The 288,358-nt window shown below is 38.6% G+C and overlaps 2 protein-coding genes across 5 annotated transcripts; one reads left to right on the top strand and one right to left on the bottom strand.

Annotated features, from left to right (window-relative positions):
• Positions 1–110,306: 110,306 nt before the first annotated feature.
• RALGAPA2 (Ral GTPase activating protein catalytic subunit alpha 2) lies at positions 110,307–268,590 on the top strand. Of its 4 annotated transcripts, XM_060774082.2 has the most exons (41): positions 110,307–110,761; positions 125,416–125,526; positions 128,023–128,072; positions 132,597–132,654; positions 133,933–133,976; positions 139,832–140,009; positions 141,857–141,972; positions 142,564–142,702; positions 143,579–143,775; positions 144,530–144,754; positions 146,563–146,736; positions 149,759–149,896; positions 151,053–151,201; positions 157,522–157,633; positions 159,101–159,338; positions 163,481–163,645; positions 164,784–164,924; positions 166,677–166,841; positions 167,299–167,393; positions 168,690–168,768; positions 168,920–169,096; positions 173,949–174,142; positions 174,405–174,503; positions 175,134–175,289; positions 189,660–189,788; positions 192,763–192,888; positions 195,293–195,351; positions 195,842–195,950; positions 198,305–198,415; positions 199,901–199,969; positions 200,319–200,456; positions 201,741–201,924; positions 204,099–204,870; positions 206,793–206,864; positions 209,471–209,594; positions 210,525–210,680; positions 214,950–215,108; positions 222,544–222,671; positions 245,321–245,442; positions 257,881–257,920; positions 265,174–265,261. In XM_060774082.2, exons 1-40 carry the CDS (start codon positions 110,656–110,658, stop codon positions 257,883–257,885), a joined length of 5,769 nt encoding a protein of 1,922 aa, XP_060630065.2. In that variant the 5' UTR covers positions 110,307–110,655; the 3' UTR covers positions 257,886–257,920; positions 265,174–265,261. The 4 variants fall into 4 exon arrangements, with proteins under 4 accessions (XP_060630065.2, XP_060630063.2, XP_060630064.2 ...); XM_060774080.2 differs by lacking the exon at positions 257,881–257,920 and having other exon boundaries at positions 265,174–268,590; XM_060774081.2 differs by lacking the exons at positions 164,784–164,924; positions 257,881–257,920 and having other exon boundaries at positions 265,174–268,590.
• Positions 268,591–281,904: 13,314 nt separating this feature from the next.
• INSM1 (INSM transcriptional repressor 1) lies at positions 281,905–283,598 on the bottom strand. The gene has a single exon (XM_060774085.2). It carries the CDS (start codon positions 283,363–283,365, stop codon positions 282,223–282,225), a length of 1,143 nt encoding a protein of 380 aa, XP_060630068.2. The 5' UTR covers positions 283,366–283,598; the 3' UTR covers positions 281,905–282,222.
• Between the last annotated feature and the right edge of the window lie 4,760 nt (positions 283,599–288,358).

The raw sequence follows: 288,358 nt of genomic DNA, 5'->3' as shown, positions 1-288,358 counted from the left end.
ATATTTCAAACCATGGTTGGTTGAGTCTGTGGGGGCCAAATCCATGCATAGTGATACAGAAGACCAGTTGTATTTGATCTCACTTGTAACTGGAATCCTTCATAAAGAAAGAAGAGCCAATCCCTGTTGGCCGTATGTACAGTATGTGTGTGTTTCCATGTGGGCACACAGAAATTGATGTCTATCAGATATTGTCATTCCAAATGAGAAACTGAATTAGAACCAGTTCACAACCCCCTGCCCATAGTATGGATGTCAAGAATGTACATGTTACCCATGAGCCTTAATATCACTTACCCTGTCATCTAGAGATACTCTTATTTCAGAGGCATTCTAGCTATTTCCTCGTCATTCAACATCAGTTGTTACAGATACTGCTATCCAGAAATTGCAGAATTAAACATATCTAACTTGTTACCATTACTATTATTGTACCTTTGAAAAATACAGGAAAATGCTCTCTTATTTCCTCCATCCCTGACCATCATAATTTCCAACCAACTATTCTGCCCAGATTTTCCTCCCTCACCTGCACAGGCAGACATATCACACAGCTGCCATGCACACTGCACACAAATTCTTCAGATAGGTGTGCAGAAATATTAACCCAATCCCCTTTCCTCTCCTATCTATCCCTTCCCCAAACAATTGTTGTAAATTGCATGCTTGAGCCTGCCTCAGTGTGCATGGAAATACCTCCTCCTCTAAATTACCTTTCTTATAGTTCCCACTTATCCAGCAAATCCAAGTGCATGCCCTGTGCTCTCATTGGGAGCAGCCAGTCAAGAAAGCCAGATTTCCCTCCTCACATGCCTGCCTCTCTCTCTCTCTTTTGGTCACAGCAGCATTTTTGTTTAGACTGGAAGGATGGGTAGTAAAGGCAAAGTAACTTTTTTATATATTTTAAAATATTTCAATATATCCAAACTTGTAGTGCAGCTGGCATTTCCTGTGTGTCATCAGCAGTTTACCTCCTCTTCCCTCCACACCTCTGTTACTGGTTGCTCTACTTCTCGAAAGGTTGCTGGTTTGAAAGTTTGCAAATCAAAAGGTTGCCAGTTCGAAGCCCCAGGTCAGCATGAGCACCCAACTGTCAGCCCAGCTCACTGTTTACCAAAGCTGTTTGAAAACAGCTTGAGCAGTATGTAGCGAAATTAGGTACTTCTAAAACAAGCAGGGGAGGTATTTTACAACACCATAAAGAAAAGATCAGAGAATGCCTATTGACCAAAAGGAAGGAGGAAGTCCTGATGGCTCTTCGTCATAGAGGATGGAGCAACAGCATCCCCCTGTGGCTGGATTGGAGCACAACCTCCAAGGTGCCAAAAAGCTAGAAGTTGACACAACATACCTCCTTTCTGTTCTGTCTGTCTCTGTCCTGTCTGTCCAAAATGATACTGAGTGTTTGACGTGTATGTGTACTGTGATCCACCCTGAGTCCCCTTGGGGAGATAGGGCGGAATATAAATAAGGTGTTGTTGTTATTATTATTATTTGAAAAACAACAAGATGAGTCCACAGCAGACACTCTGCTGGTTGGACACTTCCCAAGTGTCTAGGACTGTGTGATGTATCGGCGAATAATGTGTGCAGACCCCAGCAAGATGGCTTTTTCCAGCTGGTAATTTTGTCAGTGCCGATTGTGTTTAAGTGCAGGCCAAGGTCTTTAGGCACTGCACCCAGTGTGCCGATCACCACTGGGATCACCTTGACGGGCTTGTGCCAGTCTTTGCAGTTCGATCTTTAAATCCTCATATCGTGTCAGCTTTTCCAGTTGTTTCTCTTCAATCCTGCTGTCACCTGGGATTGCAACATTGACAATCCATACTTTGTTTTTTAACACGATCGTGAGGTCAGGATTATTATTATTATTATTATTCTCATTATTTGCATACAGCCACACATGTGACCCTTCCTACTCCCCCTCCATTATTATATTTTGAAAAGAAGTGAATTACACTCCTGGTCCTTACAGGTAAAAGTAACATTTTTCCAGCTGGTTACTGCCAAAAGTAACTAATTGCCAAAGTACTCATTTCAAGTAACACACAACTTCCAGGTTCTTGATACAGGAAAGATTGAGATGATGTGAAGAGAAGACACTTCAGTAATGATGCCTTAAAACAATTAGCTTGTCCTTCAGTGAGGATTCTTTATTAATCTGCTTGTAAGTGAAGGTTTGCACTTAGAAATAAGGGCTCACTAAGGACCTCATCACATTGACATTCGAAGACATCGGGCAGAGGAGGATTTGCCACACATCATGGCGAATCCATGGGGCAGCAGGGGAAAACCATTCCCCCACGCCCTCCATCGCCCACTGCATTCCTTACCATATTCCACAGCGGAAAGCATCATTGCCCGGCTTCCCCCATTCTTCTCTATGGAACATGTTCTCGGGGAAATGTCCTAACACACTACCTGGATGTTTCCTCTATGGAACATGCTGGAAGTAACCTTACATTATGTGATGGCGTCTGGCCTGCTCTGTCGAGGAAATGTCCTGGCAGCATGCTAGGATGCTTCCTTCTCTTCAAGGGATGAGGTGGTAACAATGAAACAAGAGAGCTAGAAAATGTATGTTTGGACAGCTACTTGTAATAGGTCTGGAATATGGGAGGATGTAATTGGAAGAGATGTACAGAGTTAGAATAAACCCTTTCATTACAAATGAGACCATTGACGTGGTCATCTATTCCTTTTCTTTGAAGTACCTTTGCTCTTTTGAATTTAACATAAATCAGGACAGCTTTCCCTGTTTACAATTACGGTCTTTCTTAAACCTCATTTTGAGGCTGGCTATGGATGTTGTCATCTTAGCATTTTTTTTAAAAAAAAACTCATTTTACAAAAGACTGTGTGTGTCTGTGTACACACCATTACATTAAAAATTGATGTATCCTCCCCTCTCTCTAATTGCGGGAATTTTTTTTACACACATTTTCAAAAAATGCCCTTTACATGCTGTTCAATACAATATCTGCTTTTCAAATTTAATCAATTGTTGTGCTTTCTGAGTCCCAAAGGATGCAAAGTCTTTTGATTTTTCACCCCCACACGTAAACGATTTCCCAAACCTGCAGGAGAGTCATTTCAATTAGTGCAAAGCTGATCATTAGCTAACTAATAAGGACTAATTTTCTATCACAATTATTTCCTAATTAAATCCCAAACTGAGATTTCTAACCCAGATGGTCAGCGATGCTACAGATTTGTTTAAATTTCTTAGACAGTAACAAACTGCTAATTAGGTTTTGTAAATACATTAATTCCCTTGTGATTGAGTTAATAGTATTGCATGCTGCCAGTTTATTAGCACATTAATTGTGACAGGCTTTACTTGGCCTGACATATAATCCACTTATCACACACTGGTGCTAAAGAGATTATAAATGAAATCATAACTGAAGCTGTCCCTTTAATTCAGAAGTGCTGATATCGACATTTGACGTCACACTAGGAAATATCCCATCTCTGAATGGGTTAAGACTCTCAAACATTGTAATATCTGAGTACCTTGGAAACATACACACAGGGAGAGAATAATACACCTTTTTTCAATGTTACATGGTCCAAAAAAAGGAGCCTTCTGAGTGTGGTGGGATGGACGGTGTCTATTAGGCCTGGGTAACAACGCAAACATTTGTTTCTAAAATCGATTTGTAATTGGGGTTTTTTTTTGTTTCGATATTTAAAATAATTACAAAATTTCGTAAATATTTACAAAACATTTTGTAAAGATGGCGCCCTTTTTTTTTCCAATATTTTTTAAATATTTTTTAAATTTAATTATTAATTTAGTAGAATAGGGAGGAGAAATTAAAATTATTATTAAGGAGGGAAGGCAGGCACTCACTCTGGCGGGCCCTCTCGCTCGCCGCTCGCTCGCCCCTTTCGCTCGCCGCTCGCTCGCCCCTCTCACTCGCCGCTCGCTCGCCCCTCTCCCTTCCAAGGAAAAGTAAAAGCTCGCCCTCTCAGCAAGCATCGGCAGGCGGCCATCTTACGTATTTCCGAAATGGACGGAAATACAAAAATTTTTGGCGCCTGCCGTTTCGATATTTAAAAACACTTCCAGGTTAAAAAAAAAGTTTTGTAATCGTTTCGTAATTCAAAAATTAACGAATTTTTTAACGAATTACGAATTAACGAAACGAATTGCCCAGTCCTAGTGTCTATGTTTTTTTGCCAGAAAACTCATGTGATGCTCCCTGCTTTTGAGAAGTGGAGATAGCCTGAAGGACAGCATTTTCCAGGGACAGGTGTGAAAGGACACATACTGGAGGCTTGGGACGTGATTGTCACATATGTTTTACCTGCATAGAGATAAACAAGTTGAATAGATGAACGGAAGCAATACAAGGAGTATAGCCATGAAGGAGACTCTAGACCTCATCACATTGATGAGGTCCTGCAGAATGATTCGCCAGCCTTTGTAGCGAATCAGCAGGACAGTGTGCCCTACCTCGCCAGCAGCGATGCCCAGATTCCCACTGGGCTGGCCCAGTTGTTTTCAGTGGAACACAGAACGCCTCCCATATTCTGGGCGCAGCATTGTAGGATGCCAGTTGAGCTCCGGAGCCCCAGCGAAACTGAGCCTGCATTGTATGATGAGCAGTGTAATGACTCTTACCTAATAGGCCAGAGTAGAAGCCTGGGAAGACAGTATGGCAAACCTCCATTTTGAGAGGGTCTGCCAGTAAAGCAGCCATCTTGAGAGAGGAAAATTAGAAGATGGGAGGAGCTGGAGGTCTCCTGGGATTGGCTAGAGCAGAGGAGGAGGTGCCAAGTCTTGGGAGGGAAAGAAATTTTTCAGCTTCTGAGAGAGAAGAGAGTGAGTTGAGATTTGGGGAACGAAGGAAGAAGAAGTGGGTTTTGAGACTGGGTATTTCTGAGAGTGTGTGTGTGTGTGTGTGTATGTCAGGGAGGGCTGATTAGCTGACAGGAAGGGTCAGAATAGCTACCTGATTTCTTGTGTGAGACAGCACAAGGGCTCTGCTCTCTAGTTTGAGTAAGTTAGCTGTGCGGACTCTGGGGAGAGTTGGCTAATTACTCTAAGACAGCCTGGGTTAGTTAAGCCAGGAACTCATTGCTTAGAGTGAGGGATTTTGGTTTGTAACCAAGTCAAGAAACTCTTTTTAAGCAACCATTAAGATATTGTGCTATAGTAACAAGTCAAGCGTTTGTGCCTCTCAAAAGAAGAAGTCAGTTGTCTGTTTGTTTTTATAAATAACATTTTTCTCTGTTTGACTTTGAAGAAGCCTCTATCGTTACTCATTCCATCGGTAATTCTGGAGTAGAATTTCCAGTCAGTTTAATATCCTAATACCACAGAAAGGTCTCTTATCCAAACAGTCATTTTGGGAGCTAAGGGGAGAGCTGTGTTGGCAGAGAAGGGAAAAGGTTACCTCAGAAACTCAATTTTAAAATTCCTAAGACAGCTTGGGTGGTGGCATCATTAAACCAAAAGAAGACTGAAGCAGTGTTCACTCTACCATTACACACATCTAACATCATATCGCTACCACAATATAGATCAGCTGGGGCTTGATTTTCCCACTCTATTGTCCAGTAGTGTGATATTACATATGATCCTTTATATTGGTGTCCAGTGGCGTGAAATACATTGATATTTGATGTTAGATCATAAGGGGGATTCCTTGATCCTTTACAGGCAGCATGAGGCTTCGTGGCTCAACTGGTGCAAAAGCATCCTATGATGCTGTTGAAGACTTTTCTGATAAAGTCCTAAGTCCCAAGATCTTTCACTGCCCAGTGTAGCATTCAGTTTCTGTAATAGGAACTCAACAAATGTTTCCACATTTACCACCCACATGACTCATTATTTTACTATGATAGTCCTCCTTGAACAGCAATCCTGGGGCTAGTGAAAAGTGTAGAGAGGTAGAGGAAATATTTGATTAGTCCCATGTTGACCAATAATTTCCGAGGGTTTTCAATGGGAATTTTTTTCAATTTCTCAGAGCCCCCACCCTTCAGGAATGGGATTGCAATGACCAGAAAAAGACATACATTGGCATAAGGTGGCCTTGTGCCTGTGTAGATTATTTTATTTATTTATTTATTTATTTATTTACAATATTTCTACCCTGTCTTTCTCAACCCCAGAGGGGACTCAAAGCGGCTTTACACATAGGCAGCTGTTCGATGCCATTAACAACAATATACAATTAAAATGAACATTTTAAGATAAAATAATAAAATACATATAAACATTTAAAAACACTCAAACCAACATCACCACTGTTAAACCACACTATCCATAATCGTAATAAGGGCTGTTCCAATAGTCCTTACCCATAATTCTATATCTGTCTATTGCTCAAGTTCTCCAAAGGCTTGATCAAAGAGCCACATTTTTACTCTCTTATGGAAGGTCAGGATGGAGGGGGCTGATCTAATATCCATGGGATGTCAGTCTGAGTCCTTTAAAGCAACACTGTATGTCCATTTGCTCCTCTTGGCTGCTTCTCCACCATCAGTTTGCTGCCATCATCCCCTGCCAGAAATCAGCCAGTGTCTAAACTGACTGAATTTCCTCTCTGGAGAGGGTACTAAATACAAAAAAAGGCCACTGCTGCTGTATAACTCCCCAAACCCAAATGTGTTGCTGTGTGGTGTCTTTTGGGTTCCATTTTCTTTCTCCAGCTAAATTCAAAATTCATATGTGGTTTTTCGCTAGGAGATAAGCCTCTTTCGGGATGCCCTGAACAAGTGCTTGAAGCTCCAGCAGCCCCTTCCTCCCATCAAGGTCTGTATGCCAGCCACCATGGCAAGGCACAGTGCCATTAGAACACTTGATGATATTTAGAAAAACTCATTTTCCTGCATTGTAACAATTACAATGACCTTGTGAAGTTTTGTGGAGCCATTCAAAAGCAGTACGTTAGAATAGCATGAGTAATATTCTGAACAATAAACTTTTGGTAGAGCAGGGATGCTTTCAGCAGTCAAACTGGGACTTGAACCTGAGAGAGGAAGTCATGTGGTTTCCTATGTGACAATCCTCCTAAAAACCTACCAGTGGTTGAATGTCTGGTGCAGTGGTTCCCAACCTGTGGTCCATGGACCACCACTGGTCTGCAAGAACGAAAATATGGTCCATGGCCTACCATTACTACAGCATTGCCTCAAAACTACATGGCAACGAGAGCAACTGGTCTTGCGAAACCCTCTTACAGTGCAGAGATGACAGGGATGTCAGGAGGAGGCTGACTACCCACAGAAGAGAGGCTGACTACCCACAAAAGATTATTACTACCACATCAGCTCTAGATTATTAAATATGGTTTTCTGTGGGCAAGCAAATTGTGACTACAGGATGGCATATGTTCTGTATCAGAAATTAGAGCTGATGTGGTCTATCCAATGCAAGTTTCTGAATCAACACCCCAAACAACCAAACCGAATCTAAAGTTGACCAAAAACTGATTCGTAACCCTTTTGGTACTAATGTTGGAGAGTAATCCCTGGTCAAAGTGGTCCCTGGTCAAAGAAAAGTTGGGAACCACTGGTCTAATGCATAAAAGGAAGAGGCAGCTAGTGGGAGGGACGAAGCATAAAAACATCATAAACATGGATCCAAGGGATAGTCGGATCCAGTGATGCTGGTAACATGCCCAGTTGACATGCATCAACTATCCCATCTTGTGCAACTATAAATACAGATTTATTCTGCTTGTTGTGAAGAGCTTGCACAGAGCAAAAAAAATAAGCTAACAGACACCAATCAAATTAGTTTTTGTAGAACTCCTGGAGAGCTGGTAGTATATGTTGGATGGTACTTACATGATCAACGAATGACCTATAGTGCTGTTTTTCACTGTACCTCCAAAATGATCCTTAAGCCCCTGACACATTTTTTAAAAGCCAGTTACATTTAATTCTATCGCTGAACTTTTTCATGTGCCCTTTCTCTATTCTTTTTATTAAAGGGTTTTGTTTTTAAAAATTACATTACAAACTTTAATTAATTATTCAATGTATCTATTTCATGACACATTTTTATTCCTGATATATTGGAAAGCCAGTTTCCATTTTATATGCATTACAGGACTAAAGCGTAAGTGTGTCTTCTACGCCACTCCATCTGGCAATGGCTAACTAATCAGAAACTAAGTGTTTCATGAAATTATTCTTCCTGCACCATGAATGTGGTACCAGACAAAGGCAAACTTCCCTAAAGTGACAAGAAGCTGCCTCATTAATTGTGTGTTGAAATTCCACTCCTTCCGCACAGTAGGTAATAAATTCTTAGCAAAGCAGATGTTCTAATTTTTAAAACCATTAAGTTGCGCGTCTGGGATGCAAGGGGGAGGAGCTGTCTAGGGTGCACATAAGGCACTCCTTGAGATATGAAACATTTCCTCTCTTGTACATCTGGGTCAGGCTCACATCTCCTCTCTTGGAAGATATTTTATGAACCTGGTGAATAGCAATTTGTATAAATATACATGTAGAACATAAACACACACAGTACATATGGAGAGTATAAATAACAGTTAACTGTGAATTAAACACATCAAATTAGTTTGTTAATGTTATAATAAACCATGAGAGCAATGTCTGAGTGTGCTGGGTTGCTGCCGGACATGTCAGGTTCTAGTGGAGTCTCTCCACCCAAGGCATATTTGTGAGAGAGCATGCCCATGCTCTCTTTCCATGTTCTACAGACCCATCTTTCAATGTACACAAAGAGGCATTAAGTTGAAAAACTAATGAACATTTACTCAAAAGTAAATTTTGGACTGTGGCATACACATTGCTATCAAAAAAAGGTGGACTTCTCCCTAATTCTACAGGCCATCAACACCACACAATTAAAGTGCTATTACTCAACTTGAAGTGTTATGGTTGTATCTATGGAATCCTGGGGTTTGCAATATGATGGCTGGGGCTCTGCAAAAAAATTGCAGATCCCAGGGTTCCACTGGATAAACCCATGGTAATTAAAAAAGAATCATAGTATTATAATTATATAGCATGAAGAGATATCTCTAGTTTTTCCCTGAGTAACATTGAGGGAGATGCAGTTTGACAGCATGGCTGCCATTAGGGACCTCATCAAATGGAGGTCCAGAAGTTGGGGGACAGTCGGGGAAACTGTGGCATAGTGTAATGAACTCATACCTTTGCTTGCTAGGCCACAGCCTGGGAGTCAGTGAGTCGACCTCCATGTTGGGAAGGCTGCTCAGGATAGCTGACATGTTGGTAAAGGCAGAGAGGCAAGGGGAGGAGTCAGCCAACTCCTGATTGGTTCAGACCCCAAGGGGAGGAGTTAAAGGAGAGTGTAAATAGGCTGTCATTTCTGACAGAAGGGAGAGAGATGGATGTGATCTAAGAGAGAGAAGATTAGGATTTATAACAGGGAGAAGAGAGTTTCTGAGTGAGCCATGAATTAGACTGTTAGGGAATAATAAAGAGCAAGGGCTTCTGTGTAGTTTGACTAGGGCAGTCAAAGTGAAGACTTGTTAACTTGTATTATGATAGAATACAAGTGGGTTTATTTCCCTACAGTTCAGAGTAGTCTAGAGGAAACCTAGATACTCTGAAGGGCAGCCAGGGCGGCTGATCTAAGAAAAGCACTGTTACATGTTACTGGATAGTGTGAGGAAAGAAGCTCACGTTAAGGAAAAGTTACTCCTTCTAAAGAAAGCTTCTGCTTTATAAGTCTGTGCCTCGGTAACAAACTACGCATATGTACCTCTCAGTAATGAGATGTCTGTTTAAAATATTTCAATAAACCCGTTCTCTAGTTTACAGTTAATCCGCCTCAGCCTTGTTTTGTCATATAAGTTTAAACCCAGTAAGCTCAATATCTCTTCAGTTCATTCACAAGAAAGGGAGCCAAAAAGGAAGAACCGGTGTATAGGGACATTTTACCTCAGATACAAGAACAAGTCAATTCCTCAAACAGTAATTTGAGGTGGTGGCAGCAAACCTACCATATACACACACCATTCTCTCTCATCACCTGTAATTCCCTCGTATATTATTTTACAGTGGTGGCAGCGGTGGGATTGAAAATTAAGGTTCCCCCCTGTCACATGCGATAAAAGACCCTTATCTCCTTTACACATAGCATTTCATTTTGTCCTCTTACCATCATGGGTCATGGCTTGCCATCACACAACATTTTCCAGCTTCCTTCCGTGTTGTCCCTGGCTTCTTCTATGAGGAGTTGTGTAATCAACCAACTCCTCAGGACTCCATCTCGGTGCACTGCCGGCACACTGCTGGCATGGAGCCCCACCAGAAGTAGCCCTGCATCATTTGATGGGCTCCAGTAGTTTCTGTCCCAGCAGCAGGACGGCAGTGCACAGAGATGAGGAAAACCACCCATCTGATGTGGTCCATAATCTTGTTTTGGAATCCAGATTAACTAAAATAAACTCGATTATATGAGTCTACACTGCTATATGCAGGCAGTCCACAAGTTAGATACATCGAACTTACAAATGAATAGAACGGGATGAGGCAACAGAAAGTGAGAGACATCTACCCCCAGGAAAAGTTCTCATGGGGAAAAGGTATCTCTACTGTAGCTTTCCAACCAATACTTGTGTCCACAACAAGCCAAATTTTTCAAAATCCAATTATCACATAGACGGAAATGAGGTGAAATCCTCCAAACAGGGCCACAGACGTCAAAAGAAACACAATTGGATGTTAACCTTCCCTTTGCTATCCAAAACGTGTGTGAGTGTATGACTGGAGTTACATTTAAAAATGTATCTATTGCAACTTACATACATATTCAACTTATGAACAAACCTATAGATCTTATCTTGTTCATAACTTGGGGACTGCCTGTATTCTGGTTCAATGCAGTTAGTCCTGAAACTGCATTATATGGCAGTGTAGATCCAGCCCTAGTTAAGTGCCATGGCTCAATACTATGGAATTGTGGGAGTTGTACTATAGTGAGGCATTAGTACTCTTTGGCAGAGATGGCTAAAGACCTTGCAAAACTACAGCTTCACAGCATTGACCCATGGCAGTTAAAGAGATGTCAAATTGCATTACTTCTACAGTTGGATGCATCCTTAGTAAAACCCATAGGATTATTATGCTGCATGTTTTCCCATCAATCCAGTGGCACCTAAAGTTCAGTCAACACACAGAAAACTCACATCATTAAAACCAAAGTTTACAGAAACTACTGTATTCAATACAATAATTTCAACTGATCATTGAAGACTGAGTCTAGAAAGGCCACTGCCATCCAAACTACAAACTGTGAGGAGTACAGCTAAAATTGGACTTTCTTGCCTTCTAATTCAGAGCCAAAATGCAATTTTCTGACTTGGGAGGTGGGCCAAGTCACTATTTGATTTATGCTGCATCAGCCCAGTCTGGATCTTTAAAGCACTTCTTTGACATTCAGTCAAAAACATTATCTTCCTAGTAGCAAATCAAATACAAATTTAAGAGTGTACTGAAAGATGCTGCAATCAGAGCTACCCTGTGGCTTTGTGATATCTCACAGAGGCCACAACTTGCCTTTAAGGACACTGCTATAAAATGCCCTTGAATCAAACATGCTCAGATGGCCCAACTAACTAGCTGGATTCCCAAGGCACAAACCGATGTGCATTAGAGATTATGTTTAATTACTTTCCAGTTAGTTCCATCCTTCCTGCCAAAAAAGGGGTGCAAGAAGATCCAAAAAGTCTGTTGTGAAGGCATCACTGAGACATTTGTTACATAGGTGTTCAAGAAGATGATTACTGTTTATGTCCCAGGGTTCCCAAGGGTTGGTTGCTATATTAAATTCATAAATCTGAAAAATGTAAAATGAGAGTTTAAAAATAGTCATAAGAGTAGCAATAATTCCTGTGTCTAGTTGGATAAAGTACCAGTGGATTGAGCCTATCCCCTTGCTTATTTTGAAATGCTGGTCTTTTCAAATGTTGGTTTTTGGATGATATTGTGGTCCTGGGGGCAGGGGGGCAGGGATGCTTGTGGCCTTAGTCCTCACCTCACTAATAGAAATGTTTTAAAAGCCTAACTTTTATACCAAAACTAGTCACTGGGGTGCTATTTTGTTGGTAACATGCTATTTTCCCCCTATCAAACAGCAAAATGAGCAAAAGTGATGTATTGTTTCCTTCCTGAAAATGTCACCTCTAGCTACCAGTTGAGGGTTGGGTATATTGAAAATGGTCATTTGTGCATAAAGGTAAAGGTAAAGGTTTCCCCCTAACATGAAGTCCAGTCATGTCTGACTCTGGGGTGTGGTGCTCATCTCAATTTCCAAGCCGAAGAGTCGGCGCTGTTCGTAGACACCTCCAAGGTCATATGGCCAGCATGACTGCATGGACTGCCATTACCTTTCCATTGGAGCAGTACCTATTGATCTACTCACATTTGCATGTTTTTGAATTGCTAGTTTGGCAGAAGCTGGGGCTGACAGTGGAAGCTCACGCCACTCTCCAGATTTGAACCTGCAACCTTTCGGTCAACAAGCTCACAGATGAAAACTGGGAAAGCCAACTAGTTGGCACTTGAGACAGAAAATCTTGCAAGTTGTGCTCTTCCCCACTGCTGTTTATTAAAAATACAACAGAACAAATCACATTGGCCACACTGATTGCAGGAGTCCAAAATATAACATTTCCAAAGTCTAGAGCAATCTTAACTGGTGAAAATGGCCAATGGCCAGCTGAGCTATTAACTGTGCAGTTGAAGATGTGCTAAATCTAAATCCCTCTCAGTTTAGAAGTGTTGGGAATTATTTAGGAATACCCTCAACCTTGCCAAACATTGTGCCAACATTGCAGCTGTGTCCCTGGGCAGCAGAAGATTTGGATCTGTCTTAGCTTGGCTCATTTCATCTTTTTTGTTAGCTCTTCTGCAGACAGATCTTACCAGCAAAACAGTCCTGCTTGATATCACCTAAACAAAAGGCCATTGCAGAGCTGAAAGTCACATCACACATCAATTCTGAAATTCTAAAAAAGAGGCTTCTTGAGTCATCCAAATATAAGTTATATTGAGTCACTTTATATTACCAAGGAGCACATGTAGACTACTACCATGCTTGTAAAAGAAAAGATTGCATATAGGTTCAGATCCAAATCCATAATGTGCCAAAAGGTACTTTCCAGTAATAGCAATGAAGAGACTTTATTTTTCTTGTAGGAACTGTGCATACTTTTAAACATATAATTATAAATTCAGCCATGGGATTCTCTTTGAAGGAAAGAGGCAATGGCAGATCATTAATTTTAATTACTCTTAAATTCTTCAGAACACTCCTTTTGCAAACATGAATGGGATATAGCTACCCAGATATTCTAGAAGAGGCTTTCCTTAAAAAAGCAAATTATTCTCAAGGAATATAAATGTTGCAATGTTATTTTCTCAAGTAGATGTTTTGAAATCCATAAGCAAATATTCTGTAAAGCATTGTCAGGGATCCAGTTACTAATATTAATAGCAGATTATGCCATAAATGACATTTCATTTTCAAAAGAAGATTTAGCCAAGGAAGTCCACACAGTAAGTTTCCTATAAAAGGATACCAGGCAAGTGTAGAAGAAAATAATTATCCTGTATCTGTACAATGGAAGAATTCATTAGTCAGAGTCATGATTTTAAAAAAATTAAGAAAATAAGATAGAAAGTAAGAATCTGTATTTAGAGTAAATTGGAGAGGCTGCCTGTTCTGGACATTATTATTTATGTCTTCTACAGGATCTTCTGATTCTTAAATCATAATAATAATTTAACAACAACAACAACACTTTGTTTATATTCTGCCCTATCTCCCCAAGGAGACTCAGGGTGGATCACAGTACACATTCAATGTCGTTTTGGACAGACAGAACAGAAAGGAGGTATGTTTTGTCGACATCTAGCTTTTTGGCACCTTGAAGGTTGCGCTCGAATCCAGCCACAGGGGGGTGCTCTTGCTTCATTCTCTATGACGAAGAGCCATCCAGACTTCCTCCTTCCTTTTGGTTGCTAGGCATTTTCTGATCTTTTTCTTTATGGTGTCATAAAATACCTCCCCTGCTGGTTTAGCAGTATCTAGTTTCTCTACTTACAGCTCAACTGCTTAGATAAACAGTAAGCTGGGCTGGCGGTCAGGTGCTCACACTGACCTGTGGCTTCGAACTGGCAACCTTTCGGATTGTAAGATTTGGCTATATGAAATTATCCTCCAAAAATGAGCTGCTATGCTTACCACTTTCATGCTTACCACTTGCTATAAATATATCACCGGGCTGTAGCAGTTAGCCTCATCATTCAACAATTCTGAAAAAACATGTATTTGATGAAATGCAAAATAACTGATAGCTGCAGATGCATAGCTGATATTCAATAATGACATTCCATTGCTAGGTCTTAGAGCCCTATTATAGTATTTATTTATTTACTATATTTATATATCGCCCCTCTCAGCCCGCAGACAACTCTTCAAATATACCAATTGCACCGAAATATCTGTATTTTTAATGACAATGTTGCATCAGAATATGCCAAAGTGTCCATAGGAGTAACGTCTCATGAGAAAATCCTCAAGTATTCTTTTCAAAAGCAGCAATAAGGAAGAAAGACACCTGAATTAATGATTACCCAATATTTTTCTATGGAATCATAGGATTTGTAGTTTGGGGATGACTATTTAGAATTTTCAGCCAAAGAGGCCTCACTTCACTACAAACTACAAAATTTCACAGAATGTTGACAAAGTGGAAGAATAGCACAATAACAATGCAGTGTGATAGAGAGAAAGATTGCTGATCTGTCCACTCTTCATTTACTACATTCAAACCAAGCTCCTTCTGGTTTTGGATTAAAGCTGAACTGACCCAATGGATGTAGGTTAAAATTATACAGTAACAACAAGAACAGTTGTATTCTTCCATACAAGTTTAGCTGGCCCTTGAGTGATTTTGGTCCTGTCATCCTTAAGGGAATATTTTTGGAGACATGAAAGAGGGCTTACTTGAGATCAGTTCCTCAGCTATGGAATAGCTTGTCGTTGCGTTACTTGTATAAACTACCCCTCCGTAAGACAAGTCAAATCGCCCTCACAGAATACTTACTTACTTGCTTGCTTACTTACTTAGGCAATTCCTCATTGTCCGAGTAAGATTGTCCTCCAAGTGCAGTGTCCTGGCGGTGGATACATAGGTGACTGTGGAGCCCTATTCTTGACCCGCATGTTCTCCTGCAGTGAGGGCATCGGTTTCCAGGTGGAAGGCGGTCCCGGTCAGGGTTGGCTTGATGAACCTTCCTCTTGGCACGTTTCTCTCTTTCGCCCTCCATTTGTGCCTCTTCAAATTCTACAGAACTACTGGTCACAGCTGACCTCCAGCTAGAGTGCTCAAGGGCCAGGACTTCCCAGTTCTCGGTGTCCAAGGTTGGCTTTGAGCCCATCTCGCAAAATATTGCAATATTCAGTAAAAAGGAAACATGCTATAATTCAATATGCATGTGTTCAATTGACATCCTTCTCTGGGGGCCCTTCCACAAAACTGAATAAAACCCCATATTATCTGCTTTGAACTGGAATATATGGCAGTGTGGACTCAGATAACCCAGTTTAAAACAGATATTGTGGGATTTTCCACCTTGATATTCTGTGTGGAAGAGCCCAGAAAGGGAATGCAGGGCCCATTTGCACTACATATAGTGTTTTAATTGCCATGGCAACTTCTGATGGAATCCCAGGATTGGCAGTGTAGACAAGAACATTTCAGCTTCTCAAACAAAGGGCTCCTCTCATGCCTGACCAAACTACAACCTCCAGTATTCAACAGAATGCAGACATGACACTAAAGTGGAATCAGAGTGCTGTAATTGTGTAGTGTGAAAGAGCGCAAAGTTTTAGCTGTATATGCCACAAGGTGGCACTAAGCAAAAGGCACTGGCTGAAAGAGGGGGAAGAATAAATTCTCTCCCTTTTCTACCTCAACATGGTGAAAAGGCCCTTCCTTGATCCATACACCCCTGTTAAGACAAGTGAAGCTAGCAAAATCCTACCACTGCCTCTATTGTCCCTCCACTGGCAAGCAAATATCTTTTTTTATTGACAAAGGATTTTGGAAGTTGGATTCTGGCCAAGGAAGTCTTTTATTGCATGAGTTACAGTTCTTTTAATGTCACATTTAGATAATACTTGTGTTTTCCATTGTAGCTGTTTGTGCTTTGATTGCATTATTGTAATCGTGCTGTCATCAAACTCATTTTGGGAAGAATAGATGGATACAAATCCAATAATTAATAACTCACCAAAGAGTCAATCTGGCAAGCAGCAGTGTCGAACATTTAGAAGCATTTCATCATTAATATGTCACATTATTGATTTAGATAAGAGTCTTAGAACAGCTTACAGATCAGTTAGAAAACAAGTTAGTCCCTGCCATTAAGATTACATTTTTTTCAGTGTTGCTATATTGTGATAACTAGAATCCAATAATGTCTAGCTATCCAAGGGAATATTTTTAACCCTTAAAATGCATTTCAATGATAATTTGGTGGATAATGGTGAGAAAACATTGCTAATTACACCAGAAGTGAACAAGAATAATATTTGTTCTCAGTCTTTGCATTACTTTTGAAATGCAGCTCCTTTACCTCACTCTCCTTTTCCAACTCCATAGCTGCTACACCATCGCATTGTATAAGTTGTTGCTATGTAATTCTCCCAGCTTCTTATTTCATTTATTTGTTTATTTAATTATTTACAGTATTTATATATCGCTTTTCTCACCCTTGGAGGGAACTCAAAGCAGTTTACACAAAAATATTTCCAAATTTCCAAATAATTTTCAAAATAATTTCCAAATTCTTGATAGTTATAAAAGGAGTTGTAAGAGAACTACTGCACATAGGTAAAGGTAAAGGTTTTCCCCTGACATTACGTCCAGTCGTGTCCGACTCTGGGATGTGGTGCTCATCTCCATTTCTAACCCGAAGAGCCAGAGTTGCCCGTAGACACCTCCAAGGTCATGTGGTTGGCATGACTGCATGGAGTGCTGTTACCTTCCCACCAGAGTGGTACCTACTGATCTACTCACATGTGCATGTTTTCAAACTACTAGGTTGGCAGAAGCTGGGGCTGGCAGCAGAAGCTCATGCCACTCTCCAGATTCGAACCTGCGACCTTTCGGTCAACAAGCTCAGCAGCTCAGTGGTTTAACCCACTGCACCACTCCATGCACATAGTGGATTCTATCTCTATCTTGTTTGTTTTTGAGTACCTCTTTTTAACCATTGTCTCCTCAAATTAAATAATAATGATGATAATGATGATGATGATGATAACGACGTCATGTTACAGAGATGAGCAATATGCCAATTTTATTTGCCCATCTCTTTCCTTTTATGTATCCTAAGACTGGAATCAATTCTTATTGTTCTTTGTACAACACTGACAACCATTTCCCCTCTTCTTTTTGCTAGAAATAAATAAATAAGATATACTATATTGTGAATCTAATGATCAGTCAGTTTGGCTATACTGTATTTTCCAACCACATTGCCACTCATTCCATCTCCTGGAGCAATATATCAGGACAGTGAATATGTTTTCTGGGGTCCACATCTGGATAGCAATTACTAGAGGCATTATTATGCAACCCACTGAGCAGAGAAGTTGATGACTTTCAGATTTCTGCTTCACAGCAACTTGATTCATCCCATTGTGATTTAGACCCAGAAGTCTCTGCTCTGACACCAAGAAGGTTTCCCTGGTACAGGCTCCAAAAATGTCTACCTATGTAAGGCTATCTTCCGCTCTCAATTGTCCGGTAAATCTTTACAATCAAAACATATTATCTGTTTTCGTATTGAATTTTATATTGATGAATTTGAAATTTTCACAAATATTTGTTTGGCTTTTAAAATGAATGACTGGGAAAGCACGATGAGTTCAATTAAATTCCAGTTTTAGAGTGAACACTTATTTGACCAACCACATTTTTCTTTAGACACAGAAAACCACATTCCCTTACAAATTCTATTCAGTGTTCAAAAATAAAGTTTCACACACGGGGAAATATTCACATAGGTGTATATACAGTATGACTCCCATGTTCATAGGGATATGTTCCTGGACTTCACATGGATATGTGAAATGCAAAAAATAATGAACACTATTATTTTCAACAGAACAAAGTGGTACTAATAAGAGAGTATAACTTGTACAGGAGACCCAAACCATGGATAAGTAAAACCATGGATAAGTGAACGGTGTTATTGGAACTGAATATATATTCATATGATTGATTTTTAAAAGTAAAATCAAAGATTTAAAACTGCAAGTTAAATGAAATGAGAATAAAATGATTGGTTTAATTGTTAGGAAAATAAAGGGCAAGGGATGTTAACAAGTTAGTGATTTTATTAGTGTATGGCCACATCATGAGGAGACAGCAAAGCCTGGAGAAGACAATTATGCTGGAGAAGGTGGAAGGTAAAAGGAAGAGGGGCCGACCAAGGGCAAGATGGATGGATGGCATCCTTGAAGTGACTGGACTGACCTTGAAGGAGCTGGGGGTTCAAGAGCTCCGACAGGGAGCTCTGGCGTGGGCTGGTCCATGAGGTCACGAAGAGTCGGAGACGACTGAACGAATGAACAACAACATGGGCAGAATGGGCACATAATTATGGAAGATAAGCTCTTCTTACCTGTAATATATAATTAATAATAAAAGGAAAATTTAAATGGGAATGGTGTTCCATGTCACAGTGATTCTGATTTGTTGACAATTGTGAACTGCTCCGAGTCACCTCTGGGAGGGGCGGTATGTAAATGTGGTAAATAAATACATAAATAAATATTTTTGTAAACTTATGGTGTTTTGACAATTTAAGTGGTGGTACCTTGTTTAGTCATTCAGTTCTCTGTGATTTTTGTGTTTTTAGATCATCTTGAGATTTAGAGACAATTAAACGGCAATGACATGAGCATGCAGATGAGTAGCCATTTTCAAAATCATATATCAGGCAAATGTCATTGGTGTTATACTGTCCAAAATAAACTTTGTTCTAAATGTTGCTCCACATTAGCCCTGAAAAAAAATCCTAGTTAACAAAAAGCTGACTTACAAGAAAAGCATTCTAGGAGGCAATGTCTTTAATTTTTTATTATTTCTGCATTGATTGATTGTTGTGAGGAAACATGGGACTAGGGAATAAGCAGGCAGACAAGTGTGTACCTGCTAAAAATACACGTTTGTTATCACGCAGGTACCCTCATTCAAATCCAAGGTGGCTTGGGGAAGTGAAGGAAATCATTGAAGTCTTTTCCCCACACAGCCTGACATTCCCTGAAAAGACGCACAGTAACCTTGTATGGATATCTGTCAAAGAAACATCCTTGCTAAATAAAGCTGTCACTCATTCTTGTTGGACAAAACATAGGACATAAAGGATTACATCAGTAAAAGTCTAATAAATGACTAGGAGAAGACAAGTGGTGCTCTTGCCATCAGCAAATACCACAGGCTATGTCCTTTTCTCACGCTCACTCCTTTTTCTGCTTCCCATCAGATTTTTAAAGGAACCTTTGAGATCCTCTAAGTCTAACCCCAAGGTTATGGTTCCAGGACGGTATTCCTTGCTGGTCCAGACACTGTTTAAAAACATGTGAGATGTTTTATCTCAACAAAAACAGCAACAAAAAGTCTAGTGATGTCTTTGAGATTCAAAAGTATTATTTGGCACATACTTCATGGACTGCAAGCCCACTTCATCAATCCTTGTTCTACATATTATGCACAAGCAAGTATTTTTTTGAAAAAAAAGTTTTAATATTGTGAATATTTTAATTAGATTTTAATGTGTACCCTCGCTGTATTGTACTTAATTTAAATTGTAAATCACTTAGAGTCCCAATATTGGGGAGAAAGGCAGGCTATAGAGATGATGGTGATGGCAGTGGTGATGATGATGACGATAATAATAATAATAATAATAATAATAATAATAATTTTATTCTTGTATCCCACCTCCATCACTGCCCCAAAGGCGGCTTACACTTGACACAAAGTGCCTAAAAAAAGAATATAAAATAAGACACAACATAAAATACAATAGAATAAACAGATAGGCATATAAAACAACAACTTAAGACTCAATAAAACAGCATTCAATAACCGATGGTGATAATCTACTGTTAACGTAGTGATGATGATGTGTCAAAGATGTTGGATACTTTGTCATAGCAGATGTGACAAATTAATATCAAACTACAATATAAATTGTATTGTCAAAGGCTTTCATGGCCGGAATCACTGGGTTGTTCTAGGTTTTTCAGGCTATATGAGGTCACAACCTCTGAGGATGCCTGCCATAGATGCAGGCGAAATGTCAGGAGAGAATGCTTCTAGAACATGGCCATATAGCCTGAAAAACCTTCAACCTTATAATAGAAATTCTTTCAATTACTACTACTTCAGGTTTTCAGATCACCTCCTGGGAACCCAAGGACCGTGTTTAACACCCTACTTTATCCTGGCCATGATTCAGACCAGATATGTTTACTCCTAAGAAACTTTGATAGTTCATGCTAATTCACAGCTAGCCTACACTTATTTCTCAAGGTGTGAAATTTGTACAACTTGTTTGAAATTGTCATCTCAATATGGCATATTTTGGAAGGGTACACTCCACCATAAAATTCTCCGGCAAGTGAAATAAGAAGCAGTTGTGCAATGGTTCTCATGCTCAGCTTTGCTTCATTTAGTGGGTAAGCTGCTCTTATCCAGCTCCTATTCACAAAGCAAGAGAAACTCCTGCCTATTGTTCTGATTTGCATTCCTTGTTTTCCAGTGAGAATAACATAGGCATGCATAACATTTGATTCTGACTTGGAGAACAATTAAATGTTGAATGAGTACATTTTACAAAATATATTTCTCTCACTCACATTTGTTTGACAAAGCAATTGTAATATCAGTTTTGTGCACTTTGCTCAGGTCAGGAACGATATCAGAACAGTATGAAACCTGCGTACACGCACAGTTCAGCCAAGACTTGCTTAGATTCCTGGCAAAGTGGTCATTCCTTATATTTTAATCTTATTTGCCACCAAACCCATGATGCCTCTAGTAAATTATCTTTGAAGTACCACTTCTACAAGGTCACTAATAATGAACTACGAGGCTCTCATTTTGCACAGTAGACCAAGAGATACAAACACATGAAGTAACTTCAAGTTTTACCCCTGAGCCTAAAGTTAATCTAAATTCAAGAACAAAAGTATTCATATTTGTCCTTGTATGTCAAGGATTACTACTATTGAAAGTGGTTTCCATTATCTGCTTGTCACTTTCTGAGCTTCTTAATCTCTTTCTTTCTCTTATTCAATGGTTGCCTCTTACTTGCTTTCCCACTGCAGAAGTAGTCCTTTTTTTCACTTCCTTGCTTCTCTCTGTGTGTGTGTATGTGCACAACCCCCCTTCCCTGTCTCTCTGGCGCACACACACACTGCTTCAAAAGGACTAGACTCAGCCTGACCACCTGGGCATAGCAATGGAGTTTACACTCTAGTCTGGCTCCCAGCCAGTTGCCAGCTGTGACATTGTATGCAAGCATCTTACTTAATTCCATGCACTTGGATTGCACTGGTTCTGTTTACAACAACCTCTTGTCCCCACTGTGTCCAATCTCAATTGTCCCCAACGTTCCTTGTTTAATACTGTTTTGCAAATTATTAAGCACTGGAAGTCTATTAATCACAGTTCATGCCCTGTGCAAGCCCACACAACGAAGGGAGAGGACGGTGAAGGCAGGGTACGCTCAGATCCCTGAAAGAGCTTGGACGGTGGTCCATTCAGATCCCTAACGAGATCATTAATGCTAACTAAATACAAACCTGACCTCATGACCCCCTGGGAAATTATTTGGGCCCAGTGCAAGACATTAATATGTATCCAAGCCCCCCTCCCTTGAATCCCTTGATAGGCTGAAAGCTAAACCTGTGATCAAAAGAGGCCTAATCACTGCTCTGATTGTCGTAAACCAAGCCGGACACAGAGTTGTCTGAATCCTCAATAGCGATTGCAGTGCCACCCCCATAGCCTTCTGCCTCCGCCAGCAAAGAGCCCCCGTCTTTTCAGTTTATTTGACACACTGTGTCTACTTTCTGGGACCACCTGGTAGGCTAATTTTAACATGACACCGGCTCAGCACTCCCACTTAGTCCTCTGCTCTCCCACACAGCCAAAAGGAACGAAATTCCTAGATTTGGTCACTCACTAGAAGAGTTCAAACTAAACAAGAAAACCAGCATAACATAAGCAATGAAATACTGGGTTATTTACTTTTGTGGGAACACCTGGGACATGAGCATGGTGCAGTGGCAAGAAAACCAGATTATAATTCTGTCATATAAAATGCCCAACTTTTTAATATATTACTAGCGGTCCCCTGCCATGCTGTGGCCCAGTCTGGTGCTCTGGAAAATAAAGTAATGAGAAAGTGTTGGTTTCTAATATATGTAATTTCTCTATCCTCATGGGTAAACACAGTATTTCTTGTTGTTTCTTTGTCAGTGCTGATGTAAAGATTGCCTGGTTTGCCTACTCTGGAACATGCAACATTGTCCTTCTTTAGGGGTCCCTTTCAAATTTATGGTACTATATCCGTCATAAACGTGTGTGTGTGTGCGCGCGCGTGTGCGAGAATCATATATATTTATCTATATCTATGGCTGGATGGCTCTTTGTCAGGAGGACTTTTTGTTTTCTTGCCCTGCTGAAGGCAGTTGGACTGGAAAGCCTTAAAGCAACATTTCTCAACCCGAGGTTTGGGACCCCTGGGGGGGGGGGGGGTTGCAAGGGGATGTCAGAAGGGTTGCCAAAGACCACCAGAAAAGACAGTACTTTCCATGTCATGAGGGTTGTGTGTGGGAAGTCAGCCCCAATTCTGTCATTGGTGGGGTTCAGAATGCTCCTTGATTGTAGGTGAACTATAAATCTCAGTAACTACAACTCCCAAGTGTCAAGATCTATTTTCACCAAACTTCCTGGTTTGTAGCGAAATAATTCAGGACTGTCCAAAACATTGTCTGGACAGCCCCTCCTTTATTGCGAGAGTTCCCGCAATAAAGGCCCTGTCTGGACGTGCCCAGAATTAACTGTTGACCCAGAATTAACTGTTGACCCACATCCAGAGAGCACTGTGAGCCCAAATAATGATTGATCTGGACCAAACATGGCACACATACCCACCATGACCAACATTAAACTCTGGCTGGGTTTGGGGAAAATTGACCCACAAAACATGATCACATTTACAAATTCTAATGATGAAACCTTTCCAAAGCTCTGTAGCCACACAATACAAATTTGAGCACTCCTCAGCTAAAAAGATATTCTGGCCAACTCACATATAGTTTGCAAAAATGAAATATTTCCAGCTCAAAGCTGTACAGTTAAGTGAGGCACTGAAAGAGAGAGTCAGGCAATGGAAAGGAGAAAAAAAATGGCAAAACTCAAGGAGCAACATGTAAATTGAAGTGGCAGTTCTTGTAGAGGCCAATTAGAAATAACTGACAAAACAAGCCCAAGTTCAGTAGAGCTGATGAAATGCATACGGTTCCCAGCTGTTTGCCCTCTGCTGCAGCCGGATGGAATTGCTTCAGCCTGGTGAGTGTTGAGGAGGCACCTTCAGGGTGTATGTGGTTTTTCCACAGAGCTGGTGGAACATAATGTTTCTAGTTTTGCAAGAGAACTTCCCATGGCATCAGATTTGCCATTGTTAGAGATGGCATTTATTTATTTATTTATTTACTATATTTATACTCCGCCTTTCTCACCCCAAAGGGGACTACAAATACGCAGCAATTCAATGCCGCATATACAGACATACAATAAAATAACATATGCATGAAAAGGATAAAATTAAACCACAAATTCATGTGAGGATACATTCGCCACCCCCAGCTTTCCTGATGTAGCAACAGTCTCAGCACATCACTGAGCTCTGAGCTCTGGACAAGCATGATCTATATGGTAGATAGATCATGCTTGTCCAGATCCAGATCCAAAAAAATATTTCTTTTTTGTTCTTACATATAGACTCCTAAAAAGTGCACACATCTGAAAAGTTTGGAACCATAACAATATAGAAATCTTAAACCAATGTCACACTGTGTGTGTATATGTGTGTGTGTGTATTCCCTAACCACAAGTGTTTAGTTAAGAACACTGTATATACACACATATACACTGACAAAAATACAAGTTGAGGACATGTTGCTGGTTTCATACAGATCTTTTTACCCTATCTTTTTACCCTAAATATGTGTATATTTTTAAGTATCAGAAAATCAAAAAAATTAAATCAAGAAATAGTTTTCTAAGATCTACAGAGACACTCGCTGGAACACCTCAGCAAGCGAGAATCCAAAAGTGGCAGGCTCAAACCCAGAACTTCAATCAATGTCTGATACCAAATGAGAGACTCCCCCCTGGGCACACAGAAGACTGGGTGACTTGGAAGGCTCTGAACAGACTGCGCTCTGGCACCACGAGATGCAGAGCCAATCTTAAGAAATGGGGCTACAAAATGGAATCCACGACATGTGAGTGTGAAGAAGAGCAAACCACTGATCACCTGCTGCAATGCAACCTGAGCCCTTCTACATACACAATGGAGGACCTCCTTGCGGCAACACCAGAGGCACTCCAAGTGGCCAGATACTGGTCAAAGGACATTTAATCAACTACCAAGCTTGCAAACTTTGTGTTTTTTCTGTTTGTTTGTTTGTTTTGTTCTGTTAGAAATGTAATACAATTGTCTGGTTGCCCCTGATACGATAAATAAATAAATACCCTATCTGGTTTTGTAGGCACTCTTTCTAGCTGGATGGGGAGGAGAGATTAAAAAGCAGCTCCCACTACCCAATGAACAGAAAAGCAGCAACAAAGCAAAATTTTAAAAAAAATCTACACAAGTTTTGAAAAATTAGCATAGGTTGCTCCTGCCTTATCTGAAAATCCCAAACCCTCCAACGGCTTAAAAAAATTGTTCCCAGCCACTTGCTTTCAAGGTGGCAGCTGCAGCACTCCTGCTGGTTCATCTTGCAGATCCTCAGCCTTTATTTGCTGCCAGCCACTCTCTTCTGCTTTCTAGGTTGGCAGCTGTGGTACTCCTGCTCATTTGTTTCTTAGGTCCTTAGTCTTTCACCAGCCTCATATCTGGAGACAACATGAAACTGGAGAGAGACTGAAGATCAGAGAATTACATAGTGAACAAATAAGACATGAGGCTGCAAAGAGAGTGGTGATCAAAGAGATGAATGAGAAGGAGTGCCTTGAAAGCTGACAAAGTTTTGTTTTCCCACCATTTCACAATTCCCCAATCCCTCCCCATCTTGCCCAGCAGGTTTGGGAATTTGCGCCTCTTCAGAGCAGAGCATCGATTTCTACTGGCAGGCTGGACAGAAGATGTTGAGTACCAGATTTGGTTACTTTTAATATTGCTATTACCTCTCAAGTAGTGGTGCTTGTAGAAATATCGTACTCAGATGCCAACATAACTTGGCGCCTCTTGAATACTAGTCAAGTTGATGGAAGTGATACTTTTCTTATTCTGCCTCAGCCAGAAAAAGATTGGTTAACTCTACTGTCTATGCCAGTGTTTCTCAAACTCTGCTCCTCCAGGTGTTTTGGACTTCAGCTCCCCAAAATCCCAGCTATTTTACTAGCTGTTAGGAATTGTAGGAGCTGAAGTCCAAAACATCTGGAGTAGCACAGTTTGGGAAACTCTGGTCTATGCTAAAGATCCAGGTGAAGACTTCATCCCTTCATTATACTGAACAAAGAACTCCATTTGCACATAACTATCTTGTGTGCATGTGACCTCTGGATACGTTTGTCCCCCTCTTTAGTTGAATTCATCAAACCAAAAGCACATCTTATATGCATCCCCTCTAAATGAGTTTTCCACAGCTCTTTAAATCTAGTCATCTAACCAAGGGCCCTTCCACACAGGCATATAACCCAGAATATCAAGGCAGAAAATTCCACAATCTCTGCTTTGAACTGGGTTATCTGAGTCCACGCTGCCATATATTCCAGTTCAAAGCATATAATGTGGGATTTTATTTAGCTATGTCAAAGGGGCCCAAAAATATTACACATGTGAAGTTGGCAACATAATTCCTGCAATCTCCTGATCTTGCTCAGTTCCTCCATGTGCATATAAATGCTATGAATTCTGTATTGTTTGGATAGCAAAATTTTATACACATATTTGCAGATGTAAAATTATTTTTAAATCAACCATTTGCTATATGTATTTGGAAAATTTGACCTACACAAAGAGGCTTCAAGCTTCAATTCCATCATTGGTGGAGTTCAGAATGCTCTTTGATTTTAGGTGAACTATACATCCCAGCAACTACAACTCGCATATGTCAAGGTCTATTTTCCCCCAAGAGCACCTCAAGAGCGCCCCTGGGCAAAATCAACCATACTGCGAATACTTACTTTGCGCAATGGGTTGAGCCACCCCTGCCCCCGGTGATGCAGTGGGTTAAACCCTTATGCCAGCAGGAATGAATACCAGCAGATTGGAGATTCAAATCCAGGGAGAGCGCAGATGAACTCCCTCTGTTAGCTCCAGCTCCCCATGTGGGGACATGGTTGAGGAGTGAGGGAGAGGGAGGGAGGTGAAAAATATAATTTACATCAGTGTAAACATAGTGCCATAAATATTTGTTAAATTACTTGGGATTTATGCTTGTAACACTTGGAATATGGTTTGCTGATTTGTGTTTATGCCATAATAAAATATGTAAAAAAAAAAAAAAGAGAGAAGCCTCCCACAAGGATGGTCAAACATCAAAACATCCCCTGGGCAATGTCCTTGAAGACAGCAAATTCACTCACACCAGAAGTGACTTGCAGTTTCTCAAGTCACTCCTGACACCAAAAAAAATGTAGAAAAATTGAACAAAAATCAATATCCATGTACATTTCTGTGACATAAACTGTACATTGTATTTTAAAGACTTTTCATCCAACAGGAAGAAAGTCTGCCCAAACTATGACATTGGGAAACAAAAGGTGTTTCAATTATTTACTCCTTCAGCAAATGAATACAACCATTTCTTTGTCTCCAAGCTACAGCCTGCAACAAGTACTTTCTGGTACATTTCATCCAGTACATAGTGTGATTTTTCTTGCATTCACCTCTCCCTCACCTATACTTTAAGCACAGAGTGTAACACAATCCACTACAACTAAAGACTCAGCTGAGAGTCAGATTAAAATTATCCCCGGCTGCCCTGACCTCTTTTCTCTGCAGGTGAGAGTGTCCCCCTTCACAAGCTAAATGAAGCAGAAATGATGAAGTGTTTGTTTTCCCTGACTTTTCCTCAGCCTGTCAGTAAATTTACAGGCACGAATATGGAGTGTTAATTTAATGTTCCCACTGAGCATCTCATTGTCAACAAAGGCTTCAAACCATAGCAGAGGAAAAGGTTAGCTCATGCAGAAAATGACCCTTATGGCTTGATTGCCTCGTGGTCCAAACTAACAGCCAGCAAAAAGCAGAGGGCTTTCACCGCCAGCGCCATGCATTTGATGGTCGTAAATGAAAGCTCTCTACCTTCCTTCAAATAAAGAGGCATCTGTAATGCTCACTTATTATCTTTGCAGGTAATCTACGCAACCTGAAAGGGGAGATGTGCCCGGCTTTGCCCACTGATTGCTAATGTGACTTAACTAAAAATGTAAACCCTTTATTATTCTCACTTTAAACAAAATCATTTGGGTCTCAAAACAAACTTTACAAAGCAGAGTTGAATGTTGGCACAGCTCAGGAAATTACTTCTTCGTCTAGGGGTTTACGCCTTTGAGATCTTTGTTGCGAAGTGGCACAGAAAATCCCATAAGACAGTGTACAATTGTTCTTGAATGGTTTTAAATAAACTGGAATTTTGGGGATGCTTTTCATGGTAAAAAAAATTCCAGCAGCATTTTATCCACTGTTTACTCAGACATTTAAAATGTGAGTGTGTGTATATATTTGAGCTTTCTAAAATAACAGTTTTATTTGTTGTTATTTTTTTTCAACAACTAAAGCATAATAAAGTTACTTCTCAACCTTTTGCAGTATATTTGTAACATATAGTTGTTCTTATAACTTTGTTGTTTGGGAGACAAAAAATGAACCATGTGATATCTCACAACCTGTCATAGATGCAGGCGAAATTTCAGGAGAGAATGCTTCCGGAACATGGCCATACTTATGGAAAACAACCCATGTGATAACTGTTATACCTTGTGCTTATGCCTCATGTTCTGTTGTGACAATGTGGGATTTTGTATCGTAGGCCAGTAGCTTGTCAATGAAAGTATCTGGGTTACTTTTTGTGAATCAAATAAACAATTCTTTTCTGAAATTATAATTATCACTGTCAACCATTACTTCTAAAAGTAACTTCTGAAATCCTTGATTTATAAAAGGCCGACAAATAAATGTAACAAAGGAAAAGATACTCAATGAGGGATATTACTTACTTACTTATTTAGGTGATCCCTCGTTGTCCGAGTAGGATAGTCTTCCAGGATCACTGGCGGTGGGTCCGTAGGTGACTGTGGAGCTCTATTCTTGATCTGCATCTTCTCCTGCAGTGAGGACATTGATTTCCAGGTGGAAGGTGGTCCCGGTGGGGTTGGCTTGATGGGCCTTCCTCTTGGCACGTTTCTCTCTTTTGCCCTCCATTGTATCTCTTCAAATTCTACAGCAGTGCTGGTCACAGCTGACCTCCAACTGGAGCGCTCAAGGGCCAGGGATTCCCAGTTCTCAATGTCTATGCCAGAGTTTTCAAGGTAGGCTTTAAGACCATCTTTAAATCTCTTTTCCAGATTAAATTGGCATGAGAGTGTGATTAAGACTGGAGGTATACTTTCATTTGCATTTAATGGGCCCTTGGTATCAACAGGGGTTTGGTTCCAGGATACCCATAGATACTAAAATCTGTGGATGCTCAAGTCCTGTTATATACAATGGCATAGTAAAATGGCATCCTTTATATACTATGTCAAAAACAAGGTTTGCTTTTTGAATTTTTTAAAAATTGCAAATGGTGGTATCCATGGATCTGTGGATACAAAGAGCTGACTGTAGTTATTGGATACAAAGAGCTGACTGTAGTTTAATGTAATGTTTAGGATTACATAAATAACACTGAGCTAGAATCATGCCCTTCCCTATTCATTGCTGGTGCAACTAAGAAAACACTTAAAGTATATGCTTCCTTATGTAAACTAGCCACATTTTATCATTACATCTGAACTGAGTTTAAGTGTGGTTACTGTGAAGTAAGTGTTCTTGAGGTGAATCAACATCAAAATACTGTTCTCTGAATAATATCATCAGAATAGCCCTCCCTCACCACATGCAGCTAATGCCAAGTAAAGGAAAGTCCCATCTGCTATATAAAATCTAGATTATCTGCTTTGAGCTAGATTATATGACAATGTAGACTCAGGCTGGATCTACGCTGCCATATAATCCAGATTATAAATGTAGATAATCCAGATTATCTGCTTTGGATTATATGGGTCTACACTGCCATATAATCCAGTTCAAAGCAGATATTCTGGACCTTATACGGCAGTATAAGTGTGGCCTCATATAATCCAATTCAAAGCAGATAACCTGGATTATCTGATTTGATGATCTGGATTATGTAGCAGAGCAGATCCAACCTAAATTGAGTGGCAAGTTTCGATTATGGCAATACTATAGTGTCAAAATCAGGATTAAGTAGTGTTTGTGGTATGAAACAATTATTATTAGGTAACTGTTTTGCACTCATGATCTCTAGTCCCTCAGTCTTCTATATTGGCTATCATGCGGAGAAGTAAAGCCATGTTGCTAGTGTTCGGAGGACAAAGGAATGAATGAATGATTATTCTGTCAATAAAACTTTGATTTATTTATTTAACTTTTTTATAACCTGCTTTTTTCTCTCCCAAAAATGTCTTACAGGAAAATTGATACAATACAGGCAGGTTCACACCAGGAGATGCAATTGGTCAAATAATCTGGACCTTAGCTGTATAATGCTTTAAAGGTCATAACCAGTACTTTCAATCGTGTGCAGAAACAATCTGGTAGCCAGCAGAGTTGCTGCAACAGTAGAGCAATAGGGAGGAGGCCATGGAAGTTGCTTAGTGAAGTATACTTAACTAGGGACTTCATGAGATGGGCAAGAACAAAGTGGACAAAAGCATTGGGAAGAATGGGGAAACTATCTTGCCCGGTTCTCTCCCAGCAGGGTCCTTCTTCAGGGATGGCCAGCTATCCCACAACCTTTCCCTGTCTTTTCCCCCCACTATCGCTTCCCCCTCCCCCTGCTTTTTGGAATTAGGAGTCAGGTAACACCTGACTCCTGAGAATGGAGCCTTCTCTCCCTTGTAGCACTCTGGCAAGATGGAGTCCCATAGGTGGCAACCAGAAGTGGCCATGCATCATGAGATGGTCTATGTGGAACTCCATTTCCTCAGCATGCAAAAACAAGGGAAATATCCATGTGATGAGGTCCTAAGTAGCTGATCCAGAATTCCGGTCCAGATATCACCTTTTATTTTCCAAGTATTTATTGTAGGTTTGTTGCAGGTTGTCAAATATCCTGAGGTTGACCCAGAAGCTCAAATAAGGAACCCAGCAGCTGGTACAGTAGAAGTAAAGTGTATTGGCCAACTGGTTGCTCACAGAAAGAGAGCATGAATGTAATGTAAGGAGGGTAAGATGATCTCATGCCATAAATAAATTTTCTGTCCCCTTAGCATTCCTTATACCTAGTAGACTCCCAAAGCAAGATTATAATCTTAGATTATTTTTAGTGTGTCAACCATATGCCATAATCCAGGGGTTATCAGGATTTTTCAGCCATGGAGCCTTTTTTTGAAGCAAAGTTTCTCATGGCTCCCCAAGAAATGTTGAGATATATGGTGTGTGTGTGTGTTTGTGTGTGTAAAATTTGGCATGGGCTGGGACAGTGGCAGATAGATGAAGAGTGTTTTGTGAATGAATTCACACAGTGCAAATAAATAAATCAACAAATCAATAAAATATTTAAAATGAAGAACAATTTTAACCAACATAAACTTAACAATATTTCAGTGCAGGGACATCCAGTCCAAACCTCTTCTGCCATGCAGGAAAAAAAACCGCAATCAAACACCCTCAACAAATGACCATCCAGCCTTTGTAAATAGTAATAATAATAATAATAATAATAATAATAATAATAAAAGCAGAAACCCCGGAGGAGAGGAGGCATCTCTCACAGAGACCCAAGGGCTCCCCGGAGCACAGTTTGAGAACCACTGCCATAATCTATCATAATTTTAAACCTAAAATAATTAAAATCTGTGGGTTTAAGCATACCCGACTCTCTCTTCCAGTAAAATCATAGTATTTAATATTCCATGGAAGAAAAGAATGACTCCTATACTTAACCACGATTGATTATTGTCATTGCACTTCAAAATGATCACCCACTCCTTATAAAATGGGGTGCATTTATATACCCATGGTGCAAGTGACAAACATTTTACACAAATACATCTTCCTGTCTTTGGTAATCATTTGCTAGTTACATTGTCAGTGAACAGGACTCATTTTGAAAGCAGCAATTCATTCTCTATGGATCCTTTCTTAACACAATTTTCAGCCTGCAATTTAGATGATAGGAAAATTACAACCTTTGTGAGCTATATTTTGCAATATAAATGTTATTTCAATTAAGCCAATGAGAAAGTCCCATAGAAAACACAGTGTTGTCTTCCCTCGTATATTTTCTTAAAATTCATCTGGTTATAATGTGGATAACAAGAAAATAAATAAATCTAAATTTGAAGGGTGTGCTTTCTATATATATAATATGGAAATCAAAATCAAGGGGAAACACAGTTGGCAGACTTATAATTTGGGAATTTCAGAACAAAGCAAACAAGCTATTTTCTTGCGGTATACACAAATGAGGACACAGACATTGGCTGATTTTTAAAAAATGACTTGAAAGACTACATGGTTCTGGCCCAGACTACCTGTCTGAACGTATCTCCTGGTACGAACCATCACGAAACTTAAGATCATCTGAGTAGGCCCTGCTCTCGATCCCACCGACATCAAACGCGACTGGTGGGAATAAGGGTCAGGGCCTTCTCATCAGTGGCCCTCCGCCTATGGAATGCTCTCCCCAGAGACATCAGAGTGGCCACCTCTCTCCTGTTGTTGGCTATGGGACCAAGCGTTCAATCACTTAGCAGCAAGTGAAATAAGAGTTTAATAGGGCTGGGCGGTTTCGTTTCGTTAATTCGTAATTCGTTAATAATTCGTTAATTTTTTCAATTACAAAACGATAACGAACCATTCTGGAGCAATTATTAAAAAAACGAATTTTCAAAAACGTTTTGTAAATGCTTCGTATTTCGATATTGTATTCGTTTCGTTATTGTTTTGAGGTCGTTTCGTTATTATTTCCGCATGTCTGGGCCAGTTTTATGGTTTAATTAGTGAAAAAAAATTATAATATCACACCAACAGTCAACAACAGAGGGAGAGGGAAGCTTCAGAAGGTTTTGGAGGTTTTTTAGCGTATTTCGCGGTCGCGTCCGCCATTAACGAATCGATTCGTTATTGTTTCGGAAATCGATTCGTTAATTTTTTACCATTTACAAAATTTCGTAAATATCGAACTTTTTAAAAGGAAAATGTTGTAATTATTTTAAATATCGAAACAAAAAAAAACCCCAAATACAAATCGATTTTAGAAACAAATTTTTCCGTTGTTACCCAGGCCTAGAGTTTAATACTTATGGCAATGATTTGGCCCAGCTTGGATTTAGGATTCCCATTTTTAATATGCATGTTTTAATCAATTGTTTTTTAACAATTGTTTTAATATTTTTAAATATTTTTAATGTACTGTTGATTGTTTTATGATGATAACACAGTATGGTGCTTTTGTGAGGCTGCCCTGAGTCCGCCCTCGGGGGTAAAAAGGGTGGGATATAAATATGGGAAATAAATAAATAAATAAATAAATACACAGAGAGAAAAATTCGGGCAGCAGATAATAAAAACTGTCTCTGCTCTCACTTCCAGTTTAGGGTGCTTTAGTTCTGCTTCATTTGCCTCCTTGCTAATGTCCATGATAACCAAATCTCATTACAGTTATGCATTTGACTTACTTAAATCAATGGTGAATTCGTAGTTTTCTTTCACACAGTCAAGTTGAGGAGCAATTTGAGACAAGACCAATGCTTGTGTTCTATGGTTTACATTCAAATAAAGATACCATAATAATCTAGCCAATTTAATTGTTAGTTTTTTGTCACAAGGACCAATGTTCTTCCTAGGGACATCTGATTCACTCAGATTTTCTTGTAGCAGAGCGACATCCTTTGCTGTGGCACAGAAAATTGACAACTTTCATTACTATCTGTCACAAGGTGGCCAGCAGGGAAATAGAGAATGACACTGAAGATCTACTGTACTTATCATAGCAAAATGTAGAAGTGGGGAAGCTTTCCTGGGTTCTTATATGGGTAGATCTTTGCAACTTAAATTCCTTTCTCCCCAACTTTAATGAAAAGCAGCTGTGTGTGTATTTGGAGGACGGGTGGCTCCTGAGCTGCTGGGCGAAGTGGCAGAATGATTTTTCAAGGGAGCAAAAGTAACTTTACTCCAACAGACCCAAAGCCAATTTATCCTTGGTCCTCCAATACCCATTCTGGATCTCAACACAAGATACTCCACTGGCTTTCCATCTGTGGAGGTTTCCATACCATCGTGCTCCTCATCATCACCATAGGCAGCATTCTTGTCCAACAGAATTCTAGTCTATAAGTTAGTCCACAAAAAAAGTATACTTTTGTAAACTTGACCCCTCTGAAAGTAGCAAAATCAATTTCTTTTCTTTGTTCATGATATTATTTTCTTTGTTCATGATATTATTATTTTCTTTGTTCATGATCTTATCATGTCCACCAGAATTATAATCCACAAGCAAGTATACCTCTGTCAAGCCCTAAACCCTCTGAAGGTAGCAACATCAGTGGAAAGGATTTCTTTGTTAATGGTATTATCATGTTTTCTCCTTTCTGGTTCCATCTGCCTTCCTTCAGTTTTAACCCCCACATAAGTTGCTTCAACTAGTTCACACCTGATTGTTTGTATATGAGGGGATTATTCTCCCCAGGCAAGGACATTTTGTAGATTTTTAAAATAGATGCATTGTGTTACAAGATTGTCCCTTCCCTCTCCATTGCATTCTTCATGCATCCCAGCTCCCACCTTCAACCAACTAGGGGTTACAAAAGAAATAAGTAATTGCCATAGCACACAGTTCACAGAAGTTCTGTAACAATGGAAACAAAGAAGTGTCTGAAGACATGTAGTACTCCAGCAGAAGCAATTTCAGCAATATTCAGAGGTATGGCTGTGTAAGGATGGGAAATAGACTACCTGACATTCTTGAAATGGAAATAAAATGGATGCCCTGCTGCCCTAGAGATTTTAGCAAGAACAACATAAATAGGAAGATGCCATGCCATTATGCTTCTTCTATTTGTATCCAAGAATATCACACAAACCCTTGTATCTTTGCCATAACAATGCTTTTTAATGCCCACATGACGTTTGATGGCATTCTGTATATCACTCACTTGGAGCATATCTCCAATTTAGTGCATAAAAAATCTAACACTGGATGAATCTGAAAACTAGTCTTATCATATATTATTTTTCACACATCTTCTAATTGTGATCAAAACTTTGTAAAGACAGGACAGCTGCTGGCACAGGATTACTAATGAGTTAGAGCCTGCATTGTCCTAAATCTCGGCCTCTGACACAACCAGATACAATACAACTCAGTGCCTCTCTTGTTCAGATGTATCATATCTCAAATCTGTTTCATCCTAAGTTCAGTTACTGATGAGAAATCCCAGAGTTACACTGGCCCAGCCACCATAACTTAAAATTTTATTTATTTATTTATTTGTAGTATTTGTATACCACTCTTTTCAACCGCGAGGGGACTCAGGGCGGCTCACAGTGTTGGCAACAATTCATTGCCGTCAATAAAAAAACAGTACAAAACATCAACATTGACCCTCCCCTGATAAAACATTAATCATTATGAAACACATCACATAAAATAACATCACATATCCCACAAAGACATAGCCATTGTTTGTGAACAGTTGATGTTTTTAACGTGTTTTTAACTTAATATTTTATTTACTCTTTTAAACTGTTGCTATTTGTGTTTATATTTGTATTATATTGAGGCTTCTAATTGTGGCTGGTTTGTAATCTGCCCTGAGTCCCCCCCCCCCCTCGGGGGTTGAGATGGGTGGGATAGAGATATTAGAAATAAATAAATAATCAAACAGTCCATTTAACCAAATAACTTTACAGAACATGGCAATTTCATCTATTTTTTCTGATACTTATTTATTTATTTATTGTGTCAGAAGTGAACCAAAACAGTTGTATTGCATTAAAAACAAACAAACGAACAAAACACAAAGTTTGCAGACTTGGTATTCTATTAAATGTCCTTTGACCAGTATCTGGCCACTTGGAATGCCTCTGGTGTTGCTGCAAGAAAGTCCTCCATTGTGCATGTGGCAGGGCTCAGGTAGCATTGCAGCAGGTGGTCTGTGGTTTGCTCTTCTTCACACTTGCATGTCGTGGACTCCACTTTGTAGCCCCATTTCTTAAGGTTGGCTCTGCATCTCGTGGTGCCAGAGCGCAGCATGTTCAGCACCTTCCAAGTTGCCCAGTTTTCTGTGTGCCCAGGAGGGAGTCTCTCATTTGGTATCACACACTGATTGAGGTTCTGGGTTTGAGCCTGCCACTTTTGGACTCTCGCTTGTTGAGGTGTTCCAGCGAGTGTCTCTGTAGATCTTAGAAAACTATTTCTTGATTTAAGTTTCTTGATTTTCTGATACTTTCTGATACTTAAAAATATACACATATTTATTCTTGCAATGTTAAACTGTGATTGCTTTAAGTTATCAACAGGTATTAATGAACAATTAACCACAAGTTGGATACAAATAGAGATGCATAGTTGAGGGAGCTAGAATATGTAAAAGGTGATAGCAAGAGGATCAATACATTTGAAATGTGATACCGGAGGAGAATTCTATGGCTACAATCAACTAAGATAAATAAATAGGACTCGGAGCAAATCATGCCTGAACTCACCATAGAAATCAAGATGACTAAGCTGAAGCTGTTGTACTCTGGACATACAATGAGAAGACATGACTTATTAGAAAACACAATAATGTGCGTTAAGGTGGAAGACTTGAAGAAAAACTACATTACATAGACTCCGCTCTGAGTTTTCAAGGCCTGAGCACAGCTGTTAATAATCAAGTAGCTTGGAGATATTTCATTCATAGTTGCAGTCTCTCTCTCTACAGTCTTGTTGGTTTAGAAAAGGCCTAGATCAATGCTTTTGTAAAAAGTAAGAACTTTTGCATTTTTTGAACCAGCTACATAGCTTTTGCTCGAGATACTTGCCAACCATGATGACACCATGGGAAAACAAAGAAAAATGGCTCTCTCTCTGAAGAAAAATCTTGAAAAATAAAACAACAGCTGATATAACTCATAGTCCTTTGCCGGCACTATAGATAATCACAAAATAGCTCTTATGCACAAATTGAGTGCTGACAGAAAAGCATATGGTGATTTGATAGGGAGCATCTGTAGTTAGGTCTTGAAGACCATCAATGAACACCAAAAGAATTTGTATTATCTTTGAAGTATGCAATGATAATAGCAATTTCAAAAAAGAAAAGCAGCAGCAAAGAGAAACAAAGGGGCATTCTCCATAATTCTTTTAAGCACGTTTCTTTCTTGGCAAAGTCCAAAAAAAAAATCTTTGATATTCTATCAACAAAATTTCTTTCATTCTGTTCCGATGGAAAAAGAAGGTGGGAAACTCAGAAATTGGAAAGGACAAACTGGTGACAAAAATATTCAAGTTACCCCTCAGGTTGGAAATAAAGTCAGATTTTCAGCATGCATTTTCTAGGCAATTGGGTTTAGGAAGTGGCACATACTTGTTTAGCATTACACAAAATTTCACAAATAGCCTTAGACTCCAAGCACTGTCAATTTAAACATGTAAGCTTAAATGAGGGCCATTTGGGCCCCTTCCAGGATCTGATCCCAGATTATCTTATTTAAACTGGATTATATGTATCTCCACTGCCAGATAATCCAGGATAATAAAATAATGTGAGATCAGATTCTGGGATATAGGGACTGTGGAAGAGACCTCAGCTTCTCAGCAGTCTTACTGTCATGACAATATGTTGATGTATTTTGCTATACATTTCTAACAGCAACACAAATAGATAAAACACAGTGGGTTAAATTTGCACACTTTGTACAGATTCATTAAACCAACACAACTCAACGCCCCTTCTACACTGACATATAATCCAGGTTATCAAAGCAGATAATCCACGGGATTATATGAGTCTACACTGACATATAAACCGGTTCAAAGCAGATAATCTGGATGTTATATGGCAGTGTAGATGGGGCCTAATTTAAGTCCCATAGATTCAGCAGGCTTACATTAATATTTATATTACGTATGTATAATTCAAAAGTACAGTTTGGCTCAATAGAATTAATATTGGCACAAACTTTCTGCCCTACTAAAAGAAGATATGTTGTCACAGTGATCAGCAGAACAGTAGTGTAAAGCATTAGAAAGGAAAATCCTTACATAGGATGTATGTACTGTCCTTCTCTAATGCCACTCCCAGGTACACCAAAATCAAATGCATCCCCAACCAGCTATATATGTATGATCTTTTGGTAACACATACCATAATTCAAAACTTATCAAAACCATCAACAGCAACTATTAATTCTGTATTGGGAATTATCACATAGAGCAACAGCAACAATAACAACAACAACAATCCCTTTGCAGTACAAGAGCTTTTGGGCAGTGGACTCTTGAACTGAAACACTTAAAATATGAACTTTAGTGAACCAAATTATATAGTAAACATCAACTGCTCTTATATCCGGACTATAATAAACTCAAATTGTATGTAATAGGACCTTCTCCTGCTATTGTTTTCATTGCTGATAATTGCTGTGAAGTCATTTTTAAAAGACGATTGTTCCTGCTGTTATTTGCTGCCAAGTCAGGTTTTACTTATGATAACACTATGAATGAGACCTCCAAGTCACCCTATCAACAGGCTTTGAAGACTCAAAGCTGTGGTGTCCTTGAATCTATGTACCTGTAATATAGTTTTCTTCTTTTCTTATGACCTTATTTCTTACCAAGCATTATTGTGTTTCTAGTGTGTCATGCCTCCTTCTGATATGGCTAAAATACTATGCTATTGGGTTAGTCATCTTACCCTCTAGGGGAAGTTCAAGGTTGATTTGCTCATGGACCCATTTTAAGTGTTTTTAAAAGTCCCTGGTATCTGTAGAACTCTTCTCCAATACTACATCTCATGTGAATTGATTTCCTTCCTATCAGATTTCTTCACTTTGCTGCTTTCATACCTATACAAAGAAATAGGAAGTATGATATCATGAACAATTCAAACTTTAGTATTAAATTTATATCTTTATATTCAAGATTATTTCTAGTTCCTTCATTGCTGCACTTCAAAGTGCTACTCTCTTGATTTCTTGACTGCAGCCTCCATTCTGACTATGTTTCAAAACATTGAAACTCAGTGAAAATACATACAGAGAGAAGGCAAGAAAGTCTGCTCATGGTTCCATGAGAAAGGATCGTATTGGCACCAATAGAACTTCCCTCCTGTGGCTAAAAGTGCCCGAGGAATTTTTATTGTGACTAATGCAGTGGATAAAAGGATTAAACTCTGTCCCCGCATCCCATGGTCCCAGTAAAATTATTTCCCTTCTATACCTTTTTTCTCCTTTCCCCCCAAAGCTGTAATAGCAAATGATATATTTCATATCATATCTAATCTGGCCTCTACTTTTCCATTTTGGCCTCAATATATATATCTATTTTAACACTTTCTCTTTATTGTGCTCTCATGTGTATGTTCAGATTTCATACTGTTTGTGAAAAAAACATACATGACAAAAGAATCATTCTGGGAGCTATGCTGATGCCCTAGCTCTGTGAACTACAGACAGTTTAATCAGTTGATTAAATAGGTTATCATTAATGGTGTAATAAGAACTGAATCATTTCATAATTAATTACTGTAGTGTAGTAAGAGGCTGGAGTAACATAGTGCCAATAATAAAAACCTAAAGGAGTAAGCACAATTGAACACAATGGAATTTATTTTTGAATAAATAAACCGCTAGGATTGCACTGAAAGAAACTGAGCTAAGGGTCAGTACTAGACTTGTGTGCGGACCTGTTTTCCTTCAGTACCTTAGGGAGCATGTAAAGGTAAGGGCCCTCCCAGTACGAAAACCCACCCAACACAAAAGCAAGTGGGAGCCGATCTTGGCTCCTCCTCTGCTTTTTGGCATCACATTTGAATCTTTTTTTTTATAATTTCCAGCAAACAAAAAGAAAACCCTCATTCACTGAAAACTACTACCAGTTACCTCTCCTCTAGAGTAAAGAGTAAAAACAGCTGTAAGGAAGCACTAAACCCAAAACAGAAAGGAGATTGAAGTGTGCCCGGAAAAAAAGAGGTTTTTTTTAAAGGATAGCCCAGGGAGGATAGTTCCAGGAGGAGGTCATCGCTCTTCCTTACCTGGTAGTGGGGATTGGAGAAGCCTCCTTAAAATGCCCTGGAAAGTGTGTGTGGCATGGTGCAGGTCTGGGAGAGAAAGCACACCCACCAGTGCCTGCAGTGCCTCTTCTCTAGAGTAGAAACAGCTTTAAAGCCTCCTTTAAATGCCTTGGAAAGAGTGTGTGGCATGGTTTAGGTCTGGGAGAGAAAGCACGTGTGCAAGTGCCTGCAGTGCCTCTCCTAGAAACAACTTTAAAGCCTCCTTAAAGTGTGTACGCCTGCCTGCAGCGCCTCTCCTCTAGAGTAGCAACAACTTAAATGCCTAAAATGATGGGAAGGGGAGCCTGGGAATCCCCCTCCCCAATAATAGACTGAATTGGAAATGAATCATTTGGCACCCCAGAGTTAAAACAGATATCTGCCCTCCTGAATTTGGGAGGCTCCCAAAAATGGATCAGGATCCTCCTCAAAATTCGGGACACCAAAATGGATTGCGGTTTACCCGGAATACACAAGCCTAGTCAGTGCAATTCAAGCTTGAATTTTGTCTCTATCATGGCCTTAGGCAAGATGCACTGGTGATCTCAGCTTCTCACTTCCCAATTTACAATATGAATTAATGCATGTGAAATGTTTTAGACATTATAAAGTAAACATTAGTAATAACAAAGTCTAAACCAAGAACAGCCACACCATGCTCTATTCTATGCAAATTTATTCATATATTAGTCAGAGGCTGGATATACACTGCCAAATAATGCAGTGTAGATCCAGCCATAGTCTGTGCAGTAGAATTTAATCCAATTGCATGTTCTTGGAATATGAGTTAAATTTATTAAATTGATAAGAACTGGTTTTCTTCATCAGATTTGAAATTTATGACGGAAAATATCTGATATCTTTAACTGGCCTGCCATATACTGGGAAATGGCAAAGCACTAGGGAATAACAAATAAAAATATCAAAGATAGCCCTTCTTTCTGACAGAAAGTACAATAATTGTATTCAATTGTAAAAAATGTTATTATTATACCACAATGATAATAATTAAACAGACCTGAACTGAAATTGTTAAAAGACTACTCAGCATTAAGAACGATATACCACAGGGGTCCACAAACTAAGGCCCGAGGGCCGGATGCAGCCCTCCAAGGTCATTTACCCGGCCCTTGCTTTGTGTCAACCTAAGTCTGAAACAACATAAAAGCACACAACAACAACAACAATCCTATCTCATCAGCTAAAAGCAGACCCACACTTCCCATTGAAATACTAATAAGTTTATATTTGTTAAAGTTCTTCTTCATTTTAATTATGGTATTGTTTTTAAGTGTTTTGCACTACAAATAAGGTATGTGCAGTGTGCATAGGAATACATTCATGTTTTTTTCAAATTATAATCCGGCCCTCCTACAGTTTGAGGGACTGAGACCTGGCCCTCTGTTTAAAAAGTTTGAGGACCCCTGATATACCACAATGGCAAATAAGACCAACAGTGAAATTATTAAAGCAGCAGCAGTTTAAAGCATGCACAATGGGAGACCTCCTTATAGCAACACCAGAGGCACTCCAAGAGGCCAGCTACTGGTCAAAGGGCATTTTAATATAATGTCAAGTTTTTAAACGTTGTGTTTTTTAATACATTACAACTGTACCCTTGGTTTGCTTCTGATGCAATAAATAAAAATAAATTTTAAAGCATTATAACTAAAGTACCATTTAATTGAAAGCATACTAGACTTTAACAGTGTACCCAACAGGTAACAGTTGGGTGAAATGTACCTCTGGAGAGACTGTTTTATACTTCCTCTTGTCCACCGGTGACCCGTCTTTTGAGAGAACAGCACAGAACACAGATGATAACAACACTCCCGTCTTTCAGAAAATATATATCTGTGCTGAGGCTATACCTACAATTATTAAAATGTGATTGATTGATCAACACTTTAGTTGAATGGGAAATAATTACCCAGCTAGATGGGATGGCAGCCATAACAACAGAGAAATGGGAAGCTTTATATGTCTGAAAATGATCAGGAATCCATACTTCTGCCTTTGCTGTATAATCAATAACTATAATCTTAGGACAAAGATAGTGCATATTTATATTGCTACTAGCATTCTTAAAACAATTTCATTTTTATTATTTCTGAAAAGTATTCCAACTTGAAAATTTAATGCCCGTTTTCTATATTTGTTTTATTTTGTGGATTGGGGGATTCTATACTGGACTCTATGCATATTTTGTTCTTCCAATTATTTGAAATTTTCATTATGGAGCTTATTTGCAGTGGTTTCAAGTGAGTGCACTCTATTTAACTGCTGTTCTGCTTGACATTCCTTAACAAATTATTATATTATTTGTCAAAACATGTTTTTGTAGAGCATGAATGTCTGTTCCCCAGCAGGGCATAATCGCAAGGTTGCAGACTCAGCAAAGGCTCACAGATGTAGAAAATTAACAAGGGTAAGGGAGGGGCTGTTAATGATCAAAACAGCAGTGATTGCAGGTTCAACAACAAAGTCTGAAGCAGATAAGTCTACATGGATGCCACTATACAAAAAGTGATTATTCAGCTATTCATGGGAACACAGTTATTGATTCCAATAACAAAGACCTCTGTCTACACTTCACTGTTTTCCAGGCAGGAAAAACTGTTTTCCTTACGTGTTCCCTTATGTGCTTATATGAGGATCTGAAGGCAGAAGATCTGAAGATTTTTTTAAAAAATTAAAAACAAGCATGCATCTTACTTATTGTTACCTTCTGATTTTTAGCAAAAGGCGAAAGACAATTGCATTTTCTTTCTTCTGATACAGTTCATTAAAGAAAATGTTCCTTTTTTGAATAGAGAGATTTCAAAACAAATATTGCCCATAAATAAGAAGTTTTGTGGAAAATAACAGTTTAAAATCACACACTGAAAAGATAGTACAAGGGGAAATTGTAGGTCGGGCTCATATTGGATTTGGACCTTTTACTGCAATTCGTTACTTTTGAGAAGTAACAGTGTAAACTCCGATTAAATTCCATATGTCTAAATAAACCTCATAAGCCTAAGAGAATTATGAAATGAAAACTAAAGAGTCAGAATCAATTCAACAAGAGCAGGAGCAGAGTTTTGGATCATTAAATATGGTTCAGGCTCAGCCTATTTGCAAAACCACATCTTCGTATACAAACCAGCTTGAACTTTGCATTCTGCGGAGGAGGCCCTGCTCTCAGTCCCACCCCCGTCTCAAGCACAGCTGGTGGGAATGAAAGACAGAGCCTTCTCCAATTAAAATCCGGCAGTCAAGGAAGAATAGAGCCAGCTAGTACAAGTCAAGATTTCATACTAGCAGAAAATTGGAATTATAGTCTTTTAATTACAGTCTTTTAATTATAATCATGAATGTTACTCCCTCCTCAATCTGACTGGACTTCCTTTCCCTGTGCTACATGAGCACCCCAAACCCCTCCCTTCAGACTCCCTCCCTTTTAAATCAATTAATTTTGATATACTCTTGTCTTGATGTTCTGGAAATGATGCACTTGTTTTAAGATTTTAGAATTTAAAGTTTTAAAGTATTAAAGTTTTAAATCTCTCAACCCTTAGACCTGATGTGTTTGTGCGGGATTGTGTCCCTCTTCTCATGAGCTGGTCATTGAAAATAATAAAATGATCTTGAACTTCTCAATGATTGCTTCCCACCTCTGAAACTCTCTCTCAAAAAAATTAAAAACTGTTCCCTCTCTCCTTGATTTTTAAAAAAACTGCTGAAAACCCACTTAAGTACTGTGGCATATAGAGAGGAGGAAAACTAACAGGCCCAACATAAACTCTACCCTAGACATGCTAAACCTGTCTATAGACTGGAACTGATTTCAGCCCGCTGGTTGTTACATAACATGTCAACTTTTTACAATGTTTTACCTATTGCTCCTAGTTGTTTTATCTAGTGTCTAATTTATATTAATTGTTATATTCATACAGATTATTTAAGTTTAAGTGTTGGTTGTATTGTCGAAGGCTTTGCATGGCTGGAATCACTGGGTTGTTGTAGGTTTTTCGGGTTGTATCGCCATGTTCTAGAACATGGCCACACAACCCAAATAACCTTAATTTTTGGTTATTTGTTTTTTATTAAGTTGAGTTAGGTAGCTGTTATTATTGTCTAATTTGTTTGTTTTGATGTTAATTTGTCTGAATTTTCTTCCTCCTGGCACTGATTTTTTGTCATATATGTTGAAAATCACCCCGAGTCCCTTTAGGGAGATAGGGCAGTATATAAATAAAGATTTATTATTATTATTATTATTATTATTATTATTATTATTAAAATATACAAAGAATATGTAATAGATTCTCCTTTCTACCCTAATAAAACATGCTCCAATGTATTGATTTGAGTGGTCTGAAGATAAGGAGATTTTTCCCTATAGATCAAGCAAACATGCCTAGATTCTTTAAAATGATGTTTCTTCACATTTAATCTTTCTCAAAACATTCAATCCAAATAGATAAAATAATTAAATCTCTCTTGGGATGGGGAAGATTCCTAGCTGAGCCACTCTTCTTCACTCTTCTTCTATGACCCTGCTTTACGATTAATATATTAACTTCCCACTTAATGTCCCCTCAGTGTCTTCTGATATTATAGATGATTTAATGAAACTAATAAAATACACCAAAAAGTTGTAAGCTGTAATAACACACTGAAAGACATTTTGTCAGGCAGGAGGGAGAAAGAACAAGGAAGATAGCTTCTATAAGTATGGGCAATACGTAGAATTGTTCTCATGCTGCCAAAGACTTCATTTCTATTTTTTGCTTTACCTTATAAAAATGTTTCATTGTTTCCTCTGGCTAGTTCAGTGTTGAGAATGCTTCATTTAAAATCACAGGTCACATTTGTTTCTGGCATTATCCCTATTGTATAGTGGAGATCAGACTTGTTTGCATCCATGCTGCTTTTATCCTGGTTCTTTGGACCTGCTTATAAACAGGGTCATCACAGCCATTTACAACTGACAGTTCATGTTGGTTGTGCAGAGCAGCTGCTACAGCTGTATTTGCACACCTGCACTCTCAGTGTCAATGCACTGAAGAAAAACCTTGGTTGCAACACTATAATGCCTCCATATGAGTTAGCATCTTCTATTAAAGCAGTGTCCCGTCCCCCCAAAACAGCAGGGGTACCAGATGAATTGGTGTGGTCCTGAGTTTCCCCACTGCTACAGAAAAAGGGGGGTAGGGTGGGCAAACGTTCACAATCAACATACATATGAGGGATACAAGAGGCAGAAATATATTCTTTACATAATTGTAATATGCAGATTTAGATGAGATGCAACAGATTAAGTACCACCATTGTTTATTATGAACCCTCCAGTAACTTACCCAAAATTCAGAGCTTGGAAAACTAACCTTTTATGGGTCTAACAGAATCTCCCAACCAGGATGTTAGTGCTGTTGGACATTGGCTGCAAGATGCTGGAAGTTGAAGTTTGAACAATAACTTTACTAAGCTCTCCCAAGAATCTGTGATGAATCAGATGTGACATAACAGTGTTGTGACTTAAAACACACCCCAAATGTGCCATGAATGTAGAATCATCTCTTCCTTGTAAGTTTCCTCTTCCATGGCCTGTTCCAAGTTTTAACCTTATGAGGGACCTCAGCTAGTTGGATATTGCATGGGAGAAGGGCATTGCTTGGAAATAATATGTTCCTAAAATCCAGATTGTGGGAACTGTGATCACAAAAAGTAAGTGTTCCAAGCCCTGGGAGAAGGACCATTAAAAGGCATGATGCAAACATGAGGATAATTCAATATCCCTCACTCATGTTGTGAAAGGTAGTCACCCCCACAGAAGTTGTGTATGACTGGCTGTGTTCTACACTTAAATACAAAGAACTATGAGACCCATCTACTTTAACCTACTGGTTATAGTTAAGTATACAATTGACTGTCTATCTGGTTGTCTCTATGGGTTTTATTGGATAACTTATAACAGGAGAATCATTTATCCACCATGGAAAACTTGCACAAATCTGGGCCATACATGACACAATTGAACCCCCTCCAAGCACCCCTATTATCCATTCCAACTGTTCAAGCAATCGGTCCACCTAATCCTCTTCATTATTACCCATCAGCAGGAGGAAGCTTGGGGCCCATCTACTCTGCCATTAAAATGCAAATTAAACGGCATTATATGGTCAGTGTAGATTTATTTAATCCGATTCAATGCAGTGCACTAACTATATAATACAATTCCATCTACATTTGTAATGGCAATGTAGACAGGGCCTCAGATGATGGAACAGAAATCTGATAGTGAACCACATGAAGTTGCTTTCATCCTGATAACCTCTTAATTTGGGAGACCTCGTGCTCTATACAACCAAACCTAATGAGTATCAGCTGGTACTCCTCCATAGGTAGGCATTCTGTTTATATGGGGAGAACGGAGTGACACCATAATAGTAACTGTACCCTGATTTACCCAAGGTTATTTGAATAACAAAAGAGCATGTATATTTGTTATGGTTATTCCCATAACATGTATATTTTGGTGGAAGTCATGCACATTCCACCAAAATACAATTTCCTATAACAGATGTTAATTCTACCTGAACACATCTATAACAGGCATGGGCAAACTTTGGCCCTCCAGGTGTTTTGGACTTCAACTCCCACAATTCCCAACAGCCAGTAAGCTGTAGGAGTTGAAATCCAAAACACCTGGAGGGCCGAAATTTGCCTGTGCCCTATCTATAGGAAGCTACTGTCTTCACAATTTGTACTTGTGCTGGTATACACTTCCAAAGTATGGTAGCTTTGGATTGAAAGAATTCCAAAGGAAACTGACAAGAATTTCAGTACAGATAGCAACTTCATTCCAGTAGGTTGGACACCTGTATGTGGATATCACCAAAAATATCAATACAGGTCAAGCTGTACATGGAATGCTTGCCTTTCACTGAATGTCTTGTTGGAAATCTGACAACTGGTGACATGATGGGAACGATAAAAAAAATATGTAAATTACAAGTCATCCCAATTTAATTCAAAATGAAATTGTGGTATGATTTGGACATTCTTCTTGCAAATAAATAAATAAATAAATAAATAAATAAATAAAGATGGCTGTGAAGTTCCCTGCTGTGGTAAAATTCCTACAGAAAATAAAATGTGTTTTGACAAAATGAAGGAAATTCATTGACCAGGGGTATGAGTGTGCATATCTTAAATGACTCTTCTCTTGTTTCCATGTATGGTCCTTGCTGAAAGCTTCCTAAAAATACATGTATTCAGGCATTGCAGCATAAGCACACACAAAGAAGGAAATCACCTTTGATTGATCCCCTCCATGCATTTCTCCATTACTCTTGGCATGTAGAAATCAATATTTGGACAAGGGGATCCTTGTCTGTTTCCCTCACAATTCACAAAACTCATTTTCCAATAGCATAGAGTACTTCCCTTGAATACATCATGGTATAACTGGGTGCACTGTCATCCCAACTATCTATCTATCTATCTATCTATCTATCTATCTATCTAAATGCACTGTGCGTAATGACAAACAAAAGAACCAATGAACGAAATCACACCAAATTTGGCAAAAAATGTCTCACAACACAAGGAGTGACCATCATTCAAAAATTATGATTTTGTCATTTGGGAGTTGTAGTTGCTGGGATTTATAGTTCACCTATAATCAAAGAGCATTCTGAACTCCACCAACGATGGAATTGAACCAAACTTGGCACACAGGACTCCCCTAACCAACAGAAAACACTAGAAGGGTTTGGTGGACACCAACCTTGAGTTTTGGATTTGTAGTTCACCTACATCTAGAGAGCACTGTGGACTCAAACAATGATAGATCTGGACCAAACTTGGCACGAATATTCAATATGTCCAAATATGAGCACTGATGGAGTTTGGGGAAAATAGACCTTGACATTTGTGAGTTGTAGTTACTGGGATTTATATTCACCTACAATCAGAGCATCCTGAACCCCACCAACGACAGAATTGGGGCAAACTTCCCACACAGAACTCCCATGACCATCAGAAAATACTTAAGGCCATCCAGTCCAACTCCCTTTACCAGGGCAAGAAAACGTAATCAAAGCCCTCCTGACAAAGAGCCATCCAGCCATAGATATAGATAGATAGATAGATAGATAGATAGATAGATATGATTTACACACACAGAGATATAGTATCATAGATTTGAAAGGGACTCCTAAAGAAGGACAATTATGTGTTGCGTGTTCCAGAGTAGGCAAAGCAGACACTCTCCACAACAACACTGACAAAGAAACAGCAAGAAATACTGTTTACCCACAAGCATAAAGAAATTGCATACATTAGAAACCAACATTTTCTCATTACTTTATATCCCAGATCACCAGACTGGGCCACACCAACACGTGGCAGGGGGACAACTAGTCATTTATAAAGGAATATCACAATCAACATTTAGTTCATGAAATGATGTTACTTGTCATAAAGCAATCAATAGCCAAATATTTAAAATTCTATAGCCAGTATTGTGCACTAGGTTAGGTTTTAATGATCCTGAAATAATTGTCACCAAGAGTTTCTGTTTATCACAACAGCAGAGAAATGTTAAGCAATACCTATAGTTTGTGTGTGAAAAATCAGCACGTTGCAGGTCTGTGATCTACCAGCTGACTTCACAACAGCAGATGTCAGCTCACTGTGGGAATGCAGTTGCCTTGTTAACAAAGAGACAGGTGCTTGAATCAGGTAGGCTTATTAGCAACTCCGAAACATCTTAGAAGAAATTAAGCAATTAAATAGATTTCTATATTGGGGTAGGAGAGCATTTCTGAAATATAAAAACTGTTCAATTTTGTCAAAGCACTAAGATTTTTCTTATCATGCACATAGACACATAAACTTTATTCTCATTGCAATAAAGATGATGCTTATTTATCAAACCAACTTCTATGGTTTGTGCAAATATTCAAGTCCCACAAAATGGTTCATTAACATTTAATAGCTCTAATAAGCCCTGCTTGAAAACCTCACTTGGTAGAGGTCAGGACTGTGCTGTATAAGGTTGTTCTCTATCTGCAAATAGCTTGCAAAATTTTGAATGGGAATGGAAGCTGGATGGCTGCCAACTGGAACACCTACCAAACTCCACCCCTAACATTTTATCTGATAAGAGATGCTGAGATCAGGAGAACAATCGCTGTGGGCATAATCCACCAAGTCCTGCTCCAGTAAAAAGCTCAGCCATTGCAGCCAGATTTGTGTGGCACTGGGGCTAATAGACAATGTCTTAAGGCTCTTAAATCCTGGTCTAGAAACAAATAAAGGGATTAATATTCTATTTTTAGAGAATATTTGCCAGAGTAGTCCTGTGAAAGCGTTCACAAAGGTTATAGGAATGGACAAGACTCCAAGCTAAACTTACTTCCTCCTGTAGTGGTAAATAAAAATCCTTTTTTAAAGAAATGTAGTTTTGTTAACCTGGACATAGCATATTATTTAAGAACACAGAAATGCTGGACCACGATAACAAGTACCATGTCAGGCTACACAGAGAAGCCATTGAAATCCACAAGCATGTAGACAATTTCAACAGAAAGGAAGAAACCATGAAAATGAATAAAATCTGGCTACCAGTATTTAAAAAAACTCTATAAAATTATAACAGTAGATAAAGGACAACTCTCAAACATAGGGGAACTCCAGACAAGAAATAATCAGGGACAGTTAATAGCCTCTCAACAAAGGATTCCCCCAGGCAGGAACAAGCCACACCTGAAAATTGTCAGACTATCAAATGCTAATCAAGGTGGACAATTGAAACATTCACAACTAGCTCCAACAAACAAGAGTTCTTTCTCCCACCCTGAACTTTACACTGATATATTAACCCAATGTTCCTAGTTTCCAACAGACCTCACAACCTCTGAGGAAGCCTGCCATAGATGCAGGCGAAACGTCAGGAGAGAATGCTTCTAGAACATGGCCATACAGCCCGAAAAACCTACAACAACCCAGTTTTGTGAAGGCTGGTGGCTAGGGGCAGTTCTACACAGGCACTATAATGCAGTTTGAAGCTGGCTAAAGAGTGGGGTATCTAAAAAACGTATACCCCTAAGGTCAGTGCATTAAAACACTCACCAAAATCTCTGGAATAAGTTAGAAAATCCACTGCAGCCAATCAGGTTGTATCTTATACAGGGCTCAAATCCAAGACTGAAAAAGGGGGCACTTGTCAGGACAGCCCTAACACTGGCACAGTTTTTAAAATGCCAAAACACAATTGGCTGGAAGGTATACAAGGACCCCCAAGAAAGGACACATCATTCCCACGGGGACTCCTGCTTTCCATCCTTTTGTTCTCATTTCTTGTGCCCTGCCACACTCTAGCATTGATCCTGAATGGACATGGTGATGTGCACCAGTGAATCTCAGCAGACTGGAAATGAAAAAAAAATCCTGGATATGGATCAGATTTGCAATCAGCAGATACTGTGGCCACTATCCCAGCCTCAAACCGATTCCTGGAGCGATTGGGGAGGTGCTCTGCAGTTCCTAACTTAGATTTGGTGTCTGTGTAGAACTGCCCTAAGACACTCTATGCATCTAATCAAACCATAGTTCCAAGGACTGCGTAGGTAAGGAAAACACAATTAAAACAGCAGAGCAGTCATAATAATAATAATAATAATAATAATAATAATAATAATAATAATAATAAACCACTTTATTTATACCTCGCCACCATCTCCCCAAGGGACTCGGAGCGGCTTACATGAGGCTAAGCCCAACAACACATCAATAAAAAAACAACCAATAAGTAAATATACAATTAATATAACTATTGACAAAACACATAGAGTCATGTAGATGCTTTTAGTGTAGACAGTGCCAATTCTAAGACATGTTGACAACAAGTCATTAAAATGTAGTGGATCATGGGTTTATATCTTGGTCTGTGAACAAACATTGCTTTGCACAAATCAGTTTTCCAAATCTCAAGAAACAGAGAACTATGATTTCTTCCCAACAGTGATTAGACCTTTCTCCCTTCACACACAAAAGAGAAAGGAAGAGACAGAAGAACTGCACACTCTGAAGACTCACATCTGTTTATTCTTGAAAGCAGATGGTGTGAAAATTCACACATGCACAAAACTCCTCAAGACAAGCATCATAACTTTATTTTCATGTTGTCTGAAGACAGAGGATGCTCTTTACAAGCTGGTAGCCACCCAGAAACATGAGTGAGGGTAGAAATAATAAGTGTTTTGTCCTCTGTATGTATTTCTTTGGGAAAGTGAAATCAACAGAAATTTCAAAACTGTAAAGCAAAAATACCAGAACTAGCTCTGGACTAGACTCTATAGGGATGCTATGTTTGTTCAACTGCCATTTTTGATGTTTTATGTAAGGAGCACACTGAAACGGATGTACACAAAAGATTACCCAAACATCTGCAACACTTTCTACACTGCCATGTAATCCAGATTCTCAAAGCAAATAATCCATATTATCTGCTTTGAAGTGGATTATATGAGTCTACACAGTTATATAATCCACTTCAAAGCAAATAATCTGGATTTTATATGGCAGTGTAGAAGAGGCCCCAGTTTATGTTTAGACACAGCTCTAAACCAGTAGAGGCAACTGAGGTATATACATCATACCCTCTGTTGCTCTGAGGTAGACTTCTAAATTAGCTGCTCCATTTATAGTCCCAAAAAAACTATTATATAGGCTACACTAGTATCTTAAAAGTTAGTAATTGGCAAATACCGTTCATCAATTATTTTTGCAATGACCTGTCCCCATATACCTACTGGTATCTGACTACAATTCCTCAGGATCCAGCCATAGATACCTGCCACACACTCATTATTCTTTCCTTTAAAAAAAGGAAAGACAATCAAGAAAAGTCAATCAATCTTTACAAAATCACCAGTCTTCAGACAATCGTTCATAAAAGTTGATATCCTAACAGTACACCATGGGTGAATCTACAATGAAGAATAAGTGCAATTTGATGCTATTTTAACTGCCAGGCCTCAATCCTTTGGAATCATAACAGTTGTAGTTTTACAACATTTTAGCCTTCTCTGTCAAATAGTGCTAGTTCCTCACCAAATTACAACTCCCATGATTCCATGGCATTGAATAGCAATTAGGCTCCCAACCTTATTTTGACCAGGGACCACGCTCCAACATTAGTACCAAAAGGGTTACGAATCAGTTTTTGGTCAACTTTAGAATCGGTTTTGTTATCTGAGGCGCTGATTCAGAAAATTGCATTGGATAGACCACATCAGGTCTAGAACATATGCCATCCAGTAGTCGCCATCTGCTCACCCACAAAAAATCATATTTAATAATCTAGAGCTGATGTCGTAGTAGTAATTTTTCTTGGGTAGTCAGCCTCTTCCCCTCCCGACATCACTGTTGCCTCAGCACTATAAGAGAGTTTCGCAAGACCAGTTGCTCTAGTTGCCATGTAGTTTCGAAGCAACTGTAATTGTGAGGACCATATTTTTGTTCTTGCGGACCACTGGTGGTCTATTAGACCACAGGTTGGGAACCACTGATTTAAAGTTATGTCAAATTGCCTTAAATCTACTGTACAAATGCATCCCAGTTTAATATTAATAACTTTGGCACAAGAGAAAACTACTTAGAGTTGGAGATAACCTTCATGCAGAAGATTCTTGTTGTTTTTGTGATATGCCAGTTTCTACTCAACCTGTGAATTTGTCAGGCTTTGCTCTTAATGACCAGGTTGCCCCTCTGCTTAGTTCTGCATCCTTGTCTTCCTAGGGACTAATATTTATTTATGTTTTTGAAATCAAAAAATGTCAGATCTACTCCTGAGACTCGTTTAGAGTAAAACCAGTTTTTTGATTATGCCCTGACTTCAACATAAATCACTTTCCATAGGGACTGAGGTTTTTTTTTTTTAGATCTCGTACCTGAAACTGAAATATCAGATCACTCAACTGGAGGAAAGTGGTAGCTCTGTTTGTTGCTTTGCAGATGCAAGTATCAATCCAACTTTATTCTTTTCCCCAAATTGCTGTTCTCTGACCTTACAAATAATCATCAAAGAGCTGATATCACAACGTGGTACCAAAGACCAGGTCTTGTACATGGCATTATCATTCTCCTACAGTTTCAAGCTCAAGGTTAGGTATAAAGGGGATACATTAACAAATTATTTGCTTGTCCTCAAACAACAAAATGCAAACAAGGCAGTTTTCCTTCCTTCCTTCCTTCCTTCCTTCCTTCCTTCCTTCCTTCCTTCCTTCCTTGCTTCCTTCCTTCCTTGTGTGTATGTCTGTATGTGTGTAAAATATATAGACAACATCTGAGTAATTGTTCCCGTGGTTCTTTACACAGCTTTATCTATATGATTGTAAACCACAGGTGGGTCAGATGTAGCTGGACTACAATTCCTATCGTACCTGCCATTTCCAGTAAGAACAGACTAGTGTGATTTGGAATAAACAACATCTGGAGGGCCACAGTTTCTGTCTTCACAGTTTAAAGTGTTGGTGGTACTATTCACTGATTTGTTCCAGCTGTGAGTCAATGAAGACAGCAGTTATATTCAGTAACATCACCTTCATTCAATGATGCATATATTTGTAAGGGAGGGAAATGAAAGCACGTGGTATAACTCTAATAGATTATACAATGTGTTTTAAAAGATAAGTTCCCCTCCCTTTCACTTCAATGCAATCTTAGTCTCAAACATTTAATTTTAGCAAATATTCAGTATCATATTACACAATATTTTGTGTCCTACATGATTCCAAATATTAAGTATTACAGAGAATTTGAATAAAGAATGTGAAAAGTTTTCTTGATGTGTTTGCACTAATTGTAAAGACTGATGATAATACTGCATTAGGTCATGGCTGAATACCTCAGTACAAAATAAGCCAAATTTTCTTTGTTTATATTGACATCCCATCCTTTATTTAAATAATATCAGGGTAAACATTAACAAAGTTAAAACAACAGTCAGGAAACACAGTGAATAAACATCTAAATAGGCAACGTAATAAAATATCTGATAATGTAGTATTTCACACAATCATCTTTCTTTATTAACATGATTTCAAATTACTTTTAATTCAGTTGTGATTTAGCATTGTGATTTGTTTAATTCCGATTCCATATTTTAACTTTCCACTTCTGTGTGCATTTTTGAAATTTAACTTGTTGTGAAATGACTTCAGTCATAGTTTTTTTTTCCAAAAAGGATGGAACGAATAAATAAATATGCTGATGGTACTCTGATTTATTTCTCCTTGCCACTGAATGCCTTTAAACAATCTAATATCTAATATTAGATTAATATCTAATATAATATTCTTGAATGTTGCCTCAGTTCAAGCTGAGGCTGAATTCAAACGAGATGGAGACTTGATTTGTCCAGTGAAATCCAACCTTTTCTGGAAGGGCTTAGGGTTGCTCTGGAAGACTCAGAATATAGTTTGGGAATAACAACTGATGCATTTCTTTTCTATGGTGGCAGGAGTAAGGAGTGAATTTCCACAATTATCTCTCATGTGTTGTTCTCTGCAGTTTTTTTTAATTTATTTACATTATTTAGATTGCACCAAAGTGCTCTACATAGCAGTGTCCAGGAGCAATGCCACTACCTGATGTATAGTGTCAAAGTCACATTACACGAAGGCCCCTTCCACACAGCTGAATAAAATCCCACAATTTCTGCCTTGAATTGGAATATATAGTAGTGTGGAGTCAGATAACCCAGTTCAAAGCCATTTTCTGCCTTGATATTCTGGGTTATATGGCTGTGTGGAAGGGTCCTTAGATGGATTCTGCTCGGTCTTTTCAGCACACACTATATGCACTGATTTTAAAGAGTTCAGAAAAACTATTTGTTTCAAGTTCTTCAATGCAGGTAATTTGACAAGTTTAGTGAGAAAAGAAAGGAACTGGTTAAAGAAGGAATCTGAAAGAAGCAGGTAGAATGAACATTGGGAAAGGATGCTAAGGGGACACGGAACCATGTTAAGAAAGAAAGTCGAGGAGTTTTGTTTCCCTCGCTACCTGCTGTTTTTTCTCTCTCCACAATGTGAACTGTCTACAGACATCATACGCAACTCCTGGAATGATTCCATCAGCACTGCCTCCGAAAAATCTTGCAAATTTCTTGGGAAGACATGTGGACAAAGCAATGCGCCTCTACCATCAACTCCGCTGGACTGGCCACGTTGTCCAAATGCCCAATCACTGTCTCCCAAAGCAGTTACTATACTCCCAATTCAAGAATGGGAAATGGAATGTTGGTGGACATTAAAAGAGATTTAAAGGTGGGCTTAAAGCCAACCTCAAAAAATGTGGCATAGACACTGAGAACTGGGAAGCCCTGTCCCTTGAGCATTCTAACTGGAGGTCAGCTGTGACCAGCAGTGCTGCAGAATTCAAAGAGTCACGAATGGAGGGTGAAAGGGAGAAACGGGCCAAGAGAAAGGTACGGCTAGCCAACCCTGACCGGGACCGCCTTCCATCTGGAAATCAATGTCCTCACTGTGGGAGAACATGCAGATCAAGAATAGAGCTCCACAGCCACCTACAGACCCACCACCAAGACACTACATCTGGAAGACAATCATCCTCAAGCGATGAGGGATCACCTAAGTAAGTAAGTTTGTTTATTTATTGTGTCATCAGCAACCAGACATTTGTATGACATTTTTAACAAAAACAAACAGACAGACAGACAAAACACAGAATTTGCAAGCTTGGTAGTTGATTAAATGTCCTTTGACCAGTAGCTGGCCACTTGGAGTGCCTCTGGTGTTGCCGCAAGAAGATCCTCCATTGTGCATGTGGCAGGGCTCAGGTTGCATTGCAGCAGGTGGTCTGTAGTTTGCTCTTCTCCACACTCGCATGTCGTGGATTCCACTTTGTAACCCCATTTCTTAAGATTGGCTCTGCATCTCGTGGTGCCAGAGTGCAGTCTGTTCAGCGCCTTCCAAGTCGCCCAGTTTTCTGTGTGCCCAGGGGGGAGTCTCTCATTTGGTATCAGTCATTGATTGAGCTTCTGGGTTTGAGCCTGCCACTTTTGGACTTTCGCTTGCTGGGGTGTTCCAGCGAGTGTCTCTGTAGATCTTAGAAAACTATTTCTTGAAATCAAGAAATAGTAAGTAAGATCATCTGGGATGAAAATAAACTGCTTCAGAATAAATATTTTGTTCATGTGCAAATTTGTTCAGATTTGATTAATTAATTGAGTAAGTAAGTGAAGTAAGGTAGGTGGCCATAAAGTTAACTGCATTTCCTGATGAGGAAGTTGACCTATGTCCTTACAGACTATGGGGCTGTAAGCTATTGAGGGTGTGGAGCTGTTCAGATTGATGAGGAGGACTACATCCAAGAACCTCATCAGACAGAGGTCCATAAACCATCGGGTAGTGCTCTGCATCTCCCCCTTACCATCACTCAGTGTTTCCATCTGCCCTCGACTTCATCCTGCCCTGTCCCCAGCTCTGAGGACAGATCAGCAGCATGCCTCTGAGCATGCTGCTGATCACAAAGCCAGGGCAGAACCTTGGTGGGAGTAGCCCTGCATCATGTGATGGGCCCAGCAGGCTCCGTCCTAGCTGTGTCTCGGCAGCATCCTAGGATGGGGGGAAAGCCCCATGTGATGAGGTCACAAGTAAGCAAAGCAGTTGTACTTAAATGTTCTGTGCCGAAGGAATGAACTGACAATGATCCTAAAACTATGTTCCATAAACTGAGAAAATGTGCTTGCTTGTCACACAACAGTCTTCAATGATGATTAAAAGCAAATAGAAACTTCATCCTGTATTTTAGTTCAAGAGGAATATTTGAAGGCTTTCACTTTTACAGCAGATGGGGAAGCAGGGGTGTCATATTGCATTCCCAGCATGTATTCCTGTACGCTGGAAGACAAGCAGCAGGACTTGTGTGAAAAGAAACCTTTTCCTTTCTTTGAAGCAATAGCCTTGCCCTTCCACTGACAGGCAGCCAGAATATATTTCTCCCATAGAAGGAATAATATCAAGCCCATCAATTTCTCAAAAATGTCACTTGCATTCACTGAAATCAAACTAGCATTGCTGACTTATGGTTTGCAGACCATAAAATGGGCTCATTCCCATCTTTAGCTAGATTTTGTCATTTGCTTTTTTCCCCCAAACACTATTACCAAATTCCCTAGTAAATCAGTAAATGTTAACAATCGAGAAAAGTTTGATCATTCCAGAGGGATTGGATTAAGAGCCTGACACTTTTTCCCATGCCAGAATTTGTGCAGTAACTTAATAAGACAGAATGTAGCCAACTTCTCCCAGCTGTTACTATTAAAAAATATAATAAAACTGACCAGTTTATTAGTGACTTTCCTATTAGCAAACCTGAATCTGTTGGTACTGTTTTTCTAGTCATGTTTTCTAATTAACTTTAGTTTCTTTTTAATTAACTTTACTTAATTGCATGGACTATAGTCATCTGTCAAAAACATATAATCTTCTATTACAGCAGCACAATATTTACAGCTTAACAGCTGTATTTCCCCACCGCAGAAGCGCTACCTGGCAGACAGAGACTAGATCCAGAGCACAGAAATGAGTGACTACTTGAGTGCAAAAGAGCCCTATTTGGGAAGACTAATTAAGGCAGTGATTTGTTTTTGCTGAAAAGTTCATTAATGGCTTGCTCTTGTTTTGTTATACCTCAATCATTCTATTCAAACCGGAGCCTCGGCCTCTTTCTATCTTGGTTAGACAAAGAAAGGGTAGGCTTTTTTTTTTTTACTTAGAACCTGGAGAAATTACTTTTTGAATTAGGATTCCGGAATCTCACAGCTACCTTGTGGAATTGTAAACTACACAGTAACAATTCAGATTTGAAATTAAGTCTAAAACAGTAAAAAAAAAATCCAGTTATGTGTTGCATAACATTAAATGCACACTGCAGCACTCATTGCAGTGTGTGTTTTGTGGATGCTGCAGCTTTGAGTCATTTTGAAGACACATCATAGTGTCAGTGTAGGCAGGCCAGTCTGCTGAAAGAGTGTAACTTACCCAAAGTCACCCAGTAGGTTTCTGTGACCAAGGTGGTATTGAATCCTGGGATCAAGCCATTGCACAACACTAGCTGTGTCCAACTTGATATCCATCCTCTACACTGAAGCAATGGATCATTTGGCAAACAGTTCATCTTTCACACAGCTAAGAAGAATAATAGAATCATAGGGTTGGAACACACCTCATGGGCCATCCAGTCCAACCCCCTGCCAAGAAGCAGGAAAATTGCATTCAAAACACCCCCCGACAGATGGCCATCCAGCCTCTGTTTAAGAGCCTCCAAAGAAGGAGCTTCCACCACACTTCAGGGCAGAGAGTTCCACTGCTGAACAGCTCTCACAGTCAGGAAGTTTTTCCTAATGTTCAGATGGAATCTCCTTTCTTGTAGTTTGAAGCCATTGTTCCACATCCTAGTCTCCAGGGAAGCAGAAAACAAGCTTGCTCCCCCCCCCCCCCCCCGACTTCCTCTCACATATTTTATACATGACTATCATATCTCCTCTCAGCCTTCTCTTCTTCAGGCTAAACATGCCCAGCTCTTTAAGCGGCTCCTCATAGGGCTTGTTCTCCAGACCCTTGATCATTTTAGTCGGCCTCCTCTGGACACATTCCAGCTTGTCAATATCTCTCTTCAATTGTGTTGCCCAGAATTGGACACAATATTCCAGGTGTGGTCTAACCAAGGCAGAATAGAGGGGTAGCATGACTTCCCTGGATCTGGACACTAGACTCCTATTGATGCAGACCAAAATCCCATTGGCTTTTTTTGCTGCCGCATTACATTGTTGGCTCATGTTTAACTTGTCCACAAGGATTCCAAGATCTTTTTCACATGTACTGCTCTCGAGCCAGGCACCCCCCATTCTGCATCTTTGCATTTCATTCCCCCATTCTGTATCTTTGCATTTCATAACAACATTCTACCTAAATACCTATATAGCCAAGAACATCTTGACTATAAAAGCTGTTCAATAGTGGAACAGGTTGCCTCAAAGGGTGGTGGATTACTTGGATTCTCCTTCTTTGGAGATCTTTAAACAGAAATTTGATAGCCATCTTTTCAGAGTGCTTTAGTTATGTGTTCCTATGTGGCAGGAGGTGGACTAGATGGCCCTTGCAGTCCCTCCAAGAACTGTAATGAAGTGTGACAGTGGCTATGAAAAGGCCTGGCTTCACAAAGGGCCATGGCTCATCTCTTTCACATTTTATCTCTAAGAGGTGAAAATAGCTGGCTTTTCAGTGGAGAAGCAAACACGTACAGACACAGAGCCAAAGTCCACATTACAAGGCAAGCACAGGATTTTCAGCCCATGTGGGGCAACTTGAACTGCCAACCCTTCTGCAGCTGATGGTTAACCCGCTGTGCTAACCGCAGCCCCTAGATGAAGGCTTAATTGTTAACTCTGCATTTTTGTATGTTCCTTGTAAATTTTCTTGAAGACATCCTGCCATTTGAAGGTGAGCTCACCTGTCCATCCAGTTCACACCTGCTTCCTCATTGATAATACAGTGTTCCCTCGCTACTCCGCAGTTCGCTTTTAGCGGACTCGCTGTTTCATGGGTTTTTGAAAATATTAATATAAAATACAAATATTTATGTCCAGTGGAGGCCAGGGATTCCGGAAGTGTGGCGGCCTGAAGCACGGTGGTGAAGGCCTACCTCCCTGGCCTCCACAGACCCCGGAAGTGTAGCAGCCTGAGGCGCAGTGGGGAAGGCCTTCCTCCCTGGCCTGCTACTGCCTGCATGGCACTATAGGCTTTGCGGAGGCCAGGGAGGCATACAGGTGCCTTTGGGATGGGCCAGGAGGCGGATAAGGAAGCACGGGTAAGAAAATAATATATATAAAAATATATAATAATGTATAAATATTAAAATTAATATGGCATCCCTACTTTGCGGATTTTCACTTATCATGGGTGGTGCTGGAACAGAACCCTCACAATAAGTGAGGGAACACTGTACTGTGCCATTGTAAGCAGGTGAAATAGCCTTGTTAAAGCTTGTCGGGTGTTATAAATAAAAGTTCACATTAGTAAAGTTATCAAGAAGAAGTAGTGCCTTGTAGAGAGAGCCATCACATAGCCATTGACTTGGGGGGTTCAACCCACTGCTGAGCCACCCACCAACCTAAAAGAAAACACTGGGGAAAGTGTGAGGAATGCCAAGGCAAAATGCCAGGGAAGAATCACAGAACATGGCCTCCTTGAGCCCGATGCTTAACTCCATCAAATACTTGCCCTCTCTGTAAGCTTAGGAAAGAGAAGAACAACAGTGAGAGGAAACCACTCTTTTGTCAAGGGTTGGATCAAGCAATATCTTAAATTCAATGGTGTGACTTCTACTCCCCCTGCTGGATAAAATGCTGTGCATCTCTCAAGATTTAGCTCATGAAAAGAGTGATGTTTTAAAACTCAGGGCCTTTCCACAAAGCCATATATCCCAGAATATCAAGCCAGGAAATCCCACAGTACCTGCTTGAGCTGGGTTATTAGAGTCCACGCTGCCATATATTCCAGTTCAAAGCAGACAATGTGGGGTTTTATTCAGATGTGTGGAAGGGGTCTCAGGAATCCTTCAGATGGGACAAATATTTCAGGGGGTTGCTGAAGATTGCTATATTTGTTAATATGGTTCTTGAGAGGTTTTTTCTTAAAATCTAGAGTTTATGTTATTCTAGACAATTTTGCAGCTATAACTGCAACATTATACAGGGTTAGTCAAAATGAATAGGCCAATAAGAAAATTAATTTTAGACGAATGTATGTTTATTGTAACCAAACTACAGCTACGTATCGACAGATAAATTATCAAAGTTTTGTCTCACCTTCAGAGATGTTCGATATGGGCGCCCCGTGTGACACGGCAGACATTCGGGTACAATTAATTTTCTTATTGGCCTATTCATTTTGACTAACCCTGTATTTTTATCTTCCAACAAATTCTTTTAAATTAGTCGCCTGAGTCGCCTTCGGGCTGATATGGGCGGGATAGAAATAATGTAAATAAATAAATAGTAGACATAGCAGAAAAAATATGCATCCTTGTCTTCCTGACTCTCCTTCCTTTTTCAAAAAGAAAAATTAAATAGTGCATCAGTGTAATGGCATGTTTGTTCTACAACACAACATTAAAAACAAACATTGTGGAGAAAATTTGCCTTTCAAGTTACAGGGTTGTGCAGTGGGTTAAACTACTGAGCTGCTGAACTTGTTGACCGAAAGGGCGCAGGTTTGAATCCGGGGAGCAGCGTGAGCTCCCGCTGTTAGCCCCAGCTTCTGTCAACCTAGCAATTCGAAAACATGCAAATACGAGTAGATCAATAGCAGGAAGTTAATGGCACTCCATGCAATCATGCCAGCCACATGGCCTTGCAGGTGTCTATGGACAACGACAGCTCTTCGGCTTAGAAATGTGGATGAGCACCAACTCCCAGAGTTGGACACGACTTGACTTAATGTCAGGAGAAAGCCTTTACCTTTTCCTTACTAAACCATGCTTCTAGGTTGCTGTGAGTTTTCCGGGCTTTATAGCCATGTTCCAGAAGCAGTCTCTCTTGACATTTCACCCACATCTATGGCAGGCATCCTCAGAGGTTGTGAGGTTTGTTGGAAACAAGGCAAGTAGGGTTTATATATCTGTGGAATGTCCAAGGTGGGAGAAAGAACTCTTGTGCGCTTGGGGCAAAGGTGAATGTTGCAATTAATCACCTTTAATAGTTTTGCAGCTTTAAGGCTTGGCTGCTTCCTGCCTGGGAGAATCCTTTGTTGGGAGGTGATTAACTGGCCTTGATTGATTTGTGTCTGGAATTCCTGGATTATTTTTTTTTTAGTGTTGCTCTGTATTTACTGTCCTGATTTTAGATGTTTTTAAAACATTGGTAGCCACATTTTGTTCATTTTCATGGTTTCCTCCTTTCTGTTGAGATTCCCCACATGCTTGTGGATTTCAATGGCTTCTCTATGTAGTCTGACATGGTGGTTGTTCGAGTGGTCCAGCATTTCTCTGTTCTCAAATACTATGGTGTGTCCAGGTTGGTTCATCAAGTGCTCTGCTATGGCTGATTTCTCTGGTTAAATTAGTCTGCAGTGCCTTTCGTGTTCTTTGATTCGTGTTTGAGTATTGCTGCATTTGGTGGTCCCTATGTCCCATGTTCCTAGGGTTTTAAAAAACTTTTTTAATGTATCCTAGTGCAGAGATCCAAGAAATGTCTACAACAGATTCCAAAATGAAGGGAATAAGGGGACAAAGAAGTGGCAACAACTAGTAACACCCAGGGGTCTGTATCATAAGAATGCACATTTCTTTGTGCCCATCTGGAAGAGCCCATACAACACATTTCCTCTGCACTGTTGCAACTTACTTATGTATGAAGACTGACTTTCCAATGTTATACTGGCTTAAAATAAACCAACTTGGGGGAGGGGGGAGCCGACATAAAAATATCTTGCTACATTCTGAAATTGTCCATCCTGCACTGTTTTTGATGTAAGAAATATGTTTCTTCTTTGTACTGAAATAAATTAAGTAGCTAACCATTCTAAACTGTATTTGTAAGCTGCAAATAGTGGGAGCTATGTATATTCATTTCATCACATAGGCATTTTTATGCATCTGCATGGCTTCTCAGATAGTTATTGTGCCATTAAAAAAAAACCAGGATGAAATCTGTAATTCTTACACATGACATTTTAGAAAACCACCTCCCAAACTTCCAGTGGGAGTACTCTAAGAAGACAACATTCCAGATGATGCGGTCTCCAAAACCGTATCTTAATGAGATGTTGACATCTGGTGGTGAAGTGTTTTAATGTTTTACTAAGCTGAACAATCAGAGATTTATTTTTTAAAATTATTTTGCAAAAAAAAAGTGTCACTTTAATATTTTTTACAGAAATTCAAAATTTCTTATAATAGACCTGATCAAGAACACAAGCAATAACATTCTAAATGGCATGGGATCTCAGTATGCGAGGGAGTAAACCTCCCTGCATATATTTTCATGTGTGTTACAATCTATGGAAGAGGCTTTCCTCCACCCCCACAATGTGGAGGTTTCTCAGTTTTGGCAGCCCAATTATTGTTTAGCGTCTCTCTGAGAACTGGCTGATGTTGACATTTTGGTGCCAAGTTAAGACTAGGCTGTTTATGCAAACTTTTGGGTGTTGATGAATCAGTTCAGATTTACTGTTGCAGATTTTACATTCTGGATTGTTGGTTATTATTGAATGGTTTATATGTCATCCTAACTTGTGCATTGATATTGGATGTGTTAAAATATTTAAATAGAAATAAGTCAGATAAGCATCAAAGCAAAAATGGCATGATTCTGAAACAGTCAACCACATAGGATTTATCTTTACTCAAAACAGGTAGGAACAGACAGTCGCCAGCCTCTTGCAAAGGCCTCCTTTAAAAAAATCACATTTTGGTATGATAATAAATAAATGAGTAATTTGATGATATCACAACAGAAACAGCCCATTTACCTATTGAACCTCAATTGGTGAGGGAAGGTAATATAGAGACATATCTGTTTAATGGAAGGTGGATACAAAGGCCATCCCAAGTTACAAAATAGGTTCTGTAGGCTTGTTCTTAAGTTGAATTTGTATGTAAGTTGGAACAGGTGCATTTTAAGTGTAACTCCATATATATGACTTTGTATATCATAGGAAGGGTTAACACCCCTGTGGTGTTTGTTTTACTGGCTGTGCCCCTCCTCAGAATATTTCACCTTACTTTCTGTCCCTGCGATAATTGCATTTTGAAAAATATAGCTTGCGTGGAAACAAGGATTGGTGGTAAAGTTGAGACACTTTTCCCATGAGAACTCTTTCCAAGGGGTAGATTACTCTCACTTTCTGTTGTCTCAACCCCATTCTTAACTGTGAGTTGTTTAGAAGTCAGATGTTTAGAAGTCGAGGGCTGCCTGTATCCTTAAAACAGCCTGATCCTCCAACATTAGTGCTTTAAAAGTGAAGATGAGAACCTTGAACAAAATGAAAATCAAAGAGGTACAGAGTAATATTGTAAAAATTGTAAAGGTAAAGGTTTCCCCATGACATTAAGTCTAGTCAAGTTTGATTCTGGGGGTGGTACTTATGTCCATTTCTAAGCCAAAGAGCCGGCGTTGTCCGTAGACACCTCTTAGGTCATGTGGCTGGCATGATTGCATGACTGTTACCTTCCCGCCGAAGCAGTACCTATTTATCTACTGACATTTGCATGTTTTTGAGCTGCTAGGTTGGCAGAAGCTGAGGCTAACAATGGGAGCTCTCCCTGTCCAGCAGATTTGAACTGCCGACCTTCCAGTCAGAAAATTCTGCAGCTTAGTGGTTTAACCCACTATGCCACTGTGGCCTCCGAGTAATATGCTACCTTCAGACAAATCTCAGGCAGTGTCATTTTGTACCCAAAGAGTCCCTCTATAGAATTAGAGGGATTACCTGTATAAAGGAAATTATGAAAAAGGAGGGAAGGATAATTAAATTGTCCTGCATTTTAAGAGGAAGGGAAATCCTATTCAGTACCAGGTGTATGCCAACTGCAGCTGGATTCCAGACCAACAGTTCTTCCATTTCAAGTAGCAATACGTTTAAATCCTGTCTCCTTTGCCACCAGATATTGTTTCGGGGTTTTTCCATTTCCCTCATGCCTGATTTCTGATTAAAATTTGAAATAATATTGAATGCCAGGATACTTAACATACCAGGATCTATATTTCCAGAGATCATCCCATGATTTTATGTACATTATTTAAAAGCAGAAGGAAAAGGTGGTGTGTGGCACCCCCAAGCCAATGATGCCACCTGGTGGCTGACTATCTTACTAGAAACCAGATCATTCCCAAGCTGAAACAACAAAGCATGCAATACAATAAACTAGAAATATGGTCTTTCACAGCAGGATAAGACTACTGCAGAACTTCTAGTTTCCAAAGAATATTCATTGATCATGTATAGCTTACTTCCATAGACAACCTCCTTTTGGGAAAAGCAGTATGTTACAAGTATATAACATACAAGTATGTGTAATGTGTTATTTTAGGGGTAACAAGGCTGTAAATATAGAGCTTTTATAAAATAACATAATGACTACTAACATTGTTATTTTATTATTTCAAAATAAACAGCATTTGGAGTCATTTGGGGGTGTTTTTCTATTTTTTTTCCTTTTCTATATTTATTTATAATATATTTTAAATGCTGTGGTTTATTTTGCCATTTCTAGCTGACTAATTTACTTGCCCCAGATTAAACACTTAAGGTTGCTATTAGGCTTCACATAATTCATATTTAATTAATCTGCTTGCTAAGTCAAACTACTAAAATAGATTTAGATCAATCCATCCTGAAGTTAATAAAGAAATACTTGTTGAAATTGGTTGTAAAGTGAAAGCTGTGCAATATGGTTGATGTTTCATCTCCAAAGTTACAGTGCTTGAAAATCAAACATGTGGAGGAATCCTATTCATATCCTCAGCCTTGGAAACTTACCCCTGCAGACCTTATTCTTAGTCCAGAGGATGGTTATTATTGTGTCCTATCCATTTGGTTTACACAAATGCACTCTGTATTGCTTCACTTTTATGTTGAGCCTTGACTTTAATTCATGCTCCATCACAAACCTGTGAAGCCCAGCACAAATTAAGTACTCCTCTCTGCATTAGGACAGATCCAATGCTGCTAAATCCCTCCAGCAGAGTGAAATGTGTATTTGAACTCCGGGTTCTTTCATAAAAGCAATATTATTTATCATAGATATAACACATTTCCAACACTGAATCACAGTAATATTTTTGACTTCGTGCTGAAGGTTGAGTCAATATCATTATCCACCTTTTGTGGACTGGAGCCTGAGCCCAATACTGGATCTGTATTGCCATATAATGCAGTTTGAATCTGCCCTACAGGGTCAGTGTAGACCTACATAATGCAGTTTGACTGCATTGGATTATATGGATATAGAAGATGAGTAACAGAAAGAACAGGGTGTCTGAACACAATCTACTTACTAGGAAGAGAAATGTTGTGTTTCTAATTAAGGAAGCATCAACACTGTAGAGTTAATGTAGTTTGGCACCACTTTAACTGCCACGGCTCAATGCTATGGAAGCATGGGAGCTGTAGTTTGGTGACATACCCGCACTCTTTGGCAGAAAAGGCTAAAGACTTTATAAGTCTATCATTCCCATGATTAGCATGGCAGTTAAAGTTGTGTCAAACCACATTAAGTATAAAGTGTAGATGCAATCTTGGCTGCACTGACTATTACTTATGCACATAAAACCTTCCTAAAAAGGCAGGAAATGCAGTTCCTCCTTCATTCCTTGAAAATGTGATCCCAGCAGAACAAAGAGGATAGAGCAGGGAGTGATGCAGGGACTTACTGGCAGCTTTAGGATGGCTCCAGCAGCCCAACAAGAGATGGCCTCACTGTGTCTTGTCAGGATCCATGCCTATGCTCTCCTCCATGGCCTTGCTCAGTAGGAGATTATAATACTACCCGCATCTGATAAAATGTGTCTTCTCTAGGAATTTTCCAGATTCTTAGGGAGGATTTAAAGTGGAAGCAGCAGTAGCCAGTATCAGAAAGCACATCTTCAATTGAGCCACTATTTCTCTTCTGGAAATGGCTGCCTCTTGATCCATATTTTCAAAAAGCCCATATTCAGTCGAGGCCCTACTGGACATTGGTGGAGCTCCCCCATTGAGATCATCCAAGGGTAACTGAGCAAAGCATGCACACACACACACACACACACACACACACACGAACGTGCAACAGGATTAGGTGGGTGCCAGGGCATATCCCATGCCAAAGAGTGCCTATCTGTGTGGGCAACAGGGCCAGATGCTATTGCAAAGACAAGCAAACAGTCTAATGCAAGGAGGCTCAGAATACTTTTGGGGTCAGGAAGGAATTTTCCTCCAGGGGAAATTGGCCAGAGATCCTGGAGGTTTTTTACCTTCCTTTGGACATCTGGCAGTGGCCACCGGTTAGGAATTAAATGAATCATATAACTTGCTAAATAGATCGTGTCAAATTAATAAAAATCACAATCATACAAACAGTTCTGTTTATTGTCCCCTTTTCTTTCATTATTGTGTTGAAAAATTATTTTAGCTGTAGTGGTCTTGGAGTATCAGCCACTGAGAGAAGTAAACATTTAATCTCCCCTTAGAAGACACCTCATTCTGCTTCAGAAATCCAAGGCTAGTTTCTGAATTCAGAGTAACTTTTATGTTGGAGAAAGAGCAGGTTGCAGCTTTTGCATCTTCTTTGTGCACTTTGCACAAAGTCTTTGCTTATTTTTCCTAGAAAGAGCTGGTACTCTTCAACACTATTATGACTGGTGGCCAAAACCACTTGGCTATTTAGCCAAGATGTTCACAGATATCAAACCAATTCTGCTTGTTACAAAAAGGAAATAGAATCATTGTCAAAAAATTATCTCTACTAAGCTGAAAAGATGGAAACGTGAAAGATTGTGGAATATAGGTAACTCTGTATTGGTAGAATACTTTTGAGGGTTTTTCCCTTTTTATGACTGTTGTGAGGGCAGAGTTCTTTTGTGTTTTAGTTTATTGGTGTAGAGCTGGATTGGTCTTTTGGTAATAGATTAGTGCTTTACCAGGCATTATGATGTTTGATTTAGCTTGGTGTGATGCACTTCAGTTTTAGTTCTAATTCCACATGTATATTATGTATGTATTGTCCTTTCTTCTTTTTCTATTTAATGTTGTTTAAATATTTTCTTCCTCTTCAAATTTTTTATATCTTGTTGTTAGGAACCAATTGTAAACCATAGAAATCCTAGGATTTCCTTCAGGTTCTGGCATATTTTGGGATTTGACTGGAGTTACTTACCTCATGATCTTTCAGTGGCAAAACACTATTGTCAGCTAATGTTCTGGACTAAAAATGCAAAGTTCTGAGTTCTTATTCCTATTCACCCACAGGAGTCTGATATGCTGCAAGGAAAGCAATGCATTATGTGTAGTTGATAGTGCCTGAAAAGAAAAGGGTGAAATCGCCAAATCTTTTGCTTCATTTTGTATCATGCAATAGGATGCTGTGTTCAGATATTCCCAGGTATCTTACATATGGCCATTATCCAACTTCTCCTTATACTTGAGAGGACCTGATTAAACTTGAAGGAAACTGGCTGGATCCCAAAGTGATGTAGGGAATACTTACCTGGCATCCTGAGTTCATATTATCTGCTTTGACCTGGATTATATGGCAGTGTAGACTCAGATTTTCTACTTTGATAATCTGGATTATGTGACAGTATAGAAGGGGGCTTCCTCTTTTGCAATATTTTGATATTCCTCTACTTCAGTATCAGGTGTTAAATTCTATGGACTTCATCCAGATGTGCAGTAATTTCATTCCTAGTTGTTGGAAATCGCTGGAAGTGGAATAATTAGGCCTTGGTTCAAAAAACATCCCTGAGTAATGTCTTCACATTTTGCATCATAGTGTATATCAAATACGCCGGTTGCAACAGAAAATATATAAACATCACCTGAAGTTTGCAATCTAAAAAACCAGAAAGGGAAGTTATATGGAAAGAGAGAAGGATGTGCATACCTTTGTAAATGTGATCCAGGTGAGTCCCAGTTACTAATTTCTTTTGCTTTTTGCCTCATTGAAATCTTCAACACAAGTAATGCAACACCAGCTTTAGTTCATATTCCTCCAGGTGAAGATCTGGGGCTTCTGAGGCGTATCAGTAGCATTTAAACACTCTGTGTTCAAGAAACAAATTCCAGCAAATCCCTTACCTGGTGGTTGCAAATCATATCTATGAATATTCTACTTCATGCACAGACTCTTGAATGCCATTTGTTCAAGAAGCTCATTCTGCAAATCCCTTATTGGGTGGTTGCAAATCATTCCTTTGAATCTTCCACTTGGTGCTTAGATACTTAGATGTTGTGTGTTCAGATGCGCATTCCTGTAAATCTCCTATCTGGTGATTATATATAATGCTTCCAAGTTTTCTTCTTCATGCCCACACTTTTGGATGTTAAGTTTTGTATTATTTATCATTTATTTACAACATTTCTACCCCACCCTTCTCAACCCCCCCCCCCCCGGGGGGGGACTTACATTGGCAACAATTCGATGACAACTATAACAGCAATATAAACACTAAATAAAATAGATAAAAACAGTTAAAACATCATTACCATAATCATATAGCCATTTCCATCATTATCACAATCATGTAGTCCAGTTCGATATCCAAGGTGCTGTTCGACATCTAAGGTGCTGTCACGCCTGCTGGCCAAAAGCCTGGTTCCAAAACTATAATTTTAATTTCTTCCTAAATGCATCATACTTACCTCATATTGGCCATCATTTTTTTCAAGAGATCAACCACAGCTGAATTTTTAATTTTAATTTGTGGCTGATGTATATTAAAGGAATGCGTATGCAGATATAATCATATGTATCAACATACATGCACTTCTGCATAACAGGATGGCTAAAGAGGACCTAGCCAGAAATACATATATCCACATATATAATGGTAAGAAGAGTTATAATGTGAAGAATGTAAGAAAAGATGTGGCAGATACAAAGATATTTTCAAGCTTACCAGGATGTTTTATTGCCTCCCTTGATGGTGGCACAGATTCACCATTAATAAGTTGAGCTCAGGAATATGGTAGACCCCAAACTACCAGCCATGGCTCCAGCTGGGATCTACAAACCAGTCCTGCCAGTTGACCAGTGAACAACCTTCAAGATTTAAATAGCCAGGCAAAAATATGCTTCCTGAAATTGGCTTCTCCAGCTCATGAAGTCTGAGCAGCTTCACCACTATCCACCTTTTCTTCTCATCTTCTTTTTACCAAAATGTTCTTGTTAATGTCTACTGTCTCCATTAATTCTTCTCTTTCCTCTAACCTATTTTGATTTTATTCTTTCTAACCTTAATTCTGATTACCTTATTCATTTTGCTAGCAGTTTTCTTTCTTTCCCCAACATTATTTCCTCCCTCCCTCCCTCCCAATTTCTCTTTTCGATATTATTCCTTATCTTTTCCCCCTCTTTATTTATATTCTTCATTATGTGTTGGTAGGATAAGGCTCCTTTGCATTTCTACCTTTTTACCAAAAATTTACTTACCTCAAAGCTCCACTTGACACCCTCACATTATGACCCGGAGAGGCATTTGGAGAAGCAACCTTTTTATGGGCATGTATCGAACACTGGGAAATGGCTGGATCCTCCAACCATTATGCCAAACACATAAGATGTATTTCCATTAAACTTACCCTTCATCTTTAGGACCAAACAGACTAACCCAAATAGGGCAAGAGCTCAGAAACAGTGATATATATATATCCAGTGCGCAGAAGCCCTTTTGTTTTTTTCCTTGTGGAGTCCACTTCTTCCACCAAGAATTCAAAATCCTCCCAAGCGCCAGCATTACCTTCCTCATCCTTTCTGTTTTGACCTGTTTTCTTCCATGTACCCAACACTCTTGACTCTTCACTCCTTGAAGTGAAAAAGAAACTAGCAAAGACATTTGGGTTCCTGGGGCAGAAAATCTCATGGGAAAGGCATCTCTCTCTCCTTTCCTGAAAGGAAATCAGAATCAATGAGAGAAAATTAAGAGAAATAACCCACCTTTTCCTGCCCTTTTGTGATCCTTACTGCCCAACTGATGAAGCCAACTGCTTCACTCTGGGCCCTTTACTCCTGCCTTAACTGCCATGGAATCTTTGTTGCATCACAATGGGAAACTTAATGCATCATCCATACCCTGTTAAAGCCATGGGTATCCTGCCTGGAGAATATGGCTGCTTTGAAAGATGTTCCTAGTTGCTCTATGAAATGATAAGAGCAAATTAATATATTTTCTTTAATGTCCGAGTTTCTCACAATAGGGTTTGTTTAGAGTGTGGTCAGTAGAGCCTCAAGAAATGTTTATTATATTATATTATTGTATATAATGTATATATATCAGACATGAGCAATCATTTTGATGCATTGTGATTTAAAACTTGACAGGCAGGCCAGGCCAGTGGCAGATGGATGGAGAGTGTTTATGTGAGCTAATTGAAAAAAAAAAAACGAAATAAATTCCTATGCACACTGCACATATCTCATTTGTAGTGCAAGAAAAGAAAGAACAATACAATATTTAAAATGAAGAACAATTTTAACCAACATAAACTTAACAATATTTCAGTGGAAGACCCCAGGAGCCATCCAATCCAACACCCTTCTGCCATTCAGAAAAAGCACAATCAAAGCACCCCAAAAGATGGCCACCCAGCCTTTGAAATAATAATAATAATAATAATAATAATAATAATAAAGTAATAGTAATAGCAACTTCAGGGGCTATCCAATCCAACCAACTTTTGCCATGCAGGACATGCACAATCAAAGCACCCTATAAGCGGTGGGAGAGGAGTAGGATTTTGGAAGCAAGGAATGCAAGGAGGAAAGGAACTGGCTGGCGAGGGGAAAAGGCTTTTGGGGACGAGGAAGGAAAGAGAAGGAAAAGCTTGGAAGAGAAGGGTAATGCGGAGTCCCTCAGTATGCTTCATGGAGCCACAAGGGTTTCACGGAGCACACTTTGAGAACCACTGGTGTAGAGCGTAGGAGACTCTGACTGATTGTATAGAGCCCCAACCTGGAATGTGATGTCCGTTGCCAGGATTTTGATTTGGGGGGGGGGGGGGGGCTGAGTTTGATTTGGGGGGGGGGCTCTGGATCTACCCTAGCAAACCTTTTGTATCATTATCCCAATACCCCCATGCATATGGGATATATTGAGCATGGTGATCAGAACATGACATGAATAAACATGTTTAAATAATGTACCAGTAAGGCTTTCTCACGGACCATCCTAAGAATTCCAGAGGGGGGGCTGAAGCCCCTCAAGCCCCCCCCCCCCCCCCCCCCCGCAGCTACGGGCCTGCCAGTATGTATTACTTGATAGAACATTATTCCAATGAGAAAGTAAATTGCAGCATTGTCACATCATATTTGGAGTCCTCCTTGTATTGTTCTCTACACTCTCTCCTGAAACTCACAGACTTTATAAGCACAACAGTCATCTGTTTTATGGCTAGTTAAACATGTTAGACTTTGACCGGTTAAACAAGAGGCCTTAAAAAAGGAAAACATTATTAGAGAACAGTAAAGCATCATCTGTCAACAAAATGAAGGAAAGAAGGGAGAAATAAAAGAAAAAAAATTAGATTTGAAACAAATCATTCAGAGAGAAAAGGGTAGAATAGGAAACCAGTAGTTATCATTTTCACAGGTTGGCTGATATAAATGATGAGTGATTCCACAGCATGATTTAGCACCCTAGATGTGAAATGCCCTCCCTATGGAAGTACCAATACTTGCTTTATTCTGGCATGAAATTAAAGTTTTTGTGCATATTTGTGCTCAATGCTTTGTGAGTTTAATCATTTTGACCAAATCTATATAGAGTGGCTTTAAAATATTTTAATGAATAATTAATTTAATTTGTTCCTGGGTTCTTGAATTGTTTCTTGTCATTTTAAATCTTTAAACTGTTAAGTTTGGTCTATAATTTGTCCTACAATATTGTGATAGAGTGATATAGCCCAACCCAAAAAAATGTCTTGGTGTCTTGTTTTTTAGGCCTGTCCTTGGGGTTAGTTGGAGCACTAGTCTGAAATTTGCATTGAACAGACCGCATCAGCTCTAGCTTCTTAGATATGGTTATCATAATTTTCTATGGGCAAGCAGATGGCAACTGGCAGATGGTATATGTTCTGTCTGTGTGCTGGCCAGTGTAATTATTTGAATAAGTAAATACAGTAATATACCCTAATATCTGAAAGTTTTTTGACTTATAAAACAATCGGGTAGTTGATGAAATAAGCATATTGGATTATGAAATACTACTGCATATACTCGAGTATAAGCCGACCCAAATATAAGCCAAAGCACCTAATTTTACCAGAAAAAAACTGGGAAATGGATTGACTCGAGAATAAGCCGAGGGTGGGAAATGCAGCAGCTACTGGTAAATTTCAAAATAAAGAAGTAGATAGCAAAAAATTACATTAATTGAGGCATCAGTAGGTTAAATGTTTTTGAATAGTTACATAAATTTATAATTTGGGATAAGACCGTCTAACTCTGATTGAACTATTATTCTAACCTTCTTTATTGTAAATGTGCCTATGTATCCTTCCAATAATGATGATAATAATAATAATAATAATGTAAAAAGTAATAATAACAATAATAGAGTAAAATAATAAATGTAATAATAATAGAATAAAATGATAAATGTAATAATAATAATAATAATAATAATAATAATAATAAATAACCTTGACTTAATTATAAGCCGAGGGGACATTTTTAGCCTTAAAAAAGGGCTGAAAACGTAGGCTTATACTCAAGTATATACAGTATTTGCATTAGGCTATATTGTTAATGAGGCTCACAGATAGTACTTGCAGATTCTAGGAAGGTAGTCCATTCATTCAACCATGATTTAGTTAGGGGAGTGGAGGGATATCACAGTGCGATTTTCTTCTCAATGCATGTGGGCTTCATTGTGTCACTTCATGTGATAAAGCTATTTATCTCATCTAAGGTAAATCAAAGCATAATATAAAAAAAACACCAGCTCCTGTCTTTTCTTGGAAACTGAGCAGGATCACCCTGGTTAGTACTTGGACAGAAGACCACCAATCAATACCAAATCAATACCAAATGCTGTAGACCAAGCATTTCTCAACCTTGGGGTCGGGACCCCTGGTGGGGTGGCAAGGGGGTGTCAGAGAGGTTGCCAAAGACCACAATATTTTCTGTTGGTCATGGGGTTTCTGTGTGGGAAATTTAGCCCAATTCTGTCGTCGGTGGTGTTCAAGGGGCTCTTTGCTTGTGGGTGAACTATAAATCCCAACAACTACAACTCCCAAATGTCAAGGTCTATTTTCCCCAAATTCCACCAGTGTTCACATTTGGGCATACTGAGTATCGGTGCCAAGTTTGGTCCAGATCCATCATTGTTTAACTCCACAGTGCTCTCTGGATGTAGGTGAATCACAACTCACAAACTCAAGATCAATGCCCATCAAACCCTGCCAGTATTTTCTATTGGTCATGGAAGTTCTGTGTGCCAAGTTTGGTTCAATTCCACCAACAATGGAATTCAGAATGCTTTTTGATTGTTGGTGAACTATAAATCCCAGCAACTACAACTCCCAAATGACAAAATCAATTCCCCCCAACCCCACCAGTATTCAAATTTGGGTGTATCAGGTATTTGTGGCAAATCTGGTCCAGTGAATGAAAATACATCCTACATATCAGATATTTACATTATGATTCCTAACAGTAGAAAAATTAATGTTATGAAGTAGCAATGAAAATAATTTTATGGTTGGGGGACACCACAACATTAAGGAGTCGTGGCATTAGGAAGGTTGAGAACCACTGTAGTAGACTATATTTCAGAGGAGAGAAAAAATTGGCAAAACCACCTTTGAGGATTCCTTGTCTAAGAAAACCCTAATAAATTCATGGAATTGCCATAAGTCGACAGACAACTTGGGGGCACATGACACAGGGCAAATAATGTTAATATTACAATAGAGGAAGATGGAGATGGCAAATAATTTCTCTATTGTCACAGAGATATGGAATTTGTGGTTTCATCTATACTGCCATATATTGTACTATATGGCAGTGTAGATACCATATACACCCATAAAACAGGGATGGGAATTGTGTAGCCCTCTAAATGAATTGTAACTTGCAGCATTTTATTTTTCTAAAATGTGCATCTAAAACTACCTGCAGGACTGCACAATTCCCACTCTCCCTTAAGTAATCAAGGGTGAACTTTTCCCTGCATGGGGAAAACATTTTATTGAAATAGTAAATCAGTTGATGATCCTGAATTACTACCTGAAGTGCCACCTAATTCACTATATGCCCTTGACTTATAGATCAGTAACACATTGTTTTTAATATGATTTAATACTACTGAAATGACACTTCTTCATTCTGCCATTCATCTTGGGAATTTAACTCCCAATACATAAAATCTTTTATTAATAGACTATCTTTCAACTATATTGAGTGATTATCCAATTGTAATGGGGGTGAAGGCCAATGGGCACAAGCTTTTATCCCGAAGTGTTTCAATTTTGAATCACGCTCCTTCTAATCCACTTAGAAATGTAGAGTTATCACAAGATTGTACAATACTGGCAAACTTCTCCATGGTCAAGTGGAGTTTTGCATGCAAATTCTCATTGTCATGGGCGATGTGTTGCTTTGTTTCCTTCTAGTTGCTCTAATTTCTATTAGGGATTCCATTGATAATAATACAAAACACTGTGTTTTAAAAGTACTTTCTGTTCGCTGCCACCTCGTGGTTTCAAAACAGTGGCTAAAAATGCATATAATCTATGTACTCTTGCAAATGGCTCACAAAGCTTATTTTAAAGAACTTCTAAGAATATGTTTTTAAACAAGCATTCCTTCTTGCATACACGCATACAGACATAAGATAGTATAGATGAATTGTTATTATTGGGTATTGTGTTATATTATATTATTATAGACAAATGTAGAGTTTTGGGTCGGGCTTTAGCACAGCAGGTTAAAAAAACCTACCAGTTGCATTAAATCTTGTTCAGCCAAGATTGACAGTTCAAAGCCCAGGCCAAGGTGAGCTCCTGGCCTTTAGCCAAGCTTTCTCCAACCTAGCAGTTCCAAAGCAAAAAATATGAGTAAATAAATAGATACCACTTAAAAGCAGGGGAGGTATTTTAAGGCAATCTGATCAAAAAAAGGAAGGAGTTTATGAATGTTCAGTAAAGGAGATGGAGCAACAGCACCCCCTTGTGTCTGGAACCGAGCACAAGCCTCCAAGATATCAAGGATTGGAAAAAGCCTATATATATGTACAATTTGTATGTACAATTGTCTGTCTTGTCTGTGGATTAAAATGGCATTGAATGTTTGTCGTATATGTATGTTCTGTGATCCGCTCTGAGTCCCCTTTGGGGTGAAAATGACGGACTATAAATATTGTAAATAAATAAATAATATAGAGTTGCCATATCTCCAGAGATCTGGCCTAATTTGTAGGCTTGCGCATTTCAGCTGAACCTCAATCCGTTTCTGCTGGCCAGGTACCAGTAGACCCCCGTAACCATTTTCACATGTCTCCTGAAAACAGGAGGGTAGCCGAACAGCCATTTTTGTACCACAGCCAGAAAAGATGGCCAGATCCAGACCATTGGCAGCAATGCGGGGGGGGGGGGGGAGCTCACTCATCTCCCCTTCCTATCATTTTAGGCATTGACATTGTTTGTTCTTTAAATCCTTCATTGAGTCCTGGTTTTCAAAGCATCAGGGTTAAGATACCACTCTTTCTGTGAACCTTTTCCCTTCGGTCTGTAGAGGACACCTGGATTTAAAGAAAGGGCTTAGGATACCACTTTTTCAGTGATCCTTTCCCTTTAGTCTGTAGATGAGACCTGGGTTTAATGCTTCATTGAAGCTGTTTCTACTCTAGAGAAGCCAGGTGTTATAGGTGCTACAGGCGCCTATGGTCCCTCCCTGCACAGAGCTTTCCAAGGCATTTTTAGGAAGATTCCCACTTCCCAGGGAAGGAAGAACAATGACCTGGAGCTATCCTACCCTGGGCTTATCATTCTCCCCCCAACAAGTATTTTTTTAAATGTATGTCTTCATCTATTTTGATGCGGCCCAAAATCCTATTGGCTTTTTTCACAGCAGCTAAAAAAGCCAATGGGATTTTGGGCTGCATCAAAAGGAGTATAGTGTCTAGATCACCTAGAATATTGTGTCCAATTCTGGGCACCATACTTTAAAAGAGATATTGACAAGCTGGAAGGTGTCCAGAGAAGGGCAGCTAAAATGATCAAAGATCTGGAGACCATGAATCCCCAAGAGGAGTGACTTAAAGAGCTGGTTATGTTTAGCCTGAAGAAGTGAAGGCTCAGAGTAAACATGATAGTCATGTATAAATATGTAAAAGGATGTCATAAGGAGGAGGGAGCAAGCTTGTTTTCTCCTGCCCTGGAGACAAGGACTCAGAGCAATGGGTTCAAATTACAGGAAAGGAGACTTCACCTGAACATTAGGAAGAACTTCCTGACTGTAACAGCTGTTCAGCAGAACTATCTGCATTGGAGTGTTGTCAAAATGCAGGTTGTGTATTAGCAATGCAGGTTGAGCATCCCTTCTTCAGAATGCAGAAATCCACGATTATCCACATGTGTGGCTGAGATAATGATACATTGGCTTTTCCCGATGGTTCGGTATATACAAACTTTGTTTCAGGCTCAACATTATTTTTAAAATATGTACAAAATTACATCTATGTGTATATGAAGCTCTGAGAAAGAATATTCAACTCACTTTGCATAAGTTCTTTATATAATTGTGCAGTTTCTAAGTAGTTTGATCTGGCAGTTTCCGAATAACTTCATGTTGTTAAAAACTTCATGTGGTCTTCTGTCCTTATGCTTGTACATTGAGAGGGTGTGAGTACTGGCACATAAATCCATGTGTGCTCCATTAATACACAGCCATCCCCCATATTAGAATGTGGTTCAGCCTCTCCTGTCCTGGTACCCTCCAGGTGTGTTGAACCCCAATTCTACAGCACATCTGGAGGGCACAGTGTTGGGGGAGGCTGCCTTATTGCTTGATAAGACTAACAGAAGGAGCAACTCCCTTAAAATTTATCTTGATCCGTAACAGTGTGAATTAGATCTTGCAATCATCTGTTCTGCTTCTACTGGAAGACACTGTGGTGAGCAAGTGTTCTCTTTAATTGGGAACACTTTGATATAAAAGCAGCACGTGTTCTTTTTTGTTTTAAACTCAGGGTGCTTTTGAAGTTAAACAAGATAAGACCTTATACATGAAAGCATGCTTGGACTGTGTGTATTTGTGATATCGATTCCTTGAGGATACCTGCTGTGCCTCTGAACTTGTACATCCTAATTCATGCTGTACAAGAAAATGACTACAGTTGCTTTAACTAGGAAAGTTTCTAGGGCACTGCTGCGCTTAGTAAAACCAGGTGCTTTGAAGCCAAAGGGTTTCTGATTCATGTGGTAGGCTAGACCCAAAAAGTATGTCCAATTGACAAACTGGTTCAGTTTTCTCCTCTTCCAGAAAAAACCTATGTACAGGAATCCAGATCCAATAACTTTTCCCATACAAGTGTTCTATATCCACTCCAGCCAAAGGTTAGCATGCTTAAATCCCATGGAAAGTAATTAATGATGCACTTTGATCCTATTTGATTTCATTAGAATTAGTGTTGTGTGCCTTCAATCTACTTCTAACTTATGGCAACCCTAAGAAGAACTTATCACAGGGTTTTCTTGACAAGATTTGTTCAGTGGGGATTTGCCTTTGCTTTCCTCTTTGCTGGGAGAATGTGGCATTCAATGAGATTCATACCATAACCTCCAGAGCCATAGTCCAGTCTACAGACCATTACACCAAGCTGGCTCACCAATAGCAGTTAGGCATGCTTGATTGGAAAGAAGTCAGTGGTAACATTTTAAAAAACTCTGTAAACCTTTGATTGTCTCTTTGTAGAAAAAAGAGAATAATATATTAGCTGTACATTTTGATCATTAATAAGTTTTGTTAAGCTAAAGAAATATATGAATAGTAATATAATTGAAAAAGCTATTTTATATACTATGATGAATAATTATCATTAGGGAAGTCAGAAGTCAGATGTAAATTTCTTTCTTTCCTTCTGTTACTTTTTTCTCTTCATTTCTTTTGTTTTTTATTTCTTATTATTACTGTATTTTATTGTATTGGAATTCTTTATTTAAAAAGAAGTTAGATATGCTTCAATTACACACACACACTACCCTTAACAAGGAGACACTATCAGTGTTGAGCTGTTAACAAAATGAGCAGATCCAAGTTCAAAACAAGAAGATGAATAAATAAATGTAATTTCCAACAATCCTACAGTTGGATAATGGATGAATATCAAAATACAAATGAAGACGACTCTCCCAATCTCCTAGCAGTTGCAGGATTTTGAAAAGTCTTAGGGCACTTCCAGACAGCGTCACAATGCGGGTTTTAAAAGTGGGACCTGACAGCAAGTCCAAACACAGGCCTGTCAGTCCTAGGAAATTGTCCCCTGCTTTCCTCACACCTTCCTTTGAGGCAGATCAAGATGGAGGGTGGATAGGGAACATCTGGTGGAAGTTTAGGGGTTTTAATTCTCTCAAAGATGTGTTGGACCTCATATGCGCACATGCGGAGATCCCAATGTACACACAATCAGATTTCTTATCTCTCCCTTTGCCCAACTGTTAATTCAAACTCTGTTTATTATTATAAGAAAGAAAGGAATGGTTTCAGAGAGTTCTAATTGCTTTCCAATTGTGCTTCCCTTTAGTCACCTGTGTGTCCGTTTTGGAGGAAGCAACCTTCTCAAGCCTCCTCTATTTGATGTTTGTCTGTTTTATTAGCATGTTGTTTTATATCCTCAAGTATATGTATTACTTGTAGTTTGCAGTTACCTCATCTCTATATACCTAAAGCATTGGGAGTAGCTGCAGATCTTCTGACTGCCCAGTGACGGTTCAGAATATTCAGGCTTGAAAGGGTGACAGAAACATCGGTTGAGCCTTGAGTCTGTTAGAAGTCAGTGTTGAGCCTTGAGTAAGCTGAGTGTAGAAGTCTGTTAAAGTGCAGAAGCTATTCTTAGGAAGTTAGTAAACTGTTGAGGTTTGTGTTTTATTTGAAAGTAAACTGTTATTAAAGACAGCTGTATAAAGCAATATAGTTTATGAAGAAACTGCTAAAGATTATAAATTTAAGATGCAAACTCCTGAAACGTTCTTGAAGTTTTAACCCTTGACAAGAAATGTGCCTGTATCTTTAAATACATGAAGTTATCAGTAAACAAACTTACTTTTAAAAGAAGTCTGCTTGTATCACTGTCTGTTGAAAGCATTACTTGGAAACAAAATATCTATGTGCCCAGCGGTCATCCATTACTAAATAAACTCTGCTACCCTGATTAAATTATGAGCCTAGCCATTCATAATCTATACCCCGCTGGATTGTGATCCTAACAAGTTGTGATCCGCATCCAATCTCCAATAGTCCATGGCTCCATGGCTGTTTTGGACTTTTAAAACCCATGCGCTGCACTGAAGCAGTCCACATAGGGGACTGCTTCAGTGCAGCAGGGATATACAGTTATGCAAAGGTGCACATTTTGGTGGTGGAATCAGGTTTTAAACACATCTTTTAAACATGTGCTTTTCAGCTGTTCCCCCATTCCATTCAGCTGTTCCCCCATTCCGCACTTTCCCCAAACGTCATTTAGCCACTCACTCCTACCCCCTTTTATCCCAGTTACTTCTGTGTTTTACTGCATGTGTAAAATGGCTCCCAGTTATAATCTATGTCATACACTTTCTTATCAGGTGTTTTTTATTGCGCTATTATCTCTATCTATTTGATTTTTGTATATAAGAGGGCTATCTGTTTGTAGCACTATGGCAGCATTTTAAAAAAATGTTTAGAGTTTACTGGTTGTAAAAAAAAGGGGGGAGGAGAAGGTTTTTGGAAACCCTTCACATGTTTTTACAAGAAGAACAAGCTTTCCAGGTAGGAGAATTTAATAGTGATCAATGGCAGGAAACAGCAGAAACGCAGGAATGTGAAAGTAGCCAGAACTGACGCCTTGCTCTCTTCCCAGCTAAGGATGATGCCATCTATGTCTGTGTATCTATCTATGGAGGAGAACTAAGAAGAGTCACATGGAATCAATTCCCTTGCTCTAGAAAGCAAGGGGAAATGGTTGTTGGGTTACATTTCTGTGAAGCACTCAGTAATGTATTTACTGCCTCAATCTATGCTCCTCCTGGACTGTTACAAAATATCACAGAATATGATGCATCTGCAGCAATCTATCTCTCGCAATCATAGGGAATATCTCCTCTTGACAACTGGCAAGTCTCTCTTCCGTTCCATTATATGCAATGACGTAGTAAAATTGTGTCCCTTATATAAAATAGTAAAATAAAGCTTACTTTTTGGAATAGATAGATAGATAGATAGATAGATAGATAGATTCATTCAAACCATGAGCTGTTGGATGCAAAATCCATGGATATCTGCCATGAGTCCCTTCGGGGAGATAGAGTGGAATATAAATAACGTTATTATTATTATTATTATTATTATTATTATTATTATTATTAACACAACAAGATGAGTCCACAGCAAACAAGATCACTCTGCTGGCTGTTGTATTGGATCACACGTCAGACACTCCCTTTAAAAAATAATTATTGTTTCATAGTGTATGTAAAAACAAAACAAATAAACAAAAGTAAAAAATGAACAAAGAAAACATATGCAAAATATTTACAAAAGAGTCAATATTCAGTGCTCATTAAACATATGTACAATCAGATTTGGTTGTACAATCCATAGCAAACAAGATCATTCTGCTGGTTGTTGTATTGGATCACACGTCAGACACTTCCCAAGCATCTAGGACTGTGTGATGTATAGGCGAATAATGCATGCAGATCCCAGTAAGGTGGCCTTTTGCAGCTGGTAATTTTGGCAGCACCGATTGTGTTTAAGTGCAGGCCAAGGTCTTTAGGCACTGCACCCAGTGTACCGATCACCACTGGGACTACTTTTACTGGCTTATGCCAGAGTCTTTGCAGTTCTATCTTTAAATCCTCATATTGTGTCAGCTTTTCCAGTTGTTCCTCTTTAATCCTGCTGTCACCTGGGATTGCAACATCAACAATGAGGTCAGGAGTATTATGCTCCAAAACTCCGTCTGTCTAAATTCAGAAGTTCCAGAGTAGTTTGACGTGTTCATTTTCTGTAACTTTTTCAGGCTTGTGATCCCACCAGTTCTTTGTTGCAGGTGGCACAAGTTCCAGTGAATCATCTGAGCAACAGTGTTATGCCTCTGCTTGTAGTCTGTCTGTGCAATCTTCTTGCAGCAACTGAGGATATTGTTTCATCTGCTTCCTTACAGAATCTACATTTGGGATCTGACATCGACTTTTCAATTCTGGTTTTGATGGCATTTGTTATAATGGCTTGTTCTTGGGCTGCCAAAATCAGGCCCTCCGTCTCCTTTTTCAAGTTCCATTTGTGAGCCACATCCATGTTTTTTCTTTGTCAATTTGGCTTTCAGTTTTTCCCAGGAACTGTCCATGGAGAGCCTTCTTTCGCCAGTTTTCTCTTCTGATCTCGGTTGTGTCTTTATGGTATTCACTCTTTGTCTTTTGCACTTAAAGCACTTTACTACTATTGACTTCCCTCAATGTTGGTTCTTGACTGCCTTTCACATAATCTGCCAGTGAATGTTTCTCTTCTTCTACCATTTGTTTCACTTGCAGAAGCCCCCTGCCTCCTGATTTTCTGGGCAGGTAAAGTCTGTCAACATTACTACTACTACTACTACTAATCTATATATATATATAAATGCTCTCTGCGTAATGAGTACCTTAAAAACAAAAGAACCAATGAACGAAATCACACCAAATTTGGCAACAAAACACCACACATCACAAGGAGTGACCATCACTCAAAAATTATGATTTTGTCATTTGGGAGTTGTAGTTGCTGGGATTTATAGTTCACCTATAATCAAAGAGCATTCTGAACACCAATGATGGAATTGAACCAAACTTGGCACACAGGACTCCCATGACCAACAGAAAGCACTAGAAGGGTTTGGTGGGCATTGACCTTGAATTTTGGAGTTGTAGTTCACCTACATCTAGAGAGCACTGTGGACTCAAACAATGATGGATGTGGACCAAACTTGGCACGAATACTCAATATGCCCAAATATAAACACAGATGGACTTTGGGGGAAATAGACTTTGACATTTGTGTGTTGTAGTTACTGGGATTTATTGTTCACCTACAATCAAGAAGCATTCCAAACCTAACCAATGATGGAATTGGGCCAAACTTCCCACACAGAACCCCCATGACCAACTGAAAATACTGTCTTTTCTGGTGGTCTTTGGTGACCCTTCTGACACCCCCCTGGTGACACCCCCCCCCCCCTGGTGTCTTGACTTCCCAGGTTGAGAAATGCTGCCTTAAGACCATCCAGTCCAACTCCCTTCACCAGGGCAAGAAAACATAATCAAAGCCCTCATGACAAAGGGCCATCTAGCCATTCACACACACACACACACGCATATGACAGATATAGTATTATAGATTTGAAAGGGACCCCTAAAGAAGGACAATGATACGTTGCATGTTCCAGAGTAGGCAAACCAGACAATCTCCACATCAACACTGACAAAGAAACAGCAAGAAATACTGTTTACCCACAAGCATAAAGACATTACACATATTAGAAGCCAGCACTTTCTCATTACGTTATTTTCCAGATCACCAGACTGGGCCACAGCAACGCGTGGCAGGGGACTGATAATAATAATAATAATAATAATAATAATAATAATAATAATACATGGGGGACCAACTGTAGTTGCTTGGGCACTAGGCAATTTAGATCAGGAAAATGGGAGGGCAGAAGGCAAAGGGGAGAAAAACAAGCTGCTAGCAGCAGTGTTTTGAATAAAACTAGAATCCCTCCAACAAGTTATCAATTAAAAAGTAAACGCCTGAGCTCAGATCATGTCCTCCCACTTAACCTGTAGTTTCATACTGTATTTTGGAAAATGCTAGAAAAAGGAGAACAGATAATCCCATTTGCATGGTAACAGCTCCCTCTTCTGGTAAAAAGCAATTATGTATTATCACCATCTAAATAAGCACTTGTAAACAGCGAAATGTTAAAACTTTTTTCATATATATACCATTGATATTCAGGAAATCTCGCAAGATTTTAATTGCTTTGTTCTTGAGACTACAATAAACAATAGTACTACCCTTGTCCACAAAAACAAAGTTTCTGAAGTATTACAACTACTTTCACAGTAACTACAGGAACAGAATTTTTTTTAAAAAATATTGTTACATAGTGTAATCACCATGAGGTTTTTTTAGGTTCATAATTTCAGGTGTGTGTCTGAGTGCTTGTTTTTTTTTTTTAAGAACAGTGAGGTAGGAGATTAAACTCTGTAAACAGACTAAACAACAAAGGCTCTTGCAGCCTCTTAAATAGTAATAGATTTGTTATAGTATAAATGAAATCTAGCACATGAAAGAAATGCCACAATAAGTACATTAATCTTACAGACCCTCTATAATTTTTGCTGTAATATGGCTACCTCTCAGGAAGTTTTCAAGAGATAGTTAAAATCCAGTCTCAAGATTATTTCTTATTTATTTTTATTTATTTATTGTTATTTATAGAAGTTTTACCTTGCTCCTTGGCCACAAAGGCACTCAAAGAGGCTTTTAAAATGTTTATTTGTCCTCAGGCTTACAATGTACATAAGATCAATAATAATTGCATAAATATTACATGAGACATGATGTTGCTGTGTTTTGCTGGCTGACTCCCTCCCACACAATAGCCAGCGGAATGGTAGCTGAACATTATTGGAGAAGTTATATCAATTGACAGACAGTTGGTTGTGTTCATAGAACTTTAAATGTCACTGGCAGAAGGGTAAGCCCTCTAGTTTTGGGACTACAAAAGATAACACCTGCCTATAGCATCCTTGAAATGTTTGGCTTTTTGCCATGCTGTCTGTGAGTTATGGGAATTGTAATCCAAAACCCTATTGGTTAGCCCTGCACAAGGAGAAGTCCTCGAATATAGGCAGAAATCCTGTGAAAAGGACACCAGAACAATTCGCCAATGAACCCATTCCTCTCTCAAAGGTAGGAAATGATGTGATGATGTTGTTGGGATGCTGGCATCTTAGATCACTGGTTCTCAACTTGTGGGTCCTCAGATGTTTTGGCATACACCTCCCAGAAATCCCAGCCAGTTTACCAGCTGTTAGGATTTCTGGGAGTTGAAGGCTGTAACATCTGGGGACCCACAGGTTGAGAACCACTGTCTTAGATTTTAAACCCTTTAACTGCAGTGAAGCCCCAGTATATTTGCAAAACAGATCGTTTTGCAAGAGATGGAGACACTCTTCACATGGAGCAGTTCACAGAAGTGCTCCAGTTCCCTTGAGGTATTTCAAACCCCTGTCACAGATATAGACAGGACTTGGTCAACAGCACCTGACTGCAACAAATTCAGACCACGATTAAAGGGCACACGTAAGTCCCTCTCTCCCTCAAGAGGGTGATAGCCAAGGGATGAATACATCCATATCACCTGCTCACTCTGTGGGAAGGACCAGAAAACAATGTGCTTCTGCACAGGCTTTGGGACATGGGAGAAATGCTCCACCTGCTCGAAGGCCCACATCTCAGCCACCCACTGGGCAATCAGGTCCAGCAATGTCTCCACCACAACAATGAAGGTGGAGGAGGACAACGACAAGGATGTGGAGGAGGTGGCAGAGACACCATGGGGGACTGAGTGGGAACTCTACACATGTTTATTTTCATGGTCACCTTCTACCCAGATGTTAGTTATTCCCAAGCACACATTTCTCATAGTGCCCCAACATGATGTGTGGTTCTGCCAGTTTATGGACAAATCAAAGAAGGTAGGAACAAGGAGTACTGCCATTATCCTAACCAGCAGACCAGGTGGATTTTAAAGTCATTTCTAGCTGAGATGAAACACAGCCGCCAATTGAGTGGGGTTATTGTATATGCACGTTGAGATACTGCCTGTGCATTTGGAATACAACTCTTTTGGAGTCATCATCCCCAACAAATCTACTGAACCATAATAAAAGATGAGCATATCAAGCTCAAATTATGTTGCACAATAATCTTTAGCTTTTTTGTTATTGAATTAAGAACACGATAATGTAGATTTTGCACCATAAATGCAACACACAGTAGGGAAAAGAATACTTCTTCCCCACCTCAGTGAAAATGAAAAATAATCCTCCTATGTGGCTATGGGTTTTAGGGAGAGAAACTCTCTCCGTGTATGAAACCTTATTCCACATTTTGTGCAGTTTACAAATCTCTGTCAGATTCCACCAGAGCTTTCCCTGCATGAACGAAGAGAGAAAAGAGAAAACTGCTCAGCAGTCTGCTATGAAGTCTTTGCAGAACACTTTGCACGTAAAATGACTCACTCGGCTGCAATTTGGATGCTGTGGCTGATACAGATCCAGTGGATGTAATCTTGATAACAGTTTGTCCTGTATTATTGGATATATTTCATTTTGTGCAGCCTGAGGATGTAGTCAGGATCCTTGGAGAAATGAGAGCCACCACACGTATACTGGATCTTTATCCATCCTGAGTAGTAAAGTAGATAGAGGAAACCTTGCTGACTGGCTAAGTAAAAGGAAAAAGGCCTCTGTAACAAAGCAGAGTTCCAACCTGCCTAAAGGAAGCTGGGATTAGACCTTTCCTTTTAAAAAAATCTCCATGAATCTTGTCTCATTAAAAAATTATTAGTCTGCCTCCAATGTCCCTCTTGGGGCAAAATGCTAGAGTTTGTTGTGGCGCCTCAACCCCAGACCTTCCTAAATGAAAGAGATTATCTAGATCCCTTTTATTCTGACTCTAGACACAGAAAAAAACCCTGTGCTGGTTGAAATTACACTCACCCTGAAATCTTAGGATGCTTCCAGACAGGCCCCAAAATGTGAGGCCTGTTGGACTTGGTTTAATTATTTACATTCCGCCCTTCTCACCTCGCAGGGGACTCAGAGCGGATTACAATGTACATATACATGGCAAACATTCAATGCCATAGACACGCAACATATATAAACAGACACAAGGAGGCTATTTAAAACTCCAGCTTTCATGAGGGTATTCTGGCCACCAGGGGAGCTATTGCTTCACCGTCCATTTGTAACACTGATGGAATACTTCCTCATTTTCTTTGCATGCTTGCTGGAGATTTTATGGCATCATAAATTAGTTAAATTAGCCTCCCCGCATAAGCGGTACCTAAATTTCCTACTTGACAGATGCAACTGTCTTTCAGGCTGCAAAAGTCGACAGCAAGCTACACAAATGGTCGGAAGCTCACTCTGACCCAGGCTGGCTTCAAACTCATTACCTTTTGGTCAGTAGTGATCTTAATGCAGCTGACTCCCAGCCAGCTGAACCACAGTCCCGGTGTCATTTGGTGCCATTTGGATATCGGAGGCATCCAAATGACGCCTCTGGTAAAATAGTATTCATTTGGGACAAAGCAGGTAAACCCTGCTTTGTTCTGAATTAATTAAATACCCCGTTAGACCTGGGCCTTCCTAAAAGGCCCAGGTCTAATGAGGAATGGGCCTATGGCACCTGACTCTCTGGTAGTCCCAGGGATCAGTCCCCACAGTCCTCTTGGGTTTGCATGTGCAATATTAGGAGAGAATAATGATGCAAGATGGCCATATATCTTGAAAAGCTCACAGCAACCCAGTACACCAGCTGTGTTTGTTTCTTGAGAAGCCAGATCTATCAGTAGGGCTGCCTTTGAAAACTGTTAAGAAACTTTACCAGTTTCAAAAATAATATGGTTAGACTGCTGCTGGGACTGCTTATAATTAACTTGCTGACAGCTTCATTGGCTCTCAGTCCATTTCTTGGCTGTGGGACCAAGCTTTTGGGACAGGGCAATGAAGCGGCAGTGGGAAAGATGACAGGGCCAATTGGATTTGATGTGGATGGCTAGGATGGTTTAAAATTGTGTATTTTAATATTTTGACAAATGTTTTTTAATGTTTATGTATTGTATGTGAATCTGTGTCCCGGCATTGAATGTTTGCCATGTATATGCTGTGCTCCACCCTGAGTCCCCTTCGGGGCGAGAAGGGCGGGATATAAATGTTTTAAATAAATAATAAATAAATTTCTGGGCACAATTCAAAGTTCTGGTTGTCACCTATAAAACCCTATACAGTTTAGATCCAGACTATTTGAATGCCTATATCTCTCCATACAAGCCTGTCCAAGATTTTTACAATCTTCACAGAGTGGGCTTTGTCTTTCTTTTCTTTTCTTGCCATTCTCTGGGGCTTATAATGATGTTCTCTATATAAAATGGAAATATTCAAAAGCTTTCATTGCTTGAAGTAAATGTGTCCAGTCCACTCCATACAGTCAAAAATGTTATCACCACCACCCCTGCTAAAATGGAGAGCTGGTAGTCTTTTAATTATTGATAATCTGTAGTGCTCTTCTGACATTATGAACCAATCTTCTTTCTTCCATAAATGAGGTCATACAATAAAAATTTTAAATGCCAGACTGAATATTTATTAAGGAAGGTAATCAATATTTTATTACACATTCAGCATGGGATTGATATGAAGGCTGCTCTTAAGACTGATATTAGGTTAGTGAGGATTTCTTTCCATAGGGTTAGAAGTCACGTAGAGGCATTATCTATATGAAGCCCCCTTCCTATAGCTGTTCATGCTATATGTGTGAATGCCAGGATGGGTTTACATCATGCGGTCCCATTTCCTGTTCCTGCCTGACTATATGAGAATTACAACACCTAATAAAGCTTCTGTCTCTTGTGGTTGTTGCAACAGATAAAGCCACAAAAAAGAGTGCAAATAAATACAGGAGGAAACAATGGGGAATGTCGTCTCTTTCCTTTTTATATGTCTCATGGTAATGTGAACTCACCATTAATCCATATTTGTGCCTTTTGTGTATTATGCGTTGCTTTTATCCATTTAATAATATTATCACTGAAACCCATCTCTTTTAATATTTAAATACAAAACATTCAGATTATCAAAAGCCTTTTCTTCATCAAAACAAGTTAATGTGCTTACTTCTCATTATGCCATTCGAAATATTCCAAAATATCTAGGATGCTTCTCATGTTCTCTCTCAGTTGTCTCTTTGGTAGAATCAAAACAAAACATTGATCTTTGTGAAAAAAGTCCTGTAAGATTATTTCTAATCTTTCAACCAAAATCATTTTAAGAATTTTATAAGTGTCATTTAGCACTGAAATAGGCCTGTAATTCTTTGTCACTGTCATAGCCTGACCTTCCTTCAGAATTAATACAATAGTCACCTCCATTTATGTCTCAGGGATCAATCTATTCCAAAGAATGGAATTCAATGTCTGCTACAAAAGTACTAATAAAGGATCTTACAAAGAACTTCTATAAAGTGATGCATCAGTGGTACATGACTCCTCCCAAAATGTTTAGAATATATAAATAAAATTCACTGGTGACATTTTTAAAAGAATAGAAACCCTTGATCATATTTTTGCAGGGAAAAAAGAACTATACAATAATTATGGTTTTGATCATTAGTAGGTTTGAATTGGTGGTAGAAATGTTTGAGTACTTCTTTTAATTGAGGAAATTTGATTTTATATATTAAAACATAGAACTACCATAAAGACTGTTGAAAGACTGCAATTTTTTAATTTGTCTTTGTGTTTTTCTTTCTTTCTTATCATTTGCTTTCTTTCTTATGCAAGACTTCTAATGCATTTATATAGCTTGAATAAGATAGATAAATAAGGCAAAGGTAAAGGTTTCCCCTTGACATTAACTCTAGTTGTGTCCGACTCTGGGGGGTGCTGCTCATCTCCATTTCTAAGCCAAAGAGCCAGAGTCGTCCGTAGATACCTCCAAGGTCATGTGGCCGGCATGACTGTATGGAGCACCGTTACCTTTCCGCCAAAGCAGTACCTATTGATCTATTAACATTTGCATGTTTTCAAACTGCTAGGTTGGCAGAAGCTATGGCTAACAGCAGGAGCTCACCCCGCTTCCCAGATTAGAACCGCCAACCTTTCGGTCAGCAAGTTCAGCAGCTCAGCAGTTTAACCCACTGCACCACAGGGGGCTTCAGATAAATAGATAGCCATAAAATTCCTAAAAATTACTTTTTAATTTAATAATTTTCTCAGTTTCTTTTTTAAAAAATTCTTGATTTGTGGGAACATAAAAGGCACTGCAGATAAATTCAACCAGAGAAATCAGCCATAGCAGAGCACCTATAGCAGAGCACCTGATGAACCTTCCTGAACCTACCTGGACACAGCATATTATTTGAGAACACAGAAATATTAGAGTACTCTAACAACTACTATGCCAGACTGCACAGAGAAGCCACTGAAATCCACAAGCAAATGGAGAATTTCAACAGAAGGGAGGAAACCATGGAAATGAACAAAATCTGGCTTCCAGTATTTAAAAATTAGGACAGTAAATAAAGAGCAGCACTAAAAAAAAACCAGGGGAATTCCAGGCAAGCATCAATCAGGACTTGCTAACACTCCCAAACAAAGGATTCCCCCAGGTAGCAACCAACCAGGCTTTGAAGCTGCGAGGCCATTAAAAGCTAATCAAGGTGGTCAATTGCAACATTCACATGCTTCAGGCGGACAAGAGTTCTTTCTACAGATATATAAACCTCACTTGCCTAGTTTCTGACAGCTCTCAACCTCTAAGAATGCCTGCCATAGATGTGGGTGAAATGTCAGGAGAGAGTGCTTCTGGAACATAGCCATACAGCCCAGAAAACTCACAGCAACCCTATTATTATTGTTGTTGTTATTGTTATTATTATTATTATTATTATTATTATTATTATTATTATTATATTTCTTACCCACTTATCCTCATAGCTCAAGGCATGTTACAATGTAGTTGAAAACACAGAATCACTGTAAACATCTTATACAATACTCCAAGACCACCATGCAAATGGATGGACTTACTTAAGATAGCCACAGCCCTGAGTTTACAAGACCTGAATGAGGCTATTGATGATTCTGTTACTTGGATTCTGTTCACAGATTCATCATAAATTACAGTTTAATTGCAGGCACACAACAACAAACAAACAAACAAACAAGCAAACAAACAATAAGAGAAAATCAAGGCCTAACCCTCATTAGACGTCAAAATGACCAAACTGAGTCTATTGTACTTTGGTTGAGCTACTGTAACTCATTCGAAATGACAATAATGCTTGGTAAAGGGAGTGGCAATAAGAAAAGACCACATTACAGGCTGCCCTGTAATTGGAGCTACAAAGCCATCTAATCCATTTTCAGAATGCGGATTAACAGCATTGAACTGGAATATATGTGTCCACACAACCATATAATCCAGTTCAATGCAGTTAATCTGCATTTGGAAGCTGGATTATATGGCCATGTAGATCCGGTCTTAGTTTTCAAGACTTGAGCAGGACTTTGAATGATAACAAAGAGAGTTCACACCAATAAAATATTCCTGGGATAATTTGTTTTCTCACCATCTGCACGGGAGACTATAGACAAATGTAAAGGAATTCTAAGCCGCTTCTACATAATCCAGATTAATAATGCAGATAATACACATTATCTGCTCTGAAGTGGATTATAAGAGTCTACACTGCCATGTAATCCAGTTCAAACCAGATAATCTGGGCTTTATATGGCAATATAGAAGGAGCGTAAGAAGTTTGGGTGCCATTATTCCTACTAATTCAAAAGCGCTGGGGCTCCAGTGTAGCACTAAAGATATATGAAAAAAATAAATAAGTACTGCTTCCTAAAGGCTCCTAGAAAATTGAAATAAGCAGTTTGTGATTTGATAGCATCCCTCCATATTTCTGTCCTACCTCAGATTTCATACCAGAAATCTGTGGTGTGGTGAACTTGCTTGGCATTGCCTACTTTTTGGTCCAAAGGCCAGTTTTAAACTAGCACTCCCTTGATACGAATAATGAACCCCCAAGAGGTATATACCATATAAGACACTGTATGTCTACAGTTACTCTGAATTATTATTTCATTCAAGGGATATATCATATTTTCAAGACTTTCCAAGAGAACTGCAGAGCTGATATGGCAAAAAATGAATGTCCCATTTCTTCTGAATCTCAGCGCAAATGTACTTTAGCACCAGCTAAACCCTGAATCTTACCTCAGCATTAATGGAGCATCAATAGTTTGAGCTTTAATACCAGTAAGTATTGCCACTGCAGAAAGTCAATTTAGCATCCTTTGGAGGGTAAACTCTTGGGTGATGAAAAGAATAAATGAGATGTCTCCGTTGTACGTGGGGAGCTCTATAAAACACCTCAGTGGCCTGCAACAGAGGAGTATACTGTTATAAAAGCTAAATTCTCATATATTAATTAATATCCAACAGCTGCGCTACTTTTATTTATGCTTAATGTGCAATGTAATGCTGAAAAACATAAGAAATAAGAATTTTGTTCATATTGCGAAGGAATATGGTTAAGAACTAAAAGTCTTAAGATAGAGATTACTAGGAATTCTATTGGTTCTACTTTTTGTTCCTTTACATATAACTCACATAAAACTATTAGGTAAAGTGTGTATATTTTTAAAATGGGGTGTAATCATAATCTAATTTGGAGTGTTATTTTTTTGTTATTTCATCTATATGATTGTGAATGGCGGGATTTTAATAGTGATGATAATGTTTATATGTTTTAGGTTCTTGTGGGTTTTTTCGGGCTATAGAGCCATGTTTTAGAGGCATTTCTCCTGACGTTTCACCTGCATCTATGGCAAGCATCCTCAGAGGAAGTGAGGTGCTTGCCATAGATGCAGGCGAAACGTCAGGAGAAATGTCTCTAGAACATGGCTCTATAGCCCGAAAAAACCCACAAGAACCTAGTGATTCCAGCCATGAAAGCCTTCGACAATACTTTATATGTTTTAATGTGCATTTTAACTCCCATTTTAAATTTTAACTTTAAGGTATTTGGGTTGTTGTAGGTTTTTTTGAGCTATATGGCCGTGTTCTAAAGGCATTCTCTTCTAATGTTTCGCCTGCATCTATGGGAAGCATCCTCAGAAGTAGTGAGGTCCTAGTACTACCTCTGAGGATGCTTGCCATAGATGCAGGCGAAACGTCAGGAGAGAATGCCTCTAGAACATGGCCATATAGCCCAAAAAAACCTACAACAACCCAGTGAATCTGGCCATGAAAGACTTCGACAATACATTAAATGTATTTAATTGTCTGTTGTCTAAAGGCATCAAATAGTTGCCATATGTAAAGTTGTTTTGAGTCCCCTTTGGGGTAGAGAAAGGCGGGATATAAACAGAGTAAATAAATAAGTACTGTGTTTCTACCAAACTCAAAAGAGCCCAGTATAAGTTTTTAATAAGATGTGATAAAGTCAGATGCAGATAAAAAGCTACAATTTTAAAACACAGCTAAACAATAATATATTGTTGCTGCTGATTTTGTGTTTTCAAACCGCTTATGACATATGCCAACCCCAAGATTTTTTATGATTTATGCCAACCCTATAACAGCTGCTTTTTTGTTGTTAAATTTTTTCAGGGTGGGGTTGTATTTGTTTGCCGAGAGAATGTTGCCTCCTATGGTCCCCCGACACCCAGTGAGTTTCCATGGCCAACCAACACTCAGACTATGCAGACTCTCAATGTTTAAGCACTATCAAAGTAAAAGGTGGTTTTTGAATACATACATTAAATGGTATAGCACAACTATTTCTTTTACCAGTCATTGTATGGAGTTAATACATAACATGCTTGTCGCCTGCCATTAGACCATTAAAAAAGGACAGAGACCAGACTTAGTTGTATGTACAGTGTGTGTTTGGTAGGGCTTTTGTTCATCATCCTTTGGTCCACCAAGACTTCGGTGAAATTGAGGACCCCTGTCAAATTCGTGGTATTGATATTGTTCTCTTTATTTAGTGTTTTGTAAAAACATATATCCAAGAACACAACATTCATAATAGCTTCCCATTCTTGAAACAGCTTCAGGGTCTGTGTGCCTCCACTACCTGTAATAAAACACATTATGGCAGGTGGTGTCTCTAATGTCAGCAGGGCAGTACCACCCACTATGGATGTTAAAGGAACTATCCAAGGTCCTGAAAAATGTTTTGGAGATAGGACTCTGTATCCCAAACAATCCCTTAAGATTCAGAGACTAAATCCTTGAATGGATTCACCATCCCATTGGCAACAAAGCTGACAGTTACCATTGTTTCTAAGCAGAATGAGCAAACTCGACAATCAAGAAAAAAAGGTGTCACACTTTATCTGAAACTACCACTTTGGGAGTAAGGCAATTGATATATGAAGGCGTTGCTGTGAGTTTTCCAGGCTATAAGGCAGAAGCATTCCCTCCTGACATTTCGCCCACATCTATGCCAGGCATTCTCAGAATTTGTGAGGTCTGTTGGAAACTAGGCAAGTGGGGTTTATATATCTATGGAATGTCTCACAGCAACACAGTGATTCCAGCCACATATCAGGGAAAATAGTAAGATCAACTTAGCATATTATATTTTTATGGGTTGGAGATTTGTGATATCACTCAATGTGGATTTTTATTTAGTTCCCAGGTCTATGTACTAGCAGATCAACCAAGTCCGTTTTTAAACAGAGATTTTAAAATGTATGTTCTATTAGCATTGTATTTTAATCTTTGTACTATGTATTTTAATACATATAGTTAACAGTATTGCATTTTATCTGGATGTTTTAACTGTGTTGTACCACACATCAAGCCATGAGGAGAGATGGATAACAAATAATAATAATAATAATAATAATAATTATTATTATTATTATTATTATACTGGCCAACACACATTTTGCTGCTCCAAATGTTACACCTGTATCTGGGTATATTTGGCCTGCTAATTGAAAAAATAGCACCGCTTTTCCCCTATCAGCTCTAGTTTTTGAGATACAGAACATATGGCATCTAGCAATAGTCATCTGCTTGCCATGATAGCCATATCTAAGAAACAAGAGTTGATGTGATCTATCTAATGCAATTTTATGAGTCAGCATCCCAAATAACTTCAAAAATAGGCCTCAAAACCAAGACATTAAGAATGTTTTTATTGGGGCATTTTGTTGTTGTTGTTTTCATTATTATTTTCATTATTATTTAGTTCTGTAATCTATAAGGCTGAAAAATCCAGCTGTTGTACACATAAATGGCACTGTAATGTACTTTGTACATTGACTTTGTACTTTGACGAAAGCCTGCTTATAAGTCCCAAATTGAGTAGCAACAATCAATTTATTATTTATTAACCATATTTATATACCGCCTTTCTCAGCCCAAAGGCGACTCAAGGCGGTTTACAGTTGGCACAATTCGATGCCAACAACATAAAATATAATTTAAAACATTTAACATATAATATAAAGCCATACAAAACCAATAAAATCAATCCATTGGAATCAATTGTTTATGGGTACGTGAATACTGCTTCAATTTAGTCCTATATGTAACAACATCATTCAAATGACTTTCTTCATTAGCTCTGCTTAGGCACTTCATTCCATTTTATTTTAATTCTTGATATTTGTTCTCTTCTTTTTTCCTGCAAATCCCAGCAAAACATCTCCTTCCTGCTCTCAATCTGTCCCCTGCCTCCATTCGGTTTCTCCCCCCCCCCCCCATCCCTCTTGTTCTAGTCTTTTTCCTCCTCTACAACCACAACTCCTGCCTAAATGTCTCCCTCCCTCCCTCCCTCCTCCACCTGTACACATATAACTCCTAGCCAAATGTTTCCTTCTTTCTCATTCTCTGTGTCTCTCTTTCACCTTTCTCTTTTTCCCTTCTCAATTCCTGCCTATATGCATTTCCACTGTCCTTTTCTCTCCTTCTTTCTTCCCACCCTATGTCCCTGGATAAACATCTTCCCTTTCTCCTTCTCTTTATTGTTCTCTTCGGTTCACCTTTGATTACACTGCAGCATCTATGTATATTCATCTTCTTCCTCATTCCCCTGCAGCTCCTTCTTCCTTTTTCTCTTCCCTCCAGCTAAATAGATCCTTTTTTTCTTTCTGTTCCCTTATCTTCTTTTCTCCCCACTCTTCCAGTTATAATTTTATTCTATTTTCTTCATTAGTCCCCATCCCTCCTGTAAAGAAGCGCTAATCCCACTAGATGCCACCAAAAATGCAAAGAAGTCTTTATCCCACCGAATGTCACCAAAAATGTAAGGAAGTTCCTAGACTGCTATTAAATTAAACTGCCACCAATATGTTTAGAGACGCTGGTCTTTAAGTCTCTATTTATCCCTATTTGCGTTGTGAGGTAACTTTGGTAGAGTGGAAAGCACTAAACGTAAAATCAATGGAGGAGGCAGGTTTAAAATACAAAGAGAACAAGTTTATTGTTGAACAAAGCGTAAATTGTTGCAATATTGAGAGATTGAGCTTGGCATATGTTTGATGGTTACAATATGGCTTGGTTGAGATACATTCAGGCTTTAGATGTTACAATCTTATAAACTTCTTCTTCAGTGAAGTGCTTTATTATTTCAGTGTTCCTTATTGTGAATATTCACACTGTTTGTCCTATACCGGATCAAACCACTGATCTCCAGTCTTACACTACTGGCGATCCTAAAACCCCCTCTGTTAGATTCTTTTTCCTCAAAGCAATCTAACTAGGTTTCCCTTCAGCTCCCTTGCTGAAGAAATATTCACAAACACTAAAACTAACTGAATCTACACTGCTTCACAGCACAGAGCCCTAACTGACTCTGCCCTCTTCTCAGGGTCTCATCCTCCTGACTAAACTACTTTCCCAGAGTCCTTTCTTGACTCTGCTATTCTCCCAGAGTCCTATCTGACTCTGCCAGAGTCCTATCTGACTCTGCCAGAGTCCTATCTGACTCTGCCCTCTTCTCAGGGTCTCTTCCTCCTGACTGAAAATTAACTGACACTTTCAAACCTTTTTCTCCTTAAGCTCCGCCCACCTCCTCTGCTTTGTCTTGTCACCATGGCAACCTATCCCTCACAGCTAGGCCATGGCAACAAATGTAAACCACAAATACAGTTTAAACACAGTATAATAAACACTTTATACACTTTATAATAAACATTTCTCTACACCTCCCTCTTGTCCTTCTTCCTCATCTCCAATTCTCTAGGCTACATGTGCTTCTGTCTTATGTCATTCCTCATTTTCTCTTCTCCTGCAATCTCAACTTCTCCTAGCCATGCTTATTCTTTTTCCTGCCACTATCTCTTTTCCTTTGCTCCCTCTACAAAGGAAACCATCAAATCATGACTAAAAATTGCCTGGGCCCTAGGATCCTCAGGGGAGGTCCTTCTCCACCTCACCACCATTGCAAGCACAGTTGAGAGGGCCTTCTCGGTGGCCGCCCTTCCGACTCTGGAACTCCCTGCCTAGGGAGGCTAAAATAACCCCCTCCTTATTGTCCTTCTGAGGGCAAGTAAATATATTTTCATTTAGTCATGCTATTAAAGAAGAAAGGTTTTAAGAATGAGACATAGGATGCTTTATAGTGTTTTACTTCTTTTCACAGTTGCTAAATTTTATTTATTTATTTATTTATTTATTTGATGCACTTATTAACCGCCATTCTCAGCCCTTACGGGCGACTCATGGCGGTGTACAGTACACATAAAAAGACAGTTACAAAGACCAGTATCAACAACATATAACTATACGACAAATACAAACTACATAAAAATCCGCTTCGTCTCTTAGTAGAATCATAGCCAGTCTCATCTTCCTTATACCATTCCAGTTCTCATTACCGTAATGTTGTTGCTTAGCACTTAATTAAATGCCCTCTCGAACAGCCAGGTCTTAAGGCTTTTTCGAAAGGACATGAGGGAGGGCGCCTGTCTGATGTGTGCCGGGAGAGTGTTCCACAGCCGGGGGGCCACCACCGAGAAGGCCCTCTCCCTCGTCCCCGCCAGCCGTTTTAATGATTTTAACTGACTTGCAGGATTAATTCTGTTTTAATAATTCTATGCTGTAGATTTTAATTGTATTGTTTTTTCTTAATATTGTGAATTACACTGGGTCTCAATCAAGAGATAAAAGTAAAAATAAACATTATTGTTGTTGGCAGTAGTGGTGATTGTAATTTCTCAGCATTTTAGTGTCTTGTTATGCTCAAGGGGGCTTGCTTCTGAATATCCATGCATAGGTAGGATTATCCTTTTGGTCTATATTGTTCTTTGGAACCATTATCACCATATCCCATGCCCAGAAATAGTTGGCAATCTTGGGGAGCTAAGGGTGAATTCCACAACTTAACTGTAAAAAGAAGGCAGAAAGAGGAACATGGCCAGGTATGGGCATCGGTTAACAAGAGAAAACTATTGAAAGAAGAGGGGCACTGCTTCTACCAGTCAAGTTCTTCAGTTTGCAGAACTTACTTTTGTGGACAAGAATGTCAAAAATTCTCAAGTCCAGAACATTTTTCTGTCTCCTTAAAAGACTGTCTGTGAGTTGAAGACTTCCAGTCTTGATTCCTGCTGCAGCTCACATTGGTAGCATGCATTTTGTAGCTGCCCTTTTCAAGTCAGCCTGACGCTGCATTAAACAGGCCCCCACACTGTCCTCCTTTCATAGGGACTTGAAGATGTGGCTCTTCAATCAAGGCCTTGAGAATATTTCAACACTACTTATCCTACATAGTAGTTGAACATCCTGCACTTTATCCTGTGCCCTTTCTCCATTACTGCAGCTGGCTCTTATTTTATTCCAATGTTTAAAGCCTGGCCACGGTGCCAGTAATTTACCACCACGGTTAGAGGATCACAGCTTAATTGAGCTTGAATTGATGTTTTTATATGTGCATGTGTTTTATTTTATTTTATATTGAATTCGCTTTTATGTTTGTTTTTAGGCACTTTGTGCCATCTGTAAGCTGTCCCGAGTCCCTTCGGGGAGATGGTGGTGGGATATAAGAATATAGTTATTTAAAGTTATAGTTTAGCTAGGACCTCAGACAATTGAAAAACTGAAGACCAAAGCATTACCAGATCCTTTCACCCAATGAAAATCTTAAATATAGAACATAAATATTCTATCTCATCTGGCAACATACTCACATCAATAGAGCATGTACCTCAGTTCCATACAATTTACCCTGCATTTTTTGCTGATTTTTCAGTTAATAGCAGAAAACAGCATAAATGTTGCACCACAAAGTCTTACTTGGCAGATTGTGCCTTATTAGCATAGTTACTGAGGAAGTGGAGCTCAAAGCATGAAATATCAATATCTCACAGGAAGTGGTGCAATATAGCCCCCTCTTCACTCCAAACACTGACAGGAGATGATAAAAATTTCTGTTCAAGATGCATCCGGAGAATCTTTTTTGGCTGATAGGCTAAAGCAGATAGGAAAAACATTTCCGTGAACTTAACTGCAGCTGGGAGATGGTTCCAGAAATTAAGCCCTGCCATCCCATAATTTTGTTCAGTAGAGCCATTAATATAAATGACTACCCAAATATCTTTAGTGTACCCTTCCTTGGACCTGGTAAAGCTTTTTCATTGAGGATTTTATTTTTAAGATATCTTTGCTAATCTCTAATTATCCATTTATGTATGATTTGGGGGGTTGACTGTACAATGCCCTGAAATCTTAATAGCTGAAATATTAAATACATGTTTTAAATATGTATACATATACATAAAATAAGAAAATGGAACTATCACAGAGGAAGTCAGAACATTGACATTATAACTTCTTGAAACAGAATATAACAAAACTGCAGTGAATAAATAATTAATAAGCCTGGTTGAGTAGTTCTTTTTCACTAGGTAGTTAGAACTGAGAAAAGTATGCACTGGACCTATGGGCTGTTGATACAGTAGATCTGGGAGCTTTATTTTTTACTGAACTGATTTCAATTTCGTTTGTCAACATCAGTTTTTAGGAGAATCTCTTTCATTTGACACAGCCCTTTATGCTTAGTTGCTATTTTGTATTGCCAAACTTTTGGATTTTAATTTGAACCTACCAGCATTGCATTTTATGTTTCTATGCTGCACTTTTTCAAAACTTTGTTTTCCTCTTTGTGAACCCATTTTTAAAAAAACAAATTGTATGTGGTCTAATATGAATTTTAATAAACAAAGCAAATCCGGTGGAGGTAACATGATCTAAGTGCATCAGGAACAACCTTGGCTGAGTTTATTTTGTTCTCCTTGAATTTCCAGTTACACAAGAACAACAGGTGAATTCTTCCTAACGCTTATGTGTTTGGTTTGTGAAATATTGTTTTGCTAAGACAGACAATCCATGCTTAGTCACAAGGAGACAGTTGGAGTGTCAGTGCCAAATGACCTCTTCTTGAACTGGGTGGATTCTGCTGTGGTTACTAAACACCTTTGCAAGATCTGAAGTTTGTGGTCTGTCGCTGACTGTAGTATGCTGAAAATCATAAGTAAAGTGATCTTAGAAGCTTTCTGTAAAAGCATACCCAAGCCAACTTTTTAAATCTTTCAAACTGAAGAGATTAGCTTTAAACTATAGAAAGAATACTATAATTATTTGGATTATTTTGTTTTTTTAATGCATAGACTTGTCATTATATTACAGTAAAACCAATTTATACTTACATTTATAAATAACTAGCCGCCCCCTGCCACGCGTTGCTGTGGCCCAACCTGGTGATCTGGAAAAAAAGTAACGAGAAAGTGTTGGTTTCTAATATATGTAATTTATTTATGCTTGTGGGTAAACAGTATTTCTTGTTGTTTCTTTGTCAGCGTTGATGTGGAGATTGTCTGGTTTGCCCACCCTGGAACATGCAACGTATAATTGTCCGCCTTTAGGGGTCCCTTTCAAATCTATGATACTATAAGAGTGTGTGTGTGAATCCTATCTATCTATATCTATGGCTGGATGGCTCTTTGTCAGGAGGGCTTTGATTACGTTTTCTTGCCCTGGTGAAGGGAGTTGGACTGAATGGCCTTAAATATTTTCTGTTAGTCGTGGGGGTTCTGTGTGGGAAGTTTGCCCCAATTCTGTCATTGGTGGGGTTCAGAATGCCCTTTGATTGTAGGTGAACTATACATCCCAGTAACTACAACTCCCAAATGCCAAGGTCTATTTCCCCCAAACCCCATCTGTGTTCATATTTGGGCATATTGAGTATTCGTGCCAAGTTTGGTCCAGATCCATCATTGTTTGAATCCACAGGGTTCTATGGATGTAGGTGAACTACAACTCCCAAACTCAAGGTCAACTCACAAGCTCTTCTAGTGTTTTCTCTTGGCCATGGGAGAACTGTGTGCTGAGTTTGGGTCAATTCCATCATTGGTGTTCAGAATGCTCTTTGATTGTAGGTGAACTATTAATCCCAGCAACTACAACTCCCAAATGACAAAATCATAATTTTTGAATGATGGTCACTCCTTGTGTTGTGAGACGTTTTGTTGCCAAATTTGGTGTGATTTCGTTCATTGGTTTTTAAGTTATGTTAATCCCACAAATGAACATTACATTTTTATTTATATAGATGTTATGCAAGCTTAAAAAACACTGTCCATATTTATTAACCTTACTATTGACTGAAATGAATCATGTGAAACACTTAAAATGAACCTTGCCTTGTCCACATTGGTTGCCTAATCATTTTGGGCTTAATTTAAAGTCCTAAACAGCTTAGGGGTGGTTATCTGAAACTGATTATACCCATAGGATTATAACCACATGCACTAACTGCCTATGGACTCAGTGCAAATTACACAACAGGTGGTTAAAGTTCTTTTTTTCAAGGCTGAAAAGATGTTCTGATTGAGATTGTTGTGCTTGGGTCAAAGCCTTAATCCTTTATTCACCCCCATATAATTTCTGTTGTGAAAATGACTTGGTAGGAAAGAGTTCAAAGTCCCATTTGATACTGCTGATACAAATCATCCTCCCACCGCTTTGAGCTTTTGGTCTGACAAAACACAGAGCATCCACTTACAGACCTCCCATAATCTCCTTTAATTCAGTCCTTAGATAAGAACTGAGCCTCTGCTCTGTTACTTGTTGGTATCATAAACCAACAGGTGGTCACAAAATACAGGGTCTTTTCAGTCAGGACATCTAGACTGTGGAATGTTATCCTTCAGAATGTCCAAAATCTGCTTGCTAGCAAACTTTTAAGAGCTGGCATTCTGGACATTGATATTATGATGGATTTTGTATGTTTTTCAAAAGGGACTTTGAATGGAATGTAGGAAAAGTTTGGAATGCACAGTCCTGGTCCCATGGCCAAAGCCAGACAAATACTCTAATCTTAATTCAAGTCCTGGACTTGTAGTTTCTCAAGTTGCTCCTGACATGGAAAAAATAATAATATCCTGGACAGTTTTCCTCATCAGTTGATGTTTTCAATGCTTGAACTTGCATTCAAGCATTGAAAACATCCTTTCTCTTCTACTGTAGAAGTTTTTTTTTGTGACTAGCTAGTGGGAGAAGAATTATTTATTTATTTATTTATTTATTTACTATGCTTCTATACCGCCATTCTCAGCCCGAGGGTGACTCATGGCGGTTTACAAAGTGGCACAATTCGATGCCCACAGCAGTACAAAGATAATTTAAACACTAAAAACATTTAACATGGATAAAAATTCATTACAAATAACATCAATAAACATAATAAAAAACCATAAGTCCTCCACATTTCATTACCAATCATTATCCAATTGCGTTGTCCAACTGTTCTGAGATCAGAGTTTAAGAAGGCATTCTTGCCTACTTCTCTACCCTCCCTCTACTACCGGGATTCCTATAACAGCATATAGGAAAGCATATGCCCTTTCCAATGCCAGAGATACAGCTTAATGGTGTAACATTAGAAAATGTTGACCATTTCCACTACCTTGGCAACCACCTCTCCACCAAAGTCAACATCAACGCCGAAATACAACACCGCCTGAGCTCTGCGAGTGCAGCATTTTTCTGAATGAAGCATCATTATCATCTTTAATTACTTATTAATCGCCCTCCATCCGAGATGCTCCAGGTGATTTACATAGCAGAAATTATACAGGATAAAACACATACGTATAAATATTAAAATTAACATGAGTCAAATGCTCTAGTAAAAAGCCAGGGCTTAAGTGCTAGGATAAAATGCCCTAAGTCACGCATGGCTCTCAAATAGGGAGGCAGGGGCAGAAATGGAGAAGGCCCTGCGTCTGGTGCTTTCCAAGTGCACTTCCCTAGGGCCCGGTATATAGAGCAAATCGCATTGGGATGGTCGTGGCGACCTCTGATGATGGTAGGAGAGAAGCAGAGAGTGTTTGAGGACCGGGACATCCGTAGACATACCAAGGTGCTTGTTTATAAAGCTATTGTCCGCCCAACCCTGATATACGCCTGCGAGACGTGGACTGTCTACAGACATCACATGCAACTCCTGGAACAATTCCATCAGTGCTGCCTCCGGAAAATCCTACAAATCTCTTGGGAAGACAGACGGACAAACGTCAGCGTGCTGGAAGAAGCAAAGACCACCAGCATTGAAGGTGGTCTTTCCGCCATCAGCTCCGCTGGACTGGCCACGTTGTCTGGATGCCCAACCACTGTCTCCCAAAGCAGTTGCTCTACTCCAAACTCAAGAATGGAAAACGGAATGTTGGTGGACATGAAAAGAGATTTAAAGATGGGCTCAAAGCCAACCTTTAAAACTCTGGCATAGTCAATGAGAACTGGGAAGCCCTGGCCCGTGAGCGCTCCAGCTGGAGGTCAGCTGTGACCAGGAGTGCTGCAGAATTTGAAGAGGCACGAATGGAAGGCGAAAGAGAGAAACGTGCCAAGAGGAAGGCTCGTCAAGCCAACCCCAACCGGGACCGCCTTCTACCTGGAAACCAATGACCTCACTGTGGGAGAAGATGCAGATCAAGAATAGGGCTCCACAGTCACCTACAGACTCACTAGAATACTGATCCTGGAAGACTATCCTACTCGGCCAACGAGGAATCGTCTAAGAACAGCATATCTGGGCAATCATGCGGGATCATAGAATCGCAAGAGTGCTTAGAGTGCTGGTATTTTGATTATGGTTTTATGCTTCCTCAGGATTTTATGGCACTGAAAAGTAGATTCTCTTGAAATAAATAATTCAATATTTGCAAGGTGGAATTTGTGAGGATAAATGCTGTCTAGCATATGTTTTGCCTTCAAAGAGAATAATGCAGTGGCTATTGACCTATGGTCTGCCGTCTTCTGGGGGGCGGGTGGCAAGATGCCCTCACAGGGGATCTGCAAAGGCTTAAAGAGATGTCATGAGCTTTTACAGTCAAAATACAAAAAGAGAGAGAGAGAGAGGGAGGGAGGGAGGGAGGGGAGGATAGACAGAAGGACAGTTACATATCAATCTCAGAGAGTAGGAATCTTTTGCTGGTGACAGACATAATTTGTACAAAGTTTTGTTACAATACCTCAAACATTTCAGAGGTTATGAAAATAACTGCTTGTTTGCAAAAATGTACCATGCACTTGCTACATCTGCACATGGGGAGAATATGCAAGAGAATAATGCTGAGTGGCTGAGAGAAAGCATATGATGTTTTTTGGTACCGCGCATAAGTTGCCCTCATAGCTGCACCAAACTTTAACATTGTCCACATTTTGGCACCTGATCCCAATTGAGTCTCAGATTTCTGTAGCTTTGCAAATAATGTTCTTGCAGAAATTCATGTATAAAAGAAAAACCGTGTTCGTGAAAATAATCAGATTTAATCAGTGTGAGTGAGTGTTTGGGCAGACCTCAGAGTAACTGTGGATTATTGAAAATGATCATGTTTCTTCTTTGACTTCTGTCAATAAAGGCATTTGAATATTGTCAGGTAAAGTAATGTTATGATTTCGTCATGAGCCTCAGCATGCACAGCTGGCTGAATTTAAAATGTATAAGGACTTACATTAAACCATGCCTGAGTGTTTAGATATTGTTGTTTTTATAAATTTGCTTTCTACAGTTTCAGTGACCCGCTGTCACCACTATGAAGAAAACAGACATACGTATGAACTTCTCTTGAACCTTCAGGGTGTTTCTATGATATGCTTGGGCTGAATGTCGACCTCCCACTTTCTACTTGCTGTGCAAGCTTCTCTTGAGGAAGTAATGAGAGGAAAGTTGGAAGCAGCTTAGTTTCCCTGCACTTTGCAGAGCATCAGACAGTTGTGTTGAGGAGTCCTCCCGATCTTGGAACATTGTATTTCCAAGTCTGCTTTTAATTTTGTGGTAGTGGGTTAAGTTTTTGTAGTCAATTGCAGTCCAAAATACAGAGTCCAGTACTAGCCATAGTTTCACACATCAATTCCACTAAATTCCTAAACCTGTTATTACTAGTGTAAGCTTTACTCAATGAAGCAAAACTTACTTCTGAAAACACATCTGCTGTTCAATGTCAGGGATGCCAGTTTATTTATTTCCGACATTTGTATCCTGTCCCATTTCAACCTCTGCAGAGGGACTCAGAGCAGCTAACAGGTCAGGCTTGAATTACATGTCAGTTTAAAACAGCCCCTAGTCTTCTGATTTCCAAATTGAAAACCCACGTTAAAAACAAAAACAACTCCTCTCTGCTCTTGGATTACATTTCTAGTGGGCAAAAGTGGCTCTTCAGGTATTACCAGACTGCAACTTTCATAATCTTTGAACATTAGCTCTACTAACTAGAGTTGCTGGGTATTGTGGAACAATATGATCTGGAGGCCACAACTGGACATCCCTGCTTCCCTGAAAGTACTGTCAGCCCTCTGTATCTATGGAATCTGCATCCACAAAGTCAACCACCAATTTCCCAAAAATGCCAAAACAAACCTTAATTTCTCCATTTTATATTAAGGACACAATTTTTCTACATCTTCCGAGGCCTAGTTGAATAGTATACCAAGCTGGCTTCCTGTTACTGATAGAAGAGTCTAATTATGTTTTGCAGAGCCAGTGTTGAAGAGGAGAGGCTACTGAGGCACAAATCAGGAGGAAGGAAAGAAAGAAAGCAGGAAGGAAGGATGGAGCATGAGAACGAATTAATGAGTGTAAATGGGAGCAGCTCTAGGCATATTCACTTTTGACTCTTCATGTTGTCATGAAGCTTCCCGGTTTCTAAGAGGAAAGATGACCCACAGGCTCTCCATTCTTGATCTGGACATGGTAACCATCCTGTTTAGCTAATCTGCCTCTTTCTTCCTGTTTTCCCCTTTGACTCTCCATGACATTTAGCCCCTCCAGACCTAGATTTCCCCATCTCCTCTGCCACTTCCCCTCAAGCTTCAATCTCAATTTCCTGTTTCTTTTTTCTCCGTTCACTCTCTACTAGCCACTGTTCAATTCAGTGTTAAACAGTTTGCTTGTTCCTTTCCTTGGGAAAGAGAGAATCACATGAGGCACAGACACTTGATATAGCAAGTAAATTTCCACCATGTTGGCCGCTTTCCCAATATCACTGTGTACTTGCAAGAAAAATATGTGTGTCAGGTAAGTACAATTCATTTTCTAACTATACCCGCCCTTGGGCAATTTAGATCATAACTCAGCGGCATTTATATTGTCCTTTAGGACAATCATCAGATGAAGTTAACCACTTCTACTCAGCCTCATCCCAAGTAGCTCCTAGTGATCCTGATGTTGCTATTGATATGCCACTCAAGGACATCTTAAACATTTTGGCAGATTAATAACAAGGTGATCTAGTTCTGTTTACCCTGCCTCCTTGGTCTTGCCACCTTTAAAAATGTGTTCCTATAGCTACAAAGTCAAACTTTATTCCTGAACTATATTTAGTGATCAGTGGACTTCTTTTACTTCTACCTCCTTCAAAAAATATACAACACCTTCTGCATTTAAAAAAATATCAGCATCCGTACAGCTGGCCTTAAACCTCCTTATATTAATCCTCCAGCATAGTCCATAGATTATATTTGCCAAGGAAAATCTACAATCTTGTTTATTTCATAAAACATCCCCACAGTTTAGAGTGTAACAGTCCAGTAACCGTTAAACTATCAAGCTATCATAGACAAATAAAGATGTCTTGGTCCAGAAAGCCTTGTGTCACAGTAAGTCAGCAAAAAGAACTGTGGGAATGTCAGGGACTTTATCAGTGCATAAAATGGTTCCTTTTAATGAAGCGGATCATAGCCCTGCCAACTGTACTAAAACACTGAATTAGATATGATTGTCCAGCATCTTGTCATATATGAATGATTTTAAAAAATGCTAGCTACACTAGACAATACTGAGATGTGAGCAATTTCCTGAAAATGTGATTGTTGCAGACAGCTAAGTGAATACAAACAAGAATTAAGGAAAGGAAAGGACCTATGCATGAATTAGTAATCATATAAAGTCATTCATGCAGTGTGAACCCATTACAAAGCCTGAAGGGCCACAGCACTGATTTTTTCAACTCTTGGACAGCCTGTCATGGCCAAAATGTTGGTCAACTGCAAGTGATGCTGAATCCTTCGGGCACAACCACACTGAACACTTAGGTTGGTTTGGAACTGGTTTAAGAGAAAATGGTTTCACTGTGTGGTTAAATTGGTATTTCTGGAGCAGGTTCAAAGCCAGAAAGGTGATTACATTAACCATAGAAGGTGAACTCAACCCACTTCCAGAAGCTGCACTACTCCAGAGGCTTAAGAGGCAGGAAAAAATTTAAAATGTCCAGCAGTCTTTCCCCACATGCTCAATTTTTTTCAACATGCTTCAGAGTTGGTGGATGTCTATAAAGCACTTTGCATTCTGCATAGCAGAATTTTGCTGTGCAACGTGGTTTAGATTTTGCTGTGCAATGTGGTTTAGATTTAGGGTTCACTGAAGTGCATTAAGGGACTTAACTCAGTCTTTCTTGCAACTTTACGTAATGCCCTGTAAACCCTTCATGCTGTGTTTTCTAGCCACCACAGGTTCGAGTGGACTTCAAGCTGCATTAGATGGTCAGCGTCGATGTGCCTCTAGTCACCAGTGGGTCTTGTTTTGGAGCATATTTTGAGAGACTCCTCCAAAACAGAAATGTTTAAGACAACTGATTTTTTTTAAAATGTGGAAATGCTTTACAGTTTTGTCTTATCATGTTTTAGATGCTGGCATGTTTTAAATTCAGTTCTGTTTTTAATTATGAAATATTATTTTAAAGTGGTTTTTAACAACATGATCTGTCTTAGTTGTATTTTGTCTTAATCCATGCTACAAGGCACTTTGGGTCCACACTTTTCTGAGTTCAACCAGCTTTAGGGATAGATCCAGTGCATCTTGGTGACATTCTCAGTTTATGGGGCTTCCATCCAAAGGGGATTAGGTGAGCTTCCTAGGCATCAACTTCAGCGTGCTTTTGTGAGCAGAGAATTGATTGTTTGAGGTTTTTAAGTTGATGTGCTCTCTTTAATATTTTACTACTTTTTATTATCAATGGCATTTTAAATTGTTTAAATTGGTTTTTTAATTGAATGGTTTATGTTATTTAAATTAAAATATGCAATTTATTGTGTTTCATCAGAACTGTGCTAGGAGTCATCTTGTATCACAACCACAGAAAAGGCAGGATATAATTCAGGTAGATACTGAACACAATTAGAGTAGCCACTAGGAAGGCTGAAAAACAAAATTTGACCAAGATTAGTTTATTATGTTTGCATGTGAATCATTAAAAGCTCCTTCTGTAAAAATACAACAGATACCATGACATTCAGCTGTTAATACAGGTTCAGCATCTCTTATTTGGAATCCCAAAATGAAGTTGAGTTTAGGTCAAGGACCATGGCTACGGAGGGTCCTGCTTGGCGAGCTTTTACAACTCCTCTTCAAGAGCGCTCACTGATGTTCTAAAATCTGTGGGTTGTTTCCATGATGGGGACATGAGTGAATAATAGGGGGGGAAAGGGGGGGGGTGTTTTCCTTCTTCGACCCACCCTCCACCCTCATAAAATAGACTGTCATTTTCTCTCTAGCACCCCCTTTTGGCTTATTGTTCTATTTTATAGTATTGAATGTTTGCCTTTTGTGTTATGAATTGCCTTGAGTCCCCATGAGATAGGATGGTGAAGAAATAAAGTTTTACTGTGGGCCCTTCCACACAGCCATATAACCCAGGGCCCTTCCACACAGCCCTATATCACAGAATATCAAGGCAGAACATCCCACAATATCTGCTTTTAACTGGGTTATCTGAGTCCACACTTAGATAATGTGGGACTTTCTGCCTTGATATTCTGTGACATAGGACTGTGTGAAAGGGACCCCAGAGGCCCCTTTCACACAACAGAATAAAATCCCACAATATCTGCCCTGTGGCCCCTTCCACACAGCTAAATAAAACCCCACATTATCAGCTTTGAACTGGGATAGATGGCAGTGTGGACTCAGATAACCCAGTTCAAAGCAGATATTGTGGGGGGGGGGGGGGGGGTTGCCTAGATGTTCTGGGTTATATGGCTGTGTGGAAGGGCCCAGAACATCAAGGCAGAAAATCCCACAATATCTGCTTTGAACTGGGTTATCAGAGTCCACAATGGGGACTTACATATTCCAGTTTGAAGCAGAAAACCTAGAATCTGATCCTGGGATACAGGTCCTGTCTGGGGACCTTCCACACAGCCCTATATCCCAGAATATCAAGGCAGAAAACCCCACAATATCTGCTTTGAACTGGGTTATCAGAGTCCACAATGGGGACTGTCTGGGGGCCCTTTCACACAGCCCTATATCCCAGAGGGAGCAAGTTTGTTTTCTGCTTCCCTGGAGACTAGGACGGGGAACAATGGCTTCAAACTACAAGAGAGGAGATTCCATCTGAACATGAGGAAGAACTTCCTGACTGTGAGAGCTGTTCAGCAGTGGAACTCTCTGTCCCGGAGTGTGGTGGAGGCTCCTTCTTTGGAAGCTTTTAAACAGAGGCTGGATGGCCATCTGTCAGGGATGATCTGAATGCAATATTCCTGCTTCTTGGCAGGGGGTTGGACTCTTCCAACTCTTTGATTCTATGATTCTATGAATATCAAGGTAGAAATATCTGCTTTGAACTGGTTTATCAGATAGTGTTGGATTTCCTGCCTTGATACTCTGGGATATAGGGCTGTGTGGAAGGCCTCTAGAAGAGCCCTGTAGCCCCTTCCACACACAGTTAAATAAAACCCCACATTAGGTTCTTGTAGGTTTTTTCGGGCTATAGGGCCATGTTCTAGAGGCATTTCTCCTGACGTTTCGCCTGCATCTATGGCAAGCATCCTCAGAGGTAGTGAGGTCTGTTGGAAATAGGAAAATGGGTTTATATATCTGTGGAATGACTGGGGTGGGGCAAAGAGCTCTCTGCTGAAGCTAGGTGTGAATGTTTCAGCTGACCACCTTCATTAGCATTTGAAGGCCTAACTGAGCCTGGGAAAATGTTCTGTTGAGAGGTGTTAAGATGTGCCTGGTTGTTTCCTCTCTGCTGTTGAACTGGGATATATGACAGTGCGGACTCAGCAAATCCAGCTCAAAGCAGATCTTGTGGGGATATTCTGGGTTCTGTGCCTGTCTGGAAGAGCCCTCAGCCGGCTACCTAGCCTTGCTGCACATGCGCAAAGGAGGCCACCGCCAGGTAGTAGTGGCGCGCGAGGAGGGGGGAAGTGCGCGCGAGGGGCCAGGGCGCCGAGGGGGAAGGAGCAGAAGACTACACCTCCCAGCATGCCTCGCGCCAGTTAGCCGCCCGCCCGCCCTTTGCAGCACCTTGGCCATGGTAGTTCCGAGATCATTCCAGAGGCGGGCGCTCAGGTAGAGGGAGGCCTCCTGCCTTGGTGGAGCGGGGCTTCGAAGCCTGGAGACGAGGAGGGAGGCTTAGAGAGAGAGAGAGAAGGGGAGAACAAAGAGGCGGCGGTGCTTCTGCCTTCCTTCCTTCCGCCTCTGCGCCTCGGCCTCTAGAGGGCGCTGCCTCAGGGAGCCCGCCCTTTTCCCTCACAGAAGCCGAGCCTGGCTCAGGAGGAGGAGGAGGAGGAGGAGGAGGGCGACGGTGCAGAAGGAGCCCCTCAGGATGTTCTCGCGGAGGGGCCACGCCGATGTCAAGAAGTCCGCCCAGAAGGCGCTGGACCCACGGAAGGATGTCCTCACGCGCCTCAAGCACCTCAGGGCGCTCATGGGTGAGTGAGTGAGAGAGTGAGTGAGTGGCAGGGAGAGAGGAAGGAAAGCAGAATCCTCTTAAGGCAGGCATGGGCCAACTTGGGCCCCTCTGGTGTTTTGGACTTCAACTCCCATAATTCCTAACAGCCTCAGGCCCCTTCCCTTTCCCCCTCAGCCGCTTAAGCCTGAGGCTGTTAGGAATTATGGGAGTTGAAGTCCAAAACACCAGAGGGGCCCAAGTTTGGCCCTACCTGACCTACACTATACTGACCTACACATTTGACAGCCTATTATGTTCTGGACTCCCTTCTGCAGCTCCCACCTCTGTATTATAGGAATAATTATGACTGGCTTCCCTTCATAGAAATCATACCACATGGAGGACTTTCTTTCAGCACTCAACAGCTCTCTGTTTTATGTTATTACTGCCTCATCTGCTGGTAGAAAGGTTCTCCTTTCAGGTTTACGCTGGCTCCACAGCCCATGGAGTTCTTCTTCCAGACTCCAAATGCCAGCATTGTGTGAATGTTTTGCCTATTCTTCCTCGCCTTCCTTCATTTCAAAATCTGTCCTCTATGAGAGATTCCCGTTCCTTTGCAAAGCTGATAGGAGGGTAAGACATGTCTTCATGAAGGAAGGAAGCTCTACCTCAAACAGGCGGAAAGGGCTGCAGGAGCAGGTGTCAGAGGATCAAGGAAGAAAATAGTATTATTATTATATTATTATATTTGGATTGCTGTGAGTTTTCCGAGCTCTCTGGCCACGTTCCAGAAGCATTCTCTCTTGACGTTTTCCCCACATCTATTTATTTATTTACAACATTTATATTCTGCCCTTCTCACCCCAAAAGGGACTCAAAGCGGCTTACAAGATATATATACATACAATATACTATATTATTAGTATAGTACAATATCAGAATTAAATATTACTATATTGTACTATACTATTAGGAACCTCCGGTGGCACAGTGGGTTAAACCCCTGTGCCGGCAGGACTGAAGACCGAAAGGTCGCAGGTTCAAATCCGGGGAGAGGCGGATGAGCTCCCTCTATTGACTCCAGCTCCTCGTATGGGGACATGAGAGAAGCCTCCCACAAGGATGATAAAAACATCAAATCATCCGAGCGTCCCCTGGGCAACGTCCTTGCAGATGGCCAATTCTCTCACACCAGAAGCGACTTGCAGTTTCTCAAGTCGCTCCTGACACGACAAAAAAAACAACTACACTATTATATTGTAATATTATTAGTAATATTACATGTAATATAAATATATAATTATAACATCATATTAATATTATTAGTATTATATTGCATTACATTATAATATTATTAATATTCTATGTATGTACAATATATTATATTACATTATATTATATCTATGGCAGGCAGCCTCATAGGTGTGGGTGAAACGTCAGGAGAGAAGATAGGACGTGTCTTAGGAAGGTCTACCTCAAACAGGAGGAAAGGGCTGAAGGAGCAAGTGTCAGAGATCAAGGAAGAAAATTATATTATAATCATCATTATTATATTTGGGTTGCTGTGAGTTTTCCGGGCTGTCTGGCCATGTTCCAGAAGCATTTTCTCCTGACATTTCACCTACATCTATGGCAGGCAGCCTCATAGGTGTGGGTGAAACGTCAGGAGAGAATGCTTCTGGAACATGGCCAGACAGCTTGGAAAACTCACAGCAACCCAGTGATTCCGGCCGTAAAAGCCTTCAACAACACATTATTATATTTATTTATACCCCGAAGGGGACTGAAAACATCTTAACATAAAAGCATTAGTATACAATTGAAAATGTAGAAAAATGCAAACATTAAAATAGAATTGAATTCATAGGTAGGTAAAGGTAAAGGTTTGTCCTTGACATTAAGTCTAGTGGGTGGCACTCATATTCATTTCTTAGCTGAAGAGCTGGCATTGTCCATAGATACCTCCTAGGTTACATGGCCGGCATAACTGCATGGAGCACCGTTATCTTCCCACCAAAGCAGTACCTATTGATCTATTCACATTTGCATGTTTTTGTACTGCTAGATTGGCAGAAGCTGGAACTAACAGTGGGAGCTCACTCTGCTCCCCGGATTCGAACTAATGACTTTTTGGTCAGCAGGTTCAGCATCTTAGTGGTTTAACCCGCTGCGCAAGCAGCACTTAAAAAATTCACAGGTGTTTTTTTTTTTGTTTTTTTGTCGTGTTAGGAGCAACTTGAGAAAACTGCGAGTCACTTCTGGTGTGAGAGAATTGGCCGTCTGCAAGGACGTTGCTCAGGGGATGCTCGGAAGGGCAGCGGGGAGGGGGCCATTCTGGTTTCCCTGGGAAGAAGGGAGTCTCAGACTTCTGGAGTAGCCACTGAGAAGGCCCACTATCTCGTTCCTACCAACTGAGCTTGAGATGAAAGTGGGACCAAGAGAAAGGTGTTCAACATCACAAAAGGACAGTTACCAGTGCCAAGGGGAAAAGGGAGAGGTGTCTTTCCAAATGCCAAAGTGAACAACAGTTCACTGTAACATAATATATCTAGATTGTGAAAAAAAGACTGGTTCCTCTAGTTCAGCTGTTTGAACTTTTATTTGGTAAACACAAGGCAAAAGTGTTTTGCAGAAATGTCAGCATAAAGTCACACTCAAGCAGGAAGCTATTGTGCAGACATAGTCCCTCGAAAAAAGGTTTCTTTTGCTCAGAGAAAATAACCTTTCATGCACCACAAGGGTGTTTGTGTTGCACAGTATCTTGCAGTAGTCATTGAGGACCTTTCCACCCAGCCAAATGATTCAGAATATCAAGGTAGATAATCCAAAATATTGGTTTTGATCTGGATTTTCTGAGTCCTCACTGCCATATCATCCAGTTCAATGTGGATTTTATACAGCTGTGTGGAAGGGGCCCGACTGTTGAACCAGTGTCTAGGACAGCCTATGCTATGGGAGGAACCATTGAGGAGACTTTTGTGTAGTGTTGCAGACTCTGAAACTAAAGTTGACTTGTCCTTATCAAGCCCAGCTAGAAAGAGAATGGCGAGTAAAATATTAGGGATTTTAAAAAAAACCAAACTCAACATATACAGAATATGCTTTTCCTAGAAGAATAAAAACATATAATTCAAAGGTTAAGATCACACAAAACTGTAAGAGGTTTGTTGATTTTTAAAGGGGACTGATAATGTAAATAATCCTGTGCCTCATTGAGATTATAAATGTCCCTCCCTCCTGCCTGTAGGGCAGGTGTCATAGTATCAAGAAAGAAAATGGTATTATTATTATTATTATTATTATTATTATTATTATTTATACTACAAAGGGGACTCAAAGCAGGTTGACATAAAAGCATTAGTATAAGGTTTATTAGTATACACTTCCCATTTCTTTTATAAGAAATCACGTGATGCCAATATTTTACCTGATTCATATGTATCTTGTTGGGGAAAACTATGTGAAACATTTGTATCTGAAAGTATCGTGGTTATACAGCAGTTTGTAAAATGTGAAACTTGTATATAACATCATCACCACCTTATGCTTTCACATTTTCTCAACCTTTAATAAGCATATAAATGTCACAGAACATGACTAAACAATAAAAACTTTGTAATTTTCCATTAAAAAATCAACCTCAGCCTCTGTTTCACCTCCTTTATCACTCTCCTTTCAGTAAACAGATCTTTTCAGGAAGTTTCTCATGATTATTCTCAGAGAGGGGATAAGCTATGCTGCTCCAGACTGCAAGTAGAGCTCACCTAACTAAGAACATTTTAAAAAACAAAATCCCACATGTGGAAAATTAAGGCCACTTCCACACTGTATTATTTGACAGTGGAGACTCATATAATCCAGTTTAAATCAGATAACCTGGGATCAGATCCTGGGATATAGGGCAGTGTAGAAGGGGCCTTAGCATCGGAGGGAAAGCAAGAATACTGCTCCAGAAAATCTATAAATTAAGAGGGTATTTTGTGTATAGAATTGTTTTGGTGACTCTTAACAGTTGAAGGAATGCAGCCCCAATATGTTTACTGCAACTAGGTCAATCTCCAGCTGATATTATTGAGGCTTGTTTACATTAGCTTATTTTAGTTACACGTTTTCATTGTACATGTTTATGGTGAGTAACAGTTTATATTTTGAGGTTCCCTTTGTAAATATAAAAATACTCTTTGTGGTGTATGAATCTTAGGCCTTGATAAAAGACGTATTTTCAAATACATATTTTCTGTGCCTTTGACAGAAGCGTAGATGACTTCATTGTTCTAATATGCACGTTTTTGCTGAAATTTACAGTATGTAATCTATTTTTAAAGTAAGATTATCAAACAAAATAAACTACACTTGATGAAGATAATTAACCTGTTTAATAGGTTAATTGGCTGTTTAATAGGACTGAGGGAACAACAAGGAATTCACAAGGAGGTTTTTGATCGTAAGTTTATATTACTCTCAATATAGTTATGCACAATGTTTTGGTGCACGGTTTATTTCCAAAGTAGATGACAATTACAATTGAATGCCCCTAAAAGAGATCTAATCTAATAGGTTTGTTTTAGGGATATTTAGAGATAATTTCATCAGTTTCATCTTCTGGGCATGGATTATATAATCCAGGTCTTTCTCTGTTCTCTCTCTTGAGAACAGAACTGCAGATGAAGATGTTAGTCCACAAAAATGTTGATCTTCTATTCTCTCTTGGAAATAGAACTGCAGGTAAAGATGTTAATCCACAAAAAATGTTGATCTTCTGCAGTGTGTGTCTGTATACTTCTAACAGTCTAATGCTGTCAGTTGAAGAAAACAAATGAAAACAAGGGAAGATAATTTATGGCCTTCCCATATCCTTAACAGTGTATGGAAAATAACCTAGAGGTGAGGAATTATATGCCATGACAAACTATACAAGTATCGTGTGTGCTGGTGTATAAGACTACTTTTAAACCCAAGAACATTTTCTCAAAAGTCAGGGGTCATCTTATACGCAGGAGTAGTCTTATACACGGGGTAGTCTTATGCACAGGAGTAGTCTTATACATGGGAGTAGTCTTATACACGGGAGTCGTCTTATAGAGCGGGTGCTAAAACTTCCAATCGAATTGGAGAATCTGTGGTTGCCGCATATGGTGGGGGAAGCTCAAAAATGGCAGTGGCCATGTCCCTGCCATATGCAGCGACTGTATGAAAGCATTAAGGGCGACGCTGTACAAGTATGGTAGAAGAAAATCCATTCATCAGGATTCGTGGACTTAATGCGGTCCCGATGGTGAGGTGAAGGGGCGCCTCACCTGGAAGGTGTAAGTGAAGGGCAGAACAAGCTGCAGGCTTCCGGGGAAAAAAGAGATAGAGTGCCTCTGGGCCCAGACAAACACACCTCTTTTACCTGTCTGGCCCACCCTTGTATCCTATTACCTTACCTCCCCCTCTGCCTCTCAGATCTCGCTCCTGAAGACTGCAGTGAAGCGGTGCAGGTGCGCATGTGCGAGATCTGAGAGACAGAGAAGGAAGTACAGTAATAGGAAAATTACCATATTGAAATCAAATCTGATGCTTTTTAAATTTTTATTTGGTGTGCATTGGAAGAGGGGTAGTCTTATACGGAGAATATATCCCAAACTCTATATTTTAACTGGAAAAGTTGTGGGTCGTCTTATACGCCCAGTCATCTTATATGCCAGAATATACGGTAGCTTCTAGGAAGGACAGAAAAGGCAGGAGTAGGGGAGGTTACCTTTCTTTTCCTTTTCTAAAACAAACCTGCTCCTTCACAGCATTATATAGCAAATGTTTGCTGAGGTTTGTAGTCTACCCTCAACCTGAGCCATTTAATGTTCTAGGAAGGAAGGTTTCAAGGAAAGTGGGACAGAAAAAATAAAGAAACTTGTTGCCTTTAACAATGCTTCAAGACTTCTATTCTATATTGATTGGAACCCTGATAAGCAAAACTCTTGTGGCTGGCTGGAGGATAGAGATTACATTGCGATTTTATGACTAATTATGTTTCTTTGTTGCCCAGGTGACATATTTGGGTTGACTGTATTGGAAATACAGCAGGATCATAATGAAATAAAATGAAGTAGAAATAAAACTGCCAAAATTAAATAAAAATGCTGTGACTTTTCTTTTAATGCATAGTTAGCAGGAAACAAATTTTAACAACACTAAGAATGAATTCAGATGTTGGAAAGTTAAGAAACCAAAAACATGTGACACAGTTTATCTCAATTTTTATGTCATGCAAAGCAAAGGCATGTGGATTCATCACGTGGTTTGGTCTAGGAGATATTTTTGACTTGTTGATGCCAGTATTATTGAAGTCTATGAATCTACACTTCGTATGTTAAAGTAGACTATTGCTCATGTATGACGTAGTTTTAAAACTTTATTCTTAGATTAGCTTACATAAATCATTTTGATGACTCTGATGACAGATTGTTCCTTATATATTAGGAAATGAATTCTTACTGTTATCAGTGATTTTCCTTTTTCTTGAATAAGTGAAAATCTTGGATTTATTTTGATTTCAGTCTTGCCTTCAAGTTAGGCTTCCTAGTTGAAAGCAGTTAATGCAAATAACATTTAGCGAATGTTACAGTGCCACATCTCACTTTACGATGGACACTGAAAGCCGGTAAAAATGTAGTATTATTGTGTTTGGATATATCCACAAAACACTCCATCCCTCCACAAAATGTTTGGATACTTTTTACAAGTTTTTCTGAGATAGGAGTTCTATAGCTGAGTGAGAACTAGAGAGAATTTAGTTGTATGTTGATATAAATCTTTTGCAAAAACTTTACTTATGGTGTTGTTATGATTTCTAACAATTTTTATATGAGAAATCCACAGTATTTCCTAACACGTTTAGCTTCTCCAGATTTACCAAGATTCACATTATGCTCAGATCATAATCTCATAATAAAATGAAGCATCCACTTAAACCATAAAGAGAATAAATACTTTGTAACTTATTTGGATGCATACAGAGGACAAGTGACGGAAAATATGCAGAAGATGTGTGTGATACTACCATGAAAATAGTTTGCATTTGTTTTAGCGATGGTTTAGCGTTACATTGATGAGTCTAGTTTTCACAGATTCTGCACTCTTTCCTTCCCTGGCATGATTGCAAGGGGAAAATATGAAGCACAAGGAATGCAGTTTGATGTGAGCAGGAAATCATATTCATACTGTAAAGGCGAATCTTTCCAAGTCTAAGATTAAGTGCTTCCAAATTTATTTCAGAAACTTGTACCTCACATATTGTATGTTTGAGCAACACTGATAAAACCAGTGGTATTTTTAAACAAATTAGATAAACAGAATATAGCATTAAATTTTTAGCCCAGTTAGTTAGACTAATTGTATGCATACGCACTGTATGCTGCCAAGACAAATTCCAGTAGTTTATCTGAGAAGTGCCATCATGGGATGAAAGTAATAGTTAATAAGGACTCAAAAGATTTTGGCATCTTCACTGATGGGAAGCTATATTCTTGACCAGCCCATTAACATCTTTCTTAAAATCTTTAATATGTGCAGTAACTGCCTTTAAATACTTTTCTCCTAAAAAATAAAGTTGAAACCATATTCATCAATCTTATTCATTAACTATGAAAAGCCCTGGTGAATCTACATAGTTGGAACAAATTTTAAATCCTTCTTAGACATCTGGAAATCCTGTTGCATCTCAAAAACTAACATATTACAGCACGAGATTTATGGAGCATATTACTCTTCATCAGGAAAACAGTCAGGAAAAAAATGACTGTTTCAGTTAGCTTTCCGGGGAAGACAATTGTACTAAACCAGACAAACCTGTTTCTTCACAGACTTGCCAAGTTTGAAAGGAAAAGAGAATGTTGTTGTATCTGTTTTCCTACAAAATATTTGACTACTCTGGTTTGATTCTAAAAATGGCAGAATTAGCTACCACCATCACTTATGTCGTCAGCAGGGTTCAGTTTATTTATTTATTTTGCTTTGGAAGTGTTTGTACAACCTCCCTTTCTCCAATTTTAAAGAAGTTTGTTTAGTGGACCAACATATTTATATTCATTTCACTTAAACATGAAAATTTGCCCCTTAATGACCTCCTCTGAGTTTTACTTCCCATGTTCTTTTTTGTTTATTTTCTTTTCACTTTCCTAAACAGCTATAAATATCCACCATTTACATTGCTTACAATATGACAGATATATTTAGAATAAAAGCAATATAACTGTTCAGAAATAAGTTGCACAGGGTTTGTTATGGCTTGCTCCCTATAGTCTTTAAAATTGCAACTTTAGTCTTATAATTACAGTGGGAGAGTTTTAACGATATGTTTATCTCTTCCATTTGTCAACTGAATTCAAAACAGTGTATCCAGACTTAATTATCCTATATACTCATGTAGAAGTCTAGAAATGTTAGTCAAAAGATCACACACCCCAAAAAAAAAACCTGGGTTGACTTATCCATGGGTCAGCCTAAGTACTGTAACTTAAGCTCTTATCAAAAAAAAAATCATCCCCTTCTCTAGGAAGAGTGATGAAAGGCAAGAGCTTAGTTCATCCTGTGGGAACATAAAAGAAGCATTGACCTTCTCTATTTTTTCTGCCATAACACTGTTAGAGTTCATTTCTGAAGTAACAAGTAGTAACTCCTTCTTGCTGTGGGCTGTTGGAGGTGGTTGCTGGAGCTAGATTGTTGAAGAGATGCATTTGGAGGAGTTCGCTGGAAGGAGTTTGGAGTTCTACAAGACTTGTGTCTCAAAGAGAAAATTTGGACTCGGAATGTATATATGTTCTTTTATAAACTCTGCAAAGAAAACAACTGAGTTTGTTTCTTGGTCAAAGGCAAAATACTTCTGCGTTTGTGAGTGTCTGCATTCATCTTCATCGCGATAGGCACCACTCCTGGATGCTTTGAATGCCTGGAAAGAGAAAGTGTGGTCCCAAAATCTACCCTTGAGTTTTACATGTGGTTGACTTATACATGAGCATGTGTGGTACATGAGCACAATCATTGAACTTGCTTTGCTTATTATTTCATTGTAAAACTTGGTTTATTTGCTGTGGTTGTTGAAATTTCTTTTGCAGTCTTCATGTTTCTTTGTTTGTTCCGCAAGAAACCAGATCTAAAGGGGAACAACAAAATACATAGGTACATAGTTCGTGTCACCATCTATTATTAAGTGATGTAACAAATTTGCAGTTATTATGAAACTGATTACCCAAGGGACAGTACAGCATGAATTAGTATCTCCCTAGCTAACTAATCAATAAGTGCTTTGTAGACCCAAACATTCATTGCTTAATACAAAACAACATTGTTTTTGTATTTTGAATTGTTGCAGTGACAGAAGGTATTATATAGTGTGAATTGTCCTTTTCTACTCTTAATATCATTTCTAAGGTTTTGGTGTTTTTTTAAATAGGAAAACCAATTGAAGAATTTATATAGAAGTGCCACAAGTAGTCATGGCAGAAAATGAAGGAACAACTGAAAGAGTACAGAGAAATAGGGACAATGAGATATAGATAGGGATAATGTTGTTAGACGTGCTGTTTATTCTAACAGAATGTACTAGATTTATAAATCACAAGTACAGATCACCACAGAAGTGGTAAGAGAGGAAAGTGGTGACAGGCAAGGAAAAGAACAGAGCAACGTTAACTGGACATGTTTCTAGAATACCGTTCTATATATTATGAAATAAAAGTCTACAGTATAGATTCAATCGTGTTTGTAATATTAATTATAGTTGGGAATATAGTTTAGTAGACCTGGAATTACTGTATGTGTGTGCATCTACTTAGAAGTAAGCCAAGGCAGTGTAATATGTACTTAGATGAAAATATATGTGATTTAAGAAGAAAATAAACCAAAAGTGAAAAAAATAGTTTTGAATGTTAGTTTCAAACACATATCTTCTTTTGCTATTTTTCATTTTATCGGATTGTTTTATGAACCCTTCATCTGATGATATTATTTAACTAAAAGGGTTTCCACAAAGAAATAAATAGAGCAAGCGGAGGGACGGGGGATCGGTCCTCCATTTCATTCAGATTATGACAATTGCATACTTAACCTACTTTCTTAATGTGTTTTCTGTCTTACCTGTATTATCTGAGTCACTGATGCACATTAATGTAGTTTCTCAGGAAAATCTCTTAGTCTTCCCAGCTCTGTTCTAAACCTAGTGATGGAGCTGGGTGTAAGCAGAAACTTTAACTCCATCACTTTGTTTTAGAGCTGTGTTAACCGAGAGGAAGTTCTATGGGTCTCCATTTATATTAAAGAGATAAATTATTGAGTCTATTCGTAGGTTCATATGAGAACATTGAGTCTATTGGCAAGGCTTCTTCTAATGGCCAGGACAAATTTGTAGCATTTTCAGAAGTCCTCTCTTTCACTAACTGATATTCTCGCTTATTATCAGGATCTATCTATTTCCTTTTTTTCCTTATTATCCTTGTGCTTGGTGCAATATTGAACTAAAACAGAATACTAGAAGTATAATATGTTAATAATAATGTGCACATTACTGACATAAATGTTTCCTTAGGTTGCAGTAACTTCCAGTTCACTTTAATCCTATTGCTCATCCTATGTAGGAGCTCCCGGTGGCGCAGTGGGTTAAACCCCTGTGCCGGCAGGACTGAAGACCGACAGGTCGCAGGTTCGAATCCGGGGAGAGGCGGATGAGCTCCCTTTGTCAGCTCCAGCTCCCCAAGTGGGGACATGAGAGAAGCCTCCCACAAGGATGATAAAAACATCAAATCATCCGGGCGTCCCCTGGGCAACGTCCTTGCAGATGGTCAATTCTCTCACACCAGAAGCGACTTGCAGTTTCTCAAGTCGCTCCTGACAAGACAAAAAAAAATCCTATGTATGACTGGTTCCTAGTGCTTTGATCTGGGAATTTTCTGATTTTCCCAAAAGTATGATGACATTTCCAAGTGGTTTGTGAAGCACTACAGAATTCATTTGAAACCAGATAACCTGTTGCCTTAGTAAAATTCACCGATAACTTTGTAAACTCAATGAATAGCAGATGAAACATCCCACTGTGCAGCACACATAAATTATCTAAGTGGGTTTGATTTATTCTGTCAGATGTTAACTAAACCAATTTTTAGACTTGGTGTAAGATTTTGTAAAAATGATTTTGAGAACAAGTGAAGGTTATTTATGTGGGCATTTGCTTAGGTTTCTTGATAAAAAATTTTCCCCTCTCTGGAAGTTGCTGTTTGTCGTGGGTTTCCAAAATAGACAGAACATCAAATGTCAGATCTTCATTTTTTGCCTGTCACTTATTTTTGCAATCATGGCTCTGAATGCTTTGCTATCTTCAGCTTATAAAGTAAAATTATTCAGTGCAGTTGGTTTTTAATCAGGTCATTCTGTCTGAACCTGAGCAGTTACCTTACTTATAAAGGTGAGGCAAGTTTTAGTATGAAGTCATTGCAGATACATACTGTCTCTACTTTGTCAGACTCAGGTTGAACAGGTAACTAAATAAATATGTCTCCCTTTCTAGATCAAGTGCCATATGTGAGCAAATGTTCCCAGAATATAGACACACAGTTTATAAATATCAGAGAACTTCTAAGTCAGAGTTCTACTTCTTTTACTTGTGAAATGTCTATTATAAAATAAAATTTAACACAAAGTTTAAAAGATAGAATTTGATCATAACACAACAAAATTATCAGAATTATAAGTTTAGCTTACTTTCATACACTATATATATTTGCATATGAATCTATACATTTTAGTTTAAAAAATCAATCCAGAAACCTGGGTTGACATATACACAGGTCAAAGTACTCTACCTTGACTCTTTAAAAAAAAACAAAATCAAACACGCAAGTATCTTTGAATAGAATGGGAAAAAGTGAGAGATTAGTCAGTCCCAGGAGAACCCAAAATAAGCACCAGTTCCCTCTATCCTCTCCAGTGTTGCACTACTTCTGGCCTTTTTGAATGTTTGGGCAGGAAAATGGCAGTACCCAGGACCACCTGGCCCCCTGAGGCTGTGCTAGTGCTTATCCATGGGTCATATAAAAACCCATTGTTATTTTGTGCTAGTGCTTACCCATGGTTCATATAAAAACCCATAATTTTTGCCTCCAGACCTCCCCTCAGCTTACGCCTGACGTCAACTTACACATGAGTATATACAGTAATTACAATTAAATTCTTTTACCGGATCTAATAGCATAGGTCCTTGGAGTTTACCAGTTAGGAAAACTGATTTTGTCTCCTTTTGTAAATCTTTATATATGATTTTTTTTTTAAAAAAAAGCCTATCCCATGTCACATTTTTAAGGGTGCTAATTTCTTTTTGACAGTCTTTTAAATTATAATTATTAATAATGTTCCTTTGGTTGACACAATGTAAAGTTCAAGAATGCATCATTCAAATGTTCTATTAAACCCTGATCCTGGACCTTGGCTTTGTGCCTCATCTGGCAATTCCTGCTTAGCTGGTGTTATGTGGTGATTTTGCTGACTTAGGGTTCATTAGTTTCTTTTTAAAATCCCTTCGTAGTTTTCATGTTTTGATCCTTTTCTATGACTTCTGTATTAATGTTTATGCTAGGGTCACAGAAAAGTAGTTGTTTTGCAGCCAGTAGGTTTAGCAAAACTACCTTTTGCCTTGGCACCATTTAACAGCTTTTTAATTGAATAAGTTTTGGGGGTCATTTAGGGCTCTTGCATAAGACCTTTGAGGTATTTGTAGACTAAGTTTAATACCTGAGCTTTCAGTTCTGGTGTTAGTTATTAAATAATGTGATGACATCGAGCACGTGAACAAAGAACATCTCTCTCTCTGTAATGTTTTGGGAAGTTGCTTATGAAATTCATATGGCTAAAAGATAATAGCCTTAACATGAGCACCGATGTTATCAAAAGGAAAGATACAGTAATTTGGTGAAGTACAGTTGTTAGAAGCATGAAACAATAAATAATGTTTATCTGGCATTTCTGCAGTGCTCAGTGTGGGGTTTTTAAATAAGAGAATGGTTTGATGTATTTTAAACTGGATTTTTAAAAAAGTAATAACTGCTTTTGTTGTTGCCAAAATATTACTAGATTTTAGGAGATGCAATTGTAGTGAAATGTAATACTATTGTGCATGTTGTAATAAAATATAAAGTGCATTATCTCGAATGGACCATAGGATTACCTATGAACTTGAATCCTGTTATGCGATTAATGTGATATTATTAAGAAGATGCTATTGATAGGTTGTATATAAAGACCAGCTGAGTGAACACACTGTTTCAAGAGGGCTGATCTAGAGAAGTTTAAATTCACCAAGTTTTTCATTTAATGCTTTGCATCTCTCAGTGGATGAGTACTAATGGTACACGCAGTGAAGTTTCTCCTTCAGTTTTCTGGACTGTATGAAAAAAATAGTATGAATATGAGAACAGTCTTTCCCAAAACCTTAACAATGAAGGCACTCAAAGACAGTGGGGGAATGATTTTTACTAGCTGAAGTGAACCCTGGAGGCTTTTGGTGTGACATAAAAAAGGCTGAAACTATTTTAGGAAAAATTATATCTTGTCGAGATCCCTCAATGGGAAGTGTTACATATGTGACACTTGGCTTTTAAGTCCTGATTCTTCCCCTCAAAAACGGCCCATTCCCCCGGGTCTTCTCTTTTAAGATACAATACAAAAGAGGCAATTTTCACAAAAGCCCTAGCTAGCTTGTCCACTGGTAAGAAATTCTTAGAACTGCAGTCCAAAACACCTGGAGGACCAAAGGTTGTGCTTGCTTCACTACTGTGCATCTGGTCACTTCATTAGAAGAAAATACCTCTGAAATTGGGTCAGTTCAAATTAACTTTGGCACAAAAGGTATCAAAATAGGAATGGCAGTAAAAGTAGCGATCCAGAAATCCATGATAATTGAGAGAAAGTAAGAAAATTGCCTGTTATGTAAAAAGCTGTTTCATTTTAAAAAATATATTCAGAAATAGAAATCCAAGATCACAGGGATAGGTATGTGGCAACAGTGGTGACAGCTATGTGAAAACTATGGTGAAGGGATGCATGAAAAGCCATGTGGGATGGGAGGAGATGTATGCCAGCTTCAAATAACTTGTTGCTTCAGAACATGGCCTATTGAACAGCCTCCCAGATCACTATGCTTCTGAAAAATACCCCACCCACCCGATAAGAGGAGGTCATAATTTGGAGAAATGGGCTACCTGGATCCAGCACCATCCATTCTAAGTGCTGGCAACTGTCTTGAGCAGTGCAGAGAAGGCGTAATTAGCTTGTATATTTATGCCATGATCATCAGTTTGGAAAGCTTGATGGTCACTAACTCTAATTTAACCATGCTATAACGTAGAAGAATCTGTATATAATCTCTTGTGCAGTTTTGTGGTTATCTTTTGCAATTGGCTGCAGGAAAGAAACAATATATAACAGTAAATGTTTGAAAATACCAGAAAATTGTAACAGTACTAGCAAGCTTTAAACTATATTATGGGCCTTGAGTTCAGCCTTCACTTCACTTCCTTTCCTGCCATGTATTGCCCACAGGTATTTGGTCCTATTAACAATTCTAATGTTTCCTTCTAGCTACCTTATTTTACTATAGAGCTTTAAATACTAAATATGTATTTGGATAATAACATTTTCACACAATAATCTGTTTTTAAAACACTTTTACAGATGCTATGGACGGAAGTGAACTTAAACATTTTTTTGAGATTAACTATTCTCAGATTTATTTTATCTTCTATGAAAATTTCATAACACTGGAAAGTAACTTGAAACAAAAAGGTAAGAGGGAGTTTTTTTGTTTATCTGTCTGTTATTTCATTTTCCCATAAGTATATTTTTTCTGTTCAAAAGTATCTTCATATGTCTCAGGGATGTTTAGTAATCAGTTCTGTAGGGGGAATTGCCTTTGTTTTATTTCGTTTTTTTAAAAAAGTTTGGCTCAATTTTAAGGTTGTTTTAAAAATTGTTTTTCCAATGTGTTAACCACCCCTCCCCATTTTGTATCATCTATAAATGTAATAAGGATTCCCTCCACCTCATCACCCAGGTCACTGATAAATATATTGAAGGGTCATGACCCATGGGCTGAACCCTGAGGCATCCCATTCGACACTTTCTTCCAGTTTGAAGCACAGGCATTGACAATAGTTATTTAACCTATTGTGGATCCATCTGACAGAGATTTCTGTTCTCATCTAATTCAGTTTTTACCACACTGTTACTATTTAATTTTTTTAAAACTTTGTTTTTTTTGTTTTTTTTAAAAAAAATTAACCATTTAAACTTGTCTAGTGTGAAGTTTTGGCTGCCCTTGAGTCTGCACAGGGAAAAAGGCGGGGAATGATGATGATGATGATGATGATGATGATGATGATGATAATGAGGATCAGATAATAGATAAGCATGTTATGGCTTTTGTATGTAATGGTGGACTCTGGTTTAGCACATGGGTAGGAGTCATGTGTCATTCTAGATATTGAGTTACAACTCCCAGCATTCTTCATTATTGACTGTTGTCAAGGGCTCCTGGGAATTTCAATGCAACAATATATGACGGTTTGAATAGACACATACATACATTGACACTTGTCAAAAGAATGTTAACTCTGTATCATGCCAGTGTAAGTTAAGTGGAATGTAACCTAGAAAAAATTCAATACAGTCACATGTAATTCACAACATGTAATTAATGAAACAAAAACTGAATTTTTTTCCAAAAATGATTAAACCTCTCTGTGGCATTTAGAGACAATTTTAAAGCACAATAAAAGGGCTTTGATAGAATATATATCAGAGATTGTGAAAGGTGTCCACAAATTTAGAGAGTGCCAGACAGTTTAACAGAAAGGGTCAAGAAAGCTATAAAGGATAAGAATATTTCTTTTAAAATGGTGGTTCTCAACCTGTGGGTCTCCAGATGTTTTGGCCTTCAGTTCCCAGAAATCCTAGCAGCTGGTAAACTGACTGGGATTTCTGGGAGTTGTAGGCCAAAACGCCTGGGAACCCACAGGTTGAGAATAAATATTTCAAATATAGAGAATCAGTCTCTTGGTTTGCTTATGAGACGACAAAGGAATGAACAACAAAGATCCCATATAGCATATTTTTGAGCTTACTGCATTCTATACAGTGCTCATATTCTTTTGATATCAGATATCTCTGCATAGTCAGTTGATAGGGTTAAGGTCCTGGAGCACCTCCTGTACAAAGGAAGGTTAAAACACTGGCCTTTTAATTTAGGTAGAAAGCAACTAGAGGGATACCATAATTTAATAGCATAATTTTGATATGGTAAAGAAAAATTAGATTATTGTAGATGCTATACAGAAATCCACATATTTTTCTTAATCTGTTGTTACTGGAGATAATCTTACTAAGGGTGGGGTTGTGGTATTTTGGAAACTTATTTTTTCCTTCCACATTTCATAAATAAAATAAAATAAATGTGTAAAACAGCTGCACATTGTCAAGAACATAGCAACTTTGTAGTGCTTCGGCTATTCATCTCTAATTCCTTGGATGAAGTTGGAAATATTGTATATCCCAATCTGAAGTGATGAATCATCAGAAGTGGTATTAGGGTTATTGTTATTGGGAAGTTCTGACTGTTGACCATATATAATACTTTAAAAGAACAAAATGTAGTTTCCAGATCTCAGGTACTTTCTCTGTTGCATTTGGAAAATAATCATCTTGGATATTTATAAGCTAAAGTATTCTAACACCCCCAAGCCTGCTGGAGCAGTGCAATCAATGATCTAACCAGTACTTCCACATGAAATTTTCAATCAAAATCATTATCAGTGTAGTATAAATTATTGGTTCACTGTTGTTCTAGGCAGGAGGTTGCTTATCTTCCCAAATTTCCATATATTTTCATGCCACCTTTCCACCACTAGTAAACAACCCCTAACTTTCCGAAACATTTTCTGAGATACGTCCTGTGGCTCTTTTTAGCCTCCTGTATTGCATACTCTCCCTTCTTACTTCTGTTTGCTTCCCATCCCACTCCTCTTTCTCAATTGCACACATACGTCCTGTTCTTAAGACACAGTTCAAGTTATACGTTAAAGCAAACAGCACACACACTCTAAACAAAACCTAAGTGTTTTCTGACAATAATGCTCTTTCCTACTAAACACTTGTGAATTTTCAAAGATCAATAGGGATTTGACTGCACTTTGTTTTATTTTCCTTAGTATTTGTGTGTGAATTTATGATCAAATCAGTACATGGTCTTCATAATAACAGGAAACATTTCTTCCCTTCTGCCAGGGAATAAATCTCAAAGGGAGGAGCTGGACTCCATTCTCTTTCTTTTTGAAGTAAGTAGTCATATTTCTGTATTTATTCAATAATATAGTTCCTTCATGGTCATAATGAACTACTTCTGGTGAACATCTCTTTTCTCACAAAAATAAAATTGATTTCCAACTGTCTGAAAGGGGCAATGACAACACAGGGCCCTTCCATAGAGCCATATCAGAATATCAAGGCAGAAAATCCCACTATATTTGCTTTGAACTGGGTTATCTGAGTTCATACTGCCATATATTCCAGTTCAAAGCAGATAATGTGGGATTTTATTCAGCTGTGTAGAAGGGACCACAGACTGTAAGGTCTCAGACTGGCTGGACCAGCTGTACTCAGACCTGCTGCAAGTTAGAGACCGTTTGTGTGACCGTCTCTGCTGTTTACACAGTGTAGATGATGCCTTCTTTCAATGAAAGATTTAAAATATTTGGCTGGACAACCTGATATTTCATGATTTTGGTTTGGAAGTCTATTGCATCTTATGCTTATCCTGATCTGGAATGGACTCTCAATTGATATATCATACCAGCAGAGATAGACCCATCCAGATCTCACAACCTGCGAAACTGTACTGTATATGAATGGGTAAGCCTAATACATCTTTCCATTAATTTCCAAATTTTCCACTGATTTTACTTCTAAAAAAGCTTTGGTGCTTAACATTAAAATTTTAAAGGCTTTAAAAATATTTGTATTGCTGATTTTATTTATGTAAAAAACTTTAAGATTTTTTTAAAAAAATATATAAAACATTGCAAATACATTAGCTACTTTAATTTGCTTTCCAGGGATTCCGTAATTGAAAATTAATTATTTACCAATAATGCACTGTACTCTACACTTTTGGAGAGCATTTGACTTGAGTCTTCTCAGTAAAGCCTAATAATGTAGTGTTTAAGTTAAAACACACACATTAATCTTCATTGCTGTTTCTTCTTTTTCTTCTTCTAAAAATCTATTGGTTTAGCTATGAAAACCTTTACTCGTCAGTTACAACTAAAACAAATGTTCTGTCACACAAAACTTCCTTTTAGCTTTATGAAAAATAACTGATTAACAATAGTATTCTTTAATTAGTGTCAGATTTGGCCTTTGGAGAGACGTTGTTATTAAATCAGACTGAGAAGTCCTTCAGAGAGAACACAAAATGGAGAAACAGTGTAAATGTCATCTGGATTAAACACTTATATTTGCAAACCATAGGAGATTAAATTAATTGGTTGTTTAGTTGGTTTATTTCATCCTGTGTCAGCAGGAATAAAGACTTTCTCAGTGTTCCTTTCTAATTAGTTAAAATGTTAATTAGCATTATTAATGCTTGACACCTGGAGTTAGAATTTAACTACATCTCAGATCAGTAAACATATTTTAAGAAGTGGATTTACATAATTATTGTATTTTTTGAAGCTCTTGCTACTGTTTGAGTAGAATTGAAAGTTAATGGAACCTCATGAATCACCTTTAAACGACTTGGGTTTTGTTGATGAAGCATGCTTGTCTTTGCATTGAAAAAAATATGCAGTATTTTCATAGGCCACATAGTTCCCTAAGATCTAAAGGGCTTCCTTGTATTTTTTTCAAATCAACAAGTGACTATAATCCTGAATGGACAAGAGGAGGGATATTGCTAAATAGCAATCAATTCTCCAAGGAAGGTGGTGCATCAGCAAGGGAATAGGTTTATTGTTCTCTTATCCCTTGTTTCCCATCCTGTCCTCTATTAAAGATGTGGAAGCCTAGAGGTGGAAAAAAATGTAAAATGTGGAGAAAGTCCTCCACTTTTCTTCCTTGTTTTTTCAGAAAAATAGGGAAACACATTATAAAATATTTTCTTTTAGAATGATGACTAAAATGTGTAAGGGCATGTTCATATGCAGAGATATCTCAGTTAACAAAGTAGATGTATTCCTAGACGTTATTTGAGTAAGAGAAAATTTGGTACTGGAGGCAGAAATAACATGGTAAGAATAGGGATAAGTTGGTATACCACAAAAAGAGCAGTTCTGCAAACTTAACAGTATGCATGTGTGAAAAGGCCAGGTGAGTATTACATGAATAAACAAAAACATGTTAATCTTTCTAGATTAAATGCACCCAAAATGCAAAGTTCCCCGATTTCATGATGATTTCTGTTTTGGTGGCTAAACTTCTGGATTATCCTATTTTATGACACAGGAAAGAGCTTGTGAGACAGGTTTTTCTGCTGTCTGCCTTTCTCTCTGTTTTGGTTTTTGTACAGTGAAGAATTCTGTAAGTTGTTGCTGTTTACCTTGCCTATAGCAAGCCACAGAGATGGCTACAGTAGATTTGGTTGGAGCTGTGTTTATCACAATCTGCTGCAGTCCACCACTGAAAGTCTGTGTTCTTCCAGTCCTCTTTCACCAATCAGCCCTCCACAATCCCCTCATTGCCAATGCTGTTAAAAATGGTTTCCAGGTAGACAAATGATGAGGAATGTACCAGGGACTGGGCAAGCATAAAAAGACTTCTTATAAAAGAACTTTTTGTCAGAAGCTTTGTTTTACAACAGTATGCCTATATTTGTTTTCTCCACATAGTTTCCAAAGCTGCATATAGCAGTATTTTTCAAAGCGATCTGTAGGTTGATGCCAATGTGTAGATATCAGCTGCCAGTCTAGTACATTTCCGGGAAATATAAATTGTTATAGACAATGGGGTATAATATATTAGACATTGCTATACAGGGGGAGGGAGAGCCAGTTTCCCCATATCATATCATATCATATCATATCATATCAGCCTGAAAGGTGTATCAGATCCTTGTAATTCCTTGTTTGTTGGTTTTCTAATATTTTTTTATAGGATTGAGTGCTTGAGACAAACAAGTCTTTGTTTTATTTAATGTTGATTGTTTCTTTTGTTCTTAATGAATCCCCCCCCCCATCTCCCCCGTAGTGCTCATAAAGTGGCAAAACCAAGGAATTTTCGCACAATTCGTGTGTTCTGTACAATTTAGGATTATATAGCTCAGTTTTTTTAAGAAATATTTTTAATTTATAATTTTATTTTCTCAGAATATTGTACTTCTGATATACCAAACATGATAATTCTATACCCAATTTATATGTAACATATTTTATGTTCTTAATGTAACAAAATGAATTTCAGCCAGTAAATAATGCTAATACTATCCCCTCCACCTTTTGGTAAGCAACATAATGTGCCCCCTTTGATTGTAACATTTCCAGACATGTTATACCACTGGCTCTACATGTAAAGTCTATTGACTAACCTTGGCCCCATCTACACTGACCATGTAATGCAGTTTGAAACTGCATTATATGACAATTAGATGGGACCCTTGTATTCAGAGCCATTCTTATCAAAGCCTGAATATCAAAGCCTAGTCATTCAAGGTCAGTCTTTCCATGTACATCTACAATGACTACCCACTGCTGATACCCTGTTCCAAGAGCCGACTGTAAACATTCAACAGCAAACAGTAAAATATCATGACTACTAGCAGAGACATGAGCCCAGCACCTTATTCAGTTATTTAACACCATCAGTATACAGAGTTACAAGAGGATAGGTCCTTGACGCGAGGAGGTACTTGTCCATTTTATAACAAAAGCGACATAGGTTTTTTTTCCTCAAAATGTGTTAACAACTGTTACTACACAGGTAAGATTTAGTGAATATACAATTTTGTCTTTTTATGAAACTGAAAACAATAAAATATCATACTGGAATATGAAAACTTTGTCTATTCATAGTTCTGAGTACTATTTTAGATAAAGAAAGCCAATTTTGTCACCTCAGACACAAAAACAGGCACTTTATGTATCTTTGTGGAATTAGATATAAGGCCAACACAGGAACTGAGCACACCCTGGCAATAGGAAAAGCATAGTAAACCATATTAAACCATTTAGTAATATATGCTTACTACCTCAGTCTTTGACAAGCCTTCAAGGAAAAAATGCTCTATAGCAGAGTGCATTTATTGCGTAAATTAATGAATGAAATATATTGTAATGGAGTATGGCAAGCATCCCATGTCTCTCGAACGCAGGGCCCAAACTGTGTAGAGGGAGAATTCTGCAGGTAATGTTTGTCAGTAATTTCTTAGCAATTCTGGATCTAAATGTAAATTATGTGTGGCCAGTTGCTAGTGTTGCTTGGCTTTGAAATTCACTCTACTTTTCAGATATGTTTCCTTTCTTGAATAAGAAATATGCATATTTCTGAAATTGCTTGAATCTGTATTTATAATTCTGTGTTTATGAGGTGCAAACACACATCAATATTTAGAGTATCTTCTATAATAGTGACCAATGAACAGTTTTCTACACTGCTTTAAATGACAGAGGTGACATTGCTAGTAACGCTTCAACACTTTCCAGGTCAATAGAAAAGCTTAATAGTGGAATAAATTGTTTGTTTCTCAGTGATAACCAACTTTCCTCTTCTTAAAAATGAACTTCTTTGTATGCAAGTGATGTAAGCTAGACACTGAGAAACCGTTGTGACTCAATATGATATAAATACATGAATTATCTTGTTTTCTCTAGAGAATATTACAACTGCTACCAGAAAGGATTTTCTATCGGTGGCATTTCCACAGCATAGGTAAGTATACTTGAAGTCTGATTTTAGGGTATATTTTCACAGCTCCTGTAGGGAGATGGGAAGAAGGACAGATCACCTCATCCAAAATCCTGCCAGCTTGAAGGGCAGAAGGAAAATGTTGTCCTCGCTTGCTTTCTGCTCTGAATTTTTATAAAAGGAACTGTTTCCTTCAGGCAAATGCCATTCTACATTTGACACCCATTTCTCTCCATGATGGAGTTTTCTCCAAAGACAGTATGGAAACTTTTTGCCTTACCTCCAGCCCCATGACACTAAAGAGGCAAATACTTCAAAGGTTTCCTCATTGATGGAAGGAGGGAACATTTGAAGTTCAATGTTCCCTTTTGCCAAAAAGTGTCCATCTGTTCCTCCCTGAATTAAATGCTTTTCCAGATATCATAGAACTGCATCTTTTGGAAGCAGAATCAGACTGGAAATGGCTATATGATACCTATACAAGTGATTTGATTCAAAAGGTACAAGCATAAACATACAGAAAAATGAATAACATCTTATATAATTCTGACGACTATTCAAATTTCCCACTTCCCCCCATTTGGCTGAAAAAGAAGCAGATTAGGATGTGTGCTTGGATTGGCCAGGGGTCCCTTGATATCACAGCCTGCAGGAGGAGTTTTCCAGGGTACAATGAATGACAGCCAGTGGTTGGTTAGTTCAATGGACCAATTCATTGCAGAGATGCCCCCTGGGAGGGCACAGCTTATGAGGAAATAATAGTGTAGATATGCAGGTGAGTCTCTGATTGACTCAAGTATCTGGTCTATGTGAAACAACACAGAAATCGTAACAGCTGGTAAACTGGCTGGGATTTCTAGGAGTTGTAGGCCAAAACACCTGGGGATCCACAAGTTGAGAACCACTGATTTAGACAATCAAGGACTTGAATGTTGGCATAGAAGGTTAATGAATGCACATCTACTAAGCCCACTCTTCCACAGCAAACTCTTAGCCTCAGGTTAAATGGTCGAACATCCTGAACTTATTTAGTTGATAAAGAGACTCATCTATCTATACATACACTCTTTTGTCACTCTATTCAGATATAGTTTCCTTTTTGCTAAAAAGAATTATAATACACTATGGACCCATGAATAAGTCAACCCAGGCACTTTGGGTCAATTTTTGACCAAAATATCTAGACTTATACGAGAATATATAGTATATTTAACTTGCAGTGGCCATGCCTGATATTTATGGTGGGCGGGAGGAAATGTCTTTAAATGTTTTGAAATTCCCTAATGTATTCTTTTATTACAGGATCAGTGTTAAAGAAACTTTTGCACACTGGAAACTGTCTTAAGGTATTTTATGTGATTTTAAAAACAATATTATTTCTGTTGGTACTCTGCTTATTTACATTTAATAGAAGAGTAAATCTTCCAGTCACAGGGCACATTGAGGGAAGCAGTTGTGCCAGAACCCAAGAAGTCCCTCTACCTCAGTGTTCCCCATAATTGGGAAAGTACAGGTGCCATTCCCCAGTGCCTCATTATGCAGTGCTCTTTTTGGGGTGATACCAGGTAGATTTTTTTTTCAAGATAGCATTGTCAGACATTGCCTTGACAATAAAAACTCCATCAATGTAGTTATGTCTAATAGTGCAGGATCTTGTCCATAGTTTTTAATTTTGCAAGTGTTCTTATTTAACACGTATTCTTGTAATCCAATCACAGTAATCTAACAACCTTGATCAAAACACCTGTAGAAAATAGACAAGTAGCTTTCTGTGACTAAATTAGACTGGTAACAATAATACATGGCACCAACAAACTTTTATGATATGAAGGTAAATTAGAATATTTTTAAGTTGTTGCATCCATCTTAGGGTAGACTGGAGCAGATACAGATTTGTCTAAAGGATTCCTGATATTCTCATGAGAATACAACATTTGGTCTTCCTTCTTGTGCAATACTTTACATAGTAAGTAAGGAAGTGGAAGAAATAAGCAGCTGCTCAGTGTGTTAATACCTTAATTACATTTGAAGACTTCTGGTTTTCCGGCTAGGAATGTTTTCAGATATTCCTTCAATTATTTTAATTAGCAACATGTTCATAAATTTAGGCTTTAATACTCTAACTTTTATAGCATTTGATTCCTTGGGTTGTCTGCATTGTATGTTTATGAGTCTTCATAACATTCTTGACTTCCTCTCCATGGAGCATATAACCTCTCATCTGTTCAAGTTCTTTGCCATTTTTCCCGAGCCACTCTCATGAACGCGTTGTTCCATCAGTTCACTATCACCTCTCCTTCTCTTCTTACTGCTCCACTTTTTCTTCTTAGATGTCCCCATTTCCCTGCCTTCAGTGTGTTGTGCTCAAGCAGAAAGTCATTCAATCAACTCTTCTTCTGTGTAGTTGATGTACCAAGGCTTTGTGCCTGCTCACTGTCTTACACATTTGGAGCTGGAGAGTTTCCCTACTTCCCTACTTTTTATTTCAGGTAATGATAATCTGCAGTAAAATTCAATCACATCCATCAAAAGCAAAACACGGTTTCCCTTTGTTTAACAGAGCAAGAAATCTACATTCAGAAATATTTTCTTTTTGAGCATTTCCTTAGAGAATGTTGGCCTTTTTGACTATCTAGCTTCTTCTTTATGTGGTACACAAACTTTACTAATAGGAAACAGGAGTCTTGTTTTTAGCTATTGCTGTTTTACTTCTTATTGTGATAATGAAGTTTTAGGCAGTATATAAAAACACTAGCACATACATCCTGAGCACATAGTCCAGAACCACTTGACAAGATGTCAACAATATGCTTCTCTCTCTCTGCCCACCAAAATAATCTTATGTTGAAGTAGTTAATCACAAATGGTGAGTTTTTTAATGGAACAAAGAAGTCTGCTGTGTAATAGGTCACAGCAGGGCGTCTTAAAATTTTCCCAGCTGCTTTCCACCTAAAAAGTTTTTTGTGACCCCATGCTACCTGAGAATTGTTTATGTGACCTCAGGTATATGGGTATATAAAATAGGTATAAAAATCAAACATTTGCAAGGCTTGCTAAACGGGTTGCTTTTCTTTTTATGAAGTACATCTAAACCATAAAATGCTCTTGGTTACCAATTATTTAATGACTGAATAAATTGGTCTTTGTTTGCTAACAAAAGGAGAGCATGGAGGAAACCAGCCCAGCCTCCCATGGAAAGGCATTCCGTTGACTGAGAGAGCTATTAAGACTATCTCCCATGTCCTCACTAGAAAGAGGTGTGATGGTGGTGGTATCTAGAGAAAGCCTTCTCTGAGGATCTTAAGACTCTGGCAGCTTTGCAGCTTTCACTGTGAATGAGAGATTGCTGAGATAATCAGCTGCCTCACGTATGTCTTGTAAACTCAGGAAAACCATGACTTCCCTATTGAGTCAACCCAACTATAGTGCATCCATCCTTTTTTCTTATTACCTTTGCTTTACAAAGGGTTAGTTTTTCAGTGAATTGCATCATCGCATGATATATCCAGAGTATAAAAATATCATCTTGCTTCTAGTGTGGAGTTCATACTTGATACTCCATGATATCTAGAACTCATCTCCAACATCACTTTAAAATAAGTTGGTTTTCTACCTATCAGTTTTCTTGCCCAGATTTTACAACCATACATAGAAACTAGATTTTGAAATTTAATCGTATGTCTTTACACTTCAGGATCTTACCTATTTCCTTGCCAAGTTTTAGTTGGCTTCTGATTTCTTCAATTGAGTCTCTCCATTTTGATTCGTGATTGAACTAAAGTGTAGCACATTTTTCAGTGTCTTCATTACCCATCTGTGCTTATTATTTTTGCCTTCTTACTAATCAAATCCCATTCCAGAGAAGTAACTCAAGGATACCAGGTTGAGACTTAGAAGAACCAATCAGGAAACCCTCTCGAAGTTCATTTTACAAATAACCAGAGCTATCTCTGTCTCATAGCCAGGCAGGAAGAAGGATTGAAGGAAATATAAACAATGTATTATGTACAGGAGACCCTGGAGCTGGAAGGTTATTGCATGGTATAGAACCTTGTGTAAGAAGGGAATATTGGAGACTGACCTGCAATTCCCTACCATGGTACGTTCAGGGAGAGCCCCTTCTCCCCCAATAATGGCTTCACCACTGACTCTTTTAGACAGAACAGAAAACTACCTTGCCGAAATGAGGCATTCTGCTCGCCCCTTTCACCCTGAGCCCCTCTTGCTCTGGCTGTTTTCCAGGACCAGGAAAGCCTAGATATTGGTCTGACGTCCTCAAGGATTCTGTCCATATCCTCAAGCTGTACAAATTGAAATCTTCCCAATAAGCAGATACCAAGGTTTTATTGACTGAGCCTATATTAACTATAGCATCCAAATCAGAGCAGAGCTGCATGATTTTGTCCACAAAGTGTCTGGTAGATGCTTCACAGGGGTTGCCAAGTGTTCTGTCTTTTCTTCCAGTGGGGCAGTGTGTAAAAGCCTGTTGACCACTCAGGACAGTTAGGAGTGTTTGGTCTAGTGCTAATGCCATTTCTTATTTCTAGAGATCAGCCAATACATTGACAGGATTACCTGCCGAGGTAACAGGAAAATCCCCAAAGGATTATGATATATATTTATAAGCTTCCTGCAGTGGATCATATTAGACCACTGTAATTGGTTCCCCTCCTCTGTAGAGGATCCAAGTTCCATTGGCTGCAATCAGGGGTCTACCATAATAACAGATCTATAGAAAGCTTTTTCACACCAATATCGGCATCAGCCACCCAACACATAAAACAAGGTTTAAAGTGTGTTCTGTAGTATAGGTAAATACCTCTTGGGATAGACTGAGACCCAGCAGATTGTGGGATGGAGCACTTTGTGGGAGAAATGGTCTCCCAGTAGACCACTGCAACTCCCCCTCCCATCTTCTCTTCCCAGCCCTTGCCTGTTGCTGTAGAGAAAAATGAAGCAAACACAGCAGAGAGAGGTTAAATTTTACCCCTCCTTAGATTCGTCCAGCAAGGTCTTTGTAACAAAACAACCTATTGTGTAGAAAAGTAGTTTAATAAATACTCTTTTTGCAGGTATTGTCAACTAGTGATAACCTGCATCTACCAGAATAAACACAATACCTTTGCCTTGAAAACTCTGGCAGATTATGTAATTTTGCTGAAATAATCCAGTAGCTGCTTTTCTGCTTCCCAGATCTATGTTTGTATTTGGAGACTCGTTGAACTGAATAGTGTCTTGCTTTGGTTTTGAAAACGTTAGAATTATTTGTGTTATTATTCCACTTTTTCTCTCTTAACAAAGACTCTTAGTGGCTAACAGTATTAAAAACAATAAAGGATATAATTTGAAACTTAAAACATATAGATACTAAAATAGAATTATAGAAGTATTAAAATAAATACTTAAAGCCATTGAAATAAGTAAAAACCTGTTGAAATGCATAAAACACTCCTCAGCACCCCTTAGCATCATCTTATAAGCTTTCTTCTTTAAATACCTGCCTGAATAAGAAAGGTTTTAATCTTCTGCTAAAACTGTGCAGGGAGGAGTTATTGAAGTATTTTAATATATAGGATTTCAATTGAACTGTAAGTCCAATTGAACTGTATGTATGTGTTTACACACCCACACACATGTACTCTGTTTAGATGATCCTGCAAAAATGTTTTGCATGTCTGATGGCTGTTGCATATGCAAATGCTATTTTATCCCATTCTTCTCTGCAACTGAGTTATAACAATGATAATTTGATAGCCATCTAATACCTCAAATCTATTGTTTGAATTACATTTACAGAGAATAATTTTAATGTTGGTACAAACTTCAGAGAAAATTATAGTTACGATAAAAAAGCCAAAACCACAGAAGGAATCTAGTGAAGAATGAAAAGAGGAGAAGGCAGCATGTTTCCAATCCAGGGCATAGTTTGGAGAGCTATATTTGTGCTGAGCTGATGTCAGGACCCAGGCAGAGCAACGAGGCAAAACAGCAGCTTAAGGGTTAACAAAGGGTGTTTAATGGCAAATTAACAAGTCAAAGGGCTCTTCTCAGCAGAGCTTGTAAACAAAAGAGCCTGCAGGAATGTAAACAAACAGTAACCCAGGCAGTCTGGGCAGCAAAAAGGAAAACAGAAGTAAAGCAGGCAAAACTGTTCGTGGTTAGAACGGAACACAGTCAGATCAAAAATCACAACACAAAAAGCAGAATGAGGAGCGGTCCGAAGTCCACGCTGGAGACAGGCAGGAATGTAGAACGGTCAAGACGGTCCAGAGGTCAGGGCAGGAGACAAGACTCACGGTTCCAAGCCAGGCAAAGTAGTCAGCACGATCACGGAAACACGATTCTGGATGCAAGGACTCAAGGCAAGAGTTAACAGCAGGATACACGGGTACACGACGCTTTGAACTCTGCAACATAATGGACCCAAGGCTACTCCTTAAATCCCATCAGAATAACTAGATTCGCTTCCAGGTGCATCCAGTTCCACAGGTGAACTGCGTTCCCTCCATTGCTGCCAATCTGCACTCCGGGCTGCATCCTGAGAAGCAGTATCCGAAACCCATGAGTCTGTGAACCCTTGGAACTCCCCACTGGAGGTTGGAGCATTAATCACATCCTGAACCTCCTGGACCCTAGTCCAGTCCAGCTCTTCATCATCACTTTCAGACCCGTAGCTATCTGCTATGTCTTTAAGACGCTTGGAAATGGATTCCTCATCGCTATCAGAACTGCGTGCTACTCGCTTTACACCATGGTAATCCTCCATCTCCATCTCCTCATGAGTAAACCCCTGAAAGTCTTCCTCATCACTAGATTCTAGGAACATTTCCCTAATGCGCTTCAGCTGCTGCTGAGCGTCCTCCTCTTCCAAGCCTCGTTTCCTCCTACTAGCACTAGTAGATACAGAAGGCACACGCTGAGTTACAACAGCTGACATTTGAACTTTCAGAAATGTGGTAGTAACTCATAGGGAGCATTGTAGACTTATAAAGGATAGATGAGTATATATAGAAACAGTTATAAAAGCAGTGATATCTTGTGGGGAAAGTATGTTATATAGATATAACTGGTCTGGTGCACTGATAATCCCTTGTTTAAGACAAATAAGATAAATCTTTAATTAAGACATTCAGCAATTCTTTATTTTCTCAGTATTACTGGTTTTTAAAACATTGGTTTTTATTAAAATGTCTTTTTTTAGATAAGATGTGAAGGAATCAGGTTATTTCTTCTCTGGCTGCAAGCACTCCAGACCAATTGCGCCGAGGAGCAGCTGCTAATTTTTGCTTGCCTTGTGCCTGGTTTTCCTGCAGTGATGTCTTCAAAAGGTCCATGTACACTGGATACTATCATTAGCTCTCCTTCCAGTCTTCCAGATGGTTAGTTCTTACACATTGTATATTTGCTGTATCAAATTTTTAGATGAGGAAAGTTACTGTATATTTTCTTAGCTAATTTCACTAAAAAAAAGCTGTAGTCAGACAAATTTAAATAAATGTGTTAATGGATTCACTCAGAAATGTGTATAGGAGAAAAAAAGCAATTGTTGTAATGATGATGAGAATCATATTCTAACACACCTGGAGGAACAGCCTTCTCATAGATGGGAAAGATTGCTCTATTGAAACATGTACAACATATTTTAAATGATGTAAAGGGGGTTAGGAAGAAGGATTTTTTAAACTGACAGATAAGTATTGCCACATGCTTCTTTAATACAGAAGAAAGACTGCCTCTAGTAAGACAACTACAACTTATGCATGCTTATATTGTCATCCATTTTCCCCAGATCATACCGTGTCAATGTCATCTACCTCAAAACAGCAAGAATCATACCCCATTGCCTCAAAATAACACATTGAAATTATATTATTTTTATTTATTTAAAAGTTTTCTATACCGATCTTCTCACCTACAAGAGGGACTCAGATCCGTTTCACAACATGTGTTCATATACAAAAATACAAACCACACAATGCATCATCATTACACAATTAAAAACATATTACAATACAACATTGTCATCATCACACTTACATAGCCACGTCATCAAAACATTCCTGGTCATAATTCACAGTTATTCATTCTCCTTCCATGTGGACCAAGGTTGATTCAGTTATCAAAGGCCGCATTCCATAGCCAAGTCTTTGTTAGCTTCCTGAACATCAGGAGGGAGGGAGCAGTTCTAATCTCCTGTGGGAGGGAGTTCCAAAGCCGGGGAGCCACCATCGAGAAGGCCCTGTCTCTCGTCCCCACCAACCGCGATTGTGACAGTGGTGGGATCGAGAGCAGCCCCCCCCCCCGGAAGATCTTAAAGACCTCGATGGTTCATAGGGAGAATCCGTTCGGACAGGTAAACAGGGTCAGAGTCGTTTAGGGCTTTGTAGGTCAAAACCAGCACTTTGAATTGTGCTCGGAAGCTAATCGGCAGCCAGTGGAGCTGGCGTAACAGAGGGGTTGTATGCTCCCTGTACCCAGCACCCGTTAGAAATCTGGCTGCCGAGCGTTGGACTAGCTGCAGCTTCCGGGCAGTCTTCAGAGGCAGCCCCACGTAGAGAGCGTTGCAGTAATCTAAACGGGATGTAACCAAAGCGTGGATCACCGTGGCCAAGTCAGACTTCCCAAGGTACGGGCGCAGCTGGCGCACAAGTTTTAATTGTGCGAAAGCTCCCCTGACCACCGCTGAAACCTGGAGCTCTAGGCTCAGCGATGAATCAAGGAGAACTCCCAGACTGCGAACCTTCTGTCACTTTCTGTTGTCAAACTGCAGCCAGAATGGCGCACCTGCCTTCTAAAGCTCGCGGGCAGCTGCTGCAGCCCATCAGTATCCAGAGCATGCCCATTCTTAATTTAGGCCCAGTTAATGAAGCATCTATCATGGGCCTTTGTGATCCTCTAGGGTAGGGTTCCAAAACTGACACATACACACAGTGGATGCTTAAGGACCAATATGTGTAAAAGGGAATCTCTTATATGGCAAAACTGAGCTTTGCTTTTGGGATTTAAAAAGAAATCAAGTCATAGATAGTACAGAATCCATGGATATGGAGGGCCGATTATACAGTGTATATACGACCTTTAGGCAAAATAGTATGAGATGTTTCTTTGTGAACTCCAGCAATCATAATATTTGTTTCAGTGTTAAGTACAGAGTGCACTTTTTGACAAATTACACAGCTATTAAGCTTTAAATCTTTGAAAAATGTGTCTTTGTTTTCTATTTTAGCAAAGATTTTTCCAGAGGAAATAACACCACTTTTACCACATGCCTCTGGTGAAAAGACTACCGAGGACCCAACTTGCTCCTTCCTTCAACTACTGTTAAAATATATGGTCATCCAAGTGAGTAAACATGCCATAAATCTACTTCATCAACATAATTTAACTTGAATTTGGGCAACTATGGAGGGTTTGATAGACCTCTTTCTGCCATTGGAACATTCCTGAGGTACACAGAATGCAAAATATGCTTCGGAAGGGAGGATGGAAGGAAGGAAGGTTGCAGTGGAAACATGCAGCTTTTTTAAAAAGTGAAAAAGTGAAAAATCTCTATTGTTTTGGGCCTCAAAACAACCTTAGAAAGACTACATTTGGTTCTAGGCCTGCACTTGGTTCACCCTTAATTTTACTTATTCATTCATATTCTCACTACAAGTATCTCTAAAGTTAGACCTTGCTATTGGCTGTAATAGTGGCCAGATAGCTGCATATCCCCCCACTGCTACTCTAGAAGTGCATCAGGAAAGGAGTGTTTCCTGATATATATATGTATTTATGTGCTGGGGATGGGGAGAAATGTTTTTTAACATGCCTTTTTGAGGTCTAAGTATGTATTAGAAAAGAAAGTTGTTTAGTTGTAAATAAATATGAAAACTCATTTAATTTTTTTTTAATCCATGTATGAATATGAAACCCTTTTTACCTCTGGCACAGGCTGCAAGCTTGGAATGGAAGAATAAAGAGAATCATGATACTGGGTTTAAGTTCCTTTTTGCCTTGTTCAGAAAATATTATCTTCCTCATTTATTTCCTAGTTTTACAAAACTAACAAATCTCTACAAACCTGTGCTTGGTAAGTAAATACAGTATTTTAGATCCTTTCAAAACTTTTGTAGAACAATACTTCAATGAGTGCCGAGAGAGACTTCATTGTCAAATATATACCTGTTTATACAAATGCAAATATATATTTTTCAGTTTAGTGAACCATAACCTATTTAGCTCTAGTTTAATACTGCATTTTGAATATTTTAACTCTAACCCAGAGAAACATGAAAATGACAGAAAAGTGTGTCTCCAGATATCTTGGTTAGCCAGGGACTCATGAAATGTGATCTTATAGATCATATAATCTGTATGATGGTTTGTAAAGTTAATACGTTTAGAGTCAGTAAATACATAAAAATTGCCTGATATTTTTCAAGTCATATGCTTAGGTTCAGAATTTGTCTTAAAACCTTATTTTATATATATTTACTTGAAAACAAATTCTATTTTATCAGCAAAATTTATTTCCAAGTAAGCATGCCTGTTTTGAATATTTATGTCTTAATAAGCATTGTTTTAGCAATGGTATACTAAAAGCTCAATTTCTCATTTAAAGCTAACATAAATTACGAAAATTAGTTTTGCTCATCCTTTGCATAATTAAAATGTTCAATTTGAACAAGGAAATGTTAAAGATATTATTTGGACTGAGAATCAATTGTATGTGCAAATTATGCTTTTTAAATTCCTATTTAGATTGCTCCGGTAGTGTATAGAGAATCACTTTGAAAGTTTCAAACATCTTTTTAAAAAATGTTTGTCTTGGAAATACAATAATCATTTATATTTTTGTGTATTCAGCAGTTTTTATTGTTTCTGCTAAATAGGAAGATTTCACCATGAACTTGTGTTCCTAAGGTCAGGGTTTGAAAAAATACATTTCCTGTTTTCTTTTTTACAGACATCCCTGGTCTGCGACCTAAACCGTCATATGTTAGTGCAACTTGTAATAATGAAAACGTTTATAGTACAAAAATACCATACATGACTGCTCGTGTTGTTTTTATTAAATGGATTGTAAACTTTTTTCTGGAAAAAAAGTATTTTATACCAACACAGAATTCTAAAAATGGAGATGTTTTGCCCAGAATCATTCAAGTATGTTGCTGATTTTATGATATTATTTCTGATGAAGTTTTAAATCAATGTTTTACTTTTTAAAGCCACATTATTTAAACTCTGGCATGAATGTTGTTGCTAAGCCCTATCTTAGTCTCAGCTAAAGTAGGTCTACTGAACGAACATATAAATGATGAGGTCCACATTGTGTGAATCCCACTGATTTAATAAGCCTACTATAAGTGAGACTTGGGTTTAGGCTTTTCTTTTTCGTAGTTATTTTTTTACATAGATGCAGCTGCTTTCACTCATTAAAATGTTACACACTTTGAGACTTAACTGTTATCTATAGTTAAATAAGGAAAGTTTATTTACTAATTGAGTGACATCCTTGTGACAACTAGCAGTTATTTACACATATTTAGCGAAAATTAGTTGAAACAAATCAAAGCTACTAAAACTTACACTTGCCCATATAGATTTTGAAGGCTTGTGTTCTCAAATACATTATCAGAAAGACCCAGAGTAATTTTTTCCCCAAACTTTTAAGCATAAGAAGCATGTGAGATGGGCATTATAAAAATATGGCATTTTGAAATTTTATTGGATGGAATTATGAGTTGTTCTGTTGCAGGACTTACTAATTCAGCTCTGCATATGTTGTTGGGCTGCATTTGTTTCATGGTGGTGTTCATTGCTAGTAACAGTAAGCCTCACTCAAATTTCTTCTGCTTAGCATGTTTCTAAAATATAATTTATATTCTCTCCCTCCCCCCACCTTCTTTTACTCCAGACGGTGGGTGGCGTAGTGCAAGATAAAAATCCTGAGCCAGAGAACAGTGTTCCACCAGATCAAGAGAAAAGCCATTCAAACAATAACACTCTCTCTGAGCGGAGGCTCAGTGATTCTAGCTTTTGCAGCATTGAGGAGCAACACCGGGCAGTGTATGAGATGGTGCAGCAGATCTTTCTGTCCACACGAGGTTATGTAAATTTTGTCAATGAAGTATTTCGGCAGGTTAGTGTGTGCAAACATCTGTACATGTACAGTAGCTGTTTGTATTAGGTATAGGTAGTATGTTTGGGTTATAGATTTCTCTATATAGATTTCTGGTTTGCATCTGTATCACTTGGAGGTCTTGGAGAAATGCCATTTCCTAAACTCCATCCAAAGTATATTGCAGGAGGAAATAAATCCGTACAGTCTGCTCTTGGGTCTTGAAGCTATGTGGGAAGGAATTTAAATCTCAAATTATTTTGGGGAGGTTATTCATGTAGTTTGGAAAAGAAAAACAAGGAAGCTGAGAAACAACTTTGGAAACTGGATTATAAATCTTGTTCATTTCAATAGTTCTTCCTTCTAAGCAATCTGCTTAGGCTTGTGCTACAAATATTTTAATGTGTGATTAAGCTTTAAAACTAAATTATAGAGTTTTTTTGGTCTGGAATTCTCAGTGGAAGATAAAACTGGTGGATAAACATATATATTTTGGGGGGGGGGGGACTCAATGTAAGGGCTATGGAGGTATATAAAATAAAAACAAGGACCTCAAATATGGTGCCTCTGGATCTTTCCCCCCACCCCCATTAGATTTTCAGATATGGAAAATTTCAGGACTTAAATATTCTAGATGCTCCTCCATGTATTTTGGATTTCAGCACCCAGAAATCCCAACCAGTTTAACAGCTGTTAGGAATTGTGGGAGCTGAAGTCTAAAACACCTGGAAGAGCACAGTTTGAGAAATTGTTCTAGGTGTAACATAGTAATGTCACTTTTTAATATACATATCTTGATGTTATTTGCACAATCATAAGAAGCAGTAAAGATACACATGATTTCCATTTGTGATTCCTGTCTTCTCAAGAAATATATATACATGTTCTTCTCCTTAGCAAATCTGTGAACCTTTGCTGTTGCCTAGAATATCTCTCAAAGTAGTATATGTGAACCTCTATTGCAGTCGAAGGATTGAAAAGTCATGCCAGTCGTACTTGTTGCAGTATTCTGGATTGATTGGTTGACTTAAGCTTACACCTCTTCTGTTTACATGAAGGAAGTGCCTCTGTATTCAGTAAATTTTACCCCAGAGGAAATGTGGTTTGAGATTCCATTCTAATTGGCATCAATTCTGCTCTGCATTTTTCTGCATTTTTCTATTTAGCTTTGAGAAATCGAGAAGATTGATTTTGAGATTTAATACATAAAGTAACCCGTGCATTTTGAGACTGTGGATCTTTTGATCTTAGTTCAGTGTCTTACAACCGTCCCCCCCCCCCCCCCCCCGCCAATTCTCTGGAATTGAGGACCCATTTACACTGTTATATAAAATTTGGATTATTTGCTTTAAACTGGATTATGCAACAGTGTAGACTCATATAATCCAGTTCAAAGCAGATAATCTCAATTATCTGAAATGTAGATCCAGCGTACCTTAAGAAACTTTGCACCAGAATTCCCACTATTGTTGCTGTTGATTAGAAATGATGTGGATTCCAGACCAACTCATCTGAAGGACACTAGGTTGAACAACTCAAGACCTTGACAAAAACTTGATCAATATAATTTTCTTTCCAGTTTTGTTTTTCTTAATTTTGGAATGGTTTTATTACAGAATGTTCATGTTATGCCATAACTCCTTTTAAAATAAAAAATGCATGTTGGCTGGAAATATTGATCTGTGGTAGTCCTGTGGGCTTCTCCTTTCATAGCCCTCTTTTGCATAGTATGGCTTCTTCCTTGATTGAATGGGCTGATAAATTATCCCTAAATACAGATCAATAAAATTTCAGTTACTTGTCAGTAAAATGCATTGTTCACATTTTAGGCTTTTTTACTGCCTTCATCAGAGATATCTTCATCTGAAAAGGTAGTGAACGTATACAGGAAGTGGATACTGCAAGAGAAGCCTATGTTCATGGAAGAACCGGATCCGAAGGAAGTTGTTCAAGATGATGATGGCATCACAGATAATTCAACAACCGAGTCAGACGGCAAACATGTATGTTGCTATTCTTCACTAAAAAGTTTGGGTAGTTTATAATGTATAATAAAATGAAGATAATAAATTATTGTGATTGATAAGACTGAACATATTAAGATTAATACAAAACTACAGAATATAGTTCTTTTGATTTGCTTTTAACTATCGCTGGTCATGCATCTATTCTTCTCTTAGGCCCCTTTTACACTGCCATATAAAATCCAGATTATCTGCTTTGAACTGGATTATATGGCAGTGCAGAAGAGGCCTTAGTCAGTCCAGTGCTTATCTGTTAAATTTTAGAATAAGCAGTGATATTTTCACTTTTAGACTTAATGACTTAACAGAATACTGTAAATTAAATGCAACAAGACAAAATACATAGCAAATAAAATACTATAAGTGACAGAAGTACACTTACGCTCAACTTCATACATTGACTAAATATTCAATAATTCTTAACAGGAGATTCAGTACTTTTGGAAGCGTATGTTCTTAAAGTTTCAATTTTAATTTTCTATGAAGCATTGAAAAGTATTTGTTTCATTCAAAATAGGTACCTATTGCCCTTTCTCAAGATATATTACAGAGCATTACAAAAAAGAATCAAAATACACCAACTAACTCAAAAGTCATAATAAGAAAAAAAATGTTAGCAGACAAAGTCCTAAAAAGATACAATGTACAAAAAATCATTTTTCTTCAGATTCTCAGTTTGATCAAGCAGAGACTTTTGTCAATGGAGTGATGGAGAAAGTTAACTCCTAGCCCTCCCCTTTAGTTTTTAAGCCCCCTCCCCATTTGTTCTGCTGTTTTGGAAGACCCTTTGGAACAACATGGAGCATGCTGCATGTATACAACCTATCTGAATGAAAATAATCATAATAATAATAGTAATAATAATAAACTTTATTTATATCCCACCACCATCTCCCCAAGGAGACTCGATCCTCCAGTTGGGGGAGAAAAGAAGGCATTGTTGGAAATCTAGTCCCCCTCCAGTCTCAGCCAATAAAGGAGTCATACAAGCAGGACAAGCAGGGGAGACCTCTTCTACCTGTGGACCCCTCAGCTCTTTGAGCCTCAAACTCCCAGAAGCCCTTGCTACCTTGTAGTTAGGAATTCTGGATGTTGGAGGCCCAAACTGCTGGAGGGCCGCAGGTTAAAGAGGCCTGATGTAGGGCATGTGTATCTATCAATACTTGGATGATATCCTTTTAAAGTCTCATACACTCCTAGTAGCTCAACAAGTTCTAGTGACAACCCTGTCAGTTCTTCAAGACTACAGCTTTATTATAACCAGCAATAAAAATGACCCAATTATCCAGCGAGAATAGGAAAAAAAATCAGAAAGGAGGCCCTTTTAGACATAAAAAGAGATCGACAGACCTCCTGATAAATCTAGAGGACCTGTTGAGTCACCTGTCATCTTGGGTATGATTTCACTCTTGTCCATAGCAATGGTGTAGAATCAGCACTCTATAGTAGTGGTGTATACAGTCTGAGGGAATGGAGTTTGGACATGATGGTCTTTCTTCAAACAAAAGTACACTCAGGAATTCCAGATACTTCTTTGGTTCCCATTCCCTCAGAATAGAGGCCCAGAGTACCCTCCAGGTGAACTGGCAAAACAATTCCTTCCTTTCAACTCCCCTAATCTCGATGTCACTCAGGAAGATCAGACAGGAAAAGGCAACAATAGTTCTCATTATTCCACATTGGCTTTGCTGATCTTGATTTTTTTGCATCTGTTAACCTTAGTTACCTGGGAATTTCTTTTGTTTTTGGGCCTGTCCAACGTTCTCAATCAGCATCTCATTTTCCACTTTCCTTTTATTTGACTTGGAAAGGAATTGAGGAGAAGCTATGGATTCAATAAGAAATACTCTTCCATACATGAACCCTTACTCATCTGGGTGGTTGGATGGCTTCTTCCCCTTGGCCAGAATGAGCATTCACAGTAAATTCCCCAATCTACCGTTCTGCTAAATGGAGCCTTTTCTGCATCTAAAAGCTGTTTATCAACATAGGACATCTTTGGATGCTCTCTATATTTCTAAGTTTGTGTTTGCATTGTTTATTTGATGATATTCCTCAGTTCATTTCCACTTGATTATAAATGATCTAATCCATGATCTGTTTATGTGTGCTATTAATTTAATAGAGTGTTAAATTATTTAATACAACAATTGAAATTTCCCATTTTCTTCTGCAGTAACATTATTTATTTATTTATTTATTTATTTATTACTTGCACTTATTAACCGCCGCTCTCAGCCCTAGGGCGACTCGCGGCGGTGTACAAAAACATAGAAAAGACAGTTTACAGTAGGTCAAGACAGCAACAACATTCTACTACTACATAACAACTACTTATACTAAAAATCCGCTTCGTCTTATCAAGGGGTCATAATCAGTCTCATAGTCATAGTCCATTCCGGTCATCATTTCCAATAACATAGCACTCAATTGAAGGCCATCTCGAAAAGCCATGTTTTCAGGCCCTTACGAAAGGCCATGAGGGAGGGCGCCTGTCTAACTTCAGCAGGGAGGGAGTTCCACAGCCGGGGGGCCACCACCGAGAAGGCCCGCTCCCTCGTCCCCGCCAGGCGTGCCTGTGAGGCAGGCGGGACCGAGAGAAGGGCCTCCCCAGATGATCTCAAGGTCCTCGTGGGCTCGTAGGCCGAGATGCGGTCTGCAAGGTATTTTGGGCCGGAACATTCCAATGTTCATGGTTGTGATATGCATAAATTCATGCCGAGGAACATATATTTGGGCTTCTTTGGGCTCTCTTAAGCACAGGTGAAGTATTTGTTTGACAAGGGAATAAATCAGAACTCAACTTCTAATTTGTCTCCTTGTTTAAATAAAGACCTCTCCTGGGCCTAAAACAGCCAGTGATTCCAAAATAAAGTAAAATTGTCCCCCACATCCTTTAGCAGATGTGAAGGGTGTCCAGATTTTTATAAAATTGGGGGAGGGGGACGAATAAACAACAAAACTGTCCTGTATTATGTATTGACTAATGTATCTTTTAAAGCTTTCATCTGGCCACTCAGGACATAAACGATCCTCCAGTTGGGGGAGAACCTACTCCTTCTCTAGTGCTGTTAACAGAGGATGTATATTAGAAGATGAAAACAAGAACATTAAAGCTGGTCTTCAAGCTGCCCTACAGGTAAGGTATATGAGAAAAGCAGGAGATTAGATATTAAGTATGCAGCCCCTTGTTTTCTGTAGAATACAAAGAAAATACAAGCCTTGCCAGATACAGAAAAAGAGTAGAATGTACACAGCAACTAGTTACAAGTGTTATTTTTCTGCAGTGTTCTAGTCCTATGAGTAAGCTTTGGGTGAGGTGATGGAAACTGCACAAGGGCAATATCTGTGCACCTTAATAGCATTTTCTTTTGCTAGGGATGCCCTGATAGCGATCTTCAACAGGTTTCATAATGCCAGATATTCTCAGTCCTGCAGAGAGTCATTAGACAATATATTACACTGAATGGTATCTTTTCTAAGTGTATCCCTTCAGGACTTGTTTGCATTGCAAAAAACCAAAACTGTACTTACTGCAAATGAACCACTAGCTATCCCCGATATGTACATCAGTTACCAAGGTGTATTGCAGGATTGGTTGATTTGGTTTGATTTTTGTTTGTTTGTTTTTGTTTTTGCTTTAAATCAAGTCAGAAGACACTATGAAGTTTTTTTTTTTTTTGAAACTCTGGAGTTTCTTGGGACTTTGAGGAAGTCTGGACAGTGGGATCAGGTTTGATTCAGACTAATCCACTATCCAGATGGAACACTGGTGAGATCACTCCCACTCTTGCTGGTCATTCAGTCATCCCTTTCTGACACCAACAGAAGTGCCTAGGTGGCTAGGAAAGGGTAGCAATATGAAAAAGGTGAGGTGTAGACCTCCATCTCCGGGAGATCAGGGGTATTCCAGGACTATCTAAACAACAGCTCTGGATTTGGCACAATCACACTGGATCCAGGGCTGCTCAAGGGCCTATTTACACCACACTAAACTTTCTGATGTACATAAGCACACAGTCTTCTACTGCTTTATAGAGTCATGCACTGCACAAGGCTAAAAAAAGATGTAATAGGAAGTCCCATTGCTACTTGATCAAAATGTTTTAGGACTATGGTATGTATGGCTTTTTACATAAATGAATTGCAAAAGCAATGCCCTATTGTCAAAAGGTGATTTTGTATATTCATCTAAATGTTTAAATAGGAAATAGTAACATACTAGAAAATAAAATAAATCTTAATATAATGTGTTGATTACTGTTGTGTTTTTCTCTTTTTTCAAAAATATTAAGGTATTCTTAACAAACGCTGCTAATGTATTTTTATTGGAACCATGTACTGAGATACCTGCACTTCTGAAGGAGCAAATTGGTGCATGCAGAGCAGTTTTGAGTATATTCAGGCGCATGATCATGGAACTTCCAATGAATAAAAAAACCTGGTATGTTTTAGTAACTACCCTAAGTTTAAGTTTGGTTAATCTAATCATGTAACATATTTGAAAATGGTTCTGATACATTCAAGGTATATTTAAGTTAAAATGACTGATACTTTCAGAAAGATACACATTTTAAAAATATGGATGTGAATTTTATAAAATGGTGGGATTAAAATAGGCTTAACAACCAACATTTTGTAGTGTTATTTTTGTGCCATAAGCAGAAATGTATTGCATCAAAAATAAATTCAGTTGAAATAATGAGTATTTATTTGCATGATCTGAAATTAATGCACATATAGAGTTTTTTGTATCTCCTTATGAAAAAAGACATGTTGTTCACTGGCATTTCAGGATTTATAAATCGCATGCTCCCTGATCACAACAGAGAAAATCATTCCCTTTTGTTAGATATTTCCCTTTTATTATATACCTCTGCTTAGCTGGAATTCACCTAACCAACGAGAATACATTTTGAATTCTGAAACAATAAGATGGGAATTCTGAAACAATATAACTTGGCACCTTGCACAAATATCTGAAATTAAATGTAAAACATGGGAAACGGGGCAAGAGATTTCTTTTCAGGGGAGGGGGAACAAAATATGAATATCTTGTTTATAATTGTTCTGTTTTTTAGACTGATGTGTGTGTATATGCAAGGTGAAATTGTTTATTTCTTTTCATGACTAAGGCAAGTGTAAAGGAGTAAATAAAAAGTTTTGTGATTTATCAGTTTGTTAACTTTAGGGATTGTAATGTAAATATTTATATTCTCTCCAAGTGATCTTTATTTTCTTTCTTTCTTTTTCAAGTGATAACAAAATAATGAAAAAACTACAATTGATTGCAAGATTTTTTTTCTTACAAAACTACTCAGAGCAAAAATGACCATGCTATAAGCATAGAAACAAACATGTTATTGTTGCTTGTTCAGTCGCTTCTGACTCTTCTTAACCTCATGGACCAGCCCACACCAGAGCTCCCTGTCAGCCGTCGCTACCCCATCTCCTTCAAGGTCAAGCCAGTCACTTCAAGGATACCATCCATCTATCTTGCCCTTTGTCAGCCCCTCTTCCCTTTTCCTTCCATTTTCCCTAGCATCTTTATTTTCTCTAGTCTTTCCTGTATTCTCATTATGTGGCCAAAGTACTTCATCTTTGCCTCTAATATCCTTCTCTCCAGTGAGAAGCCGGGCATTATTTCCTGGAGTATGGACTAGTTTGATCTTCTTGCGGTCCAAGGTACTTTCAGAATTTTCCTCCAACACTACGGTTCAAAAGCGCTATCTTCCTTTGCTCAGCTTTCCTTATGGTCCAGCTCACAGATCCATAGGTTACTACAGAAAATACCATTGCTTTCACTATGTGGACCTTCGTTGACAGTGTGATGTCTCTACTTTGAATTATTTTATCAAGATTGGCCATTGCTCTCCTCCCACAAAGTAAACATTTTCTGATTTCCTGGCTGCAGTCTGCATCTGCAGTAATCTTTGCGCCTAGAAATACAAAGTCTGTCACTGCCTCCATGTTTTCTCCCTCTAAACAAACATAATGCAATGTAAAACTAGCCCATTTTGCAATACAATCCTTCATTTTAATAGAAACACATACTTTTTAGCAATTAGTTGTTCCTTTACTGTATAATTGTAATTCAAACTTTTGTAAATCTTTCAAACAATTGAGAACAAAGACTGCTGCTTTGTTTTCATTATATCGTCTCATTGGTTCTCCAGACTATCTTCATATCTTATGTGTTTTTCTCTATCTGTTGTTTCTTTTCTATAAAAAAAAACCTTCTCTTACTGAGATGCATAAACACAGTCTATAATTTTATTTATTTATTTGCTTTCCCCCCTCTATCCAGCCCTGATTGCTTGGGTTTTTAAACTGGTTTTTGCATTTCAGTGCTGTGCATCATTGCTGCCATTTTGTTTGAACTGTTTTCAAAACTCTACATTGCCTTTTTACCTTGCCTCCTGGATTTATTACCAGCTATTGAAAACATAAGCTAAGAACCATGAACCATAAAATTTCAGTAATGCAAAACCTTGCTGTTTAAATTTGCTTGGTTTTTTTTCTGTGACAATTGGTGATAATTCAGTGGTAATAAAAACACTCTGAAACAAGCCCAGGAACAGCTAGATACTTTAGCTGCCATGGCATAATGCTATAGAATCATGGAAGTTGTAGTTTTACAACTACAAATCCTGCATTGAACCATGGCAGTTAAAGTGTGTCGAACTACATTAATTCTACAGTGTAGATGCACCCTTAAAATTATTATTATTATTATTATTATTATTATTATTATTATTATTATCTGCATTTCTATACTGCTTTTCTCACCTCTGGGGGACTCAAAGCGCTTTACAACATAATAAATGGCAAAATTCAATGCCTCACATATGTATAAAAATATATCACACATCTAAATCAATAACATATTTAGGTACAGATTGAGTACATAATGGGGAGGGTAAAAAACGTCCTAGGCCTTCTTGGTGGGTGGTAAATGTGATATGAGGTCCTTGGGGAAGGTGAGGTGAGGTGGGGGGGAAGAGAGTTTTATCTAATGATGGCAGTAGGTTACTAATCAGTTTGGTAAAAGTCCAGAGAAAGATAGGTTTTATCAGTTGTGGTGTCGTAAGTGAATTATGGAGGAGCCCACTGCCCGAGTCAGTTCCAGTAAACTGAGGATGGTTTATGGGCAGGCCAAAGCCAAAAGCTCATTGCTTGCAATTTCTACTGCTAACAGTTACTTGGGTTTGGCTGTAGAAGATTAGTCTCTGTCTGAGCTATTGGAAATCTCTGGCAATGATATAGTTGCCTATCAGGAAAGAATATCATTGGAGTAAAATGAGGCAGATATGGCTATGCTTGAGAAATTGTTTATTATTGAGAACAAAAGAACACATTGAACAACAACCATATCCCGTAGACTCTGGTACTCTGCTTTTAACTACTCAGACTGTTGCTTCAGTCTGTGAAAAAAATGGTAAACAACTTGAGCTTCTTAACACTACTTCAATGCTTTTCTACAGAAACATGTGGCTTTGAAAGAGAGCTCAGTTCAGTCTAATAACACAGTATCCAAAAAAGAGGAAAATAGGTGAGCAAAAACACCAGAAATAATTCTAGCTGGCAAAAGAATAGTGCAACAGGATCTTACAAGCAAAGTAGCATATTGCCTATAACAGAATAAACAATGATAAATGAAGGTCATATAGAGTCATCAGATGTTCTCTTAGCCAACTTCTGTATATATTCCCTCACAGTATTCATATGCTTGCTGTAGAGAAACTTCCCAGTGTATATGCATGTAAGAGAATTGTGGTAATATTTGAACAGGTTGCAGTCCCTATTATATTAATGAAGTGGGGTTTTTAAAAATCCAAGGTTCATATAATACCAATGTGGGTTTTTCAAGTTTAGCTCTCCCCCCATGAATTATTCACAAGTATAATAGTGGGGTGCCTACAGAGGAAATAAATGCTTTCTTCCAAGGCCATACTGCCATCTAGTGCTGCCAAAAAAAAAAAAAAAAACCCAACCCTTTAAGCATTGCAACAGAGAAGCAATTAATGGGCCAAAGTTAAATGCGCCATTGAATCTAATGCACACCTCAATTTTCAAAACCCTGAAACCAAATAAAGTATTTGCTGCTAAATATCATGTGCAGCAGCAAAAAGTGTCCTCTTTGTCATTTGGCCCTTACAGTTGTCATCTGCTTAGAGTCCCTTCTTTAAAAACGAAAATGTAAGAGCACCAAAGCTTCCGGCAATGGGGGAAAAAAAACTTTGGGGTGCATTTATGATGTAGAATGAATCTACTTTAGGTAGCCTGTCTCCATTGTATGGAGTCATGAGAGCTGTTGTTTTACAAGGTCTTGAGTCTTCTCTTCCAAAGAATGCTGATGCCTCACCAAACTACAAATCCCAGGATGTCCCTCAAATAGGAGCTCCAGGTGCTTCTCCTTTAGCTTTTTCTCAGCACTAAGATTACCATATGATGTGAATCTAATACACACTAATTTGACAAGGTAATTTAGCCAAAAGAGGTGAGCATTAGATTCAAGTAAATAGGATATACTAAAACAAAAGTAATGGTGTATAGAAAAAGACATTTTCGTTTTCAGCGGCCTACAGATGATTATCAAATTGAATAATGCTAGAAATTTAAGTCCCCAGGTATTGATTTTACAGAAACCTCCTGGAAGCCCCATGTCGAAGCTACTAGAACAGTAGCTTTGAGATCTGTTCGATTTTCCAATATTGTAGGGAGCCACCTGGTTTTCCAGCCCTGAAAATACTCCAGGGCAAAATCATTATCTAGATTCTGTATGATTCCTACTGTCAAGGAATGGGATGTCCCTTAGATAGCCAAATGGAAGGCTCTTCAGAATACATTTCTCAAGAAAATACTTCCACCTGGTACCCCTTTAGCTCTTAATTCAGGGCAGAGGTCAGTTCTTCTATTAAATCTCGCATCTATTTTATTTAACTTTATTTAAAAACTGAAGAATTTTAAAAGGTTCCTTTGTTATGGTTTGGAATGCAAGATATCAAAAATTGCTTCAATCATGTCCTACTCTATTTTTTTAAAAGAAAATCTATCTTGAGTTCACAAGAGAGGCTTTGTGAATACAGACACACACAAACACACACACACTTCAAGAAAAAAGATGAAATAGAACACACCAGTGGTATGTATAACTACCAGAACATGCATCTCTACTTTACAATACTTATTTGTTTGTTTACCTTATTTATATCCCACCTTTCTCTACCCCAAGGGGAACTCAAGGCGGCTTATATTTGGATCCTCCGCAATGCCTTAAAAACATACAATGTTAACTTAAAATAATTGAATTAAATTAATACATAGTAAACATGATTAAAATACAGTCCAATGCTAATGCACACTGTACATATCTTATTTGTAGTGCAAAAAACACTTAAAAACAATACAATAATTAAAATGAAGAACAATTTTAACAAATATAAACTCGTTAGTATTTCAATAGGAAATGTCAGCCTGCTTTTGGCTGATGAGATAGGGTTGTTGTTATTGTTGTTGTTGTGTACTTTCAAGTCGTTTCAGACTTAGGGTGACCCTGAGCAAGGACCAGGTAAATTACCTTGGAGGGCCGTATCCGGCCCCTGGGCCTTAGTTTGAGGACCCCTGTGGTATGGAGTTTCTAAATTTGATCATCACAGGGCTCACATTCCCAAAACCTTGGCAAACCTATACAGCTTGACTTTGCCTTCAAACCATTACAATCAATGGCATATATTCTCATATTCTTTTGGCCCTTTTTTCTAGAAATTGAGGATTTGTCGCATTATTTGTTCCACTGACCCAAGAACTAAATTCTGGACATGTTTCAGAAAACATTTTCTATCTCCTATCTCATATTGTCTGATATGGTAACTGATGGGTTTCTCTTTTCACCCTGGCAGCAATGAACATTCAGACAAGATTTATTGCTGATATTGTATTTGATTGTTCTGGGATGCTCTTATCTCATCTTTTGTAATCTAATTGTTGTTTATATTTAATAGGTTTTAATTGTATTTTTTAAAATATGTATGCTCTGTATGCCATTTACTTTATGAAAATGTTTATATTGCATTTATTTATGCGAATGGCTTATGGTCTAAATGTAAATAAGCTACTAAAATAAGGCATATCTTACGTAGTGATTATTAAAATCTACATTCAATTAGATTTGTCAAATCTGTGGCATCTGAACTTCCGATCATTCTTTCCAGTTTCAGTAATCTTTTTATTTCTTAGCATCATCCATTCTTTTAACCACGAAACAACAGTTGGCAAAATCAGTAAGGCCAAATCTTCTCATCACTTTACATCTTGTAATATTTTGAATTTCATTCTAGGCTTTTTTCTTGCTAAATAAATTTAGATATATCTTTTCTGCCATTGTTTAAATGGCAAATTCTTTGTCAAAACCGGTATTAACTGGAATAAAAACAACATCCTAGGTAACACAATCGTTTTTATCGCTGAATATTCTTCCTAATAAGGACAAGATTAGATTTTAACATTTTTGCATAACCCTCTTAATTTTTTCTTATGTCTTCAGAGAATTAATTTGACATAAAAACAATTCATATTTTTCAGTGTGATACCTAAATATTTTGCATTTTCCTTAATTCCATTTCCAGTTTTTTCAGTTCTGTTTTCTATATAATATGTATGCTTTTAGACATTTTATATTTTTATATGAAATATAAAAAATACTACATTTTAACTTAATATCTGATTTATTTCTAAAGATGTCTTTGTCCAACTTTGTCCTAGGGAACAAATGCTTCAAATTCTTCTCAGGATAACAGAAGCTGTTATGAGCAAATCAAAAGATAACCAAATGCAAGACACATTCGCTCAAAGTTTAGCAGGTGTACTATTCCGGGTATGTCTCATTCTTTGTAGAGAACATAAAACAGGAGTTGATAGAATACTAAAATATGTATTCCTTGGTGCCTTTGGCAGTATGAGAGTGCTTTCCTTCTGTAAAAGTTCTCGTGTTTGTAAACAACATATGCTGCTGCTTATTTTTGCTGTTTCCTTATGACTAGAATGTGGATTTCTGAATTTACCTAGGTTCGTCAGTCTGTGCAGATGAAAATAATTGCAGTATGATCAAATTGTATATGTTTTAATTTGTGAGGAAAGATAAGCATCTTAAGGGAGGAGTGAGATGGGGAGATTAATAAAAGAGAGATGTAAGAATCTTATCTGAATTTTTCTCAGCTATTGTGAAATGTAGAGGTTTCTACTTTTATTGATTTTTTTATTCATGGTTACTCTTTCATAAGGAATTTTCTTCGTGCTCTTGTCTGAATCTGAATTGTCACTGCACTTTCACACAGTACAAATTAATTAGCTCCAGAATTGAATCATTATGCAAAATGCTATATTATTTACACAGATGAAATACTCTGGGCTATGAATGAAAAGCACATTGCTGTATTTTTTTAAAAAAATGATAGCACTTATCTAGACTATGGGTAGGAAAGCCCCAATTTTGAGTGCTAGGTCATATTCCCCCTTCTGGCCTTACACAGACCAAATGTGATCATGCTCCTTGACTTCACAAAATCCCTCGATAGAGCTTCCAACTGGCAGTGTAATTGGAGCATGTAGCTTTGCCCCTTCCTTTTCTTTCCCATGTGTGGGTGAGGACACATAGAGTGGCAAAATTACTGCAACCCAAGGAAAACATGCAGAAACATTCCCCTTGCTACCAGGTCCTACTAGCTTAACCTTCACTATGCTTTTCCTTCATTAGGGGTGAGGCCATATTAGACTAACTATATATACTCAAGTATAAGACAACCTGTATAAGTCAGGGGCAGGTGTGATATGACCCTTGACTGGGTCAAGGATTGTTCCATGGGGTAGGGAAAGGACAGTGCTGCTTCAGGGGCAAGATGTCCCTGGCCATTGTCAGGGAATTGGCAGGCATTCAAAAAGGCCAGAAGCAGAGCCATGTCGGAGAGAGTAGAGGGGACGGTGCTTCTTTTAGGTTCACCTTAGATGAACTAAGCTCTTGCATTTCTCAATTCTTCTTAGATAAGGTCTGGCTGGTTACTTTTGAAATAAGACAAGGCACAGTATTTACACTGACCTGTAGATAAGTGCATCCCATTTTTGGGGGGTTGATTTTTAACAAATTTCTTGACATGTACATGAATATATGGGGTACTTCTTTTGCATTGATCGGCTCTTGTGTTTACTTAGTACAATCTAGCACTGGCTGCAATGACTAATCTGTGTATGGATGTTCTTTTATTATTGTCTCTAGAAATCAAAGAGTGTAACATTTTAAGTGAAAAGTCATTCTGTTTGCCCCATTCGCTTTGTCTCTCCACCACAGACTCTCATTGTGGCCTGGATCCGAGCTAATCTAAGTGTCTATATTTCTCGAGAACTCTGGGATGAACTCCTGCGGGTTCTGTCCTCTCTTACGGACTGGAGAGAACTAATTGCAGAGTGGGCTAACATCATGGACTCTCTGACATCTGTCTTGGCCAGAACTGTGTATGGTGTTGAAATGACCAATTTGCCCTTGGATAAGCTAAGTGAACAAAAGGAGAAAATACAAAGAGGGAAAGGTAAATCTCCATTCTCATTACAATTCACATTAAAAACAAGTCAGCTTTTCAAAAGGCAGCAGTTACCCAGATGAAAAACAACTTTTACTGCAGTTATCAGTGTTAATTCTTAATTATCACCTAGTTTATATTTATGATTGATGTTTAGAGTTATTATTAACATGGTTTTGTGCTTTATTTTGTCTTATTTATCATGATTTATTTTTCTTCTGATTTGCTGCTTAACTTTAAACTTTCTCTGGACCGTAAATGTGATTATTATTATTTTTACTGTTTATTATTATTAATTTGCCTGAATTAGGGCAGAGGTCAGCTTAATATCTTTTGACTGAGAGGTCCACAATTTGTGCCTGGCCATTTTGTTGCATTTGCACAAATAGCCTCTGAGCATGTCAGGACTAAATAAAAGTCTCAAAGCATGGGAAGACTTCTATCAAAGAACATCCTTCTGGTAGCTTAAGAGACTTAAGTCATAGATACAGGCAATGTATTACAAACCGAAGCCTGATAATTTTAAGTGCTAGATATAATTAGTCCCTTGCTGTGAAACACCTTTTGTGTCAATGCTTGTGATATTATGTGGGTTATTAGAGGTTAAAATGTGTTCTCTTTAAATTGCTGAAGGTAAAGTTCCTTTTCATCTTTTCTTATTTGCACAAAAGCTAATAAGATTTGAGTGAAGATTTCCCAACATATATGAGAAGTTTATTTTTATGTGACAATAAAAGAACAGTGACCAGATCACATTGTCTGCCCTTATTTAAACTCAAATGCCTTTCAGTGTCCCTAACTCGTCTACATAGTTTTTATATATTTAATTGTTTTTAAGTCTTAGAGCTCTGACAATGATAGGTGGAAATCTTTTAGCATACAAAAATATAATGGAGCAACATTAATCCCAAATTGAGAATAGTCTTCAAAAACTTAATAGTTTTTCAAATACTATCTCATAGCAAAAAGAAAATAACTAAAATTACATGCTGCTTCCTTCAAGAAGAAACAGTCAAGAATAACAGCCCAAAGTGTCAGGAATTATGTAGTTGCCACTGTTAGAGTATGGAAGTCGTCTTTAGATTGTCGCCAAACTCTGATAATGGATCTCCTAATCTTCATTCTACTCAGTGCTTGATTCTGCAAGTGAGTTTACTTAATTGAGCATTGTTTTCCCCCTGTAAATACCCATTGGTATTCAATACAGGCAGTACTGTATTGATAGGTTGTGTAGCTGTGTTCTTAAGTTGAATTTGTATGTAAGTCAGGTACATTTTAAAGTGTAACTTCAGTCACACCTCCCCCCACCCCACCCCCCCGGTGTGTGTGTGTGTATGTATCCAGTGTTACACTTAAAAATACCTGTTCTGACTTACAAACACGTATAAGCTTTAGATAGCCTAGAGAAGGTTATCACGCTTGTGGTGCTATCTGTGCACCTGTTCAGAAGATTTCACCTCACTTTCTGTCCCTGTGATAATTGGATTTTGAAAAACTGAGCTTGTTGTGGAAACAAGGATTGGTGATAAAGTGTCGCACACCAGGGTTGGAAAGGCACCTTTAAATCAATCTCACACCCTAGAGTTCAGTTATAAGCAAAGCAGTTTATTAAGGTATAAATATACCTTCATCAAAAATGGTAAAAGAATAAAAAGTCAATACAAAATATAATCCATGTAAAGCAAGGTACTTGGAAAGACTTGAAAACATTAATCCATGAGACCAAAATGCAATCAAGATCTTTAAACTCAAACCTTGACAGAACACAGCAATCCAGAGGATCAGAAGTACATGGCAGCTATAACAAAGATCCACAAGTACATGATTCATTGAAACCACTTGATTCTTGAAGTAATACAGGAAACCAGGAAAAACACTTGATACTTAGAACAGGAGTAAATAGAAAACTCAAGGCTTGATTCCAGGAATCCCAGAACAAGAGAGAGGATGTTCACTTTAGTCAGACGTTGATTCCTCTGGGGAAAAAAGCATATCAAATCTTTATACCTAAAAAACTATGTCTCTTCTATTGCGAACTTTCAGGAGGCCCTCTTCTCAGGGAGAGGCAATGTGAGCGGTGCCTCCCTTCAGCGGCTCATCTCTGTTGACAACATTCTCTCCTTCTATCTAACTCTAACTCCCCATCTGCAATTACTACAGTCCAATCTCACCTTGGTTCCCTTGAGAAAGCTGGCTCAGACCTGTCAGGTTCTGTGTCTGCCTCCAGCTGGAAATCCACTGCTGGCCTAACATTCCCAGAATCCCCAGCCCCATCAGGTAGAGCATCAAACTCCAGTGAATCCCCAGCCCCATCAGGTGCAGCATCAGGTACAAAACCAGACTCCCGTGAGTCTACAGAACTGTCAAGCAATGAAGCAATCTCAGGCTGAACCACAACATAAAGTTTCAGTTGAAATACCGTCCCCTCATGATAACTCTTTCGGGAGTGAATTTCCCTTCCTAGGGTTAGATTTCTCTCACTTCCTGTTGTCCCATCCCTCTCTTAACTATGAGTAGTTTGTAAGTCAAATCTTTGTAACATGGGAATTGCCTGTAGTGTTATTCCAGCAGTGCAGATATGATTCCAGACTATGTGTGCAGAAGGATTTCCAATAGTTACAGTTGTATATCTAGTTGGAAAACCAGTTGCATGTTCAATTACAGAACTCCTAATTGTGCAATGTGTGGTACAACCACATTCATATGGTGTACAACTAATAGTGGTGGTATAATAAGGAATCAGAGGTACAAATACTACTGCATCTGTAGCTGTAAATACGGAACTTCATTAGCATAGTTTTCCATTGCTAGGATTTCACAAGAGGGCAGTGGAAGACATGATCATTCAGTATACTTCCATGGATTTCCTAATACAATGTTTTCTTGCATCATTATTTGCTATAAAATTGTGACTGGCTATAACGGAACATTAATATATAAAGTGTCTGGAGAAAAACTGAAGAGGCATGTTTTGCTTATGACTTGTGCAGCAAGGGATATGCACTTTTTCCTCCAACATACTTCTTTATTTCTGATTTTAAAAAATTAGGACAATTAACAAATTCAAAGTTTGCTGAAGTATTGCTTTTGGGTAACGTTGGGTATCGTGATTTGTATTTTGGGTATTTGTTATCTTCATAGAACGAAACCAAGGCATAGACATGAACGGTTTGGGGGTAGGGTGACTTAATCTATGTAATGTGTAGGACGATTAGGGGTAATTTGCCACTGAGCCTATTAAATCCAACCACTTATTTCCTAGAAATTTGCTACACACTTGCAGTCACTGCCTCACAGGCCAACACCACTTCACAGACCAGCATTTTGAGCAATATTCACTTTAGGGATATTTTACTACCCTAAAACAATTTTACTTGTATTATAAGATAATGTAATAACGCCCCCCCCCCCCCAAGCCTCATATTTGGTTACATAAGAAGTACAAATATATCTTGCTTACTTTTTATCATAAAACATTTATTTTTTCCTATTTTGGGTAGGTGAATTGGTATTTGTTTAGTTTTCAGAAAGAATGTCTGGCCACTGGAATCTCTCTTGCTAGATAGATGAGTTTCTAACATCAAAAAAATTCCCACCCATATGTTAATTCTTGGACAAAGATATCCTTAAACTGAACATCAGTTGTTTTATGAGAAGCATCCTCCCAGAATATTTTATATACAGAGTAGAAACTAGAAATGATAGAAGAATGAAATATGAAAGAATTGTTCAACTGATAATCTACTAGAAGGACTGTGTTGTGGGTTTAGTTATATGTAAATACTGTAGTAGAAATGAACTTGCAGTAAAATTTTATCTCATCAGTTTTATCTGGATGAGGTCGGCAGTCTCTCAGAATAAGCATGAGGTAGTTTAAAGGGACTTCCTTAGTATTTCTGCTCATATTTGAATCACTGTGTTGGAATACTTCTCCTAGATCAAAACACAGTATTGTCACTAAAATTGTCTACTTAAATTAAAGGTAACTTCCATTGAAATGATTACAATGACCATTTGTAATCATAAACTGAGACTAATTAGGAACTGCGCTAATTTAATGGATTTATATAAACTTAAAACTTCTCATGTTTATTTGTTTCCATGTTCAATGCTTTGGAATTACAACTCTTCTATATTCCACTATCTGAAAGGTGGCATTTTGGAACCTCAGAAGGGAGCTTCAGTTGGAAGATCGTTTTCTTTAAGCTGGAGAAATCATCCTGAAGTTGTGGAACCAATGAGGTTTAGGAGTGCTACTACTTCGGGAGTACCAGGAGTTGAGAAAGCAAGGAATATAGTGCGTCAGAGAGCAACAGGTTAGGCACAGGCCATTTAATGTCTTAATTGTTAATCAGAAATATAAATTTAATATGAAGTGCTTTATATTTATGGCAGTTGGGATGCATTTATGTTTTTTGGAACTTCTGGAACAGAAATTGCATTGTAAGAGTTTATCTTTCTTCCCAAATACCTCCATTTTTCTAATGTAGATTTGTTCCTACCATCACTACTTTTTCCTTCTCTTTTTATTTTCTAACACTTCATCCTTTCTCATTTCCTCTTGAATAAGGCAAGAATCTGTGGTTTCTCAACCAGCACAAGTAAGATTATTTTAGGGATGTCAGATCACTCAGTCTTTCCCACAAAGGAGGTATGATCAGATAACTAGCCTGGTTCCAATGGTAGTAGTGACTATAACAATATTTCTCAAAGTCGTAAATTAGAGGAATGCTTCATTTATTAGTATTTTTGAATGACTAGGAACTGCAAGATAAAAGTATTACTGGCTCTCAACAGTCTATCTAGGATAGGATCCTTCTGACCCCCACAGCTTGAGAAGTAAATACAATTAGGTAATTTGACTTGATAAATATGTTGGAACAACATATGTATTAAGACTTAGTATATGTTCCTATGGTACAAGATTATTGGAGGTACTCGTGGTTTTCTAGTATCTCTCTGATAAACCACAGTCTTTTCCCTTTAGAAGAGAGTGTTAATTTGTTCCTCTTCCCTTGGTAGTGTTGGCCCACTACAGGCATCCAAACATTCCTCAATGAAAGCAAGTTTGGTCCAGAATTATCCACCATGGATAATTGTAAAAGAAGCAAAATACAAAATACAAATACAAAGTTAATGAATAATTCTTGCAAATAATTCATTCTTTGTGACTAATTCAAACTGTAGAAGTTCTAAAAGAAATTTCCAAGCTCAAACAACTCTAGTGAAAAATCTATTAAATTGATTTTCTCCAAATTAGCATCTTCAATGAATAATGTTCTTAGATTACACTATTCTGAACTGTTTATTTCAACAGGAAAATGGATGCATGTGTGATTTCATGTTTAAGAAACTTTCCAGTTGCTTTCCTCTTTTTCTCTTTCATGCAATATCCTATTGAAGAAGATATTTCATTACTGTTTTGACTTCTGTTAATTTATTTTTCCCTGGAAGCTAAGCGAAGCCAATCTATCAGCAACTGTGCTCATCTCTGTGAGGCTTTGCCAGCCACTAAAAGTGTGCCTCTTCTCCTTCACACTGTGAGCTCTATCTTACCTGGTATCTCTTACACTTCTTACTCTCACACGCTTTCAGGTATGATACCCAAACTATTTGGCTTCTGAATATTCTGTCTTTGTTTTACCAAGTGTTTCGTGCACAACATTCTGAAAATTAATACAGGGTGCAGCAGCATGACTTCCTTTTTTCAAAACTTAATAAAACCCATTGTATGAATCAGAAATATTTTTATAATGTAGGGACATACCTAAAGTTTTGTTTTACGTAGTTTTGAAGATCAAATTAGGTAGGTGATGTCCCCCATTCTCCATACACTGAGTAAACCGATTTCTGGCATTTGTCATGAATCTTGCCAGCATAGCAGGCGTTATGTTGTCAATTTCTTCCTGGATGTTGGTCTTCAAATCTTGTAGGGTCCTTGGACGGTTCACATAAACACGGGATTTCAAAAACCCCATAAAAAAAATCACAAGGGGCCAAATCTGGAGAGCGGGCTGGCCACTCCAAATCCCCCCTAATTGAGATGAGGCGCTCTGGGAAGTGTTCCCTCAAAACAGCCATCAATGCTCTTGAAGTGTGTGCAGTTGCACTGTCTTGTTGGAACCAAATGTTCCCTAAGTCCAACCTATCTAGCAGTGGGGAAAAAATCCTGTAACATGTTTACATACCGACTTCATTTTCCTCAAAGAACCAGGGACCAATAATTACAGCTGAGGAAATTGCACACCACACTGTGATTTTAGGTGAATGCAAAGGCCTTTTATGCAATTCTCGAGGATTGTTGTCAGCCCAGGAGCACATGTTTTGTTTGTTGATGGATCCACACAAATGAAAATGGGCTTCATCACTTAAAAAAACAATAGCGTCCTCAGGAACGACTTCGAGAAGAACCTCACACGCGTTCCTCTGAGAATTGAAGTCACGTTCAGAAAGTTCCTGCACAATCACCATCTTGGAAGGATGGAAATGAAGATCATCATGAAGAATTCTCCTCACAGAACGATCGGAAAAATCCAAGGGCAGACGCATGTTTGCGTGCAGAACGCCGTGGTGATCGCAACATTGAAGATCTCACTGCCTCAATGTTCCTAGGTGATCTAGTGGGCCAAGGGACTCCAGTTCTTCGTCTTGCTGCAATTGCAGTTTGTCTGAATGTAGTGACCCACGTCACAATTGATTTCCGATCCGGGACAGGGGCCAATGAGGCTAAATTAAAATGATTTCAAAAGGTGCGCTGGGTTGCGATCACAGAACATCTGCTCGAAAAGTAGGCCTCAACGGCAAAAGCACGCTCCTCACTGTTCCAACGGATGATGGCGACTGAACTGTGTCAGGACGAAACTTTATACTCCCGCCTCTCAAACGAGACCACTAGCGCTCCACTACGTCTTCAACCGACTGAATGGCGCACATTTTTAAAAAGGAAGTTATGCTGCCGCACTCTGTATTTTTATGATACTGTATTTTGAATAAGAAAAGTAATGATATGATATGCATGTTCTCCTGAAGAAGAAAAGATCTGTCTATAAAGCAAGCTTTGAAATTCCCTAATCCATTTGAGGCTAAACCTGAAGTTATTTCCTGATGTTTCCTGACTCACCTCTCCTTAACCATACTCACTGTGATGGCGTAATATAAGAATGAAAGATCTAGCTGTGTTCTGGTATGTTTTAGGGAGCCTGAGCTATTTTTACAATAGCTAACATCTTCTAAATGTATTGTTTTGCTCGGTTTTGCCATTTGTACTTTACATGCTTTTATTAACATTAGTAATTTTAATGTTCTAATTTTTATGTGCCTGAAACATTTCTGTATCAATCCTTGCAGAAGCTGAAGAATATCAGCAGTCAGAAAACGGAACAGGAACAGAATACAGCCAAGCTGGAACTGTATCAAGAACAGAAAGTAACAGTCTGTTTTCAGACCAGGAACAATTAACGCGAAGTAGCAGCACCTCTGATATTAGAGACCAATGCAATTCTGTTTTTCATGGTAATTCAGAAGTAATATGAATTGACTTCCTCATTATACTACTTACGCACTTCTTGGTTTTGGATGAAATTGTGCAATTGTTTTATGCAACAATATTTAAGGCACAACCTAATTAAAGCACATCACACACTGAATCTTGTATGTTTGTATGTGTGCAGTAATTTAACCTTGTTTGCTGTTTTGTTTTTTGTTTTGTTTTTTGGTGCCAGTGGCAGGTAGTATTTCAAATTTAGTTTATTCCCTTTAATATGTTCACCTTGTTTTTAACCAATATATTATCAGAATAAATTATACTAATGCTGCATAATTTAAAAAATTGTATCCTTGTTATATATACATGATAAAAACAAAAGATAGCATTAATTTAATCCTCATTGATAATATCAGTGTTTAATTGATAGTATATACATTTGTTATACGCATTTTTTAAAAAAATATATAACTTTTCACTTCACAGTTAGAAAAACGGAAAGCTCACAGAACTTAAATTCAGATTCCAAATCTACTGAAGAAACTAAGGGGGTTGTGAACAAAGAAAATACAGAGGAAGAGGTAAATTTGATAAAGAGGACTTACAATGAGTCCATTATTTTAAGTTAGGAAATCCTTTAAAAGGAGAACTGAAATGGTAAATGTATATTAACTAATAAAGAATTGAACAAATTGATTTTTGTAGGGAAACATGCAAAGATTTAGGAATTATACTTTTAGGATTGTGTTTTTTTCACACAGAAACTTCCCTGTATCAATCATGGAGGTGAAGAAATAGGATGTTAATTAAGCAGATTATAAAATCGGTACATAATTTATAGAAAGACATGATAGACGCGCACACACATTGCTTTTTGAAATGTTTTGTTTGCCCTAAAAACCTTTTCTTATTTATTGACATTTTCCCTGTACTCTAATTTGCCAACATAGGAGATGTTCATTGTGCAAGTAAACCAAACACTTCTGATGATAGAAAAACAAGGGATATTCATAGAAACCTAAAATCATACAGTTGGAAGAGACCACGTGGGCCATCAGTCCAGCCCTCTGTCATATATTAATTATATTACATCAAGGCCAGAAATCCAAAGAAAATAGCGCACAAATCTGAAACAATTATATCTTGTAAGCTGCTCTGAGTCCCCTTTGGGGTGAGAAGGGCAGCATATAAATGTAGTAAATAAATAAATAAATATAGAAATACACAATCAAAGCACTCCTGACAGATGGCAATTAAGTCTCTGTTTAAAAACCTCCTGAGAATGAGAATCCACCGAGGCAGCAGCATATTCCATTGCCGAATGCGTTTTACTGTTAAGAAGTACTTCCTAATTTTTGTACTTAATAATGTTTGCAATTATTCTACTTCTTATTATGTATATAGTTTGGAGTGCTATAGATCTATACTTTTGTACAAATTTGTTAGAATGTGATCATCTCCAGAGAAACCATATTTCCTGCTTTCCCAGATAGTTGAGAGGGAAACCTAAGAAACTAGTTATTTTGCTTGCTGGCATGTTTGCCTGCCTGCCTGCAAACCTTTGGTTTTTGTAGAAGAGGAAACATTAAGCAAAGTGTACAGTTCGTTGTCTCCCCATTTTTCAGAGTCCTAAGATTATAAATGGAGAAACAACAAAGTATTGAGCTCTGTCTATAGATTTCTTAGTGACAATCTCCAACTGCCTTCATAAAACGGATACCTAGGTTTCAAGAAGAGCTAGGTATTGTAGACCCGCTTCTCTGACACATTCAGAACAGACAGCTAAAACATTGAAGACAAGTTTAAAAATGTGTACCTACACTATTTTTTAAAACTGGTCAATATTGTAATACTATTTCTTCAAAATTTTCATGTAGACAAACAACATTCCAGCTGAATCATATCTGAGAGTAGACATGCAGCAATCACCTGGAAGTCAGAGAGAAAGAGAGAAAAGTGAGTATCACAGATGTTTGTTACTTTGCATGTAGCATTTATGTTAGCACAAAGTGAGATCACAAATTGCATTGGTGGTTACGAACTTCTTTTATTGTTCCTCTAGTTTTGAGAAAATCCTATTTCACTGGAAATTTTATCCATCCTGTAGGTGAAAGTGTCAGTAGTGATACATCCCTAGGATACAGTAATGAAGTAGACATTACTATGGCTCCCTGGCAATCGTGTGAAGAAAACCATGATGTCAACATGCCATCTGAGATTTCGGTTGACCCAGATGCATGCCACTGGTTGCACTTGAATCCTTCAGATGCCACCAATTTAACAGGTACATATTATCCAAGGTAGTGTGCTGTGTGTGCTTGTGTATATGTAACATACTTTGTTATTTGTTTATTTATTTATTTGCAGTATTTCTATCCCGCCTTTCTCAGCCCGAAGGCGACTCAAGGTGGCTTACAGATTGGCAGCAATTTGATGCCACAACAATCATAAATACCATTAAAAACATTTAACATGACATCATAAAAATCCATATAAAACCCATATAAAAACCATTAAAAACATATAATCGCCAATGTCTTCCAGTTAAACTCATTTTCTATTAGCATCGTCTAATTTGTTCCTCACGTTTGGTTTATACAGTACTTTATAACAAATACTGTTTCATAAAATATAGAGTCTTAGGAAACCAAATCCTTAGTAGCTAAGCTTTTATTATGTTCCTGAGCCCAGCTTAAGAGCAAGCTATACATATTAACAAAAATGGCATGGTTTTCTCTAAGTTTAATGGCATTTTTCGGCTCTAGAAAACATCAAGAATTTTAATGCTTTCTGCACAATATGCTTATAGATTAGTGGAAAACATCTTTGTATCTTCCAAGCCTCCTCTATGTTCGAGATATCATGTCCTCGCTCTTTAAAAAGTAGATCAGTCATAGGAACTAACTTAAAATCAGTAAAGTCAAAAAATTTCAAGCAAAAAGAAGAAATTGAATTCCATTTATTCTATTTATTTTAAACTAAAACTTGTTTAAATTGGAATGTGGTCTGCACCTAAGGCACTTAATAAGTAAACCCTGCTTAGTAGCAACTCATCAATTATTCCCTTTATTCTGAAATTCTAGCAATCAAGATATCTGAGAGACATCTGATAATTTCTGTATCTTTTTAATTCAAGCAAAAACAACACTGCAGAAAGATATTTATATGCATTATAATAAAAATGATTAAATGCATCTATCTTGGCTTCAAATTCAATATCAGGAAGTTCATATTTGATGCCATCTTGATTTAAGAATTTTCTGTAACTAAAGAGCTATTGCTTCATCAGTTCATTGTATGTCAGTGTCCTGGAAACCCAACAGGAAATTTCATACCTCTTCTGGGAAAATCATTATCAGGGGAATCTCTAGGGATGTGAGGGGGAGAAATTCTTATTTTACAATATTTGTGTTTCTTTCAGATCATGTTTTTTCAAAACCATATTTCCTTTGGAACAAGTTTAATAAAAGGTTATGTGACAGTGTACAGGGTCACTGCTTGGCAGGCTGTGTTCTCTTATGGGACATTTAAAAAGGTTCATTTCTTCCCTTGTAGTGGCGTGAAATAGTTTCCAAAGTTTGGCTGCTAAATATGTCCTCCTTTCTTTTTAAATAGTTTTCTGGCTTGATAGTTTATCACTCTATTGGGAAATTCATGGCCTCAGTCCCACATGTTATTTGACTGTGTGAGGAGTTCATGGGCTACATGAACACTGCCATTGCCATCCACTGTGTCTACATTGATGTAAATCACATACACGAAAACGGGTTTATGTGCATACCATTGGCCCAGAATCCTGCTTAAAGAGTTAGTATTCCTATTATTATCCTACGTATATGTGGAGAATGTGTGGATGATGGAGTGCATTCATCAGGTGTCTGTGGTATTGTGGTGTTAGCACAGGCAGCCCTGCCAGTCCTTTATGTGTTATTTGAATTGATGGAGGGGATTTCCACTATTTTATCTGCCTATGTGGTGCCTGTTGTTTGAGAATAATATAATTTCCCATTAATGTATATTCATTTTTGTCCAAAGCAGGTATTTTAGACATTTTTCATATTCTTCCTAATAGAGCAGCTGAAATTCCAATATGTTTTGTATTCTATAAAGATTACAGCAGCTCTTTACCCTTTCTATCTGAAATGCAGTGTGGGTACCATACCTCTTTGGGATATGTTGCTTCTGTAGCACTAGAGGGTGCTCAATACCCTCCAACGAGCCGCCATCAGAGAAATTCTAGGGTAAATGAAGAAAAAACACACATTTGCCCATAGAAAGACAAGACATTTGTCAGCTTTTACTTTGTTTCCACAAATATTTATTTTATTTATTTATTTATTTATTTAAATATATTACTTGCAACAGCAATAAAATCTATTTAATTATCTTTTCTGATTCTTAAAGCAGTTCGTTCTGAGATCACATTCAATAAGGGTGTACAAAACTTCCTGAGTGTAAATAATGGTGTTGGAATATAAAGTGATTGCTTTAGAAATGTGTATGCTTTGACATTTGATAGTTTTGTACTTATTGGTGGTCTTTTAAGTGAACACACCATGTTTAACTGGATATGCCATATTAGTCTCCTGCAGCGTAAAAAGGAGGAAGGGAGAGGGAAGTGAAACAAAGAATGCAGTTGCACCTTTAAGACTTTTTTTCTTTTTTAAAGATCTTTATTTTTCAGAAGTTGTTTGATAAATTGTCTGTAGTGGATTTTTATCCTTTTTGGAAGCCACTTTGGGTCTCACTGTGGGAGAAAGGTGTTATATGATTTAATTCATAATAGTAGTTTTCAAAGAAGTGGCCATATTAGTTTCCTGCAACATAGAAAGGAGGAAAAGTGGGAAAGCTGCAATTAACAGTGGTCAAGTCAGCTTTGACTTATGGCAACTTTTTGAATGAGAGACCTCCAAATCACCCTGTCTATAACAGCTGTACCCAGGTGTCAGGGCCATGGCTTGATTGAGTCAATCTATCTTTAATGAGGTCTTTCCCCACCACCTTCTACCTTAAAAAGCATAATTGGGTTTTTTCCCCTAGTTAATCATGTCTTCTCATGATAAGTTAAAAGTACAACAGTCTCTGCTTTGTCATCTAGAGGGAATTTGGACTTGTTTGCTCTAGAACCCGTTTGCCTGCCTCTTTGAATTCTCCACCATTTCAAATGAGTTGTTCTCATCTTTTCAGCCTTCTTCAACATACATAGAAATACAATGCCATAGACAATCCTGACTTTGGTATTCATTCAAGATCTTGCCTAGCTCCTTCATAATTGCTTTTAGAAGTCCAATTTCTATCTTCATTGCTATGATTCTACACATTTTTGATAGGAAGCTTACCACCAATATGGAAGTCACCTATCGGACAGATAGCAAGTTCTTTAACCTCAGCAGACTTAAAGCCAAAAGTAAGGTCACAACAACTTCTGTTATAGAACTCCAGTATGCTGATGATCACATAGTCTGTGCTCATTCAAAGGAAGACCTACAAGCCACTTTAAATACCTTTGCAGAAGCATATGAAAAGCTTGGCCTCTCACTGAACACTGAGAAAACCAAAGTTCTCTACCAGCAGGCATCAAGAAATCCCTCTGCAATGTCAAAATAAAACGTAATGGTGTATATCTAGAAAATGTTGACAGTTTCTGCTACCTAGGCAGCCACTCCCCACAAAAGCCAGCATCGACACTGAAATACAACACTATCTAAGCTCTGCGAGTGCAGCATTTCCTTGAATGAAGCAGAGAGTGTTTGAGGTTGGGGACATTAATAAAGATACAGAGATGCTTGTTAATAAAGCTATTGTCCTCCCAACTCTGTTATATGCCTGTGAAATGTGGACCATCTACAAATATCACACTCAACTTCTGGAAAGATTCAATCAGCGTTGCCTCCGAAAAATCCTGTAAATCTCTTGGGAAAACAGGTGGATAAACATCAACATTCTGAAAGAAGCAAAGACCACTATCATTGAAGTGATGATCCTCCGCCATCAACTTTGCTGGACTGGTTACATTGTCCAAATAGCCATAATCGTCTCCCAAGCAGTTACTTTACTCTCAGTTCAAGAATAGAAAACAGAATGTCAGTGGACAGGGAAAGAGTTGTAAAGATGGACTTAAAGCAAACCTTTTAAAAGGTGGAATAAACACAGAGAATTGGGAAGCCTAGCATTTGAGCATTCTAACTGGAAGTAACCTATTACCAACAGTGCTATGGATTTTGAAGAGGCACAAATGGAGGGTGAAAGGAAGAAATGTGTCAAGGAGCATCAAGCAAACCCTTGTCAAGACCACCTACTATCTGGAAATGTATATGCAGATCCAGAATAGGTTTCTACAGTCACTTACAGACCCAACTCAAAGACTACTTCTGGAAAACAATCATACTCAGCCACGAGGAATCACCTATGATGATGATAAATCCTATTCTTCTGATTTCTTAACTGCCACCCCCATTTTGATTAATGACTGAGCCAGTCTATAAGAAATCTTTGACTATCTCAATGTTTTCATTGTCTACTTTAAATTCATATAAATAATCTATGATTGTTAGCCTTTGTCTGCTGCCTCTCAATCTGCCACATGAAGAGAAGATTCTCCCTACCTTACCTAGAATACTGCTGTGGTAGCATTTTGCTGCCAAACCAAAGTGTTTTTGTCATGTCTAAATGCTTGAAAAGTGAACTGTGTGGCCTAGCAGGAGGAGCCTATTTTATATTTCTCTGCTGTTGTCAGTTTCACCAGGTAGTCTCCATACTTTGGCAATAGTTCTACTATTATTAATCCTAATACATGCTATATGTATTGTACATGCCGATGATGTCTTCCCAATAAACAAATTATTATATTGTTAAGACCTGCATCTGCATTAACTTTTTATCACATAAATGAAATGATGCCATTACTTCCTATGGTATAACAAAAATTATGTGCTCTTGGGATAACAGCAGTGCAGTTTCATTCTGGACACCAGCTAGCCTGCCCAAAACCAGAGCCTTGTGTAGAATAAGCAAAGTCATTTCCCCATAGCATGTTGCTAAGATGCATTGCACTGCTGATCTTCATAGATCACAATATCTTTTCACAGTCTTGGGAACTTTTTGATTAATGCATAATAAATAAATTTTCTTTCTAGACAGCAGTGAGTTCCTTGCTGATGACTGCAGTATAATTGCTGGTGGAAATCTCATAGGCTGGCATCCTGACTCTGCTTCTGTATTATGGCGAAGAATACTGGGGATTCTTGGAGATGTAAATAATATCAAGTCTCCTAAAATACATGCAATGGTTTTTGAGTATCTCTATGAGCTGTGGTACAAATTAGCAAAGGTAAGCTTGAATCTAGTTTTAATAGTATGAATATTCAATGAAATATCATTGGTCTAGTAGAACAAGAAATATTAACTATGCATTATATTTGTAAAGAAAGTTTTAAAGTATTTTCAAGCTTGTTTCAACTATACATTGGAACTATAGGGTTTGGGACCCTATAACTTATATTTGACAACTTACAAAGAAAAAAAATATGGTTTATTGTAGCATTGGGAGATTTTGTCTTATTAAGTGCTTGTTTTGTTTTTCTTTCTTTTAGATCAGAGATAATCTTGCTATCAGTCTAGATAACCAGTCCACTCCTGCCCCACCTATTTTAATTCCACCACTTAGAATATTTGCATCTTGGTTATTCAAGGTAGGTTTTTCAACAATATTTTTCAGAATACTAGTAGTTGGCCAAAAGCACTTCATGTACAATTCAGGAACCCAATCTCATTGTTATCCTGCTTTTGTTTTTGCTTAGTCTTCTGCTACAGCATTTCTACATTGATGTTTAATCATGTGGGTCAGGCACAAATGTTGTAGCTCGTTTAACTGCACATATCTATATATAATGAACACTTTAAGTCTTTGGAATTCCATTCCTTTTTCTATTTGTGACTTTGTATTTTGAACTAAATCACAAATTGACATAAACAACAATCTTTACAGTTGTTTATGTTCATTTTGGTTAAACTTGAGGGATACATCTATTTCTCTGAATTGAGGGGTACACCTGTTTCTCTCAGTGAGAGAAATAGGTTTATCCCTCAATGAGAGAAATAGGCGAATTCCTCAATTCAGAGAAATAGATGTATCCCTCAAGTGTAACCGAAGTGGATTGAGAGAAATAGGATTTAGCCTATTAACTGTAGAAATCTTGACGGACACTGAAGTAGGAACAATATTTTAATGTAGAATTTCAAACTATTGTTTTAAAATGAACCAGATGTTGTTGTCCTACAGACCACCTATCTTGCTCAGTACTTCTTCGTTGTTCTTTCAGGCTACAACCTTGCCAGATGACTACAAAGAAGGGAAGCTCCATTCATACAAACTGATATGTGCTATGATGACTAGGCGCCAAGATTTTGTGCCAAATCCTGACTACTTAGTGCACTTTTATCTTGTCATGCACATTGGCTTAAACAGTAAAGATCAGGTACAAATAACAATGGTCTTGTTGAAAACTGAATGGCATTAAAGTAATATATTTTCTACGATTTAGAAGCTGAACCCCCCTCCTTCATTTATAGTAGAGCCCCTTCTGTTCATGAAAAACCTTAGGATCACATGGAAAACCCAACTGGTGGGATAGTGGAGTGGGAAGGCTCTTGCACACAATTCTCCCATTCCCTGCAGCACATTTACAGTGTTCCAAAAAGCCCCCACTCTCTAAAGCAGGGCTTCTTAAACTTTTTCCACTCGCAACCCCTTTCTGCCTGAGAGATTTTTATACAAATCCAGATAGATATATAAAGTAAGTTTAAAAAATCAAACACTCTGATTCTTCTTTTTATAAAGGGCAGCTCAAGCAATTTCTGCAAAATCCAATTCTGCACATTGTTGGTTAACATATTTGTGTAAATGGGTGGCATTTGGAAACTTTATACTGTTGCTAATTTTTTGTGTCCCCCAACATTGAGCTCAGAGCCATTTGGGGCCAGGACCCACAGTTTACAAAACAGTGTTGTAGAATAAATGTGAGAATGCAGTGAGATGCAAAGAAGAACAACAAGAACTGCCTCCCCTTGTCCCATAACACAGTCTATCTTCCATAAGCAAACATGGGCCAACCCAACTAACAGAAGGGAATCTAAGATCCAATCAAGTTTTTTGTTCAGCTACTAATAAAAGTTTAATAATTAGACATTTTATGAAAAAAAATATTTCTTGGTATTTCTTTTGTTATTGTTATCATTTCACTGTTATTTACTCCCAGTTATGGGTTACGTGAAGAATGTGTTCTCATACTTGTTGAAGCCTCTTTTACTGTGTATATACTCATACGTGTCGGTTATTCTATGCAGAAAATTTCTTGGCCATATAGAGTAAATACATATGTGAAGGAGATGAATATCATAGTTTAGGTACAACAAGCAAAATAATGATCAGACTGCAGAAATATATTTAAAAGATTGGTTCTGAGAAATTTGAAGGGGTACAGGGTGGTTTGTTGAACAGGGAAAGTGTGTCAAATTGGTCTAAACTAAGAAACAAAGGCAGTTATTGGAAGAGGAGCCTGCCTATAGTGCAGAAGAGGCAATGAAGCAGAGAAATCAAGAATAAGGCTAATGATAAACTTCGGACTACTACTATTCCAGTGTTGGAATAGTTAATAGTGTGTTTTTGTCTCTTTAATGTTTACTCAGTCACTATTTTTCACTCTTGATCTACGCTGCTACTCTTTAAAAATGTGTTTTCTCACCTCTTGGTGGCAGACTTGGCTTCAAGGTTTCTAGTGCGTTAACTCAGGGAGTCTAATAAAGCATTTCTTTTTCTTTTTGAATTTGAAAACTCAAAAGAACATGACCTCATTAATAAACTTGTTTTAATATTCAATCAGTGATGTTGATTGAATAAAAGTTGTGTGTAATACTGTAGTTTTGAAATGTTCGATTCCTTCCTCCCTGTCCCCAGTAAATTGTTTGAAACAATTTAGATTAGAACCCAGGAAAAAGAACACAGGTGGGGAAGCCACATGCAAAACTTCCAGTGCTGAAAGTTCCTTTCCCCATCAGCAGCTATTGGCAATCTTTTTGGGTTGTAGTGAAGAGATTGAAAGTGTTTGCTCAAAATCCATTGCCCCAAACCAGAGAAGAACAATTTCAGTAAGGAACAAGTTTCTGCTCTCAGTTTGAGGCTGCATAGACTGTCAAAAAAAGGAAAGGGGAGGGGGCAAATATTGAATCATAAGAAGTCAACATCCATTTAAAAGGTGAATCACTGCTACTAGGGGCTCCTGTAAGATATAATTCACAATTCTCCCCCTCTGATTGAGTAGAACAAACTTTTGCATTCTCTTTAGATCTGTTTGCTCTTAAAGTAACATTAGAACATATTATTTATTTATTTATTTGCAGTATTTGTATTCAGCCCTTCTCAACCCCAAAGGGGACTCAGGGCGGTGTTGGCAACAATTCAGTGCCATCGATAAAAAAAACAGTATAAAACATCAAAATTGACCCTCTTCTGATAAACATTAAACACAATTAAATACATCTCATAAAATAATATCACATATCACAGAAAGACATAGCCATTGAAGAAACTGATTGGCTAGGAAGAGCTCTCATCTGTATACACCATTTTGTTCATCCTAGCAGCCCCTTAGTTCTTGGAATATACTTCAAGCATGTGTATCACTAGTTGGTGAGCACACTTTCGGCAGAACAAAGCTTCTGAGATTTGGAGCATGTCAGTATGCTCTTCAGGAACTTGAGAAAAACAGAAGTCAACAATTTTTTTTAAAAGCCTAAGTTGGTTAAAAGTCCCAGCTAAGAGGACTGAGCATGCTCATTAGATGAAGCATTTAGAAAGGAATGAAACCCCGTACTTTGCAGGAATAGCCAGCTAGAATCTTTTTCAGGAAGATTCCTTTTGGGAGATTAGGCATGTAGTATCATTTTGTTGTTAGTTCTACTTCTGTTGACATAAGGAACTGTAAGTAATCAAATGCATGTTAGTTTGAATTTGCAACAGGCTGTGAAATCCCCCACTTACCCCCCCAAAAAAACAAAACCCTGTGTAGCTTTTAAAATAAGATATGGCAAACATCTACCCCAGAGGGCTAAACTGAACTTCCAAACTCTCCCATCTCACTTGTAGAGATTCAAGACAGGAAATCAAGACAGGGTCTTCAGTTTTGTTGCTTCTTGAGATGAGCAAAGGAGAAGTAAAGTTGGTTGCACACTCAGTGACATGTCAAGGCTCCAATTGACTTCTAGATTCAGGCAGCCGTTTGAAGTGCTGCCAGTTGCGGCTGCTTTTCTTCTCTTCCAATATTTCTAATTAGGAAAAATGAATAAAGAGTAAAACCAGTAAGGTAGTAGAAGTGCTGTACCAGCTATTATCTCAGTAGGCTCCTAATATTACTCAATACCAGCATTCCCTAGCCTAGCAGATCTCTTGTGGGGTGAAGCTAAGTTCTACACCAAGATACTGTCATTTTACACAATTAGAGAAGCTTGTAAATTAGAAGATGTATCATGAAGAACGGCAATAAAAATGACCCAGGATGCATCTTTGAGCTTTCAGGATTCCCAAGTTGTTGTTGTTGTTGTTGTTATTATTATTATTATTATTATTATTGTCGTGTCAGGAGTGACTTGAGAAACTGCAAGTCACTACTGGTGTGAGAGAATTGGCCGTCTGCAAGGACGTTGCCCAGGGGACACCTGGATGTTTTTGATGTTTTACCATCCTTGTGGGAGGCTTCTCTCATGTCCCCGCATGAGGAGCTGGAGTTGATAGAGGGAGCTCATCCACGCTCTCCCCGCAACCTGTCAGTCTTCAGTCCTGCCGGCACAGGGGTTTAACCCACTGTGCCACCGGGGACTCCCCCAAGTTATTGAAAGCATAAGAGAAAAGTAAATTTGATGATTTTTGGAGACACAATTCTTGAGTTTATAGTGAATGTCCAGTATAAGAATCTCTCTTTACTAATATTCTGTTCCAACTGCACTCAGTAGATTCAGACTAATTGGATTGACTTCCACAGACGGCCAAATGTGTGATTCATTCAAGTGCTTGTTATTCTTTTCCTAGGGCAGAACTATTGCCATTTCTATAAATAATATTAAGTTCTACTTGTTGTTATGTTTACTGTTACTGCAACATAGGAAATAGCTGGATGGATTTTCACCACGTTTTCAGGTATCTTTGAGATGGTCTTATTTAAATTACTCCATGGGTACACAAACCAATTAATTTTTTTCATACATATGGAATAATATTCCCCAAATTGAATTATATTTTTGAAGATTTCTTGTGATTGCGCAGACAAATTGTGGTAAGAATTAGACAGAAGCAGAATTTACAACTCCATAAGTAAGTACTCGGATGTATTGTCACCAATTTCATGGGATTGTTTGGAATGGTTTCACTTAACATATAGTCTACAAATCGTACAAAACCAAATCACTTGGGATAGTGGCAGTTGGAATTATTTTTATTTTTATGCATACACAATATGTTTTGGCAACTGATTGGGAGAGGCACACTGTTTTAAATGCAACTGAGATTCATGTATTTGAACATCCAAAAAGAAAGGGAGCCACTATCCACAGCAGCTGGAATTCAATAATCATTAGCAATAATTCATGACTCTGGGCAACCCTGAGTATTGTAGTATGCAAAATATGTAAACGATTTTAGCCTAGCTCTCACTGAACAAAATGCAGAGAAACAAAATAGATGTGTTAAAAGCATCATGTCAGACAATGCTGTTTATATAAAACAGGTACAAGTTAGGAGGAGAAATCAAGACCACTTGAAAAGAAGCTTGAAACTTCGTCTTGTGGTCCAGTATAAACTGCTTTCTCCCAATTTCATTTACACACTAGTTTACATAGATTTATGTCAAGGAGAGTTTGCATTCAATCATTCAGTGCACAGTAGCAATAAGCCAGCTTTGCACCTTAGTAGTTTACTTCCTACCTCTGTGAAGTTTTTGAAAGTTACTTTATATACCCGAAGAGCTCCTGAATTTGTTCTTCAGCCCTTGCTCTAGCACAGAAATAAGCAGAATGGCTATCTGAAATTCCATATAACTATCAAGCAGATCACATTTAGAGTGAAATTGCCACTCTTACCTTGAAGTGTGAAAGTTCCACTATATGATCAGAATTTATATACCAAGATAATTTGAGAGAAGAGGCATAATGATGAATATTGTAATGCAATTCTCTGTTTTCATTGTACTCTAATAATTTTCTCATTAGTACACCTCCTATAGAAAAATTAGGCAGAAATGAAGGCTGAAATCCAATTGCAAGTCCTAATTAGAGTAGATTTACAGAATGAATTACTGTGAATAGTAAATCACTGCTTCTGTAAATCCAATTGATTCAGTGATAATCATGACCAACAACTCATTTCGGCCTATACCTCTGAGCAAATTTTCTGTAGGTGGTTTACTGTAAATAAAATCACAGAAGACACATATCCATTGCATAAAATCAGGAATGAATGATAAAAGCCCATAGATGGTAAAAGTTCAGAAATATAAAACTGTATTGGTCCAGAACTGAAAAATGTAAATTATATGAGAGTTTCATAAAAGTGAGACACATCAGCAATCCCCCTCCCCCATGATGAACCTGTTGTTGAATAAATATATCTGAAGAAGAGCATTCAAACAAGTTTGAATGGCAATTTTATATAGAAGCACCCATCTTTACATGTACCTTAGTACTAGAAAAGTGGAGGCCACCATTTTGAATCAGGCCTTGAAGTGGATTGGTAGGCAAGAGTTGATTTAAGTATGTGCAAGGGTTTATAGTTTCCAGCTATATTTTCTAATAACCACAGTATCCAAACTATCTTCCAAGGTGGCTATCAAAATATGGATGATGAGAGCCAGTCTGCCTCTGACAGGAGGGAAGGAGCTGTTGCCAGCGTACTAGTCTTGGCATGTGAAAAGCACCCTGTATAACTGAAGCCAGTCTTTTCATTGCTGGATGAATGAGCAGCCACAAACAAATCACCTGATACATAGACTGAGTGTTACTAGCCCGAGCCAGTTGAATATGACATCCTAAACAGATGGACCACACACTAGTCATACCTTGTCTTGTCAGGGTTACATCTTAACCATTCAATCATCTTAACCATTCAATCAAATTAAGGAGACAGTGTTATTTACTGTGTTGTGGACCTCTAGAGATAACTGCATTGTTACATTTATCCAAAATGTTATTCAGATTTAGAATAATTTTAAATTGTGATATGGATTAATTTAATACTGCATTGAGCCGAGCAAGATAATGTCTCTATTAATTCCTTGAATGCTGACATAGTCCTGACCTTCCCGGTAATGTTAAAGCAGTCATGATTTTGTGCTCCATAATTCCAAAGAATGGCATCCTCTGTATGGTAAATTCTCAGTAAGAGGTTTTCTGGACACTTTCCCTGTCACTGATTGTACTGTGCTTTCTTGTTACTCGAACAGTGACTGACTTTTCATTGGCTTTATTTCCCATTATGATATGAGCTATTTGGACTTTTGTATTACCTTACACTAAGTAAGGAGCTTTACAGTTGATAAAACAATCTTAAAGCAACTGTTGCATTATATCAGAAGACAAATCATACCAAAAAAGACATCACTTCCATATCCTTGTGTAAGTCTAACAATTTATTCCCTCACAACAATAACAGCATACAGCAAAGAAAGAAATAATATAAATTAAATACACTGTGATACAGAGCTTGCAGTCTGCATAATTTGTACAAGCTCAATGGTGCACTGGGATGCAAAGAAAAAAGTAAAACTTAATTTATAAACCTCAGAAATTGCCAGAACAATAAAAAGGTTGTACAAGGAAATAGCTAAATTTGTTCCACAGGTCACAGATGGAAACCAGATAATTTGTGCAAAATAATATTCATATGTAGAAAATCTCAAAATAAATAAATAAATAAATAAGGTATCCATGGGTTCATGGATATATTGGTTAACTAGTTTACATGTTGGTGTTTCTTGGCTACTGTTGCCTTCATTGAGATTTTTTTATATTTAAGAACATCAACCAAATATTTACAGTGTGGCGCTTGATCTTAAATTGTGGAACTGGAAAATGGTGCTAAAAAATTTCACCCCCTGCTATGCCACAGCTGCCACTTAATTTGAATAACTTTTCCCTTTTAAAAGAGAAAAGAAGATAAGCCCTTCAGTGTCTGAAATTTTGTGCTGCTCTACGTAATTAAAGACAGGAATGAATCTGCAAAAAAATACTAGTTTATTCCTGGCAATGAACAACCGAGAGTCGTTCTAAGAGACAGATGGTAGGCTATCCTGTTACATATATAAATGACAATACTTTGAACTAGAATCGAAAGGGGGTGTTTTTATTACTGGCCTTCCTGTGAACTTGATAAAACAAGTGAAAGATTTTTAAAAGAATCTTGCAATATATATTTTTTACATTTTTGTTCAATTTGCGATTGACAGTTTATAGGCATTTATAGAGTTAATCCATTCTATGGTAGCATACATTGCAGTTTTTTCCTCCGCTTTTCCTTTTATGATACTACAGTGCGTCATTTTGAATTGCCATAGTTTGTAAGGCTTCTTTCTGCCCTTTTCTATAACGGCATCAACATTAAATGAGACTGCTGCAATTATATAAACAATGGAAATGCTTCCAGAACAAATCTCCCATTTTAAATTTTCATTTCAGGTAATTGTTGAATGAATTTGGAACCATAATCAGCCAACATTATTTTAGGCAGTTATAGATCAATTATGAAAGAAGAAAAAGGGGAAAACCTGGATAAACTAGAAACCACTTTCGGTTGCCATTGCCATGTGCATTTCTTTCTGCTTACGGTGTTCCAGTTACTGTGTACCTAGTATTCAATTAAAATGATTGATTTACTAGACTGCAAGCTGCTGAATGCTGTTTACATTTATAGAATTGCACTTTGAAGAGAAGGTAACAAGCTGGTATGTTTGAACTCCCTGATATATATATATATATATATAGAGAGAGAGAGAGAGAGAGAGAGAGCAAAAATCACTGACAAATAACAGATGTTCTTGCTAAAGCTGCTTTACTAGGAAATAAAATCACTTCAAAAGTTACCATTTCACTACATTACTTCATACATTGCGTATTTTCATCATTACATGTTAAAACGTTTGACAGAGAATGTCAAAAATATTTGATTACCTTGATTTAGTCAGTCCCAATATAAACAAGCTGCCTAAATCTATGTCACAAAGATTACCATTGGGAAGGATCCAGTGAAGAATGGCATGCAAAGAATGCATTTGTTTGACCCTTAGAAATGAATAAAACCTAATAACAATTAATCATATTCTTAGTGATCCAGAAGAAAATAGCTACCGAACTGGAGCACCCCTAAATGTTACTACACTAGAACTAATATAGTTCCAAGCAAAGTCTTGGCCACAGGATCCAATGTTGTACATCTGCTAGAATGAATGAATGGCCCTTGAATGAAATTTATTACAATCAACAAATCAGACAAAACAAGTAGAACCGAACAAACGATATCAATGAATGATGCTGCTTGGATTAGGACCCATCAAGTATTATTTTCTATAAGCATCTCAGAGGGACATTGTTACTCCCTGGTGTTTTACCCACCTTAAGCTTAAAATATGACTATTGATTTCAGAGGTGGAGAGAGGGAGCCAATCTAGAAAACTGTGAAGTATGACTTGTATATTCCAATGCTCAGTTTGCCTTACAGCATACAAATTAGTGGAATATGATTCCTTGATCTTGACAAGAATGTAAGAATCTACTGGGCCTGATGTCTGCTAGATTCTGCTGCCTCCATCAGTGGGATCAGTAGAAGGAAGACCGACCTTCCTCTTACAGCCCCTGTGCACCCTAAAATGTTGGCCCAAGAAGCTCGGAATCCTTCACCCCATAGCATTTTTATACCACAGATCATGCAGTAAGGGAAATTGGGGGGGGGGGATCTCTATTTCACTTGATGAAGGCAGCAAGATCCAGTCAAAGTACACCACTGGATCTCAACCATATTTGTAGACAATTTAGGACTGTTGGTGCAGATGGGTTGAATGGATATCAATTTTATGTGGTTCGGTTACCCTACAATTCAAGTTTTTAAAGGGCTATGTTTAAATATTTTTAAAAGAATGATTTCATTTGTTTTGGCCTTCAGAAGCAGTGTAACATGGAATGCATCTCACAGCCTTGTGCTTGTCTTCACTAAGAGGAAGCTGGGAACATACTGGGAGGCAAGGAAACAAAAAATAGTAATTTTGCATACATATGTTTTACCTCTTGTTCTCCAAAACAGGAATTAAGGTTTAAAAACCTGTCCACCATAGCCTGAAAGTTTTTAGAATGTTATATAGAACCAGGTCCTCTTACAGGGATGGAATAAATATGAACATGTTCCAATATTAGAAAACAAAATTTGCAACCACTGAGATGTTAAAAGGCCATAGAGCAGAAATTAACCTTTCTAAATCTTTTTTAAACAATTCAACCCAGCAAAGGAATCACAAGCATTCAATATATATCAGTTTAAATAATACTCTTAATATCCACAGCATCCTCTATGGTATTTTAGTAATCTAATCACATTTTTAAAGTTAAAATAATATATTGTCTGATGATATAGCATGGTATTACATTCCACTAGAACTTCTTTTCACTGGGATAGACAATGTATGTCTGGGCTGTAAAATGTCAAATTGTAGTTGTGAGTTAATACTGACTTAAAGTTCTTCTATGAAAAAATCCTCCACATAAAAAAATAGTTATATGACAAAGAATATTAACCCAGACATGCCTGTTTTCTGTAGATGGAAACAGTTGTACTCACACTCAGTCTAATGTGATCCAGGTTAAATTAGACACATGATCAACACTTTCAGTTAGAGCAAGGTTTTACTCTTCTGAGGGGAAAGAAATGGCATTGTTGATGGCTAACAATTTCAGTAGTGAAAGATTTATAATTAAATAGTGCAAGGTTGATACAATACAACCCAAAGTTTAAAATTCAGAATTAAACTACCGAGTTCAAATAATAGTAAGAGACAGATCAATAGGATTATTGTTAGAAAGAGCTAGAATTATGCATTCATGCAAATCCTGTGTTGAGACCCAGCCTTAAAGTCATTTCCAACTTATAGTAACACTAAGGTAACCTGTCACGGGATTTTCTTGGCAACATTTGTTCAGAAAGGGGTTTCCTCTGAGGCTGAGCAAGTGTAACTTGGCCAGGGTCACCACTGGAGTTGCACGGTGCTGTGGGGATTTGAACAGTGGTCTGGAGTGCTAATCATACTTGCAACTATTATATCATGTTGGCTCTATAAAATCAGAGTTCTTGCATATAAAATGGCAAAAAATTTTTAACAATGAATGCCTTCAAGGTACTGAAACACTGATGGGAAAGTTTGACCTGTGGTGTAGAAAATGGAAAACGATTACACCCGCAGAAAAACAATCTAATGCACTGAAGCATATCTTGTCTGTGATAGACTTTTTTTTCTGAATGTGAAGAAACTTCTTCAGATTTCTGCAACATTGCTATTTTCAACAGCAATGTTGAAACAACAACAAATGAAAGGTCAATTTCAAATCCTAAACATTTAAAACATATAATAAACACACGGAGCAAGAAAGATTGACTGGACTTGCATTCTTGAATATCCAATAAAGTTTATCAGTGGAGCCTGATTGAATAAGGATGTAGCATTTCATTAATGGGATATGAAAGATAAACAAGAGACATAAAGAGAAAAACTAGAGACAGATAATCTCAGACAAATCTATAGTTTTGTAAATATTGACAATATTTATCTTACTGTTGATTTATTTTAGTTTATTATATTTATATGCTGCTTTTCCACCAAGACAGTCATAGTGACAGACAAATGGTTCCATATGGTATCTATTTTGAGTATTGTTTGTGGGACCTGTCTCTTTAATGAATTTAAAGAGTCCAGTCCTATACGAATCTATTTAGAAGTAAGCTCCATAGACTTAATTGGACTTTCTTTATATGTAGCCATAGAGATGGTTTTAAAAAACAGAACTCTCATAGTGACTCACAAAACATGAGTGAGTGATTTCTTATTTTTATTAAAATATGTGAAAATAGATTGCTCTTTAGCACGTTGCAGTGTAATCACTGGCTGGTAGCTGTCAATCAGTCTGTGTCCTCTTAATTCACCTGGCATTTGAAACATTTTATTACAGGTTGAATCTCCCTTATCCTTAATGTGTAGGACCAGAAGTGTTCTAGATTTTGGGTTTTTTTCCTCCAGATTTTGGAATGCCTATATTTGAATTTACACAATAAATGAGGATAGGGAAAAGTGGACAAATCACATGTCCAGCAATTGCTGAATTTTCCTCAAGGATTGTCAGCAAACATGCCACCCTGTTAACAAAGTAGTGGAAAAGGGAGGAAAAAGTCCTCCCTCTCTCATTTGTCTTTTTCATTTTCTCTGGGCAGGATACAGGTGACAACCGGTGGAGTCACTCCACTCTTGCGTCATGGTCATTTCCACCCCCCACCCCCCGTCCTGTAGTGTGCTGCCATTGCCTGAGCAGAATATAAGTACAGAAGTCTCTGAGATCACTGTTTTTACAGAGGCCATATGTAAACGGAATCTTTTCCCCTTCCCCTCTTTTCTTCCCCCATCAGATTTCCTTGAAGAAAAAAAACTTAGCAAGCTCTGCGTTGGTGACTAGCCCCCTTTCCCAAAAAGCAGAATTGGGTAACTTTAGTTTTTAGGGTTTTTTTTTTTAGTATTTCAGATTTCCTGATAAGGGAAACTTGGCCAACATAGTTACATTTTTAAGACTATCCCTATGTGTATTACCATTAAACCCAGTAGGATTTGAACCTGTATAGACATATATAAGATTGTAGTGTAAATGACCCATTCATATACTCATTATTTCTCCAGACCAAATTTTAGAACTTCAGTCACCTTAGATTACATGGCTGTATTGGTTTTTCCAGGTATCAGAAACTTACTACAGACAAGAATCTGATATAATTGTATAATTGTGTGTGTGTGTGTGTGTGTGCCCGTGCGTGTGTGTGTATATTTTGAAAGAGTTTTTCCTTGATTTGGGTTAATTAATGGCTATAGCAACTTTTGCTTTCTGGCATCTTGAACTGCTAGAAGCTGTGTGATCGACTTGCTGTCTGCTTGGATTCACCTTAGCAGGCCTGAAATTAAATATTCATGTCCTATGCTAAATAAAGGTTGGACAAAAAAAAGTTTAAACTTGAAAAATGACTTGATATGAAGTGAAAAAAATGTACTGAAATTGGTTTTCAAAACTCTTCAAAGGTAATCACACACTGATAGAGTTTATACTCATTACCATTGTCACTGTCACCAATTTCATCATTGTTGAGCTTATCTTTTTGAGTTTAATGGTAACAGAATAGCATATGCAAAACAGAACTTCAAAGTATTCCTGTATTTGCAGCATTTTGCTTGGCTGTTTTGTCCATTTTAATTACTAGATATTGCATACCGTACAGACAACTTGGAGGGAATTCATAAGTGCGAGGAAGGTGTAGTATATTTATTTTAGAAGAAATATTAAGGTACTTTCCATTAACTTTAATTCATTTGTTTCGAGTGATCAGTGCATTTCATTCTAGGTGCTTACAGAGAAAGATTTAATTATCTGCTTTAGAATCTTTCCTGGTATTGATGTGAGACTTAAGACTGCAATGGCTTGGATCTTCATTTTATCCCTTTTTAAGATGGAAACAGCATTTTTTCCCCCCTCCAGTCCGCTGGGACTTTTCCTCTTGTCCAGGAATTCTCAAATATTATCATCAGTGATTCTGAGATTACTTTTGCCAATCTTTTAATACTCTTGCTTACCTGGCCCTGGAGACTTGAATTCGTTTAGAATAGCCAGGCATAGCTCAATTATCTCTACCTATTATGTGCTGCATTTCCCATGTTGCATCATCTGCTCCACTTTTTCCACTATTTTCCTTGAGGCAAAGATGTTGACTAGCTCTGCCTTTTTTTCTTTCCCTATTAGAATTTCATCATTTTCTCCATTCAGTGACCCTACCATTTCCTTATTCTTCCCTTTGCTGTGGACATAACCTTAGGTAACTAATGGCTCTGCACTGTTCATCTTTAAAATATCAGCAATGGTCAGTCCTCATGTATTTCAGCTGAAGTTCCACAGAAGATATCCCTGCTAGGGCACATCTTTTATTCCTTCACCACCTAGCTAAATAACCTTGGAAAACAAAGATATGTGAGATTGGAGGAAAGGCTGCAATTTCTTCTCTTTAAAAAAAAAATGAAGCAGTAAACCTTTTCTTTTACAGAGATAAATATATCTCCAGCTATTTCTACTTCATAATATTCTGGGATTTTATTTATTTTGTATTGAAAAGGAGCATTGAAAATGGAATTTCCCTTGTGTGGACACATGCCTTTCATGAAAACACTGAGCAAGGTTAACAGTTAGTACTTATTAATCTTTAAAATGCTACTCTGTGCTGCCTTTCGTGCCAAGATTCATGAGTCTTTTTATTGTAGCATATGTCAACAGAGACGTAACCCCATCTGCTGCTATATAGCTTGTTCAGACGCTAGGCGCACTGCACAATGCTTACCTCTTGATAATTACAGGTGTGTTGTGAGGAGCCCAATGCATTAATCAGTCCCTTAATTATGGAAAAGGTGGGTCTTTTGTTCTGCCTTCAGAACAGGAGTTTACCAGCCACTTCATGAGCTCTTGCATCCATCTGCTCATTCTTTTAGAATGTTTGCATTGACTGATACTGCCTTTAAAATGTATCACAGGAAGTTATTAAGACCAGTTTGAACATTAACCTGAATGGATTTCAAAGATGAAAATGCTTTCTGCTATGATGTGATTTTTCTTTTACTTTTTAAACAATATTTGCGTAAAAATCTGTCATCTTAGATTATGATACCAGTTTTGTGTGGTCATCTTATAAATCCTAAATAAAGACTATAAGCAAGAACCAGCAGTTTTTTGGATCCAAATAAAAAAAGAATAATTGTGTGTATGTCTAAAATGCTAATTTTAATTTTTGATATTATTTAATGTAAAATCCCTTTCATTGTGATTTTTCAAAGTGCTTTCTTATGTTATGCATTTTTTTCCAACTTTACATGTCATTTCTTGCTGTAGATTTTTTTTACCAGAAATTGAATTTTTTATTTTTGAGCAAATGAATTGCAAATGTTCATTATAATATTTTTTTAAAATCAAATATATTGGCTCTCAGAATTGTTTTTGAATTCATCCTTTCACACACTTCTTTTTCTGTCATGGGTAGGACCCTGTGCTTGGTAACTAAGGCTCAGCCGACACTGCCATATAATGCAGTTCAGTGCAGTTAAACTGCATTATGAAACTGCATTATATGGCAGTGTTGACGGAGCCTTAGATACCAAGCACAGGGTCCTACCCATGACAGAGAAAGAAGCGTGTGAAACGGTGAATTCAAAAATAATTCTAAGAGCCAATATATTTGAGGCTTAGGCCTTATCTACATTGCCATATAATACAGTTTCATAATGTCATATAATATTGTCATATAATGCAGTTCAATACAGTTAAATTTGGATTATGAAACTGCATTACATGGTTGTGTAGATGAGGCCTAAGCAGCATAGTAAAACTAAAGCTCCTGGAGTCAAATTTGCTAGCCCCCTAAGTATATAAGATAATAATGTCAACCGTAAATATTGCCAATTTGTGCAACCACTTGTCTTTTAACAAAATGAACAAGTTTCAAAAATTGAAGGTTGACCTCTTCTCCTTTACAGGATATTTTGAATACGATCATAAGGCACTGCTCTCCCTGCTTTTTCTTCTTGAGCTTGCCTGGCTTTACATTGTTGATCGGAGACTTCATAAGAGCTGCAGCCACTGTCCTGAGTACAAACATGCTGGAGGCAAGTATGATAATGTTCAATGCCCATCTCCCTGCGTGAGCACACCTTTGTTAGCAGGGTTCAGATTTCTCTGCTCTAACAGGTGTTGGCTCATTAGTGCAATGTGAAACTGGGCTCTTGGGGCAGACACTATGGCAGCTGATGTGTGAAATTGTAGGATAAGGTGACATCCTAGTATTGCAAAGGTGTTTCATCAAAAGGACAAAATGTGAGAAATCATGTCCTTTCTAACACTGTGGTACATTTGCACTCTAAAAGTAAAGCTTGCTTCCAGAATACTATTATGGAGCTTTGCAATATATTGATATGAATATTCTAGGTCCCCACCTTCATTTGGAATATATTTTGACTAGCAAAGAGAAAGATAAGCAAGAATTTTTAAAATCCTGCTTACTATTCTTTACTGTTCAGCAATGATTCAAACATAATATATTGTTAATACAAAGATTTTAATACATTTGATTTCTCACTTTTTTTAGTGTCCAGTAGGAAATGAGTAAATGATCTGTCTAAATCTATATAAATAAAAATGTAATGTTAGTTTGTGGGATTAACATAACTCAAAAACCACTGGATGGATTGACACCAAATTTGGACACAGTACACCTATCAGGCCAATGAATGACCATCACTCAAAAAACACTGAAAAACACAGCAGAAGGGACTTAAAAAGCTAAAAAAGCAAAAAGACGGTACACTGCATGCGCAAAAATGACTCCCTTGGCAAACAAAACACACAATAGCATATCCAAACTCTCTTCCAGACTACAGCTGCCAGCATTCCCTAGACTAGGCCCTTTAGGAGAGGAGGAGGATCCTAATGCGCTGCTTCCAAGATGCAAGCTTTCTTCTCCTGGGATTTCTTTGAGAAGCATCCCAATCCCTGCATATTTCCAATTTCCTATTCCCGGACTGCAACTCCCAGCAATCCTCCAGATAGATAGGAGATATGTAGGTAGATAGATCGATCCGGAGGACTGCTGGGAGTTGGGGTCTAAGAATAGGTTGTTAAGTAAGAAAGGGAAAAAAGAGGAAAGGAAAGAAAAGGGAGGAGGGAAGAGGAAGAGAAGGCAGGAAGGAGACAAGGAAAGAAAAAGGGAAGGAAGGAGGGAACGAAAGAAGGAGAAAAAGAGGGAGGGAAGGTTGGCTACAGCAACACATGGTGGGTACAGCTAGTAATTGTATAAGCTTATATAGTACAGTTTGAGAAGATAATATTCAGTATATATTTAGTTGCAAAAACATCCCACTTCTATTCTGTTTGATTATGAGATAAATAGTACTTTTGTTATTCATATTGTTGATGCATTCAAAAATATTGAGGTTGCATTAACACATTTTAGTTTCTCTGAGGATATACCATAATTTCAAGAATCACTGAGTTTGAAGAGACTACAAGGGCCCACCCAGACCAAATCCCTGCCAGGTGTAATTAATTAATGCTTCCACTATAGCAAGTCAATAGCCATCAAAAATATTGCCATTGTTAATACTGGCATAAGGCACCCATGAGTGTGTACAGTATTGAAAATGACAAAGATTCTAGTTCTGGATCTAACCATTTAAAGTATAAATCTTACAGTCAATCAATTTCAGTCAATCAAACAGAGTTATTAGATTTGTAATTGATATGCCTTATTATACAAGGTTAAATACAAAAAATTTGCAGTTCATCTTCTGAAAATTGCATTTGCAGCCTTTTGAGTAAAACATAAGGTAGTGAAGACTCTCATATACAATATTTTTTGTGCTATAGGTGTACATGATATACACTTTAGAAACAATAGAATAAAAGTTAGTATTGCAGAGATCCACCATTTTATAGTGGTTTGGATATTGGACTTGGTACTCTAGACAACAGGATTTGAATCTTTGCTCAACCATGGAAATCATGGACCCTGAGCGCGTCACACTCTTTCAGCCTCAGGTGAAGGCAAAGACATATTTCTCATTGCTACTTTCGCTGGTCAATAAAGCTAAAAAATAGTAGTTCTGCATAGGGACTCCTTTGTTAGATATATTGGCCAGTGTTTCAAATGTTATATCAATTTCTGGTTATGTTTTACCTGCTGATTCAAAAAATGGCAACAATTTTCCTCTAGTTTTTGAAATACAAAACATATGCCATCTACCAGTCGCCATCTGCTCACCCATAGAAAAACATGATAGCCATATCTAAGAAACTAGAGCTGATGTGGTCTAATGAAATTTTCTAAATCAGCATCACAAATAACCCAGGAACAAGCCTAAAAACCAAGAAACCCCCCCAAAAAATTATTTTGTTGAGCTGTGTAATTCTAAACTATCCAAACCCCCCACCTCAGCATTTGAATATTAGGGTTCGAATTCAATTCTTGAATGAATGATAAACATTGTTCTTTATTTTAGTTGTAAAATAGCTGAACAAAATAATTACTTCCAATTTTGTTCATCATTTTTTTACTCTTGGGATGAAAATTATAAACAGTTCGGAGCAATCTGTACATGAAGCAGAAAAAGAAAAAGGAAGCAAGAGTGCAAGTGATTAAATTGTCAGATTACAAATTACAGATTAGAGACACTTTCTGCCATCTGCCTGAAATTTGGCTGGTCTGATCATCATGGCCTTCAGAAACAATGTGCCATTTATTTTAACTGTAGTTTTCACAACATGCATTTAAGACTAACTGGAATCAGTCAAAATAATTTTATTTTGAAGTTGCACACTGTTTCTACATTTCTAAGGCATCATTTTTTATGCTTGTACACACAGAGCACCTACATGCATGACACCTGTGCCCCATTACTGGTTCCTCTTACACACACTTAATATTATAGATTGGGGACCATTTCGGGAAGTGAGAGCAGACAGCAGACAAAAAATGTCAGTTTAAAATACTATTGTCCCAAGATGGATTTCATTGTATTCATATCTGAGGTTTCTTAAGTGACATGACAACATCTATATTTGTGACTTGTTTGTTTTTGTTTATAGGCACCCCGCTTAGAAGCACATACCATTCTTGGTTCTCTGATTTGCTTTCCTAATCTCTACCAAGAAATCTCATTGTTACAACCCATTTTGGGAGCAGAAGTCATTCCAGAAACTGTGGATGTCAAAGTAAATATTTTCTGTTGGCTGATCTTTATATTTAAAATTTCGAGGGTTATATTGTATGTTCATTATAGACTATATTTTTATTTTGAATAAACAGTAGAATTGGTTATAGAATTAAAGTTGTTTTTTTGTAGTGAATGCTGGCATAGAAGTAGATGAGCAAAAATCACAGTTCAGCCTTTTCTGACCAAGTCAAAAAGCCATTATTGAATGCTCAAATTGTCATCTGGACTTTTTAATAAGAAAATTCCCCTTCTAGTAGAATCATATATTCCCTTTATGCATCAGGAAATTATGTTTCTCTACTAGTAAATCAGCAAACCCCCACAGTCTTATATTCATACCCTCCATCACTTCACAGGGCATTAGAGTGTCCAGGAGCCCCTGGTTGTGCAATGGGTTAACCCCCTGTGCCAGCAGAACTGCTGACCGACAGGGTAGCAGTTCGAATTCGGGGAGTGGGGTGAGCTCCCACCTCAGCTCTAGCTTCCCAACTGGTGACATGAGGGAAGCTTCCCACAGGATGGTAAAAACATCAAACATCCGAGTGTCCTTTGGGCAACGTTCTTGCCGACAGCCAATTCTCTCACACCAGTAGCGACTTGCAGTTTTTCAAGTCACTCCTGACACACACAAAAAAGAGTGTACCCGAGATATCAGACATCATTAATTATGAAACGTGCAGGATCTAGGAGAGGCTGCAGCAGTTTGTTTTTGCTATATCTTGATTGGAAGGTCAAGATTCCATTTTTTCCTCTTCTCTCCACCATTTAATTAATTGAATACAAACTACTTTTGCGGTTTGAATTCAGTTTGCAGCAATTGAAACAAATGAAAGTCGAAAGAAGAAACAAGGAAAAAGGGAACGTTTTAAAAGTAGATTAAAACATTGGACAAGAGGGATTAATTGGGACTTTACCTGACAAATCAGGAGAGTCGTAAGGTGTGCATGTGGCAAATAGTGAAACTAGAGAGGGTTGTTGCAGTGAACTCAGGAGCCTCTTTTACAGGTCTTGAGAGCTTGACCAGCAATTCTTTTATCTTACATTTGATGCAGGTGATGCATTTCCCTCATAGCAGAGCTGTGTGGGTCTGTCTTCTTGCCAAACATAACTCACATGAATCGTTTACCATCAATTGAAGAATTCTCTTTCCTGTTAGATTTGTACTGCCGCGCCCAGGGGCGGGGGATGGAACAGTACTGGTAGTTTTTGTATAAGATTTGGCACTATAGCATGCACCACTTCGTAAGTGAGCATAATTTTTGTATGTATTTGTGCTAACATTTATTTAAGCTGTATCATGGTTTTATGAGCCTTTCTCCATTTTCTGTGATTTATATTTGTTCCTAGTTCATGGGCCTTTTAACTTAAAAAATTAATATACTTTGCTAGGACTGAGCTGCAAGAGAAAGCAAATCACTTCTCCTCAAAATGTGGGACAATTACATTCAATTTCATTAATGGTTTGGGTGTTTTCCCATTCAGAGTCAGGACTGGAAATATTGCCTTCTCTTGTTGGGCTTTGTAGATCTGGTTGTGTGGCACTGTAATGTGGTCATGCTTGCTTTATACTCTGTATTAAGTTATGAATCTGAATAACAATTCTCTTTAGAAAAAGAAAATGTTGCCAATGTTGCTATTGAAAGAGCAATGAAGTAACAATCCTGGAATTCTGGGGAGATGAGAGAAATGCATAAGGATACTGAAGGACCGAAATAAAATTCAGTGTTGTGTGTTGAGTTGTACAAACTCACTTCCCTCTCTGCTGCCACACCACATGCTCTCCTTTGAATTTTTACAGAGATTTCTTGATATGCTGGTCTCACAGAGAGAAGCCTTATCAAGCGCTGTGGCCTGCAGAGTCCAGATTGAGTCTTATCTCCCCAGCACATGCTCAAACATATACCAGTTGCCTATAGGGCAGCAAGAAAGGTTGTTTCCACATTTTGCAGGTTACAAAATGATTGCACTTTGGGGAAAAGGAAATGGATTAATGTGACAAATTCCTCCTACAGGTTTCACACATCATAATTTAATACTAAGGACAAAATTAGAAGATTATGGTTCAGTTAGCAAACAAATATGTTAAAATACATTTTAGACCAAGATACTTCTAATGACAATTATTTAATTTTGACAATTAAGCCAATATACGTCTAATGACTGTTTTTCATTTTGACATATATGAGTAAAAATTAAGTATTTCTGATTCATTTGTGAGGTAGGATATATTAGAGAAAGTTGTTCATTTGTGATGGAGCTAATAAATTCCTCCACATCAGTTGGGGTCCACCATATTTACTTCAAGCCATGTTTTATTTTTTTTAATCACATTGAATTATATTAAAATTTTCTGCAATGTGTTTGACCAGAAAATGTGTTTACTGTGGTTTTTATTCTTCTAGTGTTACCTCATAAGTACCCTTCTAAAGAATGCCATAGATGAACCTAGTGAAGCTTCAAGGTAAAATGCTGAATAAAAAAGAAAATATTGTGAATTATAAATTGAAGAATATATTGTTTGTATGAAAAGACCAGTATAGCTGATGATTTGGGGGTTGAACAGGAGAAAAGTACTATTTATAGAGCCATAGCTAAAATGCAGTCCTACTTCTGGAAAGTGGGATACAGCCAAATAACATCTTCGGGTCATGAAAAAAAATACCTATAGATTCTGATTCCAGTGAAATAGATTAAGTAACAGAACCATGGCAGAACAAGTGGAAAACACTGGAATAGTAAAATTGAATGTAGATGCTATAATAGAAATATAGTTGTGTTTCAGTTTTAATACTGGCATGAAAGCACAGAATACCTTGACCAAATACCAACCTGAATCCTATGTATTGCTACCTAATGACAATTCAGTTGCTTACTATTTAACTTTCATAGAACTAAAAATAAATGGCATAATATGGGTTAATAAATTGCAACTCTTTTTTTTTTTTTTGAAGGTGCTTAGCTGTGTGCTGTCTTGGACTTTGGATATGTGAAGAACTAGTGCAATGTACAAACCATCCCCAAGTAAAGGATGCAATAAATGTTTTAGGTGTGACACTAAAGGTACTAGTATGACATGGGTGGTTTAACTACAGAATTACACAGTGGTATAGTGTAGATTGCAATGAAAGAGTGTTTCAGTGTTGTAAAATATTTTGCTAAATTAGAAGATTCTCACATTCAGTCTGTTATGCAAAATTTGGAGCATCTCTAATTGAAACACTTACTATGTACACGAGACATTAAATTAACCCCAGCTAGAATACTTGTTTTGCATTTAAGACACAGTGTCATTTGTCTGTTGTTGCAAAATCAAGATAGTAACAAAAGATATATGGCATAAATTAGATGCCACTTCATTAGATGAATTGTCAAATCTGAGAAAACCTCCCTTTGGCAACAGCCAACATAAGGTCCTAACATTCAAAGAAAAGGTTACCTATTTATCTAGCAACTTAAACATTCTGACAGGCAGCTAGCAGGATTTTCTAGGAAGCTTTATTGAATTACTATTGATTGATTGATTGATCCCGAGGGAAGTAGCACATTTTTATAGGAAAGTGCTGTATTTCATTGCATAATAGTCTCTACTCCCCCCCCCCCCCATTTTTCCTTTTTAAAAAGAGAATGTGTGGCTATTATGCAGTAGCAATTATTGCAGGGTGGGAAAAAGCCCATCTTTCAGAGGGAACATGCGCATGGCAGGTGAAGCCTCGCCTGCCCACACACCTTTCTCCATTACAGTTGCACACCTCACTTGCCGAATTGGCAAGCTGCACCAGGTATGAGTGAGTGAATCAAGGGTATGACTATTATGTGAGGAAAGGGAAAAAAACCAAATACCCAGGGGGTGAGATTATTACATGACCTTTCCAAATTCTGCCTTACTTTGGATTCATGTAATACAGCCATGTGAATATCCACATAACTGTTAAGATTTCATAACGTGGTCATATGCTCTTAGCTCATGTATTTGGCATGAAGGTGTGACAGAGAGTAGTGCCCACATTTCTCAGAACTTCTGATGGAATTGCCATAAGTCTGTCAGTGCTGTCATACTTTTCAGATGACTGCCTCGCCTAACACCTTGTATGTTCCAGTTCTTAGATGATCAGTGAGAAGAAAAGTGTCCTACTAAAACTAGCTTCTGAATCATGCACCTTGATTTGAGAAGCTAAAAGTTTTCTTGTTCCAGAAAGGGCAAGGAATTTCTCCAAGGGATATATTGCCCAATTGTCTTAGATAAATGTAGTGGATTTTTAACACTGCAGATTTTGTTGAAGCGTTTCATGGCCAGAATCACTGGTTTGCTTTGAGTTTTTCAGGTTGTATGACCATGTTCCAGCAGTATTCTTGCCTAATGTTTTGCCTCCATGTGTGGCTAGCATCTTCAGAGTTTCTGGACCTCTGAAGATGCCAGCCACAGATACAGGTGAAATGTTAGGTGGGAATGCTGCTGGAACGTGGTCATACAGCCCAAAAAATTCACAGCAACCCATTGCAGACTTTGTTTTAAATACTGGGTATTTTCTCTGCCTGGAATCTTATTTACTTGATCGTTGTGAAAGGGGTCCCCAAACTAAGATCTGCGTGCTAGATGCGCTCCTCACCCTAAACTTTAGACTTAAGGTTGCCCTAAATCTGAAACAACTTGAAAGCACACAACAACAACAACAACAACAACAACAACCCTAATTAACTTGATTGTCCCATCAGCCAAAAGCAGGCACACATTTCCTATTGAAATACTGGTAGGTTTATTTTGGTTAAAATTATTCTTTATTTAAAATATTGTATTTTTCTTTCAGTTTTTTTCATTATAAACAATATGTGTGCAGCATGCATAGGAATTCATGTTTTTTTCCAAACTATATCCCGCCCTTCCCCCCAACAGTCTCAGGGACTGTGAACTGGCCCTATGTTTTGAGGATCCCTTCGTTGTGACCTGTAGTCAGAAAGAGTGTGTCCCTAGATGTTGACTGTCTTCCCTGCCTCCTCCTGAAAAATATTTTCTTTTTTCTTAAATAGGTTTTAAAGTGGTATTAACATTTAATAGATAGGGAAAGTGGAAATATTAATAGATTTAAAATTGCTTTGATAGCACACAAACTTCCCCTTTTTTCTATTCATGCAAAAACAAAAAACTGCTAGTTCAAGTAGTTTCAATCACATGGGTAACCTGTACAGTAGGTAATGTATCTCATATTAAATAGGGATGATAGAGGCTATATCCACAACTCTGCATAAGGCAACAGATCTCAGCCTACTTCCCACTGTGCTTTAGTCTTTATATGGTTGGTTTTTTAGATTGGTGATAATTTAAAAAGCAAGCTTTACTTGTTTTTTTAAAACAATATTAGAATTGTGCAGTTTGTTTGTATCATCAGTAATATTATTTGCTTTTTTCACCCTTACAGTTTTCTAACAAGCAGATAGCACAGGAAGCATGTGATATCTTTCAATTGCTTGCATCCTACTGGGAAAAACTACAGTTGTACAAATCTTGTCTACCCAGAAAAATTATTGAAGTATGTGTGTCTTCTAAAATGTTTGAGTGTGATAATCAGTATTAGATTCATATGCTTTCTTATTTACTGAAATGTAATGTCTTACTCTGTTGTGTCCTTCCTCTTATCGTGGAATTGCTGTAGTCCCTGGCAGCTGCTTGAAATAACTATAAAATCTTCTTAGCAAAGCTGAACCACCCAATATCCCATGTGCTCCTCAACAGCTATGGAGTGACTTGTCCTAAAGTATTCCATCGCTCTTTTAAAAATATTGAAGAAATTCATTTTATCTTAATAAACTGTCAAGGATATAATATGTCCATTTGGCAATGGATGGAAGGAGAACTGCTAAATACAAAACTAAGTGGCATGTGTTCTGTCCTAGCAGCTTCACAAAATAGAGTCAGAAATGTTTTGCCTGAATCATAGATTTTGGTTTTTTTATGGGTCTATAGCACTTCAAGAGCACATTTTTACTTGTACATTTGAATTGTGCTTTGAGTTGACTTCATTATCATGCTAGGTAGTACCAACTTGAAATATGAACTTCTCCTTTGTAATGTTTCCTATGGTGGGAGACGGATGTTAGGTTCTCACTTTCTGTTATTTCCTATGAACTCTTGGCATTTGGAGGGGCAGAGGTTCTGTTTTGCTGTCATTACTCCCAAGACCGTTAGACCTTGTTTTTGAAATGTGATATGAATAATATCTCTCTTTTTGTTACACTAAAGTCATTTTGAAATCAGATCATACCTTATTTCCTGCTAATTGTTTGTATGTAATATCACACCAGCATTTCCAGGGGTAGAACAGAAAATATGTAATTGATACTGTCCAGAAAGTCATGAAGGAGGCCCAAACTTAATGAAATTCAAATAATCTATAATACATTTATAAAGACAGATACTGTGCTTTGCTTTGCCAATATTAGGAAACTTATCAGCTGATAATAAATATAACTGATGTAATGCATTTAAAATCTATTAATAATTTTGACAGTTAAATTTGCTTGGAAAATTTTGACACATCTTTTCTGGCTATTCAGATATTACAATGGTGGAGGGGAAGAAACAAATAGGTCATATCATGAGAAATGATGAGTAAACAGTTTATTACAAAGTAGTCATTTAAAATATGAAATATGTTTGATTTTTTGCTCAAAATAGAACATTTCTCTTTTTTTATGTTTTGAAATTGGTTTTACACGGATCCTTGTGTAAACATATTGACTGATAATAAATATAACTAATGAAATGCATTTAAATAAATTAATAAATTAATAAGTTTAATTTGCTTGGGAAATGTTGGCAGATCTTTTCTGGCTTTTCAGATATTAGCATGGTGGAAGGGGAGAAACAAATAGGTCATATAATCTTGAGAAATAATGAGTAAAACAGTTTGTTACAAAGTAGTTATTTAAAATGTCAAATTTGTTTGGATTTTTTTTGCTCAAAATAGAACATTTTTCTAATTATTTTTTTTCATTTTGAAATTGTTTTTACGCAGATCCTTGTTGCCACCATCACATTTCTCTTGCCAAGTGCAGAGTACTCCTCTGTGGAAAGTGATAAAAAGGTATGTAATGATACATGGTTCCTCATATTGTGGCTTTTACCATGGAAGGGAAGCTGAAAAACATACTGAGTATTTCCAGTCCTTTTTTTAAAAAATCCATAACCCCATTACTCTGTTCAGGATTGGGTGAAAGAGGTGAATTATGGATATAGTAATCTCAAATAGTGGTGAGTATTTTTTTCTCACCACCTAGGTGTGGTGTTTGCTCCCAATCTCAGCTTCATAATTGGGTTTCTCACCTAAATTAAATATGCATAAAGTACCCATTTATGTATGCACTTGTGCTGAAGTTGAGAGTTTCATATTTTTCAAGGCAGAAAAAGTTGTATTCTGAAATTTTCTGTTTTAGTTTATAGTTTCCTTGTTGCTTTGCTTGCTGGATTGGTGCATGGCATTACCCGTGAAAATGCTGCTGGAACCTGTTCTTCTTTCAACGCTGGAAGATCAACATTCTTCTAAAGCCCCTTTGCTTGATTACATTTATAGGGTAAGTATGAAGGATACTCTCTGAATACACTACTGCTGTTTTTGACACTGAGTTATGCTGTTCATTATGAAGAAAGCCAAATTATAAAGCAGTGCAGTGTCGTAAACCCAAAATTAATTCTGAACATAAATGTTAGCAACAAATACAGATTGTAACAAGTTGTTCATACTGTGGAAACATTGAATTACAATGTATTAATTTATTATCAGTTTGCATGGGTTATATACTTGTGATATTTTCAGCATCTTCTATATCTCATTTTCATAAAGGGCCGCATCAGCCTTATGGTTGCCTTCAAAAGCTGTTGAATCAATGGACAGAGAATCCATGGATACAGAGGGCCAGCTGTGTATTTGTTGTATATAGTGGCCAGTGCTCTTGGGTTTTTACTCAGTTTGGGTTGCTAGGTGTAATTGAATGACAACTCCCATCCCTTTTTATTATCTGCCATGCAGACCACAAATAATGGGAATTGCAGTCCAACAGCCTTTGTGGCTCTTAGTTTGGGGGGAGGTTACATGGCATTTTAAAGGTCAGATCGTATCAATAGGCCTTGTATCTAGATTCAAACCCTATTGTTCTGACTAAATAGAACAAACTGCAGCCTTCCAGAAGTTACTGTATCACAATTCCAATCAACTCTAGTTATGATATCTAACAATGAGGAATAGAAGAAATGTAGTTTGGCCTCTGGAGCCTGGATTTGGCCTCCAAGCCCTGAATTTGATACCTGTATTCATATCTTTTGTTATGCTAGCAGCAATCGAGGTAGTGCTTTTCAGAATGGCAGTGAGTCATTTAGCAGAAATAATACCAAGCTTGGTTACAGAGATCAAACAACCTCCCTGTTCCAAGAGCTCTAATAGCTGTCGGTTTATTTCTGGACAGAATTAAAATACTAGTTATGATCTACAAAGCAATATACAGCTTAGATCCAGGCTATCCAACAGATTGTCTTTCCCTGCACTAGCCTATCCAGACACTGAGATCCTCAGGAAAGGCCTTTAATTACTTTCCAAAACCTTCACAGATATAGATGGTAGGTATACAATATAGAGCTTTGTTATTGGCTCTTTAGCATTTCTTCCTATTGCTATTGTTTGTTAATAAAAATAACAATGAGATCTATGGTTATCAGGCAATAACGTAGAGGTGTGCTTGGCAATTAGAGCAATGGGACCAAGGGGCCATTGGCTGAAGCAACCTGTATGTGGTATTTTCTATTACACATTCTTTCTGGAATAGAAAACATACTAGTATCTTTTTTTGAAAAAAATCCCTCAGGTCCTGCACAGTTGCGTCCATGGTTCAAACACTTACACACAGCAAAGCCATTACCTCTTAAGCCTTGCAGACCTCTCTAGCGATGTCTACGATCCGTTTTTGCCATTAGCAAGTGTCAGAAATTCTGAACCTATCCAGTTCCAGTCTTCAGAAGATGTCAATAATTTGCTCACTGTTGCTGAAGGTAAGAATAATTTAATTTCTTTTTTCTTTTTTGGCGGGGCGGGGCGGGGGGGGGGTATGTTTCAAATAAGAACACTCAGAATCAAGTAAAGGTAGGTTACATAATCAGGTTCTCACAATCACACAACAATTTCACTCTTCTTTCCAAAATGGCCTTTTTCCTAAAAGCTGGGGAACTCATAAGAAATGGTTTTCAGGATGCAGTAGGGTGGAAAGGGTGGGAAACCTCCCTTGCACAAATATTACTTGTCTTGCAAAAATTTTAAAAAATATTTGTTAAAGCTGGTTTGTCTGTGTTATTAGAAATCATTAAATAAGTAAATATATGTTGCAGCATGTTAATACTTTGCCTGCATTGTTACTGCTATGGTTCACATTAAATTTTACTGTCAAAAATACTAGAGCTCTAGCTGAACCAGTACATTTGTCATACCTAGATTCAGGTCTGATCTAACACATACAAACTAACGATTAAACTAAAAAAATATGTTCTGCATACATTTAATTTACAATAGCTACTACCATGTATTTATTTACATACAGAAAAGAGTCAATTATCTGGATAATATCTGATGGGAAACAATATTTCATAGAACAGTTCATGGTCTCATCGCCTATCCCATTTTAATAGCATAAAATCTAGAACCTTTGTCTTTGTGTGGGGTTAGGGTCATGCTTCATAATAACCCAAACAAAAATTCAAGAAAAAGTTCTTCAATAGAATCAGAGTATATCCTTGCCCAATAATAGATGTAGAGGTAGATTTTTTAATGTGTACAGGCAGTTCCCAATTTAAAAACATTTGACTTACAATTGACTCATAGTTAAGAACAGAGCCCCTGGTAGTGCAGTGGGTTAAACTGCTTAGCTGCTGAACTTGCTGACCAAAAGGTCAGCAGTTGAAATCCAGGGAGTGGGATGAGCTCCCACTCTTAGCCCCAGCTTCTGCCAACTTAGCAGTACAAGAACATGCAAATGCGAATAGATCAGTAGGTACAGCTCCAGCGGGAAGGTAACAGTGCTCAATTCAGTCATGTTGGCCACATGACCTTGGAGGCATCTATGGACAGTGCCATCTCTTCGGTTCAGAAATGGAGATGAGCATCATTCTCCCAGAGTCGGACACAACTAAACTTAATGTCAGGGGAAACCTTTACCTTTACCTAAGAATGGGGATGAGACAACAGCAAATGAGAGAAATCTACCCTTAGGAAATTCACTCCTGAAAGAGTTATCATGAGAAAGTGAAAATGAAACTTTATCGCCAATCTTTGTTTCCACAAGCCAAATTTTTCAAAATCTAAATCGTAAACCGGGGCAAGGAAAGTAAAACAAATGCCACAAGGGTGTTAACCCTTCCCTATGCTATCCAAAGCCCCCCCCCCCAATATATTATGTACCTGATCTGACTTACATACAAATTCTGACTTACATACAAATTCAATTTTTTCATAACTTGAGGACTGCCTGTAGTTGCAGTAGTTAGAACAGCTGCAGAAAACAAATGACATAAATTTGGAAAAAAATAAGCTTCAAATTGAATAGGTACATTAAACTTTCTCTAATACAAATAATATCCATTGAACTAATTAAGTTTTAAATTAAATGTTATCATTATTCACCACAATTATAAATTGACATTGATTTAGCAACTCACAATATGTCTTTTCAAAAACATTAATAAAATATATTGTCTTAAATCCAATTACTGATTTCAACTAGAGTAGACCAGGACCAACAGTAGTTATCACCTGAATGATACATCGAAGCTTAATTAAATTCTGTTAACTCAGTGGGCCAACTCTAGTTAATATGTACATTTGTATTTAGGCAGATATGCATACATAGCAAAATCCATTGGGTTTTCACTTTATTACAAAAGCTAAATAAATGATGATTTAAGTTCTTAACGTCCTCATTACCACAAATGCATACATGATTGATGTTGGGACATTCTTCCATTTATCCTCTACCATAACAGTCAGTGATCCTTGGAGTTTTAGCTGTTTTGCGTGTTTTGCTGTTAGATAAGTGTGTATGTACATTTCATACAATTCTCATACTTCAGAACCATGTGGAAACTGAGGATGTACTTTGACCTCCAAAAGGTTATTTATGGGTACATATTTTGCCAGTTTGATTTCTTGATTTGTTTTTATTATTGGTCAATTTCAGAAAGGAGGAGGAGGAGCTTGGAGTTAATACCTTTGACTGCACGAATGATTATGGCACATCTAGTAAACAATTTGGGCCATTATCCCTTGAATGGAGGGCCTGCCGTTCTTCACAGCCTTATTAGTGAAAACCATGACAACTCTTATGTGGAATCCTCTGAACTGTCTTCTGAAGTCTTCAGGAGCCCCAACTTACAACTTTTTGTATTTAATGATAGTACTCTTATATCTTATCTTCAAATTCCTTCAGAAAGAGGGGAAGATGATGAACCTCCAGGAGCTCTATCTGAAGTTAGAGTAATTGTAAGAGATATCTCAGGGAAATACTCATGGGATGGAAAACTGATGCATGGACCACTAGCTGGATGTCCACCAAATCCAAATAAAAGGAAATCTACTGCATTTTTTAACAATCATAAACAGAACTTTGAGTCTCAAGTGGATTGTATTGAAATATTTGAAGGGGATGATGTTCTTGATAAATTGCTTGAGAGGATTGGCAATAGTAGTCCTGAGTGCCTTCTTCGTCCACAAGTAAAATTAAATGAGCCATCAGCACCACCATTTGTTATGAGCTGTGAACAAGAGAACGATATTCTAGAAGCAATAATAAAACAGAATTGCACAGAAAATGAATATGCACATGGATGCAGTTTGAATCTTAGCATGAAGGCTGAATTTCAGAAAGCACCAAGACCTGCTCAGCTCCAAGCACCATTTCACTTATGTAAGCTTTTGCTAAACGACTTAGGGATGAATTCTTGGGATAAAAGGTAAGCAAAGTATTATATTTCTGCATGGGTTATGAAAAATTATAGCATTAGCTCCACAAAAATGCCACATTGCTATCTCATTCTTTGGGAAAGCAGTTTCTCCTGGTGGAAGACAAGGATAACTGCAGTTGCACTACTAGATTAGTATCATTTTCTAATAATTGAGAGTAGTTCTGTCTTCCAGTTTTTTGGAAGGGTGGGATATAAGGGGGATTAGGGAAGGTAATGTGGTTCGCTATTAATTAGTTTCTTTTCACTCCCTAGCCAGGGACATGATGCAATCTGAGAAAAGTGCAGTATACAGATGCAATTAATTAACCAAGGGACATAGAGTTGGGAAAAGAAGGGGAGAGTATGTGAGTCAACCAAAAGAGATGGCAGTTTCTTCCCCAAAAGCTGTCCAAATATGACCACATTGTGTCTTCTGGATTTGTTTTGACAAAGTACAGCTTAAGTGGATTAAACTACACTAGTTGCAATCAGCAATAAAGCACTGAACCTACCTAACCAAACAACCATCTGCATGAAAATTCCTCACAAACTGTGGCTTAGGCTAGACTCATAGGCATGAAAGTGAGGCAGACAGGGTTTCAAAGTAAAACCGGTATTGTCCCCTCTGAACTGTGTTTAAGTTCTACAGTTACAGCAGTTTATTCTTGTGGGTAAGTTGACTGCCTTATCTGGTTGAGCAGGGATTGAATAGCTTGCCCTCTCTTTAGTGGAAAATGGCAGTATTCCACACAAAAAGGGTGAAGCCTATCCTCTAGACCAGTGCTTCTCAGTGGTGCTCCATGGGCTGGTGCCAGTCCATAGCAAGTTGCCAAGAGAAAAAGACACACTTGAGAATTCAAGCATAGATTTTGTTAGCCCCAGTTTTCAGACCTTCTTTTGACCAAAATTACTTCCCTTCCTGGTTTTCTGACCTTATTTTGACCAAAAATTATCTCTCATTTTCCCCTCTAAATAGTAATGTACACACTGCACTCACACATATCTTTTCTCTACAAATATTTCAATTAAAATTATATTTTCCAACCATACTACACTTTATTTGATAAATTTGAACATTGAAGTTTGAATATTTCATTGTCTTGCATACAAAAAGTGCAGAAAATAAAGTTTACTTGGTAATCAAGCATCTCTGATACTTGTATGGTGCAGCTCCAGCTCCGTTTGGCTAAATAAGCCAAATATGGATGAGAATCTAAGGAACTATGCTTCACCTGAGTGATCTTGAGCTGGTTGTTTCTAGGAAATGCTACTGGAGTGAGAAATAGATTTGGAGAGGTGAATTAGTGGCAGCTGTAGGAAAATAAAGCATAGAATTTCCAAATAACTTGTTTAAATATTATATTTTTGCCAGCATTACATAATGTAAACACTTTTGCCATTTTTATCATTATTCCTATTACACTTGAAAATTTTACTGCTATTATTTATTATTATCATAATTTATCTCTATAGAATTCACAATGATGAAGTTAACATCAAGAGCATATAGATTCCGTATGTCCTAAAAATAATCAATGCACATTTTTAAATGGTTGAATTAAAAAATCACTGTTGAATTAAAAATCTGCTGGAAAAGATTGGTATGTACCGCTGTATTAATAAAGCATGTCCAGCTGATAAATCTCCTCTGGCAGGTCATTCCACAATCTCTGGACAGTAAAAGAAAACGTCAGCCCAGTTTTGGAGACTGATGCCCCCCAGAGGACTTGAGTGTGTATGGTGGATTATAGACAGAAAAGGCAATGCCATAAGTAACCTGAACACTTATTGATCTTATTGAACCATAACTCTGGATTATCTCTTCCAGCTGGTTCATATAGAAACTAAACAGCACTGAAGTACAATAGATAGGTTAATGTTTATGTATCGTGAACCTTTCCATTCATAACCTAGATTTTATGTATCTTTAGGAAAAGTTTTCACCTACTGAAAAAAAATTCTAAATTGTTGAGAGAACTGAAAAATTTGGATTCCAGGCAATGGTGAGTTAAACTTATACATTTAAAGAAGAAAGTACAGTGTATTCTGCTGCTGAAAAAAATCAGGTTGCATTTAATTTTGAAAGAAATATGTTCTATTGTCCAGTTGGAAAAAGAAGGGTAATTATGAAAATGGAGATATATTTATCCCTTGGACAGTTTTGATACAAACCACCTACAGACCCACCAAGAAAATCCAACAAATGCTATGTTCAGCAAAGGACAAGAGGGATCCTCTCACTTCTGCAGGAGTCTACTGTGTACCATGCAGCTGTGGGCAAGTCTACATAGGGACCACCAAACACAGCATTGCCCAAACACGTATCAAGGAACATGAAAGGCACTGCAGACTACTTCAACCAGAGAAGTCAGCCTTAGCAGAGCACCTGATGAACCAACCTGGACACAGCATATGATTTGAGAACACAGAAATGCTGGACCACTCTCACAACCACCATGTCAGGCTACACAGAGAAGCCATTGAAATCCACAAGCATGTGGACAATTTCAACAGAAAGGATGAAACCATGAAAATGAACAAAATCTGGCTACCAGTATTAAAAAACTCAAAAATTACAACAGCAAAACAACAGAGAGTAAACAATCAGGCACATCAAATCACTCTCAACAAAAAATTCCCCCCAGGCACTTCCAAGCCATTAAATGCTAATCAAGGTGGTCAGCTGAGACATTTACACCTAGCTCCAGCAGACAAAGATTCTTTGTCCCACCCTGGTCATTCCACAGATATATAAACCCATTTTCCTACTTCCAACAGACCTCACTACCTCTGAGGATGCTTGCCATAGATGCAGGCGAAACTTCAGGAGAAAAAGCCTCTAGAACATGGCCATATAGCCCGAAAAAAACTACAACAACCCAGTTTTGAATTGGTTTCATATCAGAGGTGTAGCAATGAGGGAATCAGAGCATCACTACTTCTCCATTATAATTCTTCTTACCCCATGATATATTCCTCCAGTTCTCACATTTCTAGCATCACTGTACATTCATGCTTCAGATGAATGTTTAGAAACATAGTTTAAGTATCCAAAGAAAAGGGGCAAAGTTGCCATTGGAGTGTGATTATATTTATTAATATATTTTACAAATGTAAGAGCTAGAAGTGTGATTGATCCACAGTGTTTCACAAGATGAGACAAAGAGATTCTGGTTCTGAACAAAGAAGAACACCAGAATTTGTAAACTGCAGAGTAAAAAAGTCTGCAGCTTTTCTTCTACGTCACTTGCTGTGCTACTGAAGCCTGCTGGTGGGCGTCTGTTAAGCATGATTAACTCCCTATCTTGTATTTCTAACAGTGTAACAACAAGACAGGTAGCAACATAAGAAGCATTTAGTGTCTGTAATAGATGATCTTTAGTTTACAACACAGTTCAAACACAATAAGTGTAATCTATGCATCCAAAGGTATGGCAGAGAAAGAAATAGGAATATTAGTCCAGCAAAATAGCAGGAAAAGAAGAGTTGGAATAAAAATACGACCTTTTTAGGCAACTAGTATAGGAGTGAAGTGACCACAAATATTGATGGATGGCAAAGGAGCTGGAAAAACTAAGCCAGGGAAGACAGTAATGTTAGAAATTGCTCTATGTACTTCCCTCTCTTCTGTAGGGCTCAGCAGGGATGGAAAGAAGTGGAAGAAAGAAATGGAAAGAAATGGAAGAGTGGCTTCTTGGTTGTTCAAAAATCCTGATGTGGAGAATCCTCCCCATGCCTCTTTCTCGGTTTTTACATTCCCCAAGTAATCCTGAGGGCTAGTACCACAGCATTAGCCTAAATCTAGCCTTTTGGGGAATAAAAGAAAACTTCATAGGGAATTTAATGTAGTATAGGGTGAGGCAGCATAACTTCCTTTTTTAAAATGCGCACCATTCAGTCGGTTGAAGACGTAGCGGAGCGCTAGTGGTCTTGTTCGAAAGGCGGGAATATAAAGTTTTGTCCTGACACAGTTCAGGCGCCATCATGCGTTGGAACAGTGAGGAGCGTGCTTTTGCCATTGAGGCCTACTTTTCGAGCGGATTTGGAGTGGCCAGCCCGCTCTCCAGATTTGGCCCCTTGTGATTTTTTTTCTATGGGGTTTTTTGAAATCCCGTGTTTATGTGAACTGTCCAGGGATCCTACAAGATTTGAAGACCAACATCCAGGAAGAAATTGCCAACATAACGCAAATAAAAGCACTCAAATTTGTTCCAACTTGGACACTAAAAGATGATGTAGGCTCAACGGATGTAACACTGTCCTCTGCTCGTCCAGTGGTAATTAATACTTTCCAGCTTATGCAACCTAAGAATGCAGATAGGATTCTTGAAGAGGCAAGAGCTACCATATGTGTTCTAAATCCTTACTGCCCTATCTTCAGCTCATTCAGCAGGCCAGTGATAGATTGATTGGTTGGGTTGGTGCCTCTTTACCAAGAGCATTGTCCCGAAGTGCCTCAACGTTTTTTGTGTTAAACTAGTAGAAAATAAAGCTGCCACTATCTCAACCACTCATGAGGACAATTTGGGTTTTGTAATTCAGAATTCCACATAAAGGCTCAACCTGTACGAATTAAAAATATTAATCATAGTTTTTTCTCCAATTGCAGCCGTGAAACCCATAAGATTGCTGTATTTTACATTGCTGAAGGACAAGAAGATAAATGTTCAATATTGTCCAATCCAAAAGGAAGTGAAGCATATGAAGATTTTGTTGCTGGATTAGGCTGGGAGGTAAATACTAGTGAAACATGCAATTTTGAAATAATACTTTGTGCTCAGATCAAACCACTGTATTTGAGGTCATATATTAACTTGTCAATAGCATAGACTGGGTGTTAACCCAAGCAAGGAGAGAAGGCGGAATCTGTCATTCCTCAGTATATGGCTTAGAGGAGCAGCACCATTTGTGAGTCTCCTTGATAGACCCCATCTAGGCTTCTCCCCAACAAATACAGAAAAGAATGGGCAGTGACATCCAGCCCATTCAGATGTGGCACACACATAGTGTCTGCAGTAATGACCATTACCATCTGAAATACCCCAGAATATTAATAGGTTGCCTTATATGGTATACAACACAGTTTAAAAACAAAAAAGGGAGGAGGTGGTGGTGAAAATTCACTTACAGCATTCAGGCAGGTTGGTCTTTCCATTTACATAGACCCAAATTATGTAAGGTAGTGGTGGAGAATACTTAACCTTCCAAGTAGTATAACTGAAACTAACATTAGCCTAAATTAGGATTGACAGTGGTGATGAACAATGGGAGTTGAAGTCCTATAATGCTGGGGATCTCCATTCCTGATGTAAGGCCTTAGAAGTTCACTTTCATGCGGGCTCAAAAATTTCCTGGCAACCACAACAGCTGGTGAAATGTCACATTATCTGACTGCCTATCAGCTAATTGTACTAGTTACACAATTTAGTACTAAAGTTACACAATTTAGTATTAAACAGTATCAAAATGTAGCATGCAACAAAAATAGATCTTTCTTGCCATTGGAATTATCAAATGTGACTACTTCGGTCTGTTTAGTTGGAAATGTCCCAAATTTTTTTAGAGGAAGTTGGTTTCAGAGACAGGGGTGTTTTGTTTTGTTTTTTTGTATGTTTGTTTAGGACTGCAGATTGAGAGTAAATTATATGGTTTACTTACTTAAGGTTGATCTTTCAACTCACTGTGGATTTATGGGTGGCCTCCAGCGTAATGGCAGCACAGGACAAACAGCACCATATTATGCCACTTCTACGGTGGAAGTAATTTTCCATGTGTCTACCCGCATGCCCTCTGATTCAGATGATTCACTGACCAAAAAGGTAAATACAAAAATAATGTCAATCAACATATTGTTAAATTGTCCTATTTAAATCTATCATTTGTCAGTACTTTCAGAGCTTGGATTTAGTTCAGAACTTAAAATGGTACACTTCTTAGGAAGGTGATGAAATAAAATTTTAGGCAAACCTTTCCACAGCATTCCTTTCATCTTCCAGCTCATAACTGTATCAAAATTATTTCTGCCAGTTCTTTTAATACCCTCAGATGTAGTTCACCTGGCCCTGGAGACTTGAATTAAATTAACCAGATATTCGTGTTCTGCCTCTTTATCTATTTTGTGCTGTATTTCCCCAACTGCATCATCTGCTCCATTATCCCCAAGTTGAGCACTGTTAACCTTTTTAGAGGAGACTGAAACCTTTTTAGAGGAGACTGAGTAGTTCAGCCTTTTCTCTGTCCCGTGTTAGCATTTCACCATCATCTGTACACAGGGACCTACCATTTCCTCATTTTTCCATTTGCCACCGATACAATGAAAAAAGCCCTTTTTATTGTTTCTAATCTCTAACAAGCCTGAGCTCATTCTGCACTTTGGCTTTTCTAACTTTCACATCTACACATCAAAGCCTCTCCATAAATTGTGATAACACTTCACCTTAAATTGCTTTGGGTTTAATAACATTTTTGTCAGTAATGTGAAATAATTGTCATCCTTTTTTTGACAAAGAATAGATTTTTGGGCTCCTCTCTTATTCCAGATGCTCCTCCCTATATCGTGTCAAAGAAGCTATCAAATATTGCAAAGAAAATATTCTGTATGTTAATATACTTAATATATTAAGTATATGTTAATATAGTTAGCAGGCATACCTCTCTGTCTTCCCAGCATTTCAAAGGTGTCAACAAGATAATTGTCCGAGATCATTGGCAAAGATCATTATCAGAATACCCATTCCACTATTACCCATTGTTGAACATTTGTTGCTTGCTGCCACTGGATTCATTTATTGTTCTGTTCAGCAGCTAGTTTTCCTGACTTCTGTACTGACCATCAAACTCCTTTCAAAGAACAACATTAAATTTCACAATGGATACAACTGCACATTTATAGACAGGGCCTTAGGTCCCATTCTGGGATAAAGGTGCCATGCAAAATAAATAATTAAATAAATAATCGAATAAAGGCAGCCACCCAGTAGCACTTTATATTTAAATAGAAAGTGATAGAAAGTAAACATGCACGTGTACTAATATAATCTTTTGAAAAATAAATTAGGGATGGCCATTTATCATAGAGACAGACATTAGAAAACAGAGTTGGTTCCTGCCAAACAAGAGTAATTGGACTATATAAAAATTCTGGTTTTATGACAGGAAAAAATTTCAGACTATCCTTTAATGTAAAACACTTGTGTGTTAGTTCTTTATGTTTTCGGTCAAACATATTTGGAATTAGAAGCCACTATAGATAGAATTTTAAATAATGAATATTCAGTATATTTCTTTTTTTCCACTAGTCATATAATGCTTGTGCTCCCCACAATTTTACATCCCCCCCCCCTTGCCAGTTTTTAAGAATAACAAGCAGAATGCTGAACAACTTGCTTAGCTGACAAACTCAATAGCATGACAGAAGGTCATACCACCTGCTGGCCAGAAAAGCTGCCTGCAAATGTGACCATTCTGCAGCAGGCAGTGTATTTTGTGACCCACAGAATAAGACAGATGTCATAGTAATACTTAATTATTAGAGTTTCTTTATTAATAAAAAATAGTTCTGCTCTCACATGACTTCTGAAATAAATAGGCATATCTCTAGTGAAGAATGCAAGTAAACTGGTGTAGAATAAAATGATTAGGATGTTGTCTTAATTATTTTATGCAGTGTAGTAGTGCCACATAACATATTTAGAAATCACATTTTTGTACTTTAGCTGAAAAGTACAGTTGTGAGTACCTGGGGAAAATGATTATTGAAAGATTTTTGAAATAAGAAGTGATTGGTTCCTATAGGAACATAAATCTTTATGGATAGTTTGTTTTCCCATCTTACAGCTACAGTGGAAATGAATAGAGATAGCAACATCCTAAAAGCTTCTGGTCAAAATTATATGTAGCTTTAGAAAAAAAAACCCGACAGTCAGCTGTGAAGAGCTTCTCAGTTCACAATCCTGGATACAACCCCCTTCTGAACTCTTGCTCCTTTACTTAAGAAATTCATTAGTTATAGCAAGATTAGATTTTTAGCAGCTAATCTAACTGCTGTAGGGGTTTGCAAAGTGGAGACAGAGCTGTGCTATTGGATTTGTTCAATTCATTTGACTCCAGGACTATAATTGCACTTATGTCTTACAAGGCTTTTTATAGCCTAAGGCTGGCTGGCAGCAGAAAACAAATTGGCAGTGAATACAGTAAGAATGAAAGGGAATGAAAGGCACACATTATCAGTCTCCAGGCAGTGCTGTTCTGGCAGGAAGTTTCTTGGTTAATTTACAAATAAAACTTCGATTTTTAGGATGGGCACTCTGTCAGGCAGACAATGGGGATGTCAGGACTGGCCATTACTCAGTACAAGTAGCCGCCATGCCTTCCCCAAGCAGAAGTTCTTCAATCACACAGACAACTCCTTTCTGGAGCCAGCTGGCTCTGTAATGCAATTAGTAGGAAAAGGAGGTCAGACTATTAGGTGTGTATACCATGACCAGTGTCAGTATTGGTGTGTTGCCTGGCAGGCAGGGAGCAGAATAGCGAAAGCAGAGTGCTTTTCACACTCTTTAGTCAAGTGGTAGATGCATGGCGCACAACTTCAGAGATGCAGTTCTTGAAAAACAATACAGTGTTCATTAACAGACATATATATTCACATGAAAAATTTAACCCCTGATGTTTTGTGAAAAAAACGTTGTGTTACACACAGGAAAAACATTTTTCTGCATTTTTAAGATGCATTAGTCTTTGTGCTCTTGCGAAAGGGGAAAACATTTCATGATGCTTGGAAGGTTTGTTTTTTGCTGTTGATGAGGATGTGGGAATGTGTGAAGCTTCTTCATAGCCCTACTTTAGATGAACATATTGTAGTTGACTAAATTAAAGTAGGATGTAACTGATGTTGTTCATTCGTTCAGTCGTCCCCGACTCTTCGTGACCTCACGGACCAGTCCACGCCAGAGCTCCCTGTCGGACGTCACCACCCCCAGCTCCTTAATTAATTAATTAATTAATTAGTAACATTAAAAACATAGTCTTTTCTACTCTGAATATTAATATGCATTAATTAGTAACATTAAAAACATAGTCTTTTCTACTCTGAATATTAATATGCATGTGGACTTTGGAAGTGAATACTGCGCTATGAATATTTTACAATACCTGTATCAAAGACACAAAGTAACCACTGATATCCATGTGTTATGTTAGAGCAAAGATCTGAACATAAAAAAATCCCTTTGTTCATAAATGTTACTTTAATTCTCTTTATTTTTCAATGTAGTATACAGCAAGCCTTGCGGATCTATAGGTTCTGGATCCTCAATGTCCACCACCACATCCCAAATATTAAATGGTGATATGAGTGCAGATAGGCTGAAACATACATGTTTATGTTGCTACCATTTAATAATATGGTTATAGTCACCTGAATTTCTTTGTGTCAATGTGAGGTCCAAGAACCAAATCTTACTAGATGTAGCAGGCACATTATAATTGGGGGTTTTATCTTTAAATACTACTGTTTCTGATGGTTTGTTACAGTTCTGAAATGCTTTAAATTAAAGCTGACTTCATCCACTTTAGTATTGCTTGTTTTTGTTACTCTGTTAACACTTATGGAACCTCTAGCTAGCAGAACACAGCAGATACTTGCAATTTTTCCTGCTAGCCTAATGAGTGATATAATCTTATCTTCCAAAAATCGCTACTCAAAACAAATAGTTTATTTGCTATTAGTTTTGGTTGTGTATCACATGGTAGTGCAGTAGTATGATACATTTCTTTTGTTCTTTACTCATTTTATTCAAAGTGTTTTAGATATTTCATTGTCCAAGAAATGAGAGCTAAATAAAGTTTTAGTTTAACACCTCAGGCTTCATTCATTTGTACTCCAGAGCAAGGTGAGATTCATAATAGACTAGACTCCCATAAGAGCACAAAAGCAAATATTTGGGATATAAAATGTTATTTTAGTGTTTTTTTAATAAGTTTCTGTTCGCAGCTGAAGCATATATATTGTCAGCATTGTAATTCAACAGTTGAAAATTTCAAATTGTTTTTGTTGTTCTGATTAATAGCTGAGCAATTTGCATTTACAGCTTCGTCATTTGGGAAATGATGAAATTCATGTTGTCTGGTCTGAACACACCAGGAATTATCGCAGAGGCATTATACCAACAGATTTTGGAGATGTTTTAATTATTATTTATCCAATGAAGAATCATATGTTTTTTATAGAGATCATGAAGAAACCAGAGGTATGGTTTTGATAATTTATTTAGTTCTAAAGATTAGCTAACAGAACTGTAGAATACAACAATATGGTAGACAGGCAATCAACAATCTCCATAAGACAATGAATCTCAACGTAATCCCACATTGTATAATGATAATGTAAAAATAAAGCTTTAATGAATATTTACAGTAATAGGGATGTCTACTGTTTGTTGTCATCTTTAGTATTATTGCCTGTAAAACCAGTCTTGGGGGGCTGAGGAGCTGTTCAGTGACATTAAGGATAAGACAATACAACTTTGCATGTTTCCTCATACAAGTTTGCTGTGATAACTGGTTGATTCAAATGTGATGGATAGATAGTGTTAAACTACACTACTATACGTAGACACGGATCTGTCTTTAAAGATTATTCATGCTATGGCTGCTGGAATGCTCACTGGGACTGCAGTTGCTCCAAACCTATTTCCAGGCACTAGACAAAATTTGGTTCTTTATCCTTAGCGCCATTATGGCTTGGACACAGGTATCTGGAAGCTGTTTCCATATGTACCAGTTCAGCGCCATCAAGATCACAATCATAGGCTCTTTATTCTCAAACTTTGTTGGGAATGGAGCTCTGGCTTTGGAATTTCTCCCAGTAGATGCTCACCAGGCACCCACTCTAATGTATTTTTGCCCTTGTTATTTTCTCAGACTTTTAAGCTTTTGCTAATCAAATTTTCTCTCATTATTTTAATGTGTTTTATAGATTTGCTATTGTTTGAAATATTTATAGTTTTTCAGTGTACAATTGGAAGTTGTCTCAATATTATTTCTCAGTCTATTTAGATTATTGAACTCTCTGTATTGTCCCAAATGTCACTCTCATGCAGGTGGGGATCTAACCTGGGCAGATAATTTGGGTGAGGACATAATGCTGTGTTACTTTTTCATTAATCCAAAGGACACAGACTCAAATCAAGCAAGACACAAACAAAGTTGAGGTCAAAAGTCCAAAATGGGCAAGCTAAGCAAACCAGGAGATACCCTTGGATAACTCTGTGTGTGAAGCCCGACTTAGAATTGAACACATAAACCCAGACAGAACCTTAAATATAATTGCAACTCTGCCTCCTATGAGCAACACTTTCTAGTTAAAAGAGCTAGGATCCATTCAATAACTGTTGTTCCAGTAAAATGGAAATATTGTTCTGCTGGATTTCCGGGCTGTTCGTAAAGCTTTCTCTTTCACTTAAGTTACCAGGACATTGGGGTCACGTGAAGCATATGTTGAGGACAAATTATGTCTTAGCACTTATTTCAGTATTTTTTTTTCTAATTCTTTACCTTGTCCCTCAGATACAAGAAGCCATAGTATGAATGCAAATATTTGTTGATTTCATTCTTACCGGCAAGACAAAGCCTTTTAACTGTGAGAGTTTTGATGCACTTACTTGCATTTGGGAGGCACCATTGTTTTTGTGCAAAATACATTGTTTGCCATACCAAACCATTATTTTTCACCAGAGGAAAACATCTCAAGCATGAGATATGCTGCAGCTTACCATTTCTTTCAGTTGCCTGTTTCGATGCATTGAGACAAATTTTCTTCTTGAGCATGAGAAATTCTGAGAGTGTTCTTGAAAAAGAAATACACCTGCAGATACACAAATACACACACATAGAAGCTTTTCGGTTGAGAGGCATTTATCAATCAATTTAAAAACCAGTACTAATAATTAAAATACCTTTAAAATTAAACACAAAGTATCAGTATATGATTGAATAACACAAGCTGCATCTTTTAGAGCATTTCAGGAGGAGCTCAAAAAAGTAGAGGAGTGAAGATGAGGAACAGCATCAATGAGAAGAAAATGAAAGATGAGAACAGAATAGAGAAAAGAGAAAACAGGGAAGAAGGGAAATTGGAGAATAAGAGGGGCAAGTCAGCAAGAAAACAAAGCAGCAGGGGCCTGAATTGCAAGAATATCTTCAAAAACTGCAGTATTTTTGAAGACATCCTTGCCATGCAGAGAAAATTGAGCAAATACTTTGTCCTTCTCTGTGGGAACAAAATCAACAAAGACTTACATCCCTGTTCAAGAGTTTCAGTTCCACTCTGCAAAAGTCTTGGTCTAGTATGCTATGCTTCCTTTCCAAAGCTTATTTATTTGGAATGGTAAGAAGCTTTAGTCATGCTTCCAGTTATGCATGCTTACATATTATTATAAACAATTTGTCATGCATATGCCACACTGAATGAAGGATAATATATTTATCCTCACATTTGGTAGTTGTCATTGTCATTTTAGTGTTGGCATGTTCTTCCATTATACTTTCCCCCTGTTGTGTGTTTTTTATCATTCCCACAATTTTGAAAAAGAATTATCTAGATTAGCCTGTTTTTTGAGTGTTCCACTTTTTAAACTTTTGTACACTTTACACAGATTTTCAGTGTACATATTTCCATAGGAAGCCCTGTGGCATTGTTCAGAAGGAGGAAAATGTGCAGCTGTCTAATGTGTTTTAAGAGAATGGCAGACAGGCATCTCTCAGACAAGGTTCTTGAGGCAGCTCTTGCTATTGCCTTGAGGCATTGGGACACCATACAAAAAGAAAATGTGGTACAGATTCAGGATCAAATGATATATGGATGGCTAAAAGGCAAATGCACTTAGGATAAAGAAGAGCCACAGACACACAAAAAATGGTAGATCATCTTTCTGTCACCCTGTGGCTTATGGTTTGGTAAAAATGTTGTTGCCATGAATTATATTTGAAAAATCAACTTGAATTTTTCACTGCCTCCCTAATCGTGAAGTTTTTTTTTCCAGAAAGAAAAAAACACCTAGTTTTACATAGTAATTATAAATCATTTGACTGGCTTAGAAAAATTCTCACCTTGTTCTTCAGCTGGCTGTTTTTCAGAGCATCTTACATGAGACTAAAATATAAAATCAAAGTGAATGCAGTAGTACAAATAATAAAACAGAAGGTATATAAAGTAAAGAGGCAGCCTCTTTATCAGAGACATTATTAAATCTTAGGAACATTGTTAAATCTTTAAAAATGCAAAACAAATAAAAAGTTATTTACTTAATAAAGAAAAGAGATGGTGGCTAGCAAGCTTATTCAAGGAGGGACTATAAAGTAAGGATTAAATATAGTCTAAATGGTCAGTTAACTGCATCCTTAGACACTAATTATTTTCCCCCAAAATACTTTTCTTAAACAAGCTACTTTTTTTTCTACACAGAAGTATATTCTAAACTGCTACCATGTCTGGTGTATTAATTTTCGTGTAATATATGGAATGAAAGAAAGATAGTTTTAGAATGTAGTTGTTCAGGGGTTTTTTATATATAAAATTGATGCATCATGTGCACTAGAAGAAGGAAAACAGTGAGAGAAAAATACCAAATGTGAAAAAGTGGTAGTCTTTCATTTAAAATATAACAATGCAATAAAATTAATCCAGACATTTCCAGGGCAAATGTGGCTGACCTTTTCTTCACCAGCTACTAACCCTAGAATGAATGAAAAGGCTTGTAGAGAGAAATGACTGTTGGCTGTTGTCCCTGGTATTTAAATTGTGTTCCCTAATCAAATGAAAACGCTGCCGTTTCTCTGTCAGGTTTCAGGATCCATGGTAACATTTGGCCTCTTATAGAATTAATGTTAGCCTTTTTGTTTGCATCTAAGTAGAGACACCTGGAGCAATGTTAACATTAACCGATTTAGTATTAATAGCTTCATTATATAAGAATCTCTGTGCCGATAGCTGTTACTTTTGTTATATTGCTACAATCTGTATTGTGTTCATTTTTTATCCTCCTGCTTGGCAACCAGGCAGTGATTTGCAAACTTTTTTGTCTTGATTAATTAACCAATATAATTATTGGGGACTGTGATGTAGTCTTTTGCTCAACAAAGCTTCTGGGAGAAAACAATAGTAAGTCTGTTAGTATGAATGCATTCCACGCATCACAGATGCATTAAGATATTCTGAACAATGAGACGAAAAGCTGCCTGCAAAAGCGGACAAAGAATGCCATGCAGACTCTGACACACTGTGCATACCGCCAGGGACACGCGGAGAGTTCCCTGGGACACAGATGCCTCGTTAGATTGCAGCTAGTCATCAGAGATTAATTCTCAGCCATTTGGTACAATAATTTACTCATTCACTCGCTTTTTAAACTATATTGTTTGCTATGGAAGATAGGCCTTTGTACTCAAATGGTGATTATATTTTAATTGACTACAATAGCATTTTGCTTGGTCATTAAAATGAAGCAAAATGGAACATTTGGAATTATTTTTTCATAAATATATGAACATTTTTTTCGGATCTAATAAATATCTTCACTCCTTATAAGTTCACGTTACAGATTTACTAAAACTGGGGTAAGTTTGGTATGTTTAATTTGACTGCCTTCCCCCCCCCCCCAAATAAATCCAATTTTGAAGACATGAAAATATATTATCATTTTAAGATCCTTAACACACAAATCACAATGCCTATAACTAGGTGGATCCCTATTTATTTTAGATCAAACTACCACATACGAAAACTTATGAATTTTACTCTCATATACCTTTTACATCAAGCTGAAAATCCAAAAAGTTATAGTGATTAGTTTTAAAATAATAATGAATTGCCCAGAGTGTACACATACCAAATAAGCTACAGTTATTGATCTACAAATGATCACTCTAAAAAGTAAAACAGCCTTATGAATATTGATACACTTCCAGCATAATCCTTAACATGGCTTCTGTGTAGGAAGATCTGAATCAAGATGGTAGTTAGCTTTTTTTAGATTTGCCATATAGACCAGTTTGATAATACTGGGAATGTGGCCCATTAAATAATAGAAATGAAAACAAATATTCGAATACTCGAGAGAGAGGCATCTTAGTTGTCCAAAAACTCAGATGAGAACAATCCTCCTTATCTAAAACAAAAACAAAAACTGGTCCAATCACTCATTTACCTACAAACCATTGGTGCCAGAAATTAATATTAGGTTTATTATGTTATTTACCACATTAGATCAAGTTAAATAAGTATACGGAGTCTGCTTTCCTGTATTCAGGGAGAAAACCCTTCTAGAACACAAGGAGATTGCACTTTTGCTAAAGTCGAAGACACATAAGGCTTTTAATCCTTTTCTTTACTTATCCCAATTCTCCTGCTTATGAAAAAAGAGAAGCGTACTTCCAGATGTCCCACCAAGTCTGAATGGTCTTCAAAATATATTCCCACGTGTCTTATTTAATATAAAAGTGGGTAGAACTAGAAGTGGTGTGTGGTGTGTGGAGCCTGTGAGAAGTGCCAGGGTCACAAGAATTTGACCCCAGAACATCAAAGCTGCCCACTGCTTTGTTGGGGAAGCTGTTTTCCTATCTAGTTCTGGCTCTGAGTACTGGGGGAAAGGCTGCTATCAGTGCAGTAGAATTCAGAAACAAGATTTTTACAAATGAATAGTAGCAAAGTGTGGATAACCAAAGGAGCTTTAGTTAGTGAAGCACCCTCAAAAACTACCTTGGACGGAATAAGAAAGATAAAATCAGCATTTCCATAAAGGGGGTGTTTTATTGATATAGTAAGAGATAATGAAAATGTAAGACAAGTTACTGATGGCCATTTTAGAAGGAAACAGGGGAAAGGGATGGAGATTGTGGCATACTAAGGGGCCTTACATTGTGATGTTTTAGCGCTCGGACAAGGCCTCTAGATACTCATCATTTGCAATTTTCATCTGCCTGCACCAAGATAGCCATTGCTGAGGAATCATAGGAACTGCAAATCAGCAAAATCAGTGGGATGTTGGGAGATCACACAGAAACAACTGTGGATTTTCAGTTGTCAGTTGTTTAGTTGTACATTCCAATGTCAGTTAATCATAAGGGATTTGGCTGCAGCATGTTCAAGAGTTCCATAGTTTGAGGGACATAGGGCAGGATATTCTCTTTTTTATGTCAGTGGAAGGTCACAACTGATCCTACAAACACACTATGTTCTGGATAACTAGCTGTTGCTAACTAACCAATACAGATAAGTGGGTTGCTGTGAGTTTTCCAGGCTTGCTGTTCTGTAGTTGTCATTTGCTGAAAGTCTGAAGGGCTTTGTTTGCCAAATAAACTACAAAATTAATTTCTATCAGGTATTCATCATATTCAGGATGTTTACTTGGAAGCAGGGCCACATTAACTTATATGATGCAAGAAGGCAGAGTGGTTTTAATAGTAGGGATACTACCTGCCCAAGATAAAGAAATCAGATTTTTACTTTTCAAACATTGTTTATATACTTCTCAGTTATCTATAACCTGTTTCCCTGTGTAACATTTTTCTGCCCATCTAGTCGAAGTCCAGACTCCTTCAACTCCCATTGACCGATGCTTACAGGCACTAAGCACATTCTGATAACACAGCAGAAAAGAAAGATGGTCGCATTCTTTGCCCAGCACCTTGCTGCTACTTCTCCTTAATAGGACGGACATTTTTTATGGTGCTTGGAACAGTTTTGGGCATGAAGTTTTGATAGAGTCAGCCAAAGGTGTCTATCTGGTGATGATTGAAAATAAAGTGGAGAATTCTTCCAGAAAAATAGCACTGATGAATCCATTTCTTCCTGCTGATCTTATGGATCTTTATTTGCTATAATTGTTGAGGTATCAAATTGTTGCCAATTGTGAACCGCTCCAAGTCGCCTCTGGGCTGAGAGGGGCGGTATATAAATGTGATAAATAAATAAACCATTTAGGGTAGAATCTGGAAGATGTGAACAGAACTGAGAAATCTTAACATTAGGACAGAAATCTCCAAAAGCAGTACACTTTCAGTACCATGTTTAACTATTTTTGAGGGAGCAAAAGCTGAGGCGACTCAATATTTTCCCTTTTTTGAGTTCTGGTGCCATGCATAGTTTGATAAGCTTTGACTGAAGGAATAGATAGGGAAGGATGTGTCCAGCAAGACACCTTGGAGTGCTACAGAAGCTGTGCTGAAACAGCCTGTTGCAAAAGGGATCAACACCATATCAAAGGAGAAAGAAATGTTCTTTTCAAGACATCACTCTTGCCCTGAGACTTCTCTTTTATACTATTGGAGATGTGCCACACCTCAAGCTCAGGGCCAGAGTTTATCATCTAAAAAACCTGGAAAACCTGGTTGTTACCCAAGTCTCTTTGTAGTCCTCTGTTTGTGTGTCAAGTCATCTCAAATGGTCTCATTCTCATTAAGGGGAAAGAATACTGATTTTTTGTATTGGCCTGCTACACCTCTTGGTGGTTTTCCAAGTTGTCCCCAAAGTTCCACATTTCTTCCTATAGAAAACATCACTACCTTCCTTAAAAATGGCAGCATAGAACTGTTATATATGTGTGTGTTCATAGCTTATGTGTAAACAAGGGAGAGTTATTACAGCCAGGGATAACTAACTACATATAATTATCTTATTGTTGACAGGTACCATTTTTTGGTCCGTTATTTGATGGTGCAATCGTGACTGCAAAACTGCTGCCAAATCTTATACGCGCCACATGCATCAACGCCAGCAGAGCAGTGAAGTCCCTTATAACTCTCTATCAAAGCTTGTATCCTTTTCCAACAGTAATTTGATTTGTTTCTAGGATGACTGTTTTCATTTGAGGTATGTGTTCAAAAGTAATATGTGACATTGTGAATAACTATGTTAAAATTTGCAATTTTTCTTTTTAAAAATAGCATGTTTAGATTAATTCCTACTTAGTTTAAAATGATTAATTTGATGCATAAAGGATGAACAATGCTAGACCACAAAGATGTATTCATAAGATTTTTTAATTTCATTTTTAATTATAACATTTTTCTTTAAACTAGAAGTTGAGTATGCATAGTGACACATAGTGACCACCTTGATTAGCATTTGATGGCCTGGCTGTTGTTTGTTGTGGCTTGTTAGTGCCTGGAGCAATGTTGAGAGGTGATTAGATGTTCCAGATTTCAACAGAAAGGAGTAAACCATGAAAATGAACAAAACTTGGCTACCAGTATTAAAAAACACTAAAATTACAACAGCAAAACAACTGAGAGGAAACAATTTGGGACATCTAATCACCTCTCAACAAAAGATTGCCCCAGGCACTGCCAGGCCATCAAATGCTAATCAAGGTGGTCAGTTGAAACATTCACACCTAGCTCCAGCAGACAAGAGTCCTTTGTCCTACCCTGGTCATTCCACAGATATATAAACCCTTTTTCCTAGTTCCAACAGACCTCACCTTTGAGGATGCTTACCATAGATGCAGGCGAGACGTCAGGAGAGAATGCCTCTAGAACATGGCCATATAGCCTGAAAAAACCTACAACAACCCAGAACAGGACATTTTTTAGCCTGGACAATGTGACAAGATTCTGGGGGACGGGGTGGGAGAGAGTATGTTCTAGCAGTAGATTGAGTGTGGAGCTAAGGCCATAGGAAAAAGGCATAATCAAAGTCAGTGTGGCCAGGTGTAATTCTGGCCAGTTTGGATGCACCTCTTCCACTCATTTGCCCATTCTCCTTTCCCTCGTCCACTTGCTCTTGACCTGTCTCCCAACATAGCTTTTCTGACAAACCTCATATACAAACCAATGTATAGACCAAATGCAAGGAGAAGAACAATTATACATTTGTGAAGGTTTTAGTGAAGTTTTGTCATGGTAACAACATACCCACAACTATCTTTTCCCATGCAATTTATTTCATATGGCATAGGAGTCAGAAGTGTTCAGCATAGGCATACTAGTCCCTGTAGTGTCCTGATGAACATTGCAGTGAGCCTAATAGGTGGTATAAAGGTGTTCTGACCTTTATTTTGAAGTGCATTTCCCCTGTTGAAATAGATCAATAGCTGAGCTGTCGGTCACTTTTGCTTGTCTTCCGTTCTCACAGCAAGAACATTCTCCAGGCAGCAATCAATAGCTGTAATCTGTTCCAGCCTGTAATGACATGTGAAGCTTTTAGAGTGGCATTACCATTGGATTTTTCTCAGTGTGTGCTGTTTCCAAAGAATTACCACATTTCATAGGTAGCGTAAAGGATTTTGTATACTTCAAGGATATGCAAGCAATTGTTATTTGTAGACATTGTGTGCATTTGTTTTAGCTGCTGTTCCCTTTCAGACTTTGGAATCACATACACCTTGTAGACTTAAAGCTATAGGCATATAGCTTTAAATTTTGGTTTTCTTCCTGGCTTCTGTTACTCACAAAATAGGGTTATACCTGATGCAAGATTTCTTAGCAGACACCCCACCCGCTTTTTCCAGTGAACATGTCGGACATCATTCATACCCTGACTTCAGTTTTTTGTTCTTTTTTGTTTCACCAGTAGCAGTGTGTTAGGTAACCTTCCTCTCAGCTATCATTTATTTTTTAAAGTAGTTAGCAGTCAGGCATGTAGCCGGGGGGGTGGGGGTGGGTGGGGGTTGAGGGGCTTCAAACCTCCCCCCCCCCCCACCGAAATTCTCATGGTGGTCCGCGAGAAAGCCTTACTGGTACATTATTTAAACTGTTATGTTTATTCATATCATGATCTGATCACCATTATTTATTTATTTCTCGCACTTCGACCCCGCCCTTCTCAACCCCCAAGGAGGGACTCGGGGCGGCTTACAAAAAGGCACAGTTCGATGCCGGCACAACAAAAAGGTAAAAGAATAAAACATATAAACAGTAATTAAACAATTAGGCAGTTAAGACAATTAAAACAATCCATTATATATCACAATCCTTAAAAACAATCTAGTGCTCAACGTTTATCATCTCATAGTCCATAAATTCAAATTCCACATTGTCCAATCCAACAATTCTGGTCGTCACTTGTGCACTATCTATCTGCCAGATTGCCCAAACGCCTGGTCCCACATCCATGTTTTTAATTTCCTTCTAAAGGAAAGGAGGGATGTCGCTGATCTAATTTCCCCGGGGAGTGAATTCCATAGGTGAGGGGCCACCACTGAGAAGGCCCTGCGTGTAATTTCTCAAGTCACGCCTGACACGGAGAAAAAAGACAACTAGGAGTGCTTTTTTCCTGTGTATTTTAATTTACTTTGATCTGCTGAATCCTCATCAGAATCAGTTTGTATCCTAATGAAACAATTCAGTATTGAATCTTAAAGCAAGATAACTCATGTGAACTATATAGTAGCATAAACTTACATGGAACCCACACTTTTGACAGCATGCCTCAAATATCCTTGGAAACATAAGATGAAAAGCTAACATATTGTATTATGAAACAAAATTATTTTCATAGGGCTTTGTGTGACACATAACTTGATGTACAACTTAGCTTTCCATTGTGACACTGAAAAAAATGGAAATTTAAAATCCAAAATGGATGCCAGAATGACCACAACTACATCAGTACTACAGAGTTTGTGTGAATTTGTTTGTCTGTCAGAACATTTGTATTCTTTGGCCAGCAAGGCTCCCAGAGCATCTTATCAATCAATACAGTACTTGGTTTCAGGCTTACAATAAAAAAGACAGAGGCACAAAATGTTTAAAGAAAACAATATTTTCACATTTACATCTACAGAAATAGCCTCTGAAATTACCTTAGAACATTTTTACTTCCATTTCTTTTTATATCCCTTTTTAAATCTGGAATGTTGATGCTGAGGCAAAATAATAAGATTCCACAGTCATTTTAAAGACCTGAAACAGTTTTTATTTCCCTAAAGCTCTGACAGAATCTACTCTCTTCAAAAGAAACCAAAATCTAGAGATGTGCTATGGTGCACAAGCAATGGCTGCAAACAAATCAGAACTACACTCTTAAGAAAGATATTTACGCTTATGAATATCAATTGTTTTTTAGTCAAAATTTTAATAATTTGGATATTGTGTAGCTCTCAACATAAAAATTCATTGTACAATATTTTACAAAAATGAATCATAATGTCCCCATTTTATTACGATGAGTATTCAGATGCTATGACTAGCTTAAATAAATGGGGTAGAAAAGTCCACACTTAAGGAATTACTGATGATAGCCAATGATTAAATAATATGCAATTGTAATAATCAGAAGCTTCTTCTGGAAAAAATAGAACTGTCATTCTTCTGAGAAAAGACATTTCCTCACACAATAGATATTACATTTCTTTATCACCGATCAGAGAAAAATTCCTTATTCATTCATTCATTCATTCATTTACTCTGGACAAAATACTGCATGCAAATTTCAACTTTACAACTCCTATTATCTTTTCGTCAGGCCATCTGCAAATCACTACCAGACACAAGCTTTTCCCCAGTTGTGCAGTTCCTCTCTTCCCAACTGTAATTCTCTTACCTATTTCAATAATGCAGTCCATTCCTGGTGCCATTTTCTACTTTCCTCTTTACTGTTCCTTTTATCTTTGTTGTGTCTATCTCTTAGATTAGAGTCCATCAAAATATTATTGTCCAAATTTTGCACGTGGCTCCCAATTTGTCACTTGACATTAACATTAATTTTGTGTGTCTGTCTTCAAATTGCTTGTTAACTTATGAGTTTTATGGGGGTTTTTTAAAGACAAATCCTATGTGTAATTAGAATTGGGTAGCTTGTATAAAAGAAACTCATGTCCATCTTATTTTCAACATCCATCCTTTTGTTATTCTCTTGGGAACTAAGTTAAGAGAGATTTCTCAAGTAGGCCAAGCACGATAATTGCAGCAGCAGAAGGGAGAGTCCATGTCAGAGAGATTGCTAGGACCCATGCAAGTAGGGCAGAGGGTGTGGGCTAAGAGATGCTATCTTCACGATGGGTATGCTTTCCCTCATTCTGTGCCCATGTTGGCAGAATGGAAATCTTTGGAAGTAGCAGATCCAAACAGTTTCTAAATCCATCTATAACTAGAATTAACTCTTTTTTTTCTTGTATCTCAACCAGAGTATCAGTGGAACAGGAGCAAGAGCAGAGGGATTATGTGCCCCCACCATGTGTGTTATGTGCTTTTGTGCATGCATGTGCACAAACAAGAGATTCACTGCCCAGGCACCCATCATAAGAATAAGACTGTTTTTGCAAGTTTGTATACTTCAGAAAAGGTCTTATTAAGGAAAACATCACACGCATATATTTTGTCAAAAAGATAAGCCAAGATTTCCTGTGCCCAGGATAAAATAGGCAGATGTTTAAATTGTTAAACATTATCAGCAAATATACAGTGTCTACGCAACTGCTAAACTTAGCCTTAATTCACCTGGCAATTCTTTTAAAAAATGATGATTTTCCATTTTCACCCACCAACCTCCTTGGTTTCCAGTCTAAATGCAAAGGATAAATTAATTCCTCTGCAAACTGCAGAGCAACACAGAGACCGGTGAGAGGTGATGGATAACTCTATTTGCTTGTTCGTTAGGAGCCAGAGGTCAGTGTGGGGTGTCTATAAGTGTTACTAGCATATTGTGAAACTAATTTGAACCCCAAACTACATAGCCATTGGTGCTACGGGCAAGGAGATGGTTTTGATGACATCCTAAATAAAATGCCTTCTTTGAATTCTCACAATCCACCCACAATGGAATAGGGACTTATCTGGTTGCCTACTAGAAACACCATTTGGATTCAGGAACAGCCTCTTGGGCCATGGTTCTCAACCTGTGGGTCCCAGATGTGTTGGCCTTCAACTCGCAGAAATCCTAACAGCTGGTAAACTGGCTGGGATTTATAGGAGTTGTAGGCCAAAATACCTGAGGACCCACAGGTTGAGAATCACTGCTCTTGGGTTTGGGGTCCTGGGAACTAGGAAGGACCCTGTCCTTGGGGTTGGCATGGGGGTTGCTCTCCCTTTTTTAGTTCTGGACCTTGTGGGAGGCAGGGTCCCTAGATCTGTCTTCTAAAATATGACTGACTGGAGTGGGCAACTGATAAGACTGGATTTCCCTCAGCATCAGGTGTTTTCACCCAAGGGAGTACTGGGGGTATCACAGGTAGATAGATACTTACCCATTTAAGACCCCAACTAGGTTGCTTCGTCTCTCTAGCACATTTTCTAGGCTTTAATCTTAAATAGTTAACTGGTAAAATAAAGTGGCCCGTATTTCATGCTACTTCATGTAGGACTAGGAATTGGAGCAATGGGTTCAAATTACAGGAAAGAAGATACCACATGAACATTAGGAACAACTTCTTGACTGTAAGACCTGTTCAGCAGTGGAACTCTCTGTCTCGAAGTGTGGTGGAAGCTCCTTTCTTGAAGGCTTTTAAACAGAGGCTGGATTGCCATCTGTTGTGGATACTTTGATTGTGCTTTTCTGGCATAGCAAAGAGATGGACTAGATGGCCCATGTGATCTCTTCCAACTCTATGATTGTATGTGTCTAGCCTCATTATTGCAGAGTTGGTCACCAGTAGCATTTAATTCCTTGTTAACAGGCTAGTAAGATTCATTATCTAGTAGCATTCATGGAGATATTTACAAAAATATGTTAAGCATTCTAGTTTTTTTTATAAAACTACATAAATGTACAATGCAGTCTTAATTATTTACTTCTACATGAGTAAATTATGAGTAGTCATGTTCACAGTTTTGTTTGTTCTTTATATGACCTGGCTGAAATAATTCCAATTGTCATAGTGCTGAAAAACGCAAAACGTGGACCTGCTTTAGCTTAAGAGTTAAATAAAGCTTTAGTGACTCAAGAATGTGCCATTTTACTTATTAGGAAATAAAAGGAAGAAAATACAAAAATGTCCTAAAAAGAAAAATCCCAGGGTTCTTAATCAATATTTTCTCATTTTGTGTGTGTGAACTAATGTTTTGATACGAATCAGTATTTCTTATTTCAAAAAGAAAAAGAAAAGATCCAAATGTTGGGCTGCATGATTTGGTAAAATAAAGTGAATTTGATTTCCCCCCTTTGAGACTTGCATTGTGGTTGAGCTCGCACATTCTCATTAACATTCTAGCTCTGTATTGCCATTGCTTCTTCCTAGCTTACCAGCTGTTCCTGCTGCTAGTTACAATGTCTGATGTGTTCAGATCACTGGGTTCCTGTACTCACCACAGAGAAGAGACAGTCTTTCCATTGGGGATATCCACGTGTCTGCCTGTCAGCAATGGCACCGAATAAAGTAATAGGTCCTCGCATGGCATATGGTGTCTGGGTTCATACAAGATGCAAAACTATTCTGCCACTAATGCACAATGACTCATAGCATTGCTAATTTTTCTAACAAAAGCCCACTTCCACACCCACACTTTTAACCCCTCAGGCTAAAAAGCTTCAGACACTTATGTTTCTTATATTTCCAGAGAGATAATGTCATGGACAGCATGTGAAATACAAGTGTGTAGGAAAGATTTTTTGATTAATGTAGTGAATGGATGTAATAAAAAGGGTGTTCAAAAGATTATTTTTTTTAACATGAAGTGACATTCAAATGTGAAAGATTGACTGCTAACTGGTATTGTTCCAAAACTGAGTCCAACCCATTATATTTTCTCAAAAAATATTTTTCTCAAAATAATTACAAATTTGGCATGGCAAGCCTTTAGTTTGGCATGTTAGTAGCTTTTTGATATCAGCAGTTTTAGCTGTATATACTTGATGTCTGAAAATGTCTTGAGAGTGGTAGAAATCCCATCTGTCCTTTTGGAGACATTATATAAAACCAGTTTATTAGTTTCTTAGATGAAGGAGATGCCCTCCCATTTTAAGTGCAGGCAAAGTGTTTTGAAGAAGAGGAAGTTAAGAAGCAACTGATATGTTGTATGATAATGACAGATATCTTTTCATTATGTAACGTGCTGTTCTTACAATGCTTGTTATGTTTTTAGTCTCAGAAGGTCCGGGAAAAAAAAAGATTTAATTCATGTAAGGAAGGACTAAAGTCATTATTGGAAATGTGTGGGGGACTATTCATACTGCATAAATATGGTACTACTATTCCACTTTAATCACCATGTCCACATACTATGAAATCCTGGAGTTTGGTCAAAGGCTCCAGGAGAACTCTATGGCCGAGAATATTCAGAGCCCCTTCCTAAACTGCCAATCCCAGGATCTATATAGATCTAGATCTTGGGGCTCCAAAAGCTTTTGGAATAAGGACTGCTAGAGAAGGGTTCGCGTGCTGATACCAGAGCAAGTAAGAGTCAGGATTACATGTAGATTCTTGTAGACCTTCATAGGAATGGGACTGAAATATAGCCCCATTATGCTATTCTGTAAAGTGGAGGAGTCGGCTTTTATAGCAATCAATAAAAAGCATATTCAATATACTCAAAAAGTTGGGATTGAAGCATTTCTGCAACCAATGACTCCGATTGTTCATTTATATTTCAAAGACGATGTGCTATAATTCTTGGGTTTACATTAAGAAGTAGTGCTAATACCCCGAGCTTTCCCAGAGGTTGGGATGAGTTGTTTTATTTCTAATTAGGTTTTGCTATGCCTGTTGTTCTTTGTGTGCCCGTGCTTGGCATGTTACCATGATTATTCAGCCCATCTTATAGGTATTTTTAATTGTGATTGATGTCTAATCATTCATTTTATTGAGCTCATTAAGGACAGCAAACCTCTGTGCAACTTAAAGTAATTAGAACCCAGATAGCTATTCCATCTGTTCCACAAGCACTGTTTAATTAATGAACTCTTAATGTGTTCTGTGCCCTATAAAAGGCGTGTACTATTTTTCCAATTGTTGAATAGAACTTGCATGCCAACAATTTGTGCAATTAAAAAATATATTCCTACAGTGGCATTCTTTCACCTCCTGTTCCCCCCTTCCACACACAAAGCAATCTTAAAGAAAATGACATTGCATATTTATTGTAATTATACCATAGATCATTGTATGTGTGTGTTATTTTTAAAGGTTTTTTTTATTAATTGTGCATCAATATTCTTCATGAGGAAATTATTGTTACTTGTAAGAAACGCATGATAACATCGCTGAAAAATTAAAATATTCCTGGATTCAGATCATTTATTTTCCGTCCAAGCCCTATTGAGGATGGTAGTGATTCATTTGGGATATTACTTTATGTTCTAATAGTCCTGCTATTTTTCTTCATCTTATTATCTTCTTATAAGCAGAAAAAGAAATTACTCACATTTACAATTAAATGATTTGATAATAGAAAGTTTTAGTATATTGAAGGGATGGATCTAGGAAGTGGATTCAAGGGGAAAATGACAATAGCAGCTGAAATGAATAGAGGAGAAACGGAAAGAGTAGTGAAGATATAATATCCAGCCTCCCAACCTAGATGTTAGGAGATTGGAAGAGGGGCATAGACACACATGCTCCTGCACATAGCTCCTTACTTTTTTGCTCCCATTTACACCCAATCTAAAACATGCTAAAATTAATGAAGGTTCCTAAGCTTATTTTTCAGATTGAATATTCAGTTGCTTCCTTCTCTTTGGTATTTATCAGTGTACCACAAATGTGTTAATGAATATCTACTCTAGGTCACATGGTAAATATGTAAAACTAATGTCTGAAGTTAGTGATAGACTAGATAAAGAGTTGAAAAACTGAAACTTCATCATGACAAGATTGAGATGTGGCTAGAAGATATTAGGGGTGGAAAGAATATTTGAAAGATCAAGAGGAAAATTAAAGGAGCTTTTTCAGGATCTGAAAAATTCCGACCAGAATCCTCTTCAAGTCTCCTCAGATTTCCCCCCCCCCCCAGTCCATGGATAAACTTGCATCCTGTTGTCAAATAGCAAAGATCCTGAATAATAATAATAATAATAATAATAATGCTTATTTATACCCCGCCACCATCTCCCCAAGGGACTTGGGGAAGCTTACATGAGGCCAAGCCCAACAACACATCGATAAAAGCAACAAGGAAAAATCAAAATAAACAATACAATTAATATAACTCACACATAGACAATAACACAGTGATTTAAAAACCTATGGCTGGGCCAGATGTAATAGTTAAAACTTTAAAAATAAATGCTGGACATGATGTCTCTAGTAGGAAGGTTTTAAATCAAAAGTAGAGAGCAACCCAACGGGTAATTAAAGCGCTTCTCAGGATATTTTGCAGGTGATTGTTTCCTTTATTCAGGGAAGGCACACTGGAACAATAAATAGATCCTGGTTGGCTACAACATTCCCATCACCCTTCCATTTCAGGGAATCATTTTAACCTTTGAGGCCAAGGTAAGCCAATGGTCCATCTTCCTCCACTTTGACCTACCACATTGCAATTTATATTAAGAGTGCCTTCTATGTCCCTCACCTCCCAGTATCTGGAGCTAAGTGGTAGCCTAGGGTAGAACTTAACAGTTGAAGTTCTTATGTAAATGAGATACTAAAATGCTTTTCATTAAGAGGCTTACTTGTTTTTCTGTCTATTTTTTATATCAACTGCATTATCTAAATTAGTATGTAAATAATTCTAAGCACTAGCCTCCCTCTCTATGTGTGTGTGTATTAATAATTTTCCTTATTTAAAATACTCTTTACTATAGGAAGCTCCTTCCTCCCCAAACTCCATCCAGTATAGTACACACCACTGAAATTAGTGAACTAAATGAAGCAGTCAATAATAAATATGCATTCTTGTAATTTCAGTTGTAATAAAATAAGCTTGAATTATCTATTTCACAAAAATATAAGCATTACTAAAAAGCCCCAAAAAACAATCAATTAAAACCAAATGAGAAAACATTTTATATCAATAAATGTTTCAGTGGTACTAAAAGTCAAAGCAGAGTGTTTATGAGCTTACAGAGGAATCAAGTTGCACCTTTAAAACTAACTGGTGCTATTTCTTTCTCCCAAATAAGCATTTCAATTTTCATCAGTACAACAATAAATAAGCAGAATGCAGCAAAAATCGTTTTTTTAAGGATATATGTGTGTGTGTGTGTGTACTTTTAAAAAGTACAGATGGCAACTAAATAATTCACTTCCTTTATAGGCACATTCTCTTAGACTATATGTATATACTCTCCAGTCCAGTTGCTAAAATCTATACTTTAACATGAGGTTAATAGTTGTCTTTGAAGTGGTCTATTTTTGTTTTAGATATCTTCGACTTTACTTCAGGTAATTTTGTAACTCTCTTAAACTGTTGCCAGTTTCAGTTTTAAATATTATTTTAGAAATCTTCTGTTACTTTATATAGTGAAGCAACCATGAGCCTAGAGAAGCCATTGCTTATAGGAACTTCCTATAGGTCTACCCTCACTCTATGACAATGCAATGTTGTGCAAGAAGTTTGGGAGAGCCTGCATCTACAGCTATGGTACACACTAATTACCACTAGTATTGCCACCCTACAAAACAGAAAGGAAAGCTTCCAGCTGTTCTGATTCCTTGGATCAAGGCCACTGAATTGAAAATAACATTTAATATATAACCAGCAGTTATTTGGTGTAATTTTTTTTTATTATGGAAACTGAAATTTCTGACACTGTGTCTTTAGTTTAAAATGACTGGCAATTTGTTTGAGTATTTGAAAGCCTGCAGTACCATAACTCTGCATGGTGCTTATTTTATTGTTGGCAAAGATGTCCTTGTGCTGTGCATTCCCATTTGTGTCGGAAATGGAATTCAGTTCAATTCATGAATAGATTGTCAAAAAGATTAAAGTGTGCACCATGCCATTTTTTTTTACAGAGGAGTGCTTTTGATGTGCTAATGTTAATTTTCACTCCTTTCATTCAGAACTGCTAGTCATTGTTTTGCCCTGAAGATTGTCTGCCTCATATACACGCACTCTACTAGCTTTGTAGTTGAATTTTGTTTGAGCTTAGAGGAATATATAAATAAGTGAATCTAGTTAATTTTGAAATATGGTGGCATTAAGTAAGAGACTTACCAAGAAGTTGTATACCAAATCGCATCAAGAGCTTTTGTTAAACAAAATATTGAGAACTATACTGAGGTATTGAAATATCGAAGAATCTGAAAATATTATAATATACAGTGTAGCATTCCTTTAGCATAAGAGGTGACGGCTAAAAAAAGGTAATCCGATTTGAAAAGGAAACTCACCATGGTCTATATGTATAGTTGTCTTTTAGACTGATACTTATATATTAAATTGGACTACAAAACAAAAACAAAAAGCACTATTAGGATGTGGTTTATCTTTTCTAAAAATTCCAATCGGGCCAATGTCTTCTTTAGATCAGTTAACACACAATAGAATATCTTTCAAGTTATCCAGAAGACTCCATCAAATTGAAAAGTTAACAGAAAGGGTGAGGAAGAAGAGTGGTTGATGCTGAAGTCACAGACACAAGGCAGGCAAACTGGCATTGTGGCTGGACTTTGGTGAAAGTTTCTATCACATGACACCATGTGCACTCCGCTGCCAGTCTGCCTCCTGCCTGTGATTTTCCTATTCCTAGTAAAACCCATCAATAGCTCCTCATCCGCAATGTTTCCATCATTTCCCTTGCTACAATGGGCCCCTTTTGCTTTATGTGCCAGTGTGTCACCAATAAAGTAGCATAATGGGTGGGAACCTCGTCTTTTACCCCTGGCCCCCCTCCCTCTTGCTGTTCTCAAGATTTTTATTTTTTATTTTTTACAGTTATATTTGCTTGTTTGTTCATTTCTAAAAGGTGAAATTGCAAGATTACTCTAAAAATAAAATATGAAGGAAAAGTGAAGGCAGTGTTATGAGGTTATGTGGAAGTATGATTGCGGGACCACAAATTGGCAAACCAAAACAGTTGTGCTATTGAAGAGATGTGCAGTGTTGAAGGTGCCCAACTCAGTATGTATCTGCTTTCAATGATAGCACAACTATAGAGGAATAGCAAGTTCATGCAATAAAGTCCTTAGTCACAATCATTGCTGTGAACAGGGCTAACTTGTTAATAACATATTGAACTAGATAGTCCTTTGCTTTGATTCAATATGGCTGTTTCTCTGTTCTTATGTAAATGAGAACATGGCTGAAGGAGGCAGATATCGAAATGATGATGGGCTTTAGCTTTGGGTTAAGAAGGAGTTTAATATGTTGACAAAAAGATATTGGACATGGAGGAGACAGCAAGTGATGTGTCACGGAGCAGCAGATCCAAGAATGAGAAATGATTAGCCAGTCATGTATGTATGGGAAACAAACACTACCCTGTTTCCACAACAGCCATGCACTCAATGAAGATCTGAGGGGCCATACAGAACTGGAAAAGGAGCACACAGAAATGGAAGGCATGGTTTTCTTCTGTGAAATAGAGGAAACACCCATGGAGCCGACTGATGGTGATATGGAAATATGCCTTCTTGAGATCCAGAGTCAGAAACTAGTCAGTCATCTGCAAAAGAGGAAGGATGGAGTTGATGGTCACCATGCAAAATTGATGAAGTTGACTCATGAGTTAATACACCTGAGATTGAGGATGGGTTACACCCTGCCATCCTTCTTGGTAACAGAAACTCCTTCACAGAGAGCAAGTGGAACACATTAGATGACATGTTTTTCTAGATGAAATCGTGCCTTATCCCAAAGTATCTGTGACAGTCAGGTTGGCCAAATTATTCCTGTATGGAGAAGGGAGTCAAACCGGATGGCATACCCCCACTTTGCCAAGTCAATAACCTGCATATCAGATGTATCGGATGCCCAAGCTGGATGGAAATAGTAAAGGTGACTGTGAAAGATATGGTGTGGTGGCATTGGCAAGCGTACTATCTGTCAAACCCTCCACATTGTACAGTTGAATCCTTTGCTACAAGGCTGATGTTCATGGTTAAGAATGGATAACAGCTTCCCAGCCGGTAGTAGAAATTACAGTCAAGAGCTCTGTCTCAAGGGCAGTGGACTGAGGTGGAAATGATGGAGAAGTCCAGCAAGGTTTGGAGATAGAGACTGAGAGACAGAAAGCTGAACTTGTGAGCAGTTGTTCTCATAGTATGAGTATGTTTGAGCTTGGCATCCATTTAGGTATGCAAGAGACCTACCTCATCTAATGGGAGATCTATTACGTTGCTAAGCTTCCAGGAAGTTGGAGGGACTGGAGACGACTTCATTATTTGCAGAAGATAAGGCAAGAATGGGGGAGCTTGGCACTTAATAACCTTGAAGAGCGAATCTTCAACCATCATAGCAGATAGTTGAACCTGGTGGCCCATAGCACCAGCCAGTCTAGGCATCTGATCTATACCATATCAGAAATCATCTGCAGTTGGAGACCTCTCATAAGTGTCTCTATAATACTGGATAGAGCTGGTCGAGTCGGCAATATCAAAGATGTCTATGTCAAGAGATGAGGCTGGGGCTGAAAGGTACAGCAGACACAGCATCAGTTGAGAGAAGGGTAAACACAGGAGATGTAGCTGCTCAAGCCCAATAATGGGTCTTACAATGGCAACATGGTGAATGAGAGTTGACATTGGAATAATACTGGTGGGAAGGATGATATTCCTCCCCAAATCACCTGTCCGATTCCTGGGTGTAATAATGTTGATCATTCCAGTAGGAAATGTAGGGTCAAGAAGCCCAGGTGCTGGAGAAGGAATACTTAGAGGAACAGGAGTGATAATGTTAGTGTCGAGTACAGTGTGAAGAACGGCCTCTCAAGCTCGAAAAAAATATCAGTATATAGAGAATGAGAGAGCCTGGTAGGGTGGTACTGACAAATAATCAATACCATCCTATATGGAGGTTGGGCAATTTGATGAGTTTTCTCAGCTGCAGGAAAGGTGTCTTGTATATCACGTTCTGATGTCCGATCAGAACATGGGGACTGCTGGGGATCACTAAGATCAGCAGTGGGTTATTCCCTGCATAGTACTGACAATAGAGATGACACCAAAGATGGAGGGAGCCTGCACAGACAGTTACCATGGGATACTTTGTTGAGGCCAGAGACACCTGTGGAAGTGCTGTCTGCATTTCCTCTTCTTGTGACATTTCTTAGCATTCACCAGAGTGCATCAGTGGATTTGACATAAGTATTGACTCATCATTCAGCAGCTCACTTAGTGGGTTTACTCTGATTGGAGCTATCAATAGGATCCTGGCTGTGTGAACCAGTAGTGATGCAGTGCATTTCCAGTACATCATTCATCCATGGTGTGATCCAGAGGGACAGAAAATGCCTTTTACTTCCCACACAGTTGCCCAACCCTTTACAGAGCATGGGTCTGTTGATAGTAGGCTCTAATTATGTTAATCTAAGATTATGTTGTTGGGCACTATATCACTAACCAGTTTTGGGTTCTGTTAGAGACCATGTGGAAAGGTTGATGCAGTTTTATTTCTAATCATTGAGTTATTTAAAAGAAAGCCATGTTTTATGGAAAGAGAAAAACATAGAGAAGTTTCTTCTTGTTTCTGTTAACTGAAATGTTAAATGTCTTCAGTTGATCTTCACAGATGCATTTAAAATAAAACATTGATTTTGGAGCTTTTAAAAATAATCTCTTTAGAATAAATTTTATTCTGTTAGGCCTTTCTAATTGTTACAGTGGAGTAAACAGCATGGGTTCACAGTATGGTTATAGGGCAAGAAACTGGAAATGTTGCCCCTGGAAGTGACTCTTGCCTTTATGGTATTTCAACTCTTTTAAGTGCAGCAGTAACCCTGACCAGGTGTCTACAATGTGTGGTTCTCAGTTTGTGGTTTGTTAATTTTTTTACATGTTGAGAGAAATGGTGGAACAAATCTAAGTAAATAATTCCAAAATGACTCAAAAAAGGGTAACTGTAAACCACTTATTTTCAGGTTGCAATCTGGATACATTAGGTATGTAACAGAGTCATTTATCTTGCCACTTTAAATGATATCATAAGGTTGCTGGACTGAACACTAAAGACAGATATTATAACCTTCATGGTTGGACAGAAGAGGGAATTTCCAGATATTGGTACTTGGTTGCATGATAAGCAATTGTTGATGTATGCCTTTGAGTTTTTTTAGACTGACGTCAACCCTAAGTCTTTTGTGGAAAGATTTGTTCAGAGGGAGTTTGCCTTTGCATCCCTCTGGGGTTGAGAAAATGGGATTTGAACAAGGTCACCCACTGGGCTTTCATGGCTGAGCGAGGATTCAAATTCTGGTCTCCAGGGTCCTAATCCGTCACCAAAACGACTATTCCATATTAGCATTCTGTGCCAAGCAGTACCTGCTTAAATTCTCACTTTTATCCAACTGTTAAATGTGTGGAAGCCCTCTTCCATTTTCAATTTGGGAGCCCTAGAAATCAGTAACTACATTTTTAGCATCCGTCTTCTGTGGTGAGCTGATCATACTTGATAGCTGGATAGAATTACTTTTTAGAAAAAGTTGGATGTAGAGGTTACCTGTTGCTGCATGCAGGGAATGTAAGATGCAATTCTTGTCCACTATATGCTCAGTCAAATCTTTAATATTAAGAAAAGGATTATGTTTTCAGATAAAAAGAGGTCAGGGTGCAGTGACTTCTACTGGGGGGACAGCAAAATCCACTAGCTTTATGGCTAGGTTCTTCCTGGTCTATCAATTCCTCCTATCCATTCCTCAGTTAGGCCCCATCTACACTAGCCACTCAGGTTGGTGAAGAGGCTGATCAGTCCCATGGTGACCAAATGCTGATTTAGTGTAACAGAAGGCAAGACAACATTACTAAAGCATAGCCCTGCATTACCCAAGGTCAGGGGAACGTTCGGATTTTAGTGTGCACAGTTAGGTTGGCTCTGAAAACAGAATGGGCTGCTATTTTCCCCACTGCCATTTCATATTTCTTGGGTTTGAGCAGCCTGGGGACATGGAATAGCATTCCCTTTGCCCCCCCCCCCCCCCCATGTTGCACTGAGATGGGAAGGAGGAGGAGGGCTTTTCTCCTCTCCTCCTTCCATCAGTGCCCCTTCACCCCAGCTAAAGTCAGTGCACCTGATGGTTGACAGGTGGGACATGGATCACCAGAGATCACTGTGATGCAGAGGGCAGGCAGGACTGTTTAGAATGGCTGCCAGTGGCATTGAATTGTATTTGGCACCACTGGACAGTGGAGACTCCCTCCTACCTCGGCAGCAGCTAAAGAGAGGGCCCCTATGTGGACCATGTCTGTAGGTCTATCCAAGTCATCTTTAGGAAACCATTTTGGCTGCAGCTCTACAGTGCTCAGGTGAAAGTAACAGTCATTGAATGTAGTGAGACTTACATATGAACAGACATACATTGAACTATAATAGCCAATAGCAACCAAAGGCTAATTGGTGACAAATCTAACATTTAATCTATTTTTTCCTTTTCTGTATTTGGAATACAGAATGATTTTAATAACACAAGTTGGACAATTGTTAAGCATTATCTGATTTAACTTATCTTGAGCATTTACAGAATTCCCCCAAAATTTTCCAGGTAAAATGACACAGCTGTGCATGCCACTGATCCGTAACTGATAATGTGTATGGTGCCTTTGAAGTTCTGCCCATAATCTATGAGGAGATGGTTTTTAAGAATATGATGTGGTGTCCTTATTTACAGTACTTGGCACAATCTTCTGATAACTGTAAAATAATACTGAAATAATATCTGAAGTACTTTGGTTATTTTTTACTTAATCAAACAACCCAGAATTGTGTCTTTTTATTTCTCAAGCATATAAATAGTTGTGCTAAGGGAGTCACTAATTCAGACACTTATTCCATAAGAACACACAGCACTCCTTCTCACTTTGACTTGTAGGAACAAAGCATTGGGTTTTGTCCAACGCCCTAGTGTCCATCATGCATCTGTTTGTTCATCTTTGAGAGCCAGTGTAACTATGCTGATGTGCATGGGAGTGTCTTCTTTGGATGAGGTTAACACTGTCGGCTAAGAGTGAAAGGGTGTGATGTGTCCTGGGTCACCAGTGGGTCTCCATGATGAGTAGTAATTCAATGTCCTGATCTCCCTGAATCCTACCAGCACTTAAACCACTACATTATGTTGGCTCTTTATTATATGCATTTCAGTTTACACACGTAGTAGCAAGGTAATAGGTTAAACGTATCATGTAGCTCAAAAAATGCTAACTTTGTAAAGAGTGTAGTTCCCCACCTCCACTATTTCTATATTGTTGGAGGTTGGAATGAGCAGGGACACATACAGCTGTTTTCTTGCGACTGAATTATAAGGATCTGTGTTGATGCCAGATACAGCATCTCAAGCAAAAAGTAGATAGTTGGGCATATGTTGTCGAAGGCTTTCATGGCCAGAACCACTGGGTTTCTGTGAGTTTTCTGGGCTATATGACCATGTTCCAGAACATGGCCATAGAGCCCGGAAAACTCAGAGCAACCCAATTGGACATATTCCTGCTTATCCTCCCAGTCTTGGATAACAACAGAATTGGCCACATTGAGGGAACTGCAATACGCTTATAAGGTGAGTCCAGTGGAAGGGGGGGGGGGGGGAGAGACTGGTCAGAACAAAGTTTCAACCTATGTAGTAATGATTCCATTATATCATTGGCCAGTGACTTAGCACTATCATAATTCATTAACTGAATATCCACTACACTTTTTATGCAGACTTGTGTTCCTATTTGCCTACAATCCATAAGTGGCTAGTATAGAATGTATCTTGGCTGCTTCCATTGTTTGAGCTATCCAAAACAGTTTTCTTAGACTTTTTGTTTACACTTGGAAGCTTTCATTTTATTGGTTTAAAGTCATTTCCTTAACTGTCTCAATTAAGTGAAGCACCCTTGGTCTTTCAAAATACTGTTGGCACAGTCCCTCAGCAAAGAAGAAATTGCTGTGTGAAAACAAGTTGTAATCTTCTGAGTTCTTTAGCTATTTATTTATCATGTCAGAAGCGAACTGGGGGTATAGTTATAATGTATTTAAAAAATAAACAAAGTTAAACACTTGGCATTATGCTAAATGTCCTTTGACCAGAAGCTGGCCTTTTGGAGTGCCTCTGGTGTTGCTGTGAGGAGGTCCTCCATTGTGCATGTGACAGGGCTCAGGTTGCATTGTTGTAAGTGGTCTGTGATTTGCTCTTCTCCACATGCGTGTGTTGTGGACTCCACTTTGTAGCCCCATTTCTTATGGTTAGCTCTGCATCACATGGTGCCAGAGCGCAGTCTGTTTAGCGCCTTCCAGGTCACCCAGTTTTTTGTGTGCCCAGACTCAGAACCTGACTCAGCACATAGAAGACAGTTTTGAAAGGCAGCAGATTACAGGAGCTGTCTTTATAGAACTGTCAGCAGCATATGATACTGTAAATCATCGCCTTCTCCTGAGGAAAAAAAAAATATAATATCACAAGGGACTGCCACCTCACCCTCTTCAAAGAAAATCTGCTACAAAACAGGAGCTTCTTTGTTGAGTTCTTTAGCTTAAGAAATAGTGAATAAAATATGACATGATAGAAGTGTATAGATTATGCATAACATGAGGAAACCAGGTAAGCAGAAGCTTTCCTGAGACTTTATAATATTAGAGCCTTGATGATCAATTGAAGTTGAATGGTAGGAGAACCAAAACAGATGACCTGTTCTTCTCACAGCCCATAGTTAAATTGTGGCAATTGTTAAATTGTGAAATATGAATTCATGATGACTTGCAACTTGGGGAGCTACAAAAGCACATTGGCCAAATTATTAGATGATATGTCTATCAGTGGCTACTAGTAATCTTGAAAACAGAGCCACAAACAAGTTAGATAAAGACAGGCAATTTAACTTTACACTTGTGAAGGTATTCATTGGTTGCAGTACTCTACCTCTTTATAGAACTGCAAACATGCATAGTCCAGTGCACATTAATGTATAGTGCACAACCATGCAACACTATGCAATGCATAACCGTGTTTTATGTGGAACAGCACACAATGGCATTACACAACTCTGTTTTCCTAATCTTCAATTGAATATAGACATTAAACATTGGCCAAAAATGACAACTTCCTGTAGGAGGCAACTCATGCTTATGTAAGATACTAGGAGGATGTGAGCCATATGTTCTTTTCAATATCAGTGAAAATAAGTGCCTCTATTTCATATGCTACGGAGCACAAGGAAGTGGCTGCTTTTGCATTTACCTGCTTGTTCATTTCTCATAGGCAACTGGTTAGCAGATAGGCCTTTGAAATGAGCCATCACAACTCCTCTTAGATTTTTATTTTCTTAACATTTTACATTTGCTTGATGAATTCAAGGCTGGAGTTAAAATTGCTGGAAAAACATTAACAACCTTAGATATGCAGATGATATCACTTTGATAGCCAAAAGCGAGGAGGAGCTGAGGAGCCTTTTAACCAAGGTGAAAGAAGAAAGTGCAAAAGCTGGGTTGCAGGCAGTTAAACATAAAAAAACAAGATTATGGCAGCAAGACTGATTGATAACTGGCAAATAGAGAGAGAAAATGTGGAGGCAGTGACAGTCTTTGTATTTCTAGGTTCAAAGTTACTGCAGTCACAAACTGCAGCCAGGAAATCAGGAGACGTTTACTTCTTGGGCGGAGAGCAATGACCAATCTCGATAAAATAGTGAAGAGTAAAGACATCACATTGGCAACGAAGATCCGCATAGTTAAAGCAATGGTACTCCCCGTAGTAACCTATGGATGTGAAAGCTGGACCATAAGGAAGGCTGAACAAAGGAAGATAGACACTTTTGAACTGTGGTGCTGGAGGAAAATTCTGAGAGTGCCTTGGACCGCAAAAAGATCCAACCAGTCCATACTTCAGGAAATAAAGCCCGACTGCTCGTTGGAAGGAAGGATATTAGAGGCAAAGACGAAGTACTTTGGCCACATCATGAGAAGACAGGAAAGCTTAGAGAAGACAATGATGCTGGGGAAAATAGAAGGAAAAAGAAAGAGGGGCCGACTAAGGGCAAGATGGATGGATGGGATCCTTGAAGTGACTGGCTTGACTCTGAAGGAGCTGAGGGTGACAGGGAGCTCTGGCATGGGCTGGTCTATGAGGTCACAAAGAGTTGGAAGCGACTGAACGAATAAACAACAACAACAAATTTTTTACATCCTTCCAAAAATCCAGAAAGTTATTAACTCACATTTCCTCTCTTATGACATTTCTTTCCAGTTGTCTCCCAATTTTACAAGTGCAAACAAATTAAAATATCTCTCACTAGTTCTTAACTATATTTCCATTTCCATTATATGTCCTCTGCTTGTTGTAGAATAAGCAGAAATCAGGCTAAAAGTGCTGTGGGAGTAAAAGATAGTAGAAATTTGGGAACACGTTGGCTTTCCTGTTACTTCTTGTTTCTGGCTCCCTAGTTTACAGGAATTGTCATATTCAAATTTGTCTTTAATTGGAGTATTTTCCTATTTTATGTATAACTAAACTGTTAATACATGTAATCCAATTATTAAGCGATGTTAGCTGTTGATTTCCTCATGTCTTGGAGGAGCAGTATTGTTGCTCATCAGTATTTCTGCTCTCATTACTACTGTGTGGATGTTTACATTGCTCTGAAAAAGAATCTTTATTATTCATTTCATTATTGCCTTGAATTCTTTTGCCATTTTGTAGTATCTTAGTAAAATCCACGTGGTCCCCTCCTCCATTTATTACATTCTGCGCTTATGTGCTGGATGTCTGGAACCTTTTTAGAGGATGTTATTAGGCACAGCATGAAAAGAGCTTCCAGTTTATCTGCCTCGATTGAAAGGAGCCCATGAACAGACTTCTGACTAAAAGGGCCAGAGAGGAATTGAGAGGAGATGGCAGGCCCACAGAGGTCCACAGGCTCAGGTGGTTTTCAGCCATAAGTTTAGCTTAGCTCTTCCAGTAATTTGTCACGGCTTGGTCTTCTCCTGCTGCGCTAGCACGTGCCAGCTTAGTGTCAGAAAGTCTGTGCACCAGACGGCCACTCAGGCCTAACATCCTGCTGTTCAGGACCAGCGGCTTGCTGTGTCAGTGTGGAATAGAGAGCCTTGGCAACAGCCAAGTGCTATGCGGAATAAGCATGTCCATAATGAGATCTGAATGGCATCAGTCAGTCCCTTTAGAATAGATTTGAGGCGTGTGCCTCTTCTCGTAGGAAGTTTGGCAGCCTATTCATTAACAAGAGTCATCAGGAGTTCAGCCTGTAACAGTAAAGCAGCCTCAAATACAACCGGGTGCTCAGGCCAACCCTTGTACCAACTAGAATGGGCTTTGAAAGCAAAAAGTAAATAAAAATGGCTGCAGGATCATTGTTCGAACATTCATGTGCATGTTACTGCTGTGCCATGATTACACCAAACATGTATTTGAAAATGTTTTCACCTTGTTTCTATTCTAGGCGATGCTCTGTTTACTTTGACTTTCATAAGTAAAAAGGTTTTTGATTTGTCTGCACAAAGCTGGCTTTCAAGCCATTTACTATTGCAGCATCCACTTTTGGTATGGTGTCCTATATAAATGAAAGTATCGCTAAGATTTGGCACCTTTTTTCTTTTCCTGCAGGTGTTACATAAAACTAAGATGTTTTCTCACATTTGGAAAACATGGCAAAAATATGAAAAACCATTTTAAAATCATAACAGGAAATGAGGTCATATTTCTACTTTGGGGGTCTAATTCATAAAATCATACGTGAGATGCTTTAATCTGTTGTAGGTTTGTTCAGAATGTTATCCTGCTATTTGAAGTGTATGATTCACCTTCAAAGAAAACAGAAGCTACACACAAAGAGAGAGATTTGCTCTCTCCTCTATGAAAAGCTATCACAAGCAGGGGTCCTATTAAGACAGCTGGAAAGTTGCTTCAGCTTGTTACGCTTGTAAGTTTTATTGGTGACTGGTTTTTGATTATGCATTTGAATGGCGTGTGTTCCAGGTTGCTGGGTTTTAATTAAAAGGCGATACTGTTGGTTTTAGATGCTTTGTTGTCAGCATAATTAAGACTGGGGTATACATATGTCCTATTTTTTTTAATTGAGTACATTAAGAAATGAGAAATTTCTGGTGTACCAAAAAAATCTTCCAAGGTAGACTTTCCAAAGCTGATTAATAATTATATTAACCTTTCTATTTTAAATAAAGCAATTTATTTTCTTCTGTTTTTATTTTAAATTCATTTTTAAATGATTAATTTATCTAGAAATAATCAGTAGTACTGAATAATATGACTGTAACACCTTTTTCCTCGTGGTTGCACAATTGTTTTCGTTTGTTACTTTGAAGTCAAAATTCAGTTTGGAAACCAGCCCTTTTCATAATTAGTTTAGTACTGAAGATGAAAGACTACATCAGTTTCAATAACATGCATATTTAATTACCAGAAAGATATTAATGATTACAGTACTTCGAATTGTGCTTGGGCATGGTTGGCCCTATTATTCTATGAGTTTCCTTAACCAGCTTCGTACAGTTATGAGGAAAGAGCACTATATCTTGAAGCAATAATCCAGAATCATAAAGAAGTAATGACATTTGAGGACTTTGCAGCTCAGGTCTTCTCTCCTTCTCCCAGTTATTCCCTTGGAGGATGTGGTGAGTTTCATCAGTGTCATTATTATTATTACTATTATTATTGTAGTTGCTGTTGTTGTTCTTGTTATTTCCACCACAGAGAAGCACTTGAATCGCAGATGTGCATCTGTTTTCCACTGATAAATGGCTGCAAATTTAAGAAGAGCATTCTCCCTCCGAATTAGCTAATGAATATCAAAAGGAGTGATGACATTCATTTTAATTTGTTTTGCATCAGAGCTGTTCACTCAGTTCCTTTCTTTAGCTATCCTGTTAACCTCTGAAGCTAGCAAGGTTAATGAACTTTCTCTCACTAATGTGTTTTGATTCATTCAAGAGTGTAGGCTTCTTGCTGAGCTGAGAATACGTTGTGCAAAACCTGTTCATGAATCAGCGCATATTTATTGAAAAATAGTTCCTCACAGTAGAAAGCACTGCTTCTAATGCTAAATGGGGATTATGCTTCTTCAGTACTAGGACCAAGGATTAACAGTAAAGATGGGGTTTTGTTAGGCAGCCGTAATGCCAGTGATTGTGCATGCTATACATTACTGGATCTTTAACATTACGATGGGTTGTGTGTGTGTGTGTGTGTGTGTGTGTGTGCTTTAAAAGAAGCCTTCTGTTTTGAGGGTCTGTTTCATAATTCATTACTCTATCTTACTGAAGGGACATGAGGCAAACCAGATGGATTTCTTAATGCAAATTCCTTTATTCCCTGTTTATACCCATTTTGTGAAACTGACTCTTCCTAATTATATTATGATTCTGTGTTGGATTGTTGAATTGATGGATTATCTCAAACCCTGGTGAATGTTTAGGCGCATCTGTTTTCTTTCTCTTATTCTAACTGACTGACTATCTTTATATCTGAACTAAGAAATATAACAAATTAAATTTACTGAAATGAATCACTTTACAAATAAAATCAGGCATGCGTCACTGTTTAACATTGCCGGTTTCAGACCATGAGCTTTCCAAGCTTTGTTAAAAGATAAGAGGTATATGCGTGTACTTGTATTGGTCGCCAATAGCAGCAGGCAGAAGGCTTTGGAGATAAGCAAGCTGGCAGAAGTATAGAGGAACCATTGCTATTTACATAATCGCACCTCTGCTTCCTGGAGAGGCGTCAAGAGACGGGGATGGCCTCTATTGATCTTTGTTGAACTGGAATACTAAACAACATCAGAAAAGCTTATAAGTAAAGCTTTGATTAATGTTTTCTCTATTAAAAATGTGGAGCAGCTGTGAATTAAATTCTTTACATATCCTGCCAAAACTGTGAGACAAAATTTGTCATTTGCTTTCTAAAAGGTAGAAGTTCTATTAATTTGGATATTATCAAGAAATTTAACTGGTAAATTTAAAATAAACTAGTAATAGAGCAGTCAACAAAATATTTTAATCCCTACTGTAATCCTTTTACCACAGGTGCCTTGTTTGTGTGCGTGTGTGTTTATTATATGTGGAAGTTGTGTTTTGTGAAGAGATTAAAAAAACCACTCCAGTATTCTGACAGAACACACCTGTGTGTTTTGCACTTTGTTTGTTAATGTTCAGATGTAAAATCCCAGGGGATAATTCTCAGTGGGCTAAACTATCTAGAAAATAAGTTGCCCAGATTTTCTAGCCTCTGTGTTTGTGATGAGCCTATATTGGTTGAAAATTTACTATCCCATCCTTCAGTATAAAACCAATTTATCAGGATAATTTAGGATTCAGAATGATAGAAAAAGCTGGAGCTACTTTAAAAAGATAACTAGATGCATCATCCAGTACTCTTGGGAAGCCATTCCAAGGGCCACTGAATCCTGCATGCTTTTATTTAACATAAGTTCCTCTCATGTCCAATATAATTCATTGTTAAGCCTTTTAAATCTTAGGCTTTGGCATTGGTGTATCTAGTGATCAAGGTGATTATGTTAAATTAGTACTGTAATTTTTTGAAATACAATTTAATATATTTATGTATTTTATTTCATTCAAGCCATAAACACTTTCATAACTAGAGTCAAACATTTGTGCAATACACAATTTCTCACAGTGCCATGTTTCAGTACTTAGACCTTCTCTCTCCCCATCTAGATCCAAACCTGATACCATCTGATCCTCTCAATTCCCACATTTACAACATTGTATACTCTTGCTCTCTCCACCATCATCATCCACATGCAAGTTTACTCTAGCCAGTATTCTGTATTGTCATTCAAGCCTTATATACCATTCTTGACAATATTACAATCTGACCATCTATTTCAAATCTAAGATGCACTAACAATATGGTGCTAGGGTTAAGAAATGTGATTTTGTAGGTAAACCATTCTTTTTTCATCAAATCTCAGAGATCTGAAAATAGCAATCTGCAGGCAAAACTATTATTGAATAATTAAGTTAACACCACATTTAGGCCTCCATCAGTTAGTGACACAACCACAATACCAGCTAAAGAGTGGTTATATGAGATTAGTTTTATGTAATATCAGCCTCCCTCGTCTGGTGAGGAAAGATACTGGGGTATAATACTTGAGTCGGACTCTGGAAGACCAGAGTTCAAATCCCTGTGCAGCCATAGGAACCCAGTGAGTGACCTTAGGCATCGTACATTCTACCTACCTTGGAGTAAGACAATGGCAAACTTCCTTTGTATAAACCTTGTCAATAAAACCCCTAGGATGTGGTCTCCATAAGCTCAGGTTGACTTGAAAGTACATAACAATAACAACAACAAAGAAGAAGAAGGTTGGATTCAACTAATTGATCCTTAGCCATCTTGGCCAGTTAGATTTTCACTTTTATACTGTATTAACCATATACTGTACTTTAGCTTTTAATGAGCATGCTTTAAATTCATTTTAATGCTACTAATAATTTAATTTGTATGATGTATCCTTTCAGATTTCTCTGTTTTAATTCTTGTCAGCCAGAGCTCGAAGGAAAACGGAATATAAGTAGTAGTGGTGGTGGTTAGTAGTACTATAATATAGGAACATGATCTACTTTTATAAGTTAAATTATGTCACACCTCATCCTTTATCGTGTTTGCACTTTATATGTAAGATAAAAATTGTGTCCTAATGAAATTATATGAGTTAATACTGTGGCAAACAAGATAAGAAATACATCATATGGCACTAGGCTAAGTTATGGAAAGAATAAAGATGCTCATTTGTCTCTTCTATGCATCCTATGGGCAGTTCAGAGATCTTGGAAAAGGAAAATGACAATCTGCTAACACTTTTTATAAACAAAGCTCTTTCATTAGTAAGTGACTCAGACACTTCCTTGAATATTGTCACCTTACTTGTCAAATATATAGGATGCTCATTAAGTTCCCTCAAAGCCTAATGAATTAATAGAACTAGAAAAATACAAACCATATACTGTGTTCATAGTTAGCTTCCTTAATTAATGGACATGTTAATGTTCCACCAAAGTAAGTTAGTATTTACTTTTCAAATAATTTAAATCAAGAGTTAATAATAGATATATTTTGGTGCTGGTATGTGAATTTCAGCTTATGTGATGTTGGCATCCTGAAATCCATATCAGAAAACACATTTCAAAATGTCCAAGTTGCCATTTGTACCTCAAAAGATTAATTGAAATGGGCATATTAGATTGCCAAAAGGATTGATCTAATCGCTGCTGTGTCCAAGTGCATCTGTTCACTGTGAGGTCATTCATGTGCATGCTAATGATTTGCAAAAGAAAGACTAATGTTCAGAATAGATAGAGCGAATGCAACTTTTTTCCAGTTATAAGTGAAATAATATACATGCTCTGATTACAAATTCAAGTTTCTATGTTCTTAAGACCACGTCTTGAAAAGCACGCATCATTAGTGGATCTGGGCACATCAACAGAAAAGACAATACTGCTTTGTCTGGTAGATCTTAAATCTGTGGAAGATATTTATTGTGCTAGATGAACTGCCAGGGATTGGGAGAGATTAGCACACAGAGCCCTAAATACAGCATCTAAAAGTTTGAAACAGGTCCTGTCTCAAACTGGTAGCCAATGAAGAAATTGTTAGTGTTTAGGTAGTTTTAAAACACTCTAGCTACTTTTCAATTACAGTCAGAGAAGAAGAAAGTGAGCAAGCAAATATTCAGTAGGCAGTTCAGTAGGAGCGGCATAGCCAAAACCTGGACAAACAGATGGGTAGTCTCAATGGTCAAGAACCTATGGATTCTACAAATGTTCAAGAGATAGATATTACTTAAATCTTTGCTGTCATCCCCCCCCCCCAAAAAAAAAGATGAAAAGTCATTCAGTAGGACTCCAAGGTGGTGAAAAAACAAAACAGGAACAATTATGCAACCCTGCAAACACAATGGAGGGCATAAAAGAGGGACTGCAGGAGGACCAGGCTGAAAACACCAAGATGTCATTTTTTCCATATTCAGCTTTAGGTGGGCATCAAGTCTGTCCAATGTTCAATAAGTCTGTCCCATCACAGACTTCCAAACAAAGGCATCAATTGATTTAAACTTGAAAGCATATGTGTAGTCTGCATAAATGTGATGCTAAAAACCCAAATCAGAAATTTTGAAAATCTAAGAGAGAGAGAGAGAGTGTATAGAATGAAATGAAGAAGAGGGACCCAACATTGGTCCTTGTGGCATCCCTTCACTTACAAGAAAGGCTTTCAACACATATCTCAGAAATAAAACAGAGGAAAATACTCAAACAAAAAATGTAAGAACATGTTTTATAAATTAAAGAATATATGAGCTATTCAATTCTCATTGAAATGATGTCCTAGTAAGATGGAAAAGAATTAATATTTTTGTATCTTGACCACTGGGCAGTCTTACATAGATAAATCAGACCAACCAAAGAGTTTTATCTAACATAGATAAAACTCTTGTAAAAGAGTTTGGTTACAGTCCCATAGAAAGCTGTTTTGCATAATGCCCATTCACATGTATGAGTTGCACCAAACAAAAACTAAATGACATAATATCCTGTTTAATATATAAATGTATGAAAACTCCATAATTCCTGAATTCAGAAACAGACTATGATACTAGAATCATAGAGTTGGAAGACTATCTAGTCCAACCCCTTGCCATGCAGGAAAAGCACAATCAAGCACCCCTGACAGATTCTCATCCATCCTCTGTTTAAAAGCCCCCAAAGGAGCCTCCCCTACACTCCGAGGCAAAGATTTCTTCTGCTGAACAGCTCTTACAGTCAGAAAGTTTTTCCTAGTGTTCGGGTGGAATCCTTGAACTCATTGCTCCAAGTCCTAGTCTCCAGGGCAGCAGAAAATAAGCTTGCTCCCTCTTTCTTATGACATCCTTTCATATATTTATACATGACTATCATGTCTCCTCTCAATCTTCTCTTCTGGAGGCTAAACATACCCAGCTCTTTAAGACTCTGCTCATAGGGCATGATCTTCTGACCTCTGATTATTTTAGTGACCCTCCTCTGGACACATTCCAGCTTGTCATTATCTCTTCTAAATTGTGGTGCCCAAAATGTACACAGTATTCCAAGTGAAGTCTGCCGAAAGCAGAATAGAGGGGCACCATGACTTTCTTCTATCTAAACGCTATACTCCTTCTGGTGCTGCTGCATCATATTGTTTGCTCATATTCAACTTGTTGTCCACAAAGACTCCAAGATCTTTTTCACATGTACTGTTATCAAGCCAGGCGTCACCCATTCTTATCTTTGCATTTAATTTTTCTGCCTAAGTGTAGTATCTTACATTTCTCCTTGTTGAAATTCATTTTGCTAGTTTAGGCCCAGCTCTCTTATGTGTTAAGGTAATTTTGAATTCTGATCCTGTCCTTTGGAGTATTAGCTATCCCCCCTAATTTGGTGCCATCTGCAAACTTGATAAGCATGCCTTCTAAACCTTTATCTAAGTCATCAATAAAGATGACTAGGCCCAGGACCGGACCCTGCAACACTCCACTAATCACTTATTTCCAGGATGAAGTAGAAACATTGGTGAGCACTCTTTGGATTTGGTTGATTAACCAATTACAGATCCACCTAATAGTAGCATTGTCTAGTCCACATTTGACTAGATTATTTGCAAGAAAGTTGTGGGGGACTTATTTTCAGGTTTTGAATCTTTATGGCTTTCACAAAATTAAATAATAAATCCAAATAGTTACAGTTAGTAGGTACAAATCTTCCACAAACAGGTGGCCCCACTCTCCAACCTTTTTATAGCTCAGGTGAAATGTTGCATTTCAGTTGAAAGGATGTTTTTCCTTGATCACATTAAGGTCATGCTGATTCCCACTCTATCTCTTCAACTCCCAGCAACTGAATTGCTGCTTTTGGATTGTCTAATCCAGATAATGTCACCTTTCAATTGTAGTTCTTATCCATCTTCTGGTCTGTGGATGTGAATTTGTGCAATCACATTCATTTCTATGGCAACAGACTGATACAAACAGAATTATGACTTTTCTAAAGGGCCAAGCAGCAGCTGCTCATAAAAAGGAAGAAGTGTCTTGGGGTCATTCCAGGCAATAAAAATGCTGCAATTTTCTTAGACCTTGATTCATGCTAGTACTATGCAACCTTCAAAGAATGAAATAAAAGTTCAGTGATAAAACTAAAATGGGAACAAAATGATACAAGTGTTTAGCCCTTCAGAAAAGTGGAAGAAAATGAGCATTGTAGTAATAGATCAAGAAAAGATGGGACCTCTACAAATGTACAAATGATACGAGGGAGAAAACAACTTGAGAAATTGTATGGGAGTCCTTACTTGTTACTAGAGACCTCATAAGCATCATCTAAACAGATAGTGTGCCACATACAGCCACATTCCACTTATGAATCACAGTTTCAGAAGACCTTTTCCTAGTAGAAAAAGGGGAAGACTTTTTAGCTATCAAGTGTTTTTGGTTTTACACTGTGAGAATATAGCAATCACAGAAGAGAAATTGGACTAAACAGAAGGAAGTCTTAATAATTACGAAGTATTAATAATTGTGCATTTATTATCCACTTTAAAACCCCAATGACATAGATATACATCTGAAAGCCTCCAAGTCTCTCACAAGGGAGACTGATTTTTTTTAAATTTCAAAACTGAGTAGAGCTTAAAAATAATTTTTAAAAACTATGGCCATGATTAACATCTTCTGAAATAAATAAGAATTACACCAGATCACTGGACATTCAATTCATCTTTCATTTTCAGTCCTCACTGCATTTTCTTATATTCACAGCCTACTCTGAGAAAAAGCAAAAAAGCAGAGCTAGCTAATTGATTACCTGTCAATGACCGTTCTTCCTTTAACTTGCACAGACCTAATTTGTTAGCAACCATATGCACAAGCAAGGCTCTTTAAACCTGTTGATACCAGGATCAGAAATCCCTTCTGCATTGAAAAAGAAATCATTTAGATTCCTTTGACCCAAGATGAGCAATGTATTGCCTGCAGGTTACCACCTAAATTTGCAGTCCCTAGGAACTTCCTGTAAAAAAACAAACACAAGAAATCATGTAGAAAAGGACACTTATGTTACTGAAAGCTTCTTTGAAGCATGGCTCTCTCAGATAAATCATTTTGATTAGAACTAAGTAGCAGGCATCCTGTTGGAGACTTAGGGATGACATGGATAGGTTAGAATAGAATTGAACCTGTTAACAGTCATAAGTGAGTTGGAATGGAATGAGGCAGATGCCCGTCATCCCTGCTCACTTTTAAGATTGTTGTATCCTTGCTCACTTTTAAGATGGTTAGAATTCTATTTCTATCATGCAATGACAACCTCCTCTCAAATTAACCTTGAAAGCAGCATCTGCCGCCACCTCTACCCACCCACCCCAATACAGCCATTTCTGAGTAATTGAACAGTTGAGTGAATATGTACATATTTGGCTTGTTCCTTATAACTGCGGGCACTACAAGGACATTATACACAGAGCACTCACAAAAACCCCTGAACTCTCTGGAGATGCCTATCTAGCTACAGGAAGGTAGCTGGATACAGCCTCACTCATCTCCCTGCTCTCTTGTGACATGAAATAGCTTGTTGAGGAGGTTACATGTTAAGAAGGTATGGGTGTTTTTGGCTTGGTTTGGTTTGGTTCAGAAGAGAAGATGTAATTATGTAAAACACATAGACCTCCCAACACGAGGTCAGCTGAGCTTTTCAAGAAAGTGGAATTGGATTTCTGAACATTGGTAGTTTCATTTTTAGAGGCAGGTACCAGATCCCAGGGGGGTTTGGGCCTCCATACCTATCAAATCTGCCTACATTTGCTCTGTTCTCACAATCATAAGTTTTGGCATCTGAATCATGACACTGGAAGCATCCATCACCAATTCCAGCTTCAATCTGCCGTAGCTTAATAAAGATTTTTCCCCTAAATATCCAACTGTTCTCATAAGGATTGAGTATTACCTTTAATGGTGTCTCTCTTGGGCCCTTCCACACAGGCACAAATCCCGTGACAGGTCAGGGGTTTACCTGAGACATCCAAATGACGCCTCAGATAAAGCAGGATTAATCCAGAGTAAACTGGGATTTCCCTGTTTACTCCAAATTACTGTAGCTCCTGGAAAGATCTGGACTTTACTGAAAGTCTGGATCTTTCCAGGTCTGTACCTTTGGGGATTGACTTCCAGGACTGGGTTCTGCAATTCTCAAGGTCAATCCCCATTGTCATTCCGGTTCTTTGGGCTCCAAGAGTTCAAAGGAGCGGCATGGCACTCCCACCCTCCCTTCCCAGCCACCCCGTTTTTCCTCAAAACTTACCTGAGGGGCCTGGCTGCATGCTCAGGCCCCTCAGCAAAAGCTCCTGACACATCAAAATAAGCATGCAGCCAGGCCTCTCAGGTAAGTTGGGGGGGGGGGATTTGAAGGGTTGGGGGCTGGCTAGATGCCTCCCTGAGCCAACCTCTGGTTAACCTGGGAGGGTATGTAGCCACCACCCCAGCATGACAGGGTTTGGGGCTGGTATGAACCTGAATCCTGGGAGGAACTGGGATTAAATATCCCCATTCCTCCCAGGATTTGGCCCTGTCTGGAAAGCCCTTAGTAACTTTTCTAACAAATTTATCCCTAGATGTAATTTTGCTGGCCACCATTGTTGTAGGTTGGTTTAATATTTGTCTACAATGATGAAATATGGATGCAAGTTTGAAGTGTATTTTACTTATAAAGCTTCTGGGTGAATCGCTAAGATCTATTCCTGTTACATAAATAAAAAGTCTTCCTATAACAAGAAAGCTATGAATCAACATTTCTTTCAGAATGCCAATGTACTATTATATAATATGATTCTAAATTAATATAAATCCAGATGACCATGATCTTTACCATTGGGAAAGTCATTGTGACAAAAGCAGACAGAGGCCATGTAAAATTTGTTGTCATGCAGCTCAGCATATCCTTGGCCGTCAATACGCCTGTGCTACCCCAGAGTTTTATTGAAGCAAAAATTACTGAAGGCATTTTGGATCTGATCAAAATGCTTAAAATGTGATATAGGCTTTAGACAAGCCCATGAATAAAGAACAATACTTACCATATATATTATTATTATTATTATTATTATTATTATTATTAACTTTATTTGTACCCCGCTAGCATCTCCCGAAGGACTCGATGCGGTTTACACAGGCCGAAGCCTCAAAACAACAATACAATAGAGAGCATAACATCACAATAGCAAGCAAATCAGCAATAAACAAAATAGCATAACACCACAATAACTAAGCAAATCAAACAATAAGCAAAATAACCACAATAGCAGTACATCAAGACATTATTAAAACTGGTTCGGCCGGCGCACTGGGGTACAAGGGTTAAAAGTGCTGAAATGGCAGGAGGCACGTGGGATTAAAAGTGCAGTGTGCAGCGACAATTAGTTATGCTAAGGTGCTACTAGGACTTGGGGTGGGGATTCCTAGTCTGAGAAGGCACAACGGAACAGCCAAGTTTTTAAATTCCTTCTGAAAACGGCTAGAGTGGGGGCCTGTCTGAGATCTTTTGGGAGGGCGTTCCAAAGTCGGGGGGCCGCCACAGAAAAGGCCCTGTCCCGTGTCCCCACCAAGCGCGCTTGCGACGTGGGTGGGATCACGAGCAGGGCCTCTCCAGATGACCGAAGCGAGCGTGTGGGTTCGTAGATGGTGATGCGGTCACGCAGGTAGGGTGGTCCCAAACCGTTTAGGGCTTTGTAGGTAAGCACCTGCACCTTGAATTGGGCTCGGAAAATAAATGGCAGCCAGTGGAGCTCCTTGAACAGAGGGGTAGACCTCTCTTGATAATGAGCCCAATAATGAGTTAATTATCATATATAAGTCCAGGTTTTGGAGCCAAGATTTTGGATTTCAATATGACCTGTGGATACATTGAAGGTCATTCAGCATAGAAGGGAAAACAATGTCACCTGTGGGGGGGGGGGGGAGTGAGGGGGGACAGATGTCCCTGGCAGAGAAGTTGGTGTTTTGTTTAGATTCTCCTGGGATTGACTAAGCTCTAGCGTTTTTGCCACTCAGCCCAGAGAAAGGGATAGATTGTTTATAAGCTTTAAGATATAGTACTTACATTGACCATAGATAAGTTGACCCAGAACAGTAGCCTTTAGGATCTATTCAATATTTAATATTTCATAGAATAGTGGTTCTACAGGTAGCAAGGTACTTTCAGTCCATTGGACTTTTTGCCACATTCTTTGCAAGACTAGAAAACGAACAGCTAGCTTCGCTAACCATCTGGCTACAATATGCAACTAGTCACAATGGATGCTATAGCACAGGTAGGTTTCTGAATGCATACACCTGTTCTTTGATTCTGCACAGAAATGGGTTAATGAGTACTACTAATAAGTAGTACTCATCAACCCAATTCTGTGCAGGATCAAAGAACAGGTGTGTGCATATTCTTTGTGGGTCTTTCCTTCCTCCATTTCTTTCATACACCTTCCCCCCCCCCTTCTTCCTTTCCTTTCCTCTCCCTTCCTTCATTCTCTTCCCTTCTTTTTCTTTCTCCCCCTCCCTTCCTTCATCCCTTATTTGTTCCCTTCCTTTTTCTTCCCTTCTCTTTCTTTCCTTCCATTCCCTTCCCTTATACCTATTTCCCTTTTATCTCTCTTCATTCCTTTCTTTCCTCTTTTTTCTTTCTTCTCCCACATTTCCATCCTTCCTTCTTCCCTTCCTTCCATTCTTTTTCTTTCCTATCTTCTGCCCTTCCTCCCTTACCCTCATATACATATCACTTAGCAGCAGCCAATCTGGCTCACTCCATTTCTTTCCCAGTCATGTGACGAAGGGTCAATTCACCTAGCAACAGCCAATCCCCTTTGTTTCTTTTTCATTCCTTCAGCCCTTGGCCCAAAAGTGTTTTTTTTTTTTAAAAAAAAAATTAAAACCCTCTATTATTTTAAGTTGGATAATGAAGGGTCTGTGTTCCAGGATTGGTCCAGGTCGATCAGTCATGCAGTAGCCTTTATGGTACAAATCTACCAACATGCAGACATATGTTGACTTTTACATAGAGAGATGTAATGTAGTGCTATTCCAAGCTCAGCCAATCAGGTCAATGACTATTTATCTAACCCTGTTGAAATTCACTAAGATAATTGAAGGGTTTTTTGGACAATTGAATTTTACTTATTTGGAGCTGCTAAAATTGCTGAACATGCTCCCAGTTGATGGAATAAAGGAAGAAGTCAGTGACTGAGTTGATCCATATCAAATTTCTTTCTATGCAAGTCACTATTACAAGGAGTACCTGCCTGATGAGTTTACCTATAGTGGAAGGTATGCTTATGCGTCTCTTTGTGTTCACTGTTGAATACCTTGTCCTCTTGCATTTATGTTTGTTTGCCCAACTAATACCCATCTTTTGGCTCGGCCACACCCTTAAGATGTCTTATAATCAAATATCACAAACTATAATCAAGATTAGAGGTCTGGAGGAATTGCTTATTTGAGCAGAGCTAATGTTCTGGTTATGATATTTTCTTTAAATATGTCAGTACATGTAAAATATGTAAAATATAGACCATTTTGCATCAGCACACCTTCATCTCCCCAGTAAATAATGTTGTGGAATATGATGCATACTTGATAGACATCAAAATATATTGGATTTTCTCTGTGTGAAATAATTTGTGTGGTCTCCTTTGTCACAGGAAAATGCAACAAATGAATGTTTTGTGTAGGGAATTATTCCTATTCCAATTTTTGTCTCAATTTTTTTCTACCTCTTCTTTTTTGACCAGCTGTGGGGGAAGTAAGATGTGTTGGAAAAGCAATTTACCACCTACATCTCACTCAGTAATGGTGCTAATGTGCATTAGTTCCATTTCCAAATTATAGGCACTGGAAATATCGTTCCTGTTAACTCGCACAACTTGCAGTTTCCCCCCTATTAATAACTCTGTGTAAGTAATGTGTACAAGGCTGTCATTAGAGCAGCAGGTGCGCTATTCCCATATTTACATAATTTTGTGTTCTTTCCCTTTAGATTAAAATATGTAAAGATCTCATTACAGTAATTGAGAAAGGTAAGAGGTTGCTCACATGGCATCATGCTCAATTTACTAACCAAATTCCTTCTGTTGCTTGCATAAAGTTGAAACAGCCATCATTTAATCTGGGTTGGTCTCCTGCTTTTCCACTGGGTGCTATTTTAGACATAAGGGAATCTTGCTATGCCCATCCTGCTAAGCAGCAGCAATAAGAAGCTCGCTACTGGTTCTCTCTGCCCCTGCATGTCTAAACTTTACTGGAAAGCACCCCCCCCCCCCTTCTTCTGCTCCTGTTTGCTTCAGGCGGAATCTGACACCAACACCTGCCATGGGGGGAAATGTCTTTGTTGCTTTGCACTTTTGTTTGAATTGCTGCAGGGGAGCCAATGGGAGTTAAGTCCATTTACTTTTTTTGTTGCCTAAGCACCATGGAATAGGATCTTGAGATGGTGCCGATAAGGAGTGGCACGTGCTGTGCTGGCCCTTTGAGTTAGCTCAGCTTAATAAGGGGCTCCTTTTCTGGGAAGGGCAGATTGCTAAGCTTGGGCCTATGAATGGAACAGCTGGGGGAGGAAAAAAGAAACAAAGGAGGAAAAACACAAGGCTGCCCTGAACCTGGCAATTGGGGGTGCCGTTTCGGAGCTGGAAAGCAGGCTGGCCACACGCCAGGTGTGACCTTTGCAGTCTGCTTGGTTCTGCTTGTTTGGGTAATTTCCAGTGCAATGTTGAAAAGGAAGGAAGCTGCTGGGCAGCAGTGCATTGCTGCCTGGATGGACTCGTTGGTGGCTGAGTTGCTGAGGCAGTGGATTAACTCTTACAAAACCAGTCCACAGAATGATAGAATGGGAGAGGCCCAAAAAGTAACCTGTCAAACAACTAAGGCGGGTAGATAGTTCGTCATCATCCCCATCCCTTGTTAGCTGTGTTACTACTTTAGATTATCTTCTAGTAAAGTATACAGTCAACCGATATTTCTAAGGAGAAGAGAACATTTGCTATTGCAAAGTAAGGCACGTTTACACATTCTTTTTTACTTACTTTAAAACTCTAATCTTAAAATTAATAGAAATAATGCAACTGAGAGTACAGATTCTTCTTATGAACTAGTTTGAGATTGGTGGATTACTTTTATTATTTGCAAAGAATGGACTGCTTTGTGAAAACAATCCTATCAATATATTTTGGGATGTTTTATGTTAATTCGGAATCAGTCATAAATGTATCCTCTGCTTTGTACTGAACATATACTGTAACATTGAACTGAATACATTATTTATTTTGTGGTTTTCTATTGCGTTTTACTGGAGTAAAATGGCATATCAGGAAAGTCCCATATTCTGTAATGAGCAAGTCAGACTCGTGCCAAGTGTTTACCATCCCCCCTCTCTCTATACACACACACACAATCTTCGTGTGTTTCACCTTTTCCAAATATTTGCTAATTCTGAAGCAGTTGTTTCTTTTTACTCCATAAACATAATAATAAGAATAACAACAACAACTTTATTTATAACCCACCCTATCTCCCCGGGGGGACTCAGGGCAGTTTCCAACAAAAAGTAGCAAACATTCAATGCCATAAAAAACAATAGAAACAAAACAAAACAAAGCAGTAAACAAACACATCAACACACAACTTATTGTAACCATCCAAAAAGGTAAGTAATTAAATAAATTTTAAACATAAGCTTTCTTTGTCTTCCATCAATCAGGTTCAAAGGGAGGTATAAAACTAGTGGCATAGCTAACATGGCAGAAGAAGGTTTTCACTGAAGGAATTGCATCTTTGAAATTCTTATGGAATGTTGTATGAATGATCACAGAAGGACAATGACTGTGGTTGCCCTTTTTTGCATGTGCTTGCCTATCTTCTCTGTCCATCTTTCCATATACATGAGATGTTCTTGTTAGATGCTTGCTTAGTGTGGTTTTTTTCGACCTTGCTCATTTTGGGGGAAAGTATATTTTCTTTGGCATTTTCCAGAACTATCAGTCCTACATGTGTTTTTCACAATACACGATAATTAACTTACTGTAAACCTTCCCCTCTACTACAAATTAATTGTAGTATAAATATTGGTAGGTTAAAAAGCAAGGAGTTAATCTCCCCACTTTCAATAAGCTCCCAGGAGAGAAGTTAACTGAGCTCTTTTTAATTAAATATTAAAATTACCTAAGCTGCTCCATGTTCAGAACCTTTAACTTGCTCTGAATATGAACTGCTTCTTAAAAGCAGTAGCAGTTCAGTAGTGATGCAACATTGCTTCTCAGATTTATCAGTCTTCCTTTCACAGGTGCATACTTAGTAACCTCTGTAAGGAGGAAATGCCTATAGTTGATATAAATGTGATGACACATTCGATATTTTGTTTAAATACAAAAAATAGAACACATTTGTGTGATGTATTTGCTGCACTAGAGGCCAATCAGATCGAATGAACATTGAGATGAGACTCTTGTTCTTTGAAGTTGAGATAATCTGAGATGTGATGAGATCTTTGGATACAGTTAGATCTGCATCACTTCCTCCTCAACAAAGATTACAAAATGGTGAAGGTCTAACATTGAAGTAAGCAAAAGCTTTCAATGAAAGTAAATGGATTTGTAATAGAAGCATAAACTTACTTTGTACTTTGTATTGCAAATGTATGTGACAGTCTAATCTAATGGTTCTCAACCTGTGGGTCCCCAGGTGTTTTGGCCTACAACTCCCAGAAATACCAGCCAGTTTACTAGCTGTTAGGATTTCTGGGAGTTGACGACAAACATCTGGGGACCCACAGGTTGAGAACAACTGGTCTGTTCACTTATTTAGAGGGGGCGGGGGGGAGGACACTTCCAGTAGCAGCAAGTATCGAGTTAGTGCTGTTGAATGTTTTGCCCGACCATGTCCTGTTAGAATGAAAAACATTAGCTCTTCCTGGAACATTTCTGGAGATATGACCTGGAATGGGCAGCATGATGTCCTCCTGAAAGAGTCAGTCCACATGTCCAGTAATCAAGGAATTACAGAACAACAAAAACATTTAGGAAGATGCCTATACAACATAAAATACAATACATTAAGTCAAATGGCGACATAAATGAAAAATGTGTAAACTAGGGATGCAATTTGTGGGCCAGTTGGGTGACAAATATGTGGAAATTGGTGTGAGGAAAAAGAGCCCTTTAGCAATCAGTACGGATAAGGCTGTCAGGATAGGAGCAGGCCATCTTGAATACAAAAGTGCTATCCTAGTGATTGCTATGTAGTCATTTGGTTCATAGTCTTCACCAAGACGTCAAAGCATGGGTTGATTTGTGTGATGTTTGCTTGCATTGTTTTGCACAATTAATTGCTGCTAATGTACTTGTATCCTAGTTGGAACACCATAATAACAGACCCATTTTCCCAGTAATTTTCTATTAGGTCATCCCACACTCCCACCTGATGAACTGGCACAACAACAAAAGTCGATGGTATATGTTTTCACACAAACAAATCATTCCATTAATAGCATTCTGATAAAACAAACAGTCACGTATATATAGTTCCCAGTACAGGCATGACTTTATTCATAGTAGTTTAAAAAAACAAAACTCAGTGGTAAGATGGTTTTTATACACCAACAGCATCCACCAGAGTTGTATTCTATTGATGAAATGCCTTTCCCAGAAAAAAAAATTGTATGCAGAACTTTATATTATGAAAATATACTATATGATAGTGTTTCAAAAGATGTGCAACTGGGCTTGAAAGCTCTTAACTACAAGATTGCTGATGAAATGGTATTTGCATTTGCAGGAGTCTTCTGAGACACAGCAGCAACACCTGAGCTTGATTGCAGCATGCATTTTCTGTTCCTTGGAGCATTGGATATAATTGTGCCTGAGAACTAACTATGAAAATTGCATGCTCACTTTCCTGCATGTACACATACATACACTCTCTAAATCTTAGGCTTGTGACTCTTTAGTGAGAAGAAATGAAGACTAGGCTGCAGTCCTAAACAAGCATTAGTTTCAGCCTCACTGAACATAGTAGGGGTTACTCCTGAGTAAGGTGTAGGGCTGTACCACAGATTTTGAATGCATATCTTAGTAAGTGCCTTTGAAGGCTGCCTGACTGAGAAGTAATTTGGTATCCTGTAAATAAACATCTGTTTAGGTAATCAGTGTGCTACATGAAATTCTGCAACAAATTTTTGAGGCTTAAACGTGAATAGAGGGGATTTTGGGGGAAAATGTATATAGAGTACATGATACAACTGTCATTTTAAACCATTCAGAGGATTGAGATCAGTTTTCAGCCATATCATGCAAGGTGATGACTTGCACTCAAGATTGCAAGCTGTTTCTCACCTTTGTCTCTCAACTTGGATTTCTCTACACAACCGAGTGATCCATTTGTATCATCATCCTGCATTCTCTGCAAATTAGCTTGGCATAATATTTGGTATTGCTGCACTATCTGGACTTGGGTGGAGTTTTTTTTTATGATGCAGCAGTATGTTAAAACAGCATAAGTGGTATGTTTGTTCTGTGTGCCAAAGTCACATAAACAGATGGCCACTTAAACCAGTAGGAAGCCCCTCACTATATCTGTCTGCAACCAGATGCAGACAAGGCAATTTATAGAGAAGCTCTCCTTCCCACTTTATCTCAACTGATTGAAAATAAGCTAAACCAAAGAGGGAAAAATGATGCAGATTGCAGTGAAGTCCTTATGGAAAGGATCCAGTCCAACATCACACCCAAATTCTGGGATTTATTTGGATCTTCAATCCAAGAACAATACTGATTTCAATTTGCATGTATTAAACTAGTTCTTAACACCCTTTTAAAGAATTAAAGACCTCACAAGGCAGTGTGTGTGTAACTCAATAACCACCGCCCCCCAATAACAATGCTATATTTCAAATGACTCAGAGAGAACTGCAGCAACCTATCAACCCAACCCCTTTCCAAAGGCCAGAGCTATGGGACTTGGCCAACTATGTTATGGAAAGGAGTCACAATTAGCCAAGCTTTGAATTCCACTTTCTGTGAGGTTGCGGCTATTTTGCTAAACTGGCTACACATATGCCACTAGAACCCACAGTTGCCATCAGCAATATCTGGGGAGGATGATTCTAGTCTAGAAATAGTTCACAATGTTTGCCCAGCATTTGATGATTTCAGTATCTCAGTGATCCATAACAAGGAGAACTTTCATATCCTCATCTCCAGTACAATCATTTTCTGTGTTGTCACACTGAAATCCAACCAGATATGAAATGACACATTACATGTAAATGTGAATCATAATCCTGTTGTCTTGCTAAAAATATTATTTTGTATGATTTTTTAAAAAAGCATGCAGGCATGCAGCTGTACTCTGAAGAATGCACCTGGAAGACTATATATATTCTGTTTCTGAATGTCTTGTTTCAATTTAATAATATGCTTGGTATTTTGGAAATACTAATCCCCCTGCCCCACACCTGCATACAAACAACACAGATATCAGCTTTCTATTGGTTACGTTCAGTACATACTACCACTAACCTGACCTGTCTTTCTTACTCACCTCTGGACCTACAAATGAAAATGAATATGGTGGCAGTAAACAGAAGTATTTTTCTTCTAAACACAATGTCAGGATAATCTTAAGACATACCGTGGGCCCACTATACCTGCAGTTCCAGGACCCATCGCAGATTTGGGGGGGGGGGGGGGGAACCATGGACAAACACGCAGCAGTGTGAATGTTCACACTTCAGTGTGTCCACATGCCATTGACTAATGTAGGTCAGAACAATCCTACAGATATGGAGGGACCACTATAGTATATTCAGACAGAATTATTGTGCCAAAAGAGAAACTGGAAAGAGGGTTGCAGAGATGATCTTTAAGGCCATGGGTGGGGAACTAAATGCCAAGGGCCATTTGGATATGTATATTATTTGTGGGCCATACCGTTCTTCCTTTATTTAAAATAATTGTACAATTATATAGTATTATGAATTATACAGTTATATATTATATTTAATATCAAATAAAAGTTCCAACACAGGCAGCTGCCTCTGTGCATACAGTTACAGCTTCAGCAAAGATGGCAAAAACCAGAGATGAAGAAGCAGAACATGTCCACACAAAGAGAGCAACCTGGAATTGACTTGGGTCTGAATAGTAAGGGGCACGTGGTCCACAGAAGAGTCAGCATTGCAGCTCAGAGGAGCAACCGGGTTAAATGGGCATCCTGAGGCAGACATCTTTCCTCATGCCGAGCCAGACCAAATGATGTCATGGGCCGTATATGGCCCATGGGCTGGACGTTTTCCACCCCAGTATTATGACCTGCTGGGAAATTCATGCCAAAATTACCACAGGCCAAAACTGCCCAGATTGTAGAGTAAATGCCTGAGATGCAAAGGCATATTAATTAGAACTCTTATTATCCACTGGGACAGAGAAGGAGAGGGTGTAAGGGGGGAGCGTAGTTCAAAAAGAGCAACATGTCTCTCACCTCTTGCAGTACTGCCAATTCAACAGTTCACATCCCTGTGCCAATTCTGCAACTACAACAGACGAGGCAAAAAGGATTCATGCAAATCGTGACTATGGATCCTATGGAGCAACACAGCAGTCCTCCTGATCCAGCCTTGAAATGAGTAGAAAGAGGGCCAGAGGAGGGATGCCAGGGCTTATAAAACTCTGGGCCTGCTCTCCCCCTGTGACCTACCTCAACAGGAACACACACCAGGCAGTTCAACCTTGTTCTCTACCCAGACACTCATCAAATGTGCTCCCTTACCTACAGCAGCCACATCCTGATGGTATTGGGTACTTTGATTGCTGTTCTAAACCTGCATCATGGATTTGAAACATGTTTGTATCGTCAACTTCTGAGGTTTTTTTCTTCGTCTGAGATCCAGTTTTTGTAAGGATTGTTAAAAGCACCAGATCTAAGTCAGCAGCTGGTTACTATTTGAGGGGGAGATGAAGGGCCAGACAAAATAGTCTTGAGGGCCACATGCAGCCCTAGGGTTGGAATTCCCTACCCAGATTGCTTTCCAGGTGATGTTAGACTGCAACTCAGCATTCTTACGATTATGATAGCCTAGGGCTGATTGGAGTTGTAGCCCAGCACTGTCCCCATCCCATTATAAGACAAGCCAGTCACTTACAAGTCTTCTGTGCTTCTGCTTATACCCCTTAGACTTGCCTAAAGATGTGGGATCTCATATTGCTTTATACTGACAATCATATGGAGTTATGTGTTTGATTAGTTTAAATCCATTTTGTTCTAATATGATCTTTATTTTTAGGCAGTCTTACTACAAGCCTGAGTGCTGATCTAACTGCCCCTGCAGGAGCAGAGTCGGTGGAGCAGATGCCAGCAACACTAGCAGGTGCCACAAAAAACAAGCTCTCTGGAAAGTTGCGCCGATCTGCCAGTGCTCTCAGCAAATCTTCAAGCTAAAGCAGATTAAAAACTGAAGACAATGTAAAGAACCATATCCTTTCAAATCTTCCCTTACATTTCATCAGTTACTACAAATGTGGAACCGATCACTTTTGAGGACTGCAAAAAGAATATGTTTCCTATAAAATCAAAACTGAATCAGTTTCAGATTTAAAATATTCAAGTTGATCACTTGGATTATGCAAAAGCCTTTCATTTTACTATTATTTGCTGCTCTAGCAACAAGTCGTGAGTTGATTTTTCAAGCTGACTATTTAACTGTGGTAAATTTTCTTGTTTCATTGTAGCTGCAATCGCACATTACTGGAAGAAGATGCAGAGCAATAATCAAAACAGAGCTAATTTCTTGAGTGTGGCATTCATAACTTCATTATAACTTATAACTTCATATAGTAGATGGGTGCTTCTTTCATAATTGAGGGCCTGAATTTGGCCAAAGTGAAGCACTTTAGAGTTTTAGTGATGCCAGTGAGGAGAGGAGCACATTACTAATTCTCTCCTATTGAGATCAATTGAACTTTAAAGTGTTTCACTTTGGCTAGATTGTTCCCAGACTTAAATATGGATGGAGGAATGATTATGCTTTTCAGTATCTCCACTAATAATCTGTTTCCATTATTTATTCACAAATATCTTTCTTATGCTCCTAAACAAGAATGCTTAATAACTCTTTTGAGCCACTTACATAGGAATCGCTTTGTTAGCTGAATAAAGCAGCAAAAATGAGATTTCAGGTGCTTAGTTAAAATATTATTTTGTACACAAGACACACATGTACTATACCATTTCAGTCTTACTCAGAGTTCCTATTTCACAATGTCCTTGGTTGGTAAAATTGGACCAAAATAATGTATCCTTATTGAATGACTAGCCATAGAATGGTTACTTAGTTGACTATATGAAAAAGTGGTTCAATGTAATGTTTATCACAATAAATGGAAATCACCTACACATAAATATATAAATATAGTGGTGGTTCACACACAGCTGTAGGGCAGAAGCTATATTTAGTATCGTGCAATTTTGCTCTCCCCCTCCAACTCCCCCCCCCCCCCGCCACAAATAAACCATAAACCAATTCCTTCAGTGTGATCCAAGAAAGCACTTATACTCTTAGGTGAGGGGCTGTCTTAATTGTTTCTTTATTTGTTTATGGTATGGTGAAGTAGAGCACATAAGCCGGCAACATGTGAATTACATACTAATGTAAACTACATGCTAATGTGAATCTGTTTTATTTGCAAAGTGGGTGAGCAGTCTGAAACTACGTGGCTTCAGTTAGTCCCCACTATTCCTTCCCACCCCATTGTTGTCCAGACAACAAGAAACGTGAGATTGACCCCCCCCCCCTCTGATTCCATAATTACAAGCATTATTGCAGTGTCACTCTATCTCTGCAGCAACACATTAAAAAGTCCTTGTTTAGCTTAGTTCTTGCATGTTCAGCTCAGGTTAGATGTTGCTATGCATAGCTAGATGTCAATTGCTTAGGCCTAGCTAAAGCAGACCCACTGAATCAGTGAGATGTTGGTAAATTAGCACTTGCATAAGTTCCATTGATGTAATGGGTCCACTCAAGTTGGAACTAGCAACTATTTAGATTTAATTATATGACCATAAATTTAATTCACTGTACTCACTTCATTGCAGAGAGTACTCCTATTTAATATAGCTAATAGTTCATCCCTTTTTCCTTTTATTGCTATGGAGGAAAAATCTAGAAATCACTATCACTCAATCTACACAGGTCAATGTAACAGATTTTAAGCACATAACACTTTCAAGTAAATGCATCCTTGAATATTTAAGGAACTGGGTTGCTGTGAGTTTTCTGGGCTGTATGGCCATGCCCCAGAAGTATTCTCTCCTCTGAGGATGCCTGCCATAGATGTGGGTGAAACATCAGGAGAGAATGCTTCTGGGACATGGCAATACAGCCTGGAAAACTCACAGCAACCTTGTATTTTTGGCTATGAAAGCTTTCAACAACACATTTAAAGAACTGTCATGTTACTGTTCTGATGGAAGGCTGGATCCAGAATCAGAATAGGCCAAACTAGGAAATAAGCCGCACATTACTAATTTAGTTCCATTGTTTTCAGCAAGACTTCTCTAAGCATAACTAAGTCTGGCTCTAATGCATATGCTGTTATTTAAATATTCTGCATAACCAAAATCACTTGGTGATGAAGGATTTAGGGAAAACACTGCATTTTAAAACATCACCAAAGGTAGTTAATTAAACTGAAACCATTTTTTCAAGCCTGTGATGCACATTGGACTTTGCAATAAAGTCAACACCATTTAGGAACAACATTGTTCAGAACAGATGGCATGGGTGTGTTGAAGCCCTGTTCAAAAACCACAGCTGTGGTGCCACTTGTAACTAGAACAGTTTTGCCCAGACCCAAATTCATATTGTTACTACTGGGTGCAATTAAGGTGTTGTCATTATTTAGTTGAAAAGTCAACTGCTTCTGGATGACTGTGATGAAGATTTTGTGCTCTTCTCTGCACTTCTAATTACTTTAGAACTTTGGGATATGTTAAGTGGGTTGTGAGATTAATTTACCTGGGAAATGAAGGAGGATGGTTTGCATCCTGTTCCTTTGACTTTTCTTCAATCTCTTAAATTGACAATGTTTTTGTACCTGATGTAGAATGTCTTGATTTGTTTTGCAGCCAAATCCAGTTTTTAACTGTAATCTGTATTGTTTCAATGTATATCTTTATCTGAAGAGATTGTTTTCTATACAAATCAAACGGTATGCCCAAGTGGTAGTAATTTTGGATTTGTTTTTAACTTAAATTCTGTGAATATATGGATACAGTGTCTAAATATTTTCATGACTGCTATTATTTATTCTTAGTAAACACTGTTTGAAAGCTGTTTATGGCATTATTTGCTAATTCCTAATACATGAAGTGAATACTTATTTTTAAACCACATGAAACTAGAATGAAGTATCTATTTGAAGACCAAGAAATATACAATTTAAGGCACATTCTGAAAAGTAGGTAAACTTATTTTGCTATTGTGAAATGTTTATTCTTTCACCAAAATGAGAGGAAGCATTGTTATAATACTTCAGACTGTCATTGATCCCCTGATTTGCTTACTGCTGCTTTCTAATCATACGCTTATACAATGAATTGGGAAAGTAAGCAATTATATGTATGTGTAAAATAACTTGCAGGAGTCTGGCTGAGTTAATGATGAATAAAGTCTGTCATTTATGCAAAATAGCTCAAAAGTAAATTATCTTGTAATGATTTCTTTGTTGAGTAGCACTAAGAATTACAAGAACCCTGAGAAATACCATGAGCTAATAGTCAATGCACTGAAGCTGAAATACTCTATCATGCAGGCAGAGCAAGTTCTTCCTGACCCACCCACCCCCCACCCCCGTCCCCTCTAGCAGTAGTCAAGGCCAGTGGGGACCCCTCCTACTAATTGTTGGTTCTGGTTGGGAAACAGAGGTGAAAGGCTATTACATCAATGGAGAAGGGTCGAGCTTAGTACAGCGGGTTAAACTACCAGCTGCAGAAAATCTTGCTGATCAAAAGATTGGCAGTTCAAACCTGAGTTGGGGTGAGCTCCCACCGTCACCCCATCTTCTGCTTACCTAGCAGTTCAAAAACATCAATGTGAGTAGATAAATAGGTACCACTCTGGCAGGGAGGTAATAATAATAATAATAATAATAATAATAATAATAATAATAATAATAATATAAAACTTTATTTGTACCCCGCTACCATCTCCCCAAGGGACTCGGTGCGGCTTACATGAGGCCAAGCCCACAATACGTCAATAAATAAAACATCAATAAAAGAATCAATACAATACAATTCATATAAATCACATAAACAAAAAAATAGGCAATAAACAATCAACAGTGACATACAAGCATTTAAAACCAATGGCTGGGCCAAATGTAATAGATTAACATTTAAAAATAATGCTGACGTGAACAAGATAGGATATAACTGGGATAGGATTTTTCAGAGAGAATTGAGGGAATGCAGTCAGTCCTAAATCAGTGGTAAAGTGCATTTTGAGAGCATATTGCTGAGAGCTTTCCTTATTCTGGGAAGGCACACTGGAACAACCACGTTATCAGGCTCCTCCTAAAGAATGCCAGAGTTGGGGCATGTCTGATGTCCCTGGGAAGTGAGTTCCAGAGTCAGGGGGCCACCACCAAGAAGGCCCTCTCCCTCGTCCCCACCAATCAAGCCTGTGAAGGAGATGGGAGCGTGAGCAGGACCTCTCCAGATGATCGAAGATATTGTGTGGGTTCGTACACAGAAATGCGGTCACACAGATAGGCGGGATCCAAACCGTTCAGGGCTTTGTAGGTAAGAACCTGCACCTTGAATTGGGACCGGCACTCATGTGGACATGCCGGCCATTTGACCAGGAGGGCATCAAAGCTCCTCGGCATGGAAGATGGAGCGGCAGCACCTCCCTGTGGCTGGAGTCAAGCACAGCCTCCAGATGCCAGAGATGGGGGAAAGATGACAAAGCCTTTACTACTGTTTATGTACTGTCTATCTTTGTTCATTGTATAACGTCATTGAACATTTGCCATATGTGCCTTCTGTAATCTGCCCCGCATCACCTTGGGGAGATAGAGTGAAATGTTAAAAAAGTATCTTATTACAAGGGTTGAATGAAAAGTAATGCCTCCACCTTTGTTACTTGGGTTTGGATGGGAATATTTTAATAAATCAAACGCAGAAATAATCCTTAGAATGTGCTCTTTAACTACCACTGTTCACAATCTGTCAACTTTTTGCTTGTGAAACTTGGTAGTTGCTGTCACAGGATGTCCAACTCTTTGTTTGTCATGCAAGTCAGATGTTCCCACCTCAACATCTTTAAACTTACTCACGCAATGATGCACAGTACTCACATCAACACAATCACCATAAAGAGCTGGCATTCTCTGATGAATCTCCTTTGGGGTGACACCTTCTGCTGTCAAGAATTCAGTGACTGCACGTTGCTTAAGTCGCATTGACCGACCATCTGCGCAGGATTCCATACTGTGCACTTTAAAAACACAACCGTTCAATGGTAAGGCTTCCTGCCAAAATAGAACTGTAGAGGACAATCTGCTGGACAAGCCAGTACCTGCCGCATACTAGTACTGCCATCTGTTGAGGAGTTACGAAGGTGGAGGCATTACTTTTCATTCAACCCTTGTATTATGGAGAAGCAGCTGTTCTTGGCTTAGAAAGGGGGTTAAAAACTAGGTTGTGCTGAAAGATGGAATTCACACTCTTTTTCTTCCCCCTCAGAGCCCAGACTAGTCATAGCACCCTTTGGATTGCCTCCTTTTTTCTCTTTCTACTGGGAAGCAGGAGCAGCAGGAGTCCCTTTGGGGGTTTGTTAGATGATGTGTGGGAGGTTTGGGAAGGGTACAAAGCATAGCCTTCCCAGTCCCATCCAACCCCCCACCCCTGAAAAAATAAACACACACACAGAAGCCATGTTTTACATGGCTATACGTCACTAACAACATGCCACCCAGTATAGAAGTCTCTGAGTGTTATCTTTGTAATTTGCTTCACCAGGAGGGATGGCAATCACCATAAAACACTGTCTTCCAGTCCTACTTTAAAGAAGTTATCCAAAAGAGACAACTGTTAATTGTACTGGAAGGGGTAAAAGAAAACCCAAACAAGTTTGTGTGTCATAACCATGTCAGGCAGTCAAGTTACAATGGATCTACATATTCCAGATCATTCAGAAATCTCCAGAGTAGAGAAACATATTCCATTTCTTCACGTCTCAAAATTTATCACCATCATGGTGACCAAGTCTATGTGTCATAACCTGGTCTGACAGCAAATTACAACAAAGCCTATCCAATATAATATGGTTCAGGGAGAGTTGATGGTTTTCAAAGCAACAGAGGCCTTTTGAGGCACAATGTAATCCTACTTTGTGAGAATCATTCAGCTCTACAGTTATTTAGCCAGTCTAGCAGTTGCTACTTTTGTTAGAAATACTTACACACACATATGTTTTGCCTCACATCCTGAGACTATTAACTCAAATGTCCATTCCATGATTTAATCAGTTTAATTAGATTGCTGCTGGTGGATGCCTTCAAGTAATTCCAACATAGCATCCTTAAAGTAACTGTATCACTGTGTATTCTTGGCAAAAATTTGTTCATGATGGTTTGCCATTGTCAGCAGCAGGCATGGGCAAACTTTGGCCTTCCAGGTGTTTTGGACTTCAACTCCCAGAAATCCCATCTAGCTTACCAGCTGTTAAGAATTGTGGGAGTTGAAGTCCAAAATACCAAAGTTTTCTCATGCCGGGTCTACAGCATGCTTGCACAACCTGTGGCCTCTCAGGTATTTGCGATTCAAACTCCCAGAAGACCTAGCCAGCTTGTCCAATAGTCAGGAATTCTTGGAACTGAGGTCCAAAATACCTGAAGGGCTAGAGGTTGCACAGACCTGGTCTACAGGAATGAAAAAAATAGTTGAAATATTCCTGTTTAGACTTTTTCTGGCTACAATAAAGGGTTTTAAATGTAATTGAGTTACTAACAATATGACATGATGAATAGCATAGCCATTATTGTATCGTATTGTATTCCTCTCAGTACAGGAAACAAAGTACAATTTCCTGTCACTCTCCCCATGATTACAATTTGCTTATACTGACTTCAATGCCTGTGCCTTGGGCTGTATGCGAAAGCAACCATTTTCTTGAAATCTTGGTATCATAAGTGTCCTGTGCTCTTCCATCCCTTTTGATAAACTGTATTCTAAAATGTTTGATAGCTTTTTAAAAAAAGGATATAGAATCTATCAGCAGAAGGGGCTCCAATTTATGTAAATTTAGCAACCTGTTTGCTCAAGATTAAATGGTTGCCTGGCACACTATTGTTTTGGATCATTAATTCATTCTTTTCCCACTGTTGTCCTCATCTTTATTGTTGCTGATAATTACACGATGCAGCAAAATTTGAATACAATTTCTGTTCCTGGTTTGAAAGTGTTATTTTCTGCTTAATTGTGTGGTACTTGCTTTGAAAGTAGTTGCTATACTCCAGAAACTTTGTTTTTGTGGCTGCTGCAATAAGATATTCATTGGAAAATATAGCAAAATGTGCTACAGGATGTTCTGCAAAACAAAGTTTGTGTAGTTTAATAAACTTTCCCCATGTTTTTATGGTAGAACCAATTTATAATCTAAGAACAAAAATCCCATTACAAAATGTTATCAAACAGGTTAATACATACACTCAATAATTATTCATTCTGTTTAGTTAGGATAATGGGGTTTGAGTTTAATTAGAAAGTTTGTGGATATGACATCTGGCTTTAAAATGTTCTTTAATGTTTCCCTAACCTCAGGGCTGCCATTGCGTTGGGTTGTAATTGCCATTATCCCCTGTCTGCATGGAGGATAATCAAAAGTGATGGGAGTTGTTGTTCAAGAACATTTGAGGACCTAAATTGAGTAAAAACTAAAGAGTACCAAATATAGCTGTTCCTCTGTATCCACAGATTCTCTGCCCTTGGATCCAACGGCCCTTTAAAGGCAGCCATAAGGCTGATGTGATCCTCTGTTAATATGAGTTTGTTTTCTAATACCTTTTTCATACCAACTGTAAATCACCTCTAAGCTTTCTGAGCCTCACTGTAATATTGCTGAAACTGGATTTTAAACAAAAAACTTTAAAGGACAGATAGAGCAAGCCTCTCCAGACTCTGAGAAATCTGATACTTAATATCACAATGCTGATGCCATTAACCATGATGGCATACTAAGCATCCTCCACAATTGCGCAAATTACGACATTCAGAAAAAAACACCAAGTTCAGATTCTATTCTTGTTCCCAGCTAGGGCAGAGCTATTGAATCCATTTTAATTTACCTATGTGTTGACTCACCATTCAACAACTGTTGAATGCCCAAGCTTTAACAAATGAGGGACACACACTTTTCAAAGCAGCACTCTCGCTCTGCGAATTTTCCCCTTTGGCCTGAAGACAGGAGAAGGGGACCAATATTGTGATTTAGGGCCAGATCCTGAGATCTAAGGCTCCTTGTAACAATACCTTGTCTATAGGACCGTCCTGCTGGTATGGTGGTGATGGCGGTGGTGGTGGAGGAGGTGACAGTGAGATACTGAAGGACGGAGCTGCATGTGTCACAGATTTGCCCTACAACCTCTAAGACAGTCTGCTGCACTAAAGTGAGATAAATTATTCAACCCTACTGGCAGAAATTCAACAGATTGGAGAGCATTTTGTTTTTTAGTTTTTTTTATTTTAAGCAGTAATTGGCTTTATCCAATTCTGCCTATTTACAACATCTGCCAGTATTAAGATGGTATTCAGGATGCTTTTTGCAAACTAACTATAAAAAGATTTCAGATCACTCCAAAGCATACTGGGAATAAGGAAGCAACAGCCACTCTCACTTTGGAGATATGAAAGGCAGCAATTATTAAATACTATCTCTGACATAAATCAGAACTACATCCCTTGTAAAGCAAAATAAAGGTCAACTGTCTGTGTATAAGTGATGCTTGAGGTTAGTTTTAGATAAATGACAGCTTTTTCATTCACTGATAATACAAAATCTAGAAACCTAACAGCTTTGTAAAGTTGGTAGAGGTTGTGTTAAAAACTGGCATAAACAATGAAAACTGGGAAGCCCTAGAGCACTCTAACTAAAAGTCAGCTGTGACCAGCAGTGCTGCAGAATTCAAAGAGGCACGAATGGAGGGCGAATGGGAGAAACATGCTAAGAGGAAGGCTTGTCAAACCAACCCTGCCTGGGACCGCCTTCCATCTGGAAACTGTGGAAGAACATGAAGATCAAGAATAGGGCTCCACAGTCACCTATGTATCTACCACCAAGACACTATACTCGGAAGGCCATTATACACAGACAACGAGGGTTTGCCTAAGTAAGTAAGGTAGAGGTTGCAGAAATGTCAGATACACTGAGAAAGCGACATTAGGGGAGCCATATTAGGAGATATCACCAAATATGGTGCTCATTTTTAAACATTGCAGACAAAAATGTTTATAAGAATGTTAGACATCTGCATGAGTCCTATAGTGTTGGTAAAAACGGCATCAACTATTGATATAGCCTAGTGAGATTTGAATAAGATTACACCTGTTGCTCCTTATTAAAACTGCTCACTCAAATTTGGAATGTGATGATGTGAAAAAAAAATGTTATATATTGAATGGAGAAGTTTAAATCTGCAGTGGTTGCTGTAATTCCGAACTGTTGGGTTTCATCCCTGACTGCCCAAGTCTCCAGCTCTAAATGACATGAGGATTTAAAGACAGAACTACAAAGACTCTGGCACTTTACTAGGTGGTCCCAGTGGTGATTGGCACACTGGGTGCACTGCCTAAAGACCTTGGCCTGCCCTTAAAAACAATCAGCGTTGACAAAATACCATCTATCAACTGCAAAAGGCCACCCTACTTGCCGATACATCACACAGTCCTAGACACTTGGAAAGTGTCCGCCATGTGATCAAATACAAAAGCCAGCATAGTGATCTTGTTTGCTGTGTACTAATCTTGTTGTGTTTCAAATAATAATACATTTTATTTATATTTCACTTTATCTCCCCAGAGGGACTCAGAGTGGCTTACATTAAATGATTTTTTTTACACAAACAACGACATGCAATACACAGATAAGGTAAAGGTCTTCCCCTTTTTTCCATTTCTGGCATCTGGAGGCGATGCTCAACTTCTGACCATGGGGAGATGCTGTTGTTCTATTTTCCATGCCGAAGGAACCTGCTGTTCATAGATTTCTCCGATCTGCCAGCATGTCTGCATGGGGCGCTCTTTTACCTTCCTGCCAAGGCGGTACCTATTGATCTACTCGCATTGCATGATTTCGAAGTGCTAGGTTGGCAGAAGCTAGGACTAACAGTCGAGCTGCCCCCGACTCGCAGATTTAAACTGTGAGTCAGCAGCTTTTCCTTCACTTAGCAGCTTTTAACTGCTGTGCTACTGCGGCCTGCACAATATCCAAAAAAAGGCCATACAAAAGCACAATCATATTTTAATGTTACATGATGTCGTGTTTTATGATTTAATTGATAATTGTATTTTATCGTTATGTTAGTTTTCTGTATGTAAGGCATAAAATTTTGCCATAATTATGTTGGAAACCGCTTTGAGTGCCCTGCTGGCGTGAGAAAAGCGGTTTGCAAGTGAAGCAAATAAATAAATGATGAAGAGTGTGTGTGTGTGTGCGTGTGTGTCACCACATTATTTCAGCCATGATATTTCAAACAGCCGGACCTAATCTATATCATACTCTATAGGCCACCATGGATGAATCAGATACCTCCAGAAAAGGATGAATCTGGCATTTAACTGTACAAAGGCACTCCAGACCACTACAAACAACCCGGGGAACCCTGAAGTCCACCAAATGTAAACTTGAGTTTTTGGAGGAAGTCTAACCAGAACAGGAGAAATCCCTGTTCTGTATTTTGATTGATCAAAAGCACCTCTGTGTTGTCTCAATTACGTTTCAACTTGTTCACTATTGTCCAGTCCATTAATTAACATCTAGGAGCCCCCGGTGGCACAGTGGGTTAAACCCCTGTGCCGGCAGGACTGAAGACCGACAGGTGGCAGGTTCGAATCCAGGGAGAGCGCGTATGAGCTCCCTCTATCAGCACCAGCTCCTCGTGCGGGGACATGAGAGAAGCCTCCCACAAGCATGGGCGTCCCCTGGGCAACGTCCTTGCAGACAGCCAATTCTCTCACACCAGAAGTGACTTGCAGTTTCTCAAGTCGCTCCTGACACGACAAAAAAAATTAACATCTAGCCCTAGATTACATACCAACCATGTGGAAAATAATGTAAGACAAAAGGACTGGATAAGCAAAACAGTACTAGGTAGAAAACAAATAACCAGCACTTCAAATTCTGCCTGGAAGCAGATTAATAGCACTGGAAAATCTCAGCTTTCACCTGACATAGAATTTGATTTAGAAATCATCTTGTATCTTGCAAATATTGAAAAACTTATCTCTCATGGTCACAATGTGTCTGTGAAGCTGGACACACAGTCAGTACAGTTTGGTTTAACTTATGTTGCATGATGCCTTTGGACTGAGGGGTTGCCTTTTCCATATAATTAACAGCAAAGTAACATGAAGGATTTTTCCCTTGTCTTGTATTATCTTTTCCCTTTCTCTCTCTCATAAATAAGATAATTGGGGGGGGATTCATTTTAGTGTTTGGAAATGTTTAATGGCTCCATTGATTTAATAAATTCAACAATATAATACAAGCAATAGAATAAAGCAATATAATAAAATGCCAAGGAAATGACATCTAAATATACCTGTCTTACCTGTGCGGTTATATAGAAATATCCAAATCTATCACACAGTAGCTTAATATAGTTAAACATAGCTGGGATTAATTGAAATCTTAGAATCTGCTCACACATAAACCCAAACAATTTGGAAATAGTGTGGAAAAGATCATTTTATGGAGGTGTCCTGAATTAACAACATAGCTAAGAATGCCAAGCATGAGAACTAGTGAGCATGAGTTTAGAGAAGTGTAGACTAATGTCTTTTAATAGTAAAATAAACTAGAAAATGCAGAATGAAATATCATAAGAGAAGATATCATAGTCAGAAGAAAAAAGGAGAAATAATCTGATGTCTGTTACTATTTTATGTCCTAATTTCATTGCATAATCTTATGCACATCTATTCAGAAATAAATCTTACTAGAACCTACCCTCATTATGATATTAATGTACTTTCTAACCTCAGTCAAATCATGTTATCTGTGCTGCAGGATAAACCCTTTTCTTCGATAGGAACACTTTAGTGGAACAACAAAGGTGCTACTCTTTGTATAATTAAATGTTTGTTAAGCAAATATAAGAGCATACTGGGTTGCTGTGAGTTTTCTGGGCTGTATGGCCATGTTCCATTAGAGCACACTGTATATTGCTCACACAAAGAAGGCAAAGGATTCGCTACGCTTGCTGTTGCCTTCAATTAATTTCTGACTTAACAGTGACCCTATCAGAAGATTGTCTGGGGCTGAGAGTGTGCAACTCAGTCAAGATCACAGAGTGGACTTCAATAGCCAACTGGGGAATAAAACTCTGGCCCTCTGTTCGAAGCACTATATCACACTGGCACAAATACTTACTTACTTGGTTTGGTTTTATTTTCCTTGGAAGAAGCCTGTGCGGGAGGGTTTTTTTTTTTAATGTGTGGAGATTGGTGCACAGCCTATCAACACACAGTCTTCACAGAGTGAAGGTCCCAACCAGTGGCATAGTTAACACAATGGTGGCTTCTTGATCTATTGCAGCCTTCTTCCAACTTCACAGCCATTGTAACATGTACCATGTTGTCTTCCACCTGATCTGCTGTTGAGGTCTTCAGGTCTTCAGATTGTATTTAGTCTGGAACCTTCTCTGCGGCCCCTCCTGGGAGTACATGACTCCAACAGTTACACCTGCAGGTTCATTGGAACACACAAGCCCCCTCACCACAACAGACTAAATACAACAAGGTGACAATCCATTGAGGGGGGAGATATATATACACATACATACATACATACATACATACATACATACATACATGTGTGTGTGTGTGTGGCATAAATATATATGGTTCATTACATCTTAGCCATGATACATATTTACAATAGAAGTTAACAGATTCCCTCCCTTGCTAGTGAAGCCTCCAGAGTCAGCATCCTTCTATGCCTATGATGATTAATTAACAAGACCTCCTCCTTCTTCCCCACAGGTAAAAATGTACACAGGATTGCTGCCTAAATAACTCAGTAGTGGTCACTTTAGTGCTTCTGCTATTATATGGTGTACTAATAACCCACATTCTGAAGCAGCAAATGAGGCCTCTTCCATACAGCTGAATAAAAACCCACATTATCTGCTTTGAACTGGAATATATGGTATTGTGGACTCAGATAACCTAGTTCAAAGCAGATCTTGTAGGATTTTCTGCCTTGGTATTCAGGGTTATATGGCTGTGTGGAAGGACTTCCAGAAATCCCCTTTTCCACCCAAGGGTTCTTATGGTGTTTGTGCTGTGTTTGCTTTGTAAATGGAAACTAGAAACAAAATGTTGAAAACACCTTTGGAATTGGTTGGGGAAAAAGATAATAATTTCCCCCATAGGTGCTTTTATGGGAACTTCAAAGCGCAGCTGCAGATTGTGATTTAGGACAGGGTCATATGCCCATGACTGTCACTTGACACTTAATAAATTACACTTGAACTTGTAAACGGACTCCTTGGAGGAAAAGATTTTGGGAATGGTGGGAAATTTTTCTCTATGATACTTAAGGGAAAGGTGTATCAAAAAAGGTTAGCAGGTATGTTACTGACAAACTAGGAAATAATTCAGTGGAAAGTTGTGCCTACATTTTTTCTTTCAATGAACTTCATGCTAGATTCCAATAAAGAAGCACCAATCCAAACTGGCACAGCAATAATCCTGGCTTTCAATGGAAAACGCCAACCAAGGAACACTCCACTCATGAGTACAAGCCATTCTGCTGCTCATGCAGTTCCCCTGCCTTCCATCTCAGGGAGGCTGTGTTGTACCCAAAATGTGTGCCGATTTTATTTCTTTCTAACCATTACCAGATAGTAGAGGTGAGGAAGACATGAATGAACAAAAAGCAATTCAATTTGCCCTTCATTTCAGACCTCAGGTGAAGCATTCGGATTATATCAACCATTTTGATTTGACAGACTAAAACCTTTTTATTCAGGCAGGTTTTTAAAGAAGAAGGGCTGTTGTCAGAGGGGTGTTGTGGTTTTAGCTTTGAATATGTTTTTAATCCGATTTTATGGATTTTAACTGTGAATGCTTTAATACCATTTATATTTAATTCTGTTTTACTGTTTATATATTTGTAGATTTTAAATTGTATTGAAATGCTTTTAATGTAAGGTGCTTTTTAGCCTATTTTGTGGAGAGAAAAGGTGGAGTTAATAATAATAATAATAATAATAATAATAATAATAATAATAGCCAGCATAGTGATCTTGCTTGCTGTGTACTAATCTTGTGTATGAAATAATCATAATTTATACCCCATCCATTATTGTTGTTGAAGGCTTTTATGGCCGGAATCACTGGGTTGCTGTGAGTTTTCTGGGCTGTATGGCCATGTTCCAGAAGCATTCTCTCCTGATGTTTTGCCCACATCTATGACAGGCAACCTCACTTGCCTAGTTTCCAACAGACCTCACAACCTCTGAGGATGCCTGCCATAGATGTGGGCAAAAAGTCAGGACAGAATGCTTCTAAAACATGGCCATACATCCCGAAAAATTCACTGTAACCCAACAATAATAACATTTTTTTACCCCACCTTTATAATATTCCCACCTATAATAATACAAGTACACAAAATACATGCTTTTAAAATGCCTTTGCATCCTCCCAATTCCCTTGACTATTAAAACTCAAGTATGTATGTTTATACCTACAGTACAGATCTGGTATCCTTTATCCAAAATGCTTGAGATCAGAATGGATGTTGGAATATCTGTATTTGCACATATGTACATAACGAGATGTCTTAGAGATGGGACCCCAGTCAAAGGCAATTCATTTAAATTTCCCATACACCCGATGCATGTAGCCTGAAGGTTCTTTTGTGCAGTATTTTAAATACTTTTGTGCTTTTGTTCCATGCACAAAAGCAAATCTGTCACTATCTCAGTCATCCATGGAGGCAATTTTGGAGGATTTTAGAATTTTTGATAAGGGATGCTCAATCTGTACTGGATAGATTTCCTTTCCTATACTGCAAATTCATACAGGAGGCAGCGTAGTGTTGGGTCGAACCCGGGAATGTTAGGGTTTGGATCCTCAGCCATGGAAAATGCTTGGGCAAGTCACATTCTCTCAGCCCATGAAGAAGGCAATGGCTACTAATTTCTGAAGAAATCTGGCCAAGAATTTGGAATTCCCTCCCCGGCTCTGGAATTCCCTTCCCAGTGAAATTAGATCAGCCCCCTCCCTCCTGGTTTTCAGGAAGAATTTAAGGACATGGCTATGTGACCTTCAGGTAGTAAATGCAGCACAATGAATAAATAGGAAACAAGTGCAATTTGACAACTGGAATGGTTTCAGACTACAGTTTTGGATCCCGTGATTTTAAATGTTAATATTAAGATGTTTTAATCCTCTGTTTTAAATTTTGCAAATGTTACTTATGTTTTATGTTTAATATGATCTTAATAGTTTTAATTTATAGTTGTATGTCATTGTTTTTAGTTATATGCTTTGTTCGTTGAATTTTGCCATTATTTGCTGTATTTGAGTCCCCCCAGGGGTGAGAAAAGCGGTGTATAAATATAATAAATAATAAGAAATAAGAAAACCATTAAAAGGTGTTGACCTGAAGGTACACAGCAACAAGTATGTGCTTAACAGGACTAAAGACCTTGCAGAACTACAGCTCCAAGGATGGCATATCATTGAGCCATGGCAGTTAAAGTGGAATGAAACTGTGTTAATTCCACATTGTAGATGCACCCTCAGAAGTAGAAACTCCTGGGGTTTGTACATTGATGGGGCCCTAGCACTCTTTGGAAGAGAAGATCAAGGGCTGTGTCAAAGTGCAACTGAGAACCTCTCTTACTGGAATGTCATGTCTGGTGGTCATCCCTTCCTTGCAAGGAGAGCCTAAGCCTCCAATTCTGGCATATTTTGCAGGGGGGGTTGTCAAATGATTGTCTGACTTTGGAGTAAATGTAGATGGAAACAGGAAAAGAAAAGAAAAAATGTGTGCTTGAATTTGAAAATATGTTTATTTGAATAGTAAATAGTTATACAGTTAAAACAGTTCTATCGAAGCATTCTATAAATAGCTAACAGTTAAGAAAATAATGTGTGTAGAAAAGAGATTGCATCTAAAAGTAAGCCGAGCTGTTTTGAGAGCCTCGAAGCAAGAAGAGAAAAGGGCCTGTATGTTGTACGTTTATCCTAGGTATAAAAGTTAAACCCTTTTCCCGACAGATCTCTTTTTTCTTTTTTGGAAACCAAAAAGGGGCGGCTGCAACACCTAGAAAGGAGTCTCGATTGGCGAGTAAAGTATAGCATTGCAGCCTGGTTTTTTAAAAAAGCACAGTGAAATGGCAGGAGGTGCGGGTGGAGAGAAAGGCCAAGCACAGTTGAGATAGAATAGGAGAGACACCCATGAATTCGTCAATGAATTAATTAATAATAAATAAACCAATAAATAACACAATTACGCATAAATCAACATATACACAGAGCGCCAACAGAGGATTCTACTTCGAAAACAAAACAATATATATATATTTATATATATAAAAAAACAGATTGGCATGTCATTGTTATTATTAAGGCAGCTTCTACAACAATCTGAAGAACCAACAACAATCAAGTCAAGGCATTTGTGGCTATACCAGGGATGGGAAAGCTTGGGCCTTTCCAGGGGTTTTGGACTCCAACTCCCACCATTCCTAACAGCCTCAGGCCCCTTCTGCTTAAGCGGCTGAGGGGCAAAAGGAAAGGGCCTGAGGCTGTTAGGAATGGTGGGAGTTGGAGTCCAAAATACCTGGAAGGCTAAAGTTGGCCCAGGCCTGGGCTATACTAACCAAAGTTATATATATTTCAATTCTGCTCACATACAAAAAGAAAGCTTCGAAGGGGAAGGGGAAGAGGAGAAAAAGGTAAAGCCAGATTCCAACGCTTCACAAGCCATAATAAAGCTAATCAAAAAGGGAGAGGGGGTCAGTAAAGCCTGTGAAGGGGGCAGTAAAGGCATCCAAGAGAGAAAGAGAGAGAAGAGGGGGGGAGTCATCTTTGAGGCCTAGCAAGCCGGGCGGAGAGGCACCTGGAGGAGGATGACCTGCCTGTTCTCGGAGGGGTGGCACTTGTTGATGTGCCTGGTGAGGCCCGGGGAGCTGTAGAAAGTGGCCGGGCAGTACTTGCAAGGGAAGGCCTGGGCGGCGTGAAGGAGGCGGAGGTGACGCTCCTGCCCGCCTTTGGTCGGGAAAGCTTCTCCACACGCAGGGCATGGGTGTTGTTGTTGTTGTGGAGAAGGAGAAGGTTGGTGACCCTCCTCGGCATCCGTAGAAAGATCCTCCTGCTGCCGGAAATGCTTGGCGCAGTCCTCGCGCTCCTCAACCAAGACGGGGCTGGTCTCGCGCTCGCCCTCGCGCTCACTCTCGCGCCCTTTCGGCGCCTCCTCACGCGCCGCTTTGGCCTTCCCCGCGGCGGAAGCGGCCTGCTGCCTAGGTTTGTGCCACCGGCGGTGCGAGGCGAGGTTAGCCGGGCAGCTGAAGAGCTTGTCACACTCGGGGCAGCGGTACTCGACGCGGACGATGCGGGAACACTTGTGTTGCGCCAAGGAGAGCGGGTCCGGGTAGCGCTCCTTGCACAGCTGGCAGATGAACTCTCCCAAAGGTTGTGAACGAGGCCCTGAAGACGACGACGACGAGGATGAGGAGGAGGACGTGATTGGCTGCTGCTGTTCCAAGGGCCCTTCCTTGATGCGCAACCCCAGCACCGGCGACGTCGTCACTTCGTCCTCGAAGTGCAGCTTCCTTGCCGTCTTGGCTTTCCGAGCCTGAGGCCGCTTGGGTGGAGGAGGAGGAGGCTGAGGAGGTTGGGGATGAGGAGGAGGGGAGATGGCGGCCCAGAGCTGCACCTCCGCGCCATGGGCTAAAAGAGGCGCCGGGAAGGACTCTGCCGAGAGCGGGGAGCCGACAGGGAGGCGGCGCTCCTCGCTGACCGCCCGCGCGGGGCTGCGGAGCGGCGCCGGCGGAGAGGGCGGCGAGGACGGCGTGCCGAAGCCCGGGAAAGGCGGCGTCGGCAGCGAGGAGAGAGCCAAAGGCAAAGGCGGTGGCGAAGGCACGGCTGCTCCCTGCGCCTCCTCCGCGTAGCAGCAGCGCGCCCTGTACGAGATGGGCGTCGGTCTGCGGCTCCTCTTGACCAGGAAGCCCCGGGGCATCCTTCTCTTCTTCTTCAGCCGGAGCCTCGCCCTCTCCGCTCGGCCCTTCTTCTGCTTCTGCTGCTTCTTCTTCTTAGCTGGGCGCCCGCGCGCCTCCGCCTCCTCGCGGCGTCGCCCCCCCCGAAACTGCCGAGCCTCGCGCCCCGCTTTTTAAGGGGGGAGGGCAGCATTGTTCGCGCCTCCCGCTCCGCCCAGAGCCAATCAGCGCTTCCCGAGGATGCTCCCCGGGCCTCGGAGGCAGGCAAGCAGGCAAGGCGCGCGCCAGGGAGGGAGGGAAAGTGGGAGGGGGGCGCGCGCCGGGATGGAGTGCCTAGCGCGCAAGGTGGAGCGCGGCAGATGAGGCACCTGAGGGGCTTTTGGCGCCGGCCCTTCCCTTTCTTTCCCCGGCTTTCTTCTCCCTCCTCCTCCTCCTCCTCCCTCCCGCCCCCAAGGCACGCGCCCAGCCCCGCCTCCTTTCACGGTCTGCTGCTTTTCAATGAGGAGCCGCACGTGCCTCGCCTTTGTGCTTCTCCGGGGAGAGGAGGGAGGGGGGCGGACGGGACGAGAGGAGAGGGAAGGGGAGACTACCCAAAGAACTGCCAAATGGAAGTCTCCTCCATCAGCATCACAATAAGAGACCCCGGCCCCGAGGGAGGGGAAAGGTGGCTCACAAAGGAGGCGAATGGGGAAACTGAACGGCTTGAAAACACTTTAATGAAGGAAGGAAAGAATTGGGAGGGATGGGGAGGTGCTCGCGCTCGCTCGCTCCCGGGCGCGCCCCCGCCCGCCCGCTCGTTGCCTTCCTCCCTTCCTTCGTTCCTTCCGTGTCAAGGGGCTCTTTGTCCCCAGAAACCAGGTCACCGCCCCCGCTCCGGCTGGGAAGGCGCGCCTGTTGCCCCGGGGGACCTGTGGCTCCTTCGGGCACGCGGCAGGGGGGCTGCCCTCGCCTGACACGTGTGCGGCTGATTCACACGTAGGCCCATCCTCGGATGGAAGCATTTCCCCCGCAGGAGGAGAAACCCGGGGAACAGCGAGGCGCTCTCAAATCCGCTCCTCTTTCAGCACCGAAGGAAGCTCGGGCGCTGTTTCTCTCCCTGGTGCTGAAAAGAGCGAGAGGCCCAAGGCGCCGGAACGCGCACTGTCTCGCATAGCGGCCGGTGTTTTTCCACGAATGCTCTCTCTCCCGCGCAAGAAAAGCCCTTGGCCCTCGCCAATATCTCTGTCCTACATCCAGGAACACTTGAGATTTCCTAAAACGGAGGGCAAAAGGGGAAAATGGCGACGCTCCAAGCTACACAATACACAACTTTCATTTAAAATGCGCTGAAAGGAAGGCGGGAAAGTAATGCTAAGCAATCCCTATCCCAACGTTTGAGGGACCCTTCATATAGAAGTGTCCAAACAGCAGGAATATTTTGCCCCACTGAGGATTGGATGCCCTCAGCAATATGGTTAGAGGATTCAAAAATGCGAGAGGGAGAGAAACAGAAAAGGTGGCCCATTGCAATTGTTCTTCCTTGTCGAAGGCTTTTATGGCCAGAATCACTGGGTTGCTGTGAGTTTTCTGGACTGTCTGGCCATGTTTCAGAACATTCCCTCCTGACGTTTCTCCTGCATCTATGGCAAGCATCCTCAGAGGTCGTGAGGTCAATTGCAATTGTTCTTCCTTGTCGAAGGCTTTTATGGCCGGAATCACTGGGTTGGTGTTAGTTTTCCGGGCTGTCTGGCCATGTTCCAGAAACATTCTCTCCTGACATTTCACCCCCATCTATGACAGGCAACCCAATTTTCCTAGTTTCCAACAGACCTCACAACCTCTGAGGATGCCTGCCATAGATACAGGCGAAACGCCAGGAGAAAATGCTTCTGGAACATGGTCGTACAGCCCGGAAAACTCACAGTAACTTAGTGATTATGGTCATGAAGGCCTTCGAAAATACAGAAAGAAAGGAGGGAGGGAGGGAGAAAAGAAGGAAGGAAGGGAAGAAAGAGGGAGGGAGGGAGGGAGGGAGGAAGGAAGGAAAGAAAAAGGGAAGGAAGAGGGAGGGAGGGAAGAAAGAAAGGAAGGAAGGAAGGAGAGAAGGAAAGAAAAAGAGAAGGAAGGAAAGGAAGAGGGAGGAAGGAAGGGAAGAAGAAAGGGAAGAAAGAAAGAAGGAAGGGGGAAGGAAAGAAAGGAGAGAGGGGGAAGAAGGAAGGAAGGAAAGAAAGACGGAAGGGAGGGAAAAAAGAAAGAAAGAAAAAAGGAAGGAAGGAACGAAGGAAGGAACGAAGGACGGAAAGAAGCGACTTTTCGGCAGGAGAGGGAAAGACAGACTCGCTAGGCTCTCATTTTGCCTTTGTGGGGATCTCAAGATCTAATGGCCAAGAGCAGAAGATGCACGAACAGTTTAAAAGAGCCTCGATATCAGGCCAAGGAGGAGTGCGGGAAGGGCTCAGGAGAAAGCCAGCTCCTCCTTGTCTGGTTCTCCGAGTTTTACACCTAAAGGCTTTTAGGCAGAGATGGGGATAAGCGAGGAAAGCGGGGCAGGTGGGTGAATGGAGCGAGTGAATGGTCTACGCAGGGCCGCTCCAACTGGTGGTCCCTGGAGCAGTGCCTGGCCTGGCAAGCTTCCAAGAAGAAGGGCAGCCAATGGGAACCAAGATGAGGCTCTCCTGGGCACTCTTGCGGAGGGACAAGGGCTGCCTCTGCGTTAGTTATCCTAGTATGGCCCGGGTTAGAAGGCCTTCACCTAAAAGGAGTTTTTCAAGGCGATACGAAGCCAGAACGGAGGGGCCTTTGGCGGGGAAGGAAGGAACGCTTTGCATCGGGCGTGGGTCAACTTGCGTCCTCCTTCCAGGTGTTTTGGACTCCAACTCCCACCATTCCTAACAGCCTCGGGCCCTTTCCTTTTGCCCCTCAGCCGCTTAAGCGGAAGGGGCCTGAGGCTGTTAGGAATGGTGGGAGTTGGATTCCAAAACACCTGGAAGGCCCAAGCTTTCCCATCCCTGGTATAGCCACAAATGCCTTGACTTGATGGTTGTTGGTTTTTCAGATTGTTGTAGAAGCTGCCTTAATAATAACAATGACATACCAATCTGTTTTGTTTTTGTTTTTTACAAAATGTCTCCGATTGTGGGAATGAGAGAAAAACAATAATAAAAATATTTTTTAAAATATCACGATTTTTGTTCCTGGGTTATAAATGTTCTTTCCTAATTAGTCCTATCATAAAAAAACATATGAAAAGTGTATTAAACTGCCCAAAATATGTTTGTAGGGGAGGCACACAAGGCAGCACATTTTGCTCTCTTTTTCCATGAATTTTGTTTATTCAGTATTTATATACCGCTTTTCTTGGGGGGGGGGGGGGGCTCAAAGCGGTTTACACAGAGATAATGGCAAAATCCAATGCCTTACATAGTCTCAACCAATTGTCGAAGGCTTTCATGGCCGGAACCACTAGGTTGTTGTAGGTTTTTCGGGCTGTATGGCCATTTTCCAGAAGCATTCTCTCCTGACGTTTCGCCTACACCTGTGGCAAGCATCCTTAGAGGTTGTGAGGTCTTCCCAAAGGCTATCCTTGGACCCAAACCCAGGAATCTGGATGTAACCCAACCTTAGAATAATAATAATAATAATAATAATAATAATAATAATAATAATAATCTTTATTTATACCCCGCCACCATCTCCCCATTGGGGACTCGGGGCGGCTTACATGAGGCTAAGCCCAAACAACAAATTACAGGAAAATAAAACCGAAAAAGTAAACAAGAAATATGGGGTGATTTCATATTACCATAGAGTTCTATGACTCCACAGCTATATAAACCCAATTTTCCTAGTTTCCAACAGACCTCACAACCTCTGCCATAGATGCAGGCGAAACGTCAGGAGAGAATGCTTCTAGAACCTGACCATACAGCCTGAAAAACCTACAACAACCCAATTCAACCTAGTTTGCGGCAGCCACAAAAACAAAGTTTCTGGAGTAGTATAACTACTTTCAAAGTAAAGAACCGTACAACGAAACGGGGAATAACACTTTCAAACCAGGAATAGTAAAAATTAAAGGTGTGTAGTGCAATTCAGTGCGCCTAGTCCATACACCCATCGCACACTAAATTGAGGCTTTCCCGTTTCCCAAATCAGGAATTGGAGTGAAAAGACGTCCTTAGAGGACTCTTGTGGTGTTCGATTTGAATATACACACGGGTGGATCAAAAAGTAATGCCTCCATCGCTCTAACTTCTTTCTTTCACAGCTACTAGACTATCTATACATGATCAGGTAGAGGTAACCTTACTCTACTGATCTAGTCTTTTCGTTTTCCCCATTGACTGATTAGAACTATGAATCTGAAGCTAAAAGAAAGAGTCTCTGGCAAAGGAAGGTGAATGTGCACCTAAGGGAATCCATAATCGCTTGAGGAATGTTTATGATTTGCCTCATTCTTCTTTTTACCTGTTTGGACCTCTGAAAGGCAACATACCTGGTTTCAGATTCAGTTAAAAGAGCTTTAAAATCATGGTTCACGAAGCAAAACTTTTTGATAGTTTTCTGCCCGGGTTAAACGATGGCGCAAATGTGTACACATTGATGGTGATTGTGTTGAACCGTAGTTTTGTGTAGAGGACAGTAGATCTGTAGCAACTTCTGCTGTTATATGTTCATTCATAACGTTTTGATGACACAGGAGGCAACACTTTTTGACCCACCCCGGTGTATATATTTGTTCCTTCTGTTTCCTGTTCCACACTGAGAAGACTCTGGTCTTCCCTTTTCTCTGTTCCCTCTGTAGTTGGAAAATCAACTTCCATCACACTCACCCAACAACCGAAACACGGGTGTTTCGTATAGGCGGCCCCAGAGCAGACATCCAGAATTGCCACACGAAAAGTGGTGTATAAATCCACATTATCTTATTTGATCTGGATTATATGAGACTACACTGCCATAGAATCCAGTTCAAAGCAGATAATCTGGATTTTATATGGCAGTGGAATGGACCTCATATATACAAATCATGTGGAT

Source organism: Anolis sagrei, chromosome 4 (genome assembly GCF_037176765.1).
Source record: "Anolis sagrei isolate rAnoSag1 chromosome 4, rAnoSag1.mat, whole genome shotgun sequence".
In the NCBI taxonomy this organism is placed as follows: Eukaryota; Metazoa; Chordata; class Lepidosauria; order Squamata; family Dactyloidae; genus Anolis; species Anolis sagrei.
This window is presented reverse-complemented; position numbering and strand designations above follow the sequence as displayed.

Bases quoted from the DNA above. Each gene is read 5' to 3' on its own strand.
- INSM1 (XM_060774085.2), bottom strand. From the start codon at position 283,365: ATGCCCCGGGGCTTCCTGGTCAAGAGGAGCCGCAGACCGACGCCCATC.
- RALGAPA2 (XM_060774080.2), top strand. From the start codon at position 110,656: ATGTTCTCGCGGAGGGGCCACGCCGATGTCAAGAAGTCCGCCCAGAAG. The intron at 142,703-143,578 runs GTAAGTAAATAC...TCTTTTTTACAG, and splicing joins TCTCTACAAACCTGTGCTTG to ACATCCCTGGTCTGCGACCT. The intron at 206,865-209,470 runs GTGAGTTAAACT...CTCCAATTGCAG, and splicing joins AATTTGGATTCCAGGCAATG to CCGTGAAACCCATAAGATTG.